Below are 222,336 nucleotides of genomic sequence, written 5' to 3'. Positions count from 1 at the left end.
GTTGTTTGTCTTTATGTCTGTGTTCAGCAGAGACCACCAGGGGCAGCCATCACCCTGCATTAGCATCAGCAAATCACAGAACTTCCGAACTCTCTGAAGAACCTCGACTCAGGTAGGAGGACTGTTCTGTCAGGGTTTTTTTCTTCTTCACTGTTAACCCTCTATTGCCATGTCGGTTGACTCTGTTTCACCGGTGTATATACTGTGCATGTACACCCCTCAGGTGTACTCAATCAGTAACGATCATCGCGCAAAACCAATTGGTAAAAATGAAAACGTTCTCTCATTACTTTCCGCTGTACAGATACTACAAACTGTAGACCGTGCACCTCAGTGGCAGCCTCTGTCATTGTGTTCCCCCAGCTTGTCGATATCTTGCCGGTCAGGGCTGAGCCATGCTAATGCTAGCCTCCCTCCCTCCCCTGCCTGCCTGCTCCCTCCATCTTTCTGTCTTTTCCTGCTGGATCAGTGTCCCTCCCTCAGGGGGGCCAGTCCCATGGGGTCTCCTGCCTAATCACAGCTGAGAGGCGACACACCCACCACCGACTCCTTACCACTTCTCCTCCCTCCCTCGCCGCTGAGCAGCCTAACCCTTACACGGAAACTCTCCTTGAGGATTTCGGGGCCGTTTCGTTGAAAAGTAAAACTGTAAAAAAACAAAATGGGACTCCCAACATCCACATCTTCTACCCTGCAGTAATGAGGAGGAATGTCACAGGGAGCCAGAACAAGTGTTTGTTTAATGAGTGCTGCGTTCTTGGGAGAACAGCTTTGTAGGGCGGTGCTGTGGAAGAACAGGCATGTTCCCGCCCCACTGTGTAGAATCTGGAGTAAGAGAACCCAGGCTAAACAGATGGAGTGACTGACACACAACGAGAATCCAGAGAGAAGACAGACGGGGAGATGCATTCAATTGGTGTTCCGCTTCATTTGTGTCAGCCGGGGCTCCACAAATGAGGGATTGTAAAATTGTAATGGCCTGTAGTTGGTGTGCACACAGCTTGGTCTACGGAGAAATAACGGCTTTGGCATCCAGTTTCGTTTCTGCAACACAAACTGAGTGTTATCGATTTTCTCATAATGTCTAATAAAATTCATTCATCTCGGGAATGCAGGGGACACTTAGGTTCTCCAACACAGCCGGTAAGTGGGCCATGGGATCAGGAATCAAGGGAGGTTATTTTAATGAAGTAATCTGATCGGCATTAATCATTTTACCATATCAACCTGTGCAAAAGTCAATTCCGGGGCCCCATTTGAAAACCGAATTAGAACATCACACGGCAGGAAACTGGAGAGAAATGGATTTTGGTCAACAAGGAAAAGGTGTGTAGAAACGGGATCGGCCCTGATTGTTTCGAATGCTTCTGTGGTTTCTCCACACAAAAATACGTGATATGTAAACCATCTCTTCATACATCGCCCGCCCTCCCCGAACGCCCCACTGCAGCCCACACAAGAAGCAGTATTTTTAGCACATCACCCTGTCTCTGAGATGGAGCGCGTAACTCCCTCTCTGCAGGCTGGGGCTGCCAGGGCTCTTTTATTTTAATCCAGACTGGAGAGAGAGGAGGGGGGGAGGATGGAGATAGAGATGGAGAGAGAGAGAGAGAGGGGGGGGGAGAGGGATGGAAATGAAGATGGAGAGAGAAAGAGAGAGAGAGAGAGCATGAGTCATCGAGAGCTACCTTTGTGTCACTGGAGCTCTGTTTCTCATCACCATCTCACCATCTCTCTCTCCATCCTTCCCACAGTCTTTGCGTCAATCAGTCTTTTTTTGGCAACTTTGTGTCCAGTGCCCCCACATGGGTCTGTCTATTGACCTCTTTATCTATCTATGTATCTATGTATATATGTACCTACCTATCTGTCTGTCTATCTATCTGTCTATCTTACTGTAATGAACTTTCAGCCCTTTCTCAATTCTGTCACATATAATCCCGTTTAAAGTTAAATACACACTAATAAGCAATCCTAGCAAACGATTTGTCACGAGATTTTACAACACAAAGAGGGATGCCAGTTTATGAAACAAAAAGACTGATCATCACTGACATAATGGGGCACAATCTCTTACACTAGATAAGGCAAAACAGTGAGGTTGACAAGAAAGCAGAGCCGTATGTTTCCCATGTTGTTTTTTGTGCTAGATATGCACTGCAGAAATAATCCGTCAGGCTATATGATGAATAAAATAACAAATAAAACCTTTTACACCTACCCAACCAGAGGATGCAGTGTTGGCATCTCAGACACTGTAATACATCACATCAAACATCACAAATGTCGAAAGCTGAACAGCTATTACTGTCAACCAAGCCACTGGAGGTATTAGCCATGAGGATTCCATTACTGTAATGGCAGAACAACAGTGTGATCATCCTATAGCTGTAAAGTAGTCATTAGTGAAGGAATAGCTTTGTGGTGAGTGGATTATTTTGCCTTTACAGTAAACTGCCTGGAGGCCATAGAACTTCCATAGAAAAGGAGCAGCCTGCTTGACTGGCACGGGTCTGTTCGTCATCCTCCATGTGGCTTCTTTACTTCCCTTCCACCCTTTGTTTGAGATATAAGCGGTACAATTTTAGACTTCAAACTGTTTCCCAACACAAGCCTCCTGTCAGGACTCAGCCACCACGTGTCCTTTTAGTGGAGCACATCAAATAGGCTGTGTTTGACGTGTAGCCAGTGGCCATGACTCTCAGCATCTGGCTCTCTTACTGTAATCCAGACGGTATTTGGATATGCTCTTGTTCTGGGGTCTGAACCAATCTCTGTCCTCCCATTCGACCAGAGTCCAGCGGTCGGCTCAGACAAGCTGGACGGCCCTGCTGTTCCAGCAAACAGTAACAGGATGAACCTTTTCTATTGGCGTTCTCTCGTTGTACTCAATTTTGCGGAAATAGGCTTGGCAAAATAAAGGGGTAATATTATTTTTAGGGCTTGTTTTCCATCTTTCTGTCAGTGCACCCTGCTGGGGCACTTCTGAGTGGAGTCCAATTTAATTGATCATTGCAATATTTATCTCTCGCTGTATGGCCATCTCGCATCCATCATATTCAGCACCACCTCGGTCTACCTCATCTACCATCATTCCCCCCCTCTTACTTACTCTCTCTCTCTCTCTCTCTCTCTCTCTCTCTCTCTCTCTCTCTCTCTCTCTCTCTCTCTCTCTCTCTCTCTCTCTCTCTCTCTCTCTCTCTCTCACCATCCCCATTTTTCTCATGCGGGTTGACGAATATCCTTATAATCAAGCTCAGTCGTGCTCTACATTAATGTGCATGGAAATCATGTTATACCTTTAATGAGACTGGGACGAGGAGACAAACAGCGTATCCAATCTTGGCTGGCGGCAGCAGACTGGACTGGACTGGACTGGGGGGGGGGGGGGCTCTCCGCGCACTGTAATTATAATGGAGCAGGGCGGTGAGGAACGGCGCTGATTGGTTAACGAGGCCTGCGGTACGGAGTCTAGTAACAGGAAGGATGCTCCAACACGTCGGGAGTGAGGGAGTCTGGGCTGTGAATGAGCAGTATGGCCAAACAGACTGGATGTCTCCCACTCTGCCCGTCCCCAGACAGAGCCTTACGATCAGGCTCACACATACAGGCAGACGGCCCATACGCACTCCTTCTCTCTCTCTCTTACGCACCACAAAACACGCACGTGCGCGCACACGCAGACACACGCGCACGTGCGCGCCCACCCACAAGAGCACTCAGCTGAGGAGCTCCTTTGCATGGTGTTCATAGATCCCGCTTAAACAATAGCAAGGGATTGACAATAGGCCCGCACAATGCAGTTCCCATTTCTTCACACTGGAGATGCAAAGGCCTTAACTGGTGCAGTGTGCTGTTGAATACCAGGCACTCGCCTCTTACGTAACGTGAGATGCCACTGACGCTTTCGACTCCATGGGCGCAACTGCAGCCTTCTGATGGCAAAATGTTGTGGTGACAAGCGCTTTACCCTCATGACGAACATCTTCAGGAGATGTGCCATACCCTGCGGGGTGCAAAATGAGGACATTACAACACACACTCAAACACACACAGACACACAGCTGAAATCACACTCATACACACGCTCAAACTCCTCAGCCCGATTCACATTCAGTGCTTCACACGCAGAGGCAGACACACTCAATATCTTCCTTGTACACATTGAAACACAGAAAGGAAGCTGAAATAAAGCTCAATAAACACTGGGAGCTGAAGCTGGTTGGGTTTAATCTCATTACAGTTGGTGCCTGGGGCCTCCTCTACGCCTATTTATAGCACCCTGACAGAGAGGAGGGCTGGCCCCTACATGCGCTCCAATGGCTTGTGCCTATGTGGCCAGATGAGTGACACGGAACAGGACCAATCCCGCACGAAGCTCGGTTCAAATCTGATATGACAAAACGAGAGACCGCCGGTGATCTGTTGTGACAGCTGCCCTTCTTTTCTGCATCCAAGCCACACGCTCTCCACACTTCACCGTGCCCATTCGCTCTGCTCTTCTCTCCTTCCCTCTTTGCACTCGCAGCCCGGCGTGTCTTGTCCTCGTCCCACCTGACCGCAATAAAAGGCTGGGCTCCGATCAGGGCAGGCAGCCCCTAAACACATGGGACCACTCGTGTCTTCATCTGTCACTGGTGATCACAGTCTCTCCACACCAGGAAGAGAGAGGAAGACATGCCCCTTCTGACCGCAAATCTCCAATTCACTCTCAAGTAGTCGTTTCAAAAGTGATGTGAACAATGTCGATCGCCGCGGCCAGAATAAAAAATGTAATACGTCTGAAATGACCCCCCCCCAAAAAAGCGGGGATGAGTTGGTGAGTTGAGGGATGGGACGGGGGGGAGGGATTTACACAGAGAGAGGTGAGAGTGGACTGAAGATATGTGACATGGAGAGAGACTGAGAGAGGGAGAGACAGAGAGAGAGCCAGAGACGGAGACAGAGAGAAAGAAAAAGAGAAAAGGGAGAGAGACCAGGACTGCTAAGCACTGATGTTAATTCATGAGTCTGTGTGTCAGAGTTAAAGGAAGCCTCCAGTCAGCCTCAGTAGCACCAGAAACCCTGTTCCGCTTCTCTGCAGCTGACCTGCACTGGCCGTCAATCACGGAGCAGTGAAGCATAGCGCTGCTACTGAAATACTCATGGCACGGCCCAGGCCCGAGAACAGCTCCTGCAATTTTACAAGAGCAGCCAGATGTCAAACTGACAAGTACAGCATCGTCACCAGAATACCATCCCCAATCCTCAGGGCATACTTGTTTTTTGTTTTTTTTGATACGATCCAATAGCCTGAATGGTGCATGTAAATGTGCTAACATGGCCTAAACAGACCGGACTCTACACAGACCGGACTTTGACGAGCTTTGACAAGACAGACTGTGTTCCCACTTTGATGTAGCGGAGGTCAGGAACTGTATAAGTGGTGTTCTCTCCTGTGGGAGAGGCATGGGTGTGTATTACCTTTTTCACTGTACCTTTCAGTTAGCTATAGCCATACATCAAAAGGCACTTCATGCATAATGTAAAAACCTTGAGTGTTCCCACTAACCTTTGTTAAGATGCCTGCATGCTTTGCGTTTGCTTCTGTACATTGCTCAGACATGCCGTAGTGCTTGTTGTTTGGTTGGATCTCTGAATCATATATGTGGATGCATTTTTTCATGCCTCGACTCAGACACTCCGATTCTACCCCCTCCTCAAAAACACACACACACAAACATTCATGTACACACGTAGAGCAAAAAAACATACATCATCACACTACATCACAAAAAAAGGAAAGATCCGACACAATAAACACACACAGACACGATAAAAGAATTACAAATATCAACAAACTAAGAATCAATAGGCCTCAATGCATACACTACCCTGTCCTATCAATAGAACGACAAACTTCAAGTGGGACACTTAACACTGCCTGGTGCAACTACTACATCTATATATTTCCGAGCAAAATGTTCTTCGTCTGATGCTTACGCAATGCTAGTGAGTCAGAGACCGGCGTTGCCAGTCCAGTTCACATACAACCAGAGCACAGAGAGGCAAGAGGGGGGCTTCTTCTCCTACTGAAGCCCAACATCCGCGCAAACAGACCATGGCCATCTCCGATCCATCACTCGATATCAATTATTCCCTGTCACACATGTCAGGCAGTATGCCCAACCAGTACATTACTCAGAGCGACCTATTGAGGCAACATGAACGATAGCATCCCTCGAGAGACGTTGAGCGGTGGCCGCATTGTTTGCCCATCGGAACTGCCTCGGATCGAGCCACAGAGTGCTGTGTGGCAGCCGGGGACAAGCACTGCTGTTATTGCTGCCATCTTTCCTCCCTCTGTGAATAGCGCTGACACTTTTGTAATTATCCAGTGAGTTGGAGTTCGAGATCCTCCCAGTCATTCGGGGAAAATATGTCTCCCGGGGGTGGGGGATGGGGGGGGGGGGGGGGCATGGTGTTTTAGGCACGACAACAGGAAGCTGTGCCTCAGATGAAACGTGGGGAGAGGCGTTCCGCCACGTACACACTCACACACACACACACATTAGGTCTTCATCTCTGTCTGCACGAGACGCGCCCCGTCCCCAGGTGCTGTAACACAGCCGTCGCCGCTCTGATTTGCTTCCGGCTCCTGATGTTAAACCAGGTACTCTCTCCCTGTGTGTGGGTGGGTGCTGCCTATCGCACCCCCCCCCCCCCCCCCCCCGGCGCTTTTCCATTCTACTTTGCCCATCGGGTACAACGTTTGTTCCTTCCCCCGATCCGCTACGAATGCGTGCGAGTGGCTGTGCTGGCATCGAGCTGTCGCCAGAGCGCCTGTCTCTTCCCGGCGACGGACAGCGCTCCGCGGAGACAGTAGCCTGGAGCATTACTCCACCAGGCTGTCTCCTCCTCGTCTGCCATCGCACAGCACGATGTGAGAATTGGATCGCGGGCCATCACAGTTCTTTCGTGTGGATGGGGGTGGATGGGGATGGGGGGGGATACAACTGTCTTCACACCCCTGCATGGCTCTGGACTGTCTGTGAAGGAGGGCCCTCTCAGCGCCGGATGGGTAAATGAAAGGACGATGATACTACAGTTCCCTCCGAAGAATTCGACTGGGTCTGGTCATCAAAGCACACGTCACTTTGCTTCGAGACCTTGAAGGGAAGGCTTTCTAGGTGTTGGTTTTCATCAAAATTGTGGTCAAGGTTTAAACAACCTCTCCCTGGTCTTTGATTTAAATGAGAAACTCCTTCAGGCATGAAAGTGTTATTCAGTGCACGGATGTCACAAACACACACAAACACACACACAGGGGTGAAGAGGCACTTTCCCACAATTTGTTTTGATTTTTTTGTCAATTTCACTATTGTGTTTACAATTTCAGATAATTCCCAGGAAAATACTCCTATACATGACCATGGTTTATCTGTTCTTTCTATATGGGTCTATGGGTTTCTGGGACAGCACACAGACAATAGTGTAGTGGCCTTGGGGGAAGAAAGAGAAGTGGCCAGTTCATCACAGCATGGGGATACGAACAGATTGAGATTCCGAATGGTTCAGCGAGGAGTGCGTCCGCTAGTGATCTCTGTGGACAAGAGGACGATGGATGGGTCAAAAGTATAGATTTAAGATCAAGAGCAGCCGTGTGATTAACACAGCGGTAAGCCAGAACAAGGCTATCCGAGAGAACTGCGAGGCTAGAAGAAGAACCTCACTCCAGAGAGACAAAGGCAAGGAAAGAGATAGAGATGAAGGAGTCAATATATCCCATTTGGAGCGCCGGAATAAGATGATAAGAGAACAGGCCGGAAAAAAAGGAGAATTGCTTCAATGAAAGCATGTAATTATGCTGGACAAAGGAGTCATAGGAGCGATATTATTAGAGACGAACATTTTGAAAATCATTTCATGCATGCATATTGACAAACTGGAAGTGAAGTGAGAGATGGGTGAGGCCTCGTGCACACTGTCTGAGATGGAGAGACCAGAGCCACAGGAGACTGTGTAGGTCTAAGGTCAATGATAAAAGATGCTGACCCACAGGAGGTCAACTGTAAAATATAGGAAAGGATCAAAATGCTGCGGATCACGATTGAGCGGGTTTGTGATGAAAAAACCACCATGTACAGCTCAAGCACTGGGAGGCAGGGGGATGTGCCAGTAATGAAGGATCCAGAGACAGAACATAGGAGGGCCTAACCACAGCCTTTGGGAACCTCAGAGGAGACAGCGTAATGAGCAGGAAGCATAGATGTGGAGGACCCTGGAGGCCCCCAGTAGGACCCCTGTTGAGAACAACCTGTTTGGTGTCAGTGATGGAAACCTAAAGAGTGCAGCAACAAAGACAACCAAAAAAACCTTGATACTAATTAGAGCAAGAGGTTGACAGGAAACATATAAAACTGTATGAAGACCGAAAACCATTACCTGCAACTAAGTGTAAAATTATAAAACGGTGAAATGATACACTGTAAAATTGTTGACATAATTCCAGATTATGATAAAAAAAGATGCAGATGTTTGTAGTCTACAGTGAATGTGTGCTTAGATTACAATGCGGCTGTGGCAGTAATTGATTGTAGGTGTATCTAATTAAGTACTAAATGATCATGGCAGCAAGCCAATCAGCAGCCAAAAGAGCAGCCTGGAGCTTATGGCTCACCCCTGGATACCAGCTGGGGAGACCGAGGCGTAGAGAATTCCTGGAGCCGTGTGGGAGAGAGAGAGGGGGGGGGTTGAAACTTGGAGAGGAGTGAGTAAGATACTTTCATTGCTTGGTGACTTAGCACCAGGGGGTTTCTAGCAAGGAAGAGAAAATCATTATTCAATGTGTTCTTTATATACCCAAACTCATAATGTATGCCTGATGGTACGTGCTGAAACATCATACAGCAATACCATCAGTGCCTTGCGGCTTTGCCTTTTTGGGTAAATGTATCGGTTATACACATCCGCTAAAGTGGATGTTGCCATAGCAACAGAATTACGAACTGTTGCTCGGTTCAGTGTCGGTCATTCTTTCTTCTCGCTAACTTCCCAGAGTGCATTGGGAGTGGGAAATGATGACAGATAAACTCACATTAGTGTAAGGCTGGGTGTCAAACCTGCCCCCACCTCTCATATGCTAAAGTCTGGAGTTTCTGGACGGTCTCAACTTGATGGCTCTCACACCCCATTCAAGATGTGGTCTGATTGGTTGTTCTTGTGTATAAAGGGAATTGTAATGCATTGTTCTTTGGATTCTTCATCTCCTGAGACCTTCTCCTCAGTTCTGCCTTGTCCTACTGTCCTACTCCTTCCTCACCTCTTGCTTTCTCTCTGATTTACAATGATCATGGTAGAGTAGGTAAGATTGAAAACTTTCATATTGTAACATGTTTGCCTTGTAATTGATTTCATTCATTTGCAAAGTTATTAAATACCTATTTCACTTAACCGTACTTTGACCATTCTTGCTCTGATTTAACCCATAGAGTCAAATACCTGGAATTCTATTGGTATTGGCATTATTTAGTTCATGCTAATACACTGTTCAGTTTCCCATCTTCCTTTAAACCATAGGGGAATTAGTTTTGGTTGTTTGGACAATATTTACCCCCCTACAGTTTTGGTGACCCCGACGTGATATGTTTCGAGCAATTCAGTTACAGTTAGGCAAACCGGCGTTTCAAACCATGGTGCGGTGAGTAAGCATTTACAAATGTACATTAATTGTGTTCCACCTGGTTCTGTTGGTAAAAGCCTATTACTGGTTTCTGATATTAGCTCCTGCATGAAATGAACAAAAATGGAATGGGAAACTGAAGTTAACAAATTACTAAACCTATGGGAAGAAGTTAGCGTTAACCGAACGTTATCTCAATTGAGCAAGAAAGACAAGAACGGTCTTAAAATTGATTTTACGCTAGCTGAAATAATTGAACATTGGCGAACTGTAGGAGTCCATAAAAAGAAAGCAGAAAAGAAACAAACATTGAAGATTACTGTACATTTAATTGGCAAATGTCTTCTCAACTCTGTCCTCAAAGCAGCGACACCTTTTAGTGCCACAAGGCAACACACCGCTAATAAAAGCAGTGAAGAGACCAGCCATGCTGGCTCACATTCTACTAATGAGTGTTCAGACACAGAGAGTGGAATTGGTGCGCAAATTCCCAAACCGCGTTCTACAAAGAACCGTCGTGCTCCTGATCCGCCACGCATTGCTGCCATAAAAATGGCGACAGAGGCAAAACCCAAGCCCCAGCAGCCCCATCATATACAGTGTAACTTCTGTAAAAGACAAGGACACACCGAAATGCGATGTTGGGATCTTGGCAGAAATATGCCTATTCCACCCACACGCTTGTTTTATGCTAACAACAAAGTTAGATTTTGTCGTGCTTGTCTAAGAAGTGGTCACACTGAGTCCAAATGTTGGGATCTGGGAAAGGGTAGGCCTCCCCCATTTTTCATGCAGCATAAGCTGAGCCTTTATCAAGACAACCAAATCTTAAACTTTTTAACGTGATTGCATGCAATTTCAACTATCTTTTACATTTACTTAATTCAGGTCCAAATTGTGATATTGCTACATTCCTACTGTATTACCCCTGTGTTTAGTCTTTGTTGTAGTTCAAAGATTCGTTGGGGACAGTTTATTTGTTGCTGCTCCAGTTCCTTTAGCTGCATATGCATAGCGCATATGGTTTGTCCATCCATGAGTTCCTATGTTGGTTTGTGTGGATGAGATTTGGGTATTGTGGATCAGTATGTACCTTTGTGTGTTTTATAGAGTTGGTGGTAAATGTTCTAGGTTTTAGCTAAACTCGCAATGGTTCCTGACCTGTAAATGTAGATTGGTATGATTGCTGTGTAATTTGTGTTTTGTTTATTTTGGACCCAAGAACGCTTTTGTTTTAATTGCCATTTTCATCTGCTAGATGATATGTTTGTTTACCTCTCATCTATCAAAAGGGAGGACTGTTGTTCACCTATTTTTTCCATTTGAGTTTTAGGACACTGTCTCACTAATTTCCATTTGTATCCAATCCGACTCACTCAGACCCCAGACCACTCCAAACTTTACCATTTTCATTGTTAACCAAGTGCTGTGCTCCAATTGTGTTCTGCTGTAACAGGACAAGAACGTAAGTAGCAGGAATATGCTAACCAAGGGCACGTCTGCATGCCAATACAAAGGTTCTTCCAAGTGATCCTCTGAGCAATAGCCATGATCCAAAATTGGTCCTCTGAGCACTAGCCATGATCCAAAAGTGATCCTCTGAGCAATAGCCATGACCATTAGAATCCCAATGCTGACCTGTCTGCAATCAAGTTCCTTTTGCTATGGGTGCAGGTTATCACAGGATGAACACAGCAGCTTTTCATGTGCTTTTGTGTCCAAGAGGGAGGATTGTAAGGCTGGGTGTCAAACCTGCCCCCACCTCTCATATGCTAAAGTCTGGAGTTTCTGGACGGTCTCAACTTGATGGCTCTCACACCCCATTCAAGATGTGGTCTGATTGGTTGTTCTTGTGTATAAAGGGAATTGTAATGCATTGTTCTTTGGATTCTTCATCTCCTGAGACCTTCTCCTCAGTTCTGCCTTGTCCTACTGTCCTACTCCTTCCTCACCTCTTGCTTTCTCTCTGATTTACAATGATCATGGTAGAGTAGGTAAGATTGAAAACTTTCATATTGTAACATGTTTGCCTTGTAATTGATTTCATTCATTTGCAAAGTTATTAAATACCTATTTCACTTAACCGTACTTTGACCATTCTTGCTCTGATTTAACCCATAGAGTCAAATACCTGGAATTCTATTGGTATTGGCATTATTTAGTTCATGCTAATACACTGTTCAGTTTCCCATCTTCCTTTAAACCATAGGGGAATTAGTTTTGGTTGTTTGGACAATATTTACCCCCCTACATTAGTATAAACTGACAAATAGATGACAAAACTGTCACTAAAACAAAGTGAGGGGAGAAGATACTCATACACTGCGGTAAACAGAACACTACCCATACTGCCATTCTGCTGGTTACAGTACATTATACACCCAGGAAAAGACTGCCGCTCATACAGTTAAATCATTTATGAAACAACACTTAAGCCGAGTCTGTCCACCCAACCCTATAGCAATGCTTACACTGAGGCAGGCACTAGCTAACGGAATGCCCGGTAAAGCAATTAACGTCAACAACTGAACTACATCGATGCAGTTCTACTTTTGATCCCAGTCCCAATCCTGGTCTTACAACTGAGATCGATTTGTGTCTCGAAAGTTCTGCAGCTGATCCACAGGTGAGGGTCTCAGATGAGTGGCGAAGACGCCAGGATCAGTCAAATACTGTTTTGCGACTCAAGGCTGGAGCAGCGAGGTTGAAATAGCAGGAGAGGGCTGTTTCCCTTCTCAAAGTGCTCCGCCAGAGCATGTAAACAACAGCATGTAAACAGAGGCTAGCATCAGCATGTGCCTTCAGAACAGGATTGAGGGAAAGAGCATCTGTGCGTGAAGTTGTGCTCCTTACCCTGGACCCCATAGATAGCCCTGAGCTACAAGGAGAGCGGCTGGAGCCAAATAGTTGTTAATAAAGCTTGATAAATGCAGCACACAGGGGCTGAGGCACCCAGTTCACAGCCTCCATTATTCAGACCTCAATGTGGAGGCAGAATATTGGCCTAATAAATGAAAAGAAGGAAATACAATGTCGCCGTGCAACGGAAGTTGTCCCTCATCCCTGCCACCCCCCTTCCCCCTTCGCACACACACTCAAACGTATGGATATACACATTCGGAAAAGTACAGATCACACCCAAACAAATTCCGGCATATTTATTCACTAGCACACTGCACTATTCTGCTTGCCCTTCAACACAAACACCCACTAACAGATGCATACCTACCATTTCACTGATGACGACCTAAAGTGTCCGTGCACAACCACATTCTCACACAGACTTATTTCTGACCTCACACACACACGAACACGCACAAATACACAGGCAAACTCAAGACACACGCACACACCCTCTCACTCTCCACGCCGACTTGGCTCTCTCTCTCTCTTCGCGTCGTGCCGCCCACTGAAAGAGTAGGGCAGGCAGAGTCAGCCCCGCTGCACTAATGCTTGGACTGGCTGTGAGCGTGTCCTGGGGACTAGAATACAAATCAGCCCTTCCACTCCAGTCAGCCGGAGCTGGCCCTCCTCCCAGGAGCCTGCCGAGCTGGCCGTCTGTGGCACAGAAGAAACCTGACAGGAAGGAAGCCAGGACTGGGGTCCTGGCTGGCCTGGGGGCCCACCAAACGAACTGGGCTGTGTTATTACTGTAATAATCACCCTGTTTACTGTGCTGCTGTTCCGGAAGCCACAGATTTGGCCTTTCTCGGCCAGGGAACGAGAGGGAGAGGGAGAGAGAGAGAGAGAGAGAGAGAGAGAGAGAGAGAGAGAGAGAGAGAGGGAGGGAGGGAGGGAGGGAGGGAGGGAGGGAGGGAGGGAGGGAGGGAGGGAGGGAGGGAGGGAGGGAGGGAGGGAGGGAGGGAGGGAGGGAGGGAGGGAGGGAGGGAGGGAGGGAGGGAGAGAGGGAGGGAAAGAGAGAGAGAGAGAGAGAGAGAGAGAGAGGGGGGGAGAGAGAGAGACAAAGAGAGAGAGAGAGAGAGAGAGAGAGAGAGAGAGAGAGAGAGAGAGAGAGAGACAGAGAGAGAGAGAGAGAGAGAGAGAGACAGAGAGAGAGACAGAGAGAGAGACAGAGAGAGAGAGAGAGAGAGAGAGAGAGAGAGAGAGAGACAGAGAGAGAGAGAGAGAGAGAGAGAGAGAGAGAGAGAGAGAGAGAGAGAGAGAGAGAGATGCTGTATGGAGTCATAGCCACTCCAACACACTCTTTGACGCCCACACACTTTCAGGAGAAACATCTGGGGATATCAGAATGCTACACAGGAAGAATGGATTGCCATAACAGCATTGGCATCTATTTCTCTCTCAGCTTCTCTTTGTCTAACGCACACACCATGATCAAATATTCCCCAAAAACATTTACAGTTAGTCAAAGGTGTTTGAAACAGGTCTGCACAATGTGAGAATTAATCTGGGAACTGATGGCCTTTATGCCACAGGGGAGGCAATTTTGTAACAGAAGCAAGAGGTGCCTAGTCATCTTATATCAATTGATGAGTTTAGATTTGACATTGTACAGTGTATTGCTGTTCAGTGCTGAGACATTCAGTCAGATATCGATTTCAATGCCTTATCCAAATTCCTGATACATTTAGGATAGATACAGTATATTCCCTACTGAAATAAATCATGTATTGAATAGCTATAGGGGGCTGTATTTCAATGTTTTCACAAGCTAGGAGTAGTTTATGGCCTTCTCAGTTCCTTCCTCAGTCATTAGTAGGCCTATTTGTTGGCCTTCCCATTAGAAAAAAGTAGGCTAGTCTTCGATCCGCCTCTCTCCACCAATAAACTAAGACCTAGCCTCTGCCAAGAAAAGCTGCTGGTCCACCTGTTCAGGTAGAAAACACAAATCTTGACACCCACACACACAGTCCCCCCAACACACACGTCGTTGTCATCGTCCCCCCCAAAAAATACACACACAAAAATGTACCCCCATAAATTACTGAAACGCACAAGCAACACTTAATTTAGCTAAGAAAAAAAGAAAACGAAAAGAAGACGAAAATACATGAAGAAACTAGCCTACTATATCTCTGTTTGTATGTGTAATTTGGACACGAATTTAAACTGTACTATTTTCCAGTGTTACCCTGCTTTTGAGTGGGTGGACTGGTTTCCTCAGAGTCCGATTTCTGTGTGCCTGAAACTCTCATGTTCTCTGACATGTCCAAGACGCATAACGCATCACACCGAGAGCCCACGCGTCCCGCCTCCCAAACACTTCATATCGGTTAACCCTTCGGGCATACTGTAACATCATTATGCATTTGGTTTGATGATCTGTCATCTCCCTGAACTATTTTTTTATTACGTTTCATGTCAGGACGCACATCATACCGTTTATTTCCAACACAATTGCCGATGGACGTGTTTGTCGTTCCATGGAACGAGGATGGCCAAGACATCCGAGACTTCTTAAGCCCTGGTCGGTCGCTCGTATCCATTGCATTGGAGCGTTCGATCTGCCGGTGGTGATGCCGGTCTGTGTCAGAATATCCACGGTGTTTGATTTTGATTGGGGTCCTTGGCTGCCTCCATAGATGTTGCGGAGGCTTCAGGGTCGCTTGCTCCCGGGGAACGGGAAGCGAAAGAGAAAGGCTCTTCTTGCAGCATGGTGGTGGTTCCATCATAGTGCAAATTATAGCCTTTATATCGACTTATTGACACAAAAAATCTAATTCAATATGGCTATATATTTATCGACTTTAAATGAAAAACCGCTTTGATGTCCATTATTTTCACTTTCCTGAATTTGTTTTTCAAAAGTGACTAACTCCTGTTCAGTCCGATATATCTGTCCGTCTTGTAACAAAATCTTTCTATAGCCTAACTCTCACAGTGATAATGGCAAACAGATCCCCTAGGCTATAATCCAAAAAGAGTTGTAGTTTTAACTGTGTTTGGCTACCACATAAATCCATACAAAAGTTAATATTTTTGAAGACAAACCGCTTCTTTACTGTTCAATCCAGTCGTTGGAAAAGGCCATTCGCGCGGATGGTGATGAGAGACTTGCCAGCTCTGCTTCCCCTGAAGTTTGACGGCTCCTTGCCCATAGCGCAATGGATCACTTATTTACATTACAATTTGTTTGCTTTCATCAGCCTCTTATTGCAGAACCACGGACCGCTGGCGCTGGCTCCAGTGCGATGCGGGGTAGGCTATTATTGCTGCTCCCGACTGCACATGTCTGTCTATGCACGCTCATAAGCGCTCCCGTCTCCGGCTGGAGCCATAATAAAGTATCACATTGAAGACGGTTGTGCACCTGAACTACAGCGACTTGCGCGCACGGAGCCCAGAGTCTCTTGCCCATCCATAAAAACGTTTGATCCGGTGGCCTCAGTTAGTAAATAAATAGTAGCCTACTTCAAGCCATCGACACTAATTAAATCATAGCCTATATAGTTCTGTAGATATCCAAAGCCCACGTGATTATCCTCTCTTTGCTCTTTGTTTCTTGATTTTACGCCACAATGCATCATAAAAATACAAACAAAATGATTAACTGTCGAGGTAGGAAATTTCTGTCGGGATTATACCCATCCGTTTCTTCTCTTCGAATACAAGTGTTACAATAACGATAACGCACGTCTCTCTCTCTCTCTCTCTCTCTCTCTCTCTCTCTCTCTCTCTCTCTCTCTCTCTCTCTCTCTCTCTCTCTCTCTCTCTCTCTCTCTCTCTCTCTCTCTCTCTCTCTCTATGTCTCTCTCTCTCCGTCTCTCTGTCTCTCTCTCTCTCTGTGTCTCTGTCAAATGCACACAAACATACACTTGGACACACTTCAAGGACATCTTCAACGGTACCATGGTCTAAAATGTAGCCTAACGTAGAGCAGCGGTATGTATTTGCCCAGAAGTCCCCGACAGATTATTAACATAACTGACACATTCTATCATATACTATAAAATAATACCACTGTTCCACGGGCGACGGGTATGGTCAAAAGTGTAAGCCACAAAAAAATGGATTACAATTTGACTCTAAACCCATATTTATAGTCCTCATTTTAGCTACTTATCGCAGTATTTTCACTGAAGTGAGCTGTCACTCTTGATTTCCTAGACCGTTTTCAGCGTAATTGGATTATATGGATGGGTTTGGAGTTGAAACCGATAGGCTACTCTTGATAGCATTGCGGCACTAAACCAACATCCTTCCAATAAACACATTGAACGTTGACCATCATTATCCGTTTTTAGGTCTCACGAAAAATACGATCAGATTAACGGTCAATGACAACAGTCAGTTATTCTGATGACATCGTTATTCTGCCTATAATTATCCTAACTAATTATGTTACTTTTCAAACAAGTCAAATTGTAACCTTTATGAAGCTTGGGATCCATGCCCTAATTGGCTACAGTGTGCATAGTAGGACAGCGAGATCCAATGCCATGCCCAAATCACATCAAAGTAACTCAAACGTTCTGAAGCATTAGCGGTAAACTTCCAGCATGTATTGAATATGCAGATTCACTTAGTCTAATTTCTAGATTTCCTCGGGAGGTGAAAGGGGCCCCTAGTTCAGAGGGTCTTTTGGCAGGAATTAAAATAGCTGGCTGTGATGATGCTTCCTGTCTATAACAAAACCTTCCTATTCTATCTTTCTGCTTTCCTCATCCTCTTACAATGTGCATCCATGAAACATCTGTAAGTGGTGAATCACTGGATGAAAAGATCCCTGTAAAAGCAAACCAGCCAGTGCACTTGTATTCCTCTATTTTTTCTGGAATATGCTTAACTCATGCTTGAGAAAAATAAGATGCATCTTGTTTGTCAGCTGCTCAGTTAATTTAGTGGGTGATTGAGTTATAATGACCAACTCGGACAAATGGCTCTCCAGGTTCATATTGTCTGGTTTAATATAACTATCAGAAGAATCCTAATGCATTCTGCTTGTGAAATATCGCAGACAGTTATGCACATTCATCTTGCGCACAGGGTTTCTCATTAGTGAAATATTTTTGGTGTTGGATGGATGGATGTTTCGGTGTAGATGGGTTACTTGCACAAATAGGTCAGGAATATGTATGCTTGATGTTTTGTAATAGGTCATCCGATATTTAGATTATTTTCAGTCAAAGATGCTACATCTTTCTCTTTGATACACATCACATGAAAGACAATCCGCTTGATTTGAGTCATGCCAAGAAGTCTGGCCTCAAACTGATGAGTAAACACGAGAGAATGCTAGGAATTGGAGCGCCCTTCTCCTCCATGGGAAGGCCATGAAATATTAATCCACACCTCTTTCCTGACAGTGAGGAATAGTCTAGCCTCTATTAATGTGTGAGGATGTGGATGGAGGGGCTGTAGGAATTAAGTGTTTATGTGCACATGTTGGACAAAATGAGTGGAAATGAACATCAAAGGAGCATCTGCCTATCTTAGCAGCCGACTTCCAGCTAGGGACATATCTGATTCATTTGTTTTGTGAGGAAACAAAGATGCCGAAATTACCTCTCGTGAAGTGTACGCATTTTCAGTTCCTCTGTCTGCAGTGCTGCAGTGGGGGTGGAGCAGTGTGTTGGTTAGTCCATTTCATACCTGCTTCCTACTCTAAACTCCATGTGAACCTACAATACACTGCAGCACGTATGCTCTGTGTGTAAGGCATGGGGACAGACAAAGGGATGATGTCATGAAGTAAGAAATGTGAGACCTTGAGACCGTGGTGTACTTTAGGGACATGCTGAGTACTACTGAGGCCTTAAATGGCTCGATAACTAAATTTTGAAGCTTCTCAAAACCAATATAATTGAGACGGAGGAGCTAAAGTGGATATTCAAGATTGTGATCAAGTATCGGGCCTACCACAGGGCAGATCAATTCTCATATAGCCTGCACTCCAATGCACTTCCATGACTTGTTTTAAATTGAATTAGCACTGAAGCTCATGCAACGTGGTAGCACCCCTATTCTGTTGTTGTGCATGACACTATCAGAATTAGCTTTTCCTTTATTTTTCAAATATTTGCATCCAATTCAGCTCAACCTTGTGGCTGTGGCACTTACGCTTAAACAGCAGCAATGGCCCACAGTCCTCCATTATTTTGATGAAAAATCATGTGTGTGCGCGTGATTTGCGGAAGTCCTTTATTTGCCACTACGTTCAGTAGTCTGTTTGGCGTACCTACATACATGAGCCAGAAATGGTGTCTAGGATTCTTTCCCAAGAACACCTAATGTCTGTGGGTGTACAGTAGCACGGATGTGTTAACATTCTTCATGCGTCTGCTTCTGTTGATGCTGCAGTGCTTTTGCTTTTGGAGATTGTATTCTTCCCTTACTCGTGTATTTGGGAAAATCACAGGTTTCTGTAGCATTCAACAGCCACTATGCAGGGTGACTGTGTGGGTGGAAATATGAAAGGCAGAAATCTAAATGTGTCTGACAGCGTCCACTGAGCTACAGTGGTTCCCCAAGAGCTCTCTGAGTAGACAGCCGGCAGGCTTCAGAGCTGATATTAAGGCAGTACACTAAAAACCAGGATATACATTAATTAAGGTCCATCTTCTTTTCTTCTCAATTTGACCAAAGTCAACCAATTCACCATGTTGCAGAAGAGCATCTTTAAAAATCGTGTTTTACATATCCCAATCTAATCATTAAATGTAATAATCTCCTGAACACTCAATCACCTTAGTTGTTTTCCTAGTCGGCCAGTGTGACCAGGAGAATAACAGCTAATCAGAATCCTTTTAGTCTGATTACAGTGGCAGTGGAGCTCTTCTGGGGCCCTTGTCCTCCTGCCACTGTCTGTCGGGTGAAGGGCAACAACACAGGGCACGTGCCCGCTACACAGTCATCTCCAAGATGTTTTCTTCAGACTGTGTCATAAATAAGGCATTGCTTCGTCTCCTACCCGTAAGAGGGAGAACTGGAGAATACCATGCAAAGGAGGAACAGTTGACATTTCAGCTTTTTTCACAAACTAATGTCATGAGTCTCACTGTCATTGTTAAATTCATTTTTTAATGGCATTTTTTTTTTATTATCCCTGGCCCCCTTCACTCGGAGTGTTGTATTGACATTTTGTTTACTTCCCACTGAGATATAAATCACTGTTGGGGTGTGTTCATTGATAAGAAAAGCGATCTTTAATCTCAACCTTTAGAACTGACAAATAACACAGCCCATCTGTCTGCAAGCTTTCAAACTGGACTGTGGTAGCTGGTTTCAGTGGCCAGAGACAGTTCACAGCATCTCCAGTGTGACATATCCTTCTCTGCCTGTGTTGATCTGGGGGTCTGTGTGCACTGTGCATGTGGGAGAGCTGCACTGTGCCTTGAGGCACAACAACAAACCAACAGAAAAGGCAAACAAACTTCTCCCTTCCCTCCCAGATGGCAGAGAATATATACTCGCAACAGGGTTGCCTATCTTTATCAAATTCTACAGCATCTCTATTGTATCAATAAAAAAAACACGGTTTAACAATTGTATCATTGATAGTTATTCTCGCACACTCTAGAAAAAACGGAGTAAAGTTATTATTATTGTGCAATTCGTGATGTCTCTGGTCCGGCGACAGAACCAATATTTTAAAGAAACATTATATAAATGCCTTCCAGACCCTATTTAAATTCTCAGCATAAACTTTGACTATTGTTGTATAGGTGGTATGGTATTGCTTGCATTTGATACATTTTGATGTCTAGTTTAGCCATTGTTTTCGATCTTGCAGTTGTTCGAAACACAGTTAGCTAGCTAGCTGCATGACACTCATACTTCTGGTAATTTAAAAGTAAAAAAATAAAAAAAGAAGCATATGATCAATTTGACTTTTATAAATCAATTCTGAAATAAGGCTTTCCATTTTAAACCTAGTGCAGTTATCAAATCTGTCGTACAGGAGGGGTATACATTGTAAAAGAATAGATATTCTATAGTGTAAAACCAAATGTGTAACATGAAGATGTGGTCATCCGAGATAATGGCCTCAAGGACACCTCAGGAGCAAGGAACTGACTTATTTAGATCAATGTTTATAGCTTTAGGTGGACAGGGCCTCAGGTGCGGTTTCAGCCTTGAGGACATTCAGTCTACCAAATGTCTTGATCCAGGATTAAGTTACAAGGACAGTTAACTGGGTTATTTTACCATTACTATGGCCATGTTTATTTTCCCTGACACTGTCAAATGTCTTGTTTGGTTATAGTTTCTAACAGTACTAGAAGTTTGGTCCAAAGAATGGCAAAAACAGTGTCCGGTGAGTCATGACGGCATAGTGTATACGGAAGAAACATCCAACAGATGAATTTAAATAACATTTACTTGCTCAAAAACAGCACATCACACACACACAGACAAGTATGGCAATAGATGACTAATGACATGGCAGTTGTGAATATCCAATAGACAATATGAATTGAAAGATTATGCAGCAGCAGCAGCTCTTGGGCCAGACAGAACATAAGTAAATTTACCATGATGCTGCATTTGGTCATATACAAAATCACTCAAACATACAAGCAAACAAACAAACAAACTATGAGCAGCAGTATCAATCTCAGAAACACCAGACCAAAAGGCAGATATATTTGAGAAACAAGAGATTGAGACTCCGAAGAAATCACTCTTATGTACACAGCAAATGACAGAAAGAAAATGAGTAAATTTAGGCAAAATGAGATTACAGAAAATACTTTTAAGGCTCAAGTGTATTTGCAGTTCCCATAAATCAGGAGGTAATGGGTTTTCACAATCAAAATGTCAACCAGATTATTCTTCACACACTCACAGACTAAGAACTCCATCACAGACCAATCAGATGCTGCTAGCTTCACGAACACCTCCCACTGATTGGAGAAAAAAAAAAAAAAAAAAGAGATAAAATATTCAAAAAGTTTTAACACAGGCCCTGTCTGTCATCCATACTCTCATCTACTTGGCAAGAAAAGCCAAACTGCTATTTGTCATTTTATCTGACACCACCCCTACCCATCATGAATTACTACCTCTACTGGTATGCAGGAGGGAGATGCACATGGGAGCTAGACCCTGGCAGCTGTAACATAAAAATAAAAAGGTCAAGGCTCAAACTAAGTGAATTGAGGGAATAAGGGTATTATAATTATATATATATATATATAGTAGCAGAACAGTGAGAGCACCCTTAAGTCCTTGCTTTACTAGAGCAAATCAAGTGCAGTGGTGATGAAACCAAAACAATGGAACGACAGTTTCAGCTGGCAAGAACTTCTGCTGACACAAAACCCTCTGCATATAACTTCTGCACAAAACGTCAAGTGAGAACAGCTTTGAGAAAAAAATTAAATAAAAAAAAGACAACATAAAAGGTGAGAACTGAGCACACGTCAACACGCCCTCCGAGTGCAACACAAACTCTCAGGTGGTGCAGATTACCAACGAACAAGATGGAGGGGCGGGACTCACGGACAGAACAAGTGAAAAGTAAAAAGGCTGAAAGTATGAGGCAAGCTTTGGTTTCCAGGGACTGGAGGAAAAAACAGACAGCAGTACTGCTGCATAACAGTTCTATACAAAGCCATGGAGAGAGGCCTGAATCCTGTCCAGAGTATACACCCATACCACTGTAGAAGTAGAAAGAATCACCATCCCATCAAACAAACTAATGAACTATATCCACAAACATGGGAGGATCGATTTAAAATATATATATATATATGAAGGAAACCCATTGATACACCATCACAACAGAAAAAAAAATTAAAAGTTCAAATCGACCAAAGGGAATATTTTGACTCAATTCAAATTAGCCCATATACAATGATTACACAAGATCATGCCAGTATTCAACATGAGGGTTTCCAGAAAATAAAAAGGGATAAAAAATAAAAATTAGTTTACAAAACGCACTGAAATCATATATACAGAAACACATCAAAACTCCCAATGACGCGCAATTGTCCTAATAGCGACAGGCAGCAGCACCACACAGCGCCCTCCAGGGGTCGCTAGCATGAGCTCACAGCTGAAAGCTGAGCTGACCCCCAAGCTAAACATCCTGATTGGTTTAGCTCAAGGGATTGCCTGGGAAATGATTGGCTACTTGGTACAGGAAGCGGGGGGTTTGGCTGGGGTTAGAAGATGCGCTTGCGTTTCAGGTAGGAGTCAGCATAGTGACCCCCCAGGCCTTGGGAGTGCTGGCCCACGTAGGCCCCCTCTGGGCTTGGCTCTGGAGAGGGGATGAGATGGGAAAACAGGCGCTTGTGGCCACCGATTGGAGTCTGCAATTGACAAAGGAAATACATTCTGTTCCAAAAGCTTTGAATAAAAAAAATATATATATATATATATATATATATTTTAAGTGTGAATGGTGTAAAAAGTTATGCAATTGACTGAGGTTAAAATGACCTTCATCCCATTTCCTAGACCAGGAGGGTAACTGTTGTTGTGGCAAACAGGAGGCATTCCAACCGCCTTCAGAGTCAGGAGGGAGAAAAGATCAAATAAACACAAATCTTTTTTTTTTTTTTGCTTTGAGCGTGAAAACGTGCGGAAAAAGCCCCCCCCAAAAACAACCCACATGCCGAGGTCGATAAGCGTCTCACAGCGTCGCCATTAAAAGCAGTGGTTGAAAAGCCTTACATTTAATGCATAAACATTTTGAATCATCTTCCTGAATACAGCCTTGGCGCTCTGGCACAGGGCATCTCTAAGCCAATTAATAATCAAAGTAAAAACACCAAGGTGAGAGCTATCGAGTTAGTGCAGTAATGGCTTCTGGTGCGGGCAAGCGACACGTTCATCAATAGTCCATTAGTGCGAGCCGACCATCTAGAAGAAGTGAGGCCTACCTTGTTGAGATGACCGGAGGGGAGGCCGTCAGGGCCGGGGGCTCCATGCCCAGAGCTGAAGTAGGAGGACAGGGGCAGGCTGGGGGGGAAGCTGTAGGGAGGGGAGAGCTCGCTGAACCCATCCTGGTGGGAACGCTGCAGGGAAATAAGTCAGGTTGTAGGTGTAGGGCAGAAGACATCCAAACGGGGGGAAAAAAAAAAAAGAGAAGGAACACGTGTGCATCTTACCTGCTGTCCAAACCCTGTCAGAGCCCCGGTCTCCAGAACCTCCTGCTGGTCGTACAGGTGTGCCAGAGGGTCCTTGGGAGGAAGGACAGATGGGCGTCACACACAGCAGAACCAAAGGACGAGTGGAATATGTCCCCCTGATATTCATAACTCAACATGATTTGGTGTAAAAAAAATTTTTTTTAAAACGCTCACTATCGTAACCGACTTGGCAGTGACCAGTTAAGGACTCGAGATGGACGTAGGTAGGGGGAATCATCCCTAGTGGTCTCAGTGACCTTACTGACACAACAGGGTTCCCCAGCATCAAAGCACACATCAATGACCCTGCATTCTGTCACAAGTCTCACAAGGCCAGCCATGCACGGAGGGTCCATTGTGATTGGCACCAGAAGGGAGGTGTTTACCTGGTGCAGCGGATGGTAGTCTGGGGTGTAGGACTCCTGGTAACGCAAGCTGTAGTTTGAGTGGATGCTGTGAGTTGCGCGTTGGTTGGACGCGTTGCCTAGCGTCTGCCTCTTCCTGTAGGGATGGGGCCGGCAGCTCGCGCCTGCATTAGTGGAAACAGAAGCATGAAAAGGTCAAGCCTAAATAAACTCTTGGCGGAAAACCGAGGACCGCAGAGAGATTACAGAGCAAGGAGGCACCGCCATGGAGGGTTCCGTCTGATGGCTGACTCACCTGAGGAGGGGAACAGGCTGTGGGCATTGAGAAAGAGGTTCTGGGAGAGATTGACATCTTTTAGTGGATCTCCCAATATAGATAGCTGTAAGGAGGGGGGAAAAAAAAGAAGCGTTCAACAGTAGCCTACATTTATGGGATCGCAAGAAAACTTAAATATTTGTAGTGAGTTAGCTATAAACAATTACTACATGGCTGAATACTTGATTCTGTTGGCCTACAATAAACATTTCACAATTCTAAACAACCTGGCATTGGATTTGTTAAACGCATTCTATCTCTATATATACACATATTCGCACACATGCATGGCATTCAGGTGGTGAAAAAGATTGCTAGTGTTTCCACATTTGGCCAGCACAATTCGACAACAATTTAGAGTAGGCTACTGTTTGTTGGTCAATGTCAGATAATTTGAAACCAAACCATTTCCAAACAGAACCAGCCCCCTTTTCTTACCAATTCTTCTTTGTCCGGCAAATCAACCCCACTGGCGTTAATATTTTCAGACATTAACGCTTGCCAACAAAAGCAGATTACACCAATGAATGTTTGCTTCCTTTGGAGTTGACCTAGCTTGTTTGTTGACTTTCATAATGCGTGCAGCGTCCATGCTTAAATGTTTTTTTTCGGATAAAAGATACAAATTTGGACTAGCCAACGGGGCTGTATCACTTGACTTATGTTAACAAACAAAAACCCTTTACTTAATACATTTATGAATATATCTTGATATCCATGATATGGAAAAATCAACAACGTCATACTGGTATTCGTGTTCATACTGGTATACCACCCACCCCTAGTAGAGAGGTGGTGTTAGAAGCAGTGTGGTTCATCTTTCCCCCCCCCCAATCTCACCGTGGGTGCTGTGAGGCCCTCTGCCCCCAACATGCCCCCCAGGAGGGGCATGGAGAGGCCATGCAGGGTGGGAGAGGGGGTTTGAGGAAAGCTGCATGGTGCTGTGGGGGAGTCCTGCTCCCTGCCCAGCGTTCTTCCAAGAGAAGAGGGCTTGATGGGGCCCAGAGGGTCAGTCTGCAGGTGGAGACCTGGAACTACACCTCCTGGGGGGGGGAGAGGAAAAGAACATAAGATCGCCCTGCCATCAGAGTAACATAAGGCACCCAGGATCATGTGGCTTAGGCAAAGACACTAGTTAGGATAGACGGAGAGAGAGTAGAGAGGATGTCCAACCTTGAGCCAAGTCTCCCAGCAGATGGAGTCCCTGCTGGAGAGGTAAAGCAGCCAGAGGGTTGTCCCCCATCAGTCCTGCCTGCAGGGGGGGGAAAGAGGGGCCAAGGAGAACAGGAGGTCACAGATGGGCCTCATACACACAGCAACCTGGCTCATGAATTTTCTCCCAAGACATTTACTTACCAAAACGTAGGAATAAGAATGAGATTTTCCCTCAACAACAAAAACTAAAAAAACTAAAAAAGGTGACAAGACACGACATTCAAGTCCCAGAAAACACAAGGAAGAGCACTTACCAACACAGGGTAATTCACATAACCACAACAAACCTATACAATCTACCACCGCAACACAATCAAACCCACTCCATGTTCACTCACACAAGGTAGTAGGCGGTTCTCTTTATTGTGCAGCACCTGAGCCCAGAGAAGATGATTCCCTAAAAAGGCTTGCTGATAGGAAAGATTAAAAAGAAGATGGCGCCAATAAAAATAAAAAAAATTTTAAAAAAAAGGAATAAAAAGATTGGAAAGGGAAGGTGGAAGACAGACAAGCAGGATGGGAGTGGTGGTTACCTGCTGGACTTGGGCCTGGTTCTGGAGGAGGAGTTGGAGGAGAGCTGCAGAAAGGGCAGGGTTGGCCAGGAGGGGCATTGTGGGAGCTGCACCGAGGAGACCTGGAGAACGAGACACCATCAGGCATGCAAACAGGTCAGGGGTTAAAAAAGGTGAGAAGGATACGGCGAACTCCCGATCCCAGGGGGTTTATTTATTACATTTGAAAGTTACACAGACCAATGGGGCGCACCTTCAAAGCTAAATGAAGAGGCTAGATCAATGTAGAATCTGTGCTCTTGTAAACAATCTCATGTTCTTTTAACCATAAAAACATTTTTTTTGTATAGCATACATCATAAAACATTTTAACAAACAGGATTACCCGTGTTGAACTACTTTATTTTCTATAAGTCATCAAGCATCACTTACTGTAAAGCTAACAAACATAATTTTTAATATGGTATTAAAATTGTTTCTCCTAGATGGGTCTGTAAACCTCTCCCTTCTCTGCCTCTCACCTTGTTTCCTACCCTGGGTCATGGGGTTGAGCAGCATCTTGAGGGTGGCAGGGTTACTCAGCCCCGTGAGGATCTGCATGGCTGTGGGTTCTGGGAGAAGCCCTTTCCCTCGGTTCAGAGCCTAGCGGGGGAGAGGGAGGAGTCAGACAGGGATGGACGGAGTGGATCATGGGGGGGGGGGGGGGGCATCACTGTGGTAAAAGGCTGTACCATCGTCTGGGCAGCAATGAGAGCGGCTAGCATGCTCCTCCCGGGGGGTCCAGGGGCACAGAAGGAGACCCTGATGGGGGTGCCGCCCAACACCCTCGCGCCCGTCGTTCTCTGCACCTCCTCGGCCATGTCCGCCGTGGCAAACTCCAACACCGCGAAGCGCCTGAAACTTCCGTCCTGTCCCTGAGCCAGCTGAAGAGGAGAAGGCAACGGGTTATCCAAGTGAAGCCCCGTCATGCTTTACTTGTGTTCTTTAAAAATCTGACATCTACCGTCTGCTATCGATGACGAATCATTTCCGGCAATGCTAGAGGCAACATCTTCACCACTTTTCCTTAAAATCGCGAGATGCCTTCGAGCTGTTCCCAAAATGCATCTAGTCAGAACAACCTATACTGTGGCGAAGGACATCTGATGTACGTCCTCTTGTACTTGCTCTGGCCACTTAAATGATGTGAATGCTTCATGACTTTTCTAACCAGAGGATCATCGCTCAACAGGCTCACGTCGACCTTCTGACCTGCTGATTAGCAAACAAGTGCTGAAATGCCTGAAACGTTCCTGGAGCCATTCCAGTGGATGGCATGCCTTTGCCCTACGGTGTCCTAAAGTAGCTGAGTGGAGGGGTCACGGCGAGAGGGCGCTACTTTTCTCCCATTCCAGAAAGGCCTGCCGGGGCCAAAGGCCTGCTGAATGACACCACCTGGGAGAGTCAGGTGGTCGTCACTATAGAAACAACTAATGCTCATTGCTATAGAAACTGAGTGGCCACAGGGAAAGCAGGGCAAAGGTGAGGCCCACAAAGATCTAAAAACAAAAAGCCACATAGAATTTCTTTTCAAATGTTACGTCTCTGTAGCGCGCTAAAGAACTTCGAATGTGGCCCTCGTAGACGACCCACTCGAGTCTTACACCGACACAATTCAAACTGAACAGGCTCCATCACCAACACGCCTGTCAGAAGGACACTCACCATGACGGAAACATCCTGCCGCTGACATAACTAGCCGCAGTTAAGTACTTAACTTTTAATGAGCTACAAAAATAAGTGTGCCAAAAGCAATTACACTGTCAAGTATGTACCAGACATATTGTGTTTGCTACTCAAAAGGAGAGACACGGGGTACAACAACATGATGTAGTATTCATGAGCCCCTGACACCAATATTTGCGGCGCTTTCACCCAGCACAAGAAAACGTCAAAGAGGGACGGTGTGTGTGTGTGTGCGCGCACGCGCATTCATTTGACCTGGCAGAATATGGGCGCGTGGGTGTCAGCCAGGGCGTTGCGGAGGTCCTGCGCCGTCAGCAGGCTGGGAGGCAGGCGGTCCACACACAGGCACCTGGAGTGCAGGAGGGGGTAGGTGAGCGAGCCCACCTCGGTCCAGTGGACGTACAACATACGAGAGCCCAGCTGCTTCCCCAGGAGCTCCGACTTGGCCTTGGCAGCCGAGTCCTTCTTCATGTACTCCACAAAGCCGTAGCCCTTGGAGTGGCCAGTAGAGGCACTGTGGACCAGGAAGCAGCGCTCCAGGTTGCCAAACGGTCGGACCAGCTCCTCAAACTGCTGCTGACTGAAGGCGTGAGGCAGGTTGGCGATGCACAGCAGAGCATCTGTGGGCTGCAGCTGCACAGAAATCTCCCGGTCCCGCAGCAAGTGTTGGTGGAACTCTTTGATGGCACACTGCGCCTGCTCCCCATTGAGCAGTGTGACGAAGGCTGAGGGAACAGAGAGAAGAGGAACATTCCCTAAGATGTTGCCAAGGAGTGAGGGGGAGGTTACATTAGCCACATACAGAGCGAGTGAGGGTGACAAGCTCAAAGGCGGTGAGTAAAGCCTGCTTGCCTAGATCTCACAGAAACCATGCCTCCGTTCTGACACCAGTCAGTTTTATGGTGTTGTTGATGAAAGGCAAAGTTGGTGATTTAAAAGGGATAATGTAATCAATCCACCAAGTGGCTTCCAGCACTTCAAGGTTGTCTAGGATAACATTATTTACATTGAAAGTGAAGCTATTCAACTTTACATCAGTCTGGTATGAAAATCTAACACCAGTTTGCAATAATGACTATAATAAAATACAATAAAAATCATCATCTTTGTTTACCTACTTAAAGGTTTCAAAATTGTAAATGGTCAGACTTGCCTGTTCCCTTGTATTTGTCCACAAAGCAGTATTTGAGATCATAATTGCTCAACATCTCATGCACCTCCTGTAATAGACAAGTGTGGCGATTACAGTATATCCAAATATACAATTTACATGCTCTTTAGAAAGACAACTGAAAAGACCATTGTGGTGTCCATCAAGTTTCTCATCAAAATACATAAACTACTTTTGACAAAAGATACATGAAATTGTGATGTACAAATCTTTCTTTAGCTATAACAATACAAAAAAGGTTACTTAATTTACAGTATGTACAAATAATCACATTAACAAAAAATGACTTGCATTTCAAGAAACAATAACAGTCATAGCTACAGCGCCTGTGGGGAAAAAAAACTAGCTTATTGTTGTAGGAGATATAGTAACAAGCTGTCACAATGCTTTCTCTGTTCCACAAACGAACTGCAATGCTGTCTAGCATTTTCTGAAACGTTTTGTCTTTACGCCTTCAACCTTTTGTCATTGCAACTCCCGTTCACATCTCGAACTCCCAATATACACCCATCCAAACAATGCCATGCGCACAGGCCACCATTCCCCACGAGTCAGGCATGTTCCGAAATTTGTGTCTATGATGACCTAGCTACAGTTTTTATTAACGTTGGTCGAACTTGAAAGGTTTCTACTTCGGTTAAACAATCCCCAGATTAGCTTGTCAACTAAAACCTGATAACGATGTAACAAAATCAGCCCTTCATTCACAAATGCAAAATCACTCAAACCACAATTGAAGGTTGTATAACCAACAGATTTATGTTTACGTTCAAATTGTTGTTAACGTATATTCACTTTCAGCACATTTAACAGCCATAAATACGGATAAGTGGTTGCTTGTCATACACATTTCACCACGCGCGATTACCGAGGCACCATCATTCACACACCGCACAGGCCGTGGACCAGTTGGCAACTCCAATCCTTGCCTGCTACTAGCCATCTTGGCAACTTTGCCGTGACTTGTCAACTTTGTGGACTAAGTGGACACCTGGTCAGCAATAATAATGCTGGCCTAAAAAAGGGATGTGCACTTGTTACTCACGATGCGGTACTGCAGGTTTGTCCTCGGTCAAACATATGTCATGGCCTGGACCAGCTAGCATCATCCTACTGTCCTGACATTGGACACGAGTAATTCAGTCTATAAAAATGAGGAGCATCTTAAATCAAACTTACCTGATTACTGACGTCGGATGGCAAGTTTTTTATGATAATTTTTCTACGATTATAAAATTCTCTACGTGTTCTCTCCAAACGACTCTCAATCTCTTCAGGGCTAAGTGCTGTCAACTCTTCGTCGACCCTTCGTGGACACTCATAACCCGTGGCTGAATCATCGTCATTCGCCTCGAGTTCAGAATCCCCGCGGTCATCAAACCCCAAGTTTTCGTGTTCAACGGCGAGATCGAAGCTTTCGTGAAGTGGACGGGTTGTAAAATTGAGCCCTGCTGGGGTTTCTTTTCTGGCAGCTGCGCTAACGGACACTGCGGCCGCCATCATTCAGCTTGGAAGTTTACTCACTCTAACAACACCGTACCGGATAGATTTGAGCAGTTTAAACAATACACACATGGGCGAGACTCGGCGTCTCATTGGACGAGAGAAAGATGCTTTTTTTCTGCAACGCAACGTAACTGGAGTATGCTGGTTTTGTATCTAAGCTCTGGCCGGCTGATCATGTCGTGGGCGGAATTTGCACTGGATAGTCCCCAATTGTGACTTTCGTGGTGTGACATAGAGATAGAAAATGGGATCAACGCAAACGAGTAATTGCATACACATGCAGATAACAAAGGTGGACAAAGCTGAATGGCATACACAGCCCTACGTAGGTGGACTCCGGCTTATAAATCGTGAGAAAGCAGGCAGAGGCGGGTAAATGGACAGGCTTGCTGGAGAGCCTGACTCCCATCAGTACATTTCCAGTCATTTCATGGTTCAAAAAATGACTGCACTGCATATATATTATTTGTTCCTGACAGTTAATATCATATGATGCGCGTAATATTACTTTGCATAGATAGAAAACGTCGACAAATAAATAATTCGTGATTTCTTAAAAATCACGGATACAAATTTGTCTGTTAACCAAAATATATTCAAGTCACATTTAAATAATGAATAAAGTGCAGTCTGTCAGCTTCAATTTGAAGGTATTCACATCCAAATTGATGGGAGGGTTCAGGAATAACAGTTCTATAACATGTAGTTCCCTTTTTTTTTCAAGGGACCAAAAGTAATTGGACAATTGACAAAAAAGCTGTTTCATGGACAGGTGTGGGCTATTCTTTGTTATTTCTTAATCAATTAAGCAAGTAAAAGGTCAGGAGTGAATATCAGGTGTGGCATTTGCATTGGGAATCTGTTGCTGTGAACCAACATGTGGTCAAAGGAGCTTTCAATGCAAGTGTATTAGCCATCATCAGGGTCACTCAGTCTGCATAGTTGAAAAGTCACGTCAAGAAAATCCATCACAGATACCAGGAACATCAGTGGCCAAATCAACAGTTTGGTACATTCTGAGAAAATAGAATGCACTGGTGAGCTTGGCAACACAAAAAGGCCTGGACGTCCAAGGAAGACAACAGTAGATAGATGAGATAGATGATCGCTGGATCCTGTCCATTGTGAAGAAAAAACCCTTCACAACATCCAGGCAAGTGAAGAATACTCTCCAGGAGGTAGGCATATCATTATCCAAGTCCACCATAAAGAGAAGACCACAAGTGCAAATAGGGGGTTTACCACAAGGCGCAAACCATTCATAAATCTCAAGAGTACGGGCCAGATTAGACTTTGCCCCCCCAAAAAAACACCCACCCAGTTCTGGAACAGCATTATTTGTACAGATGAAACTAAGATCTCCCTGTACCAGAAGGATAGGAAGAAAAAAGTATGGAGAAGGCTTGGAATGGCTCATGATCTGAAGCATACCACATCATCTGTAAAACACGGCGGCCGCAGTGTGATTGCATGGCTTCCAATGGCACTGGGACACTCGTGTTTATTGATAAGACAGAAGCAGCCGGATGGATTCTAAAGTGTATAGAGGGAAATTGTCTGCACAGATTCAATCAAATTCAGCAAAGCTACACTTTACAGATGGATAATGACCCAAAACATAATGCAAACAGAGTTAAGGCAAAGAAGTGGAATATTCTGCAATGGTCAATCCCCTGATCTCAATCCGATCAAGCATGCATTTCATTTGCTGAAGACTTAAGGGCAGGGCAAGTCCCGCGAACAAACAACTGAAGACAGCTGTAGTAAAGGCCTGGCAAAGCATCACAAATGAGAAAACTCAACGTTTGATGTCCATGTGTTCCAGACTTCAAGCACTGCCAAGGATTGTCGACTAAAGTATTCAAAACATTTTATTTATGATTGTTAATTTGTCTAATTACTTTAAGCCTGTCAGGGTGGGTATCAACTGGCCCCCACCTCTCATAAGCTAAAGTCTGGAGTTTCTGGACGGACTCTCCTTAATGGCACTCACACCCCATTGTGTAACTTTCTTAGCATTGCTAGTCATATGTTAAGTAAGAGTCAAGATTTGGTCTGATTGGTTGTCCTTGTGTATAAAGGGAAAAGTGAAGCATTATTCTGTGGATTCTCCATCTCCTGAGACCTTCTCCTCAGTTCTGGCTTGTCCTACCATCCTACTCCTTGCTAACCTCTTGCTTTCTCTCCAGAAAGGCTGGACTTGAAATAAATTAACCGATATGCAGTTTAGTCCATTGTGGTGGCGTACAGAGCAACAATTATGAAAACTGTCAATGTCCAAATATTTATGGACTAAAATAAAGCAATGTTGTGTAGTGTTAACTTGACATTTTGCTGTGGAAAATGTGTTCACGTTTATTAAGATGACTATTTTGTACATTACAAGATCAAGCAATCATAACGGAAATACAGACTATGGCAAATATATAAAGCTAAAACTGTAAACGCCAACAGTGCAATTTACTGAATAAAAGTGGTATTGTTTATTGTAGGCCTAGTCTATGAATTCCTGAATGGCAATATTCATTATCTCTGGCAGTACAGCCAAACAAATATTTGTTTAATCCAAGTATTGCTGTATCAGTAATTTATTGAAATTTCATAAATCAATTTAAACCTATTAAACAGCCAAGACCACAGAAGACACTGAAGAATACAAAAGTTCAAGGAATAACTTAACCCTTGTGTTATCTTCAGGTCATTCTGACCCATCAGTCATTGTGACCCACGGTCGTTTGCGACAACTTTACTGCATACAAAAACAAAGTGAAGCATTTCTTTTAACCGTTGGGCTGTCTCAGACCCCCCACATTGCGAAGGTGAAAAGAAAATTATTTTTATTTGCTTTTGTATTGAGTACAATTGGGTAAACACAACGATGGTTCGTTATGAACCTTTGGGTCATGTGACCCGAAGGCAGCACAAGGGTTAAAGTCTTAGATAGCAAATGTCTGAGGTATAGAGAGAGGTGAAGTCCCAAGTGGTTTAATCATTACTGACTTATTTGGGCCAAACGAACATTGGGCTGAAATTCATATGTCCGCCGAATGGCTTCAATGCTCTCAATGAGAGATGGAAAAGTTGGACGTCGAGAGGGGTCAACATCCCAACAGCGCTCCATCAACATGTAAACCTGAGGAAAGAGACACATTAGGGCTGCTGCATAAAGTACATGAGACCAACAGAAAAGTTGGGAGTTTAAAATGGTCGTTTTACCTCATGAGGACAGTCACGTGGGGAGGGCAATCTCCTGTTTCTCTCGAGAAGTTTTATCAACACCATCGGTGTCATTGGTTCCTTTTCATTTACCATCATTTTTGAGAACTTCTACAGAAAGTATATAAAAATATACATTTATAACTTGCACACCCTACATAGGTAGATTGTCTCTCTACATCAAAGATTAAGACAGTCAATGAGAAAAAGCTGAGAATGTCATACTGTTGGGGGATTCTGATGATAATCACAGCGGGTCAGTATCTCATAGAGCGTCACACCAAAAGACCAAATGTCAGAGGAGAAGGAAAACTTGCTCTCCTTGAGACACTCAAGTGCATACCTGCAACAACAAAAAAAGAAGACAAAAATGTCAAATCCCACATGTATCAGAGCCTGGGATCAGCTCCCACTCTGGGCTGTTCCAAGTCCTACAGAACTCACCAGAACACTGGACTGTCCCCATCCTCCCGTACACGGTAATACACCTCTCCCTCAGGGATGTACTTGGTCAAGCCAAAGTCCCCAATCTTCACCAAACCCTCATTCTCCACCAGAACATTCCGTGCAGCCAAATCTCGGTGTATGTACCTCTTAGAGTGTAAGTAATCCATCCCCTTTATGGGAGAGGACAAAGGGATGTTCAGGAGAGAGAAAGAAGATATAAGTTAGAGGTTAAGATGGGGGGCATTAGGATCATCTTCCATTGACAAATTATTTCATGCACATATGTATCCAATTTCTACCGCTACAGTGTCTGATGGGGCAGAACTTACCTGGCAAATCTGCTGGGCGAAGAGAAGGCTGTGTGCCACACCCAGGCGCTGTTTCGGAAGGTACTCTTTGAGACTGCCAAGGGGGAGGTACTCCATGATCAGCTGCAATACCTGCCCTCCTGCAGGGAGCCAAAACATTCCTTTACACACCGAACCCCACCATAAATGCCACTCCCATTATTCTTTCACATGAAAACAAAACATCTGTGTGTTGACAGCACATTGCATGATGGTTGCTGGTGGATGAAAGGCAGGGCCACATCTAGACAGCTCTTACCGAGTTCCGAACAACAGCCCTTGTACTTGACTATGTTTTTGTGGTAGAGGGACCTCAGGATCTTGATCTCCTTTATCCAGCTTTCATGGAGATGTCCACCTCCTTCATGCTTCAAGGTCTTCACTGCCACCCACTCTCCTGTCCCGTCATTGGTCGGGTCGTACACATACAGCATCACCTTCCCAAAGTGACCCTGGAGACAAAGCATAAACATACAAAGTGTTTGTCAAGAGAGATGTGTGAAATAAAGTTACTCTCTCTATTGACTCCAGGGGGAGACATTGAGCTTACATCACTTTGAAGTTGTTTTTTTTACTATTCTTGTATGACTATAAGTCAGAAAGGGTTCCTCTGGACTTGGATTCCAGTGTACATTGAAATAATTCTGTGATCTGATAAGGTATATCAGAATATCACACAAGTGAGTGGTACACTGGCAATAACTAGGGCAAACGGACACGTTGGGGCATGTACTGACCTCTCCTAGGTCCCGCATCTTTCTCAGGTGGCGTTTGTGGAAAACACTGGGGTCGGCATCTGGCAGAGACTCACTGGGGGATATGTCCGGATCTGGACAGACAAGGTCATCAACTCACGGACACAACGGACATAACCATCCATTGGAAGAGATAGAAAAAAGGAAGGGAGGAGTCCGAGGGTGCGGGGACCTACTTTTGTTCTGTAACTCCGTGAGCTCACGGAGCACGATGCGGAAGGATGGCCTCTCCACGGGTACGTATGTCAAACACATGCTGATGAAGCTGGCCAGCTCCTGAGAGGTCGGCTCGGGGAGGCGCTTCTGCGTTTCGTAAAAACGCTCTTTCTGTCAAGGTGAGAGATCAGGGGGGGGGGGTTAAAAGGAGTGACATGGAAAACGAGAGGCCAGGAACAGTGGGTGCAAGCCAAGAGGAGGCGACAGACCAGGCCCTACCTCCGACAGTGTGCTGCGACTCATGGGCAGGTCACCGTTGTTGCAGATCTCCAGCAGTGTGGCCCCAAAGCTCCACTGGTCTGCAGCGCTACCAAGGGGGGCCCCGTTCGGCACACACTCTGGGGCAATCCATGGGATCCGCTCCAGGCGCTCTGTATTGAAGACAGTCAAACCAGCCGTTACATGTAAAACATGAAAAACCTATGGCACGTTTTAACACCGTTTTAACACTGTTCAATTTGTGCTTATATGGTGACATTATGAGGCAACAGGAAGTAAGATGGAGATACTTCCTGATGTTCTCTAACAGATAAATAAGGCAGTGTAGCAAGGAAACTGTGTTAATGTGTAAAATGAACAAATAACGATTACATTTAATCATTACATTCATGTACAGTGCTAGGATAAGAAGAAATGAGGGTAGGTCACTGGCAGTACCAACCTTCTCGGGAAAGGGCAGTGACAGAAATGCCAGGATCACTCAGTTTGATAAAAGGAGTGGTGCCATCCTCAAGACCACGACGAGCCACCAAAATGTTCTTGGCACAGACATTTCCATGAACCAGGCGTTTGGACTCCTGCAAAGGGAATAGGTGTGCGTCATAGGATACACAGCACATGCAACTCAACAGCTACAGAACTGAGGGTTCAAATAGGTCTGTATATTTTATTTTATTCTAATTCCACTTAGTACTGCTAGTTTTGTACCTTTGGTATAGATAGTCCACATATTTAAACGTTTGGTTCCTATATGTTTATTGTATGCACCTTCCTGCCAAAGCAAATTCTTAGTCTGTGCAAACTTTCATGGCGAATAAATCCCATTCTGATTCAAGTCAAAGAATAGGTTTCGAAAGCATTGGTGGCAATGGGATGGTCTCTGTTGCCACATGATGGGGTCAGGGATCAACTTACAATGTAGCTGAGGGCACTGGCCAGCTGTTTGGCAACAGTGAATTTCCACTGAGGAGTAACCAGTGCTTTCTCCCTACGTAGGAACACATCCAGTGGCCCAAACTCCACAAATTCCTCCACCATGATGTCTGTGAAGAGGTCAATTATCAACAATCACTGACATGACACAAGATACATGTATTCTGTCACATATGGAGGTTTTAGATCAACCAGCAGTTCTTTTTCTCATAGTTTACCTATAAACTGACAATGTGAAAGGGAAGTGCGAAGGCTAGAAGAGAAGTTGGATAGAATGGGGAAGTGAGATCAAAAGTGACATTGCACTTACTCTCTGATCCTTTCACAGAAACCCCATGTACAAAGACCAGATGACTGTGGGACACCTGACTCATGAAGCTTGCTGTCTCAAAGAATGCCTAGTAAAGACAAATAGGAAAGGTTGCAGGAACATTTAGAATATGTGTGTACATTTTACCAGCTTCACATTACTATACACTTCATTTGTACCTCTCAAGATCTGAACACTCAAAAAAGCTAGCAAGCTAGAGACAGTGGCAGAGAACAACAAATCCGACAAGTGTTTGGGTATGTCTAGGATCATGGGAACTCACCAATGCTTTGTCTTTGTGGCTTTGATCCAGGATCTTGAGAACCACACTGATCCCTTTGCGATCATTGTTGATGTTGTTGTTGTTCCACTCATCCTCCTCTTCATCCTCCCCTCCACCCCAGACCAGCAGACGTCCAGAATAGATATTGGTTCTTGTACCCCTTCCCAAATGGTGCTCCTGTTCACGGCCAAAACATTACAGACAAACGTTACAGACCCAAACTCAACATTAAGAGCAATGACCCCTAAGGTAGAATATGGTCAGAGGGATATTTGTAGTGAAACAGATGCTCAGATGAGGGTGGTGAGAAAGGTGTAAAAGTGGTTCTGTCACCCGTATGATCTCCTTGTCTTTGATTGGATAAAAGCGCAGCTGGGTCAGGTCGAGGGTCACAGAGTCTGGCTGGACTGAGAAATCTGCCCCTGGCCTCTTCACTAACAGATTGGACAAGTCTACAACACACACACACCTTTATTTCAACAGAGGCAAGCCAGAAAACAGCAGAACACTGACATGAAGAGGAACAACTTTCACACAAACCACACAACCATTTCAGCTACACATAAAGCCAACCTCCAGGCCGGGGTGGACAGCTTTTCTTGACCGAGAAATTGTCTGTGCCTGACTTCAGTACGTATGTCTTCAAGCTGTCTGTAAGCTCCTTCACACAGGAGAACTCCCTGTCCCAGCCCTCCAGAGAAAACACACTGCCTTTCTGGTGAATCCGGAACTGTTTGTGGATGGAACCTTCACCATTCTGTGTGATGCCAGGAAAAAAAAGACACAAATACAGTCTCATCGAAATCACGTGAGTTTTCCCCACACTTAAATCACAGTCCTGACAGTACGAGTGCACTCTAAACTTACCTGACTCCTGTTGAGAACAACCAGTATAATGCAATGATAGTCAATAACACTCCAGCGCACCAGGAAGGGTCCCTCTTCCACTGCCTCCTTCTTTAGCCTCATCAGCACAAAGTCATCACTGAAAAAGCACAGTGAGTGAGTGGAAAAACGGACAATATGAACCGAGGAAAAGAAAGACAGAGAGTAAGACTCACTGCATAGGTCCATGGATGCCATTCGTGGCGTTCAGCACCACTCTGGGTGGAGCCACCTCATGACATAGGTAGTGGTGGGCGTCTGCCGTCAGGCGGAAGTACCCATCCAGGAGGGAGACGAAGGAGCGAGCCTCCAGGCTAGACTTCATCTGCACCTCCTGCATACTCATATACAAACACGTATTCTACCATTGGAACGGACACGCCTCCCACTTACAGGCAGATCTCTTCCATTCACAAAACGTACAGGATGTCACTGCTATCTCACACACACGTGCACAGACACACAGCATGGCAATAGGAATACAGTCAGTCTAAGACTAAAGTGACGGAGAGTACAGGGAGTGGATTGCAAGGTACTTGACAAACAACATAGTAGGTGCTCTGACCATGGAGTGGTTGTCTTGTTTGCTGATGCAGATGCAGTCTCCAGTGATGGCAACATGGGAGATTTCAGGGAAATCACAGAAAAAGGTCCATTTATCGAGAGAGTTGACATCCTGTTGGCATGGCTGCGGCTTCATTTTTTTTCTGTTCTCCAAGTAGTCATTCCCAAGGTAACTGTTGGCCTTTGCCTATTAGAGAAACACGAGGTAGAACACGCTTCTTTTTTTTACACAAAAAGCCAAGACAGTCTCAAGACACATTCTCACTCTCACACAGACACAAACCTTTTGCACTGAAGCCTTCCTCCACTGAATTCCCTTACAGCCAGACACCATGATCTCATGCGTGACCTCAGCACGAAAGCTGACTGCAGTGGCACCTTGCGCGTGGGTGGAGTTGAGGTAGGCCCCACTCCCATCATTGTCCTCACGCAGCTCCAGGTGGGACACAGCAAAGGTCTCTGTGCCAAAGTGAGGTGCCAGATACTCCAGTGTGGAGATGTACTTATACATGACCTCCTGAGAGCCTAGCCGGCCAATGCCAACAGTGTGCTTCTGGAAGGTTCTCACAAAGTCAGAGAACACATGGTGTATACGGATCTTGGTCAGGAAGTTGTCCTTGGCAATATGTCTGGAGAAGGATCTTGGAATGCACTGCAGGAAGCTGTTGAAAATGAATTCAAATGAAGGCTACTATATTTCCAATGAATTGTACTCAATAATGTAAAGCTTGCCACCAGTAAAAGGACCTGCTTCAAGCCACACTGATATTTCCACACACAAGTCAGTCATTACCTGATAGACTTGGTCACCTCTTGTAAGGTTGAGTCTGTTTGCAGAGCCTGATGAGAGAGTTGAAGCACAGCCATCCCCAAACTCTCATTCTTAAAACGACTCAGTTCCTCCTCTCCCTGGGCTTCCTCCATTGAAGCTACATCATTCACAAAATCATACTTTGCCTGCAGCAGATAAAACATATGGCAGATCGTAAGTCTGTGCAACAAGTAAGAATTGTAGTTAAGTGGGTATACGTCATAGGGTTGCAACTAATGCGAACCACACAAAAACCACAACTCAACCCTTGGAGATCCAGAACCAGCTCGTCATGAGAATGACAATACCAACAACCCAACATCCTGAGTCTCCCAATCTCTCTCCAGAAAGGTTTCTCAAGTCACTCCGCCTCGGGTTTGTAGTCTTGAGACTGACACAACACAACACTTTGTATGAAATCAAATGAACACACCTGAGCGAACAGATATTCCAAGGAGGTCATTTCAAGCAGAGATGTGCAGCCCTGTTCACCTGACCGTGGGGCAAAGCGCTGCACCGCAGGTTCCTGCTCACTAAGCCCATGCCAGTTCCTAAAATAAAATCTACGGAAGAAAATGTCCTTTCAAGTATCGTTATGGGCACCATGGGCTAAATTATTGTATAGATTCTTAATATAGTTTGGACCCTTACAGACACTAACCTCATACGGTAGTGAAGCACGAGGCTTGAGGTTTCCTCTGGGTTAAAGATGTGGTTTGGGCTAAACCAGCAGAGGGATGTAGGATCATACAGGGCAAACAGAGCATGACACAATGGAGTGATCCCTATTGGACAGGAGGACAGTTTGGTTTAAGGTTACACAGCTGTGAAAGAGGCTCATAAAATAAATTACCAGCAACACCCATTGGAGAATATAACAAATGAATTAAGATTTTTCAAGCAGCCAAGATCATCTTTGGTTACATTCAGAGTGGTGGTGGGGGGGGGGTCAACTTCTTCTCCAGGGGGAAAAGTAATATTTACCATTACAGGTAAGAACGATATATAAATGTATGGATACCCCCAACCTGTTGTTTTTCCTCTTTCGGGGGGAACCCCCCCCGTATTCGAACCCTGGTTACATTTTTACATACAGCACAAAACAACAATTCTCACCAACAGCCTGGGCTGCAGAGATGCACAGATCCTCAGCTGTGACCTTGCAGTCTGTGTGGGACAGATAACGCGCGCCTTCCTTGGTCCAGAAGAGGTAGACATGGATACCGCGACTCTGAGGCGGCTCACAATGGCCAGTGGAGTCCGCTGCCTTCATACTCTTGAAGCGCCCACGCCGATACATTATATGCAATTTATCACTATGACAGCACAAGAAAACAAAACTGGAAGCATTAGTACTTCCTACAGGTGGAAGGTGGAATTTTCAAGTAAAGAAGGAAGTTCGCTTTGTGTATTTTCCTTACTGATGGCAACACACAAACATTCTGATGTAGACCATTTCATTTGTTTGTATTCAATTAATGAAAGGAATGATACTTTCGACAACACCTGAAAAACACTCAATTATTGTCTTCCCCGTCAGGCTATGCCTTCTTTATATACAGTTGTGCTATGCACATGCTTCCCGATACATATTATTCAAACAAGGCCTTCCGGGTATTAAGCTTGTAGGTAAACACACAGAACCAACTGTAGAACAAGTGATTGTAAACAATATTTCAACGTTCGGCGGATCAGTTTGGTTCAGTTAACAAGTTTACTAAATTACGAGTTTAGGATTATTACTGACATTAAATATAATAAGTCCTGTATTTCCTATGAGTTTAGCTCTCGTTTCTGATTAAAACCTACCAAAGATAGCGTTTTTCTTTCAAATGTGTATTCGTAAGTGTCTTACCATTTAGATGTTTAAATTCGGATATAAAATGTCAAACAAAGCTGTGACAAGAAACGATATCCTCTGTCTTACAAACGGTGATGCGTATTTCCACCACGCCTACGCATTCCAGTGGCGTAGCCTACTGTATGAGGAAAACTGTTTCTTAAGCTGGGGCCACTCCCCTTGAACCATATGGTTGGTAGGCTATTTAAAGGACAAGTGCGAACTGCAATGAAAATCCACAATATATGTGCATGACTTCCTATGCAACTTTCAAGTCTTATTAAACAAAATACACGTACTTACAAATATAAATTAAGTAAACTTATCAAAATGGTGAAAGGTGACACCTAGTGGTCCAATAAAAGGCAGATTACCACTGATAGACAAGCTTGAGCCCATTCATGAGAAAGCTCAGAATTGAATTTATGAAGCAAGTCAGTTTCCAGGATACTGTTTATTTGATATTGTGATATCTGGACAAGTAGCTCACACATTTCCTAGTTTTACACATGCATAACCCGGGTTAAGGTGTCACAACAGTAGAAATCATTACCTATCTCTGATAACTACAACCAAAACATAAACATGATAGACTCACACACAGAATAGGGGTTTTGGGTAGGCTTAGGTACAACTCTATAAGCGTATATGAAGCCCTCTGCGACACTGATTGTAAAAAGGGCTATACAAATAAAATAAAAATTGAGTGTGTTGAGACAAGCATATAAATGTGTCTTTACTCAAGCCCAAACAAGAATAAAGCAAAGACAGAAATCAAATGATGTATGACTGCAATATTGTAGAACTATTTTTAATCATGTAGCTTGAAGAGGGTAAACAGGAAAAAGTTGCATCGTTTCAAAGCTTGAACCACAAATGAGAAACATTGGGTGTAGCGTCAGCAATAGTTTGGGTGAGTACATACGATGTTGTATTGAAAATATTCAATGGAACATTATCATTAAGTCACAGTTGGTCATTCAGTCTTGTTTTCTTCAACATCTTGCTTCAATTCCTCATAAGTACCCTCTTCTTCCTTGTCATCTCCATCATCTGTCCTCGAGTTGGGGACCCAGAGCCCGGAGTCTATGCATCTCTTCATGTGGGCCTTTGCCTCCTTTACGTTGGGAATCACATCATGAATACCACTTTGAATGTTGTTTGGTAAGAATGACCACCATCTTTGAATGCTTCTATTCTTTTAAAAATGGTATAGGTATGTTTTATATGCCTTTAATTGGCTATTCTAAAAATGGAGTCAGGATTATAAATACTGCATTCATCCTTCCCTTTGTATCTTACCGTTGGGTCCATTTTGCTGATAACAGTCTGCAACATCTGAATGTCCTTGTCATCAAAGCATTTCTTCATCTCCTGCAAGTAGAGTGGAGTCTCTTATATCTACCCTTTGCTCGGAACCGAATGCGGTGTGAATGAATGGGGCAGAATGGCTGTGGTAAACCTAAGGGCAGCGGTGCACTTACCTCGGGCAGGGACTCATACACCTCTACAGGGTCTATTCCTCCAGGCCCAAGGCGTTTCTGCCTCTCCTCCTCCTCATACTCCTTCAAAGCCTTCTCAATGCGAATTTTTGCTCTGGTACGAACCCGCTCCTTAAATGATTCCAACTCATCATTGAAAGCATCCTGATACTGTTGGTCTGCGGTCTGAAACATTGCAATTTGGTTATACTTTTGAAAGTCTACAAAAACATCTCATATGCACTTCAGTCAGATATAATTGAGAATGCATACAGAGAACTTTGCTGACACACACCTTTATTTTGGCAAAGAATTGGCGGAAGCAACCACGGGGGTCCACCTTAAGACTTTTTGCAAGTTCCAGGATAAACTGCATGACTATGGTCTGGTGGGCCACTTGCTCCATCAAGGCATGTTTCTGCAAGTAGAAAATAGACAACAGAGAACCTTGCCTAATGAAACACACTCAGGCCAAATAAACACACACAAATAGTTTGATTGTGGATTTAATTCCATCACTAAGGAGCATTGTACAGTGTAGTCCTTACCTCTTCAACCTCCAGGTCAATGCACCTGATGACCAGGTAGTTTGCAGTTTCCTCACACACCAAGTGAGAGTTGTCTGATAGGTACTTCTGGCTGTCATCCCAGCGTCGCAACATACCTGGGAAAGAAAAGAAAACATTGACACCCATCCAACACTAGCCTGTCGTTGTCATACTCATAATTCTAGTCAGAATGAGTCTGAAAACTCTCCGTTGGGCTGTGACTACGGGGCGTGTTTCAACCGAACTCGTAAAACATATGCCTCTACGCTCAATTGGATAGACCTACAACCAGAGTAACTTAATATGTTGTTTGTTGAAAACGAATTCAACCCAAGGGCTCTTTCGTGAAGTTGTTGATTAAGTTACTGTTGATCACCTGTCCATCATCGTATAAAGCCCTTCCTGGCAATTTCATTGGTCCGCCCAGATCCTGGTTTTATGTAGTTGTTCCCAATACGAGACCCTCCAGACCCAACTTCCCGACAATTTTTTTTTGTGGGCTGGGAGAAGTTGGGCTGGCAGCCAGGCTAATCCAACACCCCAAAAATAACAAAATAAAAACAGGGACATGGGGTAGTGATTCTCACCAAAGTGTTTGATCTCTTTTTCATACTTCTCCACAAATGTCTTGTGCTTCTGCTCTTTCTGCTCCTCTGTCTCCTCTGATACGTCAGGTTTAGAATTGACGATGCTCTGAGGGTACACACAGGGAGTGAGCAACAGACAGTGAAATTGTGGGGGAAAAGGGTATCACAAATGATAAATGATCACCAGAATTGTACAGAATGGAATCAGGAATCAGAAACAAGCCTTGCCTTGCTAAAGCCCTCCTTGCTAAGTGTGTCCACGTTCCATGGCATTTTCTTCTCTTCTTGCCGATACTCCTCCATTTTCTTTTCCCAGTCCCTCTCTTCCTTCTTCAGCTTTTTCTCTTCTGCCTGTGCCTTGCTCAGATCAGCTTTGGCATCATCTGTAGCCGAGATGGACATATCCCTCAACTTCTTCTGTACTTCTGCCAGCTTGCGTTTGCACTCAGTCAGACCTTTCTGCATCTCCTCACCTTTGGCCTGAAACTGATCCATTCTTTCAACACGCGCCTGTAGCAAAAGGAAGAAATAACATCTCACATGAATATAGCCTTATAATTTGATAGCGTAGCCTTATAATTTGAAGCTATAGCCAAATGTATAATTATGTAGCTAGTGCTTGATTTATTTATTTTTTAGCAAGCCTTATTAATTACTGACAACATATCATAAGCAAGTTAATAGTACAATCGATAAAGTAGTTAGCTGGCTAGTCGGCTAGCTAGATGGTTCTAGAACGCTAGTAACGAGCTAATCTAAGCACCGTAATCTCATTTATAGCTAGCTAGCTCACTATGATCTGGAGGAGGTCTGATTTTTTAACTTTACAGTGATCTCTCTAGTCAATATTACTACCTAACGTTACCTGATGTCGCCATCTGAAAAGGCTGGGCGTATCGATGTTGGGATGAGTATCATCTTCATCATCGGAGACCTCAATGTGGTCCCATGCGCTGTAGTCAATTCTCGACATGGTGGCTAAAATACCTAGCTCCTTTTCACCAGTCTAAAAGTCACACTTTACAGATAGTTACAGATTAAGATTCTAAATGGTATCGACCTATCGACAGTAATATTGTCTGCAAGCCGAAATGAATAGGTTACGGTCCTTTGCTTCTCATGGACAAAAGTGAGCAGTTAACTGGTGGTCAGCTAACCATTTAGCTCTAACGCAAACCACAACACAGGAAACGTTTCAAGTTTTCCCATTTACGTCACTACGTAAAATCACGGTGTACGTACTACTCGACGTTTCTTCTTTTAATTTGATTTGTCTATCGCATTCAATTTAAAGGTGCATCACTCGCAGTAAACATTGGTCAGAATAAAAGATTGCAAAGGAAAGTAAAACCCGTCTCCTTACAGTCTCGACGTGCCATATTTACCAGATAGCAACAGGGACATTTCTGTTCAAATCAAGAGTTGAATTGGTCATTACAGTATAACAATGTTTATAGCCGCCATTTTATTAGTATTATTCAGTAAGCAAAATAGGTTATGATATGATTTGAGAAGTTTACTACTTGACTACTTTGACTACTTGAGTCGAACACTGAGGTGAGAGGGACCACACACTACATATAACATTGTAATAACAGCAATATTCAACTATCATACATTACGACAAACTATTGAATGAGCCCTTTAAATGTGAAGTTGATCTCTGTCTCCATGAGATGGTCTGGCAGATGAACGTTTTCACAGCTGTGAGGGGACAGTAAGCAGGAAAAATTAAATCTGTTTACACTCAAATCCCTAAAGTTATTCAGGCAAAGTTCCATGGACCTACCCAACCTAACTTACATTGATGATGCTGTCAATCTGTGTTTTTGCACCCTTCAGAGATCACTTGCATTAAATACCTAAGCAGATCAAAACAAGACCAAGGCTTTAACAAATCTGCTAAATGTGTTCAGAATTAAAATCCTGTTGCACTTTACTGCGCTGTCCTACCGTTAGACTTTGTCGTCACGATGAACTGCTTACTCCTCTTGCCCAGTTTATTAGAGGCAGTGCAAGTGTAGGTCCCTGGGAGCACTGAGGAGGAGGTAAAAAGAGGTTGATCCCCAATATTTTCCTGGGGTTGTGAGGTCTGCCAGTTGTACACAGGGGCAGGGTTTCCTGTGGCAGTGCAGTTAAAAGTGACTTCATTGCCCTCCCCAAGGACAAAGGTCTCAGGCTTGGGACTGATGAAGGCTGGCGTGTCTACGGAAAAAGTATGGGAGCACATGAAACGCTATCTATGAGGGAAATCTGAATGGTGACTACAACAAAATATAAAATGTCACCAACAGACTCACAAAGCACAGAAAAGTTGAGAGGTTCTGATGTCACAGTTGGGGGAGTTTTTGGCCCCTCTGGTCCCAGGTCCAGTTCTGCCACACACCTGTACTGAGTTCCATCATCAATTACACTGGGTGTAACCAAGAGAATAGATGATACTTGAACAGGTGACGTAGGAGTGAGGTCCGAAAATGAGTGGGTATAAACTTCAGTCTGCCCTCTGTACCACCGTAGGGTGAGGTACTGAACAGGAGCAATGTTCTGGACTTCGCAGAGCAGCTGGTACTCTTTCCCCTCTAACATTGGCCCAGTGTGGTTCACAGAGCTGATGGAGACACTGTCTGGGGTCTCTGAGGAAGATAGATACTGTGTTTATACGCATGCCTGTGCGCAGCATTGAATACATTTGCTACTTTTGGAAATCACAGTCCCAACTACATACCAACATTTGTTAAGGCATTGTTGACTCACTGTAGAGAATGAGGTTGAGCTTTTCCTCACACTGTCTGGGAGCAGTGAAGAAGACTCCATAGCAAATGGGCTCTTCAATCCAATCAATCAGACTGTCTACCCGCCAATGGACAGCAAGGTCTCGCTGGGTATGTGCTGCACCGATGGCTGACTCCCAGCCCAGAACACGTACTGGGCGAGAGGCTTCACAGGTTACTGATACAGGCTCTCCAAACCTAACCACCACCCTGGATGGCTTTATCTCCAGAGAGCACCCCTCACCAGACACTGGGACATGGACAGAAGTATTATGATCAATATACTCCTTGTAGGCCAACATATCAAACCCTGATTCCTTCGATGAGTTGTGTTGTATTTACAAACTATAAACAAATGATGGATAACTTTCAAATTACGCAACAGGTGTAGGTGTTTCGTCTGGACATCACTAGCCTATTGGAATCGCTAGTCAGCATGGTGCTGGTAGTGCTAGTCACACAGAATGAAAATGAAATATTAGGTAGCGTAAGGTATTATTAAGTAATGCAGGCTTATAATTACGCTAACCTTAGCTTTGACATTTCTGACAAATGTTTTAGCGTTTGTGATCGAGGAACAAACTATTACGTAATTTCACTAGCCAATCGGTAGTACAATTAGAAAATCTTACCCGCATAGAACATGCAAAATGTTAGGATCCATTTCAGAAAGTTGTTTTCCATCGTTAGACTTTATTTTTTAGGTCCACAATGGTCCAAGTTGAAAAGCCAGTGGAATTCCTTGTGTCCTGCTAGGCAACCCTAAAGTGGTCCAACAAAAGCCCTCCCTCACCGATTGAATCCTCATTCCTTCTTTCGGCTTAAGGGCCCCGAGGGGGAGTTAACAGGAGGGGGCTGGATATTGACAGTATTCATATGCCACTCTGAAGGTAACCAACTGCCACCTTTACACAATCAAGTCAGTAAAGTTATTTGAACAACTCAATTCATATTTAATTGACCTCATAACAATTGAACCGACAGTTTTTTTTGCAAGACTAAGGGGCATTTAATTTACTAGGGATGTCACATGGCCCTAATTTTCACATTAATTAATCAGATTATTCTGTTCACAATGATCTATTGTGGAATGCTGTTGCAATGAGAACTCGTTAAACTTTTTTTGCTTGCGGGCTTTTGTTTTTGTAAAAGCTAGGTTACGTTTGTCCGGCATCAAGTCTGCAGGCCTCATACTGTTAAAAGAATGTAAGCCTATAGCAGCCACAGCAAAACATGACTTGGTACTGTTATGCTCATTCCAGTACATAGGAAACACAGCTGTAGATTCCTGTTGTACAGTGTCAATGCACTCCACCATCTTTTTCTGTGACTTGTCTCTTAGACATTTTTCAGCACTGTGCTGGCAAGCTGCCCTGAATATTTTTTACTGCCAGGTTGTTATAGCAACACAGTAGGCCCATACAGTTTTTATGATAACCCCCCCCCCCAAAAAAAAAGTCTCCCACCCAAAAGTCTCCCATTCGGGAAATGAACACAGACAACAAATTCAAGAAAAAGGAGGTCATTGTAGGGGCCACCATAGACAGGAAAACAAATGGACTTTCATGGTTTACTTTACATTCACTTTGTTCTGTACTGATTAGTATGGCAGTGTTGGGGCTCGGGTGATGTAAGCTGGATAGACAATGAGAGAAAGCTCCAACAAGGCCTACAAAAGACAGCAGAACATGGCACACAAACATACTTATTTACTTAATTAGCATTCTCCCTCTAAACATACATGACTGGCATGATAGTTGACTGAAATTTAACAGAAATGCTGTACATAAAAAAACACATTTATTTAAACAAAAACATTTATATTTGCACCAGTTGTTTTTAAGAACTTGGAACTTTGAACATGAAACAAGCATTAAAACCACAATTACATGAGACAACTGACAAAAAGAATTACGTTAAAAATACAGTTTTAAATGATAGTGCATGTCATGGGTTAGAACAACAGACAAGCACACAGTGTATAGTATAATGCATCCCTAATAATCCATGAGCATCAATATAGCATTTTCACACATTTTAATTATATGTTGTTTTTTTTATCACACCCATAGAGCTACCCTACCAACACCAGCACATATAGTGGATAGCATTAAAAATCAAGCATAGAGTCCAACATTTGCAAGAAGATTGACTTAAAGTTTGAAATCTTCATTCAAGAGTGGGCAGCATAGCACCACACTATTTTATTATTAATATTCCTATGCCCTCTAAAAGATCTATGGATTTAGCAGGCTTCAGGGTGAAATGTATATTAAGCCACTTTTCGGTTTTGGTAGTGCCTCAACTTGATTTGCTTTTGGTACCAGGGACTGTGGTTGTCATAGCAATGCATCATGAAACTGCTGTGAAGGTGTCTTAAATGTGCTGGATCTCACTGGATCATTTTTGTTGGCAACCAAACAAAGCAATACCTACACCTCCTCAATTGACTATGGCATTTAAAAAAAATGCAGCAATAGTAGCTTAGCCTTTTTTAGACTGCAGATTTGTGCAGAATGTCCCGTGTTGCAATTTCTATGACCAACCAGCAGTCAGCAATATTTTCACATCACTGTTCGGTATTGCCTGAGCCCGCTTGGATCCTCTATGGGAGGTGGTCCAGAAAATATATACAAAAAAAAATTACTAGATCTGCCTGATGGAAAACCCAAAAAGGCAAGTACTAAGGTCCTGACATGCCTTTACTATGCAGTGGAAAAGCACCCTCAGTGTTTGAGATGAGTTGGTTTGAGATTAGAGAAATTGAACACTAAAAACATTTCCAGGGAAAAAGCAATTGAACTGTCAACTCACTTATCTGGCTCAAAGAACACAGATTTAAAAGGTAGGATTGGTATGCTTTGCAAATTTAGCAACTTTGGCTTGAATTTGAGATAATTCAAACCACTAAAATGTCCCACCCCCTGCCTTCAAAGCCACTCCCCCAAAACACATGAACATGCTGCCTGATACTGCTGGGAGGTAGGTCCCATCATTGCATTTGGTCCAAAACCCTTCAATCATGAAGTTTGGTCCAAACTAAATGAGTGGGCGTGTTTATTATTTTTAAGTCCTGCGATGCCCACAGATTTATTTCAATGTACTCTCAAAACTTTTGAGTTTTATAGGTTGCTATCAGGATGTTAACTTTTTTTGTCAGCACACAAATGGCTCAAGTTTCTCAACAACAATACCAGCCGTACCTTTAACAATAACTTTTCAATTTCAAAGATTTGCATGGTTAAAGCTAGCATCATATAAAAACATACTTGCATTATTTTGATTCCTAATCTTTGATTTGGCATTCCTCAACTCTCCAGACAGAGAGCTGTTCATATGACAGAATCTGGGCCCGCTTTGTATTTGTAGATTGCATATATACCGATGATCACAAGCACCAGGCCCAAGAATGATAAAAGAATAGCCCAGAATGTTGTCCGATCTCCTGTAAGGAAAAGGGATGTGGTTAATGAGGGCTATGTACCAGTCTGCCTAAGCCTTGGATAAGGTTGTGGCCCTGCAATACCAGTGCCAGTAACCAGAGTGCTTCTCTGTTTTTGATACACCATGCACACAGACACTAGCGCAACAAGAGCCAGCAAAGCCATCACAATTCCAGCAGTGGTCCCAGAGCTACTACCTGACAAAACAAACAAAAACAGGAGCCACGTGTGATTAGAACAGTACTGCTAGTAATACTCCTGAGGAGGAGGGGGACTAAGGCAGGCTATCTTGTAAAGTGAATGAAATGATGTGCCTTCCTTACCTTTGTGCTTGATGATGAACAGCTTGGTTTGTTTGCCAATATAATTAGAGGCTGTGCAATTGTAGGTTCCTGGGAGTAGTGAGGATGAGGTAAAAAGAGGTTGATCCCCCACATTTTCCTGGGGTTGTGAGGTCTGCCAGCTGTACACAGGGGCAGGCTTTCCTGTGGCAGTGCAGTTAAAAGTGACTTCTTCCCCGCTTTTAAGTTCAAAGGTCTCGGGGCTGGAACTGAGGAAGACTGGTGGGTCTAGGGGGGCAAAAGTGTGAATATTTTGTTTTACTCAGATGACGACAAAAGTTAAAATAGAAGAAGCCATTGTCAACATTAACTGAACCATCAGTATTATGAAATACTCACAGTGCACTAACATATGATGATGTTCTGATGTATTAACAGGAGAAGGATGTGGTCCCTCTGGTCCCAGGTTGAGTTGAGCCTCACATCTGTAAAGTGCTCCATCATCTTCTCTACTTGGGGTGATGGTGAGGATAGATGACTCATTCACCGGTGTCTTACTCTGGTCACTATAAGAGTCTGTCTGTATGGTTTCATTTCCTTTGTACCAGGTCACAGAGAGGTTCCGGACAGGAGCAACATTGAGGACGTCACACTGCAGCTGGTACTCTGTCCCTTCCACCATTGGTCCAGCGTGGTTCAGAGGAGAGATGGACACAACGTCTGGAAGTTCTGTAAATACATTTGAGTCACAAAGAAACATTTGGGTCAATGTTGACCTCATTACTAGACCAGAATTTGGCATGTAATATTGGGTGCGCTTCACATGTTGTATTACAGCAATCTAACCCCTTGTCACATGTAAAATAGAGTGATTACTTTACTACAGATAGAGACTGTGTGTGTTGTCAGGGCACCTGTAATCTCTTTCTGTTACACAAGGGACGGTTGTTCCTGCCAGAAAATACTCACGGTATAGAGTGACCTCAAGTTTCTCTATAAACTGATCTCCATTCTTGAGATTGATGAAGCACTTAGGACTTCCATTCCAGTCTTCCAAGCTCTCTACTGTCCACATGATAAATGTGACGCTGTCAACCAAGCCTGTGCCTCCCTGAGTTGCTTCCCAGCCCATGCCTTCAGGGTCTGCTACCGATGTGCTGCAGTTGACTGAAACTGAGTCTCCATACCTCACCACCAATCTGGAAGGGTTAATCTCCAGATGAGAGAGAGTCTGTGATAGTCCACCTGTAGATCAAAGTTGAAAATACATGAGAAAAAAAGAAAAAAAGTGGTCTGTACGACATTCGGTAAAATTCCTGTATTAAGTGTTCTGTTCTCTCACTTTTTAATCAACAGATACTACTACTTTGGATTACATTTTACAAGCAATTTTAAGGAAGCGTAACATACACTTTCGCTTGCCAATTGGACCACCCATTGCACTAACATTAACCTACGGAAAATCACCTGGCTTCAAAGTAGCATATCTCGAGATGAACGGCGTAACGGACGGATACATTAGTTTTTCGAACATACATAATTTGAGCGTACTTTTCCTGACTATTGGCCAACCATAAACCAAAATTATCAAAACAACCTGGAGGAAATGAGGAATTACATCATTCGGGCTGTTTGCATTGTGTTACTCGTGGTCAATGGGTCTGAGAAAACCCCACCCTCTTTTAAACTGTAGGTCTATATATTTGATCGGTATGAGTCGATTTTAAATGCAAGCCTACTTTCAATTACAAGTCCAACACGAGATAAGCGTATTCCTACCTGTTACCAAAATTATCCAACTGAACAATCCTACTATCCCGTTAACCATCATACACGCAATCTAGTCAAAGCAGAAATAGCAGGAAATGTATTTGATATTGACCTGATCTGCTAGGCTACTAAAGTGAAAACGAAATCTGGGAACGCATGGGAGCTATAGACGCCCTTATTTGGATATGGGAGTGGTCATGAAGGTCCAGCGAATCGGTCCAAAATGGGGGTTGTCGCTTGTCGGGTCAAACTTGGATGTTCCTTGGTCAACAAGAACGTATCTGATTTCCCAGAAGTCAATGCAAGAACAACGCATCTCAAATTGTTCTCCGTAGTCGCGGTCTTGCAAAAGACTTTTCGCAAGTAGGCCTACGTTCTTAGCGTTTTTCAGATTGATAAACAGTCAGTCTGTCAAATATAGTGTACCATTATGTCCTACTGCATTTTACATTATGCAGCTGGCATGCTTTTCTGGCTATTCTGAGCCACAAGCACCTTCTACCTTTCCCGGGGCGCCGCCAGAAATGTTGGACCCCATGAAAAAAAGTTGATCATTTCTATAAGTTTTTCAATTTTGGGGGGCCCCTGTCAGTCAGGGGTAGGGTTGCCAACTTCTTCAACCCCAAATGAGGGACACTTTCTTCCAGGTGTGCGCGCACATGCCAATAGCTGACCAACAATAACGGAAATCGCAAGCATTCATTAGCCTAACACTACTGTGCGCCCGATAAATCCTCCTCCCTATCCAGCTATTATCCCATTGCTTTTTGCCACAGAGCCGTCCCTACTGCACAGATCCGTAACTTGATCTCCCCTCATCCAGTTGGTAGGGTACCTGCAAATTCACTCTTCCTCGAACCCTTAGTCATCCTACACTTTAAAATGTAATCTACAGTTTTAATATATTATTTAACATTTGACTACTGAGATGAAAGTGTTTAATCGGCAAGTGTCTTCAATAATATCAAACTTTTATTTCAGTAGTCACATATTTAAATAGTATGTAAATTGTAGATTACAGAACAAACGTCATCTAGTCTATAGTTTAATGTAGGGTTTAATGTCAGGTTTACAACGGTGTGTAACAACCCAACATCACACACTTTCCCAATTTTCCTAACTACAACCGATGGCCTAAATACTAAGCAGCAATTTCTTTCCCACATTTCATAGCGCCAAACTGTTTCAACCAGTTAGGAGGTCAATCCAAAGAGTCATCAGTGGTAGGCTTACTGTTCTTTGTGTAAGTATGCATATTCTTCCAAATAATACTGCATATGCACTTATAAACAACATACAGGGATTTTAATACACATAATGTAGCAAAAATTCAGATCCAGGCACAGGACCGTTTCCCCTATTCTTATCAATCTTGCAACTGTCCCCATGCAGTCCAAATGCCATTTACGCTAAAACTAAATATCTATATTTAAATAAATAAACAATGTTATGCTACCTGTACAGTAAAATAAACAAGTATAACATCTTGTTTCACGGGGCTTGCAGTTGTGAGACACCTTCTTAGACACACACACACCACCCAGTCATACTTGCAGTCAAGCATAACAGTGGTTATCTACATATACGTCACTGGTAGCCAATAAACAGTGTGTCAGTAGTAGTAGTGTAGTAGTGTAAACTGGTGGACAGTCCACAGAGAAGAAGCTACTGACAAGCTATTTGCTCTACAATAAAGCAAGCAATGGATTTAGATGGGGTGGGGGGGTTCAGGGCGTCATGTCTATGCATCATTAACAAGGTTATGTAGACATGAGACATCAAGTTATCAGGAGAGCTTATTGGCCACTGAGAGCTAACATTGACTCTTAATACCTCTAAAGAAAATCGATTTGGACAATGTGATTATCAACTTTTAAAGCAATTTGCATAACATAAAGTCAAATACATGACTTAAAGATCATGATGCCTAGGTAATCAAGGTTAATGATGATTGCCAATTCCCTTTGTATTATGCAACCATAATGATCCTGCCTCTCTATACCATCAAGAGAAAATACATTTTAAAGCAATTGTTTAAATGGAGATTTGTTGTTTCTGATTCTTCTTCAGTGATGGTATACTCTTCAGTAGTAATTTATTGTTGCCATTAGCAGGCGTCATTGGCCGTCCCCTATTCTTCTATAATGCAAATAGAAGGTGAACATGGTGCTGGAGGGCAAAATAGTTCAGTCTTAAGGGCAAGTAAGTCCTTCCCCATCGACGAGAATCAAGCCCTGAGTCAGCCCTTTATTTAATTGTGACAAGGAAAAAAAGTCGCATCCGATTGTCTTCCCCCTAGAAACAGTTATTTGGCTAAGAGAGTTTGGTCAAGGGAAGAGGTGTCCCCCGGCCATTTTGTGCCACATTTCCTTTCAGGGTGTTGTCGATCTTGGCATCCTTCAGGCTGTAGCGCCCCATCTTGGTGTTCTTGTAGTAGATGGAGTAGATGAAGACGAAGATGACAGAGATAACCACCACCGTGATGGCTACAAAGCCAGCTATGAGGGGAAGGTAGTCCTCTGTGATGAGAGAGACAAATCACGACCATCAACCACACTGTGCTCATGCTCAGGTCAGACAAGACAAACCTCAAGACCAGAGTATTTGACTCCTTCACAAACAAAATAGTTCAATGACCAAACCCCAAATTTATACAGTATATGTGACATAAGAGGGTCTGACACACAGTAAATCCATTAATTATTATCTTTTCTAGAGCGAGAGTGCTAGGCTACTCGACAACTAGGATACAACGCTGATCATTAGCCAACACTCATCTTGAACTGGCAATATGACGGTAAATAATTGAGCTAACCAGCAGTTCATAATGGTAGAAAAGGCAAGATCAGAGACACCTATAGCCTACTACTAGCAACTACTAGAGACTAAACTAGCCTATAGGGACTATCCTACTACTAGACTGGTGAGGCTAACCTATTACTAGCTTACAAGCAGAGACTTAACAGCAGTTTGAACGCAGGGACAATGGCCAAAACACGGCAGAGGTTTGTACTAGCATGGGATGGATTGCATTCCAACATTGTCTGAACATTGTCAGAGTTCTGCAATGTTAAATCCATAGTTAATGTGAGTAGATGCATTACCTTTTAAAACCACCTGGACCACAATGAAGGTGGTTTGAACATCATTGGTGGCTGTGCAGTTGTAGAGTCCACCCTCTGTGACTGTAAGGTTGCCTCCAGCCTCGATAGCGTCTTGAATCTCCATATTATTGTACAACCACTTGATCTTTGGCTGTGGGTAACCTTCTGCTTCACACACTAATTTCTCAGGATAACCCCGGAAGACTGGTATTTTTGCAGGAAGTTTTGTGGTATTAATCCATGGCTCATCTAGGGAAAGAGATGGGACAGCATATATGACTACTGTTGAATGAAATGTAAAAATGAATGTATTGTTCTTGTTTATAATATATACTGTTGAATAATTACAATAGACAGTGATGTTGAGGGGATTTGACGTCACACTAGGAGGCCCCTCTGGTCCCAGGTTGAGTTGAGCCTCACATCTGTAAAGTGCTCCGTCATCTTCTCTACTTGGGGTGATGGTGAGGATAGATGACTTATTCACCGGTGTCTTACTCTGGTCACTATAGGAGTCTGTCTTTATGGTTTCATTTCCTTTGTACCAGGTCACAGTGAGGTTCCGGACAGGAGCAACATTGAGGACGTCACACTGCATCTGGTACTTCTTCCCCTCCACCATTGGACCAGTGTGGCTCAGAAGAGAGATGGACACACTTGGAGGCTCTGTTGGACACAGTATAGGATACTAGAATATTCAGAGAAACTAATCTAATCTTCAACTAATCTAATCTTCAACTCACAAAAACTGTAAAATGTTGATTTTCATTCCGGAAGGATGTCCCCACCCCTTACATGTTTTCCAATTCTTTGGTTGATTGTACACCTCACCCCACCAATGTAAACGTCGAACCGTTACAAAAAGGCTCACATTATTGAACTACCTGTTTGCGGGTGTTAATAACCAACTGTGAGTAATTGGAATAGAAAATACAGTGGCATCAACGAAATCATTGTCCAGGTCTATTAATAGCGCAACTTTTCTTCTTTCAATCCTTTCAACTCTGTCTATGGTGTGGAGCATGAATGTAAAAGTAACACAAACTTTCTCAACGATTTTTCAATTCAATTTCTCAACGATAAGTGTGTTTACATAAGTCTACTGGGACAATGCTGATTCGACCGTGATGTCGCTTGCGTCTATGATACGCGAAATATGACACGAACAAACTTACTTAAATCTGAACTATTCAACAGCGACAGTAGTTCCAAAGTAAAAAAGATGTAAATAATCCGAATCCAGTTTTGATCTCTCATAGCCATTCTCTTAAATCTGGCTTTATAGCCTGTCTGATAAATAAAGAGCCGTCGTTTGCCAAATTTGAGTTCTTTCCTTAAGTACCGTAGTTTAAAAAGCGGCACCGAGCTGTTGTCTTAACGTCAAGCTTTCCTGCCTAATAGCCCCCTAGTTAAACCCTCCCCCAATAAGCGAGGAGCGCGTTAAAATATCTTTCTAAAATTGATACACTAGGGCCAGCTTAATATAGCCAACAGTCTTATAAGTATTTGGACACTTTGGTAATATTAAAAAGCCTCACATCTACAAACTGAAATGAAAGGCTATTTTTGTTTGTGGTGGATACCATTAGACAACATACTAAAATCACAAAGTAACTAAATCACTATCCCTAACAGTCCATTACATGTTTAAATGTATTCCTACAGCATGCCTATAAAAAGATAAGCGGGCAGTTGCTCACATGAACTTGAGGATTGATGGTTCAACACAAACCAACCAAAGATGAGCAAAAACAAAATAAAACATTTTTGTTAAGAGTTGTTCATGCAGAAGGTATATTACCTTTTAGAGTAATCCCGACTGTTTTTTTTACAGATCCTTGGCTGTTTTTAGCATGACACGTGTAATTGCCCATGTTTTCCATGGTGGCATCTGAGATTGTGAGCAGAGACACCCTATCTACATGTTCTTCTTTTATATTGGTGGTTGATAAGTCATGAATCCATGTGTAGAGAGGAGGAGGGTTCCCTCTGGAGAAGCACTTAAGTCCCAAAGTAGAACCAATAATACCCTCTGTGTCCTCCAGTTCCAATATCTCTGATGGTGGATCTGAAGACACGGGAGTAGAAACCAAATGTTAAACCAGTTACTTATCCCTTCTCCTTGGAGCATCAGCCAAGTAAACATGAAGATCATTTGTATTCATGTTAACTTACATTGTATGTCAATAGCTAGAGTGTGGTTGACACTCGTTGAATTGATCGTGGCATGTATGACATACTGTCCCGTATCCCGCCTACTGAGACTATCAGGAAGGGTCACCTCCTCTCCATCCCTAAACCAGGTGATCTCGGGTGGAGGATGACCTACTGCGATATTGGTCAAGTTGTGAGGTGTATTCTCAGCAGCAACGTATACATCTGGACACTGTATTTCCGGGCCATCTGTGAGAAAAAGCAGAAATATTAGAGGTGTCATCAGAAATAATCTTCATTTTAAGCAATGTACTTTATGTATTCATACCAAGGTATTTGGTGCATTTTCCCATCTCAACTTCCCATCTCAACTGTCTCTCCATCTTCAAGAGAAGGCTCAAGACGCACTTGTTCCGGGAGTACAACGGTACTTAGGAATGGTTTGCTGAACCCAATGCTAGTTTCCTCAAGGATCACAATGACTCTTGCTTATAGACTTGTTGCTCTTGTTGGTTAGTGGTAACTGATTTAAACTGTTGTATTTGCTGAAAAAATATTATATTTGAGTTAATCTTATATTTTTACTTTTATTTTACTGTTGCTTGCTTTTCTACAGGTACACTCGCACTTAGCTATTCATGTTGTTTCATTGTAAATTGCTTGACTACATGCTCTTATGGTTCTTCCCTTTGGCAATTATTTTTTGGTTGTTCACAATGTGTGCTTCTTGTTTTGGCTACCCGCAATGTTTGAGAGCCATTGTGTTGCTTTTATCAGTGACCTATGCACTTTGTAAAACTCTTTCTTGGAAGTCGCTTTGGATAAAAGCGTCTGCTAAATGAATACACGTAAATGTAAATGATAGACCGCTGTAGAAGGAAGGACAGTAAATGAAAGTGACACTCACACAACACAGACACCATTACTTCTTTCCTGGGGAAGGTATGACCCTCAGCTTCTAAAGTATACACTCCTGCCTGTCCCCTACTCAGAGGAGCTAGGGCATCCATGGGCTGTCCGTCCTTAAACCAGCGAATTGTTGGAGAGGGATTTCCTGTTGTGGAGCAGATGCCTTCCAAACTACTCCATTCTTTAATTCCCAAATCAGAACAGATTATGTCTGGTCCATCTAGAAAGAGGAGAGGTCACGGTTATAATCCTTCCAAAGATTTCTTTCTTAAAATACGACTGAACCTTAGGTAAACAATGGACTTAGAATTGTGGGATCTCACTTACAATGAACTTTAATAGGATAGTGTGATGATGTGTTGGAATATTGTGGTCCCTCTGGTCCCAGGTTGAGTTGAGCCTCACATCTGTAAAGTGCTCCATCATCTTCTCTACTTGGGGTGATGGTGAGGATAGATGACTCATTCACTGGTGTCTTACTCTGGTCACTATAAGAGTCTGTCTGTATGGTTTCATTTCCTTTGTACCAGGTCACAGAGAGGTTCCGGACAGGAGCAACATTGAGGACGTCACACTGCAGCTGGTACCCTGTCCCTTCCACCATTGGTCCAGCGTGGTTCAGAGGAGAGATGGACACAACGTCTGGAGGTTCTGTAGACACATTTTTGTCACAAAGAAACATTTGTCGACCTCATTACTATACCAAAGTGGGCATGTAACTTTTGGGTGCACAATACAAATTTTGTATTACACCAATCAAACCCCTCTCTTGTGAAATTGGACAATTACCTTACTACAGATAGAGTATGCATGTCAAGGCACATTTGTTCCTTTTCTGTTACACAAGGGACTGTGGTTCTTGCCAGAACCTACTCACGGTATAGAGTGACCTCAAGTGTCTCTTCATGCTGATCTCCATTCTTGAGATTGATGAAGCACTCAGGACTTCCATTCCAGTTGTCCAAGCTCTGTACTGTCCACATGACCCATGTGACGTTTTCAACCAAGCCTGTGCCTCCCGGAGTTGCTTCCCAGCCCATGCCTTCAAGGTCTTCTGATGTACTGCAGTTGACTGAAACTGAGTCTCCATGCCTCACCACCAATCTGGAAGGGTTCATCTCCAGAGAATATAGGATAGTTGTACCTACTGTGGTTGTCGAAGAGGGTTGTGTATTAGTCTATTTGTTTTTAACGCGAATATTTGTTTGCCAATTTTCAGCAAAGCTAAAACGAATACAGGACACGAACCTCATGTGTTGTTCAAAAGACAATATCGCCCTCCTCTGGCACAAAACAAAAGTTTGTTCAAAGTCTCGATCTACTTCTGCCTCACGACGCGAACAAAGACCGTAGCCTATTCCTCGGGCAATTAATTCACAAATGCCTTTTTACTAGTTCTAGGCTACTTAGGTTACTTAGGTTAACTTTTTCCTAACAACAATGGGGTACAAAAAAATTCGTAGGACCCATGCTTTATGCAATCCTACTTTTCATATTATAGTAATGCCGTATGCAGTGAAATAAGTAAAGAGAATTCAGAACAATATGAATATTTGAAGATTGCATATAGCGTTAACTATAAAACACATCTTACCTGTAACACCGAACTGGATCATCAAAACAAAAACAAAAGTTTTACGCATTTTCTTTTGTATAGAGCACGTGAAATAGATTCTGATGTTGGATGTATTTCAAATGTCCAGTCCCACGCATATATCAGCTATATGGTTGGTGCAAAGCTCTCGTTGTCCATTTGTATAGAATTACACTGAGAAGAATGAAAACACGTGTTGTACTGGAACATCCCCTTCGAGTAACTATACTGGCCACGACCAACACATCTCAAATAAGAAGGTGCATTTTTGGAATTTCCCAAATGTGTGTGTGTGTGTGCGTGTGTGTGTGTGTGTGTGTGTGAAATGATGCTATTTACAGTTGGATATCTCAGGCTGCTCGCCTACATGCCCACACTTCCACACGAGTTCACCAGTTACAGATTGATTCCTACGAAACAGTATTCTGATCAAGTTAGTATTGAGATAGTGATCAAACGTGTAATGCTGTAGATACTTAACCAACAGGGCTCCTGTGCTACATTATGTAAAAATTATATTTAACTATAGCATATCTGCCTTAGATGTAATTGATTTCAGTTTAATTCAGTTAGATTTTCTTTTTTTGTAATGTGATCAATGGGAATGTCCCATCTGGAAATAACCTATAATCTGTGATTTCCTTTGTACAAGACACTTTCTATTTCAATATGTGTCTCATAATGGTGACTAGCTTGACCCTCTGGCAGTGTCCGCAGTGCCGATGTGATGATGTCATCTGCAATAGCAGCTCTGAAGTACAAGGATAAAAGCACACTGTCACGTTGAAAGTGATACTTGGCACAAGGCTGGCACAAGAGGCTGGCACAAGTAAAGTCGTACAAAAGCTGAATTTTAACGAACACAAATACCTCTGGAGCCCAAATAACACGTCGTCACATGTTAGTATATGGTGGTTCAGTCAAGTCTCTAATGGTCTTAAGGTAAGTTTTCAATCATTGACAAAGGATATGTAAAATAAGAGTGAAGTATGTAAAACAGCTGCAATCCCTTGGTAGTTCCTGCAGGTTAAAGGCTAGTTTGTCTTGCTCAGAGAAAAAAGAGTGTTACAGGACCTAACAAACAAGCGATGTGTTGAGGAGAACACGCGGGGGTCACCGACAGTGTATTAGTTTTGAGAAAACAAACATCTGAATTCTAGTCATGTCTCTAAAACTCTCCCCTTTCTCATAAATCAGGTCAGTCACACTCACACAACACATGAAAAAACGTAACATCCTATGCTCCAACCTTTGAAGAAGAAAACAATGGTTGTATTACAGTAAGATAAGGGGTATGTCGCAACAAGGTCAAAGGCACACACTAACCAAACAACCAACTGCCAAAAAAGACAGAACTATGCAGCACTCAAGCTGCGAGTGTCCAAACTCTGAGCACTCCCCCAGTCACATTAACATGAGTGCTGAGTTAAAAGTCTCTATTCTTTCGACGGTTTAGTCCTCTTTCCATAAAGCATTAGGCCTGATGGACACTGATACATTTGTGGCTAACTGGGTCGACCTAAAATATTTTCTGTTCCCTCTGCAACACAGATTTATGTAACAGTCTGTTTAGTAAACTGCACATGGCTCGCAGTGTTGAGCTCCCATTTTACCCTACAAAGATAGCTTTCTGTCATTGTTTCCATCATTTGTTGGATATTTGTTCAGATTTATATATCCAATCAAATGGAGGAGAATTAAATTCAAACACAAGCACCTACAAGCTCCTCATACCTGTGTGTGTGTGTATGTGTGGACGTGTTTCTTTCACAATGGCCATTTCTCTGTTCTCATTGGTCCTTCCTAAAGGGGTCGTTTAGTATAGTTCATAAGTGTGATAGTTCTGTTTAATTATTGCATGGTGAAGTTACAAATATCCTCAGGGTTATTTACTGGTCCTACTGTGTGATACTCTACTATATATTAGCCACAACAGGTGGTTGTGATTGAATTTAATTTTCCTCCACCTTATTCCTATTTAAAAAAATATCCATCCTTGTCTGTGCATTATCACGGAACACAGACTCAGTAACAGGAATAACAATAGTTAAACACTGAAAAGTACGGTATGTGCTACTAGAAACAGGACGAAGGGGGAAAGGGAAATGCATGGAGAGCTTGTCGAGTGCCAGGAAAACAGAAAGCTTTCAGATGGGTGTGTGGACACATTGACTCTGGATATTTGAAGTAAAACTATGTTGGAGTAAGAGAGGGTGAGTATGTACACACCAGTCAGAATGTGGTGGATAATTAGCCTAATACTTGGATTCTGAACATAGACTGACCTTGTGTTTACCACCAAAGCCCACGTCATCCGTGGTGACCAGATGCTCAGTTCTCACATCTGAGTGCAGATACCCGCTCAACAGCAACTGTGTATATAACAGTTTGCCAAGTCATTTAGGCATACAGAACGTAGAGTTGTAACTGTTGAGAATCATACAATGTCAGTCTTTTACCAACAATGTAGCTGTTGTTAAGTTATTCAGTGAGGCAGACCACTATGTAATATGATCACTGAGAATACATGAGCTCAACAGAGGTGCCTCTGTGTCCACAGATTTTTCATGAGGCTACTGACATTTTAAAGACGGTCTTGGCCATTACAAATATGCATAGCAGATGAGAAGTTTGGCTAATATCTAGTAGAGTATCCCAGAGACTGGGCAGTAAACACTCAGGATGATCGTAACTTCAATATGCAATGATTAAACAGAACGATCACACTTATGGACAGTGTAGACTAGGCCTTTTTGTCATCATTCTTGAGAAAGAGGACCACAAAAGAAGAAAAGTAAGAAGCTGGAAATACAAATATGTATTATCATTATCCAATTATTGTCGGATTGTTTGTACATTGTTTAATCTTGTGGTGAGTCATGTGGTTTCACAATCACTGTATTTCCTGTCAGATTCCAGGAAATCATAACCTTTTTCGAAACTCAATATGCTTTTTCCATTGGTGTGCTGAAGGCTCAGGAGTAGAGAGGAAGGCCAGTTCATGAAGGAAACTAGATAACAGAAAGGAAATGTTCACTGATCTACTCAAGAGGGTACCATTTCTGGGGAAATTGTAGGGTGTGCTTGCTTGCGTTGGTTGCAGGGGTCCGTATTTAAATTACATTTTACAACTGATATTTCTGTATATTTTATATAAAAATGCATAGCCTCCTTATTATTTATAAATTCTATTCTATCTATTTCATAGATTTAAAAGCATATTTTTTTCTGCTCATTTACAACTCAAAATACTAATAGTGAAGAGTAGAATTAAATAGTTTTCTTCTCATTTCCTCTGCAAGACGGAATGGTGATCAGCAACCTCATAGTTGAATCAAAACGAATACATTTGGCAGACCGGTGTAAAAATTGACCTAATCTCTATGACTTAAACGTCATTGTAAGTTTTTCCCTTGATATTTTCAGGCATCTAGCCAACTCATATTGCATTCATTCATTAATAAAGAACCCCCTTTAAAGCTTATTTTAACAACAACGTTACCAGCAGTAGCTATCTCAGATGGAATCGCGATTCAAATAGTACCATCTGCTAACTAAAAATATGCCCCCAAAAAACGTAAATAAGCTTGACATTTATTTAGGGGAAAATCAGTCATTCATAAAAATGTCGGTGGTAGCGATCATTGTCAGTAACAAGGCAAAATGCGATATAGCACTGTGTGGAGAAGCTGCCCCTGTAAATTGTAGGCTACTACTACTACTAGACTGTTCGTCTTGATAGCGATTGCGTTGGTTGAATTTGATTTAACGTTACTTCCGTTGTACGGTCTAGCTGATATGAATTATTTTCAAAAAACAGACCGTTTCGTTTGACTTTCTACTGTAAGCAGCTAGCTACGTAGTAGGCTACTGCGTTGCAGTGAGCTACACTGGTTTGAAACCACAGGTCATGGTCATTTCACCCGCAAATCGTTTACTTGTAATCTAATGTTTCTTTTGACATAATAAAGTTTAGCCATTGCTGTGGCATTGAAGGCAGTAGGGTTAGATGATTTTTTGGGGGTGGTATTTTTCACTCGTAATCCAAGCTGCAATTTGAGTGCTAGCACGTCTCTAGCACGTTGTATCCATGCGACTAAAGGTACGTTGTCACCACATAAACGTTGCAACCTCCTGAATTGTGCAACGGAACGTAAATCCCAATATAAGCAACTCAATCGCTAGCAGGACGAAACTTTTGACACCTACGTTGTCTATGTAGCCCAGATATTGACTGATCCTTAGGGGTGGGAAAATAAACAATAATAAATATGTATGTGAGATAACAATGGTTTGTGCTCGCCGAAGGCAAGCACACCCCTATTAGTGTGAGACACAAGTAGATGTGTGACACTTCCTGTCAAGGAAATCCTGTTAAAGCAGTAAACAGAAAATTGGTGTCACAGTTGAATACTTTCTTGCTCTTGTCTATCATCTACCGCCATGTCCAAATAAGATCTTTCTACTTTTTACTAAGAATCATCTTGTTTTTGTAACGGTCAGGTATCTGTTCTTCTCTTTCAAGATCCTATCGGAGTGAAACTTAATTTGAACTGAGTTGCTCACAAATCCCATCTTTCATGTCAATGTACCCATCTGAAAAGGTTCTGAATGGATGGCATGAAATCCAACCCCCATTGTCTCTTTTTCTTTATTACCCCCGGCTCGTTCCATCATAGTTTTCTTCTAAATCTGTTATTAACTATCTAAGTTCCCCTTTTTTGAAGAACAGTTTCTCCATTTCTGGAAATGGAGGTCTACTTTGTCACAGTGAACAAAAAGCTATGCTCTCCCTTGGAGTGATCACAAGCTTCCAGAGAAGAGGGCCTCTTTACTTAGTCACTCTGAGTCATGGGAGAATGCTCCTGCTTGAACAATCTGCTCTCTCTGCCGCGTAGGAGGGCTGTTATCCTCCCTCCCAGGCGATGAGGAGCTGAATCAGCTAGTGTGTCCCAGGTGGAAAAGAAGGAGGAGGAGGAATATGCAGTACTGTGGCAACAGAACAAGACAAGCTGTCCACTAGGAATCATACCCTCTTATTGACATCATAGTCATCTGGTACTGGTTAGAATCAATCCTGACACAACTCTTTTGAACCCTCCTCAGGTAATAAACTGCTTCTTATTCGACAATTAACTCTTATTCTGATGAAAGCCCGTACCTCGCCCTAATTCAACAAGATTTCATGTGCTGTTAAAGAGGAATGTTTTGTAGAGTTGTATGAGATGCATTAGGCTCTAATAAATAAGAAATATTTTTTGCTCGAGTGAAGAGACCCTCCCACAGCATCTGGAGACACTTTTCCAACTCTGACTTTACATGGAGTTCAAGGGGTACATTCCCTCAGTGTTTACAGTTAATGAGGTCATGATGACCTCGATATTCACATTGTTGATGGTATCTGGCTCCCTCTTGTGTAAATCAAACTCATGTCTCAGACACACTCCTCCCCAAGGAACGCCACAAGATTTTTCAGTGATTGATCCAAAAAAAGTAACATTATAGAGTTGTGATACATCCATGTGCTACATAAATAATTGTCCCTTCTGCATATATTGCCGGATGTGCTAAGGAAGTAAGCAAGCAGGTACAATCCAGAGTGTTAGTATAGGCAACATGTCAAAGTATCTCCTGACCACAAATGATTGAGATGTTGTTAGTGAGTTGACCAGACCTTTTGCTATAAGACAACAGTGGTGTAACTGTATGGATTTGGAATTCTAGTAATATCTTATATTAACATATGGGATAAGGACGTACACTTGTTTACTTTCCAGCCAGTTTAAACATTCTGTTTATGTGAAAATAAGCACCTTTCATAGAGCTTTTTTTAAATTTATAAATAATGATTAGTACTCACCAGTAAAATACCAGTGCTAAAAAGACGACGACAATAGCTATAGTATTGTACACCATTAACATTCATGTATCTGTAGATACATTTACTTAGCGCTATATTTCAAGTCAGACAAAAATAGTTCAATTAAGTTTGATGTGTCATTTCTCCTCTGTGTGTATTCTACATGCTACCCTTACTGTTTTCTTTACTTAACTTTGTACCTTGTCTTATTATTCTGAAACTGGGGTTTTGTACCTTTAATATTTCTTTGACGTCAACAAATTAAATTAAATTCAATAGATGTGCGGTGGCCACTAGATGGCAGGCTAATGCATACCAAATTTGCAGACAACATGAAAACCACCCTTCTCTATATATCTCTGTGTGATTCTCTCTCTGTGTCTCTCTGTTTCCCCCTTTCTCGACCCTTTCCCATGTTGGGTTCAACTAGAAGCAGGGGGATTTCTACAACAACATCTTCTATATCATCTGGATTTGAAAACCCGCAACGGTGGCGACCCTACAACCACAGACACACAATCACACCGAGGTCATGTTTGTAACGAAGCTCATGGGAACACAATTAGTGAGGCCAGGGCCTACTTGTTCCCAGCATGAGTTCCTGTTTCTTACATTCACCTTGAATTAATCACTGTCCGCGAGAAAAAGAATGTGTGGTTTGCCCTCCCCCACCAAGTCTAATCCAAGCCATGAAGAAACAGCAAATGATTCTCCATCTCAACAAACACATCAGAAGTACGGATCCAAAGAATCGTTCAACCGGATAGAAGACACAGGAAGGGATATAAAAAGACATTTCCTGTTACATTATCGATCTGATGAGTACAGGTGCAAACAGCATGCGACGGAAAAATATATTTGTGGCCGTCATTTCTGGATTGACCAATCCAAATGCATACAATGCATACAATGTACATTCAGCCCACACGTCCATATTCTCACGTCAATGATATTTTGTTCATTGATCATCAATAGTGTACTAACAATATCTGTGCATTAGTTCTGAAGGGAGGCCATTAGCCGCATTGTGATTACATTAACCTTGGAATTGGTCATATCTTCATGCTTTAGAGATGGTAACATTATAATCCCCTGTTTGTGAGTACTTTAAACATGGAGATTGGCTTGGTCTTGCTGTGGTTTAATTTTAGCATGTTTGTTTTGGGCCGTCTCCAGCCTGCTCTTCAGATGGACACATTCTCACAGAGCTGCTCAACCGGGAGCTTGTTCCTAGCCTCCAGCCCAACCCAGCCCGCTCTCCCCTGGTCTGGGGTCCTAGCCTCCAGCCCAACCCAGCTCGCTCTCCCCTGGTCTGGGGTCCTAGCCTCCAGCCCAACCCAGCCCGCTCTCCCCTGGTCTGGGGTCCTAGCCTCCAGCCCAACCCAGCCCGCTCTCCCCTGGTCTGGGGTCCTAGCCTCCAGCCCAACCCAGCCCGCTCTCCCCTGGTCTGGGGTCCTAGCCTCCAGCCCAACCCAGCTCGCTCTCCCCTGGTCTGGGGTCCTAGCCTCCAGCCCAACCCAGCCCGCTCTCCCCTGGTCTGGAGTCCTAGCCTCCAGCCCAACCCTGCCCTGGTACGAGGTCCTGGCCACACTCTTACCCCCTGGTCTCACTGGAACCATTGGCATGCCAATATGTTTTCTATGTCAGTGTCCCCGTCGGTGTCCCTGTACCCCAATCACACCAGTATTGTGACTCTTCTCCTGTTTCCACACAGAGAAAACCCCCTCCCTCATTTGACCTTCTTCTGTGTTTGCCCTCCCATTCTCTAAGCAGTTGTGAATCATTCATGTTCATGTTTTACCTTCCAACCACCCTGGGGATGTCTGGCAAAACAACATTAATAAACCAGTTGTGGGAGTCTGGTGGCTAAATGAGTTTCTCCGGGGGTAATTGGTACAGAGGATTAACATGATAAAGCAGGCCTGGAGGAGCTATGGATGTCCCTGCTCCCCCTAGTTCCACACCAAGGAGTGGAAAAAGGCTGACGATCAGGCTTTTCACCCATTAGTGGACGACAGCAAGTGACCCGACGTGAGTCTATGTGACACAGGGTCATTTAGCAGGGGTCAGGCTGAACGATTTAGGAAGGGGGAGGAGGGGCGACAGTCGGATAAGCTGGCCCTTGCGACTGCTCTTTGATTCTCTACAGTGGGTGTCCATTGCTAGAGATAGGGAAGCACAGTATGGGAGGAACTCAAAGCGTCCAGGGCTGTGGGTGATTTGATACAGCCCATGGATGCACCCGACACCAGACACCCAGCCATGGAACGTCCACCATGACCCAAGCCGACACATGAAACCCAACCATGCCTTCACTACCCATCTGGCAGGAGAATGGGGGGAGGGGGAGCGTGTGGTGTTTAGGTGTGTGCCTCTGCCTCTGCTCACCCCCCCCCCCCGGGATAGCGGTGAAACCACACCCATGTTTTGCATGTAGCTCTATACCCTTGCAGATGAGGGCAAAGAGGGGCAGATCAAGGAGGGTTTTGGGGGAAAGGAAAGCAGAGAAGGGGCCCTTTTCCACACGCTGTAGGAGCATGAAAGGCCTGCTGACCCCTTCCCCCCTCAAAGGCCTCCTGGGCACCATTAACGCCCTGAGAGGGGGGCAATTCCAAGTTGGGTAAGGGTGGAGAATACAGCATCTGGAAGGCATTATGCTTACTGCCCAAGGGTGAGACAGAGTGGGGGTTTGTGTGTGTGTGTGAGTGTGTGTATGTGTTTGTTCCAGAGAGTCATTTAATGAGTTATTGTGTGAGTCAGTAAAAAAAAAAGTGTTTGTTTTTGAGGGAGAATGAGAGATACGGTTAAAACATGGGGGAGGAATGGCGATGTGGACAGATAGTGAGAGAGTATGGATGGTGAAACAGAGTACACACAGAGGAGAGTGTAAGCATGTGCCATGGCTCCAGCGTACTGTAGCACTCTTTGTTCCTGGGACTTGTTTGAAGACTGGGTCATTCACTCGCTAGTGGCAGGATGTAGAGATTGAGATCCTTGGCAACAGAGCAGTTCCATCTGGGCCTGGCCTAAAACAAGATGGCTTTGTGTGTGGGAGTCACCCTGGCCCCCACCCTCACCCCCACCAAGACCCTGCAGCCCCGGGCACTGTGCACCAGGTGCTCCCCCTGGTCATCAACGCCACAGCAGCCCAGCTGCCAGGGTCGTGATGGGCAGCCAACAGCAGCTCTCAGCACTCATCTGACCTTCACGGAGACGCAAAGCAGGTCCCTCTCTCATAAACGGGCTTAGATCATCCAAACATTCAGGAAGAGTCTGGCCAAAAGGAAGCAGGATAAAAACCTGTCACGATACATACACAAAGCACATTTTAAAAGGCCCTTAAAGCACTATTCTAACCAGAAATCAGTGTAGGAGCTATTGGATTGTGTGTGCAGAAGACAATTGTTGGTTTGTCAATGGACTTCCATTGTCTGACGTATCATTAGCAAAGCCCCAGGGAGCAGCAGAGCATGTTGGCAAATGGAGTGCTGATCGTAATCTTTACCCACGGGTCAGGAAGAAGATTGGCGGCCAGACTGAGCACTCCTGTGGACTAGCTCACAACCCTCCAAAAGCCATCTGGAGATCAATTAGAGAGAGTTTCTTGGCCAACTCTGGAACTCTCTAAAATGTTCCTGGCTGTGTGTACTTTTTCACACTCACACCCCCTTCGCCTGTTTCTTAAGAGAAAACAGAGAGCTCTCCATAACGTGAGCACATGCTGTGCCGGGCCAGGAGCCTGGGGGAGACTGAAGACAGGCACAGTAACAACACCCCCCTACCCCCTTCAGCCGATCTGCTTCAGCCTCCCTCTGGTCCTCTTCTGTTCTCGCCCCTTCCACTCCTCATCCTTCTCCTCCCCCTCTCCTGCTCTCTCTCTCTCTCTCTCTCTCTCTCTCTCTCTCTCTCTCTCTCTCTCTCTCTCTCTCTCTCTCTCTCTCTCTCTCTCTCGTCCTCGCCCCTGCCATCGCTCGGCCGTTATTGAGCAGGCATTTCACAGGCACTCCCTCAGAGACGGGTGACCTCATCAGTGGGCAGGAAGTCAGGGGGTTCGTGTTCCTCTTGTGAGAGTAATCCCACACTTCCCTGAATATTCGATCCAGCGGGGGAGGCTGGCAGGGGTGGGCTGTGGGGGTGTGGAGGCCCCTAACTCTCTTGATTCTCAATAGTGGCTCACGCACACCACATCATCATCATCATCATTATCACATGACTGCAGAGTGTAGGAGTGTGCTGGAAGCAGGGAGCAGCCTGTGGAAAATCCAGCAGGATCCAGGTATCTTTAACTTCCAGACGGCAGAGTGCCACGTGGCAATGGAACAATGTGAAGGGAGAGGGGGTCGGTCCAGTATGAGAAGTTGAGTTGGAGACCAATAGCTGAGCATTAGCTTTAGTTTGTAGTACGGTGTGGGATCATTTCTATTGGTAAATGATCTATGGGCTCTTGGGCCTTTGTTTAAAGTCTAAGTTCAGGAAATCCTCCGTATAGTTAAGTCAGGGAGACTCAAAGACAGACTGAGAATACCGTTCCCTGTTTCATCATGTGGCTGGTGTGTTCACAGTCGCTCAAATATACAGTATAACTCACTGACTAATCCTCATTATCAGTGCCATTTCACAGACACACCTGCCTGTCTTTCCATGTCAAGGGGAATCATGACTGAGTTGCAACAGGTTTGTAACCGGCGGCTTCCAGCTGACTTTGCAGAAACTCCACTCTCAGTTCCAGAGAGGTGCGTCCGCCCCTGGCCACTCCCGGTCTGCAAAACACAAAGAGAGCAGCTCTGCCAGAAACCCCACAGCAGCGCCCAGAGGGAGGGGAGGGGGGCAGGCCAGGGAGGAGATGGGGGAACTGGAGGTGCATTCACTGGTGCTTCCAGCCCCTGCTCAGCTCGCCCTTCTGCCTGCAGGGACATTGGTGGGCTTGTGCCCAGATGTGAGGGCGGGACACTGAACTGGCAGTCTGATCCAGAGAGTGTGGATCCCTGCCACTCTCTCCAGCCATTCTCCCTCCACAACAGATCTGTAGCTTCCAGGCACTTCATCACTGACCCTGTGCCGATTCTGACAGGCAGAACTGAAGAGCATTCACACCCACCCTGACAAACACACACACACACACAGACACACGCACACACAGAGACACACACACACACACACATGCAGCTGTAACCCACACTCTTTCTCCTTGAGACATGCAAATTGTTCAGACACAGGAATGGCTTACTTAGAAAACAGAACTTTGTGTACTCGGAAATAGCCGTCATCAGTTCCTCTCACAACGAGTCTGTATTGAACATCCAGTCCGTGTGGAGACTTGATGTGCTTAAGGGGTCTTTCTACACTCCCTCTGACTATTCACGCTCCAGTGAAACAGAGCATTCAGATAAAACCAGCCGTGAGACGGGGGAGGACATTCGCAGATAAACTCTGAACCCACACAATGTGAACATTCAGACATCCTCGTCACGACTCTCGGCGCTCGCTCGGCGACTCTCGGCGCAAGACGGGGCCTCCTCTCCCCGAGCAGCCTGGAAGCAGCGCGTGATTAGAACGTGTTTGACTCACCAGCTGATTATCTAATTGTGTTCCCGCTGCCGAAGCATGTCGTGCGATGCATCAGTACCCTAATGACATGATCTCACTTTCTGGAAAGTCATTCAAAGAGTCAAGGCGGAGTAGAATGACCTATAAAAGATCAACGTGCCAAAAGGAAAGTGTCACATGGAGTACACGCGCACGAGTCTGGGACAAGACGCAGAGTCCAGAGACGTCATGTGAAAGGGAGAGGAAAGGAGTCGAGGAGGCAAGCGGAGGCCGCCGCGGTCACCGTGTGCCCGCGGGGTCACGGAGAAAAGGTGGAGCGTCATGAGTCACCGCCGTGTGGGAAAAGAGGGAGAGGCCATAGTTTCAGGTCTGATTGAAATAATTGAAGTGCGTCCCTCGGCTGGAGTGTGCGTTGGTGGGGTGCGGGGTCATTACGGGAGAGGCGGGGAGCGAGAGAGAGAGAGAGAGCAAGGGCACAAGGGAGAAAAGGAGGGAGACGGGGTTCGGTGCCCGGGCAGATCTGGTTCCCATTAGACCAGAGGCCCGGGGGTTGGTTTGTTTGTACAGGCAGAACGTCCCAGAGGAGCTCGGAGGCTGAAGTTGCTCCTCCCCGTTGGGCTGCCATGGAGGAAATATCAGCAGTGGTTCTCTGTCTCCCCCCATCCAGTCCCCGCTCCTCATCTCTTGACTAACTTCCCACCCACCCGTTTGGAACAAACTAGGGCAGCACTTCTAAACTGTTTACGGATGTTCTGTGTTTGTGCTATTTCTGAGAGCTGAGCTGAGAGTTCCTGCCAGGGCCACTGGCCTGTTGCGGAGAATCTACTCCCCTGTGATGGATGAGTCATTCACATGTGAACCTAGCCCTTCTTATTAATCTGCCTGGATTAGCCTAATGGGCATGTGCGGGCAGGTCTATCACTCACATGGACTAAGGTTATGTTGGAACACATACACATATGCACACACACACACACACACACTCACACACACGTGCGCACAATCCACAGACCAATCCTCAAACGTTTTTCCTCCATTTCTAAAAAGTACTTTATGTTTAATGTTGGCAGGTACTATGCTTCACAACATTTTCCGTGTCGTTCCTGGCTGAAGTTTAGCTGTGCTTTTAAAAAAATAGTTTGAGAAAAATACTTTCCTCATAGCAACAATAGTGTCTGTCACATCTGTAAGTGTTTGTCCCTTCTCTGTTAAGATGAACAGCATCCCAGTTGATGGCAGGCCATAAAAGAGTAACAACACCAGTTCTAGTGCAGTGGCGCTAATAGTTAAATAAGGGTTTATTGAAAGCAGCCCAATGTTGACGCCACTGTGGAGGGACAGACAGGCCCGTAAAGGCCGGAGGATTGAGTGTCATGGTTCAAAGCTGAGGAGCACCTGGTCAGGTGACCATCCCCCATCTGCTGCTCAGAAGAAGGGGATGGCGGGGGGGGGGGGGGGGGGGGGCGGGAGGAGGGGGGGGGGCAGGGGGGTAAGGGCCAAGGGCCGAGTGGAGGGGGGTGATATTTCACCTCTGGTCCTGGGGAGGGAGAGGCTAGGGAGTGGAACTGTGATTTATGGAAGACAGAACTTAAGTCCAACTTTTCCTGGAATTCTGGGCCTTTGGAGGGGGGGGGGGGGTACAGGGGTGGGGGCCAGGGAAGCTATATTTCACTGTGGCCATTAAATACATTCACCTCCAGATGGAGCAGAGTCCAAAAAGCTAACGAACACTCCCTCCAGTCCTGCACAATGCATCAAGTTACAGGGGGACTCCTTTGAGAATAGGATTGTTTCTCAAAGTTGGACACCTACAGTAAAACTGCATTATTTGAACAAGGAGTTCAACAGTGCAGAGGATTAGGTAACTAGGACTGACCACAGCTGCATCAAATGGCTGCCGAAGAGATAAGAGACCAGCTTTGCAGCCGTCTATTATATTATGATAGCTTGTGTATCAAACTCAGTACAATGAGTCACTTACATTTATCCATTTGTGTCTTTTTGTGTGTGTGTAATTGTGTGTGTGTGTGAGAGAGAGAGACAGAGAGGGAGGAAGAAAAAGAGAAAGAAATACAATAAGAAAAAGAAATACAGGGAAGGAGAAAGCAGGAAATCAAAGAGGAATGACGAGAAACCGCCTTTGAATGAGTTTCTCAATACCCATGAAGATGTTATTGACCACAAGCTCCTACACGAGAAAAAGAAAAGAACAACATCTCCTGCATGTCCATGACACCAACTTCCTTTGCAGTTTGCTGACCCGATAAAACCATGCAGCGAAAGACTCAACCAATCGACCTTACATTTAATTATTCCCAATAGCTGTAGGAGAGGAACTTTTGTGAGCTGTTGATTTAATTGAAGACAGCTTTTCGTTGTGTTAGCCAGCAGCAATGTTCGTCATGTTATGGAGCATTCTTCCAGGCGGCTGCAGTGTTGCCAAATTCTGACTTTCAAGATAAACATGGGATGTTATCCAGAATTACTGCTTGCTCCATGGTCATGAACCACTGGTACCTCTAAAAGCTACAACACTCACACACACACACACACACACACACACACACACACACACACACACACACACACACACACACACACATTTAAACAGAAACAGACAGACAAACAGAAAGAAAAACACACTGAAAGAAAAACACTTGCATGTACACACACATACATAAACACACACATGCACACGCACACACAGTGTCTTGTAGAGGAGGAGCATGAGGCTGAGCAGGCTTGGGTCTGACAAGCTCGGGCCCTGTCCTTTGAATTTCCCATCACCCACTGCATCCTAATTCCTGCAAAGGGAAGTTCCCATAACTCCATGGGGGAATGAGCGCTTAGCCCATTTCACAATGTGCTCCATCCCACGTGTTCACATCGACGGCACCTTCTGCATGTGTGTATGCACGCACTCACGTGCGGTCGTGTGCGTGTTTTTCGTGTGTTGAACGAAGGTGCGTATGCCTGCTTTGACATTGTTTACCACGGGTAAACGGACGTCGTTGAACTTTCTTCATCTCTGAGCATGACAGTCCCAGACTGCAGCTTGCGCACACAAGCCAGCATCAGTCATCATATCGAAACTGAAGTCCCAGTGCATTTAAAGGGAGACCGATTCCATTTGACATCATGACTCCTATTGAACTATTCAACGAGAAATTCTATCTCGGGCAGCACGCTTTTGTCATCCATCCTCATTTCATTAAGTCTCATCTCTTTAAGTTTATGAAGTGTGTTGGCCACGTCTGGATGTAAGCGGGGAATGAGTAATGCTTTAACACTGGTCAAGTTTTCTTACTGGTCAATGATTCTGAGAGGCAGATGTGAGATTTTCTGTGTGTCGGGTAGAAACATTTGAGTTTCTTGTGTAGTGGTTGTTTACATTTTTTCAAATTAAAGCGTTTACAGAGTGGTGTTCAGTGGTGCCTACAAGAAGCCAAACTTTCTAGGCTCACTTTTCGAGGGGTTTCTTTTTCAATTTCTTTAATGACCAGTGTTTTTGCAGTTTTGATTGGCTGTGGCCAGTGTGTTATTTTAGATTTGATTGGATGTGACCAGTGAGGTCATAATGTATTTCTTGCACAGCTGTATCAACATCACCAAACTTAGAGCTAAAACGCTTTCCCCCTCCCCATCTTCCACTGGGGTCTGCCTCCCACTCTCCCTCCCACCTCATCTGGGCTTTGGAGACTTGTCCTGCTCCAAGTCTGTCTTGTCCCTGGCACCGTCTGGAGACTGAGGTCAGGGGTCATTGCAGAGGAACTTAGTGGAGGCAGTGGCAAAAACCAAACGCAGTACATGGGTCCTGATCCGTCCTCATAGCTAGGAAGTCAAATGTTCCCTAACGTTCCATAGTGACCCAGGGGAAACCCAGAGCGAGGGGACAACACTGTTGATCACTGTTGATACCAGTACCCCGCCAAGATGGCTATGAAACAGCGACCGTGCTGCTCTGATTCAAAGCTGTACTAGACGTGTCCTCCGCTGATTCCGCGAGGATTACGTGTCAGGAAGGGGGTCCTTCGTAAACGGACTGCAGCGTCCCGTCAGAGGGATGTCGGTGGAGACAGAGAGGTCTGAGCGACTGGAGGGGTTCCTGCAGCCAGTAATGAGCTGGGAGGGAGGGAGGTGAGATGGAGATGGGAAGAGCGTCCGGTCTGGCGGGATCAAAGAGTGAGGGGGGGGGCGAAGCATGCTCAGTGAAGCCACTGAAGCTCTCCCCCCCACCGACGGCCGAGGGTCCTGCCACAGCGTGACCTTCGTGATAGGACGCGGACGGACGAACACCGGAGGGAAGAACTATGGTTATTTTTTCACGTCCGCTTGCCAGAGGTCTGGACTCGAGAGTGGCTTTGACGTCAGCCCAGCTGGACGCTAGGTCCCCTGTGTGGCCACTTCCTGGTTTAGTGGTGGCTGTCTGGATCACGTCCCGCCACGCTGTGGGCCTGATTGGTCCAATAGACGGCAGTGCTTTGGGCTGTGTCAGGACGGTGTGACATCTAGACCCTGGCTGTCTCTCTGTCATCTCCTCGCAGAGCCTTTGTAACTTTACGATATAGGAATTTTTACCACCCTGCCGTGCTGCTTGTCATGCACACACACACACACACACATGCACACACACTCACTTGCATATGCGCGCGCACACACACACAAATTAAGCCCAGAGGGGACCATAAGAGAGCCTGATTTGAAGAGGTAGACTATAACTGCTGTGGTAGCCTGACCCTGGTCCTGGTTATCTGATGCCCCCTCAACATTGACCCCTGCAGCCGACTCTGCAGTTCCCCCATGGGAATGACCAGATAAGAGGGAGGGATGTGAGAAATGTGTTTGTTTTTTTCATGCATTTGTTGGCAGAAGCCCTCTTCGGTAAACCCACCAATACAAACAAATAGTGCACGGAGCAAATCCACAGATCCATATGCACTGGAGCAAGAGTCTGCTCTTTGTTTCTCAGGCATGAAACGAGAGGCATGCGTGCAAACAACTCCTTGAGGTGAGATTCCAATAGTCGTATGCTTGACCTGCTTGCTGAAAGCTCAGTTCACCCTCTACTGACCAACTTCACTTCACTTCCTTCAGTCCTGCGCCTTCACCCATCCATGCTTGCTCAATTTCCTTTTTAGTAAATGTGGCCCCCCCCGCCCCTCCGTCCCCCCCCTTCTCAGCTTCCACCTCTTCAGTTCACAATGACCCACCCCTCTCCACCCTCCCCCAGCACACCCCTCTCCACCCTCCCCCAGCACACCCCTCTCCACCCTCCCCCAGCACTCCCCTCTCCACCCTCCCCCAGCAGTCCCCTCTCCACCCTCCCCCAGCACTCCCCTCTCTCCATCCACGCCAGCTCAAATCCTCAGCGTAGCAACAGTCTGCATGACTGCGTTCTGAGGCTCGGCCCTGGCATCTTATGCCGTCCTGCTGAGCCGTTGCTGTTGAACATCTGTGCTCCAATTCATCTTTCTCTTTTACCTGAGTAAGCACTTAGCAGGCACTGAGACTGGCCATCCAGTTAATGGAGAGGTGAAGGGATGGGAACAGATGTTTCTTAGTAAATCAGACATGAGTCCCAGCATGCGCAATAGCAGTTGCGTTTCCTTGTACGGACTCGTTTTGTTAAACCGCAGACATGACAATAAATATCTTGAATCTTGCGCAATAGTCAATCTGTTGAACACACAGAAAATGAAGAAACCAACCAATCATAGAAATTGTTACGTAAATATGAGCTAAATCAGTGATGAGTAAACAAGGACTTGATCAATTTCTAAACTGTGTGTCACTGACACAGTCAAATGCAGCCATAGCTGGTGTGCTTTTGAGACAAGAACCATTAGATACAAGAACGGTAACCCTGTCACGTCCAACACAAAGTCCAAACGCTGATTTAAACCTCCGAGCAGACTTCCTGACCTCCCATACAGGTCAAAGAAGATGCCTGGAAGGAGTGTTGGGTTTCCTAACCAGTGACAGGAGGAGACATTGATGGCTGCCATATGGTTTCAGGTCAAAACAACCGATTGTGCCTTTCGCTCTCAACCGTACTCTGTGAAGATGAAATAGCCTTTTCCAAAGTTGTGTCACAAGGTCACCGGCTGGGCCGTCTGCTGAAAATCCAGCCTGTGTTTCTGCTTCCCTGAAGTGGAACACACGGTGCATGTGTGTGTCCTCCATTCATGCAGGTCCACATAGGAGGACAACATATTAACAGGGCTTGTATCAATGCTCAAATGACAGGCCCGGCTTATGAAAACATCATTCTCCCGTTATAATGTTAATGGAGCATTGTGTAATCCTGGATGTGTGGACTAAAATGTGTTTTGATAAGGGTACTTAAGCAAAGCTCTATGAACACCCAGGCTTGATCTCCAGGAAGCCTCAAACCTCACGGCTCCCTCCCCCCAACCCCTGTGTCACTCCCCCAGACAGGACCTCCTGCCCTCCTCATCTCTTCACAACCTGGGTGGACAAGGGATGGCGGACAAGTCATACAACATCGCATGAAACACAATAGAAATGCCATCCAATAGAAGAGTACAGAGTCCAAAACAACACACACACACGTACATACACACACAACAACAACAGGCAAAGGACCATGGGAACAGGCGCTTCAGTCTTGGCTATAATAATAAGGTAACTCTATACTCCTGTGAGAGGTTCCTGGGCAAAAGGGGTGGGCCTCTAGGATATTTGTCAAGCACTAGCATCCACAGCACCACAGTGACACTCGTCGAACCACAGAGTTGTAGCATCACAACAAAATAGAGAGATCACGTACATTCAGAGACGTGCACACACACACACACAGGAAGAAGCACGCAGGAAGGAAACACGTATTATGCAATTTTCAACACTGTGAAACTAATTGTCATAAAAAATACTTAACTAAAGTGCATGCCTAAACACCCCCAAAATCCTGATGCCTACATACACAGTCGCGGCCGATATGGTTGTGTCGTTCGTTTTGAGTTTGTAGATGAAATAACCTACGTGTGGACAATAGAACGAATCTCACACCGCAATGAATAGCTTCAGTGTTTAAAGACTTGGACTTCTATTGTGCAGTGAGAAGGTTGTGGTAGAGATAAGAATTGAAGTAACGCTATACCTAAATCTGAGGGAAATGAGACCGGTTTGGCCTTGCAGACTGTGAACAGGCACCAACACTTCAACCACCCTTGACAGCAGCTCTACAGGGAACACAGATTAGACCGCCTGACTCCAGGAGCCACTGTTGACTCTGTCAGTGATGGGTTATGGAGAGGGAGAAAACTCTAATGGTGTGTCATTGTCCCTTCTTCACTTCCTGGATTGAACCACGCGGAGCCCCGGGTTATTGATGCTTAATGGTGCAGGTTTAATGATTTTTTTCCGAGGCTGCAAGCTGCGCTAGTCATAGCCTGGAGGAAGAAAGCCTATTTATCTAAAAGCCATAACACATTGATTTTAACATCCATGTACAATCACATTGATAATTCTCAGAATATGGCCTATTTATTAAATAATGGGACCATGCTCAAACATGCTGTGCAAAGCCTCTTAGAGGCTTTTGCATGTATACATTTTTTGGGGGTTGTTTGTGGTAAACGATTTGCCCCTGTGTATGACGCAAAAGGGTCAATGTGTGCATTTTAAGCTATGGCATGAGGAACATGTTGAAGTACCATCCGGCTTGACAAGCATCGTTCAGTGTCAAACATGTGACAGTGACCCATATATGTGTGACAGTTTGATCATTACAATATGTGAATTCTATTTGGAGTTGAATCTTCATATATGTCACTTTGCTCCTCAGGTCATATTGCGTTTCAGAACTGTAGTGCACATGACCCAAGGAACATTCACTGTGCCAAAAATAACATGTCTAACTTTGGTCATGAGTTCAAAGTATCTGCAGCATAAAAAATAAGGCTTACCCTTCTGATACCATGCCTCACTAACTCTCAATAGGAAGTGATGAAAGTCCTTCCTCTGCTTTTACTACTTTAGAGAAGTATTTACTTACATATGAAATTGTAACCTAGGAAAGGTACATCAGTCTATACATTGCTGTTGAGCAACTGGATCTCTTACCATTAGTGTTTGTGCTAATGTACAATACTGACCTGTTTAGCATACAATGCACACATGTTCACTGAACACAATTGGTGAAGTGTATGTGTAGAAAATTCCTTTTTCAATTAAGTCAAGTAAATTGTGTATACATATTGTAATAACGTCCACAGTGTAAGCCAGGAACTAAAAGTAGAATTACAAAAAAACGTTTCTGAGTCTTGTGAGGATAGTTTGCCTTTCATGAAACTCGTTTCCTGTCATCCTGGAACTGAAAATGCACGCACTTGGTTTCATTTATGTGAACATTTTTGTTTGACTGTTGAGTAGATGACAAGGTTATAGAAGAGTCAGGTAACCACAGTTTGCTTTGAAGCAATTCATACTGACATTCAAGAAAGCCATTTGTTGGTGTGCAATAGCTTACGTGACATTGCTAGTAAAATGTGTCACCGGGTAGAGCATGTAGTACCACTAAGATAAAGGATATAATGCAGGGACCAAGATTTGATTAACCCTGGCTCAGGCCATTTGCTGTCTTCCCCTCTCATTGTTTTCCTGTCTCTCTCTAACTGTCTCCATCAATTAAAAAAAGAATTTGAATAAATCAAAAAAACTATCAACACCAGTCTGTCTACAGTACCAGGAAACACCAACAGGTGGTATGCAAGCAGGCCCAGTCCCCTCGCTACGCTAACCTGATGGGTTCAGTTTGTGGGGCTTTTGGGGTGCTCCTCCAGAGCGGTCTACATGTTGGTCGTCCTGTGGGACTTGATAGGGGAGGTAATAACAGCTGCCAGATGTGGGGAGTCCCTGGAGCCCAGTCACATTCTCACAGACAAAGGAATGCTTGTGAGTACAGCCTCTACAGGAAGTGAGGTCAGGCCTTGACCCCTCCCCTGAGCTAAGTGGGAGATGCAGGGGTTCCTCAGTGGAACACTAGCAGTCTGAAACTTGTCCCGTCATAAAGAGCTCAGAGGCTGTCTATGAGCTTTCCTAATTCCTCACTGTCTACGAAACCTGCCAACATACGGATGGAAGGATACACTGTAGATGAAAAAAAAGAATGGAAGAAGTGTTTGTCAGTTTTGTCTTTCAGAACATAAGAGCGAATGGAACAAAATTGAAACAAATGAGCAGTGATTTCACAATTTCCCCCATTTATGAGTGAGATCGTCCTACACAGGATCTGTAAAGGTGGGTGGGTGGACAGATAAGTGGCCAGTGGGGGTGGGGGATTGCCACATCATGATCATGTCTTTCCTCACAGCTGCAGCTCTCTCCACAACTCTGTCATGCAGACTGATATGAATCACTGGGAGAGTGGGAGACATAACAGCAGTCATTCCTTGTACTGACGTATCTCACCCAACACTTGCTTGTATGGGTATATGTGAGGACCTGAAAGGTAGTCTAGGTTTCATGATGATGCGTATGATGCCATTCTGCATCATTGTCTTGAGGTTTGTACCTAATGCCACTACTTCACCTACCTTAGTAGACCTACAGTCATACTGCAATTCAAAACATTTAAAACAGACAAAGTCCATAAAAAATTGACTTTATAAAAAAGTTAAGTATACACTTTAAATTACACAAAAAAGTGTCATCAAATACGTTAATGTATATTACTGATTCCATAACTGTAAGCATTTTAAATAAAGTTAGCTTTGAAAAATAGGTAGGCTAAATGCTTGCAGTCAGAAGCAGCTACTTTTATCGGGTTGTGTCGTGATAACAGTGATATGTCCATGACAACCAAGACAGCTTTTAAAGCAGAGGTCAACAAGGGAATGGACCCCAGAGATATACCTTTGCAGTGGTCGAGTCACAACTCTCAATGGGAGACTTAAAGCACGGAAAGAGGAGAGGAAGTGAGGAGGTGGAACATAAAGGATGAAACATCTGGACTTAATTTGTATTGAGAGAAAAATAGACTACATACACGTGACTGTTCGCCTTCACATTTTAGAGACATTATTGAGTACAAATAAAATTAAATGTGTTCATGTATTTTTTTCGAGTAGCCTTAACCTTGCATGTCTTGCCAGTGGAACCCATACTATTTTTACAGTCGATAGAGTAAATGAGTCCATGGTTTGTTATGCCATTAACCCAGAAGAAGCCGTGGTAGTGTTGGTGTATGTGTGTGAGCGCGCTCCTCCCTGACTTTCCCATAGCCTATGGAGCTGTTGTTCTCCGAGTTAATGCAGGCACAGTCAGACGGACACGGAGAATACAGCAACAAAAGAGAAAGTGTTAGCCTTAGCAAAAGTCTGAGGCATTCTCTTATATGCCCCTTTTCAACTAAAAACAACCAGTTATCGTAAGAGTCGAAACATTTGGATTTTGAAAGAGAGGTTACAGGAATGGATCCACCAGTTACAAAAACAGGACTGCCCAATTGTCTGCGAAACTTCTAATAATTTCAAATTGTACTGATCGCCAGAAGAGCGCGCAGACGGGGTCAATTTCGTAAAAGGATTGGGAAACTAGCCACATGATAAAACTTTGTTGAAGACACTGATTATACGGACTGCTGTTACGCTGAGCCGTTCGACATTGCACATGGGGTGAGTGATCAGGATATGTAACGTAAATTAAGCCTATACAAATTATAGCTTTTGCAGCACACATGACATCGCACGTGTTGCAATTTTTTATATATAAAAATGTGCCTATTTAATGTGTTACATCGCGATCAACTGAATGTAAAATACACTTGTGGTAATGGTAACCATTGGATTGAGTAGGGTCAATTGGGATTGCTTACACGAGGTTTCCCAGATAAACTATCAACATGATCTAGGCATGATAGTCTCCACTACACAATAACAACATGGCAAGAGAATCAACACACTATTGCCTAATAATATCTTAACTGATCTGTTAGACTGCTATTCAGCAAAATCCACTGTCAGCTGTTTCTTTACTCTTTTCTATTTGCTTTGTCACATATGTTTGTGTCGCGGTAGTCAACGAATAACAGCAGTGTTAAATATTAGCAAAGAAACTGGCCACTGTTCACAGATTAGCGCTGCACAATCTTCATTGTGGTAGGATAGTGTTGAGGCACGCTGAACTCCCTGGCGTTTGCTCGCAGCGGGGCTTCACGTATTGTAGCCGTTGCAAGACCCACCGCACCCCCTACGGTGTTGCCGAGGTTTGCTCATCCCTTCATTGTATAGGCTGCATTGTGCTGAGAGGATGTATTAATAAGACAAAAGATCCCATTATACCATCTTGCCGAAGTGGATCAGTTTTCCACGATGGTCAATTGCGCGTTTGATAACAGTGACGCACCACACCTTCTAAATTAATCTGAAACATCTACACCAAATTGCTTAATGTGTTAGTTTAGATTTTTAGTTATAATTTAGATACGTTGGATCAACCATGGTTATTTTTCAATTGACTGAAACCTGCTAGCTGCACATTCACAGTTTTCTGTTTGAAGCCAGATGTCGACGCCTACTACAGTTCTGTTGATGTCTGTTAAACATTAGCTAAAATTACAGTGTTTTTCAGGTATCTGGTTATACTGTAACTGTGTGTTGAACTGGATCCAAATGAGCTGTGTTAAGCGAAGGTCAGAGCTAGTGTGTGTTTTATCATTTTGAATGGAATTACCTATTGTGTCATGCTGACAATGAAATTCATTGTGATTCGTGTCCCTGTGCTGAGAAAGATGAGCTTTACAAAAACACTGTACAGTGAGAAAGAGGTGTTGGCTATATAGTCATGCAACACCTTCTGTTAAGAGATTTCCCGAATCACAGTGAGATAAGCTGATAAGGAAGAGGAACTCGTGTTTATTACCCAGATAAAGCCACCCATCCGTCTTTCCCTTTTTCTCTTGGGGATAGTTGTTCTTCTCAGTGTGGAGCAACAAGACCCTCTCAAAAGCTGGTGATAGCATTATCTCAAGCTTCAGCAGTGGCTATAAAATGAACGCTCAAATGCACTTGGGAGCCACAGGGTCTCAAACACCACATAGAGATGAGCAAACGTTTCTCCGTGATAATATCATTTTAGAAGGAGTGAAGTGGGAGACGGGCCCAGAGCAGAGGAACATTAAGTGTTGAATGGTTTTGTCTGCAGTTTCATTGTCAAGCTTGATGTTGTATCAAGATTTGTATCGATTGATTTTGGGGTATGGATGTGTATAGGTACTACTGGGGGCAGGGGGGTGTTGGGTTCTATAGTAGACATTGATTGGCTCCCCCAGAATGCTGTGTGTGGACTGACTGGAGATGGTCCCTGATGCGGGCAGCTTGCCGTCTGCGTTCAGCACCATGTGATGTCGCGGCTCATTACACCGGAACAAAACCAGCCAGGCTGCCACCGCTGACCGCCGCTAGCCCTCCTCACACACTCGTTCACACACTCGCTCCGTCCCCGGGCAGAGAGACGGTGTCCTAGGGTGCCGTTAAAAGCATTACCAGCTTCAGAAAGCCGTGAGAAGAACCCCTGGTCTGGCACACATGGTTCCGAGCTTAGCAGGCCTTATAGAGTCACTCTAAAAGCCATTATGTCAGACCACTGTGAGACTGGTTTAGTCCAGCAGAACATGACATCATGAGGTCAGGAGTCGTCTGGGCGCTGTTGCCCACCCAGTTCAGTGCTCCGTGGTCTAGTCCCCCTAAACACCGCCCTGTGTTCTGGGGGTCACATCTGCAACGGGGACTCCGCTGAGCGGAGACGGCAAGGAGTGCGTGAGAAGTGAAGTCGAATACGTTGGTGAACAAATAAACAGATGGAGGAGTAAACGCATGGATAAATAAATGAATGATAATTCTGTGGTGGGAACTTGACGTGTGGGATTCATGGGCTGGGTCATGTGGAGGTTGACGGACGGGATGTGTTTGGTGTGGGTGGGGCCATCCCTGAAGGACGCTCGGGTTTCAACATGGGCCTGGGAGAGGCTGCTAAAAGGAAACAGTGAGACGGCTTTTCCTCAGGGAGACTGACTTCTTTTGTTGTCCACACACACAGTACTTGGTAGGCCATAGCCGAGGGCCGCTAGCTGTGAAAGATCAGAGGACCACAACAAAGCAAACTTTCCCCAAAAGGTTTGGGCTTTAAGCTGGTTAACTCGAAACAGTCCTAGGTGTCCACAGGTCAGTCCATTACATTCAGATAACAACAGCTAAGATCCTAGATCTTGGAATGTTGTGTCGACTACTATGGAGTCATTGCGGGTTTGCCGCAGTGATATTAATAGTTCTGCTCAGCGGTGCCGCAGCCATCTGAGCTGCTCAGGCTGATTTTAGCTGGAGCTCCCATTGGGTGTGGCGGGTCGGTGGAGCAAAATAAACGCCTTCTGTTGCTGCCGGAGTGCAAGTCACAACAGACAGCCGACAGCATGAAACGTATTGAAACGAGGCCAAGAGAAAAAGGGAGTGATCAGTAAAATACAGTCTGCAAACACACACAAACGCAAACAGGCATCCACAAAAAAAAAAACTAATCTGTCCTACCGACACTGAAGCAGTGTTAGGAATACTTGATGAATATTTACTTGAGCGGATTTTCTCTACAGAGTGAAGGTTTTGCCTATTTTGGGAAAGGACTGTCTGTTATTCCCTCACAAAAATCCCCTAGCAGCTTTACAGAGTCTCATTACACCTTCTCCATTGACTTCCGCCATCTATTGGACCTGAAATGGTTAGACACTAATGCTTGTAGTGACAGGCCAGGATTTCCTGAAACATGATGGCAGGAACTTTGCTCAAAAGATCCTGTCTTTGTAGTAATGCTATTTTGGCTTCAGGAGTATCATATTTTTGAAGCATTGGCCAGCCAAACTTTGTCCAAGTGTAAGGGAGTGTTTGGACTTTTTGGAATCTCGCCATCCTTGGCACTTAGATGAGCCATCATTCAAATGCAATTCTGTGTTTTTAGCTTTTGGTTGCTATTGTGGTTTCGGAAGACACGAGAAAACACTTAGCAAGCTGTACGTACGTATGCCGTTTTTTTGTGTGCTTTATGAATAAGAGTTGATTGAGCATCTCTTGCCGGCGGTAGCAGCATAGTTTATCCATGTGGTCATGTTGTGGTTCCCTGATGTCTGGTCAGTCGCAGCAGTCAGGTTGCAGGGATGTTGGAGCAGGTACACATTTAGAAACAGAGGGTTTTCGGAGCCCCCTCCAACTCCTCCTTTTCTGGCATCCTTTGTTATCCTGTCTAGCTTTGTTTGTGCAGCTGGAGAGAAGCCTTACTTCACCCCCCCCCCCCACAAAAGAGGGGATGTTAAAGGAGGGAGTTGAGGCCTTAGAGCCAGTCCTCAGTGATTACTCTGTCTAGAAGGAAGGAGCTTAGGCTGAAGAGCGGCGTTGAACCAGCTTAGTGACTTGGAGGTAAAAAGTTGGTCTCGGCTAAGGAATACTTTCTTAGAAGAAAGACGGATGAGGTGTTGACATGACCTACATTGTCCGACGTAGCTGTTAGGTTGTTTACCCTGCAATGAAGTGAAGTTGACCTGTCCCATTAGCAGTAAAGCAAACACACCATACACACACCATATAGGAGTTAGCATAGCTCATGAAGATTGAGATGGTGTCTGTCCTAATTGACAATTGGCAAGACACTGTGTCCACATTTCTCCCAAAGAGTCAGGGTCAAAGGCAAAGTATCAGTTGCATGACATGATGTCACGTGACACTCCCACAGTGTGTTAGCATCCAACCGTGTCACAATTCACAATGCACACCATTACGTCATTGTGCTCTTTCGCAACCATTTTATTCAAAATGGTCACGTATAATTTTAAAATAAATGGATCCAGCTGTGATCAAACTTCAACGTATTGGTGTTGCAAATGTCATACTGTCAGGCATACACCGGATCTCATTACAGAAAGCTCTACTGTATTTCATACAAAGACTGTACGTGCGTCCTGTAAACTGTGAAGGATATAACAAGGCTGTAAAATGGTCGCAACATTTCCCAGAACCCCATAACTCTGAGCAGTATGGAAAGAAGCCCGACAGTGTTCACTCTCCTTCTCCCCCTAAATGTTATCTACTTTTCAGTTCACGGTGAAGATATGGAACAACGGCCATCACCACTACTATATGTACTCAGGGACTGTTGATTTGGTCTGTTATTAGGGGAGGTCTGTGGCAGTTGTGGTTATTGTTTGGTCCAGACCAACTTCTGTCTTTGTTTCAATCTTGGTTGTGTGATAGTGACTGGTTACAACACTGTTTTCTCTCAGGCAACCATGGCTTTCTCTGACAACAGAGCTGCGTTAAATCGAACTGCATCCAGCCAGATCATTTCTTTCCTTTGTTTTGTTTTTGTGCAGGACCTTGGTTTTTTTTTCGCCTTCCCCATCTCCCCCCCCCCCTTCTGCTCTCCTGTACCACCCATCTTCCCATGGTTGGGGCATCCCATGACTCACACACGGGCACGCACGCACGCACACACGCACAAACGTTGGTCATTTCTGGGAAGTCACTCGCATACACCCCCACCCCCCTATACACTCACCCACACTCTCGCACACACATCGATAGACACAGCAATGGGCTGTTATCATGCATGCATGACAACATCAGAGCGCATGAGAGTGGACCCTCATGCGCGCACACACACACATGCCAGTGTGCGCTCATGTTATTGTATTGTTCCTGCGAGATCAATTTCTCTCGTCTCTTGCCCTCACGTGAGCCTAGGTGGAGTCCCAAGGTCTAGGGGACGAGGCAGAATAGGAGAAGGGAGCCGGGACAATGAGTAGTTGAATGTGCATTCAAGGCCATTCATTAAGGGATACCTGACTGTGTAGACAACAACACGGCAAGGTGTGAGAATAGCAGGCCCTGCTGAAACCTGAGGCGAGAACTGCGTCTGCAGGCTCCAGCTCAGACCCGGCCCCAATAAAAGCACACATTATTCCACATTATTCGGATTGAAACCAGCCAGGTCTGATCCAGCAAACCCCAATGCCCCCCCCCCCCCCCCCTCCGTTTCTCACCACGTGTCTGCATACATCTTTTTCCGTCCAGGAAGTGTTTCAGACAGGCCTAAATATCCCCCCCCCACCCCCGGTTGGTTCCGCGCTGCACCACAGCTCAGACACACTGTATGGAACAAACTTCACAGCTGGATGTTTCTCACTCGTTTCTCAGAAAGGTGTGATTTTGACTCGACAGCCTAACCACTTGTCAGTTTGCAAGAGCTCAGTCAGCTGTAGGCTACGTTCTACAGATCACATTGTGCATGAAGCTGACTGCAGACAACTAGCTTCAGGCCGTGCTGCAATGACAACTGAATGTGGCATCGAAAGAACACATTTGCCTCAAAGAAGTAGCTCTAAATACATACTTCCTGATGTGCTCTTAATCACCTTTGTGGCCTCTTCTTTAGGTCTCTGTGGTAAGTTTGAGCGTACGAGAAGAAGACAGGGTTGGGGACACGGAGATTCTGTCTGTAAATCAGCCTGGGTGATGAAAGGCAGACATGCACAGTTTTGCATCGTAATACTATGAATAATTAGGGATAACTATGTGGCGGGGGATGACAGGGATGGTCCGAGGGTGAATGTATTCCAGTAATTGCCTCAAAGGCGCCCACCCCTCGGCGAGCGTGCCCCCCTGTGGGGCAGATTGGGGGGGCTGTCGATCACGGGGGTTACTTCACAACACCCCACTCTACGTGGCTCTTTGTTCCCGATTGCTCCCACTCTCAGTGTAGGGCCACCAGCAGCACGTAAACGGCTGCTGTAAACAAACCATGACACGAGTCCCAGACAGGGAGAGAGATAGAGAGTTGGGAGATGCGATGAGGGTGAAGTTGCATCTACTGAGCATCGCTCCACCCGTCCGACTGAACTGTGCTTGCAGACAAGACCCTCAGAAGAGGCTGTGCTCAAACTGTCACGAGTCTGATGAGGGGAAAGTTAATCCCCAATTACATGATAAGAGACGCTCCTAATACCAGGCAGCTTCAACACGATTATAATGAAGTCCCAAGAATGATGCTGTTTTGGAATTACCATAATAACGGACCTGGGATGAGGAAGGCATGTGTTTTCACTGGAGTTGCAAGCATGGCCTGCTATCTTAGAAAAACACCCTTTCTGTGAGCAGAAGACAAATGGCTCAAGTCTGATCTTATCTGATGAATAACTGGATTTCTTCCTCTTTGATTTATCTCTCCCTGTCACTGATAAGATACCATCATGAAAGGGATGCATTAAAATAACGACTTCACCGATATTTTATATACTATATATCTGAATTGAACAGTTTGGTTAAGCTAACCGACAGTGAATAGTGCTTGTCTGAGACATGGTTTGGCAAGTTTACACAAAGCAACAAAGACATTTTTCAGCTGTGTTTTTTTTCTTCTTTTTCCACTGTGCAGCTCCCCCTGTGGAATTCCTCTCAGAGCTCAAAACTGTGAGATATCGCAGGCCTCCATCTCGTATCTCGAGTCTGTTCCGCCTCTCGACAGTACAAGTCACAGAATGACACAGAAACAACCTCTCTTCCTCCTCAGTCTTCCTCTCTCTCTCTCTCTCTCTCTCGCTCTCGCTCTCGCTCTCGCTCTCTCGCTCTCGCTCTCTCGCTCTCTCAAAATCGTTTTCTACTCTCTGTCCACCACCCCCGGTGAACATTTAGCTGTTCTAGAATGGTCCACAATCTCTCATCTCTCTCTCGCCTCTGCACTATGCCCATGCTTTGGTGTTTTCTCCTCAACATAACAGCCAGCCCTCTACTGTGGTGTTTCAGAAATCAAATCATAGGTGCGTAATATTTGTATTTCATAGCCACCTGGAGAATGAGTTTGTTTCATTTGTTGAGAAGAGGAACTCCCGGGGATCTGTAATGTTATATCTAGGCACACCAGACCGTGGTCTGCAGATTAAGAAAAAAATAGAAGAAGAAAACAAGTTTTGGTGTTTGTCTGTAAAAAATGTAGACAAAATATTTTTTTCGGAAGGGGGGAGGGGGGGGGGGGTTGTGTGGGGAGGAAGGGCAGGCAGACCGGCAATGAGAAGTGACTAGTGTCCTCTCTCACTGCAGTCATACTCCAGTTGCAATTTGTTATTTTGGTGTCGGTTGTATCTGTTTGTGGATCCCCTGGGTCTCTTGGCTAGCTGTGTTATCAGCGTGCCTGTCGGCACTGAAGCGTGAAGGACAGATAAGAGCCCAGAAGAGGACGAGGAACGGTAGCCCTCCTCTGACGGCACCCTATCTCCCCAGAAACACCAGCTTCATCTGAGACCGCATGGCCGAGAATCCCCCCGAGGGTCAAAGAGCCCTTACAGGGGGCTTACGCGTGTCTCACAAGAGAGATCAATCCCACGTCGTCCATGGATACTAGTCTGCAGTCAGCGAGCCTAGTACTTCCCATGAACCATTGAAGGTATAGACCCCTACAAACCCGATCGACGGCACCGTGCCCAAGGTCATGTTCAGTACGTGGATGCAACCACGATCCTGTTTATATCCCGACCTTGCTCTGGGCTCTTTGAGCCCTACCCCGGTGTAACCCCCCCCCTAGTCTAGCTACTGCCACTGCAGTTCTGGGAACTTGGAACACTCCTGCCCGAGCTAGGAGAACTGTCTGTTGTCGATCAATGCTGCTGCCGTGCCAGTGTGAAATGAGTCCATGACCAGAGTCCTGGGGCATTAGGGATGGGCTGACAGCCACCCTGCTGCCACCTGCTATAGCACCAGTGAGGACAGGCTAGAGGCGTGTGGCTAACTGCTCGCTGTGTTCCAGTAGAGCCTGCCCTGACGTGCCCATGTGTGTAATGACTTGTGAGGAGGGAGACTCATCAAACTGCTGGTTGTGCAGTGGCTGACGAAGGCTGAGTAGAGTTGGGGAGGGGAGGTGTCTGTGTGTCATGGAGAGAGGGGGGGGAAAGAAAGGTTGAATGTGTGGGTTCCCTCTAAACATCTCGAGTTGTGGTGAAACATAGGTGATAGGACAACTTGTCTGCGGTCTTCAACCAGCCTGTGGTTAGGGTTGTATGTGGTTTGCATGTTTTCATACCACACACACACACACAGATGCCAGCCTTTATAGAAGAAAAAGGGCTCTAAAAATAAGCACATGTCAAAAGAACCGGTACCCTGAAAGGTTGCTAAATGTATAATTGACTCACAGCTTCGTTTTCTGGTCTTATTTCCTCTTTTTCAACGGATTATTGCACCATCTCTCAGCTCCTAGCTAGCGCTGCTCACAGAGAAGATCCCCCAGTCGTGAAAACAGGCAGCCAGGGACTGTTGGGGGATGGGGGAGGGGCAGGGTGGCTAAGGTGTTGCGCGCAACCCACGACAGCTCTATGAATGCTCTCAGAACTCGCCCACAATGCCATTAGGGCCGATAATGGAAGGGGAGGCATCCAATAAGAGCATTGAAGATACCCTGCCCGGAATGGTAAAGGCCTGAGAGAGATTAGGAGTGAAACCTTGACTGCTGCAGAGAATGTCTGTAGCCAATACAGCAGCTTTAGTCTGAGAGACCAGTGTGATCGACAGATGGCAGAGAGCAGTGTGTCTGGGCGACGGAAAGAGCAGATAATGACTCTTTACTAAGCAAACAGAGATAAGATGGAAATGCTGGTTTGCACTGTCACCTCAGACAAGGTTTATCAACTTAGGCATGCACTCATGGGTGTTGAACAGAGCATCCGTGCAAATGTGCAGGTTTTCTTTTTCTTTTTTTTCCCAGCACTCAGACAGTGCCATACAGTATGTGAGGCTCTCCCCAGGAGAAAGTGGAGCCAGATTGGCGTGCTGCCTGATGATGGCTTGGCTAGCAGGTGCGTAATGGCACTGTTGCTGGGGTACCTTCGGAGCAGACGTGCTGCTAATTGGGGCTTATCAGGTGCTGTTGGGAAAGCCAAACAACACCTGGGGCCTTTTGTGCTGCTGTCAGTCACGGCTGGACAGGGGGGAACTTTGCCTCATGGGATTAGCGACCAAAGATCATGTTACAGCGCCTTCGTATGATTCTGTCTGAATATTCGCCTGTGGAAGTAAGTGCACTCCTCTTGCCACTGCACATTATTTGCTAGGAAAGGACGGGTGGAAGTTGAAAACGCCGAACGGGCTGCTGTGGTTGGAGATAGCATCTTTCACAGCCCTTTCATCCACCATTCTCGAGCGTACGACATGAGGACAAGCGCTCTCAAAAGTAGAAGATATAAGGCTGGATGGAGATGTTAGAAGCGACAGGCAGACAGAGATTTCCTGTCTCCTGCCCCCCCACACACACACACACACTCACTTTGTTAGCTCTTTTGACACTGTTTCATAAGTGCAGAATGTTGGTTTCCTCTCGCCTTAATATAGCTCTGGCCAAAAGTACCGATTCTGCAAACTGGTCATGGTATGGTTTTACAGTTGTTTGTGCTAAGACGGTGTGGTAATCAAGTGGTTTTCTCATTGCTCCTCTGGCAGTCTAGATCATGGTCACAGACCCTGTCTTTTTGTGTTTGTTGTGGAGGATCACCAGTATGCTATACACGCACACAGCCTGCTGTAGACTCCCATCACACAGCTTGACTGCCTGGATCTGCAGCGGCCTAACGTATCGGTCTCTGTTCCGTGTGTGAGAGGCTTGGCGTGTCGGGGGGGGGGGGGGGGGGTGGGCGCTCGGCGCTGACAGGACGCCGAGTCCTTTTCATCGTGTCTTATTGTTTCAGGTAGGAAGGGGGGGGGGGGAGGGAGGGAGGACAGGTGGTGTGACCGTGCGCTCATTTTTGGCACACGGTTCCTCTGTTATGTCTACAGCCTTGAGATTATGACGCGTGTGTGTTTGTAGAGTCTGCTCTACTGTCTGCCAGTCATGTCAAAAGCGTCAGGCTGCTAGGAGCAGGGCCAGGTCGGGCATGACAAAGCACTGTGGCCAAACCAGCCCATCAGGTTTCACACGCTGTCAGATTCCTCGGTGACAGACGCCATGGTCGCCACGGTGACAGGGGGCCTTAAGATGCCAAACACATGAACAAAAGCACAAGAAAAACAACATGTTTAAAACAGCAGATAAATGAAGAAGAGGGAAGGAAACTGAGATGGACCAACCACACGCTGTCTCTCTTTGTCTCTGGGCAGACTGATGAATGGAGTCTGCGGTTGAGCCCTATTAGATTTGGGTGATCCCACAATAACAATATAATGATCTGTAATGTAACCTAATGTGATTACTCAATGTGACTGGCAAGCATGCCCAGGCTCAAAACCCCTTATTTCTGTCATTTTATGAACTCAGACTGGAGATTTGGAAGCAGCTGTATATAGCGTTTCTGAAAAGATAGTCATGTTTAATCCTGACATAATCCAGTTGCAGTAGCATACTGGAAGACTGTTCAACCAGTGATCCGACAATGGCTATAATAAGGAGAGAGGGCAGTGCTCTCCACTCTGAACAAGCTATTGTTCTTTGTTCCTGCGAGGAAACGGTATGCTGGTTATTATTGGCAACGTGAACAAGCTGGGTGTTGAATCTGTCTATATGCAGCTGGACTGGTGTGGTGCTAAGAGTGTCTATTTCTTTGGTGTGTGTGTGTAAATGCGTCGCAAACGTCCCAAGACTTGGCACATGCTGGTGTGTGTGTGTGTGTGTGTGTGTGTGTGTGTGTGTGAGAGAGTGTGAGAGAGTGTGAGAGAGTGTGAGAGAGAGGGGGGGCGAGCGAGAGGGCGGGAGGGAGGGATTGAGAGAGGAGGTGCGTGTGCGTCAAAGAGATGTCTCAGATTCCTGCCTTTGTGTCCAGATGCCGTTCCACATGGGCGCTCTCTCACTCCCAGTCCCTCACGGTCTCACCAGGATTTAGAGTCACATACAGCAGCTCCCAGGCCCAGTTTGCACTACAGAGGTGGGCAGGGCAGCAGCCAGCCAGGGGTAAGGAGAGGGATGGTGGAGGTGCAGGGCAAAAGCCAGACAGGGGAGGGGAGAGGGATGGTGGAAGTGCGGGGCAACAGCCAGCCAGGGGAGAGGAGAGGGGCGGCGGACGCATCAGTGTTGGGTTACGTTCAGAGCTGGGCCCCGGAGGGATCCCATTACCTTCACTATGGTTAATACACCAACACAAGCCCTAATTCGATTTCCAGATCCTCTTTCCTTTGTTTAGGCAAGTATGCATTAGTGTTCAATGCTGTGGCTGCAACGTCAAGGAACATACACACACACACGCGCGATTGGATTAAAGATTCTGTACGGCCCCATCCACGTTCTCTTTTATTCACGAGCTGTGAGTTCAAGAAGCGCCCATCCTCTCCTGTCGGGTAGTTGACCCAGAGCAGGTTTGGGACTCTGCCGTCCAGTGGGCTGAGATGGAGAGGCGTGGCTCGTGTGCTGAGGTAGAGCTAGCTCACTGGAGTGGAACGCTGCCTCGCACAACAATGGCGTGCTATATCAAGAGTGTTGACAGCCGAGTGCTTGGACAGGGTTAGCGGAATGTCCCCCGGTGGACTGAGACCTGCTTGCCGGCTGAGCCCTAGCACTCCAGACTGACACGGCATCACTTGCTCTAGCGACAAGTGACGATCCCAGCCAGTTGAACGTTGATGTCTCTCTTACATCAGAGAGATACCAAGTCTAATGTTTGACTGTGTGTGTCCGTGTTGAGGATTACGTATTGCTGGAATCTGTTAGTGGAGTCGCTGACGGTATCGGTTGCCATTCCATTCTACTTGTACAACAGCTCCAACTGTCTTGACTGGGTGGTTTGTTTAGCCGGAGTGGCCGTGTAGAAACACTGGACACTGTCATCACAGCATTGCTCACAGTCACATGTTCTTTATGGTTTTGTTGTGTAATCTCTGGCCCTTTTATTAGTAAAAACTAGCAAGCACCTGGTCTTTTTGAAGGAGGCCGCCGCAAAAATGATAAAAGATCGACTCGACTGATTCAGCTGTTTAGTAAATCTGACCCAGATTCGAATGGATCATTTCACAATAACTGACACAAACTCTCTCTCTCTCTCCCTCATCTTTCTGTGCAGGTGACCCAGAAAGGCTTCCTGGGCCTCTGAGACGTGACCTTCGGCCCAGACACGCCGCCTCCCTCCCGCCGTGTGAATGACTCTTTGTCGAAAAGCCGCCGTGCTCTGTCACCCTGTCGCCATGAAGAGCAAGTATTCCCAGTACTACAACAGAACCCTGATCCACGACTACTATGCCTTCGCTAAGGACATGACCCCGAAGGAGCTGGACGAAATGACCCAGGACAAGCCGGCGCTCCCCACTATCAACATCGTCATCGTGGTGCTCTGCAGCATCATCATCCTGGAGAACCTGCTGGTACTCATCGCGGTCTTCCGGAACAAGAAGTTCCACTCCGCCATGTTCTTCTTCATCGGCAACCTGGCCTTCTCCGACCTTCTGGCAGGTTCCGCCTACATCGCCAATATCTTCCTCTCGGGCCGAAGGACCTTTGAGTTAGTGCCAGTGCAGTGGTTCATCCGAGAAGGCACGGCTTTCATTGCCCTGGCGGCCTCGGTCTTCAGCCTGCTGGCCATTGCCATAGAGCGCTACATTGCCATTACCAAGGTGAAGGTGTACGGCTCCAACAAGACCTGCCGCATGTTCCTGCTGATCGGAGCCTGCTGGGTCACCTCCATCCTGCTCGGTGGGCTTCCCATCATCGGCTGGAACTGCATCGACGACATGTCCCGGTGCTCCGCCGTGCTGCCCCTCTACTCCAAGAAGTACATCTTGTTCGTGGTGACCATCTTCAGCATCATCCTCCTCTCCATCGTCATCCTCTACGTGCGCATCTACCTGATCGTGCGCTCCAGTCACCAGGAGGCCACCAACTTCCCCGCCTACGCCCTGCTGAAGACGGTCACCATCGTGCTGGGGGTCTTCATCGTGTTCTGGCTGCCCGCCTTCACCATCCTCCTCCTGGACACCTCCTGCAGGATGAACTCGTGCCCGGTCCTGTCCAAGGCCAACTACTTCTTTGGCTTTGCCACTCTGAACTCGGCGCTGAACCCCGTGATCTACACCCTCCGCAGTAAGGACATGAGGAAGGAGTTCCTGCGCGTGCTGTGCTGCTGGGGCCTGCTGCAGAGCGGGCGCCCCACCGATCGCTGCCTGGTCCCCCTGAAGAGTTCCAGCTCGCTGGAGCACTGCACCAACAAGCACGAACACCAGACCACTCCCATCATGCAGGACTGCACCACCTGTGTCTGACACGACGCTCACATCTGTCTGAATGTATGGGTGATGTGTGTGTGCGAGAGAGAGCGAGCTAGCAGGAGAACAAGATGGTGTGTGTGTGTGGTGGATCATGGAGGAGAGTTGTGTGCAGGTGTAGAGACTTAAAAGGATGAAAGCGCACCTGGGAACCTTCTGAACGCGGGGACACAACAACTGTCTGTTCAGAGACTGGTTACAATGAATCCCTTCTCTCATTACAATCATTTCAGTGTGAACTCACATTATATTGATTCACCCATGTAAGAGCGTGACAACACAATCATCCTGGAGTGAATCTGCTTGATTCCATGAATTTACAATCGCAGAGAATGTTCAGAAATGTGAAAGAAAAAAAAAACAACGTTTTAAATGTGTGGCTCGTCTCAGCAATCACAGTCATTGATGGAGATTCTTAAGTAATGGTTCTTATTGTACTTAGCAGCTTGTTTTCGGGTATGCAGACTTCTATTGAAAGCCAAATACACAACACCAAATACATACGTTAACATCAATGTTATTAAGCTTTCAAAAATTGCACTTTGTGGACATGTAAGCATTGTGCAATTGTTTATTTCTGTTGGCTGTTCCAGGATCGAACCACGTTATTTTCTCAGAGGAAAGGAGGCCTTTATATCCAGTATTGAGGCCTATTAGACAGGAAGCCTAGGCTTGTTCTAGTAAGCACTTCACTCCACATCGGCCAACCCCCATGAGTTAACCCCTTAAACAGGGCTATATAGTCTCTATATAAACATGCATACAACCCTTTGATTAACTGCAAAAAGTACTCTGCTTGCATATTATTGCATGAAATTCTAACTCATTTGTAAAAAAAATACTGTGTATATTACTGGTATATTACAGTTCGAGCTTCCTCATTAACATTCTTACCCCTCCCTCTTTGCCCTTGTAATCTGTCCCTCTCGCTTTTACTGTTGTCTTTTGTAACTTAACAGTTTCCTAAGAGGAAGGCCCAATCTGGAAGCACATTTCCTGAAGTGAGTTAGCACTGATACATTTCACTTAATGACAGCTGTCCAGCAACTCTCAACTTGGAGGGACTGTTGTCGTGACAACGTTGTTGCATCACAGCTGCATTGTGGAGTGTGTACCTGTGCCTTCCTCCTGGGGACTGAGGCTGAATGTAAGTATGAAGTGTTTGGGGCAGCAGCTCCATTGTTGACAGTATTATTGATCATTGCCTATTGTGCATTGATAATCTATTGACGTGCAGAGAGTGGGATAAACAGGGTAGGTCACTCTCACTGTGAAGTCTTAAAAAGCACATTACCAAAAATAATCCAGTTTTAATTGTCAAATACTTCAGTCAAACATAGGACGAAATGGGATCTGTCCAGAGTAAACATGTCTTAGTCTTCTCAAAAATCCCTCTCTTCCCAAAATCGAGAGCACTCCGGTTTCCGAGTCGGCTCCAAGGCTATGTGGGAGGTCGACCACCACTTCATCCTCTGTAGACTTACAAATCTCTCAACTTCTGTTAGCCACAGGATGTCCTGTTGTTCATTGACGGTTCCTGTTGTTTGACGTCGTCACACATACCTTTGACACGCTTCATGTTTCTGTGCAGGTTTTATGCCATCCAGACATCAACCTTCATTTGGTAGGAGTAGTAAAAGCACTTTGGCAGCTTACATAATATCTGCTCTCGCCCTTTTATTTTTATTTTTAAGACCGATGTGTTTAAGTTGGTTAAATCTTACCTATCACTTCACTTCAGCATTGTTGCCTGACCCTGTCTGTTTTTTTATGATATATGAATTACTATGTATGTAAGTATGTATGTATGTATCTATGTACAGTATGTATGTATGAACTCTGTTATTGTATGGAATGTCTTGTGTGCAATAGCCTTTGTGTCCATTAGCACGCTGCCTGTTAATTTGGTACAATCTTAAACACTAATAGAGGTACATAAACAATTTGTTAATTGCATTCCTTTTTTATAAAATAAATGAAATATCAAAAGAAACGATTATGGATTTTAATTGAGTGAATGTGAACTTGTGCAAGTGAGAAATTATTTAAACAATTGGGGTCTTTGAGACCTACGGTCACTCAATAACGTTTTACTTCATGTTGACATAGGCCATGTTATTTAGCAAGGATATCCATTTGGCTTTAACTCTGTCAGTCTAATGTGCCACATGCAAATGGTAACCCAGACATGCTCAAACAAAGTGAGTGAAATGCACGTTTCAACATGAAAAGCATATAATGCAAATCTTACTTGGTTTATCGTATTTTAAAGTCCTGGAAGACACGAAAAAAGGTTATAATGAATGGGGTATGTAAAGGGCAAGGTGGCAGAAAATGGGGTGTGGTAGATTCTTCCTCAAGCAGATACATGAAGACTGGCCACAGGAGAAGTTCTTGGCTCAGAGGCGGACTCGGGGCCGGGGGAGAGGCTGACAGTGTGGCCTTGGGAGTGAGTCTGGGCTGGTTGCTGTCAGACGTCCAGAATTCCTGGGTGGGAACATTGGCTGCATCAGCCTCAGGGGGCTGTGCTGCTGGAACCACAGCCTGTCTTTCCAGTGCCTGGAAGGATATGACATCAGGCTTTGAAACCTGTCAGTGAAGTACACTAAAACTTCTAGAGCACAATATTGTGTGAATAGTCAATTACAATGAAACTAGAAAAGCTGGCTATAATGAACACATGCTACTTCTTACTCGCAGAGACAGAAAATACATGGTGGAAGTAAACAAACTGCTTGCTAAAAACTAATTTTTTTGTTTATTTAATTTTCCACACATTAGAAGTAATTCATACTCACTGCCAGTCAACAATGTTATGTATTGTCCTGCCATCTTGTGGTTAAACCAGCCTTCAACGCCTTAATTGTGGTTGGTGTGAAACATAACTACTCAAATGTAGCCAACTGTTATGACAAGCTAACAAAAAATCTATGGACTTGACTGAATAAAAACATAGTGGGATTTTATTGCTGTGCATAGTGTTGCTGTAGCCCTTCATCGAAATAAAAACAGGTTAAAATTCTTCCCGAGGCGTCCCAGTCCCTTGAAAACGGATTCTGCTATTTGTAAATAGGCAGTCAACAAACAGCGCAAGATAAATTGAACATTGCTGCCATCTTCTGATTTATTATTTTTGGGTCAATATTCCATCCCTCAATGAAAATACTCCATATATTAGCATATTATCAACAGTGTAACACATTTCTACTAAAATGCTTCTACGTGAATATAATGAGTAGGCTATTTAAATTTGATTGCAACTGTTACTGTTCAATAGCCTAAATTTAACCGGTGCTGTTAAATTAATAATTGAAAATTGTCAGTAGGCTACTGACCAGAAGGCAACTGGCATTAAATCAAAGCTATATATATATATATATATATATATATATATATATATATATATATATATATATATATATATATATATATATATATAAACACGTATTATTCAGCTGTCAGGTAGGCTATGATGTACAAGCGAAGGGGACAATCTTATTTTACCTAACAGGATATATGTGTGTAAGTGGAATTTAACGTATGCGAAGAGCGAAGTATATACATATGTATATCATATATACATTCATATTTTTAATGAACCTGCAACAATAAAGGTTTCAGATCAATTTAATTCGTTATCCGGTTCGTGATTTACCCTATACGTTTATATTATGGTACAGCCCAGAATACCCGGGTTTCCGCGCGAAACGACGGGCCTAAACAGCATTTAGCGCCACCGCAGTCACTGCAGCAGTTGCCACACGCACTGTTGTAAACAGAGCATTGCTTTTAGAACACTGTTTTATCGAATTTTTAACTTCACATCCGTTTTGTATTTTATTCTGTCACTCGTGCACTTGAAATGCCAGCCAAGACCTCCTTGTCTCTGCCAGAGGATGTCAGGAAAAGGTATGATATTGTTTAGAAACAGTTGCAAAAATATCCATCTTCCATTATAGCCAGTCAGCCAGACAGTTGTTTAGCTAGCTAATGTTAGCAAGCATACATTGCACATCATTCACTGCATTCACTCAACCTTATTCCTCGTAGACAAAGCTTGTCTTGTTATGCTTGTTTTAAAGTATAGGCAGTGCGTTTTGTTTCGCCATGATGTTATTGCATTTCGGACTGCACTTGATCTGGGAGATGGCTGACCAGCTAAGAGATCTGACATCCGATGCTTGAATCCATGGTTTCGCCAGCTAACGCTAGCTGGTGTTAGCACTGAGCTTCCAAATGAGTTGGGTGCGTTGGCTGTCAATTGTAGCTATAGCAATGCTAGGCTAGCTGCATGGCTTTTTTCCACCGTGCATTGGAGAGATGCAGCGTGGGAGTAGCTTTGGCGCCAAATAAGAGAAGCTGATTGTCAGATGCTTTCACCTTTCAAGTTGCCGTCAGTAATTAACGTTGATTTAGAATAACAATCTTTATCATACTTGCAGAATGGCAATCCCCGTTTATTATTGTGTTAGCTAGCGATATACCGTTGGCTAGATCGCTGGCTACGTAAATACTAGTTGTCATAGGTAGCACACCTTGCGAAATGTGTATCTATGATGTCTGATAGTTGTCACAATCGTATGAGGCAGGTAAGCCTTCAGTTAATGGGTGAATTTGTTTTCACAGGCTGCAGGTGCTGGAAAAGGATGAGGATGGAATCTCGGATGAGGTATTATTGACATTGTCAAGACACGTTTTGTTTTCTGTTAAGTGCTCCACTTGTTTTACGATTGTTACATCAAAGTGTAACAGTTGACTCTTCTGCCTTACAGGAACTTGTCAAAGAGAAGCTCCGGTTGGTGCAGGAGTTCCTACATAAGGATGCTCAGGACCAGCTTAGTAGCCTACAAGCAAAGATGAAGAGTTCAGAGCTCTCAATGGTATGTTAATTTGATTGTTTTAATTGAATACCACAAATCTACATCTACTGTTCCTCACCGCACATTTACACAATGTCTTCCCATCAGGATGGCTACCTTGCTAAAGTGAAGGCCTTACTGGGAATAGAGCTGTGCTTGGAGAATGGGGCAAATGGTGACACTGTGGGCCATAATGGGAAAACGAATGGCTTTGCTGCAAACTGCACCCATAAGGATGAAGAGGAAGGAGAAGGAAACATGGCCGTTCAGGAGGAAGCTGAGCCAATGAAATCACCCTCTGCCCCCAAAGGCAAGGGTGGACGGAAGAGCAAGGCAGACTCTGAGACCAAGAGTGAGTTGGAGTCGGTGGACACGTCACATCTACCAGGATTCATATGTCTAACCTGACACGCACAATTGTGATATCCCTTCTAAAGTCAATGTCTGCATGTTCCCCCTCCAGAATCTCCTGCCAGTGCGAGGGTCACAAGAAATTCTGGGAAGCAGCCCACGATCTTGTCAATGTTCTCCAAAGTGTATGTATGAATACGATTTTGAACGTTTTTCTGGATATTTATGGATGGGTGTATTTATAAATTCTATGGTTCGGAATCGACAGTAAATTTGATACGCTCTTACTTGCAGTCAAAAACGCAAGTCTGATGAAGTGAATGGAGAGACCACAAATGGAGAAAAGGAACTGAAGCCTGAGGAGCAGGAATCGGAGGAGGAGGAGGTATGTATTAAGGTGATACCAGACACATGCGTTTCTGTGAAATGTACTCTTGACTTGTTTTGTTTTAAAATGTGTATTTGTTGTTGTAGATGCGGGAAGAGAAACGTTTAAAAGTGGAGTCTGACGACAAGTAAGCTATTCAACACCTTCACATTCAACTTGCTGTTTCCCCTTTGCTTGTTACCAACGGTCTGCTTTTGTTACAGAGCACGTCCAGAGGAATCAAAGAGTGAAACCAAGCCTGTACTTGCAGCCAAGGTAAGTCAATCCGTCACTTAGCCCAAAATGATGCATTTACCGTAATTGGTTAAGGTTATATTAAAAGAAGGTGCAAACATTAATGGAGGGGTTTTGAGGACCCCGAGTGTCCCTTTTTTTGCAGAATATCATTCAATTGACATATTATAGAGTTGAATGTGATTGAACGTTTTTGAATGTCACTTAACTGTCTGAATTTCATCTGTGGGTAGATGGCAGAATGTCTGAGTTGTTGTGATTTTATGATTTGTGCACGTTGCCATTTCTAGACTCCCCCTCCCAAGTGTCCAGACTGCAGGCAGTATCTGGACGACTCTGACTTAAAGTTCTTTCAGGGAGATCCCGATAATGCGGTAAGCCATGTGCGCATTGTGATGGAGGATGTGACATTGCATGATGTCCATTTTTTTTTTATGTCGATGCAAACCAAGAACCCCCAGGCCCTGTCGAAGGCTTACTTTCAGTTGTGACTTCACAGCTGGACGAGCCCGAGATGTTAACAGATGAGCGCCTCTCTCTGTTTGACTCCAACGAGGATGGGTTTGAGAGCTACGAAGACCTTCCTCAGCACAAGATCACAAACTTTAGGTGGGAAACGCACGCCATGTCAGCCACTACATTCATGCATTTTTGTTCTCCGCTTCGAAAGCAATTGAAATCTAATGCGTTTGTTTGCAGTGTGTATGACAAGCGTGGACACCTATGTCCTTTCGATGCCGGGCTGATTGAGAAGAATGTGGAGTTGTACTTCAGCTGTTCAGTAAAGCCCATCTATGAAGACAACCCTTGTATGGATGGCGGCGTTCCTGCCAAAAAGCTTGGTCCCATAAATGCATGGTGGATCACTGGCTTCGACGGTGGAGAGAAGGCTCTCATCGGCTTCACTACAGGTAATCTTTTTGAAAGGATTGGTTTTTGCCCCTAATGCCCCCCCCCCCCACACACACACACAATGTAAACATGACTCATCATTTGTATTTGTATTTTTTTTTTTTTCTCTGCAGCCTTTGCAGACTACATCCTCATGCACTCCAGTGAGGAGTACGCGCCCATCTTCGCACTGATGCAGGAGAAAATCTACATGAGCAAGATCGTCGTGGAGTTCCTGCAGAAGAACCCGGACGTCAGCTACGAGGATCTCCTCAACAAGATCGAGGTGACCCCCGGGGTTCCTGTCCCCACCCCGTTACCGGGGCACGCGCCGGGTGTCACGTGTCTGACCAGCGGCCGTCAGTACTGACCCCGTCTCTTGACACTCCCTCCCCAGACGACGGTGCCCCCTGCTGGGCTGAACTTCAACCGCTTCACGGAGGACACCCTGCTGCGCCACGCCCAGTTTGTGGTGGAGCAGGTGGAGAGCTACGACGAGGCGGGAGACTCGGACGAGCAGCCGATCATCGTCACCCCCTGCATGAGGGACCTGATCAAGCTGGCCGGGGTCACCCTCGGAAAGAGGTACGGTACTGCTGTGTCGGACTGTGGGTTCGTTTCCCGTAGGTGGTCGTTGAGGGGGTTGGAACCCTTGACCCTACCCGACTGGAACGTTCTTCTCTCTTATGGTGGGAAGAATCCAAATGGTGCCACCTCGCATCTTGGTCGGGGTGTGCCATCGGTCACGTTGGTGCTAATATGCGTTTGTCGTGACCATGAGCAGTGTGTTTCCTAAGTGAGATTCCCCTTTGGGCTGGCGGTAGCTGTCGTTTATTTAACTTCCCCGGATCAAAATGGCCCCTAATCAGACCTGCGGTTGTTCCCATGTTGAGTGGATTTTTACAGGGGAAGGTTGGTCTTCCTACTGCTCATTTCCTCTTCTCCCTAATGTTTCTAACACTCCTCTGAAATCCCCCTAATGCAGCATGCTGTTGTACTGGTAGGTAGTCCTTGTTCTGAATGCATCCTCCACTTCTTCTGTGTGGTAAAATGGAAGCTTTTTGTTATTGTTGTTGAGGTGGATTGATTTTGTAACACTGTGAAATTTCATCCCCCAAACTGTGACTGACCCGTGTTTGCCTGTAGTGTTAACCACGTCAACCGCATGGCTCCCATCATCACCATTGCTGCTGTGGTTGTTGAAGGCTGAAAGAGATCACCAAGTGTCCTCTCCATCCGCTCCACTGCTGGGGCGACCCACGTCTGACCACCTGCTCGGTTCCCTTCCAACAGGAGAGCTGCCCGACGACAGGCCATTCGACACCCCACCAAGATCGAGAAGGACAGCAAAGGGCCCACCAAAGCCACCACCACCAAGCTGGTGTACCAGATCTTCGACACCTTCTTCTCTGATCAGATCGACCAGAATGACATAGAGAGGGGCGGCATCAAACGTCAGCGCTGTGGCGTCTGTGAGGTGAGGGCGCTCGTGTGGAACATATGCGTTCCTGAAAGCGGATTGGCTCATGGAATAGGGTTCCGTCGTACAGGGTTTTCAGCCAAGCCATTTGGAACAGTGACCTGAAATGACTGAAGCAATGAATCTCAACCATGTCTGTTCTCGTGTCCTCTAAGGTTTGTCAAGCTTCTGACTGTGGCAAGTGTTCTGCCTGCAAGGATATGATCAAATTTGGAGGTAGTGGCCGAAGCAAGCAGGCTTGTCAGAAGAGGAGGTAAGTAAATCGGAATCAGAAAGCCATGAAAGTTTGCCCAGACGAGGAATTTACTTTGGCAGGAAGGTGCATACATTACACATATAGGAATCTTAAGACTTAGAAGAAAAATCTTACACAAATATTTGGTCTAACTATACTTAAGGCACAAAGTCTAAATATGAGCTAGTACTACATGTTCTTACCCAGTGAGCTACCAAGGCAGATGGGAGCAATATGGACTTAACTGTTAACTCACTCTTAAAGCAAAGAGCTACTCACTCTTAAAGCAAAGAGCTATACAAGTTCAGACTGACATGGTCAGTTTACATGGCTGACTTGGTCGTGCATATTTTTTGTTTATTGTAGATGCCCCAACCTTGCTGTGAAGGAGGCTGAGGATGATGAAGTTGTGGAGGAGGAGGATGTTTTGCCTCTGAAGGCCCCCTCCAAGAAAGTGTCTCAGGCCAAGAAGAAGAAGCAGGCCCAAAGCAAGCAGGCCTGGATTGGAGAGTCCGTCAAGGTGTGTTCCCACCCACCCCCTGCCCAGGCCTACCTCAGGGTCATCATGGCCAATGCTCAGAATGCCCTTAACCAGATTCTTGTGACTCATTTTTATTTGAGATATTTGTATATATTTCTTCATTCAATCTTTTCTACAAATCACCCTTTTCAGACCGAGGGGAAGAAGCAGTACTACATGAAGGTGCGTGTCAATAATGAGGTTTTGGAAGTTGGAGACTGTGTCTCCGTCAGCTCCGAGGACCCATCCATTCCCCTCTACCTGGCCAGGTTTGTTCCGTCACCAACGAGAGGGAATCTCCTCAGTTCACGCTCGTTTGCCTCGCATGCAATTAACGGCGCCCCGTGCTTTTGTGTAGGATCACAGCGCTGTGGGAGGACAACAGTGGCAAGATGTTCCATGCCCACTGGTTCCTGCGTGGCACCGACACCGTGCTGGGAGAGTCCTCCGACCCCCTGGAGCTCTTCCTGGTGGACGAGTGCGAGGACATGCAGCTGAGCTTCGTCGAGGGCAAGGTCAACGTGATGTACAAGGCTCCCTCCGACAACTGGTTCATGGAGGTAAAGAGCGCTGTGGTTTCTCGAGCTGAAGGTGGAGGGGGGGGGGGGGGGCAGGCCCGTCACTCGGATGTTAATTTCTGTTCTCCTCAAGGGTGGGATGGACGACGACATAAAGGTGATTGAGGACGACGGGAAGAGTTTCTTCTACCAGCTGTGGTACGAGGGCGAGTGCGCCCGCTTCGAGACCCCTCCTACCTTCGCTCCCTCTGAGGACTGCAAGTTCAGGTGGGGGATGGCGTTCCGTGTTCCTGTGGAGGGAGGGTGGGGGGGGTCCTGCGGCGATTCAGACGTTGATGTACATGGTGTCGCCTCTGGTCAGGTTCTGCGCCAGCTGCAGTAGAGCCCGGGAGAAGGAGGAACAGGAGACCCCTCGCGTGTCTGAGCCCTTGAAGGACGAGGACCACGACTCCAAGACCCTCTATGGCTTGGTCTCCCTGAATGGAGAGCAGTTTAGGGTGGGAGACAGTGTCTACCTGCCCCCAGATGCATTTTGCTTTGGGTGAGTTGGGTGGAGGAGGGGAACGGGGAGAATCACTGATCTGTACAGAGATACCGTTCCATCTTACCGTCTCTCTGGGCTGTTTATTTGCCATTTGGCCTAAATGCTCCTATTGTGGATGGTGTCCATTTAGGGTGAAGGCAGCCAGTCCGGTGAAGCGCTCCCACAGGAAGGAGGACGTGGATGAGGATCTGTATCCAGAGTACTACAGGAAGTCCTCGGACTACATCAAGGGCTCCAACCTGGATGCCCCGGAGCCTTTCCGTATCGGCCGTATTAAGGAGATCTTCTGCCAGAAGCGCAGCAATGGAAAATCCGACTCGTCAGAGGTCAAACTGCGTCTGTACAAGTTTTACAGGTGAAACCTCCAGTCGCATGTCATCACCTACAAAGGACACGCGTTCTCTCGCGTATCGTGCTCACCCAAGGTCTACTCGAAAGGATGAGTTGACTTCTGCCCTGCAACTCTGACCGCGTTTCCACCCCTCCTCTAGACCCGAGAACACTCACAAAGGTGTGAAGGCGGGCTATCACACCGACATCAACCAGCTGTACTGGAGTGATGAGGAGGTGACCGTCAGCATGTCGGACGTGGTGTGTCGCTGCCGGGTGGAATACGGCGAGGACCTCTACGAGTCCGTCCAGGATTTCACCAACGGAGGGCCCGACCGGTTCTACTTCCTCGAGGTGAGGCTCGAGACGTGTGGCGCTTTTAGGTTGAAGCCCGTGGAAATGTGTGGCGTGAAACGCTTTGTTTTGCTGAGCTTGGTATCCCTTTTCAGGCGTACAGTGCCAAGACGAAGAGCTTTGAGGACCCGCCCAACCATGCACGCTCGGCTGTAAAGAAGGGCAAGGGTAAAGGCAAGGGCAAAGGTATGTCCAAACAATGACGTACAATACAGTTCCAAGGCATTTTTAGGAGCCATTTCAGGGCCAATGTCGGAACGTTTATATCAAGTACTTCCGTTTCAGGGAAAGGCAAAGGGAAGTCCTCGGCTGCCCAGGAAACCCAGGACCAGGAACCACAGGAGCCCACAGTCCCCAAGTTCCGCACCCTGGATGTGTTCTCCGGCTGTGGGGGGCTGTCTGAGGGCTTCCACCAGGCTGGTAAGTGCGGCCTTATGACTCGCGTCTTCACCATGGAATTCATTCTCTGTGGCCTTTTTTATAATGGAAACTCGGGTGTCATAATAATAATAAAGGTTGGAACTGCATGTATAGTGAGTGGGACGTCTGGGCTCCTCAGGGATCTGCGAGACTCTGTGGGCCATCGAGATGTGGGACCCGGCCGCTCAGGCCTTCAGGCTCAACAACCCCGGAACCACCGTGTTCACGGAGGACTGCAACGTGCTGCTCAAACTGGTCATGTCCGGAGAGAAGACTAACTCCCTGGGCCAGAAGCTGCCTCAGAAGGGCGACGTGGAGATGCTGTGCGGAGGCCCGCCCTGCCAAGGCTTCAGTGGGATGAACCGCTTCAACTCCCGCACCTACTCCACGTTCAAGAACTCCCTGGTGGTCTCCTATCTCAGGTTGGTAGAGCATGGGGGTGACCCGAGCATGGCTGTAAGCCCCAATGTGGGGACGGTGGTATAGTGTCCAAACGAACCCGCTTCAGTTCCTCAACATTTTCCTCCCTCTCGCAGTTATTGCGATTACTACAGACCCAAGTTCTTCCTGCTGGAGAACGTGAGGAACTTTGTCTCGTTCAAGCGCTCCATGGTCCTGAAGCTGACCCTCCGCTGCCTCGTGCGCATGGGCTACCAGTGTACCTTCGGTGTCCTTCAGGTGAGGCGTCATTGAACTTTGCTGCTTCAATCTTTTTTCTTTTTAATTTATCCTCTAAAGCATTTCCATCCTGTTCTGGGTCCCTGTAAATATACGTGCTGTGTGCTCTCTCTTCTCCCCACCCCCCAGGCTGGTCAGTATGGTGTGGCCCAGACCAGACGCAGGGCCATCATCCTGGCTGCAGCTCCTGGGGAGAAGCTGCCTCGCTACCCAGAACCCCTGCACGTGTTCGCCCCCCGGGCGTGCTCGCTCAGCGTGGTGGTGGACGACAAGAGATACGTCAGCAACATCACCCGGTAACCCCCGACACCGCCTGGCCTGACCGCCCAGTCAGAGGAACGTTCATTACCCAAGCCTCATCTTCTCCACTGACCCGAGTCGCTGTCTCTCTCTCTCTCGCAGAGGTAACGGAGGCGTGTACCGCACCATCACCGTCAGAGACACCATGTCGGACCTCCCGGAGATCCGGAACGGGGCGGCGGCCCTGGAGATCTCCTACAATGGGGAGCCCCAGTCCTGGTTCCAGAGGCAGATCAGGGGAACCCAGTACCAGCCCATCCTCAGGGACCACATGTGCAAGGTGAGCCGGCTAACTGGAGGCTGGGGGAGAGGACGTTGTTCCCCACGCACAGGGGTCTAACTTCTCTCCTCCTCCGTGTTTCCAGGACATGAGCGCTCTGGTGGCAGCCCGCATGAGGCACATCCCTCTGGCCCCTGGCTCGGACTGGAGGGACCTGCCCAACATGGAGGTCAGGCTGAAAGATGGTACCAACACCAAGAAGCTCCGCTACACGCACCCAGACAAGAAGAACGGCCGGAGTGGCACTGGCGCCCTCAGGGGTGTTTGCACCTGTGCAGGAGGTGGGAGATTTATCCAAACGATTCAAACCCATTATCCTTGACCATAACCTTGTACTTCCTAACCCCCCCCCCGCCCGAATTGGGTGCCTTCATAGATTACATTACATTTAGTCATTTAGCAGATGCTCTTATCCAGAGCGACTTACAGGAAGTACAGGGACGTTTCCCCTGAGGCAAGTAGGGTGAAGTGCCTTGCCCAAGGACGCATCAGTTGGCACAGCCGGCAAACCGAACCGGCAACCTTCCGGTTACTAGCCCGATTCCCTAACCGCTCAGCCACCTGACTCACTAGATGCGGGATGGTTGTGTGTCCTCAGGTAAGCCATGTGACCCAGCTGACCGGCAGTTCAACACGCTGATCCCCTGGTGCCTGCCCCACACTGGCAACCGCCACAACCACTGGGCCGGCCTGTACGGCAGACTGGAGTGGGATGGCTTCTTCAGCACCACAGTCACCAACCCTGAACCCATGGGCAAGCAGGTACACTACAGCCCCAAGTCTGCGTACTCCCTCCCCCCCTTTAACACATTCCATTCATACTAGCTGTCTGCTGCTGAAGTCGGTAACCTTCTGTGCCCCAACAGTGGCCATGCATTGGACATGTTACACACATTGATCCCAATCGTATTTCGATAGCCGTTTAGCAACAAAAATCCTATTTATCGTCCTTCTGTCCAGGGCCGTGTCCTGCATCCAGAGCAGCACCGAGTGGTCAGTGTGAGGGAGTGCGCACGCTCTCAGGGATTCCCAGATACCTACCGCTTCTTTGGGAACATCCTTGACAAACACAGACAGGTACACTTTTCCTTCAAGAAACGTATCGTTTTGAAGTCTTCTAAAAAAGACATTCTCCCCCACTTTCCCTCCCCAACGTGGTTTGAGCGTCATGCTGTCTTTTCACATCTTCCAGGTTGGAAACGCAGTGCCGCCCCCTCTCTCCAGAGCCATCGGGCTCGAGATCAAGAAATGTGTCCTGGAGAGGATCAAGGAGGAGAGCGTTTCAGGTGAGGCCTGACGGGGCTTTCCAAAAATGTGTGCGTGTGTGCTGACCTTGTTTACAACGGTATTTTTTTATATTTGTGTGTCTCTTTCCGTAGAAACCGTGAAACAAGAAAACGACGTGAAGCAGGAAAAAATGGAGGTTTCGAACTAGCCACACCCTGAAGCCAAGTCTCGAACTTCAATTTCTTTGAGCCTTGTCACTGCTGTGGCCTATCTGGACATTCTGTGCAGTACTATTTCGTGTTAATGATTTTTAATGTGGTTTTAACCGTGTATTTGCAAATATCAACACTGAAAGTGGAATTAATTGTATGTAGTTTTTATATGTTGTAATATTTCAAATAAAGCTTATGAAATGACATTTTATTGATTTGGGATGATTCTTTTCAATAAACATGTACTCAAACTTTAAATGGAACAACTCACTTAAAGAAGCTGTAAAGCAAATACCATGATTTGCTTCACTGTATGTGTGAAATGAGTAGCTAAAAGCATGTGCAAAGCTCTAAAACTGTCGCATTGAAATGTGGTTAGACCGTTGAACAGTTTTTCACTCGTTTTCAGCTCAGGTTTTGTGTAGGCGGGGCAAAACCCAACCTTGCTACGCTTCAGCTCCTTCAGGTGACACATCCTCACCAGTCTCAAGCAGAGAACACTGCTGATTTTCTCACGATGTCAAAGCCTAATTTAACACTTTCATTTGAATTCGGATGGGAAGTTAACACATTCTTCTGTGGTGTGATGAACTTAACTCATTTTCAACTCCCCTTTACAGCATCTTTAAATGTTTCCAAACATGAAACAGTTTACTGGGCTGTTTAAAGTATCAGTGGCACACAGGACATCAGGGTTCACTTAATATTTAGTTGTCCACTGAAGTAAACAAATACCCATGGTCCCCTTAGCTCTCATCTTGTAAAAAGAACCTAGAAATAAACTGCCTTGCATGCCTCTGCCAACATTCTTTAGTCTACATTTAATCTAGATTGTACTGGATCTGGATGCCAAAGCTATATGGTTTTGTCTGGGCATTTTGGCAAAGCCATTAGCCAACCAATACAGTTCACTTAATTTGCCAAGTAGAAAACATGTTCAGGTACATGACTGTACAGTTGACAGGTGTTCAATTTTGCCACGTATACCTTTGTCCCCTGCACTTCCTCCAAATACCTTGTTCCAAGAAGAACTAGTGCATTAATTCAAGAATTGACTAGTGCGAGTGTCTACAAAAAAAAACATGCCAAGAGTCAGACAATGAAGACAACCAGTTGTTTTCCTCACCGCTTTATTTAAACAGCCACATTTCATTACATGAATAAAATCTGGAATCCAGCTGGAATATTTCAGACTTCTTTTCATCTCAGTTGTTTGACGGTCTGCAAAATGAAAAGGGTCAAAAAGTCAGCCAGGCTATATCAGTTGGAACATGAGACTGCAGAAAATGGCTGCTTGGGTAGGCTCTCCTGCCAAAGTAAATTCCTTGTCTGTGCCACCTTTCATGGCGAATAAACACCAATTCTGATTCACAGCTCTCACGAGGCACGACACTCACTTGGCCCATTCCACATTGAGGATGAGATGATCATATCCGAACCCAGACACCCCCGCGATGGCCCTGGCTGCATCCTCCCGACGGTGGAAACTGATGAAGGCAAAACCCTGAGGAAGAAGACGGGAGAGAGAAAGACGAAAGCCTTAGAGCACGCGCCCTACACGAACGCATCCAAATGACATGATCGAACCTTTCACTTACTTTAGACTGGCCAGTGTTTTTGTCCTTGGCCAGGTAGATCCTGGAGATGGAGCCGAAGGGTCTGAAGAGCTCCTGCAGGTCCGTCTCTCGGGTGTCCTCGGACAGATTGGTCACTCGGATGGTGGCGTTGTCATCCGCTGGGGATGGGAAGACACGCCCGTTGAGCCACAAAAGCAAAGGGTGTGTGTGACATACCATGATAAGGTTTATTTTTGGTGTTTTTCTTTACAATATGAAGTTTGATTTAGAGTGAGATGTACTGAATGCATCGAGGGGGGGTTGAAACTCACACTCACCTCGGCGGTTGGGCTGCATGGACTCTCCCCTGCGCGTGCTGCCATCCCTCAGGCTCGGGGGCACGTACTTCCCAGTCTTGCTCTGTGCTGGCGCGGCAGGCTCCGGCTCTGCTGATGGGAATTTAAAGAGGCGGGTGGGAAGTCTAATCTGGCATGTTCCACTTTCCAAAGCATTCACGGTGAGATCAAATCTGGACGGCCCGAGGAGTTATTTACCATTGTCCATGCCAGACGATTTCTCCTTGTCCCCTGTGGTCAGGCCTAGTTGTTCCGCCAGCTCCTTCTGCATGGGGCCCAGAGTGTCCTTGTAAGGACAGCGGGTGGTCCAATGGTCCCCTTTGCAGATTCGACAGGACACTATTTTCTGTCCTTTTATCTTGCTCATGGGGTCTTCATCCTGGTCCTGGGCATTCAGGTCCTGGGAGAGGTCACACACATGTTTATTACCCGTCTGTTACCTAGGCAGACTATTTACAAACTAAAATATCCAACATAGGTGTTTTGTTGTGACTCGAGACTATAGAGGACAGCAAAACAGCACCACTTCCTCACCTCTTTGCTGGAGATAAAGGTCATGAAAACATCATCGCTGACTGTGGTGGTTGCAACATTGGGACCAGGAGCATCGAACTCCGAGTTACCAAACTTCTTCCAGTTCTATTAGGAGACAACAACATGTCAGAATGACATTGCATGGCAGCTATCTCAAACCATAATGGTTCGACATTTATAACTAGGTAGCCTACTTGGTGTGAGTTGAATGTTCATCTCTGAGGAAAACAAACCTTTCTCCTGGCAACAGCTTTTGAGGCTTTCCTGGTCTCAATCTTGAAAGTTCGTATAATCTGAAAACAACAAAATAATGTTGTATTTTTGAAGTGTAAGCAACGGTTATGGCATGCAGTCCAATATGAGGGTATAAATTACAAATTCTAATACCTTAAACTTTTTTCCATCGTCGTCAACCTTGTATTCAGTGATAGTTTTAATATTTCCTTTGATAGTTTCTTTTGGAGATGGTAGGGTACCTGGTGAGGAGTATAATCCAAACATCAATTAGACTGATTGCCAATGCGTTTCTGACACCATACATCAGAAACATAAACATTACTTTAATATGTTACACATTATCAAGCAGAAATATTGCCAGTTTCAAACTGTGGCCAAGGTTTTAATGAACGATGTATATCTGCAAGTACTACAGTAATACAATAACTAACAGCTAGCTACACTTTGCTACTGCTACAAGCTGGCTAACAGCTAGGCTAACAGCTAGACTGGTAAACGTGCATGCAAACTGAGTTAGCCGCGCTAAGCTAAATTAATTGACAGTGCCCAATGCAACTACTAGTCGTATCGGTTAAATGTTTCGTTAGCAAATTACATCACTCAAGTACACATTCATAAATGTATAACATGTGTCCCGGCAGTTAATTCACACTGGGTTAATTATACACGTGGATAACCGCCTTGTCTTGGCCTCTCTATTCGCTGGGACTGAGTAAGATAGCTGACTAACTACAAAATAGTTGAGCTAGCTATGTGAAGCATCTTGGGCCACCAGCTCACACACAGGCTAGCTCAAGTAAAATACCTTCATCTCCTTCCTCTTCAACCTGATCGGCCCAGCTGGGCTTGGAACTAGAGAAAACAGCAAAGAAACACTGTTAGGGAGATTTAGGATAAGCCGTGTCAACAAATTCGATACATATTGGAGGAAAGACTCACTCGTCGTATTCGTTCGACGGCATCCTCGCGGTGCGCTCAGCGGCCAGAGAACATCGGAAAGGGGACGCGAGTAACAGAAAAGGTCGTACCCGACGAGGGTTCGAGCGCCCCCCACAGGCACGGCTGTCCTTGAAACACTGTGCAAATGACTAATATTCTACATTTGACTTTTTATTTAAATTATACATCATACATTATTGTGTCAGTTTGTACCATTCACATATCATAAAATACAGCAAAGCAATTTAGAGCATGTTTAATGGCTTTGTGTTCCAGCTACAGGTTGAATTTAAATCTAAAATTTGTCTGCTAAATTAAGGTTTCATACCATAAAGGTTTCTTTCAAACTTCTCTATACATTGTCATCTTGGCCTTTTCCACAGCAAGCGACTCTGATGCTGTTAAACACAGCTATATAGAGAAGAGGATGAATGCACATGTTCAGAGCTGCCAAACCCTTGGTTATTTGGTAGGCTTCATAGATCTTTCTATCAAAATTGCCATTATTTTTCAGATAAAAGTGGTAGCTTTGTAAGACATGATATGGCAAGAATGAAACGGCATACAAAACAATACCTGACAGCACCATAAGTGCCACCTTCCTTTTCTCCAGAGCGGTAATATTAGAATTCCGCCACACAACCCAAATAACTCCGCTATAAGAAGCAAATGTGACCAGAAAGGGAACAAAACACCCAAACAGAGCAAGAAATAGCTTGTACTTGAAGTGAGAGTTCTCGTCAGATTTCACTTCACAATGGGAGACACAGTAAGTCACATTTCCTTTCTGACATGTGGAAGCAAACATCAACACGGGGGAGGAAAAGGCTGTCACAACGATCCAGATGATGAGGCTGACAGCCTTGGCATGAGCGGGGCGCACGTAGGTCCGGGTGAAGAACGGGTGCACGATGGCCACGTAACGATTCACGCCGATGCACATGATGAAGAACATGCTCCCGTACAGGTTACAGGTAAACAGAAAGCGCTCCAGTTTGCACATTGCATTTCCAAAGGGCCAGTTTTTCCTCCGCATGTAGTAGACTATCAGCAGAGGCAGGGTGAGGACATAGAGCAGGTCACTGATGGCGAGGTTACACGACAGCACCACACCAGTGTGCCAGTTCTTCTTCTCCTTGGTTACCAGGAGCCACAGTGCAAACAGATTACCCACCAAGGCCACACAAAATTCAATCCCATACATCGAAGGCAGTAACCGCATTTGGAACTGTTCCCCCACAGAGTAGTTATTCATGATACCCAGTTATAATCCCAAAATGCAAAAGCTTTCCTCTCCTTCAGGTGCCCCAATTCAAGTTCTGTAAAGGAGAAAATATAAATGCTGGACCACTATTCTCCATGATCAACTCTTTGTTAACTCCACAGCCATGTGATAACTTTAGTACATTCCTGACACAGTATGTTCACTTAATTGTCCCTAAATCTGTCTGAATTTATACAAGAAAAAATTGGACGAAAATACAAGTTTCTCGATACTTACACTACCAAGACGCTTGCAACAGAGCCGCTCACACAATGCTTGTGCAGATTTACGATGCGTATTAACACCCCACCACCACTACTTCCGTATTCAAAACTTGTCAACAGAATTTCTTGCATGGGGCTCTGTTCTTGAAGTCAGACATTGAGGCAAATTGAGGAAGTGTCCCCACCAATGTTTTTAATCTAATTTATGTATTTAAGCAATGTACATGTCACAGGTAAAACTACCAGATAAGTTCATGAATAAGAGTCTTAGATATTGCATACATCTTAACCCTTTATCAACAACATCATTTTTACAAATATTTTACATGGAAGAAAACAGCATCACTGAATTATCACTGAAAAGTCCTCCTGCTGATGCAATAGTTTCCTTTGAAGAACTGGTCAACTTGCATTTGTGACATCAGTTTAACACCAGGTTCATGTCCATGAAGGCCCCCTGGTGGTACAGCAAGGCAATGCATCCCCTATCTACTAGTACAGATTTATATCGTGAGTGTCAGCTTTTGCCCTTCCTCGGTTTGAAGCTTTGCTTTGCTCCTCCACCCGTACCCTTCTTCTTGAAGCCTGGATGAGGTTTGCCTTTTTGGCCATTAGATTTGAAAGTCTTGTCCCCCGTTTTCTTTCCACCAAATTTCTTTCCTCCGTCAAACCTTTTCTTCCCTCCAAATTTCCTGTCTCCATCCTCATGTTTCTTTCCCCCAAATCTCTTACCACCAGGTCCCATTTTGCCCTCAAAATGTTTGCCCCTGTCCCCAAATTTCTTCCCTCCCTGCCTCTCCCCAAATGTCTTCCCTCCCCGTCTCTCCCCAAATGTCTTCCCTCCCCTTCTCTCCCCATCGCCTCCCCTTCTGTCTCTAGGCGGTCCGCCTGGACCAGGTCTTCTCGCTGACTTGCTGTGTGAACCATGCTTGTTCTCAGCACCAGTAGACCGTGTCCTCTTCTTAAAGGCTCCTGGGGGTTTGCTGGAATCTCTCCTTTTCTTGGCAGCAGGGAACATGTCTGGGGGAAGAAAAAAAAGCGTCACGTTTATCATTGGCTTCAGTTCAATCCTACACTGACGCACGCATCTGCAGTGGTGAACGTAGCTCAACTGGGACGGCAACAAAAGGATCATATTTACCTTCATCAGGCTCCTGCCCCACAGCCTGTCGGTAGTATTCAACCTCATCATCGGATTCGCAGGCTGCAGTCTGGCCCTCCTGCATCCCAGGATCCTCGACTTCACTGTCATGCTCCTCGGTCTCCTGGTGCTTCCTCTTAATACCTGCCAGGCTCTTTTTCCTGCCAAGACATGAACCAACGTCAGAGATCTGTAGCATTCACGCTTATCGGAGGAGGGCCAAGAACGTCTCCAGAAAAACTCACTTGTTCTCCTCCTGCCTCTCTTTTTTCTCGGCCACATTCTTCTCCTGCTTCTTCCTGCGCAGACTCTTTTCTTTCAGCTGGGCCTCTTTCCGGTTGAGGATCTCCTGAATTTCCTCCTCAGTCTTTGAGACTAAAAAAAAAAAAAAAGACAAAAAAAAGACAAAACGTCAACGACAAATTGGGAAAGTGTACTATTCATACGCAGTCTGCCAAATGGATGGGTCAGTAAGCGTTTACTTTTGAGGTATAAATAAATCACAGGAGGATCATCTCTCTCTCATCATCATGTACATCCAGTAGACGAACAAAGAGGGGAGGGGACAGACAGACAGGTGTACTTACTGACTGCATGGTAGAGGACGCTGCCCTCCCCCATGCCCTCTTCTATCTTCACCAGCTGCAGGGTCATACGGGGACCAATCTGGGATGGACACACACACCAAAGCTTTACAGCTGAACATTCATTGGCACTGTTGTATTTACACATTCATTTTGCATCAGAGTGCCTTGCTCTATGAATACAATGCAAGTGCCAAAACAAACTTGAGGATGCCATTCCGAAATGTCTTATAAATCACCTCCGTCAAGCGCACGGCGCTCTGCTCTGCCGCCATGTTTCCTCTTCCAGAGTAGACTTGGGGCAGTTCAGTGATGTTGTGGTCTCCATCCTGCTCTGCTTCACTCTCCGAAAGGTTCGCGCCTCTGAAAAGGGACATAAAGAATATGACATGGGGAAATCAGTCGCTTTTTAAGTAAGTATTTGGTCAACAATCGCACAGCAGTCACCAGGAAAGCTGTTGACATAGCGTCACATGCAGCAAAATTCCAGTTTTTAGAAACATTTTCATTGCGTGATGGTTTAACCTGTGAATTACAGCTCTTATGACGGACTTACTTAATCAGTAGCTCACTGATGTCCTCCAACTTGTTCATGTTAGGGAATCTCTCCTGCATCAGCTTCTTGACTCCTTTGCTCATGCCCACAGGCACCACCTTCAGGCTGCTGCAGAGGGGAACACATGGAGAGCGAGCAGGGGTTGAGTGTGGCCCAACACCAATCAGCCAGGGGGACACTTCTACGTGGGGCCCGTCAGTGCGTTTACTTTGAACATGCATCACTGAACAGTCAAGTTACAATGTGTCATCATTTGAGCCCAAGCCGTCCTGTTATGCAGAATGTTTGCACCCTTTGCTCGCCATGTATACCAAATCAATATACTTACTAGTGACGAAATTCTATCTCCTGTGACTCAGGATCGTAGTTCAGCAGAACACACCTCTTAATGGCATTTAGGCTTACCTACGACAAAACACACCACACACCAATATATGTTATCCACACCAACGTTCATTTTTAGAAGAGTGAATAGACTTCAAAGTTTCTAGAAAGTCAGAAAGCGTTTACTTTTGATTGATCATCAGTAAATGTCAGAAGACTATACTTTCATCATTTTGGACAGATCCTAATCTATGAACTCTGGCATACATCTTAGCTTGTGTTCACTGGGCATACCTTATGCACATTAATGGACGGGAACATGTTTTGAAACATGGTGGCCATGAGTTTGACATGCATGCCATCTGTGCTGAAGTTGTTGAGGACCAGCAGTGGGTGATGGGTGAACTGCTGGTCATGCATCCTGTGCTTCTTCAGAGAAGACACCACATCTTTGATGAGGGAGAACTACAACAAAAAAAACGACAACAAAAAAAGATTATTGTGGACAATTATATCGAGGGATAGGACACAAGTCACAATGAGGTGACAAGCGGGGTACACATTACAACGTCACCCCTTTTGAGCTAATTCTTTCCCATAATAAAGAGAAGAGTTTTCGCTCACCTTCTTCACGCGGAAGTGAAGCATGGGGCCCTTGGGCAGCCGAGCCAGCCTCTGGAAAAACAAGCCACCCCCTCATTAAGCAAAATAGACTCATGTTTTCAGGGACATAGTCATACATTTACACTAGTGTTATTTATTCATGAGCTCATAAGACATTTCTGGGTCACTTGTGGATTCAAACTGCCCCAAGGCTTAGTATAGTATCAAATGGATGCATCAGTAAAGAATTCTTAATCATTAAGTCAGATATTCTCATAAAATCATCACTTGCATCCGTGTCAGGAAAAACATAGTTTCTGACATTTTGAATAATGACATCCCTTATGCAACCATATGTTCTTTGACACAAAAATTACAATTTTCAGGAGTCTTGGTGAAAACTGAAACCAAAACTGCTAGTTGTGATAAAACAAATTGATTACTTCTTGGCACTCACCATATTAATACTGCTGGGCGTCTTGCTGAATATTGCGAAGTGTGTTACTCCTAAGGGTCCAGCTATTGACACAAAGTCCTTGAGAACATTTTTCTTCCTGACCTGGAAAACAAGACTGTGTTAATAATCTGCGTAGCTATAAGCCATATACGCACCAAACACAGTGCACATGTGTGGCATACACACAAATTACTGTTAAATGTGTTAAACTGTTAACATTCAAACAAAACGGATTGTATATATTCAGACGGACCTTGAGTGACTCTGCTGTAAAGGGTTCCATGACACGCCGCATGTCCATCACTAGTTGGCCGACATTCTTACCAACCTTCCCACGTTGAAACACGAAGGAATGTGGGGCAGAAGCATACGTCTCTTCAGCCACATGATTCGCTTGTAATCGGGATTTCTTCTGATGTTTGGTCTGAAATCATGTCAATTATTGCGAGGTTATCATATGCATATCACTCAGTACATGATATTCCAGTTTGTTACTTAGCCACACTAGCTTCAGAACAAACGTGACAAGTGGTGCATGACGGAGCTACTGTACGATAGTTAAGTAGAGGGATTTACCGTGTTTTGTAAATCAGCATGCAATTAGCACTAGCTATATCATGCTCGTATACGTTTGATATGATATCACCAATGTTGTAACTTTCTTGATAGCCAGCTACTCGCCTATCAAGTATTTCCAAACTTAATTTATGCTAGCTAGCAAGCTAGCTACTCACCTTTGATTTCCCCATGCTTGCGTCCAAATGTAACAAAAAAGCAGTGTTCTGGAGGGGCTATAACAAATATGTATACCTAACAATGTAATAAGACAAAACGTGGAAAATTAAAAGGCTATCGTGACTTAATCATGGCGTAATGCCCGCAATTCCAAGGAGCGTTCTCCATTTCAGGCACGGTCTCGTCAGTGTGTAGTAGTAGAAGAACGTTTCATTAGCACGTGTGTGGATATGGCAAGTCTGGTCTGTTGTGTTACATCTTGAGACGTCCGATCTAACAAATTTGAATGGTTCCTATTCAGAACTCAGAAGTTTGACCATCAACCGGTTTTTGGTTATTTGTTTATCCCAGCCTCTAGCTCAATTTTCTTGAAAGTGGATTATTGGTTATCACTTACAATCACACCTGATACTAATATATTACCTGATACTAATATATTACCATGCTGAATGATATAACAGACTATCCTCTGAAAAATTGCTGAATGTGTCACACTATCAGCTAGACAAGCAAAAGGAAGACAAAGGGAGAGGAGGGCCATGGGCACTTCAGAGGGGTTGTCTTTAGGGTAGGGCCATAGGCACTTGGAAGGAGGTGTCCTTAGGGTAGTTTGTAATTATGCCCTTTTTGTTTGGAGGTCCTGTGACAGGGATGTAGTGAAGGGGAGGTATCTCTGTTGTAAGAAATCTCAGTTTAACTGCATGTCTCTGCCCTTTTTCATTCTCAGCGTTGTGAGTCTGCCTGTCTGCCTCTAAGGGAACGGGCAGGTTAGCTTGACTGTGAACCAATCACTGAAAAGGATTTAATATTTCGGAAGAAGTGGTACTTTTTCATAATAAGAACACCTGACTTGTCATTTGAAAACAAGACAAGTCCTCCAACCTACTGCCTTGCTGATCTGATTTGTGGTAAGTTACCTTGTTTGAGTGACAATTGCTCCTCATGTTAATTGGAACAGTGGTACAGCAAACATGCCAAGACAGAATGAGCTGTATCTTTTGGGGAGAAATGTTATATTGTTTGCTAGAATAAGTTATAAATGTAATTATGTGTTTAATTGTATGTGTTCTAAATACTTAATAATTTGAGTTTTCAGCGTGTTTTTAGATAAAGAAACACAAATAATTTAGTTATAAATAATGTTTTAATTGAAGAATGTCTGCTGCATATATGGTGTTAATACCAATATGGTGTGATATTAATGGTCTTTATGGCGTTGACTATGGTTGTTCTGATGGGTGTGAGTTGAGTCTGAGAGGATTGTGTTGACCAGTGGATGAAGGTATATTGACATTGGCTATTTATGCTGATTACTTTACCTCTGGTGTTTACTTGCTAATGATCTCCAGCCAGGAACAAACCCTAAAATGTGTTCTCACCTTCCAGAAGAACATCTGGGGACTTTTCATATGCAGCTCTGGCTGCCCTACTGAAGGCTGTTAATGGTCTACATGTCATAAGCATTGATTGGACTAACCCTATTGTTACTTAATCCCTAACCAAAGGACTTTTCTTTCCAGGACAGACACGGCTTAAAAGTTCAACAAATAGATGGAGAATCCCCTGAGCTTTGGCCTGACTCTCTTCCTAACCCTCGGCCTGGTCCTGTCCGAGGTGGGTGGGCAGAAGGAAGGCGTCCATGGGGGGAGTCCTCAGAAGCCTCGCTCGTCCGAAACAAAGCCGGGCCGCTGCTCGTACACCTTTATCGTTCCCCAACAGAAGCTCAAGGGGGCCCTATGTGTGAGCACGGAGTCTGCCGGTGCCAACCAGACCGAGTTGGCGGCGCTGCGGGGAGCGCTGAGTCGGCAGCAGGGGCAGCTGGAGAAGTTGCAGGGGCAACTGGAGCAGGAGGGGGCCCTGGTTACCGAACTAAGGGTGCTGCGAAAGGAAAGCAGCAGCATGAACGCCCGCATCACCCAGCTTTATGCCCAGCTACTGCATGAGGTCATCCACAAAAAGGACCAGGCGTGGGAGCAGCAAAGGCTAGAAAGCCTACTGCTCAATGCCACGACGCAGGTAAACAGAGAGTAGAGCTCCTCGATATGTTTCTTCTCCTCATCTCTGGAAACGTGCCCATTGTGCTTAACCGAACCCATTTCACTCCATTCCCTCTTTCTCACTGTCTATCTGGCATGGTGGTGGGTCACCCACAGGTTCTGCAGGTATCCAGCAGCTACAGGGAGCTGGAGAAGAAGTACGGAGTCCTGACGTCCATGATGGTCAACCAGAGCCAGCTCATCTCCCATTTGGAGAAGCAGTTTCGGATCAAAGACATAACTCCAACCATTCAGGTGAGGGATGCATTTACATTTGTCAAATCAAGAAGTCCTCTCAACATGAATTCAGCTTTAGCAATGATGGACACATGTGTTCCTGTTTTATTCGGATAGGTGACCTCTCCGCCCACAAGACCCCAGCTCAATGACAGCTCTGCTCCCAACCAAATGACTAACAATGTTCAAAGAGACCAGGGTGCCCCTCCCCTACAGAAGGAACAGTCCCAGGAGACCCACGTTCTCCCCACCAATATGCCCAGTGTCCCCACAGAACCGACTTTCATCAGCTTCCCTGTCACCAAGACCCCAGGTACAGAACTGCAGACACGTGTTGCATAGTAGAAGCCTACAGTTTATCAGTGCTGTCCTGTTTAGGGCAGGGTGTGAGAGGTAACAGAGCTGTGTCTTCATCCTGCATCGTTATCTGGAAACATTGTTTGCATTTTAGTGACTGACTCCTTTTTTGGAGTATCTTTTCACCAATTCGATATCAGTGAACTCTGACAGCAACCAGAGCGAGTGTATGTTACACTGTTTTGACAGTGCACTATAACTCTCCAGAACCTCAAGGAGTCAGTGACCGGCTGATAGGAGTGCTATCTCTCTGGGAATGCTTAAACAATGTTTCCAGAGTGCCAGCTGTTATCCTTAGATGAGAGAAAGGGTTTTGTTAATAACACACAGTTGTACTGTGTCTCTCTCTCTCTCTCTCTCTCTCTCTCTCTCTCTCTCTCTCTCTCTCTCTCTCTCTCTCTCTCTCTCTCTCAAACACACACACACACATTGTCACACACACAAACACACTAATCACAGCCCACTCTAGGGTATTGCTATGGAACCTTCATTTACTAACTTCTACAGTGCTCCTTTGTTTGCTCAGCTGGAATGTTCTAGATTACAGGGCAGACCATTTGGGTGAGTGTGTGGTACATTTGATAGACAAGGTCCACCCGAGCAACTACTGTAATTAGAAGCTGCAAAGTGATCCCGAATCACTTAGTGTGTTGTGATAACTAGTCTTCAGAATGATGTACAATGAAAGATCTTACTTGTATTTGTGAGTATGGTGTGGTTGACCCTTGATCTCATCTTATGGGAGAGAGGAGATTCTTATGAGGCTTAATGTGTTGGGTTCAAGACATTCTGTGTCCATGCCCTAGGCCTACATACGGTATCTTTAGAGTGACAGGAGACACACAACATGTGTTGGGAAAAATTCCTCTGCAGTAAACAAATGAACAGAGGCAGCACTCAAGCCTGGGGTGTGTTTGCGACCTTGTTGGCTTTAAAACAAACCAAATTCCAGACCCCTGTCTCCTATGTACCCCGCTCCCCCACACGCCACTCCACAAACAGCCTTTGTAGATCACTCCGTTGTCCAACGTGTGTTCCCCAGGTCCCTGGCGGGACTGCCAGCATGCTTTGGACTCAGGCGAGTCCACCAGTGGGATCTACCTGCTGCGCCCACAGAGTGCCAACCGTCTCCTGCAGGCGTGGTGCGAGCAGGCCCAGGCCCAGGGCGGCTGGACCGTCATCCAGAGGAGACAGGACGGATCGGTCAACTTCTTCAGAAACTGGGAGCAGTACAAGGTGATCGCCATACTGCTTCGGAGTAGGAAGGCTTGATTAGATGTAATTTCGACCCCCTCCACCCCACCCCTGCGCTCCTCCCATTTGATTCTCATTTCAGGTCATTGTACGTGATGAAATTAGATTAGTTTGCTTTTTGGTGCAAACTTGTTTTAGCTGTAGACATTTGTACTGTTGTTTCTGTTCAATACTGCCGTGTCCTCAGCGATCAATACAGTTCTCTTCAAATTTAATCGAAAGTTACATCAAGTCTGGGTTGCTTGCAATCAAAATGATATAGGCAATAAACTTCCTGAAATGCTTGTGGGCTGTAATACTCAGACTCAAAACTACCCACAAGCATAAATAAGCTTAGGAATAAAGAATAAAAAGTAAATGGCAGATTCCTCCTCAAATGAGAAAAAAATTGTAAAATTGACATGTTAGAGGGTTAGACCTAACTGCTGACAAAGGAATCATCAGAGCATCTCAACCTGCAGATATATAAAAGTCTGGATGGATTGAGACTTGATTTGACAACGTGATTTCAGATGCTAGCAAACTCAGCCACAGGCACTATAACACTTGGACAGGGTGAATGCGTCAGAACAGTCAGTGACTAACATGAATGGGACTATGCAGTGTCCATTCTTGGTGTGGGGGTTAGTTATGATCTGGTGTATCAATAAACAAAATCTACTTGATATATCTTGAGTTGAACCTAAATAGGTTACAAAAAGAAGAAGAATACCAAAAAATACAATAGGTTTCTGGAAGAATCCTTTTGACAGACTCCGCTGACTTCAATCCTATAAGCATTTGTATTCTTCTACACCAGCAAGGCTTTGGAAACCTGGATGGAGAGTACTGGCTAGGACTGGAGCACCTCTACTGGCTGACCAAACAGGCCCACTACAAGCTACGGGTGGCCATGGAGGACTGGCAGGGCCGGCACGTGTTTGCTGAGTACAGCAGTTTCCACCTGGAGCCAGAGACTGATTGGTACCGCCTGAGACTAGGAGATTACAGTGGCAACGCTGGAGACTCTCTCTCCTGGCACAACAACAGGGCATTCACCACTCTGGACCGGGACAAGGACGGCTACTCCGGTAAAGCTGCTTTAGACACTTTCTTTTCTTTACTGTATTGTTTATTTTGAAGATATTCAAAATACTGCGTTCGAAAGATATCCCATGGCAACGTCACGTCGAAATACGCTGTACACCGTGGTAATTGTGGTTTGTAGAAGAGTGGAGGCAGAAACCGCTCCTTTCAAAAAGGCTAGTTTGGTTTCATAAGTCTGTTTCCTCTCTTTCCTTACCAGGAAACTGTGCACACTACCAGAAAGGGGGATGGTGGTATCACATGTGTGCCCACTCCAATCTGAATGGAGTCTGGTATCGAGGCGGGCACTACCGCAGCCGCTACCAGGACGGAGTGTACTGGACAGAGTTCCACGGGGGCTCCTACTCCCTAAAGAAAGTCACCATGATGATCAAACCTACATAGCCCACTGCCTGTTCATAGCCAGGTGATGTGAGCACGTGTACTGTATTTCGGAACAGAAATACGGAAGTTTCACTATGCATCATCTATGTTGAAACACTTTAAAAATACTTTTTAAAGAGGAAACATTGTATATACTTTGCTGATGCTGATGTGAGTGTTGAGGGTAAATTGTGTAAATGCTTGCCAATGAATGATAACAGTGAGAATGACTGGTATTTAAATTGTTTGTCTTGCAAAACCTGATTTGGTGATTTTGTTGTACATAAATACCAGTAAGGGCAATATGAAGTAGACAGTACATTTGTTTTAGAACTTGGTGGCAGAAACACAAACAAGATTTTTTTCACATGTCACAAACAAGTCACATATACATGACCCAACACTGCAACACTAATAGTTTCTGCAATGCTTTTTTTTTAAATAAAAAAGATCCATCTACAGGATGGGAGTGGTCTGTTGGGTTGATGCAACTTGTGACTAACGGTGGTTTGCGGCATCCTCTTTGCCACTATGTCCTTTTTGAGGTGAGAGTTTCTATGTTCAATTTCATTCTTTCCTTCACACAGAAGGGTGCCAGTAAGGTATAGTTACAGGTACTAGGTCTCTACTATCAGAACTAAGCAAGGAACCGGAGGGGTTCTGTTTACAGCCAGGAGCATCCTCTTGTCAACACCCCCATCCCTTCCCTCTGTCAAAGCATGGATTATCTGAGCATCAATATGATCCTACAGCATAGCATGTTGGTCCTCACGATCGGACTGTTACACATCGGTAAGTATGAACTATGGTGTGGACATAATGGTTTATACATAGTATGATGTTATGGTTAGTTGTGGTTAAGGTTTACCACATAGCAAATACATGTTTTGTCTTTTCTTTAACGTAATAGTAACTATGTTCTCACCAGTGGTCCTCCACTGCGCGGCCTAAAATCCATCACAAAATATTTCCAACAAGATCCAGTCTGTCTCCCTGCCTGTCTGAATGTACCCTGCTTTTGTCAAACTTTGTACTCTTTGTGGTGTGTCAAACTCCAAAATAGCTTCTGGGAACCTGCACAATGCTATTACAACACCATTTTTATTTTTAAACACTATTTTGCGGCCAGGTGCAAATTGGAGGGTAGTTTACAGAGATTGTAATATTTGTAGTTTGTTTTCAAGACCCTATAAAGTTTGGAATGCATAGCATCTGCAAACATTGGATGAGTAACAAAAACATGTACACCCCACAATGGTTGAGCATCCACAGCATTTTTTTATTACATTTATCTTATAAAATTGCTCCACACCTGATAATTACTGTTCAATTTAGGGGACCACACTACTAGGATTAGGCTGTGATGAGACAGAGCAAAGACGAACTATAAACTCACAAACTAAATTCAAAAGTTTAATTGAAATGTGTTTAACTAGGCCTACATGCTCTTCTGGTTCCACCCATTGGCACTTCTTTGCTTTTCACAACATATGCTTCATGTTTTGCCTAACCGAGAGTGAGGTCATGCCGGGAAATATCAAACTGAGGCTTGAACGTATCGACCGAGCGACACGTCCTCGTATGAATGAAAGTAAATGCGAGGTTAATTATAGCTAGCTAGCTCTCAAACCTTCTCACGGGGTGTTTCAGGTGATGCTTAGCAACCAATTACTTTTGATAGAAAGCGGACAACACGGTTCTGCTATAATGTAGTGATTTTACGCTCGATACCGTGCTCACGAAGGGGTATCGACCTTTCGAAACGGTACCGACACAAGCGTGTCGAGCTTGGCTTCAGATGGGCGAAAACCACGTGATCAGAGTCGAAGTCTCGAAGTGACGTCCGAAGCTTCGGACGACACGAGCAGCTGAGACAAACGGCGTTTTATTCAAACGTTATAAAAGACATAAGAAATCACTAATATTCGTAGGTTATAGAGAGGAGACATAGACCTATTTATGGACGCTATAGAATACATTAATTGACAGAGCCAGAGATACAGATAGATTGCCAGAGCTAGATAGACAGAGATAGATACAGATATGAGATAGTAGATGTAGCCTACACAAGCACATAGCCTACATCTTTCTCTAGTTTTAACAGCCTTCAAATATGGCCATCCCTTTCCAAACTAAAAATGGTAACAGAATATACAAAATTAATAACAGTGTAAGCAAATGGTGAAATGGTGGATCCTTTTAGTAGATGTGGTATGCTATTCTAATGGGAGTGGTAGGTGTTAGATGATGTGATTAACACTAGAACGGTTAACGGAAGAACCGAGTTCAAGAAAAGGCTCTGATTTGCAATGCTGATAGGCAAGGGGAGGATTGTGGTTTCACTTAGTTGCAGTTGGTAACAGTGTAAATGTAGAAGTCAGTAGTAGAGTGCACTGTGCTCATCAAAGTAGAGGTACCTGGATGAGGACCCATGTCCTGTCTGACCCTATTGTTTGTAAAAGTCACTGTGAAACTACACCTCTACTACTTCTAATTTAAGAATATAAATAAGAATAAGAATGTAATATGCCACAATGTGTCAACAGCGTCAGGTGGAAAATGCCCCTCTGAGATGAACTATCTCACTCTGGAACCGGATGAGTTGGTTGTGAAACATGGTGACTCAGTCCAAGTCAACTGCAGTACGTTAGAATTCCCTGATGAGATCCAGTGGGTGGCTACTGAAGGAAGCACCTCAAAAGAATATGCACAGTTTGTCATCTGGAAAGTGGATAATTTATTAAGCTGGGATCCACAGCCCCAGTGCAACATATCGTTCAGTGAAACAAGCTGGTGCAGTACAAAACTCACACTGATAGTTTACAGTAAGTATTGACTTGAAGATAGGAAATATTTAACAATAAATGATACATACATGACAAGGGAACGATGACAACAAATATTTTTTCCACCTCAGAACTTCCAGACTTTGTGTCCATCTCTCCTCTGAACCACGCTGGACCAGTGGTGGAAGGGACAGAGTACCAGCTGCTGTGTGACATCCTCAATGTTGCTCCTGTCCAGAACCTCACTGTAACCTGGTACAAAGGAAATGAAACCATAAAGACAGACTCTTATAGTGACCAGCAGAGTAAGACACCAGTGAATGAGTCATCTATCCTCACCATCACCCCAAGTAGAGAAGATGATGGAGCACTTTACAGATGTGAGGCTCAACTCAACCTGGGACCAGAGGGACCACATCCTTCTGCTATTGATTCAGATTTCAACCTAACCGTGCTCTGTGAGTTTCTCACTACACATTTAATAATCGTAATTGATAGTGTTATTTTTCCCAACCTCCCTCGATCTGCTCTTTGATTGCTAATTCCCCAAACAGAATTAAACAGTATGTTGCTTGTATTTGGACCTAACTCATGCTTAAAAATTACCTTCATTTTGATCTTAATTGTTCAATTATATTTAAGTTATGTGACCCAATTTACCTTGATGCATATTTTAGACCTGCCCTGCGATTGGTCATTCCCAAAACAGAATTACACAATGTGCGTTGCTCGTATCTTTCAATTCACAGATAAGCCAGTGATCCTCAAGTGTCCACGCAGTTTTGTTGGTGAGGAGCACACATTCAGCCTGGACATGAATATCTGTGCAGCTGATGGGAATCCTCGTCCCCATGTTCAGTGGTACCTGCAGGGGAGACTGCTAAACAGCTCTGAGCTCCTGACCAGGAGGAACTCAGGGGAATATGTCTTTACAGCCACCAATGACCATGGCACTGTCAACTCCACGGTCAAGATCACAGTGGAATGTAAGTAGATTGACATTTTTGATCCCTAACCTTAGTATTAGTCAGATAATTACTATTTTATTAAACACACCCGCCACAACATCAAGGACCGCAGTGGCTGTGATGGTAGCTACAACTGCAGAACCAAAAGGTATTTTTATCTTAATTGTTCATCTTCCCACAAACAATTTTTATGGTACAAAGCTACACAATGCTATAATTTTCTTATTTAAATGAACAAGATTTAGATGGGTTTAGTTGGCTTGTATTACAATTATTATTACAATTATTTTTTAGATATGTGACCCAGTTTCCCTTGATGCAGATTTTACACCTGACCTGGGATTGGTCATTCCCAAAACAGAATATACTAAATTAATAACAAAGTGTAAGCATATGCTGAAAAGGTGGAATCCTTTTAGTAGATGTGTTATGCTATTCTAATGGGAGTGGTAGGTATTAGATGATGTGATTAACACTAGAACGGTTAACGGAAGAAGAGAGTTCAAGAATAGGCTCTGATATGCAAAGCTGATATGCAAGGGGAGGATTGTGGTTTCACTTAGTTGCAGTTGGTAACAGTGTCAATGTAGAAGTCAGCAGTAGAGTGTAATACACCCTGGATGGTCCCACATCCTTCGCCTGTTAAGACATCAGAACATCATAATATGTTAGTGGTCTGTGAGTATTTCATAATTCTGGGTGTATGAATTCATTGCGTGAGGAATAGGCTACGCTCTTTGTTCGCGTCGTGAGGCAGAAGATCGAGACTTTGAACAAACTTTTGTCTAGTGCCAGAGGAGGGCGATATTGTCTTTTGAACAACACATGAGGTTCGTTTTAGCTTGGCTGCAAATTGGCAATCAAATATTTGTGTTAAAAACAAAGACTAATACACTATCCTCTTCTATGACCACAGTAGGTACAACTAGCCTATATCCTCTGGAGATGAACCCTTCCAGATTGGTGGTGAGGTATGGAGACTCAGTTTCAGTCAACTGCAGCACATCGGTAGCAGACCCTGAAGGCATGGGCTGGAAATCAACTCAGGGAGGCCCAGGCTTGGGTGAAGACGTCACATGGGTCATGTGGACAGTAGACCGCTTGGAAGACTGGAATGGAAGTCCTACGTGCTTCATCAATCTCAAGAATGGAGAACAGCATATAGAGAAACTTGAGATCACTCTATACCGTGAGTATTTCCTGGCAAAAACCACAGTCCCTCGTGTCAAAGAAAAGGAACAAATATGCCTTGACGTGCCTACCCAGTTGTACCTACTGTGGTACACCCTTGCACTTTTTTGAGGTTCATGTTGTTAAATTGTTTAATTGTAACTTGTTCAACAGCATGCTCTTAAGGTTCTTCCCTTTGGGACTTATTTAATTTTCACAGTGTATGCTTCATGTTTTGGCTGCCCGCAATGTTTGGGGCTATCTCGTTGTTATGATCAGTGACCTATGCGCTTTTCTAAAGCTCTCTTTTGGAAGTCGCTTTGGATAAAAGCGCCTGCTAAATGCATAAATGTAAATAATCCATCTGAAGTAATGTAATTGTCCAATTTCACTGGATAGGGGTTTGATTGGTGTAATACAACATTTGTATTGTGCACCCAATGTTACCTGCCCAATTCTGGTCTAGTGAGGTCGACAAATATTTTTTTTGTGACAAAACTGTATTTACAGAACTTCCAGATGTTGTGTCCATCTCTCTTCTGAACCACGCTGGACTAATGGTGGAAGGGACAGAGTACCAGCTGCAGTGTGACATCCTCAATGTTGCTCCTGTCCAGAACCTCACTGTGACCTGGTACAAAGGAAATGAAACCTTAAAGATCGACTCTTATAGTGACCAGAGTAAGACACCGGTGAATAAGTCATCTATCCTCACCATCACCCCAAGTAGAGAAGATGACGGAGCACTGTACAGATGTGAGGCTCAACTCAACCTGGGACCAGAGGGACCACATCCTTCTGCTATTGATTCAGATTTCAACCTAACCATGCTCTGTGAGTTTCTCACTACACATTTAATAATCATAATTGATGCTATTTTTCCCAATCTCCCTTGATCTGCTCTTTGATAGCTAATTCCCCAAACAGTATTAAACAGCGTGTTTTTTGTATTTGGACCTAACTAATTTGCTTAAAAATTCCCTTCATTTTAATCTTAATTGTTCAATTATATTTAAGATATGTGACCCAATTTCCCTTGATGCAGATTTTAGACCTGCCCTGCAGTTGGTCATTCCCAAAACAGAATTACACAATGTGCGTTGCTCGTATCTTTCAATTCACAGATAAGCCAGTGATCCTCAAGTGTCCACGCAGTTTTGCTGGTGAGGAGCACACATTCAGCCTGGACATGAATATCTGTGCAGCTGATGGGAATCCTCGTCCCCATGTTCAGTGGTACCTGCAGGGGAGACTGCTAAACAGCTCTGAGCTCCTGACCAGGAGGAACTCAGGGGAATATGTCTTTACAGCCACCAATGACCATGGCACTGTCAACTCCACAGTCAACATCACAGTAGAATGTAAGTGAATGGCATACAGTATATGTAAATACATGTATTACGTCAAGGTCTCAATACGCTCTTTTTCAAGCTTCGTTTTGACTAACTGCTCTGTGCACGGCCTAATCACACTGAAAGCAATACTTACAGTGCATTAGTTCTTGTGAAACCTGCAAATGTGTTGTGTTTGAATGTACATGTAAATTACATCTGGTACATAGTCTATAATGGCCTACTTATTATTTAACACTAACATGTCCATCCTCATCCTTTATAGATGCCCCTGAGTTGATCTGCCCTGTTCACTATGAAGGGGAAGAGGGTAAAAATCACAACCTCACTTGTTCAGCTGGAGGGATGCCGGCACCTACGATTATCTGGAGCAAATATGGGAAAGAAATACATTTACCTGTGCGTCTGACCAGGAAAGATAGCGGGGAGTACAACGTCTCAGCAATCAACAAACATGGAACTTCTTATCGTAAAATGGATGTCAACATCTTGTGTATGTGATTTGAGGCTCCAAAAGTTCTCTATGCATGAAGGCTGCCAACATCATTGGAGCTGAAAAGACACATTTGAGAATTGAAATAGCCACCTGCCAATATTTGAACTGTGCTTCCGTTTAGCTTTGTCTGGCATTTTACAGTCGCACAGCTCCGAGAGGTTTAACAGCTGCTCTTTTCCCCTTAGATGCCCCTGAGTTCCTGTCAGGAGAGGACACACTGGAGTTGTCTGAGGGAGGGGATGAGTCTCTGGTCTGCAGCGCTGAGGGAAACCCTCCTCCAAAGCTGGAGTGGACCTACGATGATGCTGCCGGAAATGTACATGTGACCACTGAGGGGCGCCAGAGCACTGTCAGAATCACGGGAGCCACGTCTACCAACACTGGGATCTACATCTGCACTGCCACGAATAGAGTTAGGACAGTGACCAGAAAGATCACAGTGACGATGACAGGTGATAAATCTAACTATGGATCATGTAATGGAAGCACAGAAATCCTTTGTTTAATGATGCCATTCCTGATAGTTGTGATCATTTCAATTACAAATCCCTTTTAAAGTTGATAAATGAAATGGATTAAATTGTTCACAATTAATGACACCTGGCATGATGCCTATACATATTCTTGACTCTTTTCTTCATCTTTTCTCCCCTCCGCTGCAGTACCCTTCAGTAACACGTGGTATTACATTGCGATCACCTCACTCATCATCTCCTCGATCATCATAATCATCATAATCTTTCGCCTGAAACACCATTTAAAAAAACAAGGACGCTATCGATTCACCCCCATCCCTCAAGACTCTTGTCAAGCAACTGGACAGCACACACAATCAATGGATTTGCCTTTAAACACACTGTCTCAGAAAGCCAATGGTTCCCACTGAGTGGGCTCTATAAGGCAATTTTCATCAAGATTGAGCAACTGGACAGATGCTTTGCTACATGTCAGGCTGTTACTCATATCTCTTTTGGATTGTGTAATTTGTGTCTTACAATTTTGCTTTTAATGCCTCCAATTCTAGACTAAGATTAGTGTTTTCAATGACCCTTACAGGATTATCAATAATTGTTAGAAATGCTATGGTGTGTTTAAAATACTGTGTTAGACGCTTGATAGGTGCTCGAGCTTGATATAGAGTAGCTATTTAAATTAAATGTGTTCATCAGCGTTTTTTATATACTTGTTTTTGTAACACATTTTAGTGCCAATCCACGGTTTATCTGGCACTGAGGTGTTTCATCTTTATCTCAACTAGTGCACAGTGCCCATGATGCAGTCTGTGATTAAGATGTCAGTGAAACACACAAAACACAAATTCCTGGAACTATAGAGAATGCACAGTGCCCGTGATGAAGTAGGTGACACATACACACACAGAACAAATTGCCAATGCTCTGGTGCAGTTGTGCACATTTTAAGTAGCCTACAGATGTCTGCTGTTTCCTACATTATCAATTACTTATGTTATGTTAATCAAAATGTATCATATTGGTTCTCTGATAAATTGTCTTACCCCCATAAACATTAATACATTTAGTTCATCACAAACGTTCTTACATGCACAATTATTGAGACATTTGTCATAATTGTAGTCCTAACTCATCATGTATGTACAGTTCTGCCTAAGGGATGTTTGCTATGTTTACATTAACATTTGTGTTTTTTTTTCCTTTGTGCTATGCAGTGTTCTTTATTATTGTATTTTCTATATCGCTTTCACATAAAGACAGGAGACAAGGAGGTTAATTTGTAAGAACATTGTTCTTTTCGCTTGCGGCTCACTATATCTTTGACTCAATAAACCAACCAAGGAAGCTAAAGTGGTATGAATAGTGTTCTTGTTTTAAACCCGTTGCAGCTCGTTTTCGACACTGACAACCAACTGAAGAGCAGGGCCAAATCATCAAGTCACAGACCCTGTGCAGTGCCCGTGATGCAGCCAGTGATTAATATTTTGCTTTGTTGATTTGGTGGCACACAGACACACACACACACACACACAGATTCTTGGAACTATAGAAGTGCAATACCCATGCCTGTGATGCAAATAGTGGCTATAATATCGGTTAGTTGATTTGGTGTTAGTTTAACAACAGTTTGTGCACATTTGCAATGTGCTGGCAGAGTTTTTGCATCAATAAACGCATTAATTCATGTAACAAAATGCACTGATCTATACTGAATAAAGTGTCCACTTGATATTGTTTTTCTGTTAACTAGCCAGCATTTCATACCTTGAGAAAATCCTTTGAAAGAAGCTGATTCAATGTTATGCACACACACACACACACACACACACACACACACACACACACACACACACACACACGCGCACACACGTATTTCTCACATTATAGATTATATTGATGTAAATGTCCTGAGGATTTTGTCGTATGACATTTTTTATTACCTTGACTGTGATATAAACTTAAGTGATATAAACGTGCATCAAAACTGTTTCCCTTTCATGTCACAACAACAATTTGCTAGCGTGGTAGCAATGCAAATGTTGGCAATGTCATCAGAAGTTCACTCTCCATCCAATGTGCGGCCCCTTTAAGAATTAGGATTCAGGAGTGACGCGGATATGAAAGCTAGTTTATCCGTCTTTCCTTTGGAAGTTGGAAAATTATTTAGTGTAGCTAGCTAGTTAACTAACTAACTAGTTAGTCCTCACTCTTTTGCGGCAACTGAGAATAAACGATTTACTGTGTGTAGAACCTATTCAGATGTGTGCTAGAGTTACAGTTCATCATCTTTAGGGATTGGGGCGTCCTCTGAATGTCGGGATAACTTTGAAGAAGTTCTTTGTATTCAGGGGTGGCTACACAGATAAATCTGCAAGTTGAAGATGGATTGGGGTACAGATCTGTGGGTAAGTTCACCAGTTGTCAAGATTGAAGTTGACAAGTGAAATAGATTGCATTTCCCAATGATGAAGATTTCTAATGTTTGCTTGCAAAATGTGAGGATTGTGTTTAGCCAGTTGACTGTGTACTAGTAACGGACGAGTTACACGATCCCCAGAAAACTGCGTTACAGTAAACGTTAACTAGTCAAACTCAACAAATGTTACAGAAAGGGATAAACTGGCTACTGTAGTTTAGGGTTAGGAAATTAAACGTTTCCTACATGCAATGTTTCTCACAGCTCCAAGTCAATTGCGCGCATAATTTGCGGCGTGATTCACGTTATTGCTAAACGAGCAAGCTAGCTTATCTCAATTAAAAATAGTCACGTTTAAATGGAACCAGATTTTAAATATAGATTCGTTGGCAATTCAGGTTGAGGGTTTTTGTTTTGTTGCTCTCACTGTCATGACTTGAGTGTTGCTAGGTAGAGTGAACTGTATACATATTTTGTGCCCTCAATACAATAATCTTGGTAACTACATACACCTTTAATACATATTTCTGTTAAAGTTATAGACACATTAATGTATCTTATTGTTATTACCATTATTCAGCAAACAATTTTTTGGGGTTCTCTGTTGTATAATTCAAGATTGTAAACTCTCCCCCTGCTGCCCACTGCAGGAGCCATACAGTACAGTATCCAATATGTTTGTTATGGTCTCAAGTACGGTCCTACGACCTATTGTATTGGGGCATTGACTGTTGAAAGGAAGTAGTGACGATTTAGCCATTGAACGATGCATAAGAGAGATACTAGATTTCTAGCCTGACTCCACAGTAATTATGTTGACAATCAAGGCCTGTAAGTCTCTGCGACTATTTCAGAAGCGATGACGACACTTTAGACGCCACCTACGAGACAAGCAATGTTTTTGTTTTTTTACATGCATGACAATTCTGTTAGCCATTGATATTGACCGTACAAGGAAGCAAAAACTTGAAAGTTACTTGTTAAGCGCTTGAGAGAAAATGTATAAAATTCCCATTGTAGGAAGATGAGATTAGGATCCGTGTGGTCTTTTGCACTGAAACGAGTTATATCCTCTGTTTGAAAGTCATGAAAAAGAGCTTACGGCGCTGGCCTGACATATCAAACCAAGCCAGAACATGCTCTGAACCCCACGCTCTGAACGCTATTGCAGGTCTCATCTTTGTTATAACAAACACCTTTCTGTTAAAGTGACAGTAAAGAAAGCAGCATCTCTCACACCCACACACCCACAGAAGAAGCCGTACAGTACCAGAAACAGAATATGTAAATAGAGCGTTACAGAGATGAGGGTGATGAGGTTCTGACCTCATTAGAGTCCCCCCCCCCCCCCCCCCCCCTCGGGCCTCTTCCCCCCCCTTGTCCCCTTTCCAATCACAACGCTGGAGCACCAACCTAATTAGTTTTGCCCTAATTTAATGAAGTCAGAACATCCCACTCATGCTCCTGTATCTGAATTTCAGCTATCGTGAAAATCTTTTGGGGTTAAATCTTTGTTTCTTATTAAGACCTTTTGTATCCTCTGACAGACAGATTAGGCCTAATTCCAAATCTAAAACAGACTTGATAGATGCATGTTAGGTTAGTGTGCTTCTTTGTGTGCGTGTGAGAGATAGACATTGACAGAGAGAGAGTGAGAGATTGTGTGAGAAAGAGAGCAACATACACCTTAAGACCGTGGGCCTAATTGGTTTGGATTGTGTTCTCTTAGTAACCTAAACCTCACGGCCAGCGATGCGCTATGACATCTGTCCCCTGCTCTCCGTGCCGCTAATCCTCTTGCTATTTTAAGCGACAAGTTTTTACAGTGCGAGAGCCTGCCTGCCTGGGCCTATTGGTGAAAGAATCATGTCTTCTGCCAACCCGGAACATGCCAGATAGGCCCATGAGACTCCCATAAAGTGTATAAAATGCAGTGACTAAAGACTGAAACATGTGCTCTGTTGCATTTGGGTGTCTCACTAGGGTGACGCCTTGATTAGGCTAGGTTTCTTAGCTTTCGTGTGAAAGTGAGCCTCCATTTAGCTTGAAACGTTCTTTTGGCCTGATCATATGTTTGTTTCCCGAGGGCTGTGTTGCCTTATTTGAAAGCCAGCCTGTAGGTGAAATCATCCGATAAAGGTAGTGAAAAAGTTTCGCTCCCTAAAAGAAAAGGAACGCCTCTATTTTCCTGAAAGTCGGTTGTCTAATGTGTTTTCTTCTTTTCCATTCAGTCGAGGCACACAAAAGACAATGCTATTTCGGGTATTTTTAACACCGACCCATGGCCTAATTTTTGTTTATTGTGTGTCATGTTCGTGCACTGACACACAGACGCTCGCCCCGTTCACATAATATAAACGTAACAAACCCAGGGAGTGACTTTGATACTCGTTAGTGGACAGAGGCCCCAGAAACAAAAGCTACGTTCCATTTCCCATTCTCTTTGTGTAGTAGTTTCTTTATGCAGGGGGCATATGAGAGGTCAAGAACAACATGGCCCAGCATGTTTGGAATCTCCTCGCAGAGGTGCCCCCTCCCCCATACTGTAAAAGTCATCAGACTGAAGGGAGCGAGGCCTGGAGGGAGGTGTTTGTGGAAGGGGAGTGACGCAGGATTGGGGTTTTTGGAGATATCATCCCTCTCACGGGCTTGTCTGTGCTTGAAGTGCTCATAAAGCACCCAGCCAAATACGGTCCGGGCAGATTAGAGACAGGTCTACAGTCGCCTCATTAGCATATTCAAGTGTGGGAGTTTCCTTTGGTTCAAAGGTGGCCCGTGTGGTGCCCTTTACACTTGTGTTGTTCTTCTAGGAATGTCTTCTCAGTCGTGTTGCATAGTAATCGTCCTTCTCTGTTGGGTGTACACTCGTTGTGTTATGATTCGACTCGCCACCCCATTACAGTCTGCATACGCACAGGAAATGGGAGAGAGGAGACCCTTCCCGTTTCCTGTCTTGAGAACCCTGGTCATTTTGCCGCTGGGCTGGCCTTTTCTCTGAATATCCCCTGTCTGTCTCCGGAGCATTGACACGATTTAAAGCCATAGATAACATTTCGTGGGGTCAAGGGCTGTGCATTCACGGTGAATTCTTGAAAGGAGCTGCATTTGGGAGGTAGACAAGATGGAAGAGGGTATCTAGAGTGTCATAAATCCCAACTCGTTCAGAGTTTTGGAGTCTATTATTCTTCATACGACGTCATTACCATCATGTGGAACACCCCATCTGCTGTTGGCGCTGTCCACCTCTGTCTCCTGTTCACGAGGAATACGATCTGTAGCTCACTTTTCCTTTGCTCGCTCACTCTCTCCATCCCCTTTTTGGTCCGAAGGACCAATTTGACATCATCGAGAAGCACACGCAGTCGGGCCTGGAGCTGGTGGAGAAGTATGTCAAATTTGTGAAGGAGAGGACTGAGATCGAGCAGAGCTATGCCAAGCAACTGAGGTAGGTCTCATTCCTGACATGGTTCCTCACCGACATCAAATGAATGTTCTCGGCTCATGTATGCCTGTATGCGCCCCTCTGTGTGCCTTACGTGTGATTTGTGTGTTGGTGTATGTTTGTGGCTTTTTGGCCCACGGCGGATTCTGTGTGTGTGTGTGTGTGTGTGTGTGTGTGTGTGTGTGTGTGCATGGAAATGCTGTTTATGAAATGCATGTTGAAGTCTTATGACTTGTGCCGGGGCCGAATCGAACGAGTCTCCTCCTCCTCCTCTGCGCGCTGGCTCGGGCCCAGCCCCAGACAGTCCCAGCAACACTGGCCTCATTCTCAAGCTTCAGACCTACATGGGCTCCCTCTCTCTCTCTCTCTCTCTCTCTGCTCCTCGCTCTGTCCCGCTGGCTCACTCTCGCTCTCCCCAGGCCCCACAATCAGCCACCAGCTGTTGTCTGCTGAGCTCTGCTGGACAGGAGGGGAAGTGGGAGTAGACCAGCACATGATAGACAGGATGTGGTCAGGGAGAGTGAGAGGAGGAAGATTAGGAGAAGTGGGACTTTTTTTTTTTGTATTTATTTTTTTACATGGATTCTTTTTTTTTGCTTTTGTTTGTGTTGAATGAAACACCAGAACCCCAGAAATGTCTGTTGAATGTTGCAATGCCAACCCGTTAATCATCTCCCTCTTCCTCCCCTCTCTCCCCCACGTGGTCCCAGGAACTTGACGAAGAAATACAACCCCAAACGAGGCAGTAAAGAGGAGCCGGAATGCCGGTGAGAAACAGTGGAGGCTTGAATCACGGCAGCACATTCAACTTATCAATTCCCAATAGTTAAAACACCCAAACGCTAATATTAGTTACCATGGGGATGGGGAAGCTTGGCACAGAACGGTTTTGACCAATGCAAATGCCTGTGAATGGAGCCCGTCGTTACTTGGCGTCCATTGGCCCGAGGCCTTTCATCAACGACCTAGGTAATGACTCTTAACCTTATCTCTGCATCCTTCCCTCTCCTGGCCCTCCCCTCCTGTAGGTTCTCTAATCACCAGTCCTTCCTAGACATCCTGAACGAGATGAACGACTACGCGGGCCAGAGGGAGCTGATCGCTGAGAACATGATGATGAACATCTGCATCGAGCTCACCAAGTACCTCCAGGAGCTCAAGCAGGAGCGCAAGATGGTGAGAGGGAGAGAGGAATGTCGAGAGAGAGATGGGGGAGAGAGAGAGATGAGGGGGGGAGAGAGAGGATGTCGAGAGAGAGAGAGAGAGAGAGGATGTTGAGACAGACAGAGAGAGAGACAGAGAGAGAGAGAGAGAGAGAGAGAGGATGTTGAGACAGACAGAGAGAGGATGTTGAGACAGACAGAGAGAGAGAGAGAGAGATAGAGAGAAAAGAGAGAGAGAGTCACCTGACGGGTGCAGGGATGGGGTTCAGACTGGGTGACGTGAACTCTGGAAGCACTGGAAACAATGGAGCGAGGGGATGAGGAGAACAGCTGTGGAGGAGGGAGGGACTGGGAGGCTCAGATGGCAGGAGGTGTACAGATGATGTATAGGTTGGGTGTTGTGGCAGGAAGGAAGCCTTGCTTGTTGTCTGGTGGGGGGTGACGGGGGAGGGTGGTCACACTAGTATTGAGTCACTGGCGGTGAGGAATGCCTTGGCCCGATCCCACAGGAATGTTAACAGAGCAGCACTGTACACAGTCTCCCAGTAGACATGATGTTCCAAACAGACACACTGGTATTTGTTTATCATCTACTTGGCGTTGTGGGTTCGGAGGCCATTGTTTATTCGGTGCCCTCAGCCCATTGACTATCCAAGGAGCCACTGTCACCCTTTTGCCATCTGCTGTCTCCCTCTAATAGTCTGTCGTTCTTTTCTTGTCTCTGTCCATTTCCCTCTCTTGCTCCGTCTCTCTCTCTCCCTCCTTCTCCCTCTCTCGTATGCATTCGACACATCTACAGCATCTGGTCGAGGCCAAAAAATCCCAGCAGAGCTTGGAGAGCACCTATAAGCAGCTCGACAGCGTAAGTTTGTCATGTGTGGAAGCTGAACTCGGTATGTTCCACTGGATTTCCATGCGGTGTAAATTGTTGCTCAGTGTAATGGAGGGTGCAGGTTTTTTTTTCTTTTTTTTTTTTTTTGTCCTGAGCATTCTTTCTTTTCAAAGGGCTGTACTTTCGCTTTCGACCTGTCAATGCAGTCAGGCGAATTTCCATATTGTCCCTGGCATTTGCCCACTGTGTTTCTTTGTGTCTTCACTGCAGTGACAATACAATGTCGAACAATTGAACGTGTGTGTGTGTGTGTGTGTGTGTGTGTACGTTGTATTCCTAGTATGGGAAACTTGATTTGTATATGGGGGGAAAAAAGGCTGTCTGAGTGTCCAAAATATCCAATACTTGCCCATTGCCTCTGACTGTAAATCTCAGTGGACCTGAGCCCTGTTAGGGGCCGTTCCAGAAGGATCCATTTCCTTACAGCCCATTTCCTTATCTCATGTAAATCCCTGGCCGGGAAAGGGGCTCCGAAAACCAAATCACCAGTCAGACCATGCCCCTTGTTGACTTGGATGAGCGCGCAAGTGAACGGCGTCTCCTCCCGGTGTCTCTCCACCAGAGTAAGAAGCGTTTCGAGAGGGAGTGGCGGGAAGCCGAGCGAGCGGCTCAGTGTGCAGAGAAGACCGACCAGGACATCAACGCAACAAAGGCAGACGTGGAGAAAGTGAGTACGCCCCGATAAAGACCCCGGAAGGTCAAAGCACCGGGATAAAAGCTCTTTTTTTTTTTTTTTTTCTCTCACCCCAGACCTCCAGATTCACGTCACAGAACCTCTGGGGGGGGGGGGGGGGGGAAGAAACACACTCCCCGTTTTCTTAACAGTGGAGTTTGAGCTCTCAAAATGGTGTGTGTGTCTCTCTCTCTGTCTCTCTGTCTCTCTGTCTCTCTGTCTCTCTGTCTCTCTCTGTCTCTCTCTGTCTCTCTCTGTCTCTGTCTCTGTCTCTGTCTCTAGGCAAAGCAGCAGGCCCACATGCGGACGCACATAGCAGAGGAGTGCAAGAACGACTACGCAGCACAGCTGCAGAAGTACAACAAGGAGCAGAGCCAGTTCTACTTCAGCGACATGCCACTTATCTTCAACGTAAGCAAGATGGCCGCCTCCCCTCGGGCGCCGACTCGCCCCTGCAGACGCAGAACGGCGGGTCTGCGGGGGGTCGGTTCGCTGGCCGAGCGAAAATAGTCCTTATCCTTTTATTTTTTTGTGTTCGCCAATATCGGCGAGGGGATACACCAATGTCAACGGTTGTGTGTGTGTGTGTGTGTGTGTTGCAGAAACTCCAGGACATGGACGAGAGGAGGGTGAAGAAACTGGCACAGGGCTACATCTTGTTCTCGGACACGGAGAAGCACGTGACGCCCATCATTGGGAAGTGTCTGGAAGGCATTACGAAAGCTGGCACTAATATCAATGAGAGGAGTGTAAGGCTCCCTTATCACATGCTGTCGAAAACACACACACACGCACGCACAGTAGGTTTCCAGTGCATTCCGTAAAGTACCGACTGACTCGAAATATGGATTCTGTCGTGTGTGTGTGTGTGTGTGTGTGTGCTGGTCTCCCCTCCTCCAGGACTCCATGGCTCTCATAGAGCAGCACAAGTCTGGCTTCGAGCGCCCGGGTGACCTGGAGTTTGAGGACTACAGCCAGGGGATCAACCGGGCCTCGTCCGACAGCAGCCTGGGGACCCCCAAAGGCCCTCTGGACCTGCTGGGCAAGAACAAAAGCAAGCCCTTCTGGCTGTTCAGCAAGAAGAGCAAGGTAGGTGCAGGGAAAGGGGGTCCATGTCAACAACATAACGACCGGGCCCCGCGTTTAAAACCAAGACCATGTTAGACAGACTGACCATGTTAGACAGACCATGTTAGATAGACCATGTTAGACAGACTGACCATGTTAGACAGACAGACCATGTTAGACAGACTGACCATGTTAGACAGACTGACCATGTTAGACAGACTGACCATGTTAGACAGACAGACCATGTTAGACAGACAGACCATGTTAGACAGACAGACCATGTTAGACAGACTGACCATGTTAGACAGACAGACCATGTTAGACAGACAGACCATGTTAGACAGACAGACCATGTTAGACAGACCATATTAGATAGACGGACTATGTTGGATAAATAGGCTGTGTTTTTGCATTAGGAATAGACACAGTGGTTTGGACCCGCCGTACACACGCCACAGGGTATGTTTCCTCCGGCAGAGGCAGAGCAGAGGCAGTCAGGGCAGAGGCCAAGGGGCTGAGGCAGAGAGGCAGAGCCTCGGGAGACCCCCCCCCCCACCCCACCCCACCACTCCCCTCGCTGGGGAACTCTGACAGTAGACCTGAAGCTGTGGCCACACACACACACACCTCCCACTAACTCAGAGCGCCGTACTGCACAATCCTCGCTTTCTCTTACACACACACGCACACACACACACATACACACACACGCACACATACTCCAACAAGCGTGCAGACAGACACACAAACAACAACGCTTGCAGATATGCCCGTGCATCACCTTTCTAGAATAGACCTCCTGCATGGCTGTTTCCCCGGCTGGGACTCCCCCCGAACCCCCCCCCCCCCTTCTGCAGAATTTGACCCTGGTTTCCAATAGGTCGACTGGCAGCATTGTGCCGGGGTTGTGCTTTCATCAGCACAGGGCAGTGACACATTGGTTTTTTCCGCTAACAGGCACCCACAAACACACTGCTGCCATTATACTGCTTGTAACGCATCCTCCGAGTCGCATGACAGAGACGGCTCTCTGCCAAAGGATCGGATCGCGGTCGGGTCGCGATCAGGGAAGTCTCAACGATTGGCCGAGTCACGTTTTAACCCCCCCCCCCCCCCCAAAAAAAGCCTTTCAAGTCAAAAGGGGGAGCCATGATGTAGACGAGAGCGCAAAAGCTTCATTGGAAATCATGGATCACCCTGACTCGCCTTGAGGGGGGTGTACTCGACCATTCTCCTCAGCGTGTCCCCTGAGCCAGCTCCCAAACGAAGGAACGGGAGGGTAGACGGGGACTCCCCCCAGCACCCCCCCCCCCCCGGCCCCTCTTTTCTCCCCCTCCCTCCCTGCTCCATCCCCCCTGTCCCCCGCTCCCCCCTCCCCGCTCTCTTCCCCCCTGCTGCTGCATGTCCCGCTGGCTGGTCTGGGCTGTGTGGATCTGTTCTCTGCTACACCCTCGTGTACTGTTCTGTGTGTGTGTGTGTGTACGTGTGGTCCTGTGTCGGCCCTCGTCTCTTCGGGAGTTTTGTCCGTGGCTTCACTGTAGATGTAGCCGAGAGAGATTTTCGCAGGCTAGTACCCAAACCCCCCCCACACTCCACTCCCCCCTCCAACAGTGCTGGATGTTACGCCCCCCCCTTCCTTTCGGCCGTGTCGCGTTCATTTGGACATTTCACACATGGTTCCACCCGTACTGGTATGTCTCCACCTTGGCTGTAAATGGTTTTTCTGTTCAATTGTGCTCTCGCCTGATTGAATTTCGTCCGTCGTCGCATGTCCAGTTAGGATAGTCGACCTGCGGGCCCTGGCGGGACTGTACTTGCGGGTATTTGCGTTGGATTTGGCGTGAGCCAACGGGACGTGTCGTTTCCTCATTGGTTGGCAGCACCAGTGCCGTGCCTGGGGGGGCCTTTCTGCCCGCCCGCCCGCCCTGTCCCGAGTTTGGCTGCTGGTGGTGGGGCTGCTGTAGGAGCGCGGGGGGGGGGGGGGGCTGCCCGCCAGGCTCTAGCTCCAACGTTGTCTTCCTCGCTGTGTGGTGCGCTTATGGTGTTTGACGGTGTCTCTCTCTTTTCCCTTGTCATCTGTTTGTTTGTTTTTGTTTTTTTTTGTCCTCCCACCATCCATTGCCCCCCCCCCCCACCTCCTTATTCCCGCCCTTCCTCCCTCCTGCCCCCCCCCCCCCCCCATCCCCTCTGCATACCCCCTGGGTGTCTGTGCCTGGTCCTGCTCCCCCCCCCCCCCCCAGCTCTCTCCCTCCTCGCCCGCTCCCTTCTCCACGCCCCCCGCCCCCTCGCCCGCTAACGGACCCCCCTCCCCCAAGTTTGGCCGGGACCCCCTGTCGTACTGTTTGAAGGAGATCAATAAGACAGTCAAACCCCGAATCTCCTCCTTCCGGACCCTCAGGCGATCGGTGAGTCACCAAGGTCAGGGGCGAGAGGGCTCGGGGGCCCCACGCCCCGCTCTCCAAGGCCTCAACCCACCAGACCTGTCTGCTGAGATGAACCTGTTGTCATGTTGTGGTTCTTTATAACACGTCACTCCTCAAGTGAATGGTACTGTTCCTCAGACACTCCGTAACCCTGAGTACGTCTAGACCTGTCTCTCTCCTCCTGTTGTGTGTGTGTGTGTGTTTTCCATGGAAAGTAGTGAGGATGTTTTGTGTAGATCTACTGCTAGTTGTGTTTCTCTCTCCCTCCAGAGGTTTACTCCAGAGAGGACCACGGTAATGACGTTTAGAAGGGAGCTGTGTGTGTGTGTGTGTGTGTGTGTGTGTGGGGGGGGGGGGGGGGTTTAATGGGATGCTCACTATTTACACAAGCTATAGACGGGACCACCTCAATCACCACCCGATTGCTAGTGCATGCCCTTTTGAGAGTTGGTGCCACCTGGTGGTGGGGACATGTAATTGTATTTTAGTCTTTGTGCTCTATTGAGAGCCAACAAAAGCTTAAAATATTTGGGACAAGTGCTAATTCTCTTGTTTACAGTGTCCTTTTCTTCCACAACGTATACGACCAGAAAACACTGGACCTTCACCTATAAGCTCAGTCATTTAGGGAATTTGTGATTTTGCAGAATTAAATGGGATTGCATGTAATTACACGGGTGAAGGTGGATGTCTTGGGCTTTTTCAAGGAACAAAATGAAGAACTCTTATCTTAAATTAAATGCATGCATGTTTTGTCAGTGAAACCGTTGTGTTGAACCCACAGAACTTCCTCCTAGAGTTTGTGTGTGTGTGTGTGTGTGTGTGTGCGGAACAGCTGGGATCCTCACTTTCTCTGCACCCTTAGCCCACAGTAACAGAGGATTTTGGCCACCTGCCCCCTGAGCAGCGCAGGAAGAGGTTACAGCAGAAACTCGACGACATCAGCAAGGAGCTGCAGAAAGAAGTGGACCAGAGGTGAGCGCTTTGACAACCCCGGGGAGCGTTTGAGCGTGGTGTTTACCCCAGTTTGGGCTCTGCGGGGGATTCCTTCCTACGGGGACTGACGCTCTCCGCCTCTGCCTCGGCCCTGTTCCCTCCTCCCCTGTTTGCAGCGAGGCCCTGGGGAAGATGAAGGATGTTTACGAGAAGAATCCCCAGATGGGCGACCCTGCCAGTCTGACCCCTCAGATCACCCAGACGGCCCAGAGCATGGAAAGGCTGAGGGGAGAGGTCAACAAGTATGAGGTAATACACCCTCTCTCAATATAATAATAATAACAAAAATAATAACAATAATAATAATATTAATGATAATGATGAGAAAAAAAAAATTGTAATGCGCCTTTTTCTTGCCCTCAATATGAGTGTATATGGTAGATACACCCTGTTCAGAGGTGAAATGTTCACTCTGCCTCTCTCTGGGTCTCGTTCTCTTCTCCCAGCACTGTTTCCTGATCGTATGCGTGGGCTTTACAACAGTGTTTCCTGATCGTATGCATGGGCTTTACAACAGTGTATCCTGATAGTATGCATGGGCTTTACAACAGTGTATCCTGATAGTATGCATGGGCTTTACAACAGTGTTTTCTGATTGTATGCATGGGCTTTACAACAGTGTTTCCTGATAGTATGCATGGGCTTTACAACAGTGTTTCCTGATCGTAAGCATGGGCTTTACAACAGGGTTTCCTGATTGTATGCGTGGGCTGTACAACAGTGTTTCCTGATCGTATGCGTGGGCTTTACAACAGTGTTTCCTGAGCGTATGCGCGGTCTTTTTCTCTTGCAGTCGTGGCTAGCCGAGGCAGGAGGCCGAGGGGACACGCTGCGCTACACGTCCCACTCCTTCAACAACAACGGCGCTCACGACGTGTACAGGTGAGCTCAGGGGAGTCCCCAACGCTCTCGTCTGCCCGTCAAAAACACCCGAGTACAGGACGGTCGTGGACGGGAATGGACCGTACGTACCCTTACTGTCCCCCTGACGGTGTGTGTGTGTGTGTTCCGTGCCCCCCCCCCCCAGCCCTGACGTAGCGCACTCCGACGAGGGCACCCCCGACCGTCCCCAGGCCATCTACGCCGAGTTTGACGACGACTTCGAGGACGAGGAACTCACGGCTCCCATCGGCCAGTGCACGGCCATGTACAGCTTCCCGGGTGAGGCCCTGCGCGGACGCCGTCCCGGACCCCTTACCCCCCACCCCCACTCAAACGTCACTAACCGTTCGCTTCTGCGTGTCGTCGCCTCCTTCCACCTCTCCTCCCCCATCCTTCCTCACCTCACCCCACCCCAACCCTACCCACCCCTCCTCTCCCCAACCCTCCTCTCCCCACCCCTCCTCTCCCCAATCCTCCTCTCCCCACCCCTCCTCTCTTCTCCTCTCCCCAACCCTCCTCTCCCCACTCCTCCTCTCCCCACCCCTCCTCTCCCCACCCCTCCTCTCCCCAATCCTCCTCTCCCCACCCCTCCTCTCTCTCTCCTCTCCCCGCCCCTCCCCAACCTTCCTCTTCCCACCCCTCCCCAACCCTCCCCTCCTCTCTTCTCCTCTCCCCACCCGGCAGGTGCCAGCGAGGGGACCATCTCCATGCAGGAGGGGGAGGTCTTGTCTGTCGTGGAGGAGGACAAGGGAGACGGCTGGACGCGGGTGCGCAGGACCAACGGGGACGAGGGCTACATCCCCACCTCCTACGTCAGCATCGCCCTAAACAAGTGACCCGAACCCCCCCCCCTCCACCACCACCAAACACCCACCCTTCCCCCCGCGGGTCTTCCCACAAGTCCTGAGGACTTAGCCACCCATCATTTGAACATCTCGATCACAGCTCTGCCCCCGAGACCCGTCACAGAGAAGTGACCGTACCACGAGACGGGACCACCACAAACACGAATGGCCATTCGAAGCCCGAGGGCCAGCAGACTTGACTGGACCTCAGTGATGCATGCCCATACTTCATTTGTCACCTGCTGGCCAGAGATGGGTGCTCAGGCTTCCAGGGTCTCTGTGACTGTACCAAGTCACCGTAAGGCCCGTAGTTAACCCAAACCCCACATTTTAGCTTGAGTTCACGCCATGATTTCGCCTTGTGCTTTGTGGTGATGGTCAGTAAATGAATATGCTTACAGGACGCCTCGTGGGGTTTACGGAACCCTTGTTCTCCGTCGTCAGCGTGCGACCCTGTCCACACCATGAGACCACAGGACGAGGAGAGGAGTGAGAAGACGGCCGGTGGAGCGAGGATTGGGAGGATGTGACCTAACCTGTAAATATGTGTCCTCGTCTTGACTCGCTCCCTCACAGACGAATGGTGAATCAAAGTACGTTCTTGCCCTTTTGTCGTTTTTGTTTGTTTGTTTGTTTGTTTTTGTCTCTGAAGAAATAAAGGAATTGTCTTAATTTATACAACTGCACAATACCAGGGCTTCAGCCTCTGTGTTCTGGGTGGAGAGTTAAGTCCCGGTAGAGAAACAGTGTCTAGCATCCAGACTCCTTTGTTTCACACATGAGGCCAAAGACTATAAGTTGATGGCAACTCGAATGGTCAGACAATCAACACCATATCTTCATCACACTTCAAACCATAACAACAATGGTGTCCATGAAATAACGGTTTAGAATCAAGATCTTTAAATACTAAGTTCTTGTTTGTATTAAAACATATAATTTATTAAGAAGGTTGAAGTTATTATAAAGTACTTAAGGATTCCAGTTGAATTCAAGTTTCGTTTTGTTTTAGGGAATTGACTTGCTCTTGTGGTTTTTCCCTGAAAACACGGAAGACTGCCAGTAGACACAAGTACCCATTTTTAGGATAGATGCAGACAAAAATGTGCCGTTTGACTTTTGTATTTATGTAATAAGTAATATATATACATATATATATTTTAGCTATCACAACACCACTATTGTCTTATTAGCTTTCTAACCTCACAAATAAAGATTTCTAAGTTCTGTGTAAGTGTTTTTTGACAAGAATGTTCATATTGTCTGGACTGATACTCTCTGTTTCTCGAGCCTTGTCCTGTCTCCAGTACATCAGTGTGTCATTGAGCCAGACAGGAGGGGGGTTCTTCATGTCAAATTGGCTCGTGTCCCTGTGCCTTTCTGGTTTAAAGCATTGTGTGTATATACCATATTTGCATTGAAATGTCATTGGTTTTCAAGACTAAATAAACCTTAAGCACATTTTAGATTTTGTGTGTTCTCTTTTCGGATTATTTACTTGCATTACATTGATTACCCGTATTGCTAGTTTTTACCTGTCTTGTTCAGTTCTACTAAGCATCTTGGCCCCTCTCAGCCGGTCTGCTGTACATCCTAGATAAAGGATGTTCTGAGGAGCGCAGTGTGTCTTTAGAGCAGCAGGTGGCAGTGTTGTAGTGCTAACTTTCCCTCCAGGTTTTTCCTCCATCCACACAGTGCATATTTTTAACTTTGTGTATTTCAGTGTAATGTAGGCCAGAAATTTGCATTGTTGATTTACATTGCAAGGGCAACATTTATCTGCATGATTTAAATAAGGGTCTTGCATTATGTTTAGTGGACAACGCATGCAACTCATTCACTAGTCCTGCACTTTGTCAAAATATTGATTTTGGTCTTGTAAAGCCTTCAACAACAAAAAAGAAAAAGAAAATAAAACCTGAATCGTGTAACAGGGTTGAGAACAGGAGCTGAAGAAACATAAAAGGTTCAATCAATACTTTGTGAAGCTCAATCTATTTTGCGGCTCCACACTGTGAACTAGGCAACCACCCACGTTGACTGACTGGTCAGTTGATTGAGTATCATCATTTGTATGCATCCCTTTAACTCTAAAGGATTGGTAAAGGTCAGCTTTTCCATAAGACTGCCTGTCTCAACTGGATATGCAATACTGCTGGTAGCAGGGTCTTGCTAGAGAACAAACCGACATGTCTAGAAAGTTGCCACCGGTAAATGTCCACATCCAGCTCAACATCATATTTATCCCTTGCTAATAGGGACACTACATTAGAAGGTTATGAATTTGGCATTTTGAGGTGCCCCATTAAGCAATGAACATCATGAGTAGGGAGGTGTACAACATCACTAGCCTCTGTGATGACATTAGGTCTCTAGAGGTAGGTAGGTCAAGGTGAGTGAACACTGAGCACAGTGCCATGGTTACCAAAGTGTCATTCTGGAAAATACATTTAACTAATTGTCGATCAACTGGATTGTCTTTGATTGATCCAGTGGACCTAGCTCTTTACAATTAAGTCAAGCCATGATTATCCATTGAAGAGCACCATGTCGATGATTACATCATTGTAGTTCAGCTGAATGGAAGTAACGAGAGTTATAGAATGTTAGAAGCAAAAAGCTGAAAGCCTGTAGACATCTTTTCCTCAGTAGGAATCAGACTGGTCACACAGCATCATTTCATTGCAGCTTGCTCTTACTAAGCAAGCAATTATTTGTCTGCAGTGTTCACCCGAGGTGATTAAATATTCAAAAACTCAATCCTCTTTCAGATTTATGTCGTAGGAGAAAAGCAAGATGAAATCTTGAGTCACGGTCAAGTGTTTTTTGGTGTCCTTCTGTGACAGACAATTAAAGAAGCCATTAGAAGATCTCAAGTCCTAGATCAATCACACAAGTCACAAACTTTGGAGACTGCTGTGTTGGCACTTAAAACAAACGCCATAAACCTGCACCCTTTTATGAGGGCGCTAGCTGTTTATTCTGACTTCAGACAGTGTTCTACATTTCAATTCTTACACCAGTGCGGCTCTAATCAGTCTTCATGGAAGCAGCTAAAGCCGGTGAAAGAGGAGCAGCGCTGGAGAAAAGGTAAATCCAAACATTGCAGTTTATCTTGCCTTCCTGTCTGCGTGCAGCATGCCGAGAGGGATGAATGGCTTTCTTTAAATAGCTCTGATTAATTAGAGGTTTTAATTGCAAAGTGTGTCTGCGGCAGCAGCAACAGCAGCTCTCTCTCTCTCTCTCTCTCTCTCTCTCTCTCTCTCTCTCTCTCTCTCTCTCTCTCTCTCTCTCTCTCTCTCTCTCTCTCTCTCTCTCTCTCTCTCTCTCTCTCTCTCTCTCTCTCTCTCTCTCTCTCTCTCTCTCTCTCTCTCTCTCTCTCTCTCTCTCTCTCTCTCTCTCTCTCTCTCTCTCTCTCTCTCTCTCTCTCTCTCTCTCTCTCTCTCTCTCTCTCTCTCTCTCTCCCCTCTGCCACTCACCCAGGGCTGGGGAGGAGCCAGTGTGGAGGGGGGGGGCACCTGGCTCGAGCTGGGCTGACACCAGCACCTACTCTGCCCCATCTGCCCTGTGACAAGGAGTAACACACACACACACAAAACCACACACGGCTCCCCCTCCCCCCCACACACACACATGCAGATGCACACCTCTCATTAGTTCTGTAGGCTACACTTCGGCAGCTGTGCTTAATGAGCACTGTGCATGTTCCCACCAAGCCTGTAAGTGCCCTTTGGTTGTGTAAGCCACCTCGCCTGGCACATCCTCATCCCAGTGTTGTTTCTTTCACACCCATCGCCCTGTTGAGTTCTTTCTATCTTGTTGCATCAGCTCCCTCCTTGTGTCTCTGTTGTGTGTGATTATCATAGTTCTCTATGTTCATAGTTCATCTCTGCCGGCTCAAGTGTCTGTCTTCCTTGCATTGGTTTGCGTCAGTGATGTGACTCCGCCCCATTTTCAGCCAAGCATTATTCACTGGATCCCCTCTTTGATTGTCGAAAAGAAAATACTAGTAGCTAAGGGCAGTTTTATCATGTAAAAAGTCATTTATTTTTCACAGGAAACCCAAATGCATAGGACGAAGTTGAATGTTCTTCCGAGATTGAGGTTCACCCCATTTTCATTTAGCCTGCTGTATCACTTTTGCGAAAGTGCCTGGTAGCACATGTGACATTGTCTGGCCTTTCCCACCTTCTCCAGCCTGCTTGGGTATGCAGGGTAGCCCCCGTTGATTGATGAGCCGGCTGGGGGAGCGGAAATCTATCCCCAGGCTACAGTGTGGGCCTGGTGATGGATGGCCCCTCAGAGGTCTAAACTGGACTGATGGGCCATGGGCCTCAGAGAGCTGCTGGGAGAATGGGAGTAGGGTGGAGGATTGAGCTGAGAGGAAGAGAGGCAGAGAGGTGGAAAAAATGAAGTGTTTTTTTCTTTTCTTCCCGGACACAGTCCCCATTGCCTGTGTGTTCCTGCTGGTGATTATCTGAATGCAGTGCTGCTCCTGTTTCCTTCTCCTCCGGATGTGTGGTGGCTACCTTGCGGGGAACTCGTTTGCTTCGTTAATTGCTGTTTGCTTCATTGGCAGGAGTGAAGTTACATATATTGTGAATAATAACTTACAGTTGGAGTTGCCAAACAACAAAATGACACCTGTAAGTTTCCTGGTCATTAGCGTCCTTCTCTCCAGGGCCTCCGTTGTGTGATTTGAATCAATACTCCAAGTGGTGTCTCTATAGGAAAAAGAGTTTATTCAGTGAGTGGTCAGGGATGGATGATTCTGTCTGTCAGAGAAATGTTTATTATCCTCCCCTCCCTGATGTTTATGTTCTTTAGTGGTTTCACCCGAAGAAAAGAAAAAAATCAATGCGTCTTTTTTATTGTGTGACAGTTTACGCGTCGACATCCGCGACAAACATTGCTTTGTGTGTAAGACAGACTGCAGTGACAGTAGTCTGTTGGTATAACACTTATCTGAAGCCATAGGATGATCATTCCCTGTAGCAAATACGATGAAAATCAATCTCTGTGATGCACAGCCAGCAGGGGGAGGACTGACAGAAAATTAATTTAATCTGTGTTTTTATTATCTCTGGAGACGAGTGGACTGCTCCCAAGGCTCTCACACGAGTTTGGTGAAAAAACAACGTTTGACAGCTTTAGCCCTACATTCTTTAGAAACTCCAATACGCTCCTATTTGTTAGAGCTCCCTCCTCTTTTAATAAACATAACAGATGCACCAGCATTGACCTGCTGCACTATTTATGATGCCAAAATGATTGCCAACAATTACCTCAAGGCAGCAAAAATGTTAATGGAAGTTTGAAGAAACTTTGCACTGTTCCTGTCACCTCTAAGCTATTCAAATGTATTCGCAAACAGTCTTTTAACATGCTCGTGTTCCTCCTGTTGCAGAAGAACCTCTTTATGGAAGTCTCCTGTATTCTTTATTAAAATGAAACACGCAACACACACACACACACACAAAACTGTCACCTGCAATTTGTCCAAGCCTGTTGCAGTCAATTAGAAGCCCCTGCCGCCCAATAAGGTCTACTGTGGTAGGAGGAGTGATACATTAGCATGGATTAAATGTCAACTACAGGAAGAGGCAGCCTTCACTGGAGTCACACTGGAACCCCTCATCCTCAGCCACAAACAGGGCCGATAGACAAGGCAAGGAAGGACAGGAAGAATAGCAGGCAGACAGACTAATACTAGAGGCAGGCAGACATGCCAGGGGATAAAGGCTGGATCCCAGGGTTTGCCCCCTGTCAGTTGTCTTCCCAGCACCTTTCTCTTGTTCCTGTTTGAGTCAGGGGTTGTCATCACTGACAGAGGTTGGCTGCACACAGCTCCACCCAAAACAGATGACTCTCTCTCCAGCGCTGCTCAATTGAACAGGAGTTAGAAAAAAGCTTGTAGATTTCAAGTTTTTTTAAAAAAAAAATTTTTATGTCACTTCCTCTCTGGTCTTGGTGAGCCTTTTTGGTGAGTGTGCCCATGTGGGTCTTTGTGAGCTGGAGAACAGGATGCGCCCACATAAAACTGTACAATTCCTCGTCTTGAATTCGGATCCCTGCCTTGGCTAAGTGCGTGTCTAATGTGCCTCTCTCGTATCCTCCACGTTGAGAAAGATGCGGAGGAACTGCGATGTTTAGGTTGGATGGATGAACGCGTACACGTTCATTGGAAGTAATGCAATCTGAAAGCAGAGAGAAGGAGCGCGAATGAGAGAAAGAGCATTTGTGTGTGCCCCTCGAATGATCGCCGCGTCGTCATGGAGAGGAGCATTCGTTTCAATCAATCCGCCAGGGTCATCGACAAGGTCGAGGGGGAGGTCGCAGACGACGCGCAAACAAAGAGACCACGACAGCAGAGCAGATGGAAGAGGGTGAGGCTTTATGAATAATGCGTCCCAGCGGCAGTTAAGGCTGGTGGAGGCTGCTGTGAGGCCCAGGTCTGCACAGTGAACCACTGCACCAGCAGGTAGGAGCCCCCGTGGCGTTCGATGATTGGTGAGCTACAAGCAAGGACTGGTACGCATCACTGGGCGTGATGGCTTCACTTCCCCTGCCTCGCCGGTGTCCCGCCGTCATGCTCGACGACAGAGAAGATCCGCTGAAGGAGAGGGCGGGCGTTGATGATTTGAGAACACTGTCTCCGGATATTTGACTGCAGGCTGAATGATTTCCCACACAAAAGGCAATCAAATCAAAGCCCTGGATTCCGACGCCCCCAAATACCTCTGTCGGTGTTTTCATGACTGCATGTCTCCAGCCGAAGCTGCCGTGCTCATCCTGTTCTATGGCCCCACGGCCCATTTGATTCTCTGCTCTTTTCTGCCAGGTAATTGCAATTATAGGCGGACCACGTGTCCACAACAACGTCTTGTTGGAAGAGCCGCCAACCAGGCCGATCTGTTACATTTCTTTCGAAGAAGACCTCTGAACTGTGATATTTAACAACTCAGCTGCTGAAGTGTGCTAATTGTCAGTTGTCACCCGTTGCAGTAACCCACGCACGCGCACACCAACATCCAATACGCGCAGAGCACACAGGGCAAGTATCTACCCATGAGACAAACAACCAATACGGTTGTGTCCCAAAAAAACATTGAAACCATTTGAACATGATGCTCAGTTGCACAGGGCACCATCCATCCTTTAACTCCCCAAACATTTGAACGGCCTCTTCCAGGTACCGTGTTTTAAAAGTCACATGGTATGCTTCCCTTTTTTCTTCCAGAGCCAATTCCATCAGAGGTTGAGGCAGTGGCAAAATTGTTGTATGCATATGTAGCTGCCAGCTGTGCAACGAGATGGAAAACAGGGCATGCGGTCCACTCGAAGCAGTTCGAGCAGGCTCACCAGCTCCCACCAGGGAAATTCGAGCTTGTTTGTCTGGCAGGGTGCAGAGTCTGGGGCAGGCTGGCCCGGGAGGCTGTATTTCTCCCTGTTACACTCAGAGCAAAGTCGTTTCTTGGAACAAGACAGGAGAGTGAGATCATCACCGATTCTATATTTGTTTGAAGAACAGACAGTGTTACGGGCACAAAATGCACCGTGTGAACTCTAAAACCCTGCATCCTCACCAACACTGTGAGTGGACAGACCGCGCCATGACCAGCTCCGCGCTGCAGCACTGCAAACCAACCAATCCACCCCATTCCACGACATCTAGATCTGCTCACAACATAGCTGTATACTGCACACATTGTGGCACTTCCTCCTCTCGAACACCCGCTGCCTCTGCATTTTCGCTCATTTCTATCCCATGCTATCAAGAGCGGCTTCAGTAATGAGAGCAGTGCATGTTTGAAGCGTGATAATAACGGCTGCAATGTTGTGGCTCTCGGCTTGTGTGATAAGGTGCTGGTTCTGAGCAGGGGCAGGGATCTGGGGCTGAGCTGAGGGCCCTCTCAGCGGGGCTCCCAAAACGCCCTCCACTTCCCTCTCACCCTGGAGCTACTCTTGTCCGCGGATAAAACGCCAGGCTGCGGCCGTCCTCGCAACGCACCGAGACGTCCCGTGACTCACACGGATGGAGGGGATCGCTTTCCGGCTCCTTCCAAAAATGATGTGGTTTTTTTTTTCGAAAGGGAGAGTTATTGTCACTGGATTCGGTGGGCTCTGCTGCGAATAAGACCCGTGGCCTGAATGCAGTGAAGGGAGACGGGCTGTGTCGGTGTGGGGGTGTGGGGGGAGTTGAGGGAGAGAGAGGCAGCGCTGTGTTTGGGTTTGAGGAAGGAGAGGGGTGAGTTGCTCGCAGTTGGGCTCTCCGCTGCTGAGTGAAGTGGTCCCGCGTGTTCGTCTGTATAAATATTCATCCTCACTATTCGACACCCACGGCTGAACTACTTTCATCTCTGCATTCAGAGGTTCAGAAAATAGATTTTTGTTTTGTTCTCAGCCGAGGAATGAAGTCCTGACCAACTAAATTAAGAAGCGTTAAGTCTGTTGTTTGGGGGGTGGGGGGTATTTGGCTTTGTAGGAGGCTGTGTGCTCGAAGCTTTCAATGTATTAGCGTGTAGAAGTATGTTTTTAGCTAACTGTTTTCGAGTTTTTTGACAGCCTGGTGTTTGCCTAATGTGTTGGTTCAAGTCAAGCTAGGGCAGAGTGGTTTTACAGTGAAGTTTTTTTATTTGTCTGGGGCTATTCTCATGATGAAAAGCCTTGTCACCAGACATTTTCAATGTATTCAATTTTATGTTATTGCTTAGAAATTAAACATGGCTGTCACTTTACCTTTCCAATGAGGTCCATCATGTTTCCATGGAAGTACGGGGACCAGAAAAATGCAGAGGCTCACACACAAACACACACGCACACACGCACACACACACGCGCACCACTCCTGTAATGCATTTCAATAGCAAAAAGGTGTGCCTAAAAATGTTTGTAGGACAGATACTGCGAGTAATAAAACATTGGACGCAGTGTGAAGGTGATGGGTTGGAAACAGAGACGGAAATCACATTGCTTACCTTGTCATCCATCTCACCTTCACCGAACCCCAGACTCAAACCTACTGTAACCACTTGGAGTTGTGTGCATAACCTTAACCTAACCCCAATCGTCATCTACAATAATGTATTGCATGCAGCTCATTGATTACATACCGGAGCTTTTGTACAGGGAAAACCCTGGATGAATGCATTAACAGGAAATAAACAAATCATGAAGCAAGGCCTTGCATTATCAAACAGAAATGCTGTTTGCAGAACAACAAGCACTCACGCACACACACACACACACACACACACACACACACACGCACACGCACACACACACAAGCACCTGCTGTGAATATGTGTCCCTCTACTCATCCTGCCGTTCCACATATCCTATGTTGGTCCGGGTGACTCCTTTTAAGTGATTCTACCCTTCACCAAGACAAGGAAATAAACAACAACTCCGCCATGATTCAAATACCCAAGCATTCACTTGCCAAACATGAGGAATCGTTTGGGACTTGTCGAAGATTTACCGTCATCTCCTCGATTCATTTCTCCTCCTTTCTGTTTAGCATATTACTTCGTTTCTCTCCCATGCTGACATTCTCCTCCTAGCCAACCACGGTCTCTGTGGGGAGGCTGCTGCTGCTGTCGCCAGGACATGTGCAACCTCATGTTGGGTTTAGTAGACGGGCTGGGAGAGTCCATCATGCCTAGAGCTAGGCTTTGACAGCCGCACGCCTGGCCAGTCCAACATCCACATGAATGATCATAGAACTGCCAATGACAAACACCCAGAACTATCGATTGATTGTGATCATGGATTCTTAGATATTGAGTCGTTTTAATACAACAATTTGCCATCTTTGCATTTAAAAGCCATTTCTTTGCCTTCACTATTTGAAGGTTAGGACAAACCCCTTGTCCAACATTCATAATGCATGACACAGATCATACAGTATTTACCTTTCCTTCATCTCCTGATCAAAATTGCTATTCCGTCAACCCTGCAGGCCATCTCCCACCTCCCTTCTCGATCTTAGTTCACTTGGCCAGTATATTTATTCCACAAATGCACACACAGGCCTGCGCACACAGACATACACCCACACCTTTGTTCTTCCGAGAGAAGCTACCTCATTATTTAGGGTGTGAGGATTCCAAAGTCATTCCTTATCGTATCAATGTCTCCTGACCTTTCATTTCATTTTTAGCATTTTTTTTGATGACGTGGAATTGGAAATGACATGGCATCCGCAAGCCAAAAACAAGTACCTTGTTTTTTCTAGCTTGGCAGCAACTTCATCTGGTGGTGTGAGACCAGCCATCTATTGTTTCTCGTCACGTGATCGTGAGCTCGTGATTTATTTTTTTACATCTGGCCTCCAGGGTCAAAGTTACATCAAGACATAAGGCTGTAGGTCATAAGCAGGACCCTCTAGTTTCCAAGCACTCCCTCGGCCCCTGTGTGTGTGAATATACTGGGACTGTTAACCAGGTTGCTGCCCCTTGTATCCAGACTGGCAGAGTGCTGCAGACAGAGTCATAAAGCAGCAGTAAGGGAGGACCTCCTGAATAGCAATGAATGGGGAAGTGCAGCCGGGGGACCTCTCGGTGTGTGTGTGTGTGTGTGTGTGCGTTCGCTGTGCATCTGATGTGATGTGAATTACAACTCTCTGCATCACCATCTGCTCTAAGTGTCTGAAAACTCACCACAAATCCCCCTTTTTTTTGCAGACAAAGCACAATGCCAGCGGGAGAGAAAATGAGTTTTAGGTTAAGGCTTTGTCCCATTCAACAGATTACATTCCTCTCCATCCCGAATGAGTGCAGCCAGCTTTGTTATCTAGGCTTACTCACATCATGCGGAGTCCAGCCCAATTTTACAACCTGATTTATAATGCAGCGCTCAAACTCTTGGCAATTTACTCAATTTCAGGATTTGTGCATGCTGTTATCTGAGAATAACCTCTGTATTTGCTCTGTAAATAGGGCCATATGGTCCATACTGTAAACCATTTTCTGTCCTTTCAAACTTCACTCTGGCTTGTCAGAAAATCTATAATACCCTCATATCAAACCTACTGTCTTATCCGTTTTTGGTTTCAAAGCACTCACAGGTTGATGCCCAATATTGTTGTATCTATTTATGGTTTACTGCGACACATTTGGTGTTGCTCTTAGTTGAAGTGTACTCTCACAGTTGCGCTAAATGCCCGTACTGAGTCATGGGCCTCTCTTCTGACTCATGCGGCACCAAAGCACTGATATTCCGGGAACCAGGTCTTAGCCATGTCATCTAGTCCTGTCATCTAGTCCTGTCATCTAGTCCTGTCATCTAGTCCTGTCATCTAGTCCTGTCATCTAGTCCTGTCATCTAGTCCTCCTCTCTTGAACGTCTGAAAACACATGTTGATAGGCCTATCCCCAGAGTTGGTCTGTAAATGATTGGCTTTTCCCAACTTCAGAAATGGGGCACTTGATGAATGGAGAGCTGGTTACTGTAAAGGAGTTGTGATGGAAATGTGGGTAAGTCATGCAGCTGTACAAACACAAAGAACACATCCAGAGGCGATGTAACTGGCAACGTGAGCGAGCACTTCATTTTGACTGCAAATGTTAGTTGTCACCATTCTACCTTCTGCCTCTCCACCAGAGATGGCTGAACACATACCGGACAAATACATAGAAATAACAAATTGCTGCGAGAAGCTCAAACAGCAGTTCAATCACAGGAAGGGCTCCAAACGTTCCTGTGGTGTAATTGGGCTCTCGTTTTTTTTTTTACATGAGTCAGCAATTTTACGTGCTTTTTACACTTAACAATTTACTGCGAGCAAGCCCACACAGCTTACTCCATGTCTCTCTCTCTCTCTCTCTCTCTCTCTCTCTCTCTCTCTCTCTCTCTCTCTCTCTCTCTCTCTCTCTCTCTCTCTCTCTCTCTCTCTCTCTACTTTCTTACAACCCTCTCTATTTCTCTATCTTCCATTTTTACTTTTTTTTTTACACCCACATATCCCATTGTTCTGTCCAATTTGCATGCATATTTTTAACATTGTGAATCATGAAACAAAACCAAAACAACTCCCTCCACACACAAATCGTGATAAAAAAAGAAACAAAGTAGAACGAAAAGAAATTGACATTCTTTTACAGTATCTGTAAGGCGAGTGCACTTTAGTTTTTGGTGAACTCTCTGCTCATGCTTATCTGATCCGAAATGAGTTGCTTAATGTAGTATAGGAAGAAATGGAGTGTCTCTGTTTTCACCAAGCACACATAATTGAATGAGTGCTCCTGAGACTAAGACAAATGACTCTCAGCTGAGAGTGATTGGACTTGTTGCTGCGGTATCCTCCTCTTCTCTCCACTCCTTCCTTCCCTCTGTCTCCGTTTATTGCCTCGCCTGCTCTTCCTCCACCCCAAATTGAAATTCAAATGAGTCACGTTGGCAGCACAACAAACAGGGAGCAGTTGTTAAATCATTTCAAGGTATTCCGAAACAGAAATGGTGGGAGTGAAGGCGAGATCAGATGGGGATATAAAGGTACAAAATGTTCTATTGTAGCTTCCATCACCGTTGGTACCTTATCAGGAATGGTATGAAGATGTTCTGTGGGTTTTTGTGTTCTATATTCCCTCTTCACACCTATCCTGATATGAATGAGTTTGACCCCAGTGGCTCTCAGACATCCTGGAAGGTTATAGTGGGTCTAAGGGCTAGGAGAGAGTTTGGTGTGTAATGTGGTTTGATGATAGCCTGGCTGCCAGCCTAATTTAGCCCCGCCCACAAAAAAAATTGTGGGGAAGTTGGGTCTGGGGTCGCTAGTTTTGGGAAAAAGTATGTCTGAACAGGAGCTGTTCGGACCAATCAAATTGTCAGGGCGGGCTTTGTACGATGATGGACAGATGATCAACAGTAATGTAATCAACACAACACCAAAGAACGCTTGGGTTGAATTTGTTTTCAACAAACAACATACAACGTTGCTCTGATTGGTTGTAGGTATATCCAATTGAGCGAAGAGGCATTTTTTTGACAAGATCGGTTGAAACACGCCCCATACTCACAGCCCAACGGGTAGCTATCAGACTCCTGTTCTGACTAGAATTGAGTATGACAACGTCAGGCTACTTTGATGATACCACTACAGACAGTACCACAAGATATACCTTTGCTGCCATGACTGACTTCACCCCCGTGTGCATTTACACTTCAGAATCTCAAAAAAGTACAGTAGATGTGTGGAGACGGTAAATAGCTACATGGTAGAAAGCTATTTCTCTGTTCCCTTGGTTTCCTCACAGCTGACTTTCTCGATGCCCGTGTAAACGAAGCTGCTCCTGGGAGATGAAAAGAAAGACACAGTGCAATTACAAAGCTCTTATCTATAATTCAGGACCAAATTGAATTACTCTTACCTGACTTTATGATGAATCAAATGGGCTGGCTTGAAAAGCTGCTGACAGTGACACACAGCACACGAGTGTCATCCGAAGTGGTGCATTTTTTCAAAATTGCACCCATAGTGAAAGGCAGCAGGGGCACCGCTAAAGGTTTTGGGCCCCATGAAGAGATTGTACTTCCTTAAAATGATCCTTTAAGATCAGCCATGGTCCAGAAAAAGGCTTGTTTGACCATTATCACGGATGTGATATACCGGGTCTGCGTTATTTGCATATGTATTCATGTATTCCTCCAGTGAAATGACCCAGGACTGTCTTATTGGACAGCAGGCTCCCGGCAGGCTCTCTTATGCATTTCATTTTGTTTTCTGTGAAGGAGTAAGGGTCTTAATGTGTCTGCAATATTTCTCTGCTGATGTGGACGGAGCGAACAGGCCAGCTGCAAGGTTAATGACATCTCTGGAGCCCTGTGAGGCCGTCTCTGATCCAGCACACCTGCCTCCCATTACTCCATCACTGTTCCTGGATTCCATATACTGTAGGTGTGTGTGTGAGTGTGTGTGTGTGTGTGAGATGAAAAACAGCATGAAGAGGAATATACCGTAGCTTATAAACGTTAAATATAGACACGCCACACGCCACAAACCCACGCGACGATCAGAGATCGAAATAAGAGAGCGACGTTGTGTTCGAGGTGTGGTCCTTGCCTTTATCCTTCAGCTAACTGTAACCTACTTCAACGCCGGTAAAGAGTTGTTCGTCTGGCATGGGCAGAGTGTGTGGAAACCCAGATTGGAGCTCTCAAGGGTGGCGTGGAGCGGTTGTCAGGGGCGTTCTCGGCTGTTCTCCATGTAAATGACCACAGAGGCTCATGTTTAAGTCAAAGCTCTGGCCCCCCGACCTCCCCTCCCCTGGGAGGGAGTCTGACACATCATGTTATGGTCCTCCCCTGGCCCCCGCTGGTTGTTTGGCCCAGCCCCAGCCCCAAAGCCTGACAATCAATTAGGCCAGACTCTTAAGAGAGAGGAGTAATAAATACTTCCTTGGAGCTGATGTTCATAACCGCCTTTCCTAGTTTAACTCCATTGAATGATCAACTGGAGAGGATCAGCACATCCCACCAGGATGTCATGCAACCATACAGAAGGGAGGGAGTAAAGGAAGGAGCGCACACGCTGCAGTGACAGATTGTTCACTTTTGAAATAAAAAGGTGTTTCATTTTTGTTGTCGTCGTGGGTGGGGCTCTGCTCATTGAAACTTGTCCCAGTCATGTCATTTCCTGGAGCAGCTGTGGAGAAGATGGCGACGAGACATGAAGTCGCCTGTGAAATGGCAGGCGTTTGCGCAGACTTTCGCTCCGCCCGTGCACAATAGCGATGATCGGGGCAGCAGGACGACCACAGTCTCTCACGCTGCTGCAGCCCTCTGCCGTGGGCCCACCCGGCGCCCCCTTCACTGTCCTTGGTAGCCAGCGCCTCGCCATACCCACCACACGCACAGGTGTGTGACAGACATGTGACGAACGTGGTCTTGCAAGCTCTGTCAGAGGTATCTGGCCAATGTTCACCCCCACGGGGAGTCGAACCCGCCACCTCTCGACTTCCAAGCGCAACCACTACCCACTACGCCAAAGAAAAGCTGGCTCTTCGTTGACGAGGGTGGCCCATCACGTACCTGAGGAGTGAGTTTCACCAGTTCACACCGGTTACACACACAGGTGTGCCTGGGCTGCACGCACAGGTGCCTGGGCCGCACGCAGGATGAGTTCACAGTTGTACATATGTGCTCGCGTGCACGCTGCGGTCCGGTTCCCTCGTTCGCTGAGTCAGCATCCCCCCCCCCACCTCCCTCTCGCCCCCGTCCCTCCCCACCCCACATGCGCACGCACACACACTGGCGCACACACACACCACCACCAAACATAAGTTTGATGAACAACCTTAATGCAATTCGATTTTTGGCGCATCGAAAATAAGAGCGTTTTAATTATACACGACGCAAAGGGATCGGTTCTCGGTTTCATGCTCGGCCGTTCACATGCTGGAGACAGGGAACACTAACATGCGTGATCCTTGCCGGCTCTACATCTTCTCAGCTGTCGGAACTCCCTTTTATCACAGAATTTGAAAATTGCAGCAGAAAATACGAAGAATAGGCTTTGGCTACGTCGAAGATTGGTCTGCTTTTCAGCGAGGGCCTTTTTTGTGCCTTTGTGTTTGACCGCCTGCCGTCAAACCCCGTGTTACCCTTTTCTTCCTCCTCCTCCTCCTCCTCCTCCTCTTCCTCCCTGCTCTATTTTTCCTGCTGGGTGCGGCTGATCCCGGGCTCACCTCTCTATTCTGCCTCCCGCCCATATGTCTTTCCTCACTTGTCAGACAGTCGGGGGGAAAAAGTTCAGGCAGAAAGCAATGACCCTCGCTGTGGATGCCCCGATCACTGACAGCTGCAGGGGGCGGCTCAGAAAGAGAGGCGAAGCGTCAGGGGCAGGAAGGGAGAGGCGGAGGACGGAGGCCGAGATTAGGGAAGGAGGGGAAGTGGAGAGGGTGAGCAGGGGGGAGAGAAGGTAGGAGGGAGGAGAGGAGAGGAGCGAGGCAGTGAGGGGAACAAAAACTCTGCGTGAGATGTTTTCTTTCTCACGGCCGAGTTGTTGTTGCTGTCTGAGTAATAAAGCTCCAGAGAATCTCTTGAGTGGCATCACCGTTAGAGTCTGCTGCCTCGCTCGCCTCCTTCTCCTATCCGCCCTGCCATATCCTTACCCTCCTCCTTCCCCTCCTCCTTCCCCTCCCTCAAACCCACACATAGCCAGGTACACTCTACCCTGAATGAAGGGAGAGTCATGTATGTAGGCCTGGCCTACTTACTGAATGCGAAGAGTGAGGTGGTTTCAAAACAGAGGGAGTGACAGTTAGCGGATGAGGTTGACAATAAAAGCGGGACCCCCCCCCTGACCCTGGAATGTGAGCCTGCTATCATGCTAACGGAATACACACCGAATCGCCATAGAAACCTCATTTTGTAAGTGTTCTCTTGTACTGCCGCCGGCTGATGTGTTTTGGTGTTGGACAAGCTCTGCTAATGTACCGTATGAAAGGGTGCATGTGTGTGTGTGTGTGAGAGACAGACAGAGAGAGAGAGTCTAATAGATGCACGTAGAAAGCGAGAGAATGTTTTGATTGCTCATTGGCTCTCTTGTGGTTGTGCAATATTTGTTCTCACCATTTGAGTTGAAAAGCAGGAAATGAGCATAACATTCGCCGTTATGGGCTTTTGCCTCGGAGTCCAGTTCTTTCATTTCTTTATGAAGCTTGTAATCATTTCATCAGCCTCTCTTCACTGCCTCTTCACTATTCTTCTCATCTTTTGTCTTCCTTTTGCTGCTGCTGATGAACAGACTGCACAGAAGGATGACCTATTGCATCTAGAATATTCCTCTCGCTACTCCTCCATCCTCAAAGTGTCCTGGTAAGCTGATGGGACCTGCTTCATTAGCTTGAATCACTCTGGACAGACACAATTTACCTATCGACTGTCTGACCGCATAAACAGTCCCTTCATGATTAATGAATCCGCTAATGACCGGTGAAAAGTTGTTCCTGTGTTGCATCAGTGATAAAATCCCAGCCGTCATTATGGCCGGTTGTAGTTGTAGTGGTAGTTATTTGCACTGCAAATTGATTTTCTTATTTTCATAGAGTCGGCGCCACAAGAATAGAAATGCTATTACTTGGTTCTGACTCTCACTCGTGAAAATTGCTCTCTCTCTCATTCTCACCCCCCCCCCCCCCCCTCACACACACACACACACACACACACACACACACACACACACGCAAAGCCCCTTTGTATTCTGGGACCTAAAATAGTATTGAGCAGACATGAAATATCTTTAGTATTGGCCAGGAGAGATTTAAAAAGTTGTGATTCTTTTGTTTCCTTCTGAAATTCCATGGATGAAGTAAACTAAATTGGCACAGTAGTTCTTCTAAGCAGCAGATTAAAAATCACAGCATTGCACAGTGTAATACATCAAGGTTGTGTTCCAACTGGCAGTGTGTGCCCTATCATCAACAGTCTGTTCACTTCCTGGCCTAGTAATACACTGTTCAGTACTTTAATCATTACCACTCTGCACTAGTACAGATGGTTTCATCAAACCCCAGCACAACACAGAGAGAGAAACAGAGGGGGAGAGGGAGGGAGAGAGAGAGATAGATAGATAGAGAGAGAGAGAGAGAGAGAGAGAGAGAGAGAGAGAGAGAGAGAGAGAGAGAGAGAGAGAGAGAGGAGGGACAGTGAAAGATAGAGAGAGAGAAACCGGACTGCGAGAGAGGTTTGGACAGGGTAGGGGGGAGAGAGAGAGAAGAGAGAGAAGGAATTCGAGAAAGAACAGGAAAGCGGGCCTGGTTAGAATTGTGTGTGACCATATGCCTGCATTAAATATTGAACTAAAACCGGTTTAAAGAACAAGCCAAAGCTTGGCTGTTTTTGCTGTAAGTAGGCCAGGACGTTAAATCTTTCATTTTGTTCCTTGTGACGTTACTCCACAGGGGTCCAGAGTCTCCCGTCGGCTCCAGCCCCACTCTGTTCATGCCCCCCCCCCCTCTTCTCCTACCCTCCGAGTGTCCTCTCCTGTGCAGCGTGTCAAGACGAGGGGCTGAGGTACAGTTGAATCCACAGGGTGGCTCATGTGTGTGTGTGTGCGTGCGTGTTTGTGTTTCATACAGCTCCCCTAAAACTCAAACACAAACGGCAATGAATAATGAAGGCGATGGGGAGCTGCTGATTCCTCTGTTTCAGCCAGTGCTCGTCCCCATAGTGTTGGTTTGTTTGTATTGCTGTTCAAGCCTTGCTGAGTCTGTCTGTGGATATGTGTTTTCTCGTGTCACCTTCTCCCTCTTGAGGTGCTTCCACGGTTTAATCACTGCTTACAATCTTAAGAACAGGAAATTACGATTTTCCAGCCCATTGCCCCTCCCTCCCTCCCTCCCTCCCTCCCTCCCTCCCTCCCTCCCTCCCTCCCTCCCTCCCTCCCTCCCTCCCTCCCTCCCTCCCTCCCTCCCTCCCTCCCTCCCTCCCTCCCTCCCTCCCTCCCTCCCTCCCTCCCTCCCTCCCTCCCTCCCTCCCTCCCTCCCTCCCTCCCTCCCTCCCTCCCTCCCTCCCCAGCCCCAGTCTCCCATCGGTGCGTCCCAGAAAAGGGCAAAGGGAGTCGGCCGCGATATGAAATGTTCTGATTGCGCCACCGAGTCCTGTGTCCTTAAGGAAATTGAATTGACCAGCTGCACGTCTCCATAGAGCGCGCCTGTAACCTCCTCCACCTCATTCTTATCAGCCCCGACTCAGAGCACCACTGCTGCGGGCCCGCTGCTGCAGCCACAGATAGACCGGGAGAGGAGGAAGCACAGCCGTTTGAAACGTGTGCCCAGGAGGAACGAAACGCGATGTCTGAAATATCAGTCGCCGGTATTAAGAGGTTGGAAATGCATGGCCGGGTTTGTCTTTTTCTTTCGTCTTTTTTTTCCTTTCTCTGCTATCTGTCAGTCCTCGCTCCTACTCTGCACCCAGTTCTCTCCTCTCATGTTGAAATGACTCCCTCGCTCCAGTTTGCCGGCTTTATGCGGGCAGCCCTGTGCTCTCGCTCGCTCTCTCTCTCCTTCCTCCTCCTATTCTCTTTGCTCCTCTCTTTCTCTCTTCCGGTGGAGGATTGTAAACACCAAGCACATAATTGCTCCCCGTGGCCCCATGTTTTCCTAGTAATTGCTCTAACGATTGCTAACCGGTTTGCTGATGTCCCCACAACCCAGCCTTTTGCCCGAGGTCACCCCAAGAACAAATAAAAGAGAAGGGAAACAAACAGCCAAGCTTAACACACACACACCCCCAGCCAGGGGTCCCCTCCATCCTACCTGCACTGCCCTGTGTTTGTTGATTTGACCTCAGCAAGTCAGTCATTTGCCAACTATGTACTTTGTTTTCTGGTTGACGTCAGATGTGTGCGGTGTGTGCGTTTGTCCATAGAGAAACGTCCTGTGCTTTGTATAAAGCCGTGTCATGCGTGGGTGAGCGAACGTGCGTGTGCCTGTGTGTGCGTGCACGTCGAGCGGGCGCAGTGTTCCTCCGCGACTGCAGAATTTGGGTGTGACATCAGCAACAAGCTGGTCGCCTCCTCCCAGAAGCCTCCAGGTAGCCTGAGACGGGGTGACCGGGAGCCAGCAGTGGGGCCGGGGGTGGACGGGGGGGGGTGTGGACGGGGGGGGGGGTGTGGACGGGGGGGGGGGTGGACGGGGGTGTGACTGCGGAGCAGGGTGGGCCCGCTGACGGAGCCGGAGCCGGCCGTGCCAGGACTCCAGACAGTTCCCTCTGCCGCCGCGCTGACGTTGCTTTGGCGTGATGAATGTAAAATTGATAAAGGCTCATTGATATGCGCAGACAGGAGGTAAACCCATCGACTACCTTAACAGCCCCCGCAGCTCGTTTTGGGAGAAATGAATTTAATAACAGGATCAGTAAAGCGCCGTGATCACGGCCCTGGTCCCAATTTGCATATTAATGTAGCATGGTGCGTGCTTCCTGCAACGTTGATGGAGGTTGTGGGGGTGGAGGGTTTTAATTACCCTAACTTACTTTGAGTTGCTGGGGAGGTGACAGGGGGTGGGGGGGGGGGGGTCTGTTGTGTTGCCGGGGTTAGGACAGACGAGAAAAACAACATTTCTCAGGAACTGCCAGAGACACTTTTGCCTATTTTATTACACAGAATCTGGTTTAGATTCTTCCTCAATGGAATGAGTCGGTGCAAGACTTCTACCTTGTTGACAATGAATACTAATAGGCCCTCCACACTAAAAAAAGATGTAAAATCGAATCAAACGTCATTGATTTTAATGTGAGAGTTTCATGTGTTTCACTTAAGTGTACATACAAACTTCTATGAAAGGTCAAGACAGAATCACTTTTTCACAGGGGAAGGACGGTATATTCATTTTATGAATGCATGAACATAATGAAGATTTATGTGTTGTTTAAAACAAAATCCATATTCCATCTATGGGCATGAATTATACAACAGCCGCGTGGAGGCGATAGGCATCTTCGCACCAAAGTTCCACCTCTCAAAGAGAAAGAGAGAGAGAGAGACAGAGAGACAGAGACAGAGATAGAGATAGAGATAGAGATAGAGATAGAGATAGAGACAGAGACAGAGACAGAGACAGAGAGAGAGAGGGGGGGGGCGAAAGAGAGCACAGAAAGTACAGCAGTGTAACGTGCTGAGAGGGAATGCCCTCACGAGGTTAGCCTCCTGGACCTGCGGCAATTAATTCCATGTTTAGCCACATAGCTCTGGTGGCTCTCTCCAATGCGGCGGCTCCTGTTCCTCCCCTCAGCCAAAGCCCCCCCACAGGCTCCTGACAGATCCTGGCTCGCTCATTTGCTCCCACACGCGTTCCACAGTTGTCATGGGACAAAGATGGAAGGGAACTCCAACCAGGAAGGAAATAGATTCTCTGTCTTCACAGGAGCCTCCGCTGCTCTTGATCTTCCAGAGGAGAGAACCGTTCCCCTGTCTCACTGGTGTGCTCTGGGTCGACACGTGACGTCTCTCACTCTGCTCACTCGCGTCTCTCTCCGTCTCCTACATCCGCACCCGCTCTTCTCCACCCAGGTTCCCCTCGTGATTGAACCTCTGACATCTTTTATGTTCTGTTTATGACTTTCATTAATTCGGCAGCTCCCTATGTTGCCAAAGTTTGCACGTATCTGTAGCATCCTGCATAGTGCACGCCCACACCGTGCAGAGGAGCAGGCACATTGTTGTTGTTCTTGTGGAATATATTTACATTTACATTGAGTCATTTTATCAGACGCGCTTATCCAGAGCGACGTACATTAAGTACAGGGACATTCCCCCGAGGCAAGTAGGGTGAAGTGCCTTGCCCAAGGACACAACGTCATTTGGCATGGCCGGGAATCGATCCGGCAACCGTCTGGTACTAGCCCGATTCCCTAACCACTCAGCCACCTGACGACCCATATATCTTTTCTATGTTCCCAGCGCTGCATTAGCAGAAGGGAAGAAAACACGAGATAGGAGAGAGAGAGAGAGAGAGAGAGAGAGAGAGAGAGAGAGGAAACGAGAAAGACGAGTGCGAGAGAAAAACGATGAAAGATGAGTGAGCGGAAGGAACGAGGGAACGCTGCATGATTGAAACCCATTTACTTGCGTCTTTTCACCCACAAATGTCTGTTGACATGAAACGATCCGCGAGTGAAAAGAGATGAGAGTGAAATGAGTGAGGGATGACAAGCTAAAAGGATGATAGCTGTAAGAGTGGTGGAAGGGTTTTCAGTAGCACTGGTTATGGCCCTGTGGTGATTTCAGCATCACACCAGAGACAGTGCTGATTGGGCTGCTCTTACTCCAACTATACCCCAGTTGAAATTACCTCCTTTAAGATCTACATGTCTCTCACCAGTGTAAAATACTGTGATCAACACAAGGCGCGGACAATGGCGGCGGACAGAAAATTGCTTTCACCGCAACATAAAATGACATCTCGATCATACTCCAGTGGAGATGCCAACCTACGGTCGGTTTGAGCTTTTAGCGTGGACGCAGCAGTAAAACATGACCTCCATTATTTTACAGTTTCATGGGCCTGAAACCCCCAGAGCACCCCCCCCCCATCCCCCCTCCCTCACCCTTTGTGCTTGTTGCTCAGCCTTGGGCAGACAGGATCCGGCAGCGCCACCTCCATCACGGAGCGAGGGAGGAGGACCAGGACTCCCCATGGCACCGTGTCTCCTGGTAAATCTTTTACTGCATCAATGAAGTGTGCGATGTCAGAACATCAAGGTTATAAAACCAAATGACCCATGGCTGCGGCCCAGAATATTTCAACTTTTACTGTCCTTCACAAATCAGGCCCTAATGAGATTAGGGCTGGGAGTGCTGAATCAATGGGAGCTCAAAAACACAATTAAAGAGCCAATTAAAGTATAAGGTCTCCTAGGAGATAAATGGAAATAAAGCAGTCTTCCGGGCACGGCCTCACTCCACCTCAACTTACCTCAACCTGCACCGTCCTCATTGACTTCAGATATTAATAAAGAGATGGGGGGGGGGGGGGAGGAAACCAGGCTCATGTTTAATCATGAGAAAACAAACAGTCGAAACATTGGGAAAAGTTCTGCGGCATCATTCAAAGAGGCAGGAAGTGGAGGAAAAGTTTCTTATTTGCGGAAGGAGGTGAGCAACCGGGGTAGGGGAGGGGGGATTAAACCGTAATGGCGGCTGCATTTAATGAGGGAGCAGAAGCAGCCAGAAGATGGATGGGTGAACAGAAGGGGGAGAAGAGGAGGAGGAAGAGGAGGACGAGGTGCCGGAGTGTTTGTGGGTGCTGCCTGCGAGGACGGAGGGGATAACTGATGTTTTAATTGGCCGGATATAAAGCAGCTGTCATTGCCTGTATTCAGGCTGTAAGTCTTAATTAAACAGCAGTGCATCTCTGGGCAGGGAGAAACCACGGCTGGTGGTTTTATGTGGAGTCCCCTTCATATTCAATTCCTCCGGACGGACGGAGGGAGGGAGGGAGGGATGGCGGGAGGGGCGATTCGTCTGGGAGGAGTGTGTCTCTCCGTGGCGGTGTTTGTGTTCTATCCATTCAGGCCATCCTGGCTGTGCTCTCTATCACTGTCTCCTTTGCTGCTGAGACTCAATCTGCGGATGTGCACGAGGACATGCACGCTCACAGGCACTCCTCTGGGGGAATGAAGCCGCGCGGTGCTTTTCCCGTGTCTCAGAGATTGGTACTGGTTCTGAACTCAGGCTCCAGCGAAAGTCGACATCCAAATACGTATACAGAAAGGGACATTTCGTGACAAACGGATTGTTTTCTTAAGGTAGTGTTTACACCATGTGGATGTAAATAATGACAGAAGGATTGCGTAACCCCGATGATGTGAATATGTCGCGTGTGTGCGTGCTTGTGAATGTATGTTAGGTCCCCTGTGTGCGTTTGAGAGTCCAACTGTCTAGATCCCAAACTCATTTCACGCATAACTATTTTTCCCTTCTGCATCACAGCTGTGCTGTCCTTTTCCTCTCCACCCAAATGGATAAGCAATTAGGTCGTCACATGCAGCTCGGATCTGCTCGTGGACTGTCTGCGACTCATCCCGACTCCAGGAAAAGGCATTGTTCTTTTCTCGTTTCGTGTATTTCTGAGCGGAGCGACGCGGGGATATTGTCATCTGTCTCATTGGTCTGTGCGAGATTCATGTCTGTGAAGCCAAAAGAGAACGAGAGGGAGTCGATACGTGTTCTTTGTTGTTTCCGTTTGGTGTGGAGGTCGTGGTGGGATTTGTGTATTGTCCTGTGCTGTGAAATGTCAGCCCCCCACCCTGTGTGAACCCATCAGGGTCCCTCACCCTCACCGGCATGGCCAATTGAGAGAAAGGTCACCTACCATGAAAAGGATCTCCATGGTTACTCGGATGGGTTCAATATTCTATTCTGTTCCCTTGATTCCCTCATGTTAGCCTGGTATCGCTTTCGAAAACACACTGGGTATGTAGAATCCTTTCAAATAAACACAATGAAAATGACCATGGGACCTTGTGTTTCCATCAGAGAACACTTCATCTTCTGAGATAAGACAAATGCACTTTCAGATTATTTTGTCGCTTTTGGCAGTGAAAAAAAGACATCACTTGGAAAAAGGTATACAAACACGTACGCAGGCGGCATCCCACTGCAATGTCAGAATATCCTTCAGAACAAAAAGCTCTACCTTTAAGCAGATCGAGGGAGATTGGAGCCAAGCGGAAACAAACAGCAGTGGGTGTCGTGTTGCAAGGCACCTCACTCAGTAGACCGCTATCATGTCACATTTCTCCTCTGATCTTCATCTGCCGTTCCTATCTTCGTCCCCTCACCTTCCTCACCTCCCTTCCTTCTTTCACCTCCCTCCCCGCCTGAAAACCTTCACGGCCATCACCTTGGAAACAATGGCACCATGGGAGATGCCAGAACGTTAGTTGGCGTGCCGGGGTTGCAAGGGGAAGATTGCACCACAACTGCAGCGGTGCTACATAATGTCGACACGCGTCGAGACTATAACATGCTCTCTTATTAACCCTCGAAGAGAATTATAGTGTGTATTCTGCTCTTCGGCGACAGCCACAATGAATGACGGACTCTTAAATGGTAAAGGTCAATATTTATTTTTCATCACAAATGAAAAGAACCATGCTTACTCATCACAGAAAAGAAAACAATGAAAAGCCCAGTCTCTACATCTTCGCTGACCTTGCTGTCCGAGTGTAATTTATTTGATTTTTTTTCACGTGAACAGGAGCACTTCATGGAGATTGAGATGCTTCTAGAAACAACGTCCCCAAAGCTCCATCCACCCACCGTTATTCGAGTCGAGAGTCTGCCCTGGGTTTTCTCTCAGTCCCCAGAGGTCTTAATGACCTGGAATAGAGTGACATTATAGAGCACCTGGTGGCCGTTGTTCCAGGTATACAGAACCCTCTCCCTGGGGTTGTAGTCCATCATGGAGATGTGGGAGTACTGGTTGTGGAAGGGGATATCCGTATACTCGTAGGTGGACGTGTTGGTGTAGTAGGCAAAGTAGATCTTGGCGCCGGCCAGGTGGGAGTTAGTGACGTACAGCGTGCCGCAGATCATGAAGGACTCGCCGGCGCTGCGCTTGGGGAAGCCCGTGTCCCACGTCTGCAGGACCTCCAGGCTCTGGGGCTCCAGGCGGCTGATGACGATGTTGCCCGCGTTGGGGATGGTGGTGTAGACGGCCCACAGGCCGTTCTCGTCGGCCATCAGGTCGATGTCAGAGGAGCCGCCCCAGGAGTACGGGAAGGTGTTGTTGTAGCCGGCGCCGCTCAGGCTCCGCTGCACCAGCACGCTGCGCGAGCGAAAGTGGTACTTGATGATGATGTTGCTCTGGTACTTGTTGTAGTACAGGGAGCCGTTGTACACCACGTGGCCGGTGCCCGCCCAGGGGTGGGGGAGGAGGTGCTGCACGAAGTTCTGGCCCTTCATGAAATCCCCCATGGTTCGGTACTCCAGGACACGGCGGCCCTTGAAGTAGCCGTCCATGGACCACACCTGCGGAGAAGTGGAGAAGATGGAGAGGTGAGATAGAGGAGATCATATGAGGGGGTTCTTCTTCTTTTTTCGGATTTAAGGCTTTTGTTTCTCGGGTTGACCTGCGCTGGAGCGCCGAGCTACAGTTAGTATTGCGCGCACGTGTGTGAGCGCGTGTGCGCGGGCGTGCGCGCGCGGAGCCATTGATCTCCTCTGCGTGTGGGAGTGAAGACGGTGCCTATGTGCTCTGCAGTCAGCAGCTCCCTGCTCTTTTCAGGCCACACTTACAGGAAATCAATCCAGTTAGCGGCTCTCTCTCTCTTTTTCCTCGAAGCCCTCTCCGCGTATCCGAACGACTGGCCGGGGCCACTGACGGGGCAGCCCCTCCAGGGCTCCGTCTCTCTCATCCCAACAGCCTTCCTCTGAGACACTGCTCAGCCCTTCATTGATCCCATTTTCATGCATTCAGACCAGTTATTTATTCCGCTTTGAATGTTTCAAGCGAGCTTAGTGAGGATTTTCGTCTCCGGCTGTTGTTCTCTTACCCCATTTCCCACCTCCCACCCCAACTGAATTATGGAGGAGAGATGATGGAGAATGAGGCGCAGTTTCTCCTTTTAATGCTAAATGAGTCCCGAGAGCCCTGGGGGCATAGGGGTGGTAGTACAGCCTGGCAGGCAGGCAGATAGACAGGCAGGAAGATAGACAGGCAGGAAGATAGACAGGCAGGAAGATAGACAGGCAAGTAGCCAGATAGGCAGACCAGCAGGAAGCTAGCTAGACAGGCAGGAAGGCAAGCAGCTAGACAGGATGGCAGGCAGGCAAGCAGACAGACAGGCAGGTACCTAGACAGGGAGGAAGGCAAGCAGCTAGGCAGGCAGGTAGACAGGCAGGTCGTTAGACAGGCTGGATGGGAGGCAGCTAGACAGGCAGGCAGGCAGGCAGTTTGATGGACGTTTCACCCCAGCACAGTGGGAGAACTGCCTTCCCTGAAGCCAATGACATTTCCCTCCAAATGTGATCCCAATGACTGATATGGATGCTAATGTGATCACTCTGTTGTTGGAGGCTATAATTGTGATCCGTGGTTGATTTGATGGCTAACGTGATCTCAAGGTGATCATTGGAGATAGAGGGGAGAGTGAGATCTCCGATCATGGAATGTGACCTTTGTTGGCAATATCAATTCAATCTGAAACTTGACACAATGTGTAGATCGGAGACGCTATCTCTGTCTCTCCTCTCTCTGCTCATCTCCATTTCTCTCTCGTTCTCTTCCATCCATCCACATTCTCCTTCATTTGCTTTCTCCTCACTTCCCCCTGCGTTTTCTCCTCCTCATCCCATCAACCCATCTCTCTTTCCCCCTTTTTGTCCACCCCTCTCTCTCTCTCTCTCTCTCTCTCTCTCTCTCTCTCTCGCTCTCTCTCTCCACTGCTCTCTAGCTTGCTAATGTGAGACCACAAGTCATCTACAATCAGCCAAAGCCCATTCCTGTATCGTCTCATTCCAGACCCATTCCACACGGCGTCACGGTTGGTAATTACCCAGGTGATTGGTAAAACCGCTCCCCAAACAACTTGGTCATTTATCTGTCCAAGATAGAGTGATTAATCAGCTGTAGTCACTCTGACAGGAGGGGAGGAGGAGGAGGAGGAGAAGGGGGAGGAGTAAGAGGAGGAGAACGTCGATGAAGAGAGCAATCTTGCGTCAGTGACTCAGCTTGCTGTCTCTCCACACATCCCTCCCCCTCTCATTCTCTCTCTCTCTCTCTGAAGTATACAGTTGCAGTACTAATAAGTAGCACTCTGGGCAGGGACAGGGTTAGGGGCGGTAGCGTGGCAGGTGTGGGCTCACCCTGTTGTCTGAGCTGGGGATCATGGTGTCAGTCATCCAGGAGCCGAACCTTGAACCTGACGCTCGCACAGTGATGGGGTTACTGACGCCAGTCAACTTTCCACATCCTGGGAACACACAAACCACATACGGTCACCAATCACATCCACTGACTCCGTTTATCGGCATTTAACTATTTCCAATGATTTACAGAGAGTGAACTGTTGAATGTGGTGAAATATTAAACAGCTACAGGCTACACTTTAGCTGCATACTGTTTTTTATGTTAAATCATCATCTTATATTGGATTCTGTTGAATCATCAGTTTAGGACACATAATACATGAGTATGCAATCATCTATCCAACTTCTTCAGGCCTGTGTCTAATGTATTCAGCTAATAGAAGGAATAAGCTTTAAACCACCAGAAGTTTGACCATTAACAGCCCAAAACTAAAGCGCCAAGTTTCCATCGCAGCATTTTGCAGATTGAACATCATTAAAATGTTGCATTGATCATAAAATGAGCCCCTATGCTGTGATTGGAGGTCTGATGAGTGCCTCAAAATGTTTCGCATTTTCGCAGTCACAGTACTTTACTGGAACCATTAGACATACCCCCCACACCCACACAAACACACCCATCCACACAAACACCCCCACCCATACAAACACCCCCATCCACACCCACACAAACACCCCCACCCACATCCACACAAACACCCCCACCCACACCCACACAAACACCCCCACCCACCCCCGCGCGCTGCCTCTCTCTTACCCAGCTTCTGCATGCAGGAGTGCAGCCTGGTCTCCAGCAGGAGCACCCTCTGCCGGAGCTCCTCGTAGTCGTAGGCGCCCATCTCCTCCTGGATGGCCATGAGCACCAGGGACAGGTTCCTCACCTCCTCCCTCAGGCGCAGGATCATCTGGGCGTCCGTCTTGAACTGCTCCAGCACGGGCAGCAGGGGGAGCAGCTGGGTCACCTTGTCTTTCAGCTCCTGGGGTTGGCCACACAGAGAGAGAGAGAGAGAGAGAGAGAGAGAGAGAGAGAGAGAGAGAGAGAGAGAGAGAGAGAGAGAGAGGGGGAGAGAAAGGGGGAGGTAGAGAGAGGGGCAGAGAGAGGGGGAGAGAGGGGGACAGAGAGAGAGAGAGAGAGAGAGAGAGAGAGAGAGAGAGAGAGAGAGAGAGAGAGAGAGAGAGAGAGAGAGAGAGAGAGAGAGAGAGAGAGAGAGGAAAGACAGGGGGATTAGAGAGATGACAACAAGGCAGACGAGAGAGGAGTCAGGGAGAAGGTCAAACACGTATTAAGTCACTTTGTCGAGGCATCGGCTGAATTGTGATCACAATCCATTCCCGGAGTTCAGATCCATTCCAGAACGTTCATCTGTTGGGTTCTTCTCGAGAGACGGCGCTGGTCAATCTGTCCGGGCTTCATCTCCTCGCCTGTAAATGATGGCCTGTCATGGCGGAGGGGAGACAGATGTGTCCTCAGCCTGGTCTGTTGATGAGGGCCGGGCCAGCATGGTAGCAGGCCTGCCTGCGGCTGGAAGGCATATCAATAAAGGCTGCAAGCAGCAGGTGTATCAATAAAGCGAGGCCTCCACAGGAGGGGCTGTTTCCTCCTTGTTAAGGTTTATCGTAAATCTAGTGATGGAGCAGCTCTCAGACGCGCAGCGCCACATCATAAATCTCATTTCCCCCGTTCGGGCTGTGAAAAATTTGCTCTCGTTAATCTCCCACACCCTGCCATCGGCGACTTTGAGCTCCTTGCATTCATCAGATACAAATTCGTTTTTTAGACTTCTTGGTTTGCGTTGCCCGGCATGAATTGTTGATTCACTTTGAAAAGCCTGTTCGAAGTTCAGATCTCTCCTACTGTGTACAACTCAGTGGTGAGATAATTTTTTTAATATGACACAGTCATTTCATAAACACCTCTATGACTTCCGTTGCAATGAATTTTACAAAAAAGGAGAAGAACATGTTGCCACTGTACGTTCCCATTCCTATCAGCAGCCGGAAAACACTTAGCATTTATCAGCCCAAGCCCATTCCTGTATGGAATATTTTAATCAAACTATTTTATGGTCCATCTACTATCCGTGTGGGCGTGAGGAATGTGAGAAAAGGGCCGGGGAAGACAGTGTGCTGACAAGAAGACAAAGAGGGGGGATAATGGAACTGGAGTCTTAGCTTGGATGGAGATAAGGAAGCGGTGACTGGTATTATGTGTGTCTGTTAAGAGAAGCCTACAGATTGTAGACAGAGAGCAGCCTACGGAATGCTAACCGTACGGACAGAGAAACGACAAATGGAGAACGAAAGAGTGAAAAAAAAATTGGACAGACTGAAAAAACGGATCGAATGACTCCTGCTGCCTGGGTCGTCGCGTTGCTGGAGGTAAACGTGGGTTTCTGAATCGCGAAGGCAATCACCACCTCTGTAAACCCTGTTCTAACCAGCGACGCCACCGAAAAGGCAGCTCTTTGCTGGCACGAGTCAGTGGTATTTATACCGAGGAGAGAGGGAGGAGTTGAATAATTCAGGTGGTTTGAATGGGCTGAAATGGCCACAGACCGTGTCTCAATGATAGACACATAGTAGATGCGGGGCTGTCTGAATGTGTGTGAATCCGTGTAGGCGTATACTGCCGGCGGAGCCGTTGAAAGGTAGATATGGAATGGATATGCGCCTCTTATCCTCCAGTACTGGGGTTTACTTTCAAACATGCATGAATAGAAACCAGTCTGATCACACAAACGTACCTACACGCACACACACACACACACACACACACACTGTACAGTACCTGGAAACTCTTGGGGTTGAGAGTGCGTGGGTTGTCTGAAGCTGTCTTCAGTTTTCCATCCACCTGTTTCATCAGACTTTCGGTGTTCCTCACATACTGCAGATCCCTGGAGGTCCGCAGGTCCAGAACCTCCATGGACTGGCTGATGTTCTGGACCTAACAATCACAGACACACACACACACACAGCCACGGAAACATTTCAAACAACGTTAAAAGCAGTGGCTGATTTAAAGCTTTAATCACGGGAATGGAGCTGTTGGTATTGTTCCTATGACTCTTTTCTTTACCCGTCTACCCAAAGGACTTGATATAAACAACTTGTTTGGCCATTTTCTCTTTTTCTTTTGTCTCTCTCTCTCTCTTTAGCGTGAGGTTGGCTGCATACCATCTGTCAAGCTCAAACACTATCTAACCACCCACAATCCTCTGCTCCATACTCCCAGCCCTCTCCTACACACAGACTGGTCAGACACGGCTCTGTATGCTGGACACCAATTACGTACACTGTGTCAACAAAGAAACCCTTTTCGTCCATTCTGACTCGACCCGAGTGTAATATCTCCATCGAGATCTTATCTCTGACATTCGGTATGTTCATAGGGAGGAGGGAGAGGATACAGTTGTAGTGGCAGTAGTGACAGCTCAGTCGTCGGCGCTGAGCACAGCCCAGACAGCGTCGGGCTTCGGCGGGAGGGAAGCGAGCATCATGCTCCTGTTTGGCTGGTTAACACGCTCCGCTCCCTCCCATTAGCAGCGGTCCTATCTGCCGCAGCCTTACTTTCCAACAGCATGAGTCATACCGAGACATATCCTTTGCCCTTCCCTTCCTCCTCCCCTCTCCCCGCCTCTCCCCCTCTCGTCCTCCACTCCCCTCTCTTCCCTCCTCCTCTCCTCGCCTCTCATTCCCTCTCTTTTCTCCCCTCTTCATCCTCTCCCCTCCCCTCCTATCCCATCCCATCCCTTCCCCTCCTTCCTCCCCTCCCCTCCTCGCCTCTCTTCTCCTCTCCTCTCCTCTCCCCTCTCCCTCAGATGTCTGGTGTCTCTGTCACCACTGTTCATCTGGGTCTCATGCGCTATTCATGCCACTGGTCTGCCTTTACGAACACGCCCGTCAGTAGAGTTGACAATTATCTCCACTGTTTCCCCACTATCCGTGTGTGGGAGATGGTGGTGTCGTTAGCATATCCTCGGTTGCCTGGGTCTTTGAGGATTCTGCCGGTGGGTTTAAATGAGGGGAGATGTTCCTGGAGGATGGAGCTGCATTCTGCACACATCCAGCTCCTTGACCCCAGGTGTCCTCATTAGTCTGGTTTTTATTAGACAGGAGCGTTATTTCCTCACAGCAAGGTGTCTCGCAAGCTCACGCAAAACACACCCGCACACACTGGGCCAACCGTGTAGCAGAAATATTTATCACGGCATCTCTTCATACGCAAGCTTTGCTGAGAAAGCGGCCACTTTTCTACGTAGATGTTATAAGACAAAGGAAAGGATGTCAATCAGACCTGACCAAGTCAAACTTGAACGAACAAATGAACGAAATAGTTTGATGTTTATTACCCGTAATGCGGACGACTATCTGATGACTATCTCGTCTCAGTGTGAATATCTGTTTTGTGTGTGTGTGTGTGTGTGCGTGTGCGTGTGCGTGTGTGTGGGTCGGCGTAAAGAGGGGGGTGAGTTGGGGTGAGCGGCCTGTGGTGAGCTGAGCAACAATGAGAAGTCTGAATTCAGGTGACGCATTGATCCATGCGAGGCTCCCTAGCCCATTCAACATCTCAATTTACCCTCGCTCTCCTCTCCTCACCACACAGTATCTATGTCACAGCATCTCCCTCCTCCTCTCCTTCCCTCCCTCCCTCCCAAGGGGCCGAACTCTCTCTCCTCCACAGACGAGTTAACTCTGTACCCTTTAAAACCTCTTATGCAATCCATGCCAATCGTGCACACTGACAGGAATATCCGACTGGGGATCGAGCACCAGAAATGTGGAGGAGAGCCATGCGAAGGCAGAACCGCAGAGAGGAGAGGCCCCTGCGAGAGACCTGGCCTGCCAGACTGGGCCAGGGACCAGCTCAGGGGGAGGAGAGCGGGGAAGGCCATGACAGAGAGACGGGGTGGGATGGAAGGGTTGGCGCTTGGAGCCTATATTCCCCTGACGCACTCCTCCACACCAGCATGCTGCATCTAAACTAGCGATCGATGCAACTGCAGATCAGCCTAGTCAAAAACAACAACAACCACCCGCTGCCCCGCTCTCTGGCCACCTCTGCGTGTGTGTTTGTCTGTGTGTGTGTGTGCGTGTGTGTGTGTGTGTGTGTGTGTGAGAGATAGAGAAGAGATGGTGCAAAGGGAGAAAGACTGGTAGGAGAATTCATTTACATGTTCAGTGCTTAGAGGCACTACTAACATATTCATGTTACACTCCGAGGTCTTTGATACTTTGACTCACGATTGTGAACTCACAGGTTTACTAACGGCGGGGACATTGCAGTCTGTCGGTGCAGTTCTAGACCGCGTGTTTTCCTGTGATTGCGTGTGTGTGTGTGTGTGAATGAATGTGTGTGCGTGGGTGTGTGTGTGCGAAAGAGAGAGGTGAAACAGAGGGAGAGAGGTGAGAGAGAGACAGAGCAAGAGGTGAACGTGAGCGCAAGATGGAGAGAAAGAGAAAGAATAAATATGATTATTTAAGTTGCTATTGTGAGTGAACATTCAGAGTGCAGGAATATGCAGTATGCTCTATTTACCAATGCATTTTTTGTCTTTCGTTTTAGCATAATGGATTAAATTAAAAACATTACAAGGCCAAGGCTCGATTAATCCAATTTAATGGGAAAATTCAGGACCTGCTTTCTTTTCAAGTGTTTCCAGATTTGTGCACTTTCACAAACGTTTGTTCTCCTGTGTTCAACGGAAGACAGGCTATCGTTGTCTCACATCCCATTCTGCGGATGCATGGGTGTGCATGGGCCGCGCCGCGCTTGGCGCGCGACGACGGTGCGTGTGCGTCGGTCACCTTTTCCATGAGCTGGCGGAGCTGCCTGCTGCGCGGGTCGCGGTTACACATGTTCTGGGCCGGCGCGACCACCGTGCAGATACACTTCCCATCTGCGTCCTGCGCCGAGCTGTAGATCTGCCAGCCCTCCTCCGGGCTCGGGTACAGTGCCTGAACAGACGAATGGACAGAGGGACGGGTTAGAGACAGACACCGAGGAAGGGGGGGACTGAGAGGGGGGGAAGGAGAGGGACGCGTCAGTCGGTGGTTGAGGGGCGGGGTAGAGGGGGGGGGGGTCAGGGATGGGTGGGTGTGGGTGGGTGGGGATTGTAATTGCAAGAAGCTGCAAAATGTTTCCGAGTCAGGGACTGGGAGCTGGGAGAGAGAGAGAGAGAGAGAGAGAGAGAGAGAGAGAGAGAGAGAGAGAGAGAGAGAGAGAGAGAGAGAGAGGGGGGGGGGGGAGGAAGAGGAGAAAAATGAGGACTTGGCATGGAAGCTGGACGAATAAAGGGACAGGGCGACCGAGAGGCGGAGAGACTGAGGCTGAGATCACAAAGGATTGGAGAGAGGGGAGGGCGATTCTGAGAAGGGGCGGGAGAGAGAGGGACGGGATTACGGTCTTGTGTGAGAGGAGAGCATCTAATACGTTTGGACACAGAGAGGAAATGGAGCTGTTTGGGATCGATACAGCTTCTCTTTACCAGGGGAGGAGGGGAGGGGCTAAAGGGATGGACGTCTCCCTAGCTAATGCAATCAAAAGTAGTGCATATGTGCACATACACCCTTTCCCTCTCTCTCTCTCTCTCTCTCTTTCTCTCTCTCACACACACACACACGCGCGCATAAACACATACTATAACTGACTCACATAAACATGCACACACTCACAGGAGGAGCAGATTGCAATGAGTGAGGGGAGCAGCCATTTCAGCTATGCAATTACTGACATCTCACAAGTCAAGAAATGGAGGAAATAAAATCATTCCATCCCCTTGTGTGCTGTGCTGTGCTATGCTCTGCTCTGCTGTACTATGCAATGCTGTCCACTGCTAAGCTGTGCTATGCTGTGCTCTACTGTGCTATGATGTCTGCTATGCTGTGCTGTGCCTTGCTATGCTTTGCAATACTGTGTTGCAACTGTTCCGTGCCGTGCTCTGTTGTGCTGTGCTGTGCTCTGCTGTGCTCGACTGTGCTGTGCTCTCAGTGGCTCTGACAATCCGATTCCAGTGTCTCTGGGGAGGGGAGGACACTGTGAGCAGAGTGTCAAGCAGCAGCCATCCTGCAAGCCAATGTGCTCCTCGTCCCATCTTGTCACTCGAGCCAATCCCCTCCCACCGCATCGCCCTCCTATACCCCCCCCCGCCTCCCCTCTGCCTCCTCTCCCTCTGCCTCCTCTCCCTCCCCCTCCTCTCCCTCTGCCTCCACCTCCCCCTCTCCCTCCTCTCCCTCCTCCTCCCCTCCTCCCCCTCCTCCCCCTCCTCTCCCTCTTCCCTCCTCCTCCCCCTCCTCCTCCCTCCTCCTCTCCCTCCTCCTCCTCCCCCTCCTTTCCCTCTTCCCTCCTCCTCTCCCTCCTCCTCTCTCTCCCTCCCCCTCCTCCCTCCTCTTCTCCCTCCTCCTCTCCCTCCCCCTGCTCCCTCCTCTTCTCCCTCCTCCTCCCTCCTCCTCTCCCTCCTCCTCTCCCTCCTCCTCTCCTTCCTCCTCTCTCTCCCTCCCCCTCCTCCCTCCTCTTCTCCCTCCTCCTCCCCCTCCTCTCCCTCCTCCCTCCTCTTCTCCCTCCTCCTCTCCCTCCCCCTCCTCCCTCCTCTTCTCCCTCCTCCTCTCCCTCCCCTCCTCCCTCCTCTTCTACCCCGCCTCCCTCCTCTTCTCCCTCCTCCTCTCCCTCCCCCTCCTCCCTCCTCTTCTCCCTCCTCCTCCCCCTCCTCTCCCTCCTCCCTCCTCCTCTCTCTCCCTCCCCCTCTTCCCTCCTCTTCTCCCTCCTCCTCTCCCTCCTCCCTCCTCCTCCCCCTCCTCCCTCCTCTCTCTCCCTCCCCCTCTTCCCTCCTCTTCTCCCTCCTCCTCCCCCTCCTCTCCCTCCTCCCTCCTCCTCTCTCTCCCTCCCCCTCTTCCCTCCTCTTCTCCCTCCTCTTCCCCCTCCTCCCTCCTCTCTCTCCCTCCCCCTCTTCCCTCCTCTTCTCCCTCCTCCTCTCCCTCCTCCCTCCTCCTCCCCCTCCTCTCCCTCCTCCCTCCTCCTCCCCCTCCTCTCTCTCCCTCGTCCCTCCTCCTCTCCCTCCTCCCTCCTCCCTCCTCCTCCCCCTCCTCTCTCTCCCTCCTCCCTCCTCCTCCCCCTCCTCCCTCCTCTCTCTCCCTCCTCCCTCCTCCTCCCCCTCCTCTCTCTCCCTCCTCCCTCCTCCTCTCCCTCCTCCCTCCTCCTCCCCCTCCTCTCCCTCCTCCCCCTCCTCTTTTTCTGTCCCGTGCTTCTGGTGGATTTTTTCCAGTGAGTTTTAAAGAGGCCTGCCAAACCTGCCCTCGAAGCAAAGCAACACTAATACTGTGGGAGGCCATCTCTGGAGGGAGTTCAATACTGTCAAGTAGCTCTCGTACATAAAGACATCTTCTTCATTCTCTGACATTGTGGATCATTTTGTGTTTGAAAGTGCTTCTGTTCTCGAGGCCATTGCAAAGTGATGTTGCTCTGTCCCTATATTGAAGCAAGGATAGGTCATGTTTTTGACAAGGACTCTGTCATATTGGCCGAAATAAACTTAAACTAATAACATTATGATGGCAATCAATTAATCAAATGCTTTGACAGTAAAATAAAATGGATCCGATATCTGTGGCCATTGCAGGACTCTAATAAACATGACCAATCCGTTTGGACAGAATGATTGGACAGCCACCCTAGTGAATGCAATGATTGCACCTCAACCAACCTAAACCCTCAAGGAGGACAACGAGCAACTCCCAGAAAAACTAGAAGGGAGGTGTTTGGATATTTTGGGCTGAACACTCAAATTAAACACTGCACATTACTCTCTTTATATTATTGTTAGAAACTCATACCATTAGATCTAATCTTCTATAATACTTTATTTGGCCTGCCATTGGCCTGTCCGGACAGTTAAAGCGATGTTACTTACACAGGGCCTCACATAGGCTACGTACATTCGCAAACGTGGCGCTACCAACACGCAGATTGCGCACGCTGTGATACTTCAGTTTACGTCGAATTTACGAAACATGCAAGTCGTCGGGTAATCAGCGCCTTTCTCCGCCCACCAAACCGCACATTGCGAGCATTTAAACGCGCAATTGAATGGGCCTCCTTCTCTCTTTCTATCATGGATCAGCCAGCCACCAAAGTCGGAACAGCGATGACTGTTTGAAATGATCCTGATGCCAATATTTGTAATGTAGCGAGGAGTTTAACAACTGCTGGAATGGAATGTGAACGCTGAGTCGGAGATTTGATGTAATCTTTGATTTCTTCCAGTAACTGTAATATTGCATGACTGCTAAATCTGTAACGCTTAATGATTTCATGTTCACTCAATTCAACTCAATCACACTCAAGTGTGATCCTTGTGGCAAAAATCCTTTGGCCTTTGTCTTCGTCTTGCTCGGTTACGGCTGCCATTTCACCAGGAGGCATATGCGCATCCTGGTTTACGCTTGCTTTTAAAAAGCATAGAATTTTCAACGCAAAATAGAGGTGTGCTTTCATTGGCCGTTTTTGTACATACCGCAGAATAAATAATTAGGCGCATTTAACGCATCGCCTCCCATCTTTTTATGGGAAACTCCCACTTTCTTCTTGACCCTCCCGTGAATGCATTTGATGACACAAAAAGCGGAGAGAGAGAGGGAGAGAGAGAGAGAGAGAGAGAGAGAGAGAGAGAGAGAGAGAGAGAAGATGAGCAAGTGAAAAGAGAGCGAGAGAAACTTTACAAACGATGAACTCTTCAAGTGTCTATCTCTCCTTGGCCCTGGGGCTTCTCCTCGTCTCACAGACTCACCCTCTCTCTTCCCTTCATCATCTTCTTCTGCCACCTCTCTCACTCTAGCTCGCTCTTGACTTTGTTTGCTCAGTGTGTGTGTGTGTGTGTGTGAGCGTGTGTGTGAGAGAGAGTGACAGACAAACAGACATACTGTATGTGACTATGTGGGGGTAGGCGAGGACATGACAACATCTCATTGCAACTGACAGCTTGTGGATGTTAGCCTGACAGTAACTGCTTGAATAAGACACACACACACGCACACGCACACACACACACATGTACACACACACATGTACACACACTTCATGCTCCGTCCCAAAATGAAACTGAATGACTCAGTCACATGAGGTGTGCCACCAACAAGCTTTTGATATTGTAAATTGTAACAACTTAAGTACTCTAGACATCCTTAGTATTCAGGCTTCCCTGCAACACGACACAAATGAGGCTCTCTTTAAGTAGAATGTCAGACCAGTAATATCAGTGACATACACACTCTACAATTCCCCTTTATGTTGAAACAGGCTGGGCTCCTCACAAGGCTTTAGCGACAACCCATCAGTTGGTCATTAATCTTTCATAAATGCTGAGTTTAAAGTAAGAGCTTATTAGTCTCAATTTCATTACCACCCTGCTCTCCTCTCCCCAGTTGTTTTCCTCATCTCGTATGCGCACACACACACACACACACACACACACAGGCACACACACACAGGCACACACACACACACGCACACACACACACACACACACATGGGCAGGCAGCTGGAGAGATGTGGTGTGCAGGCCTTCATGTCGTTAGGTTACACACTGTATGTTGCCTAAGTCCTGCTTCATTATGTCAATATGTATGATTGTCATTAAATGCTATTTACTGGGAGATGGGAGACTTGTTTACGATGGATTACTGCTGTACAGCATCCCAGTTTGTCACCAGCATCCTAACAACAGCCTCCTCAACATCAGGCGGAGCACGCGAGGGTCACACGCAGGCCGGTCCTCTTGCTCGGTTGGTTTGCTGTGTTTTGCTCGGTAGACAATGTGTATGCGTGTGTGTGCGTGGGGTTCACACCTTAGGATAACACCTTCACTGTGAGAATAGGGAAACATTCAACAGTGCTGAGCATTGAATATAATCCTACCCCCCGCCCCTACACGCACACACACACAAACACACACGCACGCACGCAGAAATGGCTCCATTAGAAGTGCAAGATGAAATAGAATTTGTAAGGACAAATTTGAGGCTGTCACATTTAAGGCTGCCGTGCATTAGCCCATGAAGGAGATGGCAATCGCAATGAAAACAAGGGGGGGGGGGGTGGGGGATTAAAAATCAATGGGGCTTAGTCGCTGAAATGAAAACGACATCGCCTTTAAGATGTCTGACCCGCAGCCCCCACCCTCTCCCCTGTGAGTCATTAGAGATACCTCTCCTATGGATTCTCCTCGCCCCCCCGGCTCACACCCAAGAATGCACCGCGTAACCCGGCACCCCACTTTGCCTACCGCAGCCATCCTGTCATCCTCTGATAAAGAGATGGATCCTTCTGCAGGGACGGACAGAGAGCGAGAGAGAGCGAGAGAGAGCGAGAGAGAGAGAGAGCGAGAGAGAGAGAGATGTGGTTGGGGAAAAGGCCTGACGGGGGAGAGAGAGAGAGAGAGAGAGAGAGAGAGAGAGAGAGGGAACGGCTCTAATTTCAGTGAGAGGAAAGCAATTTCCTCCACTGGGCTCTCAGTGGCTGCTCTCTGCCCAGGCACAGGACTGAGTGACAGCAGTGGAGCCATGCCTGTTGGGTGAAGAGAGGAGAGGAGGAGATGAAGAGAGAGTGGAGAGGCGTGGAGTGGAGAAGGAAAGAGAGAAGAGGAGAGGAGAAGATGCTCACATGTTGCGCATTAGCAGCCTGTCACCTCTATCGAGGATCGATAACCTGTTATTGACCAATCAGTGATCCGGGGAGTGATGTCCGAGGGTGACCTACGGTAACAGGTCCTGCGATTCCACCTCCCCACCACGGATGTCTCCACCGGCCGCGCCTAGCGCAGCTCAGCGGCAGCTGTCGTTAGGAGCAACCAAACTTAAGCGAGGATTAATAAATGAGGGGTGTGAGGTGGGTTACAGCGGTAGGCCTTGCTGGATTGACTCCCCCCGGCGTTTCATTAGGCCGGCCCTGGGGCTGAGGACTGGAAAAGCCTGGGATAAATGAGATCATAAATCTGCAGCTTCCTCCTTTACGAGCATGACGGGAAGTCTATTACAACTTTCATAAGCAGCATGGAGGGACGTCGGAGAGGGAAGGGGAGGGGGAGAGGAGATGAAAGGTGAAGAGGGAAGAGGGGAGACGGGAGGAGAGGAGATGAAGAACAGGGGAAGAGGGGATGAGAAGAAAGGGGAAGAGGGGAGAGGGGAAGAGATGCATTGTAATGTAGCAAACACAGGAGGCCGGGCTGTGAACCAGGGAATCCACAGTTTCTGCACAGGCAGCATGAAGGAGAGAGAGAGAGAGAGAGAGAGAGAGAGAGAGAGAGAGAGAGAGAGAGAGAGAGAGAGAGAGAGAGAGAGCGAGAGAGAGAGAGAGAGAGAGAGAGAGAGAGAGAGAGAGAGAGAGAGAGAGAGAGAGAGAGAGAGAGAGAGAGAGAGAAAACAATAAGGAGGGCTGGGGTCTGAACTGAAATATTGAGAGAGTGGGAGAAAAAGACGAAAGGAGGGGAAGGCTCGAAGCCTCCGATGGGTAAGCAAAGGAGAGAGAGCACGATGGAGGTTGTCGAAAAAAAGAGATGAATGTCGGGGTGCAGAGACAAAGATGAAGACCCACAGTCACAGTCTGTCTCTCTGCTGTATTTGGCAACGGTAGTAGGTGTCTGGTGTCTTTGGTGTCTAAGAATTCAGCTGTATGCTCTTTGAGCATTCGGTCTCTGTCAATCTCACTGTCTCCTCCCCACAGAGCAGCTGCATGGGCTAACTCAGTATTCTCGCTCTCCTTCTCCCGCTCTCCCTCCCTCCCCCCTCTCTCTCTCTCTCTCTCTCTCTCTCTCTCTCTCTCTCTCTCTCTCTCTCTCTCTCTCTCTCTCTCTCTCCCTCTCCCTCTCTCCCTCCCCCCTCTCTTTCTGTCTCTCTCCCTCCCTCCCCCCAATCTCTCTTTCTCAAGTTTCTCCCCTCTCTGCCCGGGCAACGTGATGTACCAGAGCTTGCCAGGTGTTACCCTCTTCCGAGGCTGCCTGGCTAGCGACGCCCACAGCAGAGAAGGAACATCTGGCCCTGTTTAGTTACTAACATGGACTCGGATCTGTTTATAGCCTGGCCAAGAGACCAGCTCCCACTCCTCTCATTACTGGGCCTGTGGTGATGAAGCAACTCTGACACACACACACACACAGAAGGACACACACGCACCCACAGAAACATCGCACCTACACACACACACACACACACACACATAGGTACATCTCAATTGAGCAATCCCTCAACCCTCGATGCACACGGCAGATGCTGGTCTTTAACATAACTGAATGAAGATTCCCAACACAGCCTCTGGTCTTCACAGTTCTTGAGGAAAAGAGATTACCACAATCAGCCCTCGGCATGACTGCCGGTCAACACGATGACTCACAAATCTCATCACTACCTTCTGTTCTTCCTCCTCATCCTCCTCCTCCTCCCTCACCACCTACCCCCCCCCCCCACCCTTCCTGCTCTCCTCCACCTCTTCATCAGTCCTTGTCTGACGTGCCCCCTTGCACCCCTCCTTCCTCCTGAGCACCCCCTCCCTCGCTCCCTCGGGGCGGGTCCTAGTGCCAGTCTCGTCCCGTCTCTCAGGCGAGGGGGGGTCTGCAGCACAGCAGGGAGCTCCGTGGAGCCCACAGGGTGGCGGGACTGAGTGGGAGGCCCGTATGGGTGGTCCATATGGGGCCGGGGGAGGCAGGCATCGCCCCCGTGCCGTCCATCGGGACACGAGCGAGCCTTTCCCTGGTTGACAAGGACGAGACTGGAGGACGGGAGATAACAGCCGTAACGAGAGCGTCGGCGATCAGAGGGTTTTTCCCGGAGGGGTGTCATCTCGATATTTCCTTCCATCCGCCCCTCTGTCATTCTTCAGAGGACAAAAATCGGGGGGGGTTTGTCGTGGATTAACGAGGCCGCGAAGTGAAACATGAAAGCCTTCGCGAGTGAATGGCAGAGACGCGCCGTTGTCTTTTATCTGTGTTGTGCATATTTTATCACCGGTCATAAATCCACGTTTGAAATGAGCTTTATTAGATGGCATTGCAGACACGATGACGTTCACGGCCAGGCTGCAGACTGTAACGGGATGACCCCAATCTGGAAGACAGTCCCGGTCTCTTGGTGAGCTGCCATTGTTTGTTCCCTACTCTCTTTTGATGCAGGGGGATATTTTCTGCAGCCTTCTGCCTGGGTGCTTTCTCATTACGACATGACTCAAAGGCACGGCACTGCATGGACTGGGTGATGACCTGCCCACTGACACTAACCCCCTCCCTCTCCCCCCCCCCACACACACGCACACACACACACACACACACACACACACACACACACACACACACATATGCGTGTATGGCTATACCAAATACGCTTTTTCTTTTTTTTATATGGATTACACATTCATGTGCACAGACTGTGGACACAAACACAAGCATCCTTACGCCAATATTTACGCTCACGATTGTGTGTTCCTTTGTACATAATTGTATGCATTGTAGCGTATGCCAATAGGTGGTGGAGATTGTAAATGCGACGTAGCACTGCTGCGACAATCCAACACCGGCGCTGGCCTACAGCAGGGGCATCACGGGCTTTCAGCTCTTCTCGGCTAACAGCTCCAGATGTTTGAATCCAGGCCGAGACTGCTGTACGAACTGACTCGGTCTTCAGCTGTGTTCCTATAACCCTCCACTTGGTGCAGCTGTCTGCGGCGAGCAGAGGCACGAAGGGGAACCAAGTGGAGCAGACTTTGATTTGTAGCTCAGAGCTCCGTGGGAACATGGGGACACTCGACATGGATGGAGATGGCTGTGCCAAGGAGCAGCCAAGCATGGTCACCAGCACACTGGCTGACACTGTCCCCCAGGACGCGGGCAGCGCAGGGGGAGTGCACTCGACGTCACGTCTTCATGTGGCTTTCATCTGAAATCCCTCTTTTTAAGGGGGCCTCCATGGGCGAAATATGACTGGCTTATCTGCCCCGGTTAACCGCAAACATGACATTTGAATTCTCATATTATATCCGAAATGTTTGGCCGAGATCTGCATCGAAAGCCCGGTTGTCCTCCTATCAAACTGTCGGGTCAAATCAAGTAGATCACTTTGAGATGAGACTGTGGGAGTCAGTAGCCCTCTCAGTTTGTTCTGAGCCTTGAAGGCTGTTTACTCATGACTAATGTCTCAAATGAGGGTTCTCGCCAGAATCCGACCACGGTAAAACCACTCACAAACTATTCTCCACACTCCAACTCCATCCAGCGAACAGCAAAAGCCCACTGAAACAGCGGGTCCACGTGCAACTGAGAGACCGAGCGTAATGACGCTGTGGATGTGCAGTTCTATTATCAGTCAAAAGGACAGTCCTTTGATGTTGTACTTATCCAGCCAAGGATAAGCGAAACGAGAATAGATAAAGACAGATCAAAGAATATGTGCAGGGGTGTTGTTTTCAGTTTTTCACACAAGGTCAATGGCATAGTGTAAAGAGCTCCACCAGGAATCCACAGCCAGACCTTGAGCCGCAGCAGTGAGCTATCATCTGGGGGGGGGGGGGGGGGGGGGTCCAGTGATAGATGCAAAAGGAGAGTGCAGCACTTAATGAATAAGTCTTAATGATAAGGCTCTCCCAAAGACTGCACAAGGATAGAGACAGAGTGCTCCTGACAGATGGACTTCAACTTCTGACACACAGACAGACACACACACACACACACACATTATCCAAACCGTCGCACGCCAATACACGGGCCCAGGCACGAACGCACGCACGAGAATATCGTGCAGACACACATGTGCACGTACAGAAACACAGACACGTGCGCGCGCCCGTTCACGTGCAGACAAACGCACACCTCCATCGAGACGGACAGAGATCTCTGGGCGTGTCCAATCATCCCAACAGAACCGGGTCGTTTAGTAATGGGCCGGCTGCCATAGAAACAAACCCCAGATAGAAGCTTGGAAGCATAGCTCACTTCTAATGACCCAGCAAATGTCAGAAGCATTCCCCTGTTTCACATTGCACTTACGGCTTCCTCATTCATCCATATGCCAACGAACCTTAATAAGCCTGCAAACACAATACATTGCTGTACAGACACACGTGTGTGTGTGTATGTGTGTGGGTGTGTGTGTGTGTCTATATAAGTCACACGGCACAACAAGACGGCACATCTCGGAATGAGGCCGCATATGGTCAAATCACACGACATAGCGCGCTAATCGTGCAAACCGCACGGTGGATCAAACGCGTTGACAATCCACAATCGGGGTTGAGGAGACAGACGAGCTCAGGAAAGGAGAGAGGACGCGGGCAGCCCAAATCTTCCAGGTCTCTCGTTCGGAGCTACACAGCCCCCCCCCCCCACTGCCTCCAGGTCTCTGACACATTGGATGAGCGGGACCATCATTCACTCCAGCCCTCCGCCGCTCGCAACCTCAGCCAAAATATGATTATCATCGTAACTCATCGGCGAGGGCTTGTCCATTCTCGCCGACCCCTCAGCACGGGTACGGAATCCGAAATCGTTTCGCCCCCCCCGGCGTCCGTCACGGGAACCCGCCGCCGGCGTTCACCGTCTGTCTCCGAGCATCGCTCTCCCCTGTCACCTGACAACGTCTCCCCCGAGACACACTCGGCGACCCCCTCTCCCTCGGCCCAGCTTGCGAGAGAAGGCTCTCCGAAACACGCGCGCGGACACACACACACACACGCACAGACACGCAGAGAAAAGAAAGTGGGGTTTACGCACGCTGACGATCCTCTCAGAGGTTCCCCCCCTGGAGATGGTGGTGCCGTTGAGCCCCACCAGGGAAGGCAGAGTCTGGGACATCCAGTTGGTCACCATGGCCATGGTGCTGAGAACCGCCCCGATCTTCAGCATCGGCACGCTCATGTCTCTCTCACCGGGCCCCCGTCACGGCTTGGCCCTACTGCCCCACCCTGCCCTGCCCTCCCTGCCCTGCCCTCCGCTCCCAGTCACCCCTCTGCCTACCTGCAACGGACCAGAGAGCCAGGGAGCCAGAGAGCCAGCCCCAGCACAGTTCTCTCCACGGGGGAGGAAAAGCAACAAGAGCCCTGATACAGTGTCCGGCTCCAGCAGTGGCTCCGACAGTCAGCCTGAGGTCGAGCCACAGTCAGTCGACGAGCCAGAGAGCGGGCAGAAGAGGAGAGGAGCTCGCATCCAGCAGCCTCGCGCTGGAATCGTCCGTGAGAGAGAGAGCGACTGCCACAGCCTCGCCCCCTCCCTTGCTTTCCCGCTCTCTCTCTCTCTCTTTCCTCCTCGATCTCTCTCGAGATGCGGAGCTGCGCATTGGCTGCCTCCCTTCTCACGCCCCCTCCCCTCCTCTTCCCCTCCTCTATCCCCTCTCTCCAGCCCTCCCTCACACACACCCTCGTTTCATTCCCTTCTTTTCTCCTCTTCTCCCCAGCTCTCCGGTGACTCTCCGGTCTCTGCTCTCCCCACGGAAAGACAGTGTGTGTGTGTGTGGTCCAGGATCGAAGGGACAGTGTCCATACCTCACCCTTACTTCCTATTACACCGCCAGGCGTCATGGCTGTGTATACCATCGACTGAAACCCCAACTCAAACAGCCTGTCAGTACGGCAGCATCTCCTTCATCCCTCCATCTCCTCCCGGAGGGAAGGCTTGACAGAGAGACAGAAAGATGAAGAGAGAGAGAGAGATAGAGATAGATAGATGGAGAGGAACAGGCGAGGAAGGGGAAGGCAGGCGGGGTATTAATGAGGAAGAGGACGAGGTGTTCCGGCCCGTGGCTCTTCCTGACAGCTCATCAGTCATCCAGCTGTCTGACACCTCCTTAATCACAAAGTAATCCTGTATGCATAGCCAGCCCAGACCAGTCGAACCCAGCCCCAGCCCAACCTAGCCCAGCACAGCCCATCCTAAGCCTGCCCATCTTAGCCCAGCACAGCCCACCTTAACCCAGCCCAGCCAAACTTCGTCCAGCCCAACCAAACCCAGTGCAGCCCAGTCCAACGTAGCCCCAGCCCAAACCCAGCAAAACCCAGCCTAAACCAGCCCAGTCTAACATATCCCAGCCCAGCCCGGCTTAACCCCAACATAACAACTCTCTGTCGGCTCTTTAACAATGCTCATCAGCCCTCCACTAGTCAGAGTATCCACTGTCTAGCCCGGACGTGTCGTGGAGGCCTAACCAACCAGGGTGAGGAAACAGCAGCTCGTCATGAACACAGAGCAGATGATAACAGTTCGAGACGGAGGACTTTGATAGATGTTTCGGTTGAAAGGAGACCCCTGAACAATCTGCTAGCTTGTTGATTCATGAAGTAGTCACTATAAACGTTTATGGCTTGAGGCAATGTGTTGCTTTTACAAATGTACGTGTGATCCTTCAGCAGGTGATTTGGCCTAAAACGACGAATAGAAATAAACCGACCGCAATAAATGCCACGATAATTGATGTACTGTTCATTTGGGAAAGCTACAATACGTTTTTATGGTGGCCTTAATTACTTTGTGTCCTGAGCGTAAAGTACATTGAACCAGTTACAGGTCTGAGATGATAACTTTGCAAGCACTACGAGAGCGTCACATTGTTTGGTCTCAGCGAGTCAGCGTCAATATTACATCGCAGCATAAACGCGCTTGAAGAGGGATGACGAACAGCGGGTATGTTGGACAAAATGTCCAGGTTGTCCTCTGTCTCTCTGTGGGTGGTCAGTGACTCAGACTGTCAGGGATGTCTGATGCCAGCAGGTCAGTAATGGCGGGTCAGTGATCCAGGGCTAGATGATTTGCCCATGAAAGATGACATCTCTCGGAACTCCCTAACCAGGCCCTGTCAGACCTCCTCAGCTGCTGCCTCCACAAACAGCTTCAAACCACTGGACGACCAGCCGACATCCACCCATGGAGCAAGACTGCCCTCGGGTGTTCACAAGCAGTATTACAGCTCGTCATAATACACACCACCATTCTCGTTGCTGCCACAATTTTCTTTGAGTCATTTCGTCTCTCTCCTTCCCAGGTGGGGCTATAGCAAGCGCTGCAGGGAGGTTCGCGCTGTTATGAGAGAATAGGGGATGCTAATGGGTCCTCCAATGACAAATCCAAAGGACTGAGTATGGTAAAGGTCAAACAGTACTCAAAAGAGCAGTTCACACGCACACATCTCACACATTCTAAGTCCTTTCTTCATACATTTATAAAGGTCCAAGTGTCTTTGGAAATACGCTACGGACGGAGTTGAAACGAGATCATTGGGATTCATCAATGGCTTTTCAAAAGACTTGATTGACCAAATCATAAGAGATGTTTTGTTTGTCTTTTAAAGGCAGGGTAGGCAATGTTGTTGAGAAGCATTTTTTTCATATTTGCCGAAAGTAACTTCACGTCTTGATAGCAACCAATATATCTGAAGGTTTGACGGTAATATGAAATAATTCCATCTGTGGGCATCGCAATACTGTAATAAACACGACCAATCATTAAGGGGTACCCTGACTAATGATTGGACTGGCTACCTGTCTGTCTACCTACCCACCTGCCTGCACGCTGCCCCTGCACTCAATGCGCGTTGCTGTAGTTATGTGGGAGTGGTTTTGAAGGGAGGGGTGGGATATTTTGGTTTGAATTGTGTCAAACTTAAGCTAAAGTAGCTAGCTTCGCAAAATGTGCCTACCCTGCCTTTAATGCTCTGATAACGAGGCAGTAGATGGTCATTGTTGATTATGGGATGGATACTGAAAGACAGAATCCCAGTTGGCCTTTTGTTCTGTTGGAATGAACAGAATGTACCATGGGGAGAAATTGGTCTGTGCAACAGGACTGCGCTACATGTTGTGACCACTAGGTGGAAGCAAAGAATGGCACTTCAGGTTTGGAAGAACACCTTGTTAATCCAATAAATAAATGTTTTGTACTACAAGCTGTAAAAAAGGACAACAATATACAATAGGACAATCTAATAAAGATGATATCCAAAAGGAAAGGAACTCTGTAATCTACCATACAGTAAAACAATCAGTCAAACTATGTTCAAAGATCACTTTTGAGATGTTATCACCATGCATTTACACAAACTTCATAATTAAGTTCTACTCATATATTTGCACAGTCTTTGTCATGTTAATCTCTGTTAATGCTCTCTTTATTACCTTCACTATCTTCATCCATCTCTTTCATGCACTCTCTTTTAGACTTAAAGACACCCCTCCCTCCCTCCCTCCCTCCCTCCCTCCCTCCCTCCCTCCCTCCCTCCCTCCCTCCCTCCCTCCCTCCCTCCCTCCCTCCCTCCCTCCCTCCCTCCCTCCCTCCCTCCCTCCCTCCCTCCCTCCCTCCCTCCCTCCCTCCCTCCCTCCCTCCCTCCCTCCCTCCCTCCCTCCCTCCCTCCCTCCCCTTGTGTACGTGTCTGCCCTCCAGCCTTAAAGGAAGGGCCTCACGTCTATGTTTTCCTCCCATGGCCCCCGGGCCCCTTATCTTAGCTATTCCTGTTCGCAGTCTTTAAGTTCTCATTAATGATCTTCACACAGTTTCTCACGCTTGCTCTCACACACCCAGCTGCACATGTCTGCCACTACACAAGCAGCCCATCACGTGGCCTCTCAGCTATCCTCCCATACCTACAGAAACGACACGGCACCCAGCATGCAGATAAACATCAGATGAAAAATTCCATTGTGCTCATCGCCTCTGGGCATCCTCGATAAAGGGCATTTTTAATCAGCTTTTTCACTGGCGTTGCCTGGGACTTGCAGTACCGGCAGTGTGCACAAGCTCCTCTGGGTGGCAGCAGAGAGCTACAGTGCAGGGGAGCGATCTCCTGGGTGAGACAAGCATCCTATGAGCATCAGTCACACAGCCGAACCCGTCGCACGTACGAACGGCACACACCAACAGCTACGCCCACTGTCAGTCCCGACTGAAGCTGCACCTCGTCCCTCGCACGTCCAAACCGAGGAATCCAGACCCAGGCAGATGTTGCTTGTGACAGCCTCGACCGAAACTCAACTCGAGCCCTCAAGGAGGGAGATGCACGAAGGGGGGCTCCTTTTGGTCTCGAAATACGGGCCATTTTGTGAGTCATAATTCATTCATTCGATGACAGCCATGGAGGCCCGCCGCCTTCTCAAGACATCAAGATCAACATCCGTCTAAAATATGTGTGACCTCATTCCCATGGCAACCGTTTGGATGACTGAAATAATATCCAGAGTTCCGGGGGAGAGACAAGAGCGTGTTTGTTTCCAAATGGGATGGATAATAGACTGTGGGCTGCTCCGGGTCCTGTGGGGTTTAACATGAAAAGTCCATATAGGCACTTACATCACAGAGAGACCATAAGGTGACTGCACACATGCATCGACCCCTGCGCGCGGCATCTCGCGGTGCAGGGACTCCTTCATATTGAACTGAACTTGATTCGATAATGCGAGTGGCGGGGGCGTTCGCCGCAAATGAAGTGCGGCCGGCTCCCACTTTGACCGCAGTGGCCCCGGACGCTACGTGAGACGTGATATGACAAGACATGATGTATGTGGTTTCCATGCATCCTCTATACCACTGGGGATGGCAGCCTTGCATGCACGATAAAGCTTGCATCAGCACCCCTTCCCACAGGCCTGCTGAGAAACCGTGGCTTGTAAAAAAAGAAAAAAAGAAAAAAAAAAAGGATCTCTTAAAGATTTTATTGAGTTAACACGCTAACCTCGGGGGGGGGGGGGTGTGCTTGTGTGCGTGCGTGCACGTGTGTGTCCTGTATGCATGGGCTGCTCAGACTCTGTTGTGGTTGTCTGAGATGAGAGTTGGGCGGGGCTGGGACGGGCACAGGCTGGCTGGCTCTCTAAGCCTCCAGGGCAAGATGATATTCAGACATCCCACAAAACCAATGGGGAGGGAGGCAGCTCCGCGGCAGAGAAACAGACGCAGGAGAGAGAACCGGGTTCTCCCCGCAGACTTGCCATGTGATTCCTCCAAATCCAGACTAGAGAACAAATCATCCGGGCAGACGGTGATTCCAATCACGTTCGAATCAGGGTTGATTCTTGGGAGATTGGAGGGCAACTGTCTCTTTATGAGTTTCCTAATCCTCACCGCTATAGGCTTGTGTGTGTCTGCCGTCGTGAAATGTGGCTCCTGCACACAGAGACGGAGCTGGATGTGAGAGAACGGAAATCACGGACGAGCCAGAACTCAGGGCCCCGTGTCACTCCCGCCCTGCACACGAACATAACCCAGCCTCGGATCACGTCCGCGCAAACAGCATGCGAACGGAAAATCACGCCGTCCGCATTCTGTAGCGCGCCGAGGCACTGCCCACTGTGCTGTTCTTTACCTGCTTACCGGTGCCTGCTGTGCCCAGCGCCGCCAGTCCGCCTCAGGCAGCACATAGCACACTGCATCGAATGCCTCTGTGTGAATCCATCACACTCCTGATGGCTCCCATCAACTCCCCGCGTGCCCAGCCTTCATAGGCTAATGAGCACCAGCTCCTTGGGCGAGCGGGCCAGAAAGGCGGCGCCGCCGTCGACCTTTACGACGTCCGTCTAACCTTACTAATCCAACATCCCTTACTGTGGCGGAGGGACAGCCATTCTTGTAAATGGAGTCATTACTGACAGCAAATTGGGAGTCTTAAGCCTGACTGAAAGGTAGCCGAGGCTGAAAGAAAGGCTGATAATTGAGGCTGCCTCCCTCCTATGTTCCCTCGTCTTTTCAAAATGCCCTTCAGTCCACTCTCGCCGTTGGCCTTGTCTCCCATCTCACACAATAATTGGCTTTTCTATTCCCGAGCCAACGACAGCTGCGCGCTGTCCGAGCGGAGGGGGCTTCGCTTGCATATGAATGGATCCTACTTTTGAATGTACCACATCTGAAGAGCTTCCCGGGCCTGCGTCGTCATTTCTTTTTTATACAGCTCCAAAACCGCCCACTTGGCTGGTGCTGCGGTTACAGACACAACTTCTGTGCAGACTTTCACAGGTTTGTCAGCCGCGGGAGACATTCCGTGATACAGTAGCTGATAGCTTTGTCACAATGCTTTCGTATTTGGGGATGATGTCAGGGTGAACTGCTGTAGCCATTGACCACCTCAAAAGTCTGAGGCAACAGGGTGCAGTCAAACTGTCAATAGAAGCTCCAGTCCACACGTGTCAATATTTTGACGTGTCAACCAGGAGCACTGAACAGGTATTACAGTGAGTGGCGAAATCGCCTCGGGAGATCAAACAAGGACGATAAAGAGAGGGGAAATGACAGGGAGAGCGCGAGAGAGACAGAATACGAGAGAAAGAAAGAGAGAGCTAAGCAGAGAGAGGAGAGAGAGAGAGAGAGAGAGAGAGAGAGAGAGAGAGAGAGAGAGAGAGAGAGAGAGAGAGAGAGAGAGAGAGAGAGAGAGAGAGAGTGAAAGAGAGAATAAAATATGATCTTGTGTCGGAAGTTCCCCGAAGTGATGAATATACATCTTGTCTCATTTCTGCTTCGTCTGCAACAGCAGCAGGGTCCAAGAAGGGAGGAGAGAGGAGGGCAAGCGTTGAGATTCTGCCGGTTAGTCAGTCGGCTGACGAGAAGCCTCTTTCTGGGCCCGAGTGCCCTCTGTGTGGACACATGCATGCCCACTCCGACCAGGGCCAGCGGTCGAGCACGTCCAGTAGCCACGGGCGGTAGAATTAGGTTTGAAAGGGACAGAGTTAGCCTGCAGCCATCAGTAAACCAGCCCGGGCCCCCAGTCACAACTGCCTTTACATAAACCACCCTGCCTCTCTCTCTTTCTCTCTCTCTCTCTCTCTCTCTCTCTCTCTCTCTCTCTCTCTCTCTCCCTCCCTCCCTCCCTCCCTCCCTCCCTCCCTCCCTCCCTCCCTCCCTCCCTCCCTCCCTCCCTCTCTCTCTCTCTCTCTCTCTCTCTCTCTCTCTCTCTCTCTCTCTCTCTCTCCCTCCCTCTCTCTCTCTCTCTCTCTCTCTCTCTCTCTCTCTCTCTCTCTCTCTCTCCCCTCCCTCCCTCTCTCTCTCTCTCTCTCTCTCTCTCTCTCTCTCTCTCTCTCTCCCGCTCCGCCTTCCCATCTCACCAGGTCATTAGTGTTCAGGGAAGCTGTAACATTTAATTAGGGGGTGCTATGATTATAGTGCAGGCATGGCACGGGGGTAAGAAATCCCCCAACAGCCCCCAACTGCATATTACATTTCCTGCCGTGGAGAAAGAGGGAAATGTTCCAGAGACACACAGGGAGTTCTCACAGGGGGGAGAGGCCTGGTGCACGTGACGTCGGTCACATTTCAGCCACTGTTTGGCCCGTTAAATCAAATGGTTAGCATTAGGTAAAGGTCAGAGCGATGGAACCAAAAGGTTGTGTTTTCCTCGGGAATAAAAGTGGTGTCCCTTGTGAATAAGGGCGTACCCTTTGCTCAACCAAATCACTACCCTCTACATGCCAGGGGCGACCAAGCACAGGCTAATACAGACGGACGGACGGACAGAAGGATAGATATATTACTTAAGTGTTCTCCGGGGGGATATTTCTGTGTTTGTGGACTCAAAACCTATGTGACCTTTACCCAGGCTCTGACCTTCCCAGTATCTCAGGGGGAGGTAAATCTACCCCTGAATACTCCACCCATCACTCAGACTAATACCCCCCCCCCCTCCCTCCCAGCCGTCTCTGCACACCCCCGCCCATGATGCCCATGCGCGGCCATTGATCCGTCTGTCGATTACACAAACGCACGAAAGCGAGAAAAAAACCGACCGACAAATTGCAGAAAAACGAGTTAGCGGAAGCCAGGAGCGAGAGGGCTGATATTGAATGTCATAAGGCGGCGATATTCTGCTGGCTTGGCTGAAGGTGCGAGCAGGGAGAGAGCGGGCGGCGAGGGGGATGGGCTCCGAGGGGGCAGTATAGTTCACTCTCCTCCGAAACCAATGACACTGCAGGGGGTTGTTTGTACCATCAGTTTTGTGTGTGTGTGTGTGTGAGTGTGTGTGCTTTTCAGGACACACGTTTCGCCCCGGCGACCAATACTACAGTGCACCGTGATTGTTGCAGCAGAGAGATTTATGGGGAACATCACTATCACACGTGCCCTTGCGCATTGAGCATCAAGTTACACAACGTTTACACTACATCTCTGTGTGTCTGTGTGTGTGTGTGTGTGTGTGTGTGTGTGTGTGTGGGAGCCTGTGAGCACGTGACTGTATGTATATGGCAATGTATGCGCCATTGCCTGTGTATGCTTGTGTATCTAATCATGTGCAGTTTAGCGTGTGTGTTCACCAGTCTAGGCACGACTCAGATCCACAGTGCTTAATGATTCTATTTGTGCTGGAGCTTGGAGTGGAGCCATGAGAGACATGCTATCTGAAAAGGCCATCTAACGCACATTAATATTCCATTCATTCACGACGGGCTGGGAAAACGGAAATGATTTCTCCCTTGAGGTGCTTCCTTTACTAATTGTTTACATAAATACGGTTTGCGGCCTCTCCTGAAGACATCGAGGTGGGCCGCACCACTCTCTCTCTCTCTCTCTCTCTCTCTCTCTCTCCCCCCACAGGACACATCACTGAGGTCTACAGCAGGACTTCCGGGATGGGACTGAGCTCCCCTAGTAGGACAGGAGGACAGCCATCGACGCGTGCTTGATCTAACGAGAACAGGAAGGTAACGCGTCGCGAGACGGGCGATCATCGACAGCACCAATCCTCTCTGAAACATGGGTGACTGCCAGGGTCCTCATCTGCATGCCAATGACGGTGTAATTACATCTACGAAAGCGCTGCAGCATTCGCTAACGACTGTATGTATCGTATGAGAGTATTAGCACGGCGCAACCCACAAGCCTACCTACACGGTGAGCGCGCATTGACCTATGACAATGCTGTGGTGCCACACCTACAGCACTTAGTACTTTGGAATCGCCGCCTGGGCTCAAATCCACAAACGGAAACAAGCCCCTTCCGTTCCCTTTGGAATCCCGGCCGATGGCTGCCGTGACGCGGGAGTCTCACAGGGGGCCCTTCCAAGGCGCGTGTGGCCCCCTCACCCGTGCTGCCCTGCCCCCCGGGGCAGAGTACCCAGGCAGCGACGCCGTCCCCCATCATCGGCCAATGATGTTCCGAGCCCGTCTCGGGGAAGATCAAGACAGATATCAGCCGCGCCGGAGCTATCGATCCGGAGCAAACCAACTGGAGAAATGGGTCTGACAAGTGAGAAGCACTCCCCCCTGTTCCAGAGAGCCCCAGTGCTGACTCTGTCAGGGGAGGCTCAGGTGCGCCGCTAGCCCAGGGCAATGTAGGCCGGAGTGGTCCTCGCCCCAATTGGGCCTCTCCCTGGCTCAGACACACGACTGGGAGGTGAGGGAGCTTCTCTGGAGGTGGCACGAGGCTCGTCCACACGCACGCACTCGACAGGCACGCACGCACGCACACACCCAAAAACGGCATGTACTCAACCACATGGCCACATGACACATGCGTCATGCGACCACTGCTCAACACACACAAAAGGAGGTGCAGACACTGTACAATACACTGAGCAGCTCTAACCCAGTTAAAAAGAGAGAGAGAGAGAGAGAGAGAGAGAGAGAGAGAGAGAGAGAGAGAGAGAGAGAGAGAGAGAGAGAGAGAGAGAGAGAGAGAGAGAGAGAGAGAGAGAGAGAGAGAGAGAGAGAGAGAGAGAGCGAGAGGACACTGTAATTACACTGTAAGTGCTGGGTCAGTGTGTGAAGCTTATTCACTCCCTCTCCGTGAAACGTCAGGACTCATCATGTCTTCCCAGTCTCTCCTGTCTCTGCCCGCACTTCCTCCCCTCATCCAGGCGGCTTCCTTCCGGCGTTAGAGTGCCTCGCGCCCTAACGACCAGATTCACACGCCAATGTTTAGTCACAGCCGTGGCCATATTGATTTCGTGATATGGACCTAATTAAACACAATGTGCAAGGAGTGTCGGTGCCAGTCAGGGGAATAAAATCCTTGTGACTGAGCGGTAGGGGTCTTATTATTCCTCTCTTCTTCATTAGGATGGCAAAGATAATAAGCCTGCAGGCTCAATTGCCAGTCTCTCTCTCTCTCTCTCTCTCTGCCTCTCTCTTTCCCTCCCTCCCTCCCTCCCTCCCTCCCTCCCTCCCTCCCTCCCTCCCTCCCTCCCTCCCTCCCTCCCTCCCTCCCTCCCTCCCTCCCTCCCTCCCTCCCTCCCTCCCTCCCTCCCTCCCTCTCTCTCTCACTGCCTCTCCCTCCCTCCCTCTCCCTCCCTCTCTCTCTCTCTCTCTCTCTCTCTCTCTCTGCCTCTCCCTCCCTGCCTCTCTCTCTTCTGCTTTTCCTCTCTCTCAACAGTTTCCAAATCTTCCTCTCTCCCCCACACCCCCACACTCCCCCCCCCCCCTCCTCGCTCCTTTCTTTCTGCTATCCGTTCCTGTGTGTGTGTCTCAGCAGTAGACCACTCCACTGGGCACTGATTCAAACCCACTGCACATCTTTCCACTGAGCACTCTCCCTCTGCCTCCCTCTGCCCAGGCACCACTGATCACTCCTATTCAACCCACAGCACGCTCTGACTGCACCTTGTCTGTGTGTTTGTGTGTGTGCGTGCGTGTGTTAGACTTTCTGCTCGGTCCTGTCCTTGAGGGCTGGAGAGTAGGTCTGTGGCGTAAAATGTCCTCCTGCGAATGGGCGGAGTGTCTCAGCGTTTCCGTGTGTTGGAGTGGGGCTGCACTGCTGTGATCAGAGCGACAAGAGAGAGAGAGAGAGGGCTGTGGTTGGGCGGGTCTAGTAGGAGCGGTGCCGGCTTCCTCCAAGGTCATCTCACGGTCATCTCATTTTCCGTTATTGACATTAACCCAGACAGAAGGACAACGTTCAGTCATTTCCATTTCTTGCATTGGAGCTGGTCTCAGGTCAGTCCCTTCCTCCCCTCACCGGTAATGAGAAAAAGGGCCTATTCTGCAGCCGTAGCCCCAGGCCTGCTGATCCAGCCCCTTTCTGTACATCTCTGTTCTAACACTGGAGGGGATCCCACAGTTTGCTCATCAGAGATTGGCGCATGACGTTTCTGCCCGGAACGTTCTGGAACGTCTCGTTATCTTTTCGTCCACATGGCCGTCTCTGTAGTCCTCCACCTTTTCTAGGCACGGACCTACAGAGAGAAGCCTGGCACGCCAGACTGCTTGATATGCACTGTTGTCGGGGTGGTTTCCTGCTCACCTCCCACGCCTTTCAGATGTGTTCGAAGCCCAGGCTTTCAAGCCCTGGCGCAGCCAGAGAGAACCTCCCTCGTCAATGACCCCACTGAGTGGCTGTGACAGCGCTGTGCGGGAAACACATCGATAAAAAGGTTCCTCTCACCACCCGTTGCCTACAAACGCACCACAAAGCCGTCCACCCCGCTTTCCCCTCGCCCCCCTCCCCCACCTTCTCATCCCTAAAATGAAAGCTTTCAGCAGGGGGAGGCTTAATGCATGGCGATGAGGGAGATTCTCTAGGATAGAGGTGGCGAAGACTAAGAATGAAAGACGTAGAAGGAGAGAGGGAGGGAGAGAGAAAGAGGGAGAGAAAGAGAGAAAGGAAGGGAGAGAGCAAGAGAGAGACTGGGGGAGGGAGGGAGGGAGGGAGAAAGCGAGACTGAGAAAAAGCCTTCAATGGTGGTGTCATTTCAGGTACCCTCTTATGTCCTGTCAATGTCCCTGTTCCTATTTCCTTTCATTCAGCATCAAATACAGCTGCTCTCTACTCCAGCTGACACATTTCCACTGCGTGCACTATCTTCTACCAGATCGCTCGCTCGTTGACGAGGTGCTACATTAGCTGGGGCACGAAAGGCATGTCCAGTGTGAATTTCCTCTCACTGATATGAAAATTGCTACCCCTAGTAAGACATACTGTTTGGCCCCTTTTGGAATGCCCAAATTCGGACCGTCTGAATGGTTTGATGTGTATCTCGCGGGGTGATGAGGGAGTGCTGATATGAGATGTGTGTGCTTTGTGATAAGGGGGGGGGGGGGGGTGGTTGTTGGGTGGGGGTGGAGGCAAGGTACAAGCCCCCCTGGTGGGCACCGTCTCTGGTAAGGAAAGCTTTGCATCACAGAAAAACTCTGGGCTCTGGGCGCACCAGCCATATTTATATTCCAATCTTCTACACAGAAACCCACATCGGCAAGCTCATAAAAGATTCATCAAGCAGAGGCAAGCAAGGTCGTACAGGAAAGTGGTCAGGAGGTGCTTACCTCGGTGCTACAAAACACCAGAGAGACACCCCCCAAAAAAAGGCTGCGTTATCCCCATGGTGGCCGTTACTGTGGTTACCCCTAGTGCTCCCCCGGTAACAAGTGCCAGTCCGTCCAGGCTGTTGGTGACCACGCGTCTCCCTGCTCTTGGCCTGGCAGCTGTCACTCCCCCCTCCCCCATCCAGCCAGGACGCTGGGGTCTATATTGGGTTCGTTTCAGCGCTCATTTGTGTCAGATGAAACACACATCTGATGTATTCGTGTAATAAAGGAGGACAGTGTGTGTGTGTGTGTGTTCGCCTGCCCAGCTCTGGGTGTTGTCAGAGAGATGTCACGTTGGGTTATAGTTAGAGCTACAGACCTCTGGGAGTCCAACCCCCTCCAGCACACAAGACACAGTTACAGAGATACAGAGACACAGACTGAAGGACAGACAGACAGATGGACAGACAGACAGACAGACAGAGAAACACAGAGACACAGACTACATACACACACAGAGACACAGACTACATACACACACACACACAGACACAGACTACATACACACAGAGAGACACAGACTACATACACACAGAGAGACACAGACTACATACACACAGAGAGACACAGACTACATACACACAGAGAGACACAGACTACATACACACAGAGAGACACAGACTACATACACACAGAGAGACACAGACTACATACACACAGAGAGACACAGACTACATACACACAGAGACACAGACTACATACACACAGAGAGACACAGACTACATACACACAGAGAAACACAGACTACATACACACACAGAGACACAGACTACATACACACAGAGACACAGACTACATACACACAGAGAGACACAGACTACATACACACACAGAGAGACACAGACTACATACACACAGAGAGACACAGACTACATACACACACAGAGACACAGACTACATACACACAGAGACACAGACTACATACACACACACAGAGACACAGACTACATACACACACAGAGACACAGACTACATACACACAGAGACACAGACTACATACACACACAGAGAGACACAGACTACGTACACACACAGAGACACAGACTACATACACACACAGAGAGAGACACACAGTAACAGAAAACACAGAGACAAAGACAGCGAGACACAAACAGGGACATATATACCTAGATACACGGACACACACAGACAGACACACACACAGAGAGACATTATATCATAAGTACTCACTGGAATCCCCATGGGACCATCCCAGTTGGAAGAACAAATCAATTACATAATTAAACAGGAATATCAGCTAAATCAATCAGTCTGGTCTGATTCAATCAGTCTGATCTGATCCCTGTGATGTTTTTCTTGGTTTGGAAGAGCTTTGCTTTCAGATGTTATCTGAATGTTTTCCAAGCGAGTTTGACAGCTTGAAATTAATCAGCGTGTGTGTACGCGTGTGTGTGTGTGTTTGGCGTTTGTGTCTGTGTGTGTACAGAATTTGGTGAAGCCCACTTAGAGAGCATTTGAGATCCCTCTGTGTGGAAGAGGCCTCAAAGTGAGGACAGACCTTTAGTAAACATCATCTTAGGCTGAAGACCGTCCCGGGTCACGAGAAGGTCAGTCAGACAAGAGGAACACAGGTTAGCCGTGGTCAGCGGTTTCACCTTGTCGGCAATGAGTTCAGTCTGCACACAGAGCAAATAGACATGCGAGGCTGGTACTCGAGACGAAATAGTCAATATGGGGTCGTTTGGGATACTTAGGTTCCCAGGCAGTCCGTGAAAGAGGGGAAACGTATGACATGCTGTAGCCCTCTCAGAAAAGGGTTTTACTGCCAGTGATGAGGCACGCGACCTCACAGACACTACCTCAGAACTCCATCTGTTTGCCCATTACGACTCAGATCGTTGCCACTCACTCCATTTCGGCCCTGCACCCTGCGGCCCCCTCCCTACATCCCCCCCCCCTTTCCCCCACCACCACACTCCCACCTCCACCCCTCCGTGTGCAGCCTCGTCCGCACGCTGGCCCTGAAACAGGTGCGTCGATGCAACCGCGCACCCCACCCTCTCCCCCTCTCCCCCCTCCCCTCCCCCATTCCCCCCCCCCCTCCTGGTGCGGCAGAGTACATGAAAGAACATCAAACATTGAGATGAGCGAGTGGGGAGTGGGCGACCAGAGAGCGGCCCCTCTCCCCCCCCCCCGCCCCTCTTTAGCTGGCGTCTCCTCCATACGGAGCGGAGCCCTCTTTATGCCGCCGCCACTCGGTCCGACCACAATGCAAGTCTCATTACCCGGCTTCTCGTTCCGGCTCTACAGTAATCAGCTGTGACATGAGCACATGCTATTCAATCTCCTCAAGCAGCGATGAATCCACCAAAATGCTGCCTCATTATGTGCGGCTGATTGTGAAGCAGCACCCCTGTATGTTAATAGAGAGCACACGGAGGCGCTTGCAGGCGCGAGGCTAATTTATCTGTGTCTGTTTGCTCACCCACATACTGCTAAACATGATTGTGTCTGACTATCAGACACACCACAGTAATTAGATGTCTGTCACCACCCCAGAATAAGGCTCGCATCGTAGCAACAGGTGATCAATATGAGGAATCTGCGACGGACTGGAAAGGCTTTGAGGTGAAGGATAGCTAAATAGGTTTTCTGTTCATTTGTTGTTTCCAACTCGACTGTGCTACGGAGGCTCTGTGTGGGTCTTTGTGAGTTGGTCTCGGTTTGCCTTGCTTTCCCTGCACCTCCATGGACCAAGGCTGCGCCAACGGAAACCGATTGGGGGTCGGATATGAGGGTCAAGCAGGGATAAGAAGGGGCCTGGGCTGGGGGGGGGGGAGGGGGAGGGCGTGCGTGCGTGTCTTTCCTGCTCCCTGGCAGATTTACACTCTCCCCCCCAACCTTTCCCCGGCTGCAGCTTTTCATTTGTCTAAGTCCCTGCGTGGAGGTTTGGCTGCGACTTGGCAAGAGCTGGTTCTGTCCGGCCGGCCTACCGACGTCCTTGCTCCCGAGAGGGATGGACGACTCGCCTCAATGCCCCCTCTTTGACTGCTGTCCAACTACACTGTCCCATCCCCCAGTTTTATGGGACTTTCATCAGGCAAGTTACGGATTGTAAATCATTCTCAATCCATATGAAACTTCAAAATTGGTGTTTGTAAGGTTGCTTGGATGAAATGGTTGGGTACTAGTCTTTTGGCTGGGAGACAAAAACAGGAATTTAGCCAAAGTGGTTCAATCACACCAGGGAGGGCTGTAATTGTAATCACGCTGCTTCTTTCTCATTGGACACAAACCAGGAAAGGAGATTTCCGGGCACAGGGTCTCACTGATAGGTCAGTGGGGTGCTTAAAGCTATCTGGATTAGCTATGCCAGCTGTTTGTCCATATGATTGGGCAAAGGTCTGTCCTGGGTGTCTTCTCACTATATGATTGGTCGAACTATAGTAGGTATTATCTGTGAGAACAGACCTTATAGGTCAGGGATCCTTATGAACCTCATCCTGAAAATACATGGCCCACTTCCTTGCAATTATTTGTAATAACTAGTAATTAGCCATGCTCAATACAAGATATAATTTATCATATTGATGTCAACCAAAATGAAAGAAAAACACACAATTATTGTGTATTATGTCAAAACATTGAAAACATAATCAAAGCATCCTGAAATTCAGGTCTTGTCTGTGTTTTTGGGGGGGATAGAAAATCAAATCTTGACACACTGCATTTTAAGAAAATAAATGAGCTATTTCTTAATTTAATGTTCACGCTATGAATTTACTGTATGTACATAATCTATGAAAATAAGAAACATTTATGTCAGGGTGTTTTTATAGGATTAGGTAAACATCAGTTGTCGGTATTGGCACTAAAGTTCTACATTCTCTGTATAGCACTGTTATGCACCCATGACAAGCAGCACGGTCCTTACAATAGCTTTGTCTTAACTACCAGTTTATTTTTCCAATGACAGGATATCTACTGTATATTTCAAGATGAGAGATGCCTCTCAGAGCTGTAATCACTTCAGCACTGTAAACAAACCAACCAAGTGTTTGTTTCAAATTGTAATCTAAAGTGCAACATACCCTGTCAGTGAATAGTTATCTTCTCTCCTAGCTGTGAATAGTCAAACGACATCAGCAGGGTGTATTTTGGCGTAATCATCACTTCCATCTAGAGTGAGAAGCAGCAGCATTTTAAACAGCTCTAAAGAGTAGTCTATTAAAACAGATTGTTTTTAGCGCCCTCCCCAGTGAGAAGGGGATGAAGTGAATTAACTGGAAATAAATAAAGCCTTTGAATCACTTACGGAGGTTTTGTCTCCCTCTTTGAGAATGACAGACAATTATGCGTCCTCTCCTGTTGCGTTTGGTGTTGGAGCGGAAAAACAGCAAAGCAAGCACTTGCTTCCATCACTCAAAGCCACGCTTGCAGTCAGAGTATTTAAGGCCAGATATTTTAAACCAATAAATTCACTCCCCTGCTGCCTCGGACTATTCTATTGGACCGCAGCTTGCACTTGCGTTTTCTTACTGTACCAGCACACAATCACCACATCCATACTGCCTGCCAGTATCTGTTAAACAAATCAGGTTCCTTTAAAACAAATCAATTTTAAATATCTCAGTAGGGAACCATTTTGAAAAAGGAGATAAGAATGTACTGTATGTTTGTGTGCCTATTTAGAGCCGTGACATCTTCTAATAAAAATAGTGATCTAGATTCAAATCTGCCAGTGTTTGCTGAGTACACATCAGGAAGATTTTTGGACCAATATTCACATTAATATTTTCTTCCTTAGTTTGACTTTCCCATTAGGGACCTGAGTCTCAGTCGTCTACGCTCACTACTCAAGCTCTAAATTGCACAAATTGTGACAAAATGGACAACGAACTCAAGTCAACGCAGGGCTTAAAAAACTCATTACCTTTAGCTACTGAGATGAAACTGATTGGTTATTTTTGAACAGCAATCAATTGGCTAACGCAGAGACCAATTAAACACTGTATATCACCCAGTGCATAACACAAGGGGGTTGTGGAGGGGTACTTTTCCGTCGACAATGTGTACACATTTAGTCATTTAATCATTTAGAGTCATGTGTACACACATGACTCTCGTCGACGCACATGCTCGGTGATGGGTTTACATTTTACATTTACATTTGAGTCATTTAGCAGACGCTCTTATCCAGAGCAGTAAATACAGGGACATTCCCCCCGAGGCAAGTAGGGTGAAGTACCTTGCCCAAAGACACAACGTCATTTTGACACAACCTTCAGATTACTAGCCCGTCTCCCTAACCGCTCAGCCACCTGACTCCCTTTTCTTTTTAACCGTGCAGTCATGTGTTGTCAGCGCATGCATGTCAGTGCAGTATCTTGTCATGACTTGGCGTGATGGGGCCAGCCTCAGGACCGCGGCGTGCGCCAAGGTCAGGCAGGTGCCTGCTGGATCGCTGGCTGTCAGGACCCTTGGGTGGCGTGGGTGCTTAACAAACACATGCAGAGAACGAGCGAGTGCATCTGTCTCATTAAAGCGCGTTGAATATTTCATGGCGGCCCGTGCCGACACTGTGGAGATGTGGAGATATCCCAACTGCTCGGGTGTAAAACTCCCCTATCAGTCAAAAGATGCGCCAGATATTCATCAATTCTTTATGTCTGCAATGCAACATTGGGCGGTGGCCTCTTTTAATTTCTCTCTCTCTCTCTCTCTCTCTCTCTCTCTCTCTCTCTCTCTCTCTCTCTGCTATAAATATTTAATGTAAACACTTACAACAAATTGTCCCCCAAGGCCAATTACAAGCCTTTGGAGACAGAGAAACAGGGAGATGATTGTAAGTGGTGCATTTGAGACAGACATCCTCGGGTCTTTATGGTGGGTCTTGATGTACTACTCTGTGCTCAGCCTTGTAGACACATGTTCCGGATCCTGATCTAGGAGTTAGTCAGCAGGTGGATGGAGGTCCTTTGTCAGGCTGTCTGGAAGGTGCTGACAATGGCTAACCCGGAGGATGTGAAGCCTTGACACACACATCTACTTCCTTCTGTCAGATGCTACTCCGCATATTGTTGAGGGAGACTCAGGATAGCTAATGCAGGATCCACAGCTTGCTAGGTGAGGTGGGTGCCTCCACATACCTTGGAAACACGACATTGAGTCATTTAGCAGACGCTCTTATCCAGAGCGACTTACAGGAAGTACAGGGTCATGCCCCTCGAAGCAAGTAGGGTGAAGTGCCTTGCCCGAGGATACAACATTGTTTTGCACGGCTTGGAATCGAACCCGCAACCTTTTGATGAATAGCCCAAGTCCCTAACCGCATAGCCATCTGACCCCTGTTGGTGCATTGGTTGTGGCATCATCCAATGAGGGGAGGTCAATGTACTCTTTGACTCCCTTCACCAACACAATGAGCCCACATCAGAGATGGGCTCCACCGTAAGCTTATTGTGACGCTATCATGTGACTATCAAAATATCTGAACAGTTAGTTTTCCAAAAAGGTTTGAACTGATGCCAAAACAGAGAGGCAAGAATTCAAATTTGTATTCAGAAGACATCTCAGCATAGGCATGGGATGAAACACAGTGTACTGTAACCTGCCGTGATAGGTGAACAAAACTATGTAATCAATTGATAGAAATATACTAACGCTGCTTTCGGGCAGAGGACGGGGCGCTGTCCATGGTGCTGATTCAACTACACAATGACGAATCCACAGACTAACTGTTCAAATATTAACGATTGCTGCTATCATGTTTGTTAGCATGCTCAAAACCTTAACATACAATATGGCCGGACAACTAAACCCTCAAGTATATTCATCATATCTCTTTGACTTAGAATGTCTTTTTGGGTCAGATCATTTATTGTCCTTCACTTCAATTTCTAACTGTCACTTCGTAGCTCATCATGTCAGGGGAAGGGTACTGAAACAACTGCCGTTTACGGCTCCGATACGCACACATATTTCCAGGATTATGGACATGACCCTAAGCCTACCATTCGAGGACGCATCAGAAATGGACTTCATTATATCCTATTACGGACATGGCGTATTACAGAAACAAATGATGTACACAAACGGCCAATGTCGCCGTTCACAAGGGCTGCAGCCCTCATCAACGGAAATCTGTGTAATAGCCTTTTGTTTCTCAAGGGAGCCCTGTGGTCTCTTGTCGCCTATCCCCTGTAACTTTCTGCCCTGCTCCTTTCCCTCGGATTACCACTGACTACAGTACGTTTTTCGACAGGCCGAAGTGGCCAATACTACATTTGTGTTCATTTGTATTCTTTATTAAATAAAATAGATATTCACACCATTTGTTGATATAGAGTAGTCTGCGTTTTAAATTCATCATGCGTCGTTCATTTCTTCTTCTGGTGATTTGCTTCACACTTGCTCCAACAATCTCAAACGTTTCTACAAACAAACTGGACAACACTCTCATTCTGTCCTCGAATATTTATATTACAACAACGCCACGAATTGTTTCAAGAACTTTGGTAGACTACAATAGAAAGAAGTGTGCCTATATGTGATGTGTGAGGACCAATCTTACCTCGCAGGGCATGGCAGCTAACATCACCAGCAGGAACATGGCACTGAAGAGATGCATTCTTGCCGAAATGACAGCGCTCCAGCCAATACCAAGTCTTAAGTCGCTTTCCCCTTTTGTCCGTGCCCTTATTGAGGCGGTTTCTTCAGATGGAGAGGGATTCCTTCAATGCTCTGTCGGGCAAGCGCGACGAACCTCATCACCAGCCGGTGCGCTGGGTTAATTCTCCACTCGGACGCAAAGCAGCTCTGTGGCTCGGTGCAACAATCAGCTATGCCGTTTGGACTCGATCCCGCTCTTCTTTAGCGCACCCTTAGGTTATAGTGTGAATAACAAACTGCAACAACAACAAAAATACGTGTGGAAAAAAACTACGTCCGTGTAGTCCAATCCTGCAAAGGAACCGGGGATTCTGCGAAAGGGATAGAGGAGAGTCGCAGAGGTTGGAAGGTGACTGGTGTGCTTTCAAGGTGCGGACGCTAGGAGCAGCACGTTGATGCGTTGGGAACCGATTCAAAGAAGTAGTGTACCACACTGTGATGCAGCCCCTCGACTCAAATGTGCAGACGTGCGCGTGTCAGTCCGTGTTTGTTTGTAGGAGAGAAAGAGGCTACTCATTGTATGAATGAATTGAATGACTGCTACAGTACACGAAACTCGGGAGAGTGTGACATTTAGCACATCAAGCTTTCTTGCTGTCTTCACACATGCTGATTGTGCCAAGTAAAGATCCGGATGGTTATTGTCAAAACAATGAATGCCATCGTTGTTTCTTTGGCTTGTCTTCTTTGAATAGGTTCCAAAAGTTACATTAGGACGTTTCATTTTGGGTCACAGTCACATGGTTCACGTAAGCCAATTAGAGGACGTTTAGGGATTTCTGGAATGGAAATAATGCTCAGGACAATAAACGGCTGTCTATGATCATGTAAATAATTTAATAACGGTAAAGACTGAAGATTTACTATTGGGTTCCTCCCCTCTCCCTTACCTAATGGTGGACCAGCTGTTTTCCTGGAATTTGACAGCCTGAGTTTGTGGCCTCTGGCCATCTTAAAGAGCATATGAATAATAGAACGACGTTCATTGCCCACTCAACGTTGTAACACTCAACCTCACTTAACTGCATCCAGGATTCAGATCAGTTCCTGGTCATTTCAACTTCTTACACACCATTCGTGTCAATGACACCATCTGTTACAACTCCTTTCCCTAAATCTCATCATTTCCAGGGTACACAAATGTTATTGCCGTATGTTCTTGTGAGCACAGCGACCTTAACATATTCTGACCATCTTGTCTGCTGTGTATGGGTGTATGGAGAGCAACGCCATAGTTAACGCTGGATGAGCGGAGTAGTACTGTGCTTCTTATGAGGAAAGCAGTAGGAACAGCTGCAGTTAAGGTAACTACATGCCCCCCTTCTCACACACACACACGCACACACTGTGTAATTAGCAGGGGTTCCTAGCTCCCGCTGTTACCCACAGGTTTCCTGCGGAGCGCCTCCGTTGGCCCAGCATGAGCAGCGGTAGGTACAGTACTGAAGGTACTAACAGGCAGGGGAGAAAAAAAACATAGAGAAAGAGAGTGGGAGGGAAGAAACTGGAGAGTTGTGGCAATTGTGAAGGAACAGCGACTGACCAAAGCTAAAGCTGGATGTCGACACAAGCCTGTTTACCTGACCCCCCCCCCCCCCCCTGTGTTCCATCCATCGAGTCCCCGGTGTCCTGTGCACCTGCCTGGCTGACTCAGAAAACAGACAGCGCTGTGCTGTGTGAGACAGGAAATAATTTGGTGGCCCCAGCAGACCAGTGCGAGTGACAGTGATTTGGAGTCTTTGTGTGGTGCCAGAGTGCCGGTGTGTTTAATGGGCACGGTGCAGAACTCCACTGTGCTAACAGATTCCTGCCTTATTCTTTGGCCTGTCCTCCATCTTTATGCAGCCCGCTGTTACAATCCAACATCCTTGAGGTTGAGTGGGGGGGGGGGGGTTGAGTATGGTTGGAGTGTGTGTGTGTGTGTGTAGGGGGGGTGGGGGGGGGTTGAGGTAAGTGGAGACAAGACATGACCCATTTGTCAGGGAGGCAGCATGTTTCTCTTCTATCCCTCAAGCCAGGCCAGGCTTGGGAAGGAGAGAAGAGGAAAAAAAAGAGAAGGCATTTACTGTAGGTCCTCTCAGGCACTGAGCCGGTCGTGTGTGTCACACTTCCTTCCTCTTCTTTCTCTCTCTCTCTCTCTCTCCATCGTGTCACACTTCACTGCACTCAGTGGGCAGATATCGAGCTGAAATCTGCATCGCCTCGTTCTCTCTCTCTCTCTCTCTCTCTCTCTCTCTCTCTCTCTCTCTCTCTCTCTCTCTCTCTCTCTCTCTCTCTCACTCACATACACATGAACACACATACACATTATCCTTCTCACTCTCTCTCTCTCTCTCTCTCTCTCTCTATTTATCTCCTATCTTTCTTTCCCCGTAGTGTTAACTTCTCATTCATATAGTAAACAGGACAGCTATTGTTATATTTTATTTATATTGATAATTCAACCACAGAGTTAAAGTAAACATGAACGCTTGTGTTTGTGTGTGTATGTATGCTCCCAATAGCGTTAACTTCTCATTCATATTGTAAGCCAAACAGCTATTGTTACGTAATTGTAATTTTTGGGGGTAATTCAACCATACTTTACTGTAAGATGAAATACCGGTATGTACTCTTGGGTTTGTGTTTGTATGCTAGCTACAGTATTGCCCTCTCGCTCATATTGTAGACATGACAGCTATTGCTCTTTTTATTTTCCATTGATAATTCAACCATACAGTAAGAGTAAATATGGATGCTTGTGTGTGTGTCTTCTCCTTAAGGAGAGGATGGGAAGTGTAGTGTTTGTGTGTGTTATGTGAGTGTGTTCTTGTGTAAACTGTGGGCGGTTGTGCGCCTACATTCTGCGTGTCGTACTGTATGTGCGCTCATTGGTACACATGGGTCTCAAGCATTCAAACTCGGCTGACCCGAAGGGACTATTTGTATTGAGCCGTCATTGCCAAACCTTTCATCAAATAGATTTTCAGTTTCCTGGAGTTGATTCTCTGTAAATAACTGGGAGGTGAGGTGAATTTGAAAGCACTTCTGAACAAAAGAGAAAGCCGAAAAGACGACTGGATGTCTTGGATTGAACTGCCACACCCACAGTGTCCATAACAACACAGCCACACCCACAGTCTCCGTAACAACACAGCCACACCCACAGTCTCCGTAACAACACAGCCACACCCACAGTCTCCGTAACAACACAGCCACACCCACAGTCTCCGTAACAACACAGCCACACCCACAGTCTCCATAACAACACACACATGCCTTCCCACTGACTCACAAGCACGCACACACATCTACAGCCCACACACACACTCACTGTGCTTAACAATTGTGTTTGTTCGACCAACCACTCGTTTTTTGAACCACTTAGTTCACAGTGATAGTGAACACACTGTACACATCCTCAGTGATGACACAATCAGCCCTTTGGCAGCAACAACAAAAACAACAACAACAATATACTGAGTTACACTAAGAACTGCCAAAGGAACACTCTCATACAGCCAAAAGAATAACATCAAGTTTTGTGCCAGACCATTTTTACACACAACCCCCCCCCCCCCCCCACTGACTGTTTTCACTCAGTATGCACTTGTGGTGAATGCTGTCTCATTCCAAATCGAATCATTGCCCCAACAAGAGAGCAACACTACAATGTTCTTTCTTCACAACAGGTGAGTGACCACAGCATGTCAAAAGGGTTACTGGAAGTCTTCACTTGCTTGTGCCTTATCCACTCTAATACTGATGAAAGTCTTGATACCAATTTGCCCCCTTTTGTATCTCAGATAAAAGGAAGGATATTCACAGCGACACCCCTAACCTTATGCAGTTTCTGTCGCGAGGAGGAGCTCTGCGTCTGCATACTAGTGTCCTTGCGAAACGGGGGGGTGGAAAGTACTCCAGCAGTAGCAGGAAGCATTACTCATCTCCCCTGGGTCAGAAGGTCAAGAGGGCTCAGTTGGTATGGCCATGGGAGCCAGAGCGCTGGGGAGGCAAAAGTGTTCAATCCTTATTTCTCATTGGACAACAGAAGAGAGAATTAAACATGGCGTTTTTACAACTTTCCCTGGACCGTTGCCAGCGGCGACCTGGATGTAACCACGGCAACGGCGGGCAAGGACACGTGAGGTTGAAGACGGGGTGGGTCGGACGGCGAACGCCGTGGTTCCTCTTGTCTGGGCTAGGACACGAAAGCGAAAACAACATCAATCCTTGTTTAGACCCACCCTGTCGTCCAGTCAGAACACCAAACAGAGCCTTGCCCTCCACAGAGCCAGACAGACGGGGAACAAGCAGAGACACAGACTGGCAGACACAGAGAGATGGTCTGCCAAAAAATCCATCAGCTCAAGATCAACCACCCAGACGGATCGATTTGTCACACACAGCAACACACACATGCGCCGCGCACACACACACACACACACACGCACGTTGGCACACGCATGCACGGTTCAGTACAGTACACCCTCGAAACCAACCCTTTTCCTTGACTCCTACACCCCCCCCCCACACACACACACACACAGACATGCAAATTGACATGCCTCGTATGGTGCATAATATTCCTGCCCCCACATCCCTCCCCTTCACAAGTACTGTCTTGAGAACAGCACGGTGCTTAGATGCTTCTTGTGTTCACTCAGTGTTTGTGTCTAATTGGATGAAAAGATGATGCAGAAGGAGGAGAGGGAAGAAATGAGCGGGAACCAAAGTCCACGTCGCCCTCAGCAACAGAAACCAGCAGCTATTTGTTGTTGACATTTTTCCCCGTGTTTTTTTTATTTCCTGCTCCCTTGAAACAGTAGCTTCATATATCATTCTGCACACTGATGATTTTTTCATACCAGTATCTTGTTGATGTTAAGTCCCGGCACATCACAAGGTTCCTTTCTGAAAGAGCACACTGTCCATTTTGTAATTTTTTTATTTGTGTGTGTGTGTGTGTGGGGGGGGGGGAAAGACACTATTTGTGTGTGTGTGTGTGTGTGTGTGTGTGTGAATGGTTGTTAGTTTTGCAGTCACTTACTGTCAAAGAGACTGGGAGTACAGCAGTGGGTCTCCATGGATGCACCTCCAACTGGTACGATTCGGAATGTGAGCGTTGCTGTGCATGTTATTACTCCGGTCGTGTCAAATGTTCAACACCTCCGTCCAGCCTGTTATCATCCTGACAGACGTACGGGGACAATAATGAGTGTAATGAGGTCACGCGAGCGGCCCTTGCAGGGATGAACGGCAGAGTACAGAGGAATGAACATGCTGTTCCCTGCTGTAGGTCCATCCATGCGATTCCTCCTCCATTTGGACTGAGCACCACAGCAGCTGCCTCTCAGATTGGTGCCTTCCTGAATCTGTCCAGACATCGCTTGGCTGCAACAACCCCCCTACACACCAGACCAGTTACCCAGTTACAGCATTCAGGGAACCAAGAGAGAGGGAGAGGGAGAGAAAGAAAGAAAGATAGGGAGTGAGAGAGAGAGACACTGGAAGAACAAAAGAATGGTTTTACATAATCAAGCAGACAGGAGCGATTACAGGAGCTTAGCCGTGGAGCACTGAACTGCACACATTCAGCCTCATTATGAAGTTAAACACTCCAGACTGTCACTGATGGCTTAATTACAGCTCCGCTGCGGAACAATTGCTTTACAGCCATCGCCGCGATCCACAAACCTGCTTTCTAAACACACAGCGTTACCAGAGAAGATGCCGCCTCTCTCCTGCTCCCTGTCTTCCTGTTGCCTTCCCCTCGGCGGTGAAGCGCCAGTGATTAAGGCTGAGTTCTCGTGTGCCCTCCACTGCAGGCTATCAGAAGAACTTAGCGTCTGGAGGTAGAAGCGACCTGGCCCCTCTCTTCAGCTCACACTGCTGCCTTTAGCCTCTTCCCTCCCCCAGTAACCTGTCTGCCTGGCCACACACAGAGGAGCAGGTACGGCAGGCAGACAAACCTGCTGGCAGGCAGGGAGGTCATCAGAAAGACAGGCAGGCAGGCGGGAAGGTCGAGAAAACGACAGGCAGACAGGCAGACTGGCAGGCAGATAGACAGGTAGGCAGACAGACAGACAGACAGACAGACAGACAGACAGACAGACAGGCGGGCAGGCAGGCAGGCAGGCAGGCAGGCAGGCAGGCAGGCAGGCAGGCAGGCAGATAGACAGACAGACAGACAGACAGACAGACAGACAGACAGACAGACAGACAGACAGGCAGGCAGACAGGTACGGTACTTTAGGCAGTAGATTGTCGACTCAGCACTTCTCATCAGTCCATGCCTGAGACCAAGCACTGGGGCTTCTCTTCTCTCGACTTCTGCATTATTAAATCGGAGTCTGCTTCAAACCCGAGTCTGGACACGGGCCAGAGGCGACATGCAGATTTGATAAATCAATATGTTGCCAGGAAGGGGTGGTGCACAGAAGCGGAGAGCACAGCATGTTATCATGATTGTAACTGATGCAGTGAATCTTCTTCCCTCTTTTTTTCTTTTTCTCCAACTCCTTATCTTTTCCTTACACATTCTACATTCTACTGTCTGGGCTCACGTGCACACACACACACACACGTACACACACACACACACACACACACACGCACACACACCAACATGTCCTCCCTCCCTCCCCTTAAGGCCTTCATTAGATAAAAGGAAAACAGCTCTTTCCAGAGCTGCAGTGCAATTATTCAGTGTAGTCAAGCATGTCTCTGTGTGACAAAGCAAATTGCTTTTTCAGTTTGCTGTTCCTGATACAGATACAGGCTTTCAAAATCAGAGAGGAAGACTCGCACCACTGCTTCGAGCGCCGCGAGAGATACCAGCAGTTATTTACCTCACCGAGTGTTCCGGTGTGTTCTAAGATGACCACGGCTGTGCATGTGTCTGTCGGTGTGTCGCGGCACAGACTGCATCGATACCCCTTTGCGGTTACCATACGATACGTTATGTCATTCGATTGGGGATCTACGATCCTATTTTCGAAAGGGGGAAGTCGGCAACACGTTTGTGCCTCAGCATGAAAGCACGCACGTCAGATGCTTGGGGACTTTGGCGAACCAGTGTGACTGGGTGAGGTCAGGTGTATTGTGCTGAGAACTGAAGGCGTGCAGGGGCACTTTGTCAGACCTGGCACATGATTATCCTTCCCTTCATGTCAGGGTGAGTGAGAGAGCCGTTCATGGCCACTGAGTCCGTATTTATCTTATCTGGACGTTCCGCACAGCCCAGGGCCAATCAATACGGCAAGGACCGGGAGATGCAGGAGAAATCATCCGAGGAGAGGGAGCACAAGGGGAGAGAGGAGAACGGCGAGCATTATTTGTGCTGCCTGCCGTTTGTGGCCACACACAGGGAGAGTAATGGTTGTTGGGGAACCTGGGAAAGCTCCTCTACTGTACGTTGTGAGTGCAGCCATTGATTATTCAGTCATGATTATTGACTCTGGGGGATATTGACTCATCTTATAGATAAGTCAGGGATGATGTTAGTTTATGCGGGTGATTATGGTTAATTGAAATGGAAAGGGCGCCAAATGTTTACAAAGGGGATTATTCGAAAGGACGTTTGGTTTTCGCCAACCACAGGGCGTTTTCGGGGCTTTAAAATGACTTGAGGTCTGCAGGTATGTCATGCTGAGCGTTACTTGTGCTTGCTGTTGGACTCTGGATTTTGCCATGGCAGAGTGAGGCTGGGATTAGGTGGGGGGAGGAAGAGAGAGAGGTATTGATTGCGAGGAGCCAGTTTACCAGGCAGGGGACCTGGGGAGGCCGTAAAGCACTGGTACATGACTAGCCGTACCGGAATCTACTTCTGGGCAGTCTGTTGTCATGGAGATCTGTTGTTGTCATGCCGACAGGCAAGCCAGCGAGGGAGGACAGGGAGAGAGAGAGAGATTGGGGGAGAGAAGGACAGAGAAAGAGGGAGAGAGAGAGATAAAGAGAGAGAGAGAGAGAGAGAGAGAGAGAGAGAGAGACAAAGAGAGAGAGAGACAAAGAGAGCCGCAGAGAACTCAGGTTTAGGTTCACTGAAATCCCAGTCCCCACCAAGACATGGGGGCAGGAGGACTGCTGGTGCTGACGCACTGAGCTGGACCAGGACTGAAAGAGGGAGTGCAGTTCTGTCTATGGTAAAGATGGAAGCTAAGACCGTCACTCCATGGGGGGACTGACAGGGCAAGAGATTGGACTTGAAACAGCTCGAGCACACAGGCCCAACGGCGGAATTCATGCTCTCTCCTGGTGGCGTGGAAAACTCAACACGGGAACTTCAAAATCCCCCTGATTTATGCCTGTGGTTGCGATCCATGTGACCGGAATATCAGATTGACTCAACCGATGTTGAAGCGCCCGTGTGTCTAACAGAAGAAGGAGGGAGGGAGGAGACATGAGAGAGGAGGGGGGGGGGGGATAGCGAGCTCAAAAAATATGGAACGAGGTGGGATCAAGAACACGGAAAGAGAGAGAGAGTCGATTGGAAGAGAGGCAAAAAAGATGGCTTCAGAGTGAGCAGAGGTGCAGACTTGGAGGGCGAGAGAAGGAGACCGTGCCACGGAGGAGGTAGGGACAGGAGGGGTGGCGCAAGCGCAGGGAGGGAGGGCAAGGACGCCGAGAGAAAAAAAGAGATTGAGCACTGTTCTGCCGCGTGGAAGCAACTGACCACTCTAATTATCATCTATTTTCTTCAAACATGGCAGAGCCTTTGTGAGTCTGTCTCCTGGGACACACCCCTCTCCTCATTTTCTCAGAGATTCAATTCCACTTCATCCCTCTCTGTCTTTTACATATAAAACACTTTCTTCAATTATTCTTCCGACGTTCATATCTGTATTATTTGACGGGAGAGCCTATTCGGAGTGACTGCTCATCTCCCCTAGCTCTGTGTGACTGGAATCAATCTGAGGCTCATTCCAGGCGAGGATGAATTTGTGTGTGTGTGTGTGTGTGTGTACGACCGTGTGCGAGCGAGTGCACGTCATTGTTGTGTGTTATTTCTGTGTGACTGTTGTGTATAATCGAAGGCAAAGAGATTGGAGAGAAAGGGGATTGACGGAGAGGGTGTGTGCGTGTGTGTGCCTGTTTGTCTGTGTTTGTTTGTGGTGCGCTGGCGTGCGCGCGTGCGTGCGTGCGCGAGCTCCCTGTGGTGTTCGGAGCAGGACGTCACCATATGTGATCAGGGGAAAGGAAGGTACTTCCAGCTTACCTTGGCCTGGGCTCTCCCCTGGCTCGGATAGCATGCTTTATTAGCGACCAAATGGGACTATAATTACAAGGTGGAAGCCTTTCCTCCTCGATCGATCGCAAACAAAAGGCACATTCCTACCAGCAGCAGTTAACTAGAGACGGCGCCTAACACTTTTGCAGCTCGAGCTCACCAACACGCTCTTCCCGGTGAGAGGCTAACCACAGTGGGTCTGGCTCGGTACCTTTGTGCCTGTGACTCGATTGCCTCTGCCAATTCCAGACCCCTGTGGAACTCCACCTTTTGTACTGGAAGCCTTCACAAGTCTTCCAGTTGGCAGGGCCTTTCCATATTCAATGAGAGAGCTGTCGTCGACAGAGAGGGCTCGGAGCACAGGTGAGTCCTGGTGTGCTGGGCTCCTGCCATCGGGGGGCCGGACGGGATTGGCCCAAGCTCTGAGGCGGCACGGGGGAGATGAGAGATGAAGGGGATGTGAACAGGTGTATGTGTGTGTCAGATGCGTGCGCGTCTGTGTGTGTGCGTGTGTGTGTGTATGAGGTCTAGACGCGTGAAGGGTGTGTTAGACCTGTGTCGGCGCGCGTGTCGGCGCGCGTGTCGGCGCGTGTGCGTACATGGGGGGGGGGGGGGGGGGCGGGGGCGGGTCTGCTTTTCCAGGCTGCTGCCTGACAGTCTCTTGATTAATGAGCAGCTGTCGACCATCACTATTCATGAGACCTGTCACTCACCTCCTCTCTCAGAGCTCCTCCACCCGAAAGCCCCAGTCTCTCATTAGCTCCACGAGCCCCCCCCCCCCCCCTCCCACACACACACACACACACGCACGCACTCGTTCACAACCGCAACGAAAACATCCAGGAAACAAACCCTGCACCTTTGGATACCAAACACACACCCGATACAGACTGCTGCTCAAAGTGGAATCCAGATCCAGGAGACCCCTGCAGGTTGGAGCCTGGTGCAGAGCGGCTACATGAAGACGTCCACTGGGAACAGTCCTCTGCTGTCCTTGGAGACAGTTCCCAGCACTGCAGCCTGGCTCCATACACCTGTGTGTTTGTTTACCTCAACACCTGTGTTTGTGTGGAGCGAGATGCTCGTGTCGGTTGGCGCTTGTATGTCTTGGATGTGCGAGCATGTTCCATGTGTGAAACACGAGACAGGGGAATAGAGCGAGAGTTGTTGCCGTACAGCTCATGTTATGTTGCCTCTATCAACCTTTCTATGTACCCGATCTGACAATGCATCTTACACTGTGTATTGCTCAATTTCTCAGGTTTGTCGTTGAATTATTGTCAAATATGTTTCAATGTTCAGGACTTTATTGTACTTCCCAGCACGCAGTGAAAACCACGTGCCACGTAACGCCAGGCAGGAACACGATGCTATCTCGATTTACCACGACTGGTTACAGCCGTAGGCCTCCTCACAAATGCAACTTATGTAGCCGATGGCAGTCAATCCAAGCCCCCTCCCCCCCCTCCTTCCTCTGTTTCCTGCAGGCCTGCTATGATGGAGCCTTCTCCTCGTGTGCACTTCACCTCTGCGCTGTACTGCAAGATTTATGGAAAGTGTCCAGCCCTTCATAAATAGCTGCCATGTCCGATTCCTTCTGATAGAATAACAACCGTGTCAGCGTTTGTCCTGAGGCCCGCGCTGGACAAGGTGCATTGATCATCCTCCGAGTGAGCGGGCGGGAGACGAGGGAGAGGGGGATGGAGGAGAAGGCAATGGAGGAATGGAGGGAGGGAGGGCTGATGGAATATAAAGGTGTGCGCGAAATACGGTTCACTCCCCCCACAGGAGAGAGCTGTTCTGTTGGAAAGGCTGAATGGAGATGCTAGCCTCCAAGTAGCATCCGTGTAAGTGAGTCTGTCTGACCCAGTTCCCCGCTCCCATCGTTATTACACGGTCCTCGTCTCCCCTTCACCGGCTCCCATGATTTATATGTGCAAATCATCTCTATTGAGCGGGAGAGTCAGGCACTTGCTCTCCGTCTCCGTCTCTCTCTCTCTCTCTGTCTGTTTCTCTCTGTTCCGCACACGCACACACCAAGGGCTGGCGTCAATTTCCAGTGATTTGTTTCAGTTCCTGATCGGGGCAGATTTGATCATTACCGCCAGATGAATACGTCTCGCTGTTCTGAAAGATGACGTTCATGTTTAAATTGCCCTGAGTGATTCGAGGTGTGAGCTCTCTCTCTCTCCCTACGCGTCTCCCTGCATGGCTGGTTCATATGGGCCCGTTGATGACCCCCCTCTCCAAGGGAGCGCTCAGACGACTCTGTCCTCCACACTAAGGACTAAATTAAGTGAGTATGACACGGCACCGTCGGCTGTGCGGGCTGGGAGAGCAGAAACGGAAGGGTGTAGCAGTGCAATCTGAGGACGAGTCGGCCTGCTCGCACTCACGCTCTCTCTCTGCCTAACATTGTAATCCCTCGTCCCTGCTCTCTCTCTCTCTCTCTCTCTCGCTCTCTCTCTCTTGCTCTCTCTCGCTCTCTCTCTCTCTCTCTCTCTCTCTCTCTCTCTCTCTCTCTCTCTCTCTCTCTTGCTGTCTCCTTTCCTTGCTCTCGCTCTCTCTGCCTGCCAGATAATCATCGGACTGTCTCAGTCAGCAGGAGAACCGCCCATCGAGATGAAATCTTTTTCTCAT

At 47.0% G+C, this 222,336-nt stretch overlaps 15 protein-coding genes and 2 long non-coding RNA genes across 29 annotated transcripts; 6 read left to right on the top strand and 11 right to left on the bottom strand.

Moving 5' to 3' along the window:
• Positions 1-22,056: 22,056 nt before the first annotated feature.
• Positions 22,057-30,607, bottom strand: raver1 (ribonucleoprotein, PTB-binding 1). 4 transcript variants are annotated; one of them, XM_084676613.1, is made up of 15 exons: positions 30,187-30,607; positions 28,990-29,056; positions 28,092-28,561; positions 26,843-27,034; positions 26,633-26,753; positions 26,133-26,233; positions 25,938-26,009; positions 25,558-25,636; positions 25,225-25,424; positions 24,364-24,448; positions 24,090-24,232; positions 23,683-23,754; positions 23,455-23,589; positions 23,012-23,077; positions 22,057-22,881 (listed from the first exon to the last, which is right to left on the bottom strand). In XM_084676613.1, the coding sequence occupies exons 1-15, from the start codon at positions 30,508-30,510 to the stop codon at positions 22,735-22,737; spliced, it is 2,274 nt and encodes a 757-aa protein (XP_084532739.1). In that variant the 5' UTR covers positions 30,511-30,607; the 3' UTR covers positions 22,057-22,734. The 4 variants fall into 4 exon arrangements, with proteins under 4 accessions (XP_084532739.1, XP_084532738.1, XP_084532741.1 ...); XM_084676612.1 differs by having other exon boundaries at positions 25,225-25,427; positions 30,187-30,605; XM_084676615.1 differs by lacking the exon at positions 25,938-26,009 and having other exon boundaries at positions 30,187-30,600.
• Positions 30,608-32,842: 2,235 nt separating this feature from the next.
• tyk2 (tyrosine kinase 2) lies at positions 32,843-41,488 on the bottom strand. The gene is made up of 24 exons (XM_084676611.1): positions 41,355-41,488; positions 40,616-40,815; positions 40,161-40,284; positions 39,933-40,062; positions 39,482-39,645; positions 38,972-39,350; positions 38,690-38,875; positions 38,301-38,458; positions 38,107-38,224; positions 37,813-37,996; positions 37,573-37,691; positions 37,240-37,416; positions 36,957-37,044; positions 36,629-36,756; positions 36,156-36,291; positions 35,714-35,865; positions 35,455-35,605; positions 35,261-35,352; positions 34,783-34,975; positions 34,506-34,624; positions 34,174-34,346; positions 33,955-34,072; positions 33,730-33,840; positions 32,843-33,646 (listed from the first exon to the last, which is right to left on the bottom strand). Exons 2-24 carry the CDS (start codon positions 40,797-40,799, stop codon positions 33,506-33,508), a joined length of 3,525 nt encoding a protein of 1,174 aa, XP_084532737.1. The 5' UTR covers positions 40,800-40,815; positions 41,355-41,488; the 3' UTR covers positions 32,843-33,505.
• Positions 41,489-41,774: 286 nt separating this feature from the next.
• cdc37 (cell division cycle 37 homolog (S. cerevisiae)) lies at positions 41,775-45,131 on the bottom strand. Its single transcript, XM_084677345.1, has 8 exons — positions 44,821-45,131; positions 44,184-44,465; positions 43,956-44,061; positions 43,369-43,484; positions 43,116-43,238; positions 42,824-43,006; positions 42,642-42,713; positions 41,775-42,456 (listed from the first exon to the last, which is right to left on the bottom strand). Exons 1-8 carry the CDS (start codon positions 44,926-44,928, stop codon positions 42,316-42,318), a joined length of 1,131 nt encoding a protein of 376 aa, XP_084533471.1. The 5' UTR covers positions 44,929-45,131; the 3' UTR covers positions 41,775-42,315.
• A 168-nt stretch (positions 45,132-45,299) lies between these two features.
• LOC146253368 (vascular cell adhesion protein 1-like) lies at positions 45,300-48,108 on the bottom strand. The gene is made up of 6 exons (XM_084677349.1): positions 47,359-48,108; positions 46,710-46,976; positions 46,256-46,588; positions 45,909-46,160; positions 45,759-45,817; positions 45,300-45,659 (listed from the first exon to the last, which is right to left on the bottom strand). The coding sequence occupies exons 1-5, from the start codon at positions 47,408-47,410 to the stop codon at positions 45,810-45,812; spliced, it is 912 nt and encodes a 303-aa protein (XP_084533475.1). The 5' UTR covers positions 47,411-48,108; the 3' UTR covers positions 45,300-45,659; positions 45,759-45,809.
• Positions 48,109-48,232: 124 nt separating this feature from the next.
• Positions 48,233-52,446, bottom strand: LOC146253367 (vascular cell adhesion protein 1-like). 3 transcript variants are annotated; one of them, XM_084677347.1, is made up of 5 exons: positions 52,230-52,441; positions 51,420-51,695; positions 50,850-51,179; positions 50,493-50,738; positions 48,233-50,171 (listed from the first exon to the last, which is right to left on the bottom strand). In XM_084677347.1, the coding sequence occupies exons 1-5, from the start codon at positions 52,279-52,281 to the stop codon at positions 50,059-50,061; spliced, it is 1,017 nt and encodes a 338-aa protein (XP_084533473.1). In that variant the 5' UTR covers positions 52,282-52,441; the 3' UTR covers positions 48,233-50,058. The 3 variants fall into 3 exon arrangements, with proteins under 3 accessions (XP_084533473.1, XP_084533472.1, XP_084533474.1); XM_084677346.1 differs by lacking the exon at positions 52,230-52,441 and adding an exon at positions 51,918-52,210; XM_084677348.1 differs by lacking the exon at positions 48,233-50,171 and adding an exon at positions 50,190-50,366 and having other exon boundaries at positions 52,230-52,446.
• A 1,057-nt stretch (positions 52,447-53,503) lies between these two features.
• Positions 53,504-60,826, bottom strand: LOC146253366 (hemicentin-1-like). Its single transcript, XM_084677344.1, has 9 exons — positions 59,982-60,826; positions 59,265-59,534; positions 58,715-59,038; positions 58,386-58,607; positions 57,500-57,727; positions 57,126-57,392; positions 55,673-55,990; positions 55,325-55,573; positions 53,504-54,739 (listed from the first exon to the last, which is right to left on the bottom strand). Exons 1-9 carry the CDS (start codon positions 60,028-60,030, stop codon positions 54,534-54,536), a joined length of 2,133 nt encoding a protein of 710 aa, XP_084533470.1. The 5' UTR covers positions 60,031-60,826; the 3' UTR covers positions 53,504-54,533.
• Positions 60,827-64,885: 4,059 nt separating this feature from the next.
• On the top strand, positions 64,886-67,712 carry LOC146253365 (uncharacterized). Its single transcript, XR_014731737.1, has 3 exons — positions 64,886-65,087; positions 66,275-66,669; positions 67,018-67,712. It is a non-coding gene; the product is annotated as an uncharacterized LOC146253365 (long non-coding RNA).
• A 13,802-nt stretch (positions 67,713-81,514) lies between these two features.
• Positions 81,515-97,602, top strand: s1pr2 (sphingosine-1-phosphate receptor 2). Its single transcript, XM_084678621.1, has 2 exons — positions 81,515-82,025; positions 94,415-97,602. The coding sequence occupies exon 2, from the start codon at positions 94,491-94,493 to the stop codon at positions 95,604-95,606; it is 1,116 nt and encodes a 371-aa protein (XP_084534747.1). The 5' UTR covers positions 81,515-82,025; positions 94,415-94,490; the 3' UTR covers positions 95,607-97,602.
• Positions 97,603-97,662: 60 nt separating this feature from the next.
• Positions 97,663-98,646, bottom strand: LOC146253363 (uncharacterized). Its single transcript, XR_014731887.1, has 2 exons — positions 98,408-98,646; positions 97,663-98,168 (listed from the first exon to the last, which is right to left on the bottom strand). It is a non-coding gene; the product is annotated as an uncharacterized LOC146253363 (long non-coding RNA).
• Positions 98,647-99,329: 683 nt separating this feature from the next.
• On the top strand, positions 99,330-109,636 carry dnmt1 (DNA (cytosine-5-)-methyltransferase 1). Its single transcript, XM_084677268.1, has 33 exons — positions 99,330-99,518; positions 100,236-100,278; positions 100,382-100,489; positions 100,577-100,820; positions 100,932-101,004; positions 101,114-101,204; positions 101,294-101,334; positions 101,411-101,462; positions 101,732-101,815; positions 101,941-102,050; positions 102,141-102,352; positions 102,467-102,618; positions 102,730-102,917; positions 103,626-103,809; positions 103,968-104,065; positions 104,414-104,567; positions 104,721-104,836; positions 104,926-105,127; positions 105,219-105,352; positions 105,447-105,626; positions 105,760-105,984; positions 106,121-106,313; positions 106,409-106,499; positions 106,599-106,733; positions 106,873-107,155; positions 107,270-107,411; positions 107,541-107,707; positions 107,814-107,991; positions 108,077-108,272; positions 108,590-108,753; positions 108,952-109,068; positions 109,184-109,277; positions 109,371-109,636. Exons 1-33 carry the CDS (start codon positions 99,472-99,474, stop codon positions 109,424-109,426), a joined length of 4,554 nt encoding a protein of 1,517 aa, XP_084533394.1. The 5' UTR covers positions 99,330-99,471; the 3' UTR covers positions 109,427-109,636.
• Positions 109,637-110,543: 907 nt separating this feature from the next.
• Positions 110,544-113,149, bottom strand: eif3g (eukaryotic translation initiation factor 3, subunit G). 4 transcript variants are annotated; one of them, XM_084677191.1, is made up of 10 exons: positions 113,053-113,149; positions 112,919-112,965; positions 112,264-112,352; positions 112,110-112,169; positions 111,877-111,981; positions 111,541-111,742; positions 111,319-111,435; positions 111,029-111,165; positions 110,828-110,934; positions 110,544-110,651 (listed from the first exon to the last, which is right to left on the bottom strand). In XM_084677191.1, the coding sequence occupies exons 1-10, from the start codon at positions 113,073-113,075 to the stop codon at positions 110,636-110,638; spliced, it is 903 nt and encodes a 300-aa protein (XP_084533317.1). In that variant the 5' UTR covers positions 113,076-113,149; the 3' UTR covers positions 110,544-110,635. The 4 variants fall into 4 exon arrangements, with proteins under 4 accessions (XP_084533317.1, XP_084533319.1, XP_084533318.1 ...); XM_084677193.1 differs by having other exon boundaries at positions 111,325-111,435; XM_084677192.1 differs by having other exon boundaries at positions 111,319-111,432.
• A 77-nt stretch (positions 113,150-113,226) lies between these two features.
• Positions 113,227-114,679, bottom strand: p2ry11 (purinergic receptor P2Y11). The gene is made up of 2 exons (XM_084677195.1): positions 114,554-114,679; positions 113,227-114,371 (listed from the first exon to the last, which is right to left on the bottom strand). The coding sequence occupies exon 2, from the start codon at positions 114,305-114,307 to the stop codon at positions 113,405-113,407; it is 903 nt and encodes a 300-aa protein (XP_084533321.1). The 5' UTR covers positions 114,308-114,371; positions 114,554-114,679; the 3' UTR covers positions 113,227-113,404.
• A 140-nt stretch (positions 114,680-114,819) lies between these two features.
• Positions 114,820-119,157, bottom strand: ppan (peter pan homolog). The gene is made up of 12 exons (XM_084677189.1): positions 118,940-119,157; positions 118,459-118,629; positions 118,206-118,307; positions 117,770-117,820; positions 117,440-117,610; positions 117,150-117,226; positions 116,822-116,929; positions 116,505-116,628; positions 116,269-116,347; positions 115,927-116,056; positions 115,682-115,842; positions 114,820-115,560 (listed from the first exon to the last, which is right to left on the bottom strand). Exons 1-12 carry the CDS (start codon positions 118,952-118,954, stop codon positions 115,058-115,060), a joined length of 1,692 nt encoding a protein of 563 aa, XP_084533315.1. The 5' UTR covers positions 118,955-119,157; the 3' UTR covers positions 114,820-115,057.
• A 113-nt stretch (positions 119,158-119,270) lies between these two features.
• On the top strand, positions 119,271-124,729 carry angptl6 (angiopoietin-like 6). The gene is made up of 7 exons (XM_084677190.1): positions 119,271-119,848; positions 120,461-120,956; positions 121,094-121,231; positions 121,331-121,526; positions 122,613-122,806; positions 123,624-123,894; positions 124,110-124,729. The coding sequence occupies exons 2-7, from the start codon at positions 120,492-120,494 to the stop codon at positions 124,292-124,294; spliced, it is 1,449 nt and encodes a 482-aa protein (XP_084533316.1). The 5' UTR covers positions 119,271-119,848; positions 120,461-120,491; the 3' UTR covers positions 124,295-124,729.
• Positions 124,730-126,834: 2,105 nt separating this feature from the next.
• LOC146253357 (vascular cell adhesion protein 1) lies at positions 126,835-132,868 on the top strand. The gene is made up of 9 exons (XM_084678036.1): positions 126,835-127,098; positions 127,191-127,517; positions 127,809-128,045; positions 128,944-129,216; positions 129,708-130,031; positions 130,322-130,558; positions 130,815-131,042; positions 131,231-131,497; positions 131,708-132,868. Exons 1-9 carry the CDS (start codon positions 126,846-126,848, stop codon positions 131,929-131,931), a joined length of 2,370 nt encoding a protein of 789 aa, XP_084534162.1. The 5' UTR covers positions 126,835-126,845; the 3' UTR covers positions 131,932-132,868.
• Positions 132,869-133,616: 748 nt separating this feature from the next.
• On the top strand, positions 133,617-147,784 carry trip10a (thyroid hormone receptor interactor 10a). Of its 5 annotated transcripts, XR_014731768.1 has the most exons (16): positions 133,617-133,923; positions 137,264-137,379; positions 138,087-138,143; positions 138,405-138,552; positions 139,339-139,401; positions 139,994-140,098; positions 140,387-140,515; positions 140,707-140,853; positions 141,005-141,193; positions 143,413-143,577; positions 144,461-144,570; positions 144,708-144,840; positions 145,385-145,473; positions 145,619-145,752; positions 146,158-146,616; positions 146,720-147,784. XR_014731768.1 is itself a non-coding variant. In XM_084677782.1 (15 exons), exons 1-15 carry the CDS (start codon positions 133,900-133,902, stop codon positions 146,307-146,309), a joined length of 1,761 nt encoding a protein of 586 aa, XP_084533908.1. In that variant the 5' UTR covers positions 133,617-133,899; the 3' UTR covers positions 146,310-147,784. The 5 variants fall into 5 exon arrangements, 4 of the variants coding, with proteins under 4 accessions (XP_084533908.1, XP_084533911.1, XP_084533909.1 ...); XM_084677782.1 differs by having other exon boundaries at positions 146,158-147,784; XM_084677783.1 differs by lacking the exon at positions 143,413-143,577 and adding an exon at positions 143,866-143,889 and having other exon boundaries at positions 133,618-133,923; positions 146,158-147,784.
• Positions 147,785-170,921: 23,137 nt separating this feature from the next.
• olfm2a (olfactomedin 2a) lies at positions 170,922-190,469 on the bottom strand. Its single transcript, XM_084676831.1, has 8 exons — positions 190,370-190,469; positions 188,282-188,477; positions 187,195-187,384; positions 179,440-179,589; positions 176,423-176,578; positions 174,392-174,611; positions 173,632-173,738; positions 170,922-171,795 (listed from the first exon to the last, which is right to left on the bottom strand). Exons 1-8 carry the CDS (start codon positions 190,467-190,469, stop codon positions 171,121-171,123), a joined length of 1,794 nt encoding a protein of 597 aa, XP_084532957.1. The 3' UTR covers positions 170,922-171,120.
• Between the last annotated feature and the right edge of the window lie 31,867 nt (positions 190,470-222,336).

This window comes from Hypomesus nipponensis, chromosome 17 (assembly GCF_054491055.1).
Source record: "Hypomesus nipponensis isolate SF chromosome 17, ASM5449105v1, whole genome shotgun sequence".
Classification (NCBI taxonomy): Eukaryota; Metazoa; Chordata; class Actinopteri; order Osmeriformes; family Osmeridae; genus Hypomesus; species Hypomesus nipponensis.
Note: the sequence above shows the minus strand (reverse complement) of the source record. Positions and strands in the feature narration are given on the sequence as shown.

Excerpts from the sequence above, each read along its gene's own strand:
- ppan (XM_084677189.1), bottom strand. Across the intron at positions 117,611-117,769 it reads TTCACTTCCGCGTGAAGAAG|TTCTCCCTCATCAAAGATGT; the intron begins GTGAGCGAAAAC and ends TTTTTGTTGTAG. Across the intron at positions 115,843-115,926 it reads GAGAGGCAGGAGGAGAACAA|GAAAAAGAGCCTGGCAGGTA; the intron begins GTGAGTTTTTCT and ends ATGTCTTGGCAG.
- p2ry11 (XM_084677195.1), bottom strand. The coding sequence starts at position 114,307 with ATGAATAACTACTCTGTGGGGGAACAGTTCCAAATGCGGTTACTGCCT.
- tyk2 (XM_084676611.1), bottom strand. The coding sequence starts at position 40,799 with ATGTATCGGCGTGGGCGCTTCAAGAGTATGAAGGCAGCGGACTCCACT. Across the intron at positions 36,292-36,628 it reads CCAGTGCCCTCAGCTACATT|GAGTCCAAACGCCTGGTTCA; the intron begins GTAAGTTGATCC and ends TTCCCTTTGCAG. Across the intron at positions 33,841-33,954 it reads ATCATCAGAATCCCCCAACA|AAGTTCTCAAAAATGATGGT; the intron begins GTATGACATTCT and ends TACTTTCTGTAG.
- raver1 (XM_084676612.1), bottom strand. The coding sequence starts at position 30,510 with ATGATGGCGGCCGCAGTGTCCGTTAGCGCAGCTGCCAGAAAAGAAACC. Across the intron at positions 23,590-23,682 it reads TGACAGGGTTTGGACAGCAG|CGTTCCCACCAGGATGGGTT; the intron begins GTAAGATGCACA and ends ATTTCCCTGCAG. Across the intron at positions 23,078-23,454 it reads CCTCCGGTCATCTCAACAAG|GCGGTTGGAATGCCTCCTGT; the intron begins GTAGGCCTCACT and ends CTGACTCTGAAG.
- LOC146253368 (XM_084677349.1), bottom strand. The coding sequence starts at position 47,410 with ATGGAAAACAACTTTCTGAAATGGATCCTAACATTTTGCATGTTCTAT. Across the intron at positions 46,977-47,358 it reads ATTTTGCATGTTCTATGCGG|TGTCTGGTGAGGGGTGCTCT; the intron begins GTAAGATTTTCT and ends TCCATGTCCCAG. Across the intron at positions 46,589-46,709 it reads GCTCAACCTCATTCTCTACA|AGACCCCAGACAGTGTCTCC; the intron begins GTGAGTCAACAA and ends TATCTTCCTCAG.
- LOC146253357 (XM_084678036.1), top strand. The coding sequence starts at position 126,846 with ATGAACTATCTCACTCTGGAACCGGATGAGTTGGTTGTGAAACATGGT. Across the intron at positions 128,046-128,943 it reads GGTCAAGATCACAGTGGAAT|TAGGTACAACTAGCCTATAT; the intron begins GTAAGTAGATTG and ends CTATGACCACAG. Across the intron at positions 131,498-131,707 it reads GATCACAGTGACGATGACAG|TACCCTTCAGTAACACGTGG; the intron begins GTGATAAATCTA and ends CCTCCGCTGCAG.
- s1pr2 (XM_084678621.1), top strand. The coding sequence starts at position 94,491 with ATGACTCTTTGTCGAAAAGCCGCCGTGCTCTGTCACCCTGTCGCCATG.
- trip10a (XM_084677782.1), top strand. The coding sequence starts at position 133,900 with ATGGATTGGGGTACAGATCTGTGG. Across the intron at positions 140,854-141,004 it reads CTAATATCAATGAGAGGAGT|GACTCCATGGCTCTCATAGA; the intron begins GTAAGGCTCCCT and ends CCCCTCCTCCAG. Across the intron at positions 141,194-143,412 it reads TGTTCAGCAAGAAGAGCAAG|CTCTCTCCCTCCTCGCCCGC; the intron begins GTAGGTGCAGGG and ends CCCCCCCCCCAG.
- angptl6 (XM_084677190.1), top strand. The coding sequence starts at position 120,492 with ATGGAGAATCCCCTGAGCTTTGGCCTGACTCTCTTCCTAACCCTCGGC. Across the intron at positions 121,527-122,612 it reads CCCTGTCACCAAGACCCCAG|GTCCCTGGCGGGACTGCCAG; the intron begins GTACAGAACTGC and ends TGTGTTCCCCAG. Across the intron at positions 123,895-124,109 it reads GGACAAGGACGGCTACTCCG|GAAACTGTGCACACTACCAG; the intron begins GTAAAGCTGCTT and ends TTTCCTTACCAG.
- eif3g (XM_084677191.1), bottom strand. The coding sequence starts at position 113,075 with ATGCCGTCGAACGAATACGACGA. Across the intron at positions 111,436-111,540 it reads ATCGTCTGGCATGGACAATG|CAGAGCCGGAGCCTGCCGCG; the intron begins GTAAATAACTCC and ends AATTCCCATCAG. Across the intron at positions 111,166-111,318 it reads GCCCAACCGCCGAGGTGAGT|CGGATGACAACGCCACCATC; the intron begins GTGAGTTTCAAC and ends TCCCATCCCCAG.
- cdc37 (XM_084677345.1), bottom strand. The coding sequence starts at position 44,928 with ATGTCGAGAATTGACTACAGCGCATGGGACCACATTGAGGTCTCCGAT. Across the intron at positions 44,062-44,183 it reads GCAAGGAGGGCTTTAGCAAG|AGCATCGTCAATTCTAAACC; the intron begins GCAAGGCTTGTT and ends GTGTACCCTCAG. Across the intron at positions 43,239-43,368 it reads TTGACCTGGAGGTTGAAGAG|AAACATGCCTTGATGGAGCA; the intron begins GTAAGGACTACA and ends TTCTACTTGCAG.
- LOC146253367 (XM_084677348.1), bottom strand. The coding sequence starts at position 52,281 with ATGATGGTTAACGGGATAGTAGGATTGTTCAGTTGGATAATTTTGGTA. Across the intron at positions 51,696-52,229 it reads TTGGATAATTTTGGTAACAG|GTGGACTATCACAGACTCTC; the intron begins GTAGGAATACGC and ends TTTGATCTACAG. Across the intron at positions 50,739-50,849 it reads TCATCATATGTTAGTGCACT|ACCCACCAGTCTTCCTCAGT; the intron begins GTGAGTATTTCA and ends TTGCCCCCCTAG.
- olfm2a (XM_084676831.1), bottom strand. The coding sequence starts at position 190,469 with ATGGTGACCAACTGGATGTCCCAGACTCTGCCTTCCCTGGTGGGGCTC. Across the intron at positions 187,385-188,281 it reads GGAACACAGCTGAAGACCGA|TCTCGTCCTTGTCAACCAGG; the intron begins GTCAGTTCGTAC and ends CCCGTCCTCCAG. Across the intron at positions 179,590-187,194 it reads TGAGAGACGGGACGAGACTG|GCACTGTACCCGAGCCCGGA; the intron begins GCACTAGGACCC and ends TCGTCTGTTCAG.
- LOC146253366 (XM_084677344.1), bottom strand. The coding sequence starts at position 60,030 with ATGCGTAAAACTTTTGTTTTTGTTTTGATGATCCAGTTCGGTGTTACA. Across the intron at positions 59,535-59,981 it reads GATCCAGTTCGGTGTTACAG|TAGGTACAACTATCCTATAT; the intron begins GTAAGATGTGTT and ends CGACAACCACAG. Across the intron at positions 55,574-55,672 it reads CCTCAACATCACTGTCTATT|ATGAGCCATGGATTAATACC; the intron begins GTAATTATTCAA and ends CTCTTTCCCTAG.
- dnmt1 (XM_084677268.1), top strand. The coding sequence starts at position 99,472 with ATGCCAGCCAAGACCTCCTTGTCTCTGCCAGAGGATGTCAGGAAAAG. Across the intron at positions 106,314-106,408 it reads ACCGGTTCTACTTCCTCGAG|GCGTACAGTGCCAAGACGAA; the intron begins GTGAGGCTCGAG and ends ATCCCTTTTCAG. Across the intron at positions 109,278-109,370 it reads CAAGGAGGAGAGCGTTTCAG|AAACCGTGAAACAAGAAAAC; the intron begins GTGAGGCCTGAC and ends CTCTTTCCGTAG.